At 44.5% G+C, this 261,515-nt stretch overlaps 2 protein-coding genes across 5 annotated transcripts; one reads left to right on the top strand and one right to left on the bottom strand.

The window, feature by feature from the left end:
* Positions 1–22,672: 22,672 nt before the first annotated feature.
* TTK (TTK protein kinase) lies at positions 22,673–96,191 on the bottom strand. Of its 3 annotated transcripts, none has more exons than XM_090035370.1 (22): positions 96,087–96,191; positions 81,761–81,902; positions 81,199–81,424; positions 64,401–64,507; positions 59,759–59,902; positions 58,193–58,301; positions 58,039–58,114; positions 57,834–57,928; positions 53,033–53,132; positions 50,051–50,177; positions 47,882–48,060; positions 47,494–47,630; positions 45,106–45,232; positions 43,604–43,696; positions 37,775–37,932; positions 37,527–37,678; positions 35,422–35,546; positions 32,471–32,551; positions 30,466–30,642; positions 27,261–27,351; positions 26,915–27,012; positions 22,673–23,802 (listed from the first exon to the last, which is right to left on the bottom strand). In XM_090035370.1, exons 2-22 carry the CDS (start codon positions 81,900–81,902, stop codon positions 23,716–23,718), a joined length of 2,631 nt encoding a protein of 876 aa, XP_089891496.1. In that variant the 5' UTR covers positions 96,087–96,191; the 3' UTR covers positions 22,673–23,715. The 3 variants fall into 3 exon arrangements, with proteins under 3 accessions (XP_089891496.1, XP_089891480.1, XP_089891486.1); XM_090035354.1 differs by having other exon boundaries at positions 96,108–96,178; XM_090035360.1 differs by lacking the exons at positions 81,761–81,902; positions 96,087–96,191 and adding an exon at positions 66,999–67,127 and having other exon boundaries at positions 81,199–81,214.
* Positions 96,192–96,290: 99 nt separating this feature from the next.
* Positions 96,291–222,818, top strand: ELOVL4 (ELOVL fatty acid elongase 4). Of its 2 annotated transcripts, XM_090035394.1 has the most exons (8): positions 96,291–96,496; positions 97,924–98,386; positions 165,710–165,793; positions 197,619–197,806; positions 200,769–200,849; positions 210,688–210,859; positions 213,273–213,400; positions 214,808–222,818. In XM_090035394.1, the coding sequence occupies exons 3-8, from the start codon at positions 165,760–165,762 to the stop codon at positions 215,081–215,083; spliced, it is 879 nt and encodes a 292-aa protein (XP_089891520.1). In that variant the 5' UTR covers positions 96,291–96,496; positions 97,924–98,386; positions 165,710–165,759; the 3' UTR covers positions 215,084–222,818. The 2 variants fall into 2 exon arrangements, with proteins under 2 accessions (XP_089891520.1, XP_089891510.1); XM_090035384.1 differs by lacking the exons at positions 96,291–96,496; positions 97,924–98,386; positions 165,710–165,793 and adding an exon at positions 169,858–170,211.
* The last annotated feature ends 38,697 nt before the right edge of the window (positions 222,819–261,515 follow it).

Below are 261,515 nucleotides of genomic sequence, written 5' to 3'. Positions count from 1 at the left end.
CAGTCAGTGAAAGTGGAAATGGAGGCATCGGGGGTTGAGGGAACAGGCTGGGGTGGGAGATGTAGCACTGCAGGTAAAAGTGGAGAGGTATCTGGGGGGGTCAGATATCTGGTAGGTTGCAGTGTGTCAGAATTGCAATGTCTATATCAAGTCATGAATTTCTGTACCTACGAGGCTGATGAAGTGAAGTTCATAGGCCTGGCTGTGAAAAATGGTTTGTAAATTCCCTTTCAGGATCAGGTCTGAAAGACTGGAGACAGAGTAGTTTTTCTGTGAGAAGTGTGCCCCCACAGGTAGTTGGGTATTCTTGTCTTTGATAGATTCTGTTGTGCAGTTTGTGGGGGTACTGGAGATTATTGGCAGGTTTTGTGTTTTGAGCTATAGGAAGTTGGCTTCTGGTGATGAGGTTAGGGTAGCAAGGTTCGATACTTGTTTGCATTTACAAACCATTTTTGGACCCTGTTGCCCACAGAAGCTGCCCATGGCCCCATCCTGCTCCCCGCTGCGGCCCTGCAGCTGTGCATTCCAGCCCCAGGCCCCAAGTCCCATGCACCTCCCACCAGCTGTGCAACAGCCCCAGCCCCACCCAACTGCCTCCCTCCCTCCCTATAGAGGCCTTAATCACCCCTCCCCCCACCAGACTTAGCTGTGAGAGCTGCTCTCCAGGCTTGCTGGCAGCCACGTGCATGCATGTACATTCATGTGGCAGTCCCTCCCCCGCTTCCCTGCAAGGCCCTTGCAACCTGGAACTCTCAACCTGCAGAGAGCTCTTTGCAACACTGCAAAAATGTATGCGTTTCTCTGTTAAAATGAAAAAAAAAATCCATGTTTTTCTCAGGTCAAAGGGGAAATCCATGGGCTTTTTTCATTTTTCTGAGGGGAAACAGGAAATCCAGATCCCTGCTCATTATCCAGGTCAACTCTGAATCCAGCTGTGGTCAACACTTTGGTCTTCGAAAAATTAATCATGATGCTATATGTCTTTCCTGTCATGACTAATAGTTGCACTAAGACTTCTAGGTCTGCTAGAATAATGGTAACCACAACAATACCTCAGATCCCCTTTGCATCCTGGTAGTGTTTCAGGCATGAGACAGAAACGCAACCTTGCCAAACTCCTTTCCATACCTGGAACCAATCTGCAACCTTAACTGGCTTTCTTTTTTGGTAGAGTTTATGCAGGTCAGTCAAACATGGTGGGAAACCCATGCCAAGCATGCAGTTTCACATGTCCCACTGAATCAAGTTTTAGGGAAGTGAACACAACAGAGGTTACAAAACTTGTCCAAACTCTGTGTTCTGTCATGATTTGCAAATTAGTCACCTGATTTCTTATCCTTCTGTCCTGCCAAAATCCTGCTTGCTTTGTGCCTTCTTTCTAATTTACTCTATAATAATTGCCCTTGAATTATTTTAAGAGTATTTTGCCTTTGTGAGAGACCAGTGAAATCATGCAGTAGCTTGAGCATCTCTTTGGATTGCTGTTTTCCTGTATTGGTATATAAACTAAGTTCATTCTTGGCCATTTTCCAGTTGCCTATACTTTGTAGCAAATACCATGCATGGCATCTATGACCAGGGTGCCCGTATTCTCAGGAAAACCCACCAATATCTCTTAAACAAGTCAGGAAGGGTTCCTGGGTCCAGTTTTTTTATTACCAGGGCTACTTTAGACATAAGTGGTGGTGGTTTTGATGCAATTCCACCAGCTTTCTGTTATCTGATTAGAGTCAGATTGCCCAATTCTGATTTGATGACACCTGCCAGTAGTTCTTTGTTAGTGTTCTTGATGTTGCAAAAACCTCACTGACTCTGAAGTATCACAAATACTAGCCAAATATCTTTTCTCATCTCTTCTTCATGTTCTTTATCTTCTTGTTCGTGTTCATAGATTCCACCCCCACCCATTTCTTCCTTTTCCTTAAGAGGTCCAGTGCCTCATCTGATAGCCAAGGCTTTTTTCTTTTGTCTGTGTAGTACTGCTTTGATGGCTGCTGGTACAGGTTTCCCTCCTTTTATGCGAGTTCTGTATGTGCAAATTCACATTCATGAGCTGACCCTTTTTGTACCAAAATGTTGTTATATGTGAGGTAAATTCACTCTTAATGTGATGAGTGTGGTGGAAGCCCAGTCAGTGGGTCCCCTTTATGTAAATTTGGGTTATGCGCCCTTTACCAGGAACACATGTATAGTGAAGGTGAAGGAAACCTGTATCGTTTGTTATTCCAATTTCTCCCTGGTACATATTTAATCTTTTAAGCCTCTCAGAGTACCTGTTCTTGATTGCCTCATTCTTCAACTCAGCTGACAGGAATTGGCAGTTATTGCACCTAGATAAGTTTTACAACTTCCACCTTTGGCTTGCCAAGATGTAACAAGTTTGATTCCTGGCCTTAGCACTTATAAAAATCCAAGTGTATTATCATCTCTTTTGTTGTTGCTACAAAGGATGAAAATACCCATGTGCAATTCTCCCATACATTAGGGGCATCTGTGTACTGACCCCTCATACAGCCTGCATTTATAGCCCTACCTCCTGAGACAACGTGCTATGGGAGCAGACGAAGGGGTATAAGATTCTGGACATGTTCGGCCTCCTCCTCAGACTCTACTCTATGCCACTGTGCGAGACACTGGGCTGAATGGACAGCTGGTCTCCACAAATAAACAGTGTTTCTAATTTTCTTATCTAGATCCGGTATCTAAACCTGACTAAAAAGTAGGATGCCCAACCTGTGTTTTTGTAGTCTCACTAGAACCCTGCTTCAAATTCAATGAAAACTCAAACACATTAAGTCGAAAACATTCTGCTCAAGACCCCCTGAACTAGTATTTTCCAACAAAGAAACCTGTCTTAGGAAAAACCCTCTTCCCTCCCACTCCAAAAAGAGGGAAAAAAAAAAAACAAAACAGCTGCAAGGATTTCCCATAATGCCTTATAATAGAGAGAACATGCACATAGAGCAGAAAGTGAGTTGATGCCCTTAATGAACTCCTGTTGCACAGGGAGCTGGGAGGAGGAAAAACTAGTCAAACCAGTTACAGGGGCAAGGTTAGGAGGCTTGTAAATGCAACCCAGTGTGCTGAGCTGGGTACTTGATGCAGCCTACTCTGCTTGCCAGGGATGATTCAGTATTGGCTGTCAGAGTTAGCAATGTTACATGTTCATTAAAGCCATGCCTAGGGCCAATTGTGTAAATAAGTGATTACAAACCGAGTTGAGAAAGTTATTACTGTAGAAAGGGCCCGAATGTGGATGTTTACAATACTACAGCAAAACAGTCTACTTGCCCCCAAAAGTATTGCGGTTGGACAGTTGTTTTAGCTATTGCCCTAGTGTAGGGTCTTCCTTCTGCTCCAATACCTCCACTTGTGTTATCCCAACTTAAAGAAACAATCTAGTATTTACAATAAAGGATCGTGTCAAATAAGTCACTGTAAAATTTAAGAACTTATATAACTCTTGCTGAATGTTAGATGTGGGAAGTGCAGGAGTCATGGTATAGACATGTCTAAGGCTTTGCTGAGATACAAAAAACCTTAAGACATGATTGCCTTTCAGAAAAGGCTGGTCTGAAACTGTTTAATTGAACATATTTTAGAGTTGGTATCAATCTATAATGAAAATGCAGCTGCTGCTTGTGAAACCTGTTTGAAAGCTAAAATTTAGTCTAGTCTCTATTTAGTCCCCTGATAGCTATAGAACAGCCAAGGCATTCATTCTGGCACTGTTTATTATGAGTTTCAACCCTATTTTAGAGATCAATTACAAAAAAGATAAGATGGTCTCTATACCTGAACAGTATAGAGCCGTGCTGAGAAAGCCTTGCAGGGCTTGTAATCGCAACATAATTTTCCAGGGCGTTCCAACTGCACTCAAGCTTCCAAAAAACCTTTCCCCTCATCTCTGCCACAGAAGTATGAGATACAGATAGGGATATCTGTAACTTTTACAACCCAGAAGGCAGAAGCTGGGAAGTGCAGACAAATCAAAAGCTGCATTTAATTTAATTTTCAAAGCAACGTGCTTTGAACACTTAAGTAAATTAAAAACATAAGTAAACGTTATTTCAGCTCCCCTTCTTTGCCAAAGAAATACAACAGGCCAGGGCATGAACACATGAAAATTAAAATCTTCTGAATTTTTTTCAGCTCTAGTCTGCATCTTTTTGTTTGTTTTAGTATGTTTATGAAGGAGGCTAATGCCCACAAGCTCCTGGGTAGAACCAAAACTGCTCAACTGTACACCTTTAAAGGTAGCATCTAAAAGAACTTTTTTTGGAGACCTGAAATGAAACAGCAGGTATTTGTGTTTTGGAGGGTCTGTTCCTCCATGGGGAAGTTGCAGTCATCTGTGACGTGATAATGTGACAAACAAGACGATAGAAGTCAGTTCTTTTGCTGCTCCTAGGGCACCATGGGTTCGTCCTACTGTGTCCCTGTAACACTTCTGAACATTTAGACAGTAATCTACCTGGCACATTCATTTGCTGGTGTGGCAGAACTTGACTGCCACATACAGCAATAATGCTGCAGAGAAAGAGGCACTAAGTTTTGTGCATTTATTTGTATTAGTGTCCTCCTTTCTCCACTTCCCCCTTTTGTTCATCTGCCTTTCTTCTGCTCCTTTCCTCCTCCAACTTCCCTGGTTGGAACCCGTGCCGTTTTGTCTTTATTTGTCCCACTCAAATCATTCCTTCTCCTCATTTCACTGTATTCTGCTTATTTCTCACTCTTAGGGGCCCTCCTTTACAGTCTCTCGCCTACTTTTTTTGTTCAGAACTATGGGGTGACTCCTTCCTGCTTCCCTGTCTTCCTCCAAGACAGAGATCAAGACAACAAGCTATAATGGCAATAATGATTGCACTACATTGGGCCTATTTTACTGTGGATTAAAGCAGCATGTAAAAATGCTATTATGCTAATGCAGAGTAAAATAAGCTACTGCACATTAAGCATCACCTAAAAAGAGTGCATTTGTGCTACTGCACATTAGGGAAGTCTAATGCACATTAATTTAGTACCTCACATTGCTGGGCACTTTTACATATGCTCTGGAGGTGGGGGTGGGGGGCGGGAAGCAGTGCTTTAATTAGAGTGGCTCTAGTTCAAGTGCCCCCTACCACTATTTTTACACGTGGAGATGCTGATGCACGAGATGCAGGAGGCTGCTGGAGCAGTCATTACCATGCTCCAGCAGATTCAAGTAACTGAGTCTGCTGCAATGTGCTAGAATTCTGTGCTCATGGATAGGGGCCTGGAGGTACTAAATTTAATATTTATTAGGAAAAGCACATTAATGTACCCTCGGTGGGCCAAATTTTTTGGCAGGCATATTGCAAATGACTGCCACTCAGATCCCCTTCCCCTGTCCAACCTGCTGCTCTGCTTCTGCTCCAGGCCCTCTCCCCCATGTACTACATGCCACACACACACACACACTCTGCCTATGCCACTTGTGGCACATGTGCCTCAGGTTGGGTACTCCTAGCATAGATTTTTTTTTTTTTAAATAAGGAATAGAAGGGAAAGGAGGAAACAAGGAAAAACAAGGTTGGAATGGTTGGGATAACCAGAGTTTTTTGTTGGTGGTGTTTTGTTTTTTTTAAATATGTAACTTGCAGTCCTGTAACCCACAAAAGAACTTCCCATCCCCCCAACTACGGTGGGCACTGTACAAATTCCTGGCAAAAGACAGCTCCTGCAAAACACTTAAAAAATGAGTAGACAAAGGAAAGGATACAAGTAGTAAGGAGGGACAAATTAACATATCTAAGCTAGTATAGCAAATGAGCAGTGGTGCAAGGAATACAACCCAAGTTTTCCTACTCCTGTGCAGCAATTGTTTAGTTGTAATATTTTACTACACGTCTTTACAAATACAAAAATATAAAACCAGAAGACTACTACTGGATACAAGCCAGCATTAAAAAAATCAACCTATTTGCTTTTACTTAGCAACAACCTGAATGTATGTCTGTAACCAAGCAGAGAGGGGAGCAAGAGCTCTTTATGCTTATACACGAGATGTTTGTCAAATGGACCAATTCATATTTAACCACTGACTTTTTACATACTTAATTATTAAGCATCCAAACCATTATGATTGCTCTCCCTCCTTGAATTAGTCATCTCTACCGTTGCAAAAGCTGCCTGGATTTTAGCAATTCATCTAATCAGTACCAGCGTCCCAAGATTGCACCATTCTCCTGCTGCCAACCAGCATGAGGAATCAGGGTGAAAAGTCAGATTTTATCTGGGCTTTTGTTTCAATGATTCCCATGGAGGCCTACAGGGGAGACTGCATGAGGTGGTGTCTTCCTTCAACACAGACGTTTCCCACACAGCCATGGACACCAGGACATGTTTTCACTGTGGAAAGAATTTCCCACTACATCAGTGCACCCTTCTCAGCACTTGCTTAGTGACAAGTTTCCCATTTTCTTATTTTTTCATAGTTGGCAGGGTTGGGAGGGACCTGAGCAGATCATCAAGTCCGACCCCTTGCCATGGCAGGAAAGAGTACCCCAGCAAGGTGTTCATCCAGCCTCCTCTTAAAAACCCTCAGGGTAGGAGCCAGCACCACTTCTCTTGGACGTTGGTCCAGATCCTAGCCGCGCTGACAGTGAAGTAGCGCCTCCTGATGTCAAGTCTGAATCTACCCTCTGCCAGCTTGTGACCGTTATTCCTGGTCACTCTTGGCAGTGCTCGGGGGAACAGGGACTCCCCCAAAGCCTGCTGGTCCCCTCTGACTAGTTTGTAATAAGCCACTAGATACCCCCTCAGCCTTCTCTTGTGAAGGCTGAACAGGTTCAGGTCCCATAGCCTCTCCTCATAGGGCCCTGCTGCCCCCTGATCATGCAGGTGGCCCTCCTCTGGACCCTCTCCATGTTGTCCACATCCCTCCTGAAGTGCAGTGCCCAGAAATGAATGCAGTACTCCAGCTGCGGCCTGACCAGTGCCGCATAGAGGGGGAGGATCACCTCCCTGGACCCACTTGAGATGCATCTGTGGATGCATGACAAGGTACAGTTGGCTTTCCTGACCGCGGCCTCACACTGTCAGCTTATGTTCATTATGTCATCAATAATTATTCCAAGATCCTTTTCTGCCTGTGCACTGATGAGAAGGGAGTTCCCCAGCCTGTAGGCATGCTGCTGGTTCTTCCTCCCCAGGTGCAGCACCTCTTCAATTAAAAAAAAATAATTATGGCATAAATGAAGATGTAAGAGCCATCTGAAAGGCTATCAAAATGGCTGGGAATTACACAAACCTTTTGCAATGCTCTATTCAAGGATATGGCCATTTCAGAAACAGACCCACTTTTGGTAAGAGTACCTTGGGATTATTTCTGGAAGTACACTGGATGGGATGCATTTGGAAGGACTTGCTATTAGTCATCAGTATCTACCAAAACAGGAAAAAAAACCCCCTTCATTGGCCAACCCCTCCCCCCCCCCCAAATTAAAAAAACCCCTCAGATGCAAGCATTAGCAAAAAGAGGTCTTCAATAGCCCTATTTTTGTTTAACCACGAGCGAGGTTCCAATTCTGCTAACTAGTGCAGGTATGAATTCCCTAGACTGCTTGTGCATTGAATTACACAAGGGATTGGTCATCTCTGACAGAATAATTTATTCTCTAATCTTATCTTGAATTACCAGTTGCAGTACTAGTATAACTAGTTATTCCCCATCCTGATCCCCAAAGAGTATGTCTATGGGGCATTAATGAGCAAGAATTACACATTCAAAATATCACTTCAAGGAACCATTAGCTGTTCAATTTATATTTAGACATTTGCCAATACTTACTAGTATAAATACTGCAGTCTTTGGGGCTACTTGTGTATGTTCAGTTTCATAAGGTAGGTCTAGAGAATAGGGACTGATCATGTCTGACAGAGAACAATTTAGCTCTTCAAGAACCATTAGTTGTTTTAATTAAGTTTAAAGACAACCTAACAATTTTTCAGCCTGGTAATATCTCTTTCATCACTGGAGTTAATTTATACTCTTGCACACATGCTGCCTCCAGAGAGAATGAGCAGAGTGCATTACATAGCGCACTAATTTAATTAACTCCATTCAGTGACAAAATTATGAGATATTACCAGGCTGAAATTTCTTAGGCTTTTCTTAAACTTAGTCTGCATTACATTTTTAGTAAGTCCCAATGCAGAGTAGGTAAATACACCAACCAGTTTCACCAATAACTGGCTATTTGTATGCAATCTTCTCTGCTGCATACAATTCAAAATCTAGTGATTAAACTATAGAGCAGCTCTATTAGAGCAGTAGTCAGAATCCAACGTCACACAAACTGGAAGTGTCTTCCTTTTATTAGTCAATATTGGCAAAACACTTAGTTCAGAGGCATGCGTGTACGAGATTTTAATAGGTCCAAATTTAGGTTTAAGAGGCTATGTGAACTATATGACATTGGATTCCCAGTTCTAACAGTATTTTTAAAATTCTCAGAAGTTATATATGATTTTTACTTCTCTCAAATTCCTGTGGTCCTGGTACTTTCAAATTCAGTTTTATTCTGTGGCAATAGTCTGTCCAAATTGCGGGGCAAATATTTCTCAGTAGAGATCATGGAGACATAGAAGAGGACAAAAGCAACCTTGCCCGTTTTCAATAGCAGCACCAGTTTTCTGCTGGCTATAGGCTGCTTTAAAGTAACTTCTATTAAATAGAATGTGTGTATATCTTTTTGTTGTTGTTGCTTTTATCTAATACTAGTTATTAACCTAGGCTTGCTTCTTTCCTTGTAAAAGAAGGAATATACCTATTTTGGCTTATCCGAAGTAGCATTCAGTCAAACTTTTACTCTATGTGAAAAATGAACATATTTAAAATCCTAATTCTCCACTAAGGGCAAGGTGTGCAGAAACACGCTCCTTAATATTTTACTATACTTTTAGTAGTTCTTCCAATGACTTTGTTCAGGGTGTGTTATTCTGGGTTTTTGGAAGAAGCAAGGAGACTGTTCTCATTAAGTCTTTATTGTAACAACCCCGACCCAAAATGATTGACTGACCACTTCCTGTGGATGACATCACTCTTTAGTAAGGGAGCTTACCCTTACTACCACATCCCTCCCTTCTCAGGGGATACCTTGATACACAGTTACAAAATGAACCTAAACAAAGCAAAAATATTGGTAAGTCCATATGTTTAAACCCAAATAATTCACAGGTCTGATCTCTTTGGTGGAACTGAGGTGTGTCCAGACCTAGCCTGGTAAACTGCTGGGATTTAGCACAGATGTTCTCAGTTCCTAAGGAGACCACAAGGTGTCTCTACCTACCATGAACAAGATGCATGTGCCCTAGCCTGGACAGTGCCTTGGATCCCCGATTCTGGGATCCAAACTTCCTGGTAGGGGGAAAAGAGTAGGTACACGTCTTGAAGCATGCCAGGTGTCATAGTTCCATCTCTGCCAGTCCTTTACGTGTTTGTTGCTCTTGCAAAATGCCTGTGGATCAACAAGTTTTGGCACCAAGTCATTGCTCATGGTTAGGTGGGTTTTATGGAATTGGTGACTCATAAGCAACTCAGCTGGACTCCTCCCATGCTGCAATGGGGTTGAACAGTAAACCAAGAGTGCTTTATAAAGATCTTCATTCTTCTGGAACAAATCCTTCACATGCACTGCATGTTCTGCTTCTCCATTACTATGGGGAAAATGTGAACTGCTGGTGACATGCTGAAAGTCATACTGGGCTGCAAACTGCTTAAACATGGCTTCAGAAAATTGTGGGCCATTATCAGTTCTTAAAACTGAAGGTATGTCATGGCATACAAATACACTCTTCAATGTCATTATAACTCTCTGTTATGGTACTCTGTAATTGCACCATCTTCAAGTAACAGGAATCATAATAGCAATGAGATAAACAGAACCCTTTCAGGAGAATAAATCAGCCCCCAACATCTGCCATGGATAATCTGGTAAATCAGATGCGAGGCATGGCTTCACATGGCTCACCTACCCTGGAGGTTTTCAAGAGGAGACTAGAGACAGTTACCTTGCTAGGGTCACTTGACCCTAGTTGTCTTCCTGCCTAGAGCAAGCAGGGAGGTGGGTGTGGGAGCCAGTGATCTGCAAGATTCCTTCCAGCTCCTAACAACCTATGAATCTATGGACTGGTCAGTGTTGAGCACAAACCTTACAGCTGGCCATCCAGTTGCCTGGCAAGCTGTGAGAAGGGAGGCAAAAGGCCCCCTGACTCACCCCAGACCCCCTCCCAATGCCCCCCGGTACTCACTACAGGGACCAAGAATGACAGCTAGAGAGATACACCAGTGTAGGCTTGGCAGTTCTAGAGCTGCCTGAGCCTGCGAATTGGCAGGCACCAGGGACATGGCCTCAGTGAAGTGCAGGCTGCTCAAAAGGCAGCTGGGAACACAGCTTGGCCGGGGCCAGAGAGGAATGCTGGCGGGGAGACACCAGCTGCAGAGCTGGGGAGCACAAGCCCCCAACACAGGGGAAGGAGGCTGAGCATCTGCCAGAGAACACCAGCAGGCAAGACAGGGAGCTCAAGACCTGGAAGCAGGGGGACACCGGGGAGCTCTACTGGAGGGAAGCAATCCCCCAGGATGCCCAGAAGAAGAGCCAGGACCCTGACAGGGCACCCAGGTACCGCACTGGGGAGTGGCAGAGGGGGGCCACTGACACCCTCAGGCAACCTAGCCAGGAGGGAGGTGTGGGAAACTACGGAGCCCAGCGCAGGAGACCTAGGCAATGCCAGTTGGTGGGACCCAAGCAGCCTAGCCGCAGATCAGGTGGACTTGAAGGGGGAAGGGACGTAGATCCAAGGGGCGCTTACCTGAGAAGGCCAGCAGGGTCCCAACACGTGGCTGCCGACCCTTCCAAATGCCTACTAGGCAGAGAGGGATGGCGGAGTCCTCGGCAAGACTGAAGACCCCTGGGAGACAAGATCCTAGGAGCCCATCAGCAGATGTTGACCTCGTGTTCAGTTGTCTAAAGTTATAGTTAACCCCAAACCGGGGCATGTTTAGTTACCTAGGCCACAGTCCAAAGACAAAGGATGGCCTTGGAAGGAGTGATGGCCAAGACTACTCAACCCATGGAGGCAGGTGCTGTGGATGAGATGGGATTATCCCGGGTAACACCAGCAGACAGCAGAGTCCACCGCTGGCTGTGGATGTGGGGGGGGAGGGGGGGTAAAGGGGAGGCTGGAGCCCCATGAAGAAACCCAAGTCTGAGATCTCCTTCAGGCCACGTACAGGAAACTGCTTCCCAAGAAAAAGAACAACGAACATCAAAAGATGTGGGCAGGCGAGTATGAACAGCACCTGAACCATCTCTGTGGTGCCGAATCTGGATCTCACCGATATCACTGGGGAGCAAGGCACCAATCAGCGAGAGGCCAAAGCCCTACAACACCTACTAGCAACACAAGCCCTGGCTAGACACTTTATAATGTCCTAGTGAGCATCATGAATCTTGTCTAGGATTTCCTGGCGTAGTGCAGAAGGCAACAGTACTCCATTGTGGAACATAACTAAGACTCTGACAACATGGAGACTGAGTCTCTCGCTGGTACTTTGCTAGCTCACAGTCCTTGAATCTTACTTGAGGCCATCCTTCCAAGTAGTATTTCTTTATAAATTGGCAAGAGGAATAAGCTTCTTGAGCTTCCTGAATTCTTGTTTGTAGTAAAGCAGATATGGGTATCCTACCCACAATAACATCCACGGAAGCAGCACTCTCTTGCTCCTGGCAGAGTTCCTCTGGACACAGTGGAGCCTGTAATGGTAACCTAGAAAGAGCATCAGCTGTTTGCATCTTTTCCTCAGGATATGTACTACATTGTAAGTGAATTTCAGCATTCTGAGGCTAAATCACTGGATTCTCGGTGGAAGTTCATTGAGAGTTTTGTCTCCCAAAAGAGGCAAGTGGTTTGTGATCAGTTTGTAAAGTAAAAAAAGTCAGGCCCATAAGGAAAGTTCTGAAATAGCTCATATGTCCATGTAATTGCTAGTGCTTCTTTTTCTATTTGTGCATATTGAGTTTCAGGTGGAGAAAGCATTCTCGACACAAAAGCAATAGGGGCCCAGTGGCTCGCTTCTTGACCTTCTTGTAATACTCCTCCAATCCTGTATGCTGAAGTATCTGCTGCAATAAGAGTTTCTCGTGCTGGATCATATTGGGCCAGTATCAGGGATGAACTGAGCATAGATTTGATCTTGTTGAAAGTCGACTGTTTTAGGCATCCCCAGAGCTATATGTTCTTGTCACTTAAGAGGTCTCTTAAAGGCTTTGTAATTGTTGCCAAATTTGGCATAAATGGCCCAAGCATGCGGCCATGCCTAAAAATCTGGGTAATTCAGGGATACCTTTGGGTTCTGGGAACCTCTTCATGGCTGCAGCTTTCAATGGATCTGGCTGGATCCCACCCAATGCCCCACAAACATGAGTTGTGAAGCAGCAAAGGTATATTTTTCATTAAGTGTAACTCTAGCTTCTTGGAGTTCTCTGGGCATTGTATCCACTCTTGCATCGTGGTGTGCATTGATGGTCCCTAAAATCCAAATATCATTGGCATGACAAAGAACTCTTAGGCCGTCCAATATATGCAACAGCCAAAACTGAAAGAATTCAGGAGTTGATGATATTCCAAAAGGTAGCCATTTAAACCGTTAGCATCCAAATGGAGTAATAAAACTTGTTAGCTTAGGTGAGTCAGTGCCTAGAGGAATCTGTCGGAACCCTGCCCAAGCACTCTATTTTGTAAAAACTTTGGCTCCTGCAAGTTGAGCCAAGGTATGTTCCATGAAAGGAAGAATGCCCATCTCTGCGCACACACTTGTTCAGCTGTGTGAGGTCAACACGTATCCTAACCTTACCATTGGGTTTTGGCACAACCACCATCCCAAAAACACAAAGGAGTAGGTTCTTTAATCTTTGTAATGACCCATTTCCTTCATGCATGTTAGGTCTTCTTTAACTTTGTCCATTAGAGGCAGTGGTACCCGTCTTGGAGTCGTTAATGCAGTTAATGGACTGGCATCAGCTTTTAGGCGCATCTGATAATCCTGTTCTGTGACTTCACAGATTCTGGTGGTGAAGTGACAAAGAGAAGCATAGCAACCTTTTTGCATCGCCAACATAGCTCTTCCATAGCAGAACACCAAACATGACCAAGTCTTGGAGTTTGTCCACACATGTGGTACTGGCTTCCTTTACCACTTGTTTGTCACTGTGGGCGCAGGGAAGACCACTCTGTGTTCGTTGTGCCTGTCAGTTCTATTTGTAATTTTTTTACAGCATGCATTGCATCCATATTAACTAATACCTGATAGGACTGAGAATCATTCTGGATTTCTTGTTGTTGCTATACAAGTAGTTCTGATTGGTGAACCTGTGAGATAGCCTTCTAGAGCATTAAATCAGGGTCCAACTGTAATCTTTGCGAGAGCTCTGTATCATGAAGTCTCACAATTAAGCAGTCTCTAATTAGCTCCTCCTTAAGCTCCCCATATTGGCAGGATTTGGCCATTGTATCCAAAGGTGTGATGAACCTGTCCACAGGTTCTGAAGGCTCCTCTTAAGGGATGCTGAATCTAGCTCATTCACAAATCGTATTTCTTTGCCCAGAAACTGACCAGTTAATGCTTCTATCACTGAAGCATATTGCTTTTTGTCAGCATCTATAAGAGGCAGTGAGAGCAGAACTTCATCCACCTGATCTCCCACAGTAGATAAAAGTACTCACTTGGTAAGCTTCTGGCTGTTTGTCCAGACCTGACATTTCCCTGAAGCAATTAAAACACCTGTTGCATTGAGGGGATTGGAAATCAAACTGTTCTGGTGGTACAACTTTGAGTGCCTGCATGGTTTCTATAGCCAGCCTCAGTGCTGTGCTGGGCTCTGCTGCAGGTAGAGGCACCCAGCCCTGCTCTGGACTCAGCTGCTGTTACAGTTGTATCCATCTGTTGGGAATCACTTCTTCAATTTCCTGTTGGTGGCAGGATTCACCACTCCTAACACCATGTGTTATTCTGGGTTTTTTGAAGAAGCAGGGAGACTGTTCTCATTAAGTCTATATTGCAGCTAACCCGACCCAATGGTTGACTGACCACTTCCTGTGGATGACATCCCTCTTTAGTAAGGGAGTTAACCCTTACTACTACACAGGACACTATTCTTGCTCATGCAAAGTAGTTGTTGCTACAAGGACTTGATGGCAAAGGATGACAATCAGTTCAAACACCAGTTATACTGGTTTATCTTGCAACAAGGACTTTTAGGTATCTGCAGTACTACTTTCATGCATAAATGGTTCAGCTGAACAACAGAAAAAGGCTGTTTTAAGTAGACAGTTAGTAGCAACATAGTATCAAAGATGTGTTTAAATACCATAGCTTTTCTAGTATTTAAAAAATCTAGCCTTATCAAGTCATAGTCTCATGGCACAAATTGGGGTAGTTACGGCACCTGCCACTAAACAACTAGAGAATGAAGAGCACTTACAAGATCAAGAACAATGTATTCTTGTAGACTTTATAACTTATTTTCTGTTCCTGTCTTACACCAATACATTGTCCTAAAGGAAGCTTATGAAAGCTGAGAGAGCTGGAATGGATACAGAATTGCATTGTTTTATTTTGCAATATTGAGAAAAAAGTGTTACCTGAAAGCTTGTTGCCCAACATTTACAAGCAGATTAAGTTATTCTGTCTATAATCATGCAAGTCTGGTTATTAGGTAATACGTGCCTTTCACAGTAGCATCCCTTACAATGCTCCACATAGCCCAACATAGTCTGAAACTAGGCATTTGTGGATTTTCTCACTAAAAAGTTAAATGTTCAATCTATTGTAAATAGTAAGAGATAATTTTTAATCATGACTACTTCTAAAGTGGCCAAATGGAAATCAGATTTAGCAGACAGGTAGGCCTCTGGCATGTTGAACTATTTAAATACTACAGATTAAAACAATTAAAACCACTTTCACAGATGGTTCACAATGGACACCTGTGGCTAGCTAAATGTGGTTCAATGAAGCTCTTTTCTATGGCATTGCAAAGATACAGGAATACTTGCATACCTTCCTAAGTCAGTGCCTGCCAACTGCTAGTTAGCTTGCATATGAAAGATTTTTAATTAGATATTTACACATGAAGTATTAACAAACAAAACCCTTAGGACTTAACCCACATTGAGGCTCTCCAGCTTCTGCTTTTTTAGATTGATTTAGAAATTTTAAATATCCAGATAACACTCCAGCACCAAAAAAATAAAAAAGGTGTATTCTATTGCGCCTGGGTTCAGCCTGCCATGCAGAAGCAGGTTGTCACAAGATATAAAATAAAAGCAGCATAAAAGAATGTATGTCTCTCATAACTAATTCATGCTCATTCCACCCATTATGGGGGAGAACAGTTACTCGTCTCTCTCCCTAACTGAAATGAATGATGCAAATCATCAAGGAAGCCAAAATCTCATTTCAAGCTGACAAAGTACAAAACCTTCTAGATAAGATGGGGGAAAATCTTCAAAATCAATTTAAAATGTCCCATCTTTCTAAGGTATCAATGTTTTTATTCTTTTCCTTGATGAGCAGCCTTGTCAAATCAGCTGTGGTATATTCCAAACATTCTACAAGGCAATTCATTATAAGAGGACTGAGATATTACAGAAGAAATACAGAAGAGTTTCTTGAAGTTCTTCTTTTAACTTGTGCTTTAGTCAAAGATTAGACAGGAGTAGTGTTCTACAGTACACAACTGTTCACATGCCACTAGGGAATGGGAATCAACCAATACTTAGGCAGGAAACGCCATTGTAGAAAAGTAAAAACTGCTGGTAGGGCATCACTTCTTAGCCAGGGTGCCATGAGATCTTTTTAAGAGTGCTCCAGAGCACCATGAAGTATTGCCTATTAGGTATGTGAACACCCACACATGAATCACAACATAAACACAGAGGGTTTGAATAGAAAGCTAGTGTGAAAAAAAAACAAACACACAGAAAAATCCCCAAACCAACCTGTTGTGGTCTTCAAGTTCTTTGCAACAGAATTATAACCATCTTCTAAGGGATGCCTGGAGTTGATGGTTGAGAACCAGTGTCAGGGTATGCAGTTTGGGAGCTCTGATCAAACAAGCCACCTACCCAATAGTAAAATCATCAACTGAATGGTTCTGTATTAAAAACTGTCAACAAAACTTGGTTGGAACAGAATGTCCATCTTGAATGGAGTGCGTCCAATACACTAGTCAGATCGCAACAAAGTCTGAAGGCAGCACAGAGGAAAAGCAACAATTAAATGCGACTTCTTTACCATTTCCTCCAAGCAATGTGGAACCAACAAAACAATGGCTCTACAGTCCTTTGTTAAGATATAGTTGCTTAAGGCAATAGATCTTTCAGAAAGGAGATTAATATACTAGCAGCTCCTACATTGTAAGGGACAGTGTTGGTGTTATTCTCTCCTGTTTAATGTGACCAGGCTCTTTGAGATTGTCATTTCCCATGACGCAGACCATTCCTTATTAGGAAAGTAGTTTCCAACTTCTAGAAGTCAGAAGAGTTATTTTAAAATTCAGCCAAGAGTCAGAGAAAGGCCTCATTTCACAACACTTGTTTCAGAAAAGCTGATGATTTCTCTCAGATTGAGGAAAGAATTAAACTTGTACCACCCATGTCTTGGACAACTGTTCAACCACTAGATCTGTGTAAGCAAAAAGGATAGCCAGTCAGGCACCTCCCCTCAGAAGCAGGACAAGGCATTCCAAATCACATGACGAGAGCTGCCCATGGTACAGGCCAAGTGAGATGTATAAGGTGGGTGAGAATTGAGCCACTTTTCTGCTTAGCATGTTCCCCAATGACTACTTCTAGGCACCTCTGGGTTCAGTCTTCAGAAGTACCAGAGTCTCCTATTGTTTGACAGGGACCTCAGGAACCTAAACCGAGTCTACCTGAATTGCCGTCTTGGAGGAAGGCATTTAGGCTGCCTATACACATGCTTGGGGGTAGGGACTTTTTAATTGAGTGGCTCTGGAGAGCCACTCCAATTAAAACATTGCAGCATCATAAGAATTGGGTCCCCACGTTTAAAAGTGGCCACAGGACCCTTTATGTAGAGCTCATTTGACGAGCTTTTGTTAAATGCCCCAGCAGCCATTTTGAAATATGGCAGGAATTAATATATGTGACACTGTGGCCATGCTAGTGTTTCATAGATTTCATAGATATTAGGGCTGGAAGGGACCTCGGGAGATCATCGAGTCCAGCCCCCTGCCCAAAGGGCAGGAAGTCAGCTGGGGTCATAGGATCCCAGCAAGATAAGCATCCAATTTACTCTTGAAGGTGTTCAGTGTAGGTGCTTGAACCACCTCCGCTGGCAGACTGTTCCAGACCTTGGGGGCTCGGACAGTAAAGTAATTCTTCCTTATGTCCAGCCTGAAACGGTCTTGCAGGAGTTTGTGACCGTTCGACCTTGTCATCCCTTCGGGCACTCTGGTGAACAGATGTTCCCCCAGATCCTGGTGGTCACCCCTGATAAACTTATAGGTGGCCATCAGATCACCCCTGAGCCTGCGCTTTTCCAGGCTAAAGAGTCCTGTGGCTCTCAGCCTGTCATCGTTAGATCTGTTTTCCTGACCTCTGATCATGCGCGTGGCTCTCCTCTGCACTCTCTCAAGCTTCTCCACATCCTTTTTGAATTGTGAAGCCCAAAACTGGACGCAGTACTCCAGCTGCGGCCTCACCAAGGCCGAGTACAAGGGGAGAATGACCTCCCGGGATTTGCTCGAGAAGCATCTATGGATGCACGCCAGCATTTTGGTCGCTCTACTAGCCGCAGCATCGCATTGGAGGCTCATGTTCATCTTGTGGTCAATGATGACCCCCAAGTCTTTTTCTTCTGTAGTGCTAACCAACGTAGCACTGCCGAGCCTACAAGGGTGCTGCAGGTTTTTCCTCCCAAGGTAGAGAACCTTGGATTTTTCGGTGTTAAACACCATGAGGTTCTCGTCTGCCCATTTGCTGAGCTTGTCCAGGTCAGCCTGGATCACCCGCCTATCTTCTGGCGTGGATGCTTTGCCCCAAAGTTTGGTGTCATCAGTGAACTTGGCCAGTCCACTCCTGACTCCAATGTCCACATCGTTAATGAAGATGTTGAACAGGATGGGTCCCAGAACAGAGCCTTGAGGGACCCCCACTGGTCACAGGACACCACGATGAGTGACTGCCATCAATCACAACCCTCTGGGTCTGACCACGAAGCCAATTTCCCAGCCAGCGGATCGTGGTGGAGCCAAGGCCACAACTGGCCAGTTTGGCCAAGAGGTGATCATGGGATACCAGATCAAAAGCTTTTTTGAAGTCAAGATATATGACATCAATCTCTTCTCCCTTGTCCAGGTGATAGGTCACCTGGTCATAGAAGGAAATGAGATTGGTCAAACAAGACCTACCTGCAACAAACAAGTGCTGGCTGTCCCTTACAATGTTAGCCTGGGCCAGTCCCTCAAGGATGGCCTCCTTAATAAACTTTTCTAAGATCTTCCCCAGGATAGAAGTCAGGCTAATGGGCCTGTAGTTAGCCAGATCCGCTCTCCTCCCTTTCTTGAAGATCGGCACCACATTGGCCTTCTTCCAGGCTTCGGGCACTACACCAGAGCGCCAGAAGTTTTCAAAGATCCGTGCCAGGGGCTGGGCTATGACGCTCGCCAGCTCCTTGAGTACCCTGGGGTGCAGATTGTCAGGGCCAGCTGACTTGAAGGTATCCAGCTTCTCAAGGTGTTCCTTCACAAGGTCAGCATTGATGGAGGGTAGGGAATCCCCCTCACCCAGATTTCCCTGTCCCATAGCAGGCATGGGCATCCCGTGTGACTGATGAAAGACTGACGCAAAGTACCTATTTAATAGGTTGGCTTTTTCCTGGGCGTCAGTTGTCAGTTGCCCCATCTGGTTTAGCAGGGGTCCAACATTGCCCTTGCTTTTCCTCCGGCTCCCCACCTATCTGAAAAAGGACTTTTTGTTGTCCTTGATGCCTGAAGCTAGTTAGAGTTCAGTTGCAGCCTTGGCTTTCCTGGTTTGCTCCCTGAAGGACCGGACCAGTGCGGAGTAATCCTCCTTGGAGGCGAATCCCGTCGTCCATCCTTTGTAGGCTTTCCTTTTTAGCCACAGCAGTTCCGCTAGGTCTCTGGAGAGCCAGGGGGGCTGCTGTACCTTCTTGCTGCCTTTCCTCCGTGTTGGAATAGATTTTGCTTGTGCACTGAGGATTGCTTCCTTGAGAAGCAACCACTCTTCTTGAACTCCCATCTCCCTGGGGTCATGGTCCCTGAGGGCCTGACCGACTAGCCTCTTGAGCTTATCAAAGTCGGCTTTTCTGAAGTCAAGGACTTTTGTGTTGCTGACTGACTTGCCAGCTTTACGGCGGATGGTGAAGGTGATCAGCTCATGGTTGCTGTCACCCAACTTCCCATCAATCGATTAGGTCGTCCCCTGTAGCCAGTACCAGGTCAAGTAGCGCTTTGCCTCTCGTTGGCCCATAGACTTCTCGAGTCAGGTAGAGGTCATCCACACATGAGAGAAAGCTTTGCGCCCGCTCAGATTTAGCTGAGTGATCTTCCCACGAGATGTCCGGGTAATTGAAGTCACCCATGACAACCAAGGTCCTGGAGCAAGGGGCCTCAGTCAGTTCCCGGGCGAACTCCTGGTCAAGCTCGGGACTTTGAGTGGGAGGTCTGTAGTAGACTCCCACCGTTGTGTCCCCTGTGCCGAATTCCCCACGAATTTTTACCCAGAGGGTCTCTAGCTGTCCATGCCGGTTGCCAGTATCAGCTTGCAGGGACATGTAGCTTTCCTTCACATAGAGAGCTACACCCCCGGCCCTTTTGTCAACACGATCCCTCCTGTATAGGGTATAGCCCTCTATACCCGTGGTCCAGTCATGGGTGGAGTCCCACCAGGTCTCCGTTATCCCAATGACATCATATTTCTTTGCACTGAGCAGGAGGACGAGCTCGTCCTGCTTGTTGCCCAGGCTCCTGGCATTAGTGTACAGGCAGGCAAGTGTGCCCTTGGGGGCTCTTGCCTTGCCCACAGATTGTGCCAGGGCTGGGGCAGGGGTGGGCTCCCTTAAGTGCCCCCTTAAGTGCCTTGGTCCGCTGGCTTTGCAAGGGCTGTTCAGCGGTCCAGCAGGGGCAGTAGTCCCCCCATCCCCGAGCGGGCTTAGTTTAAAGCCCGGTGGAGCAGGTCAGCCAGCCTGGCTGAGAAGAGCCTCCTCCCCAGGGGAAAGAGGTGGGGGCCATCTCTTCCCAGCAGCTCGCTGCCTCTCTCTCAATTAGAACGTGTTGGAGCGTATGTATAGGCAGCCTTACATTTTAATTACCTTAACATGAGTATGTAGGCATCTATGTGAGTAAACTGATATGGCTTCAAAAGGTCCAGCATTCTAGATGGAGGGAGATGAACAAGCACTCAAGGCATGTATATTCTATGTGCTTAAGATGGGTTCTCAGTACTAGAGATTCCCAGTGATACCACAACCTTCCAACTGAGCAAAACATAGTCTGATGTATGCCACAAAAGGCATGGTTTCCCAGAAAGCAAAGGAAGAATTTAATCTTGAATGCAATTTTGTTTGAGACTTGTGAAAATACCTTCCCAGTAACAGCACCATGACCGTCATATAGACCAGATACCAAAAACATGTGACTGGGTAATCTCAACTAGAAGAGAATCAGCCACAAGGTAGCTTAAACGCACCTTAAGTCCCATTAATCAGGATATGGAATTGCTTACCTTCATAGAATATACTGTTCCTGGATGTACTCCCCCATGGAGGTAGGGTTAGTATTATTTGAACAGTCAAGTAAGGTCAGATGCCCCCAGTCAAATATCAAGAATTCCCTTGCGTGGGTGGCAGATTATCCTTTTTATTGTATCATGGTGTAATACATGAACAATGATAGAAGTTAGGGCTTTTTGCTCCAACCCCCCTGACCTCTCTAACACCACCACTCTTGGAGAAATTCTTAGCAAATCTAGTGTTCTTATATACATGATTAAGCAGCAACCAGGAACTAAGGATGCTTTAGTCCAGATCAGTTTGCGATGATATGAAACTTGTCAATGCCTGCATCCAGTGGGCTGTTCAAACAGATACCTGGAAGTTTAGAGTGCATTGTCTTTTTGACACACCCTGTGGCAGATGCCAACTATCATGTTACCCAGAAGTCAGATCGTACTGAACCTTTGATTTTTGTGACTCCCAGACCTTTTAAGGAGGCAGGAACACAAACTTCTGTCCCATCTTAAAAAGAGGGAAATATGGTGATAAACTGCTTGTTAGGAAAGATTTACTAGACTAATTCCAGAGAGAATCCAGCTAAATTTTGTGCGGCAAAGCACTTAACATCTTAAAAGAAGAGATCAAATTATCTAGTTTTTCCTCATTAAAAAAAAGAATCTAATGTGTTGCATATTTAACATGAGATGAACAAGAAGGAGCAGATTTTTAAACTAAGATTCTGGAAGCCATCAGTTCCGCTTCCCAAAACATAGTAAACAACTGGTGGAAGCAAAAGGATGCAGAAGCAAGTGAAACGATGCCATGTTTTAAAATTTCCTGGGGCTTTTCTCAGGAAAAACAAATAAATAAAACTAACAATAAGGCTGCTTATAGATGCAGTCCCCCACCCCAAATAGTGCTTACAGCTGCATGCCCTTGTGCCAAGCCCAGCACATGCTCAAAAGAGGCATCACGTTAGTTGGACCCGGCTTGCCCAACATCTCTATAGATCAGCTATTAGATAAAAGCACCAAAAGCCCTGCTGAAGCACATAATCTATACAGACATTGCAGAACTGGGTTGAACTAATGTGCTGCTTCTTTCAGTAAAGTTTTTTTTTTCCCCCCCATGTCTGCCGGCACTCCAATTGATTTTAACCACTGATGTGCCTAGCTGTCAGGGAAAGGTCCTCTGACTTCTAGTTAACACTCAAAAATGATTAGGAGTTCCAGCTGGCTGAATACTGAGGCTTAGTCTTCAATACCATGTTCTGCCAATATACCTAGGTCAAGTAGGGTGTGGCAAGAACACATTCCTAAGCTCATATAGTTCTGTTGGCAACCCACCATTCCCAGTCTGGAGAAAGCTGTGCCAACAAAAGCAAGCTTCTGGGGCTTGGTTGCTGCTGCTCAGGAAGGTGGCTCAGGAGTCAGCAGAGAATGGAATGGCAATGGCAGTCCTCTTTTTTTCTCACTAGGAAGGGTATTAAAAGCACTGGAACAGGTTAACCCAGAGACGGTGGAATCTCCATCCTTGGAGGTTTTTACGTCCCAGCTAGACAAAAGCCTTGGCTGAGATGCTATAGTTGGGGATGGTCCTGTTTTCAGCAGGAGGTGGGCTAGATGACCTCCTCAGGGCCCTTCCAACTATAATTTTCTATGATTCTATATGTTGTATTGAAAAAACTGCCAAAGGTAGCACTCTAAGATATACAAGCACGGACAGAGCTGACTCAGGAGGGAAGAGCGGTGCCTCTGGAGAAGCTGATGGTGAGAAAGTGACAAGTTATAGTGTTTTTTGGTCAGTAAATGGGCAGGTCAAAAGCTGAAGAGCTTGCTAGTTAGCTTTTAAGGATGGCAAAACACTCTTAGAGCAAAACAGGTAAACTAGAGTTAGCTAAATATATTTAGAATTCAATAAGTTACTTAAGAAATGAAACATTTCTAAATCAAAAGCCAAAATGTTTGGGGAAACAGCACTTAAAGTAACAGAACAGAAATATAAAAAAAAAAATCCACAAACTTTCTTGGAAAGAAAAACTTTTTACATACAATTTTCAGTTTCATGTAGCAGCCACAGCATCTTACATTGAATTAAGTACAGCAACTTTAATTGAAGGGGCTTCTTAAAAGCAAGTATTAAACTTTAACTAAATTTCTGAAAGCAACAAAAACCTGGGTAAACATTATCCTAAGAATAATTTTGCTATTTAAAAGGGAAAAAAAAAACCACACAAAAAACCAAGCCATTCATGGATTCTAAAGGGACTTACAAAGAATGTTTTTACACAATTAAGAACCATTTTATTTACACTATTTCTTTAGAGTTTTTAATCAAAATGCCTCCAACATGCAGTTTTCCACCTAACTGCAATCTGCAAGAGACTTTCATTTTTCAACAAATGCTGTAGTTTAGCACTGTTCTGCTAGAAAAACCAAAAACTCCAGAAGTGGTTATTTTCTGAAACTTAAGGCGATTCCCAGTCGAGTCACTGGATGATGGTCAAGAATAAAAAAAGACAACATGCATTAATGCATGATGCATACAGGATATGCTTTCAAGTAGTATTTGCAGGGATCCAGTCAGATGCTTTGGATGTGTAGGCTATTAACACATTTACTTTTTTTTCCTTTTTCCTCATTTCAGCCTGAAGTTATTTACACAATCATACAAAGATCTGCAAACCAAACTACTGAAGGGCTGTGTGAGTACATTTTCACTTTTCAACCTGAGTGACATGCAAAGAGTAAACAGGCAGCACACTGTGAAGAGTACGAGATTTTTAAAATTCTGTTTTAGTAATCAACGTTATTAGCTTCAGGGATAAAGAAACAGAATCTTTGTTTTGTTAGTGTCCTCTTAAAATATATGAATTGTGCTGCTTTTATTAAATGGACTGACATATCTAGTAAATCACGCTCAACAGTGCCTCATTTTGCTGTCCATGTTTGGTTGCCAGGTTTTGCAAATGCAGATACATCAAGTCTCTTGCCACTGCTGCACTGTTCATATAAAGTCTGAAATTAAAGAAGGAAAGAGTAGAAATAACTGTTCCAAAAATAATTTCTAACTAAAATCTTTGCAACAAAAACAGTGTGCAGAACTCTACCCTTTAATACTTATTCATAGTGCCATTATATACCAAAATCTGGCCTTCAGAGAATTGGGAATATGGAGTAATTAACAGGATACCCAAGTAAAATAGTTTTAAATGTATTTAGAATCAACCTGATAACCCTGGAAGGAAATATTTAAAATTAAAGGACATTCTAAATTGAATTAAAAACTTCTATATAAATCAGGAACATTTGAGGAAGGCAAGCAAATGCATAGAGCTGGTAGACAATGTAGCAGAGTAACAATCTAGAAGACAATGCTAATCATCTTCTGTGATGTGGACCACCATATAGAAAAGCAAGCATTTGAACCATCTGCTCATGAAAACAGGATTCCCAGGAGGCACTGTGCTTGTGACCAAACTAATTCTCCAGTCATGTCACAAGACGACAATGAAGTAAAAGCTACTACATAGCTACCACTTAAAATGAACAGATCTGATAACAGTGACCAGACCCAAGGATGGAAGGTGCATCTATGGAGAAGTAAACATAGAACAAATTAAAGTGATGGGATATAGGTAACCTTTTGTACCAGAAGGAGAGCAGCCAGACACTCAGATACACCCTCTTCGAATTCAACAAGCCTCTATGTGGTAAAATGTAACAGTAATCCAAGTACTGCCCTGTTTGAACTACTGCGCAACACCAACATTTTACATCTTCCTGGAGTGAGATTTATCTGTTTGTGAAATCCTAAGTATTTACATTTGAGAGACCCTGCCAAATCTGTCTTTGGATTGGAAAGTAGGCCATAGTCATGACCCAGCTTATGGGTTTTGAGGTGGTTTTTAAGAAGGGTAAGTGATAATGTGCAGATTCACTCAATCCCAGCATCTTCCTGGGAAGAGAATGAATAAAGTAAACCAACCAAGGGATTGTCATCATGGAAGAACAGAAGGAGCCCTGTTTTGATTGAGTATTTCTGTTCAATGGGTATTTTTAAAGGTTTTCAGCATGTGGGAGACAAACTAAACCCTCCCCCAATTCAGAAGAAATCTGTGAAGATGAGGGAACAGATGAACATAGTAAGCTACTTTGTATCTACCAACTTCATTCTCCTAGGCTATCTTCAATTTTGGGTGGGGAATGGAGAAATCATTACACTTCAAATGCCTAATAAAAGAAGTTGCAGGACAATATAAAAAGGGAGACTGTCACAGGCCAAAACATTTTCACAAGAGGAAAAGTGAAAGGATTCTTGGGGGGAGGGAGGGGTTGTTCAAAATCATGGGTTATGTGGTAATAACAATGTTTTGGAAAGAAGGTTGCCCCATACCCCAAAATCGGTAGACTTCTCTACCTCCATTCATAGGCCTTTTTGGAGATGCTTGTGAAGAGTTGGAAGGGGATATCAAAGGGATTTTATTTTTTTATTGGGAGGAGGGGGAGGAAGGAAGGAAGGCTGAATGCTGACAAGTCATACTACAATTGTTCGGTAAAAAAGGGACGCCCCACCCCTGCAAGTTAGACACACTGGATACCGAAGCCTAAAACTGCAGGAAGAGCTAGGCATTAGAAGCATCTTTTGGCTGCCTCCCCCAGCTTTTTCTAAAATGTTGTGCTGTAGCTCTTCAGAGGCTTAGGAGACATTAAATCAGCAGAAGCTTGCTATCTGCTTCTAACCATTGACAGGGTTAACAGAGGAAGCCTGCCAGCATACCAGAAAGAGAAAATGCAGCAGATCCCCAAATCCTCCACCTGAATTGGCTGCTGACTGACCAATGAAAACTTGTTATTTCATCCATATTGCTAGTATCCCTATCAAGGACAGAACAAGAGGTAGGGAAACAAACACACACTTCCTAGGACTTTCACAGCTGATCCACTTCGTGAACATTTAAGATGTTGCTTGGGCTGTCATTCCCAAAGTTCAGTCCTCTCCCCCCACTCCAGGGCTTCAGAGACCAGATCTTGAGAGTAAAGTACCCAAGGTCACAACTTGACTTGAGACCTGTGTCTGCAAGCAGGAAAATCTCTGCTTATAGACATGCCTCCATGTCAGGGTGCAAGGGAATTCTCCCCCGCCTCCCCCAGCTCAGGATTCAAGTGCAGAGTAGGGAGCTCACCTAGGGGTTCCTCCCCCCACTCTCCACTTGCATGTGGTGCCACAACCCCAAGGCAGCAGTGAGAAAAGGGCACCAAGTGACAATATGCCTATCATAGTGCTATCCCCAAGTCAAGGACCACATGCAAATAGAGGGGGGAACCCCTGGGGGAGTTCCCCAATCCACACATAGAAGGCCCACACTGGGGGGAATTAAGTCACCCTACATCCGTCTGCAAAATTGCAGAGGGCTGTGTCTGCCCTCTTCCACTTGCATACTAGTGGGGGAACCGTTTCCCCTGTGCAAGGCTACAAGCTGAAGAAGGGTGCTCCCCTAGCAGTTTCCCTCTGCACTTTCACATGGTCCCTGACCTGGGAGCAGCAGCACAATAGGCACGCTAACTCTACTTGCAGGAGCACATCCCAAGTCCAGGCAGGGCACCCAGGGCACTTCCCCACCCCGCCAAGATCAGGCCCCTATGGCTAGATGAGTGTTTGGCCTGTGGTGGTGAGTCTCCTACTATAAGTGAACAGACAATAGACTGCAAAAAAGTGGAACAAACTGTTACTACCTTTGGTGGGGTCACAACATTTAAGCATTTGTAGTACACGAAAGGGATGACATCCATTTACTCGGCTTTTGTGCCACCATAAGTATTTTTATGGCAGCACAAAGTCAAGGTCTATTTGCAGCCTAGCAGAGGAGAAGGAAACCAAGCAGCAAGACCAGTACCAAACCTTTAATCCCTATTCTACTCTACAGAATCAAGAGATAATAGCTTTAAGCTAGCAAGTTTTATGACAATTATGCACCTCCTTTGATAAAGACATGAAGCTTAGAATGAAACATGTTTTTAATACTTTAGATTTCAATTGTACAAACTGCTTATGTTTTACTAAATCTGAAAAATATTAAATGGTACAGTATTATAATACTACTACATTAACACAAAGCCAAGTACTCACTTTAGCAGCTCTTGAAATAGAGTTGGGAGAATTTAGGTTAACAAGCTGGCCAAGAATGAGCTTCATTTCTTCTGTTGTTCCTTTCGCATTTGAACCACCTACAGTTCATTCAGACACATAGTGATGTTGAAATATTTAAGTAATTTACAAAATACAAAATCTTTGTTTTAAAAGATAGGAATTTCAAAATTAAAAGTTACTTTAGCTCTTGCTGAAACAAAACAGATATACATACATTTAAAGCATGAGTCCAATACATAGAAAATGTGCAAAACTTACAAAAATGTAAAATAAAACCTTTTGCTAAAGCAAGCAATGTAGTTTAAATAAAATTTAAAGAAATCACCTGTCTGTGAATGGGCTTGAATGTTGACATATGGATGCATCAATAATTCGGAAACAGATGCTCTTTTTTTAGGGTCCCTTATCAAACAGCACTATGAAGAGAAGAGAAGAGAAGGGTTATTTTGGGGTGAGGAAGAGTAGAGTTTTAGCTTTGCCTTCCACTGCCAAATTTTCATGCTTAGCATTCTAAGTAATTAAAATAAATAACATGTTATGTATAAATCTGTAAGTTATGAAAGCTGTTGACATAGTTTAGCTTTCCTTGCTGGGAAAGTCCCTAAAAGATTTTAAAATCTGAAAGATGTCATGGGGGGCTTGTTTCAAATTTTTGCACCCAGTTAAACTATCTTGTACTTCTGCCCTGATGGCTGCAAAAGTGTGAAGAGCAGACCCAAACTTCAATTTGTAAATCCCAAGGCATTTTGTTTAAAATATACTAAGCAGTCGTGCTACAAGATTAACACAATACCGTGGACAACTCGCTGCCAATAATAAAAGGACAACTTTAATAATCCTACTGGATCAGTGAACTGGAAACATCAAGAAATACAGTCTTGAGCGATCTGCGTGTACTTTATGAATTGTGCTCGTTAGCATACTAAGACAGAACACCACCAAATAACTATCACTTTACCCTTACCAAGGCTGGGGAGAGAACACACGACCATTGTAGGAGGTAATTTTACACTTTTTTCAAAAATGCAAATTTAAGGTATGTTAGCAAACTGCTTAGCCCATGCTCAATATTGAGCCAGCTTCAACAAAAAACCCTCTCTCTTGCTCTGAGAATTCCACCCAAGACATTGCCTTCACTAACCTGGGAAACTAGTCATATATTCCAGATTGCTGACACACTACTGTGAAATGAACCTCTGAGCACTTTTAAAAAAGTCTACAGAACTAAATATTTAAATAAAAGGCACTCACAGGAAACCTGCCCTGTCCTCATGAAACGAATACAACGTGAAACTATTTCACTCCATGCATCTCAGTAGGTGTTATCACCCCTCCGAGGCATGCACTTGTAATTCTATGTGATGTATAATGCCCATTACCTATTCCTATGCACTGTGTCTGCATGCCAAACAACTAGGCATCTACTTAATTCACTGTTTTGTGGATTTCATGAAATCTGGGGCTGCCCACAAAAAAAAAAAAAAAAAAAAAAAGAAAAATTAAGAAGTGCTGGCTCCCCAGTAGGAGTTAGTGGTCCTCACAGCTAGGGGAGGAAGGCATCAGCTGGCAAGACAGGACAAAGGGCAGAGAAGATGGTAGTTGCCCCTCGTTCCTCTTCCTCCCTAGGGCCTTTTCACCAATCAGCTCCAGGAGACAGGGCACATGAAAGGCAGCCAGTTATCAAGATGGCAGCTGCCCCCTTGTTCTTCCTCCTCTTCCCTGGGTGTCTCTGCCAATCAGTACTGAGGAGTGGGACTGCTACAAAGTGCCCCTCAAAATCAGTTCTGTGCACTGCAAAAAAGCCTTTCTTGCCACAATTTAAGTAGGTCCATGAACATTACTGTTTTTAACTCTTCACTGAAAAAGACAAGAATTCCCAAAGGACATCTTGCATCAGACAGATTCCAGGGAGAGAAGCTCAAACCCACTTCAGAAGGGCAGAGAACCAAAGATCTTTGCTTGTACCTGGCAGAGGAGAGATTAGAAGCAGTGGGCCCTCTTTTACTCCCCTCATTATCACTGCCATACTTGTTCCCTTTCCTACAAAGCATCACCTACTCCCAGATTTTGAACTATTCTGCCACACTCTTTCCTGTCCCATGTTTCTCCCACCCTTAGCACTACTGACACACCGCCACATTCCCTTTCATGGTCCTGACCACCCCCCCATTATTCCCTAGCTTTGTGCCATAAACTCAAAAGATTCTACAAAAGTTATGAGCATCTTGTACTAAGGGACCATATACCAGGAACCGTAGTACCATTAAGGGCTCAACATTATCCTGACTAACCAAGTCATCCTTGTTAACTGTTTTACCTTTTCTTTGGTGATTTATTTCAACAATTCTAAGTGATCATCAACACTGTTGTTACAAAACTGGTAGACAGAACAACAGCAACATGTCAAGCAATAACTTACATATTGGGTGGAAAGATTCAACTGTGCAAGCTTCAAAGGCAAAAAAATATTTGCGCATTTTAGAGGTTCTTGCAAATGGGTAGAATCTGATGTCTTAAGGTGTGCATGGTACAAACCTAAGCTTATTTCAAGCCACTTGCCATCATAGCTAGGTAACTTCAGTGATTACAGCAAGACACCAGATAACACTGAAATCTTATTTAGTTAGCCTATAAAAAGTGTGCATCTACCCTGCTTTCTGACTGTCTGACTGACTTCAGACTCTAACACAGCTCTGTTGCACCTCTGTAGCATATAGACATTTCAGTCTTTTAGGCTCATGAGTTTTAGCCCACTGCATTAAGAACGTGTGTGTGGGTGGCGGGGTCACTTCTTAAGAGGCAGTGAGCATCATGCACTATCAGACCCAAGTGTTGAGAAACAAAGACCAGTTGGGAAAACCCTCAGAACCAAGATGGGTAGGGGGAAAAAAAAGTTAAGAACCAGCCAATTTTGTAAAGTGCTATTTTTCCCCAGGAAGCTAAAAAACTCTTGCTAAATTTGGACCATTACTCAATCTACAAGCTGGTTTATATGTATGAACCTGTTGTGTTGCAAGTGAACAAAAATCAACACAACTTTAATATTTGGTTCACTGGGGATCCAAGTTGGAGCATGTTTGCTGCACATTGTGTTGAAAGATTATGCTGGTGCAACAGTTGGATAGTATCAGCTTATACTTGTACCAACCAAATTGAATCATTACACCAGTACATTCTGTGTTCTGCACAGAAAAATAATCTAGACAAATATATTCTTTGACATCAACTGAAGGAACATGGACATCCTGCCCAGGATATTCATTTACTACACATGTTAACTAAATGAAAAAAAAGACGTATTTAAAAAAAGTGCAAGTAAAAGCTGTGCAGCTAGCCTGACCTTCAGCAGTTCATTTTTAGAATACTGCGCAATATACTACATTCAGTATCAGAACAATGCCCAGCTATGAAAAAACAAAAAAAAGTTTTTCCAAAGTGCAAGTCAGATACACAAACTATCTAGAATAAAGCCTACCATAACTTGAATCTAAATTCTACTTTTTCCTAATACAAATATAAAAGTGAGTTACCTTTAAGACATCCTGAAGATCCTTTTCTGCAATCTCTGGGAACTCTATTTCATGATTAGGATCAATTATAGCATGAAGTTTTGTGATCTGATTTGTTATGTGCTGAAATGGGGTCCTCCGGTAAGTCATGCAATATAAGATGCATCCCAGTGACCAAACATCACTTTTGGGACTTATCTAAAACCAAATAAAATTATTCAGATAATTATACCACTTAAAAGGGAGCACTTCTCATACTTGCCAAATATCATAATTTACACATACAATTAAAATTTTACTTACATTGCTGTGTCTTTAGTACGTAAATCATTATGCAATGCATAGATGGTAATATACCTACTGATGATGCTTAAAAGGCCAGAAGTGAGACTGTCATTAACCAACATAGATAATACAAGGTTTATAGAATGCCTGGTTACATTAATTTCTAAATAAATACTTTATTCAGTAGAACTATTTATGACTGTAGTATCCTAACAGCTTACATTTGAGAAAAGCATTCAATGACTTCAAAGGCTTCAGAAGCTCAAATATTAAACTCTCCCCTCCCAAGAAAAAAAAAGGTCCACTTTTGGCTTATGACAAGCAATGTGGCTAAAAGTATAACAAAAATGTTTTAAATGCCTTTAAAAATGAGGTCCTCTGTGAACATGCAATGCTAAAAATGCCAGTATATCCACTGTAACATTTTTTGTGCTTAAGGTGACATCTGGAAAGTGACCATACAATTAGTTAAAAGCACAACCACCCAGTTCCTGTTGCAGGAACTAGGTCTACCACTCACACAAGAGAAGCGCTCTCTTTAAGTTCATCAAATAAGCAGATCTGAAAGTGCATTTTTATGGTCAAAATTACTTTTTCTTCATCTGCACAATTAGTTTGTCTCTTGCTGAAAAGAACCTCTAAATGAGTGCTCTGTGAGAAAAAATGAACATCAAGATTGGTCTCAATGGCTCTCAACCTTTTTTGGACTCTTCACTGGGTTCAAAACACCCTTCACCAGATTTGAGGCCCCACCCCATAAAACTTATAAGCAAGATCCAAGTTCAAAAACTAATTTACACACTGCAATGCTTATTGCTTTGCCAAGGAGCTGGGCAGTGGGAGTGGGGAATCATTCAGGCAGGCCTGTGTTCATCTACCTAGTTTACCTACTTAACTCCTTAGACATTGTGGCACCCCTCCGAGGAGCTGATGGCACACCACATGCCTCTGCACCCTGGTTGAGAATCACTGGTCTATGCACACACTGGATTTAAATATTTTTATATGTGTAAGCAGAAAAAGAAGGATGCTTTAGTGCTGGAAACAATATCAACTAATGGAAGAGCATTCATTGCAAGCCCTGCTGGAAATAAAGCAACATCTGAAAAATGGTAGCCTGGTCTTTATTAAATCAGTTCCTTATATTTGTCTTTCAGCCTGTTAGAAGTCTGCCTATTTCTATGCCAAATAAACAGCAAGTCTAATTTAAGACACAAAAGGGCATCGCATAAATAAAAGGAAGATAACAGGACAAGGGGTAAAACTCAAGAGATACAGCCATGTTAGCCAAACCCACACAAGTTGATGGTTTGGAATAAATTTAAATAACATAATCAGCAATTTATACTGCACACTAGGGCTGAAAATAGTTTATGGATTTCCCCCAAATCAATTTGGACTAGCTTGTACCTGATCAGAAGATAGAAAGACTACCTTCATTTAAAAAGAAACAACATTAAAAAAAGATGTAATTCACCATTTTTTTTAAAGTGATATTTGTACATGTCATATTTTAGTACCCAATGCCAGGATATTGAGTAACAAACTACTTTACACCCCTAAAGTTGCAAGGGCCATCCAGCACACCCTTAGTCTGAAACCTCTGCCCAGTTATCCAAGAGCAAGTTTTTAATAGTTCTGATTGAAGTGGAAAAAAAATATATATATCTGAATCACTTAAGTCTGGAACATATTCTCCTTGGATGGAGAGAAAGGATTAAGGAGAGAAAAAATGTTCTACCTTTGATCTGGATTTCCCATTTTCTCCATAATTGGACATATCTTTAATTGCTTCTGGTGGCATGTAATTAACTGTGCCAACCTAAGAATGAAGAAATAGAAAGTTATGTAAACGAAGCAGGCATGCAACACAAGTAAAACTTACTTTTAAGGTTGAAGCAAGTATTTCTTTACTCATTTAATGGCTTTTTTTGTTTTTTAATTAAGACTTGTAATAAAGCACAGAACAATTCATCTTTTACAATCATACAAGACTGGGGTTGGAAGGGACCTCAGAAGGTCATCTAGTCCACCCCCCTGCTCAAAAGCAGGACCATCCTTAAAGTAGATCATTTAAATAAGGGCTTTGTTGAGCTGGGGCTTAAAAAGCCTCCAAAGATGAAGATTTCACCACCTCTCCAGATAACCCCTTCTAGTGCTTCACCACCCTCCCAGTGAGAAAGGTTTTACTAATATCCAACCAAAGCTTCCCTTGCACTGCAAGCTGACAATTGTTCCTTGTTCTGTCATCAATCACCACAGAACAGTCCAGCTCCATCCTCTTTGGAACCACCCTTCAGGTAGTTAAAGGCTGCTACTAAATCCCTTTGGATTTAGCCATTTGGAAGTCTACCAGTGTGCCCCAATAATTATAATAAAATAAATTCTAAATACCTGTACATGTTGCTGTTTGATTTTGCTTTTATCATAGAAAAAAAAAATCAGAGCTCCTCATGCCCCCTTTGGCCACCAGGATGCACGTCCAGCTGCAGCTGTCCCCCACACTGGTTTGTGGTGCTGAGCAGTCCTGATATGCCAGTGTCCTGCCTCTGGCTCCTGCCCATGCCCATGCCATTGCCCTTCACTCCTGGGCCACATGCCCCCTGGCCCTGCCAGTGCCCCTCACTTCCAAGCCACCCCACAGTGTGAGGAAAGAGATGGGTATGTGGGCACAGGCCAACACATGGGGGGGCACAGGAAAAACTGCAGGAAGGTGAGGGGTACATGTCCCCCCAAGGTTTCTGCGCCCAGTGGGGCACAGGGCTGCAACCGGGCCGGACCAGCTGCGGGCATAAGCCACCTCTACAGCCTAGCTGGCAGGACCTGGCATGGGATGGAGTGCTGCACCACCGTGACCGAGGTGTGGCAGCACAGAGTTATGCCCCCACTGTTGCCAGGCAGGCAAAGGGGGGCCTCACCTTGGCAGTCATGGCAGTGCAGTGCTCCCTTCCACTCTGGTCTAGGCTGAGGAGGCAGCTCTTGGCCTGCAGCCAAGCTGGGCCAGCTCCAGGCCACAACCCACTGTGGGCACAGAAGTCTGGGGAGCACTTGTGCCTCCCTCCCACACCCCTTCACAGACTTACTTATAGGGAGCTGCTCTCCATCACCCTGTCCGGCTGCCATTTATGTGTGCATGCACACATGCACATGGTGCCCCCTGCCCACACTGCCCCAAGTATCCCCTTGCATGTTGGAACTCTGCCAGCCTGCAAGAGGAAACCCGTGGTTTTCGGTGTTTTTCTCCTTTAAAGGAGAAAATCCACTTTTTTCCGCAGGATCCAGGTTTTCCGTTTGCTGTCTCATGTCATGTGTCCCGCCCCTAAACATTTTTTATAGAATCAATGAGTCGGAAGGGACCTAAACAGGTCATCTAGTCCAACCCCCTGCCATGGGCAGGAAGGAGCACTGGGGGTGGCAGGGGTCATAAGACCCCAGCCCGGTGCCTGTCCAGTCTCCACTTGAAGATTTCCAGGGAAGGTGAGAGCACCACCTCTCTGGGAAGCCTATTCCAGACTCTGACCACCCTTACAGCAAAGCAGTTCTTCCTAATATCTAACCTAAACCTATCCTCCCTCAGCTTATGGCCATTGTTCGTGGTGATTCCAAGGGGGGCCCTGGGGAACAGACTTTCCCCGAGTCCCTGCTGGTGGCCCCTGATAAAGTTGTAGGCAGCCACAAGATCCCCCCTCAGTCTCCTCTTGTGGAGATTGAAAAGATTCAGGTCCCTCAGCCTCTCCTCATAGGGCTGGCCACAGAGGCCCTCAACCATGAGTGGCCTCCTCTGGACCCTCTTTTGTTGTTCTCTGCTGGACTCTCTCCCAAGTTGTCCACATCTTTTCTGTAGTGGGGGGCCTAAAACTGTACACTACTCCAGAGGTGGCCTCACCAGTGCAGAATAGAGTGGCATAATTACTTCCCTCGATCTGTTGGCATCACTCCTACTAAAGCAGCCCGGTATGCTGTTAGCCTTCTTGGCAACAAAGGCACACTGTTGACTCATATCCAGCTTGTTGTCCACTGGAACCCCTAAGTCCTTTTCTGCGGAGCTGCTGCCTAGCCAGTCGGCCTCCAGCCTGTATTGTTGCATGGGACTGTTCCACCCAAAGTGCAGGGCTTTGCACTTGTCCTTGTTGAACCTCATGAGATTTCTTTTGGCCTTGTCTTCCAAGTTGTCTAGGTCACTCCTAATTCTAGCCCTATCCTCCAGCACATCTACTACACTCTCCTGCTTGGTGTCATCCGTGAGCTTGCTGATAATGAAGTTTCATTATCTTAGTCCACCTTAAGTATTCTAACCAATGGGAAAATGAAATAAAAAAAAGTGTGATATCCCCAAAAATCCAGCTCCATTGCTGCTAAAGATCATGCATTTCAACAATAATACAGAAGCATAGGTTGTCATGGTTCCTTTTACTTAGGTATCTGACAGTTGATATATTTTACAGCCCACAAAATATATTTGAAAAGATAGTAGGACAACCTCGTCAAGTAACCAAATACTATCATTTTATCAAAATCAAATGTAAAAATAAATAGGCTGAATTCCCCCGCCAGGTAACTTTTCTACAAAGTATGGCATAGTACTAATTTCCAGCATTTGTTTTTAGACAAATTTGTTAATCATTAGACTGGTAATCGTTTAAGCACTTTAGAGAGTGTTTTTCTAAAAATATTTTCCCAAAAATATTTCACCTGGGAATCTTTAACAATGCTTGTTACATCTGGCTGCATTTGGTTTGCAATACCAAAATCAATTAGCTTTAGCATTCCATCAACGATCAGAAAGTTTGCTGGTTTCAGATCACTGTGAACGATGCCTGCAAGGTAAAAACAGCTCTTCAATTCAATACAAAATTACATTAAGATGGGAAGTTCAAACTAATTAATTAGATACACTTTTTCTACCACAGAAGTGAAGCAGCACAATACGCATTGATTAGTAGTGGCCACTGTATTTTGAGACCATACACTCCTGTTGAGTCTAAAGCTTCATTTAAAGAGGCTTCCAGTTCTTACAAAATTGTGACTAGAACAAAAACTTGTGGTTTTTGTCAAAGGAGTGTTATTCCTTTGAGTTTGCAAACCGTCAGGAAGATCTTTGTGGGCAATATTTTCTATTGAACCAACTTCATGATTGGAATAGACTTAGACAAGTTTCCATATGCCAAGGAAAACAGGCGCTGCAAGGACTAAAAACAGTTGACAGGGTTATGAAAAATTGGAGAATAGAAGAATTCCCAGGAGTAAACAGCAGAAGAATCAAGACCTTTCATGAAGGGAAAAGGGTCATTATCTCCTGTAATGTAATGAAAAAGAAAGATTAGGAGGAGTTCTTGACTCCTAGTGTCCAGCCAGCTTATGAATTTTTATTCTCAGGCTCACCTTCTGCAGGTGCTTTGTAAGTATGCCTTGAGCCCAAGGATAGCGAAGTCAAAAAGTGAGTGGTTATTCTGTGAAAAGTGCTGTCCTATATACAGTTGTGGTGGTGTTGTCCTTAATGTTTTTCTGTGATCATTCATTCTGGTGCATTTGAAAAAACTTACCTAAGGCCAATTCCAACCATGAGGTTGGTTCAATAAAATATCACCTGCCAGAATCCCTGCCTCTTGCATGGTTTCCTGAACCACCACAACTACTTCATCACTCCAACCATTAAAAAAACCACCTACTTGTAACAGGAGCCAAGAGCTCCTGGTGGACCAGGAGCAGCTATGGGGGCAGGTTGGAGGCCACAGGGGTACCTGAGAGACACCCACTATAGAGCCACCTAACAAGGGTCAGAGACCCCAGGAGCAGAGCATCATGCAAGCTGCCCAGGCTGCCACACAATATCAGGGCTAGGGGCCCAGAACCTCAGAGGGTGAGGTGAGGCTGGGCAAAGTAGCTGGGCATGACTATGGGGGTAGCTGGATGCCACAATTGTTGCTCTGAAAGCCACAACTGCAACCATCTTGAAGGAGAAATCCACCCCAGAATTTGGTGCTGAGCAGTTCTGAGGAGTGAACAGAGAGGAAGGGCGCCCAGGAAAAGGCCTCCCCAGTTAAAAGAGTTTAAGATCCAGTTGTGACACGTGAGAGAGAGGAGGCAAAAGGGAAGCCTCAGAACATGCGCAGGCAGGTCTGACAACTGGGGGGCATCAGATGCCAGGTGGATCTCCTGAGCCTGAGACACTACTCATAAGTCCTGTATCTTAGTCTTGTACAAAACTTAACACTTTAGTCAAGATCACTGACTGTGCATCAGATTCTGAGCAAGTTGCACAGAAAAGGACTATTTGGTTACTTTAACTTCCTTCAAAAGGATCTGGAAGTAAAGTATACTTCTGGTGTCTGATAAAAGAAATATAAAGGTCACATATTCGGTCATGAAACTACGGTTTTTAAAAAGCCAATCAAACTTCCAACAGAACAGATAGCAGTAGCCCTTCAAACCAACAACGTCTATTTTATCTGCATTGCAGGCAGTATACTAAACCCTAGAAATATGATAAAAATCCCCATTTTCTGGCATTCTAATAACCAGCATAACTCTATTAACCAGCACTGCACCACTGCCGTCTTGCAGCTGCCATCCACCACTCTGCACTGCCACAAGCAAACACCTAGTGCTGCCACTGCACCACCACCATCCCCCACCCCGCGCCACCTCCACATGCAACCCCCATCCCACCCCCAACGTCACCATGTGCAAGCCCTTCCTCCCCCTTCTCTGGCTCCGGTATATTTACCTAACTGGCATTTTTACATTATCAGCACATGGCATTCTCCACTCATGCCAGATAACAGATTTTACTGTACCGTGCTCATGGATTGTGTGAACAGCTTCCAACATGTTTTTCCAGTAGCTCTTTCTTTCCCATGGATCAATACTCTTTTTCTTTTTAAGCCAGCTATTTAGATCAATATTTCCACATTCCATTACCATGTAGATATGCTGTTCAGCAATTTCACTAAATAAAATATAGTTATACTGAGGTTAAACTTTTAAAGTAACCGCTTTAAGCAACATTTTGAAAGCTATTAATATGAGTGTAACATATACTCACTAGTCATAAAGTCTGATGATCTTGTCACTATGTTGCTGCAGTTTATTCAAATGAGCAATTTCATTCTTATAGCTCTCAACAGTTTGCTGATCAGCTTCTTTTAGATTCACATATTTGACGGCATACAGATGCTTCTTTTCATTTAGTACCTGAAACACCTGTAACAAAACACAAACAGAAAGGACTTCATTGCATATTTCCAATACTGGTTCACTTATTGGTGCTCTATCACCAAACCTTGCACAAGCAGACAGCCTTGTTTGGTAGATGAAGCAGCATATCTTCATTCTACAGAGAAAATACAAAAACATTTCCCCATAAAGGCCCCACACTACTTTTGACCTTCATTTGAAATAAGTATTTCCAAGGGAATCGGAGGATAGCACAGTCCTACAGTCAGAATCACCTTGATTTAAGTGTCCACTTTTATACAAAGTGGTGACTTACAATAGGGCAACACATGATATCAAAAACTAGGGCTTGGTCTATTGGATAAGCAGACAGCAAAATGATTAATTCAATTGTCACTGAATAGGTAATGACGACTTAGCTTCTGACCTCCTGAGTTTACGTTTAATGTCCACTGGAGTAGGTTAATGGGTTTCCATTTATTCCATATCATAGAATTATAGGAAAATTTGGGTTGGTAGGGGACCTCTGGAATTCATCTAGACCACTCCCCTGCTCAAAGCATGACCATCCCCAACTAGATCATTCTAGCTGGGGCTTTGTCAAGCTGGGCCTTAAAAACCTCCAAGGACAAAGATTCCACCACCTTGCTAGGTAACCTGTTCCAGTGCTTCACCACCCTCCTAGTGAGAGTTTTTCCTAATATCCAACCTAAACCTTCCCTGTTGCAACTTGAGACCATTGCTCCTTGTTCTGTCATCTGCCACCACTGAGAACGTTTAGTTACATTCACTTTGGAACCATCCTTCAGGTAGTTAAAGGCTACCATTAAACCCCCTCCAGTCTTCTTTTCTGCAGACTAAAGAAGCCCAGTTCCCACAGCCTCTCCTCAGAAGTCATGTGCCAGAGCTCCCTAACCATCTGTGTTGCCCTCCACTGGACTCTGAAACTTGTCCATAACCTTTCTATAATGGGGGGCCCAAAACTGGACATTTCTCTAGATGTGGCCTCACCAGTGCTGAATAGAGGGGAATAAACACTTCCTTCCATCTACTGACAAAAGTCTACTAATGCAGCCCAGTATGCCGTTAGCCTTCTTAACAACAAGAGGACACTGGGTGCATCAAAATAAGCTAATGTACATTAAAGCATCACAAAAAACCCAGGTGCTTTTGCTAAAACACATTAGTTTATTTTAATGTGCCTTTTTCTAGTACCTCACAATGGAGGTTTTAAATTTAATACGCATGAGCAAAAGTGCATTAATGAATCTGTAGACGCGCCCACTGTTGACTCATATCCAGCTTGTTGCCCACTGGATCCCCCAGGTCCTTTTCTGCAGAGCTGCTGCTTAGCCAGTTGGTGCCAAGCCTGTAACGGTACATGGAATTCTTCCATCCTAAGCTCAGAACTTCACACTTGTCCTTGTTGAACCTCATGTGATTTCTTTTGGCCCAGTCCTCCAATTTGTCTAGGTCACTGAAACTTATCCCTAACCTCCAGTCCAGTGTTTCTCAAACCATGGTATGTGTACCCCTGGGGGTATGCCCAACATGGATAGGGGGTATGCAGGTGCTGTCTTTTTGTCTTTGCCTGCTCAGGCCAGAAGTTCCGGCCGCCGCCCCTCCTACCATGTCTGGTACGCCAGAGCTTTTACTCCCCAGTGTCAGTGTGCCGGGGATAGGGAAGGAGGCCCTATGCAGGCTGCTTTGCCCCAGGCTGTGGTAGAAAAAGTGGGACTTGGCTCACGGCGGTGAAACCAGAAGTACCACAGTGGGACTTCTGGTTTTGCTTTTGCCACGTCAATTGGCAGGGGGTATGTAAGGTATCAAAGGTTGAGAACCACTGCTCCAGTCCATCTACTACACCTCCCCATCCCTTGGCGTCGTCTGCAAAACTTGCTGAGGGTGCAATCTATCCTCTTTTCCAGAGCGTTAATGAAGATCTTGAATAAAAATCAGCCCTAGCACCAACCCCCGGGGCACTCCACTAGATACTGACTGCCAACTAGACAGAGCCATTGATCCTGACAGCCATTGAGCCTGACAACCCAGCCAGCTTTCTACCCACTTTACAGTCCATTCATCCAACCCATGCTGCCTCAGCTTGCTTGCAAGAAAGCTATGGAAGACTATCAAAAGCCTTGCTAAAGTCAAGGTACATCACATCCACTGCTTTCCCCACATCCACAAAGCCAGTCATCTCATCATAGAAGGCAATCAGGTTGGTCAGGCATAACTTGCCCTTGGTGAATCCATGCTGACTGTTCTTAAATCACCTTCTTCTCTAAGCACTTAGAAATCAATTCTTTGAGGACCTGCTCCATGATTTTTCCAGGGACTGAAGTGAGGCTGACTGCTCTATAGTTTTTTTTGTTTTTTTTTGGTCTGTTTTTTTTGTTTTTTTGGGGGGGGGGGGGGGGGGGGTTTAAAAGATGGACACTATATTTGCTCATTTCCAGTCATCTGGAACCTCCTCCAATTGCCACAAGTTTTCAAAGATAATGCCCAGTGACTCTGCCATCACATCAGCCAACTCCTTCAGCACCCTTGGATGCACTGCATCTGGCCACATGGACCTGTTCACGTCCAGCTTTTCTGACTAGTCCCTGAATAGTTCACTACTGAGGGCTGCTCAACTTTTGAGCAAAATTGTGCTGCCTGGCACAGCAGTATGGGAGCTGACCTTGCCTGTGAAGACCAAGGTAAAAAAGGCATGGAGTACTTCAGCCTTTTCCTCACCATTTATCACTAGGTTGCTTCCCCCATTCAGTAAAGGGGCCCACAAATTCCCCGACCTTCCTCTTGTCCTCTTAGAAGCCCTTCTTGTGACCCTTCACGTCCCTGGCTTGCTGCAACTCCAATTGCACTTTGGCCTTCCTGATTTGACCCCTTCATGCCCAAGCAAAGTTTTTGTACTCCTCCCTAGTCATCTGTTCATATCACTTATTATTTCATATTACTTATTCCATTTCCTACTTTCCATTTATTCCCTCTGACCTACCCAAGTTCACTGATCCCCTTAAGCTTTCAATTTACATAACATAAAAATCAAAATTCACATCTTGCCAATTTGTCAGTAGCCAAAACCTACACTGTTCCCTGCATAATAGCTTGGATCCTCTTGTGAACATAAATCTCTGAATGGTGGTACACAATGCCCACAGTCATAAGTGTAAGCCAAACCTAAAATAGCTTTAAAATCTTTGTTAAGAGCACATGAAATGTGGATACGTTATATAGACACTTTCCTGTGCAGAGGCAAGGCCAGTCCAAAAAAATCCTAAAATAAAAATGAAGGGTTGCCAATAGAATTTAAGTTTGTTTTTAAGACTGTATCCCTGTACTTCCCCTTTAGCAGTTTTAAAGAAAAGGAATCTCTTAAAACACCTGGGCATGGTAATTGCAGCATGAGATCACGAGAAATTTTGCCAACTTCTTAAGTACATAACACACCCAGTTAAATTTGCGAGGAGGTTTCAGCTGAAAAACAACAATTTACATATCCCATTGAGAAATATCTTTCTGTAAGTGATGAAATACGTAACTGCAATAAGAAACTATCATAAAAGGGCTGAGTAAGGTTAAGTTTAAGAGCATGGGGTGGTAGTCAGGGAAAGCCAGCTTTAAAAATATTCTCACTCCTATTCAGCACAAGAATCTGCATGATCTAGTAGACTGAGCTCTTTGCTAGGATTAAAAGAAATTCTAGTATCAGATCAAACTGATTTTCCTCTATAGTATCTTCAGCAAATCAATTTAAAAGGAGAATTCTTTACTGATTTGGATACTGTAAATTATTTTTAGTCAATACATATCCCTGTAAGCACCTCAGAGTAAATATAAAAAACATGGCAGCCAATTTCACTTTTTGGTCTTCATATATGCTCAACCCCATATGCCTTTGGGGGGTGGGGAAAGAGGGGTAAGAAGCTGGGGGAGGACTTGTTACCAATGATCTTTGGGCAAGGCCCCAGCAGACACTGAGGGAAAAATTATACATATTTTTGTACATGAAGGGAGGGACTAGTTAATGTGCTGCCACCAGAACTAAGTGGAATGACTCATAGCTTAACCAAAACTGTGATCAAAATTTCAGAATTTCTATAGCCAGGCTGTCTGAACCTAACCCTACCCCCTGCCCTCAAATGGGTGGAAGGCAGAAGAGGCAGCTGCCAGGGCCCATAAGCCGCACATTAAACATGGCTACCAGTTGATCATCCCTGTTATAAACTAGTCCTTCTTTCAGCTAAGTGACTCCCTCCCTCTACACAAGCTCTTTATTACTAAAAATCTTCACATTCCATCTATCACTGCCTAGAGGCAGACAGATTTCTCACAATATCAGATATCAGAAACAAAAGTAAATCATGGTCACAGGCTATGTCATCACTACAATAAGTGAAGGATGAAAGCAAGGCTACAATGACCAGGTCATAGGCAGTCTAGTTTAGTAGGCCACCAAGGGAGGGCAAGAGCAAACTGGGGGATCAAGAGCCAGACAGGGGGGCAGGAGCTACAGTCCAAGGTCCCAAATCCACAGGGACACTCCAGAGGCAGAGTCTAAGTCACAGGCTGATTCCAGGTTCTAGAGCTCTTCCAGAAGAGTCACCTCCCTCCTACCCCTCCAGATTTGTCACTGGGCAACCCAGGAAAAACAATAAAATAAAATTTTGCCCTGCAGCAGTTTCACAGAACTTGCTTTCAAACTGCCGTGCTGTAATCCAAAACACGTGTCTGCAAGTGGAGGGACCCCAAATGATTGCCGACTTGCAGACATGCACCCTGGGTCAGGGCATCATAATACGACATGCAAGCCCCAGGTGTTTTCATACAGCACAGTGTTTTCAAGCTTCCATGCCTCAGATCAGGGCACAGCACTAGGGTCCACTGCCCCACAGGACTGGGCCCCTGAAGTTCCTGGAACAGCAGAGGTCTGACCCTGAAGAACAATGGTGACTGGCCTGCAGCCACAGGTAGACTAATATGAGGAAGCTGACTAGTCGTATCCATTGTGATGGGACACACTCCAGCACAGCCGATACAGCAAAAATGACATCTCTTTTTAGCCGTGGAAGAACCACAACAGGTAAAGAGTACTCTACCAGGAGGTAGCAGGAGTCTGCAGGAGAAGGGACCTGCAATCAGAGAAGTAGGTCTGGAAGGGACCAGAGATTACCTAGTCTAATCCCCTGCCTAAGGCAGTTATTCCTATCCAAACCGTCCCATACAAATTCAATGTCTAAACTTCCTAGCAAGACTTTAGTTAGCCCTGCCATAACACCCTAATCTGCCACAGGTAAAGCAGGGGGGCCACATTAGCCAACACACTGCTGCTACAGAAGGTTAAAAATACACTTGAGAGATCCCATTAATAAAATGTGCATCACCAAATTAGCAACTTTGCTAACTTTGTCTTTGGCAAAACACCACTGCTCCAAGTACATATTGATACATTCTTCATATTTGTCTCATTCTTATTTTCCATAGAGACTTGCATAAAGCATAAAAGGGTCATCCCCACGAAGGCTAGAAGCTGATTTTTTACTTACACTGAAGTTCCTTAAAATATCTATTATTTAGATTATTTAAATACTTTGTGCAGGCTACCTCTAGCACATGAGCTATATCTGACACCATGCCTCTGTGTGAGTTGGTATATTTGACTTTTGTTAGTCTTAAAGTTTAAAAATGATCTTACCTTACTTGAACCTCCACTACCTATTTGCTTTAATATGGTGTATACTCTTCCTTTAATGGCAATGCATTCATTTGAAGGTACAGAGGTTGAAACCTGAATACATAAAAAAACAGAATGAAAATAATTTTCACATTTGCAATGGAATCCGATAGATACTTGAAAATTCACCCAGCACGTAATAAATGAGGACAGTCTGCTAGTCAGAACGAAATATACCTCTGACTCCTTCCAACATGGCAATACCCAACTCTTGGCATTTAAGGAATAAAAATAATTGCTTTAAAATAATGTTTTACCAATTCACTTGAATTCAGCAAGTTTAAGAGATTGTAGTTTTCCATGTTTTCCTTCCTCTCTCACATTTATTGTGATCTTAGTGGACAGTACTATGTCTAGCACCATCTTTACTCTCTTTTTTTGTTCTTCCTCTGTCTACTTCATTATAAAATTTCCCCTCCATTCTTCCACTCCCTTATCTTTTCTAACTTAGCCTATCATTGTTTCCTCTTCCGCCCTATACAGAACAGCTGTCTTGACAGGATGTGGAAAATGCCTAACAGACAAAAAACCAGAACCTACGGTAACAGGACCAAATGTCCAGGGAACTGGCCCCTTGAGCTCTTGGCCCCAAACAAGAAGTGGGATTGCCTACCAATGAATAGTAATGGATCTCTACAGCCATGTCAACAGAACATACAGAAGCACAATTAGAAATAAATCTTGGCTATTTCTTCTCACTCTGTTCGGGCCAAAGCCTAGACGTTAGGGAACACAGGTGGCTTGAACAGGCCTGAGTACATCCCTTATCCCACAGCCACTACAAGCCATCTGCACCAATATGTAGTGTTAGGTGCACACAAATAGGTAGGGTTCATTTCTCAGAAGCCATCTGAGGTTTGCTCTAATGTACTCACAGTCTAGTAGTATAGTCTCCATTAGTCAATCATAAAAAAATTACTCTAATAAACAAAACAGTGGCAGAATAAGGAGTCCCATCAAGAAAGAGCAAATTTGGTACTTCCCTGTATATTATTCATTGATTCTAATAGCTAGGAGCAGTAGCAGAAATACTGGAATTAGATGTCCAAATACTACCAAAGTCTCTAGAAACTACAGAACTGTTTTACACTCGACTCACGTTCGGAAAACTGATTCCCAGAGGCATATAAATAAAAGTCCCCATCACCTTTAAAACATTTAGGCTTAAAAGTTGGTTGACTTACTCCAGAAAAAATAAAAAGCTGATTTCTTGCCATTCCTAAGTGAACTCAAGCCATAAACAAAGCAGCAATGTATATTTTGGTAAAACAGTAACAGCATAAAAAGTGTTGCCGCCACATTAATCCAGAAGATGATCTACAGACCAATTTTAAAACACAAATCCTTAAGCCCGTGCCCACCAACCTCCACAAAAGTCTTATTTATTTTGAATTACTATGGAAGGCTGGAAAAACTCTTGGAAAAATTTTTAAAACTGCAAGATATCATTCATTTTACATTACCTGTAAGCCAAACTGGTTTTGAAATGGAGTTGCTGGTGTACATGGCTGAAAATAAGGAAGTTGGTTGTATGGAGTGGAAAACTGACTCACTGGTGGGAAGTTACTCTTTACAATTGGTGTTCTGAAACTGAGGGTGGGGGGGGGGGAAGAAAAAAAAAAAAAGTCATCCTCAAAAGAGTCTGGAATCAATTTAATTTTTGATGTATGAACTTATTCCAGACACATGTTGCAATCTAAAGAACCTAAGATTTATCACAGTTTACCCAATCATTTACCAAATGGCTGTGTCACTACTGTATTTATGCTACCTTTCATTATGAGCATTATAGATGTATGCTCTCAAACCTCTTGGTACTTATCTACCTCTTAAGCATTTAAAGCAATTCAAAAATAAAAAGGTCTTTAGAAGTATTTCATAAATATTTAACTACACCAAAGCACCTGGAGGTACCAAATCTCAATCTCTGCAAAAGCTGGAAAAGAAACGTACCATAACTCTGCCCAGGCTCAGAGAAAAATTCTGATAGAATCTGCTTTCCTGCTCCCAACCTTTTACAAATATTAGTTCCCTCTTGGTACAAAGAAACTGAACAAGATTAAGCTAGTGCTTAAATTTGGAGACCCAGGTTCAAATTTTGGATACCAAAATAGAAAGTAAGGACCTCTCAAGGCCTTGCCTATTCTTCATATAGCCAAGTATGACAACATTTAAAAGAACATTAAAGTAAGCAAGGATTCACAAGTTGGGAAATGCCAAAATTAAGACAGTCTCATTTAGTGCACAGGACAGAATGTACATGGAAATTAGTTACACAATGTGACATACAAAGATAGCTCCATTAGTCAAACTGCAAGCTATTCAAACCCTGCACTACTACAGTATTAGTTTCCCCATTAGCTTTATCAGTCTTCCTCCACAATATCATGTTGTGTTCACTGATATTTCCAAATTATGGTCTTCAGAGTATGCTAGTGAGGCACGATATCTTCATTTTAATACAAATAGGGGACAATTGAGAATAAGACAGAACTGGATAAGTGTCCACTAATTGTGCATGCCTAACTTGAAACATGTTGGACCTGTGTTTTTGGGGGTTTGTGCATGACAAGTACTATACAACTCTCACATATTTAAGATGGTCAAAGAGCTGGTTTCACCAGCTGCAATTGCAGGAACTCAGCACATTTGTATTTAGCCCCCACAAGTACTGGCCATCTGCACAGAACCCAATTAAGCAATCTGGACAGCATAACACAGGGAGCAAGGATGATATCCATTTCTCTAGGATGTAAAATTAGTTGATTGTCAACAAAACCACCTGCACTTTCTGCAGTCCTGTGTTTCAGTAACACACACCTTCTAATTTTCACACGTAAAATTAGGAACCCTGCAGAAAACAGCCTCAATTCAGCACCATTCCTAATGTACTGCTTATCCTTTGCACTGAATTAGACAATGGTCCTGTGAAAAGTAATGCAATTGTGTAATTAAAAAGCATAGTATAATATTCACAAGCAGGCCACATTAAAGGTTCATGGGCAACCTTAAACTGGTATTTCCTACCTTGTGTGGCTGTGTAAGCATGAATTTCATGTTAAATATAGGGGATTTTTCGTATAATTTTATCTCCAAGTGTATTATGGAAGTTTTAGTTGACCAGCACAAATAGAGAAGCAGGGTTTCACAGCACAGATCTTTATTACCCGAATTAATAATTACTAGCATTGGGAGGCTGTTTTCTTTCATATGGAAGTAAGAAACTAGATGTGTACTTTGCTAATGGGTTTTTACAGCAAGAGGACATTTGAGACTTCAGAATCCTGGGTATAATTCCACACTTTGGAATAGGAGCATCCTCTAGAGATTAAAAATATCAGACTAAACTCTTTCCATCCTCTGATTAGTCGCATCTTTCACTTTCTGCATTTCTTCTTTCATCCCTGCCTCTAAAGAGCAGTCAAGATGTCATGATTCCAAAAAGGGAACTTAACATTTCTACAACACTGCTTTTGTAGGGAAAGATTCAGATTCAGGTTAATTGTTCAAGCAGACTAGGGCCTTTTACCCAAATAATCACAAAATGAAAAAAGTTCAAGACAAATGCTCTCTATTAGTGATTAGAGACCAACGCTTAAATAGGTGTAACAATTCCCCATTTAAAGAGTACTAAAGCCTCAAATTTGACATTGAATGCTAATAAATGTATTAGTCTAATTAATTATGAATCTTATAACATGGTACTTGGTATCAAGTACTAACTGCACAGGTGTCTTTCTAGCTCTTAAGAATCTGGAACTTAAGTGCTAAACTAGGCAACTAATAAAATATTTAATGAACAGTAAGTTACACAAAACACAGAAATTGATCAAACACAGAAAAGTAGTTACCAAGACATATAATCATTCAGTGTGTTGCCTGGGGTTCCACAAATAAATGCTGGATCATTTCTTTTAGGAACAGCTTCTGGCGGTGATAATCCTTTTGAAATAGGAAGGACAGGCTGTTCAAAACTTGATGGTTTTCCCTAAAAAGAGTAAAACAGGTTGTTAATTCAAGCTTCTCAGGCAGAGAAAGACTGACCAAGAGTCCCACTTTTCAGCAGGAAATGAGTAGCTTCTCACAGGTGAGATCAGTAGTATAGTTACAGTTTAACAGCTATATTAGACTACTAGGGGGAAAAAAAAAAAACACAACACACCTAGATAACTAACCTAAATGGAGCCAACACATTTTATACCCACACACACACACACAAACAAACAAAAGGTAAGTTACCTCTGCATAGCTCCTATGATTCCCCACTTGAGTTGTTAGTTTTCTTCCAGGCATAACACAATTTAGTTTCAACTGTTCCATTTGTTCTCTTTCACTTCCAGTGGAACCAGACTGTTGCTGGTGACTTTCCATGCATTTCAGCTCTGGCATCTTTGACCCCTGATAATGCACTCTGATTTCTGAAATAAGCATTTTTTTTTTAATTTAAACAAAAGAAAAATGTTTTTAAACTAATCATACATTTTAAAAGAGATTCAGATAGGAACTGTAGGAAAAGGCTATAATAATGTCTTGTTTCATCATCTACCCCAAATAAAAGTTAGTGCAGAGGATTTAGGGAGAGTCTTAGGAGCTTTTTACATAGCTATGCTACTTGCTACTTAAAAACAAGAGTAAAAAAATTCTACATTTGTTACAGTCTACTTGCAGGTACATCTGTTTCCACCAAGCCAAAAAACAAACCATAAGACACAAGCTTGGGTTATTACTATAATTATTTTCCTGGACCAGGGCTACTCCAGTGCTTTCCTTCATTAGAATACTCAGTAAGTGTGGCTTTGCTAAGTCAGGGTGAAAAAAAGGGTTGACAAGGCACTCTTGAAAGAAGTAACAATATTATCCAAAAAATAAGATGGTACTAAATAGGCAGGATTTTACCTTCCCCAATATCTGCTGGAAGATTACAGCCAAACAAAATGTCAAGCAAGTTCCTAACTTGTGTGGAGAATAAGTTTCTGTTCTAGGAAGCTGAGGATGATTAGGGGATTTATCCATGTTATTTTGTTCACAGCAATAAGGAAGAATTGCTTGAGAGCATAAATGCAATTGTAAACTTCAGAGGAAGAGACTACGGGGCACAATAGACTTTATGATTCTAAGAAAGGGGAAAAGTCTGGTATTAGCAAAATAAAAATACTGGACTTCAAAAGGGCAGATTTTAATGGACTTGGAAAAATAGCATGTAGCCCCCAGGAGAAGACAGACCAGAGGATAAAGAAGGACTGGCAGTTTTTAAGTGGCATAGTATGGGGAACAGAGCAGAAAGCTATTCCAACATGGTAGAAACATAAGAAGAATGGTAGGAGACTTGTGTGGTTATTCAAGGAGCTTCTTTAAATGCCCCCCAAATCAAAGAAACATGTTTATCTAGTGACTTGGCCTTCTTATTATCAAGAAATAGCAAGAACTTGCAAAGAAAAAAAGTCAGGAAAGCAAAGAGAGAAATGGAGCTAAACCTCATAAAGGAAGTTACCAGACAATGAGGAGGGGTTCTCTAAATACATTGGACAGAAATAATAACCCAAGAATCCACTTCTTAATAGCCAGCATGAGCTATTAGAACAGAAGACAAAAAGAAGGCAGAGATGTTCAATGGCTGTTTTGCTTCAGTCTTCAAGAAAAAAAGGAATAAACTGCAACAATACAGCTAACAATAATAATACAGCAGAGAAGATGGGGAAGACAGCAGGTCTTGATAACTAAAGAGCTTTTGATCTTGTCAAGGCCTTGCTTTGGACTGGCAAAGAATGAGATTTGGGAGAAAACTGCTACATGACTAAATTGATTAAACATGGAAATGGGAGAGGCAACTGTGGACAAAAATAACTTAGGTAATATCTAGTGGCTAACTGCATCCTGAAGAAAGAATAATATAGGCCTGTCATGAGGGGTTGAAATCCCTTTATTCCTCTAATAGATAAACAGGAGTGAGATATTAACAGAATAGCCATCTAGGGAAAGCTATTAACAGAAAACAAAGGCAGCCGTCTTCAGCCAAAGGTGACAGAAGGGAAGTCCAACAGGCCAGTGTGCGTTATATTGAAGTCCCATGGGGAAGGGAATAGGGATTTATAGAAAGGCTTGTCCAGGTGCTCAGAAAACATCTTTGGAGTAAGATTACAATGTACTGAGTGGCTGTGCTAGACACAAGTAGCCAAGATGGCAGGACATCAAACTTCAAGTTCTCAACATTACTACAGCATCCAAAATGCAACTTAAGCTTTTACAAAAATGTGTTCCTTTTCTCCATCATCCCATTTAAAAAGTAAAAAAAAAAAAAAAAAGTTCTCTCAATCCAAAAAGCAGTAATCATGGACTATTGAAGAGATTATTGAAGGAAGAACAGCTGACCTGCATTTGTAACAATGTAGGAATTCTCAATATTGTTACCTTCTTTTCTTTTTGTTGCAAGATTTGAACTGGTTTTATTTTTTAGGGTTACAGTGGAAGCAGTTGCAGTTTCTATACTCTCTTCATCCGACAACTGTGATTGGAGAAAGTTTTTGTCCTGTAAAAACTGAAGAAAATTTTTTTTAAAAGCATAAGGAAAAAGAGCCCAAACAATATTTTAAGGTAATTTCCTCGTTACAACAAAGTAGCCTTCTGACATGGGGCAAAACACTCACATTAGCTCCAGTATTTCTTCAAACATTTTGAAGTCTCCATAGGTATAATCTTTCTGCTACAGTGTTAAAATATTTTGTTTCTGATATGCTTGAGGTTTGGTAACCATACCAAAAATTACTTAAGCTACTCCAATTCTTAGCTATATTACACTAGTAACTTAATTTGGTATTTTTCTTGAGTACCTCTGCAAATTACTTTATTTACACCAAAAACAGCATTTTCTTTATCTCTCATCTCATGGGAAAACAGCTCCTCTATACATGTAGAGAAGGGCATAAACACTGGAAATAAAAAAAAAGTTAAGAACTGACCAAATAAGACAGCAAGCTGAATTTAGTTTGCTTAAAGATCCTACTTATCAAACTTAGCCATCACTTTGCCTGCACTTTAGCCGCCTCCATCTTATTATTATGACTTTTCACAAGAAACAATAGCCCAATTTTCATGTACAACTCCCATGAAGTTGAAAACTGCAGTGTACTTGGCACCTTTGAAGAATACAGTGCAATGTGTTCACAATACAGCTTGTACACTGTGGGCACTCCAACAAATTCAAATACAGTACAAGCTCTGTTATTTGGCATCCCATGGGAATGGGGGATGCCGGATAACAAAACATGCCAGTTAATTGAGTGGCCTGGGCCTCTGCTTCTCCCACATCTGGGGCATCCTGCTGCTTTGCCGCCCCTCCCACAGGCCCTGTGGAACAGGGAGGCGGGCCCGGCACAGCCTGTTATGTCCCTGGGATGGGGGTTGCCCGACAGCGCAGGCTGCTTTGCCTGGGGCCATGGGGGCTCGGAGAAACGGGAAGTGCCACAGTGGGCACTTCCAGTTTCACTTTATTTTACAAGCTGCCATGCCAGTTAGTGGAGCATGCTTACTTGTAAGATGCTGGTTAACAGAACTTCTACTGTAAAAGAATGGTGCCCCTGCCATATTCAGTATGAACACAAAAAATAAATTTCAGAAGGAAGGTCAAGAGGCAGGATACTATAGTTCTTCTGCTTGAAGAAGCAGACACAAATTAAGCCCTTGTCTTCCTCTGCCTTTATTTTAGTATCATAGTACTTAGGGTCGGAAGGGACCTAAACAGATCATCAGGTCCGACCCCCTGCCCTGCACAGGAACAGGTGCCAGGTCATATCATCCCAGCCAAATATCTGTCCAGCCTCCTCTTGAAGACCCCCAAGGTGAGCAGGGAAGCAAAAGCTTACCCTACAACAGCCTGCTGCTAGCAAGATGCCACTAATCTGAAGTGGAAAAGAGCTGGTAGCCACTTAAGTACTCCTTGTTCACCAAGGGTTTAGGGAAGCCACTTGGTAAAGCAGTACCCCTACTATTCCCAAAACAGGCCCAATTTGATCTACTTCCATTCTGAAGATGCAAGGCATGGTTCAGAAACCATAAATTTCAGTTCAGAATCAGAACAGTTTCTTCAGAAAGGCAGTTTACAGATTCAAGGACCACAAGGCCAGATTCCTATGATAAAAGAATCTTATGACTCCAGTAATTAAGTAAATTGTTAATTTAAAATGTGCATTCCAACTTGCAGTAAAAGCTGTGTTAACTGGCATTTTACTAACCAGAATACACTATTAACCAGAATTTCGCCAAGGGCTACGCTTTCAGACTGGAGGGGGCGGAGCCCCCACACCTGCCCCACCAGGCCCTACACAGCCGAGGCAGGGCATGGGACAGAGGGCTTGTCCCATGCTCGTCCAGGGGGTGCAGGGAGGCATGCCAGCTCCTGCTGCTGCACATATCCCAGTTATTCCAATAAACAGAATTAGTAGATAACCAGCACTCCCTCTTCCCCCACTCATGCCAGATAATAAAGCTTTTATTGTACTTCACTTTGGAAAAATTCAGAAAATAGGGATATGAAATCTGTGCGTGTGTGGGGGGGAAGCAGGGCGGCGCGCAGGGGGGCAGGCAGGAGCACTGGTGCTCCCCCTGCGAGCACCAGCCGGGGAGTGGGGGCGCCAAGCGAAGCGTTGCTGGCACTTCCGAGAGCACTGCTCATGCTTCCCGGTCAGCGTGATCAGCTGCAGGGGGCCGTGGATTCTCATGCATTTTCTCCTTTAAAAAAAGGAAAAAACATTTTTCCATAGCAAATGTAAAACTTGGATCCCTGCTCATGAGTCAGAGAGGCCATTTCTCTCAGATGTTTTGCTGAAGAGGAGTCTGTTCCCCCCATTACAGGTAGTCAATGCCTTGGGTATATACACTAAATATATCATGAAATTACCGAAGTACATTGATATCAAACGCCATAATACATACTTATTGAAACGACAAAAATTGAACCCAGCTCCACACTAGCTTCAAGTAGAGCCTAAACAATACAGGAGTAAACTGAATTTTAGAACTATCCATGGATACCACAAGATCAACCCCAAAAGGCAACTCAGTTTTGGGGTGAATCTGTGACAAGGGACAAGTGTATAAGCCTTAAGCTAGTGATAAATGGGTATTTTATTTTAGATAAAATGAAATCTGTATCATTTGAATGCATTATGATCCTTAAATATTACTCAAAAAGAGCAAAATTATAACACAAGGATTCAATAGTCATTTTGTAAGCAGTAGTCAAAATAAAAAAAGTACTGAACCTTTGCCCTGCAATATAAGCTTAGGGGTTTTTTGCCCACCCCCATAAGAATTCTTTTCTAGCTTTTCTGCATCTCATCCAAAACATGCTTATCTATTGTCCAGAGTTACTTGTCACAAATTTACTTAAGTTACCTTTAGGTCTCCCAGTTCGTGCGAATCATCACCACAGGATTTTGGTTCATGTATTGTAGAAGGGACAATCAAATTTGTGCATTTGGAGCTGGATACTTGCCTGCATAGAAACAAAACTAAAAGTCAGAGACACAGACTCAAAACATCTAGGTTTAAAATAGTCACCTTTTTTCAAACCAACTTGCCTTTCAGACAGAAGGGAAACATTTCACATTTATGAAGCCAGAAATGGAATTCTCCAAGTATCACAGAAATAGAAACACTAGGGCTGGAAGGGACCTCAGGAGGCCATCCAGCCCAACCGCCTGCTCAGAGCAGGACCATCCCTAACTAGGTCATTCCAGCTGGGGCTTTGTTGAGCTGGGCCTTAAAATGTACAAGGATGGAGATTCCACCACCTCTAGGTAATGTATTCCAGTGCTCCACCGCTGTCCTAGTGCAAAAGATTTTCCTAATATCTAACCTAAACTTCCCTTGCTGCAACTTGAGACCACTGGTCCTCGATGTCATCTGCTCCATCCTCTTTGAAACCACCCTTCAGGTAGTTAAAGGCTGCTATTAAATCCCTCCTCAGTCTTCTCTCCTGCAGATAAAGAAGCCCAGTTCCCTCAACCTCTCCCCATAAGCCATGTGCCCCAGCCCCTGAACCATTTTCCTTGTTCTCTACTGCACTCTCTCCAGCTTGTCCACATCCTTTCTGCAATGGGGGGCCCAAGCCTGGACACAATACTCCTTTGTGCACACCCAGTTAAGCAGCAGTACTAAATACTGAACTGCCTTTGTGCCTAAGGGCAAGTTAGTTTGTTAAATATAAAAGTTAGTTAAATTCTCAAACCCCCATGCACTGTGTCTCTACCATTGTTGCTCAGTGTAAAGTTACATAAAACTCAAAAGGGGATGTAAATATGTATGTAGACAACACTTACTAGTAATTTTTTATTTTAAAGATGTCATTTCCATAATATTTGGGAAATTCTCCACAAATGTATGTTAGTGTAGGCGACCGCAAGAAAAGCCCTCATAAGTAGAGTTGGGTCTCAGAATCTCTTAGGTGAACAGCAACTGAAGGGCCGAATGTGGTATTGGAGCTCAAAGCTTCTACAGGAGTGAAATGCTTAGCAAACACGTATTGCACCAGAGACAGATCAAGGGAATGCAGTGGTGTAGTTTCACCTCCCCTTTGATTCCTCTTCTAGCACAAGTTTAAACGCAACTGCTTGGTAGCAGCAGCAGCAGCAGCAGCAGCAGCAGCAGCAGCAGCAGCAGCAGCATTTTTATTCAGGCAAAAGTGAAGGAGTCAATTGAGGTCCTGGCTCATTACAATCTACCTGAACCCTTCTAAACTCTATGTCCCATAGGTATTAACAACTGTCTCTCCTTTTAATGGTTGCTAATAGTTCCACTAATCAAGCTATCCTTTGTTCTACAAGTCTGCTCCATTTGCTCTTCTTTCACAGCCTGGCAGACTGGTTTTAACTCTAGCTAGAAACATTAACTCAGGTGTGAAAATAGCTTTCAGTAAAGCAGTGGATGCAGTCAAGAGTCTCAAGAAGACTAGATTTTCAGATTCATAAAACAGAGATGCAAGTTTAATTATAAATGACTATGGGACTAATAGAATGCCTTTAGATTATTTTTGCCTAATTTATGGGCTTTCATACATAATATATGAAGTGACAAATTAATGTACTTTCCAATGAAAGTTGCATTTGTTTTTGCTTGGATCTTAAAGTGAATAAATTTAAGGTCCCAAGCCTATTAGTAAAGCTCATTTCTTTTTAATTGGAGAAAAAAAAGTGTTGTGTTATACCACACTATCTGCACTCCCCTAGTTCCAAACATGATTGCACTCCATGGACGCATCCACACATGCAGGCACATGCACTTGCAGCAGCTCAAACCAAAGCAGCAAATTTGAGCCGAGGATTTTTGCCTCGGCGCATGTGACAGACATGCACTTTGGTGTGGGGCAAATTGTGCCACTTGGGGCAAAATAACCCTGCCCAGCTCCTCCTAGATCTGTAGCCAGGGGAAGCTAGAAGTCTCATCCTGTCTGGCAGCTGGCCACAGTAAGTGTGTTATGGGAGGAAGTGGGGTTTGCAGAAGGAAAGTGATGGGATCTGGCAGGTGTGGGGGGGAATTGCTCAGGAGGGGTGGCAAGAGGCACATGCGGGTTCATCTGAACGCATCCCATGTGACCACACTGTGGATGCACTTCCCCGATCGGCAAAGAGCAGGAAGCCAAAATAAAAAGAAGTTATGGGCATGGGTAGATGTACTTCCAACCAAGGAGGTTAGGGAAGGGAAACACAGAAAAAGATGTTGATATGCAGGAGTGAGCAACCCTATGACAAGCCTCCTGCCTGCAGAGTACACCACTACATGGCACTGCAGTAATTTAAGTTCTCCAGTGCAGGAGCTCTTTCTGCCTGTGGCTGATATACTTGATTTTTTGAAGTGCTTCAAAATGCACCAGTCTTCGAAATATTTAAAATATAACATCTGTCCATACCCTAAACCATAGCAGTGGACAGAGGGAATACACTTGGGGGGCAGGGGGAAGGAACCTCAAGAATGAAGTGTTGCCCCTAGCAGGTAGCTCAGGGGCAGGTAATTATTTTGAGCAGAGGGCCGCTTACGAAGTTTTGGGAAGCCATTGAGGGCCGCATGGGTAGCCCCGCCCCTTAACAGGTCCCCCAGCCCCTGGTCACCATCTTGGGACAGGAACTCCCACCCCTAACACCTGATTGTTGCCACTAGAAATCCATCCCCTTGCCCCCTGGAATTACTCCTTTCAGCAAGGGGTTTTGCCGTCTCTGAACCAGAAAGATGCCAAATTATATTCTTAAAACACAAAAAACCCAAACATATACTACACATTCACAAATTCATTTAAAAAAATATTTTTGTCCCAATTTACATGTATTTGTGTAGTTTACATAGAAGTGATAGTATAATAGCTTAAAATAAAGTCTTATTCATGGCGTGTGTGTGTGTGGGTTTTGTGGGGGGTGGGTGGCTGGGGAGGGTTCTGGTGTGGAGTGGGAGGGTTTGCCTAAAGTTTGTCTGCCCCTGCCCAATCCCCGCCCCGCAGCAGGCAGAGCCCCCACCAGCACTCCCGCAAGCTCCGGCTCCGTGCTCCTGCCACTCTGTGCTCTCCTGGCCCCAGGGCACTGGCAGGCCCCGTGCTCCCGCTCCCACTCCCCCCCCCCCCCAACTGCCAGTGCTGCCATTTTCCTGCTGCTTCCCTGTCCCTCTCCCCTTCACCCCCAGGCTGCTCCAGCACCACATCCCAGATGCTTCTTTGGTCCCAGTGCTACACCTGGGAACCATATGGTGCCAAAGCACGGTGGGCAGGGGGAGAACAGGCAAATGGCTGTGGCAGGTAGGGGAAAAGGGGCAGTGAGTGGGCACGTGGAGTGTAGTGACAGCCAGGCAAGAGCATGGGGCCCAGAGTAGGATGGCAGGAGCATGGGGTCTGGGCTACCAGAGGCTCTGTGGAGCCAAACTGTTCTGCTCAAGCAGGAAGAAGAGGAAGCCAGCCCAGCTCCACAGAATCCCTGGCAGCCCAGCCCCACACTCCTGCTGCCCCGCTCTGGGCCTGAGGCACCGGCATTGGTCCCACATTCCTGCCTGGCTGTCACTGTGCTCCGCTTGCCCACTTGCTGCCCCTTCCTTCTACTGCACCCATTTCCCCACTCGCCCCCCGCCTGCCTGCTGGTCAGCCTCCAGTACCATGTGGTTCCCAAATGCAGCACCAGGACCAGAGGATTGGACCTGGCTGGTCCTGAGGATGCGGCAGTCAACCACAATCCTCCCCTGCCTCCCTCCCCTCTCCTTATCTGCATTTCCCTTGGTGCACGGAGGCAGAAACAGTCCCAGGCTGAGGCTCTGAGTGGGGGGAGGCTGTCAGGGGGTGAGGCCAGGCCAGGCCTGCTGTGGCTATTTAGTTCTGCTGTTGGCTCTCCCTGGGTCCTACTGCCTCTGGCTCCTGTCATCTTTGACAGGCAGCCGGGGCAGATTAATATATATATATATTTTTTTTTTTAGGGGCCCCACGGTCTAGATAGAATGGCCTGGCAGGCCAGATCTGGCCCGTGGGCCGTATTTTGCCTGCCCCCAACATAGTGTTACAAAGGGGGTACAGCTAGCTGTTAGTGACAAATCCAGTGTCAACAGGGATAACTGTGCAGGTATGACTACCAAATTTACCACCATTCCCAAGGTGATTTTATAGTTCTTATGTTACCCATATCATCATTTTATTTAACATTTAAACAAATTAAAAATGAAGACCGATTACCGCCAGCTTTGACAGCTGTAGTATAAGCTGTCACATATAGTACGAGAGATTATTTGCTCAAAATAAAATAGAAAGAAAAAAAACAAACAACTTGTTTGCATCCTATCTTCGAGGCCCACAATTAGGCAAATCTAGAAGTTTCATAGATTGTAAGGGCTGGAGGCCCCCCTACACTAGGCAGGAAAGACAACTGAGGTCATGTGACCCCAGCAAGATGAACATCCAGTCTTCTCTTGAAGATCTCCAGAGTTATCTGTGGCTACCAAATGGCAGGCAGATTATAGCAAACAAAAAATCCAATGTCTAGTTTGATGAATCAAACTTTTTGTAAAGAGTTAAAGCAGCAATCTCAGAGATTTTCAGTAATACAAAAGGCACTAAATACCCCCAAGTTTAGAACAAGTTTTACACCCTAGATACTGGTTTACCATTGTATTACCCTATAATAGCATTATCTTTAAAGAATTAGTCCTGCCATAGGAAAGTACTTAACTATACCTCTTTGTAACACTAGCTGTAACTGGAACTTCCATCATCTTCACATCATCAACATCTGTTACTAAATTAATAGGAACTCTCCCAAATGGGCCAACCTAAATATTTAAACAAATAGGAAATTATCAAGATGTGAAATATTAAACTTTCACAACATGTGAGGACCAAAGAAAGCAATATTAAATTTAAGCATTCAAAAAGTTTCCACCTGATTAGGCTTGTTTAACTGCTTTAAAGGATTGTGGCTACCAAAGACTGCATCAAGCTCTTGAGAGTTGTTCTCCCTAAAAACAAAAAACACACAAACTATAATTCTTGGCCACTGTTGAAGAAAGCCTTGAATAAAAAGAATAAGTGGTTACCCAAGAGAATGTCTGCTGAAATTCCCAGAAATGTCACCAGAATCACTTTTTTTCCTACTCCTGTAACTTCCGAGCATGGTTTGTAGTCCTGATTCTTGCGAGCCCGACACTGTAAGTAAGTAAATGAATGTGAATTATTCTGTGAATATCACATGATGCATTAAATTTCAAAATAATGCAACTCGGGTAATAGCCAAAGATGTGGACATATGATCTTCACTATAAACTAGGTTTAATCACCTTGTATGGCAATGGAAGTTATTGCAGCATGCAGAATAGGCATCTAACCAGTTCTCTGAATACAAGTATAGTAAAATCTCTGTTACCCTGGGGATGCTGGATAAGGGGATTGCCGGTTATACAAAAATTCCAGTTATGTGAAAACACCCAGCAGGGGTTTTCAGATAACATGAAGGAGGGAGGGAAGGGTGGTGGCTGCACATGGAGTGTGGGTGGGCTAGCAGAGTAGTGGCAGTGCAGGATGGTGGCAGCCACCACCACATGCAAGCTTTCCCCCACCCAGCCCTCCACGTGCAGCTGGTCAGAAATTCCAAATCAATGGAATTTCCAGTTACTTAAATGCCAGATAGTGCAGATTTTACTGTACCTCCATTAGCCACTAGATTATGGAAGCACAAGCAAAAATATCTGCAGTAAGCAGACTACCACCCCAAGTGGAAAACTGAGTAGAGCTACAGACATGATGCTCGTATACCAGTGTGCCCATTTCCCCATTCACTCTGATGTGCACAGTAAAACTTTATAGGGTTACAGACACAGGAAACAAATTAAATTCAGTTTTTATATTAGTTTGTGACCATCCCAATCTAGGTCTTATGGGGCTTAACTCCACAGTGCAGAGTACTGGTTATTTGATCCAGCTGTTTGGTTTGTACCATATGAAAATTACTGAAGTGAAAGACAAGTCTATAGGGAAGACTTTAATCCTGAACACTTAAGTTAGTAATAATTCCTATCTCTTCCAGTAAGAAGTTCTATAGTAGGGTCCAGACACCATAAACGTTTTGACATCCCAAATCTTCTCATAACTAACTGATACTTCCATTGGTCCAGCATAAAACAATCAGCAGTCATGATGCCTGAAAACGAACGAGCTCCCTTGTTACAGTTGTATGGCAGCAAGTATATAGGTGTAAAATAATTCCTCCGGATACACTTTTGATCCAGTTTTAGAGTGGTTTTTCAGGTACACAGGTCTGTATGTTCACCTTTTATAAAGATGTTCATACTTCTGGAGAAGCACTTCAAAAATGTGCTATATCTGCAGCCTCAGTATCATTGATGAATTCTATCCTCAAATCACCTGAGCTAGAAAAAATACTATTCCCATGTCATGGATGGGAACAAGGAATGGAGAATTAGTGTGGATTAAGCAAGTTGTCCAAAGTTACGTAAGCCTAGCTGACTAAATTTGAGAACAGAACACAAATCTTAAATCTTAGTCCATCAGCTTATACAGATTTCCTTGCAACTCTATACCACTGTTGCATCACCAGAAAATAAAATGCATACTCAGTAAGTTTAAAATACTCAAACTGCGCTGACCTGCAAAGTTCTCTTTCTCTTCATCTGAAAGCAGCTGCCGTTTTTGACAATACAAATTTTGCAAAGCAACTTCCAGCATCTCTGGTGGAACCGCACAGCATTCAACAGCTTTCTGAAGAAGCTGTTTGCACTTCTTTAAATTTCCTAGTAAAAACATCAGAAAATTACAAATTTAGTTAATAGGGATGAAAAGTTGTATTAAAAAGATAATGTTCTTAACTTGAAAAAATACTATTAAAGGCCCCGACCCTCGTTACATCCATTTTAAAATTAAATTGTTTAATTGCACAATAAAATTTAGACCCAATACACAGGGAAAATAGTTATCCCAAAAAATTAGGCAATGAACCGTAAATTGTTGCTTGAAAAAAAAATGTAGAAACCAGCTAATAAAAATGTCCCATCAAGCTTTAAATCTGAACATGTGGCATGCCACATACAAAGTGATAGAGTTTGGCTTCTAGTTCCAAGAACAGTTGAAGGGATGGGATAACAGACAGTCCCTCCCAGCTGCACTCCAGCTCCCCTTGTGGGTAAGTGCTGGCAGAGCAAGTTCCCATGGTGCTTGTTTCTCCCTTTCTGAATAACTTAGCCTCTGAATATGAAGCAGGTCACACAGCACAAGTTTCCTTTGAGTGATACTGCCTTTTGCTTGATGGAAGTAATGTTTGCCAGGGCTCTTAGTCTTACAAATGCAAGCTTACATTATTCTTGAAAATAAGACCTAAACCATTACTGAACATGTGTTCTCCGACTAGCAGTAGTAGGCACAGACTGTCCACCTACTTTATGGATATATATCCACCTGATATGCATAAGGCAGTGAATTACGACAGGAGGAGGGGAAGACAGAGATAGTGTGGTAAGCCAGTAGGGGGCGCTCCTGCATTGAGCCACCCACCTCCCTGCGCCCGACCACCTTCCAGGCTCCGAATGCCTCCCTAGGAGCGCCTTATGCTCGGCCGACCCCTCTCCCGGAGCACACTCATTAGTCTGGGGGTAACGTAGCCGCCACTACCCCGAGAAGGGACTGTCTCGGCCCTGTGTCCTCAGGGAAACACAGGCCTAATAGTCCGACAGGTACTCAACCCGGTACAGGCACTTGGGGCACTTCCCCAAGTCAGGGGGCAAAAAGTAAAGTCTCCCTCAGTCCGCAGACCTAAGGGGTCTCTTAAGCATAATTTAGACCCACCCCTCAATAAGTCTCCCACACCAGTCAAAAAGGAGAACTTTATTGATTACAAGGGTAATCAAGGGTACAGGATTGAGCAATATCTTAGGAATCCTAAAGAGCCAACAGTGTGGCTGAGGTAGACTTTTGATCACACATCTGTGTTACTGCCAGCTAAATATCTAAACAGATTGAGTAGCTTACTCACAAGCATCTTCCAGAGGCTGGTTGAGTTTCCCCTCTGGAGTCTTGGGGTGAGAGAGAGAGCTAGGTTCAGATGGTAAGGCTTCTCTGTCTCCCCTGCTTTTCTGCTGCTTCACCTCATGGCCAAAGAGAGAGAGCCTCCTTCCCCCCGTAACCCATATAGCCCCTGTGACCTCATCCACCTGGTCCAGTGAAGGTCAGCCCCAGTTGGCTGTCAGCTAACCAATTTGAAATGCATCACCTGTTACCAGGCAGATTCCAGCTCCCCAGGTAGATGCCCCTCACCCAGGTGGCTGATGCCAGTCACGTAGACAGAGGGAACAGGTTTCCCCCCTCCCTCAGGAAAGCAGCCAGCTCAGGTTACCTAAAGAGACAGGCTGAGGTGTGACTCCTCTGTGCTGGCCCATCTTAATCTCATTGTCACAGGGCAGAGATTTTGGGGAGAAACCAAGGTGGCTTTCTGCCACAGATAGTTCACTATGTTAGTTTTAAGTCAGCCAGACGGCTGGGCAGATATGCACCTTTATATAGGCTAAGCAAATGAGTGTAAAAAAATGGCAACCACATTTGCACAAAAAACAGTTCACTGTACAAAATGGGTTTATGCATCATCATCCTAAAAATGTTAGTTCTTCTGACAGAACTACAAAGGAACACATTATTCACTAGATGCAAATTTTAACAAATTACAATTAAAAAAAAGTTATCCATAAAAATGTGGAGCCAAAAAAGTTAACACTAAACAATTGTGGCTTAAAAGCAAACTGGGTAATGAATAATAATAATAAAAACAAAAAACAACAAATAGTGCAGGTCAGCAATCTTGACAGAAAACACCCAAGAAACAGATGGAATTAGAAAAAAAAGAATATTCCTTCATTAAAGAGGGGAAAAGTATGTTCTGCATACTAATTGTCACCTGTAATGAGAGATTGACATATTATGGTACTCCCTTAAAACCACTAGTTTTTAAAACTCAATTGAGAGACAAAGGCCCTGCCAGTCTTCACCTTTTTTATACAACCAAATGTGTTCAAAGTAAAGCTCTCGTCAACTTTATCTCCAATCACAAGTTTGCATTCTGAGAGCAAAACTATTCCAGAATAGACCAATCCTAAATAGGCTGAGGTCTTACAGGCAGGCTTTCTTGCTTCATAGCTCTGGTGCATGCCCATGCTTTGAATTAGAAAAAGATCCTACGGGGAAAACATCATAATGCAATTTATGATTGTATCACACTGTAGGTGCACAACAGGGCCAAATTTAGGCTGAACCCAACTGTCCAGTATTGTTAACTTCTGAATTCTCAACTTTGCAGCCTTTTTAAACCCAGTTACTGTTTATGCTGGTTAAGTGACTAGGGCAATACTTCCAGATGTCTAGTACTGGTAGAAAGATTCAAAAAAAGAACTGAGAAGCTGTTGGAGTAATGAACTTGTTCAAAAACAAGGCATTAGCTCTCCACCTCCCTACCTGCAACTTCTGGGAAGAATGATCTAGTTGCATGTATGCAGGAGAGGAAGTGAAGAGCTAGCCTCTAGGGGCCACTACTACTATGCAAGAGTCATAGTCAAAGACAAGAGGCTTTTTCTCCAGAAGCAGGGACATCTAGAAGACAGTTGGGCAGTACCTCTCAAGAACCAGAGAACTGAAGTTGCAAGGAAACTTTAAATGAAGACTGGAAAAGGGGACCAGACAAGGGATAAGGAAGCAAAAATCAGGACAGATTAACAGAAATTGTTGATTAACAGTACTAAATATTGCTAAACACACAATTAAAAGTGAAGGTACTAAGAAGGTATTTATCTTCTGGTACTGCCCAAAGAACTATATTTGATCATTAAAAGGACAGGCAATCAAGACTACGGGGTACTTCACAATGAAAATGTTGAAAACTCCTGTTCTAGCTAACCTACTAAATTTATAGCAAATATTAAAAAGCAACTTTCAAAGCCATCTCAACTTCTGGTTGTCTAGTGAAAGAGGGGTTGTGATGGCCTGGAACAGTGGTTCTAAACCTCATTTGACTTGAGGCATCCCTTGAAAAAATGCTAGCCTAGTTTACAAGCATGTTTTTTCCCCTACAGAAAAACAGAGCAAGTCTGTTGTAGAGAACTCAGCAAGACTACAACTGATCAGAAAGTTTGACACTATGGATTTTTATTTGAAATCTCTGGTTGATCTTGTGAATAATGTTTGCACAGTACTAACATTGCATGGGACCCTTGAAAAGATCTCAAGGAACCCCAAGGTACCTAGCTGAGAATCACTGCCCTAGAAAGTAGGGGTTTGCAGGTTGCTTCATCTAAAGATGAAACTACTTCTCTATACTGATAGAAAAACTACATACAAAAAACCCCAATCATTTAAAATACAGCAATCAGTTTCTACATTAAAAAAACCCAGAAACAAATGAAAAAACCCCCAAAGCTTGAGACTGGAAGTTCTCAGACTTCTAGATGGCAAAGCAGGAATATTCTACCACCTCATCTCATGTAGGAAGCTGTTCTAAAGAATGTTGCTAGATCTGCCTTTCTAGTATCTTGAAGGAAAAAAGCTTTAGTAGTAGTTCTTAACTGTATTGTATTCAATAGAAAGCATTTTTGAGATCATATGTAATTTTGTTTGTAGTAGGTAGACAGCATTACCCACTTCCTTTTAGATCAATAAGAAGAGTACATTTTTAAACTATTTTTTAAATCATTAGCCATTACTAGGGACCACTGGAATTCACACTGGAAGTGGGCTGCGTGGCTCCTTTAATCCTGCAGCTTCCCCTACACACCTCCCCCACCCTGCCCTGCGGCTGATTGGTAGAGAAGCCCCACTGACCCCACCACTTACTGCTCGCCCATGGTCAGCAGGGAGATGAAAAGCACTGTTTTAAATGCACTGCAGTTTTTGTCTCCTGCTCAGCCAGCAGCAAACGGTGGGACCACTGGGGCTTCCACCAAAATCAGCAGCAGGAGACAAAGCCACAGCATATTTAAAACTGCAGTTTTCATTTCTCTGCTATTCGGGGTGAGCAGCAAGGCCCTGCTGCCAATCAACTGGGGGGGAGGAGGAGAGGTGGAGGCAGCAGCATGCAGAGGAAACTGCAAGATTAGAGGAGTCACCACACAGCACACTTCTGGCACAAATCCCAGCTGTCCTTAGCTATTACTGCCTTAACTACCCCTTTACTTGAACAGTATATAGTAATTTTATCCTCATTTAAAAGAAGGCAAAATAAAGTTTGACAACATCGGGGGGGGGGCTTTGACATACCTTGTGACAGTTCAAACTGTGCAAAAGCCACATGGACAAAAGCAAATTTCTTACAGTTCAATCTGGCAAGATGAAACTGGTCCCGTGCCTCATCTGGGTCTTGAAGACTGTAAAATAATTAGATAATTGAGGAGATAAAAACAGCAAATTTAAAGTGAGAGGGTAAAAGGAGAACAAAATAGAGGCCTGGTGACCCACCCATTACCAAAAAAATACCCTCTCCTCCTTATTACTGAATATAAGTGGTTCTCTCTCTGTCCCTGGCTGAGTGTACCAGCCACAGTGCCAAATCACAGGCAAAAAAATAATAGAAAAGGCTTACAAGGTAGTCGAGTCAAACAGCTGAAACATACGAATACCTGTCAGTATTTTGACAAAATAAAAGACTTCATAAAAGTAATTGCATGGCTCCAACATATTTCATGAATTTGCCTCAAGAAATTAGCACTATGGAGCACCAGGACAGCATACAGTAAAATCGATTAAGAACTCAATGCCATACCTACAAAGGAGCATTTGACAATGTCAAATCATTATTAAAGGGTATAGTTCTACAGGTATTAAATTTAGGCCTGATTTAATATTTTCAGTTTTCTAGAAACAAACATAAGATCACTGTTAATGACAAATAAAGTGGCAGTGGTGAGGACAAGGCAGTCAGAAAAAGGGACTGAATCTGGGAAGCAGTGACCCTGAAAAGGCTTTAATAGTCATATTGCACAAGCGACTAAACTTACTTTAAGAACAAGGAACACTGTGGCTAAGAGAAGGAGGGAAGTTATTTTACTGTTCTAATGCCACAGGCAGAAGTAAAATACAGCTGTATCCCCCTTATAAAAAGGATGTTTGAAAAAAAAAAAAAACAAAAAAAAACAAAAAACTGAGACACATACCTACAAGAGCTAGAACCTTGAGGGCTAAGCAAGCACTAAAGCTTTTTTTGTTTATTTACACTATCTCAATAGGTCATACCATTGACTAAGTAACTAGCTTTCACTGTGATTATTCTAGTATTGATAGAACCAATAACAGTATCACTTAAAAAGCAGCATACAGGTAGTCCTCAGACTTACGATCCAATTGGTTCCTGCGTCTTAAGTCAAAACATTGTTCCTATGAGAAAATTGGTTCCAAGTTACAGTGTTATAAATGGGGGATTGGTTCCTTTACCACACTGGACACAGCTTATTCAAGCTGGCAAACCTGTTGTGGTGGGGGGAGGGAGGGGAAGATCAATACCCCCACAGCAAGGGAGGGATTCGGGCTGGGGCTAGGAGGATGGCTGGGGAAAGGGCTGCCCAGCTGGGGTAGGGGGGCACAGGGAGGGAGTGAGCAGCTCCCACCACTGCAGGCTGCCAGTCCGGGAGTTGCTCATCTGGCAACTTATCCAGTGGCTCTCACCACTGCTCCCACCACTGGTCTGGGAGGGCGTGGGGGGGGGAGGGGTGGCGCTACGTGCCCCAGATATATGCGGGGCTGGGGCCGCACTCTGTTCAAGTAGCAGAAGGCGCTGGGAGTAGCTGTGCTGCTCGCCCAACCAGGGTGGGGCAGAGCTGCTGCACTGCCTATGGACAAGCGGTGCGCAGCAGCCGGAGCCACCCTCGCCTCCCCACACCTCCTGGATGAGCCACGGCTTCACCCCACCCTGGCTGGGTAAATGGCAGCAGCAGCACAGCACCGGGGGGGAGGGAAGGAGTGTGCCCCCAGATCACGGTGGGGGCTATGGAAGGGCTGCAAAAACCACCTTAAAATTCCCCACAGCCCCCGCCGCTTGCCTGGAGCACAACGCAATGCAGCCCCAGCCCTACACATCTGGGGGCACACCCTCCCCTATGCCCTGCTGTGATTTGCCCAGCCAGGGCAGGGCAGCTCTGGCTGCTGCGTACCACTTGTCTGGAGGCAGAGCAGCAGCTCTGCCCCACCCCAGCCAGGCAAGTGGCAAGAGGGCATAGCCTCCACTCCCAGCACCTGCTTTCTGCTGCTGGCCTGGATTGGAGCCCAGCAAAGCTCTAGCCCCATGCCCTCCCGGACTGGCAGCACGCAGTGGTGAGAGCCCTGACCTATCATCCCACCCCCTCTGTCCAGCAGGCAGCCGCTGTCCCAGCCCCAACCTCAGTCCTCACTGCAGGGGTGTTGATCTGCCCCTCCACAAAAGACTTACCAGCTGGAAGCAGTTGTGTCCAGCGTTGTAAAGTCAAAACCCCATCAGAACCTCAAAACAGTATCATCATTTACAAAAGTCGTAAGTGCCGTTTGTCATAACCTGAACAGTCATAAGTCAAGGACTGCCTGTATAAGTTTGCATGCTTTTTTAACAGCGTAAATGAAACAAAGACTCATTAACTTTCGCCCTGCTTTGTTAAGGGTTAAATGCAACAGGGATGCAGGCAGGAGCCCTGTTACTAAGGCAAAGTCAGGCAAGATTGACCTAATAATGCACCCTGCCACGTGGAGGAAATTACACATCAGAGACAGGTTTTGCCCACCAAAACCTGCATAAAAGCCAGCAGTGGGGCATTTATTTGTTGTCTTTAGGCACAAGAGGATGGACAAAGGGGTTACTGAGACAGAGAGAGAGAGAAAACAAAGGAGACTGACCTGCAACCTAGGACGCCGTGAGCGCGGGACTTCAGAAGACATGACAGGTCAGACATAAGGCAGATCACTTCTGAGAATCACAGCTGCACCAGTGAGTGCGGGGAAGTACTGAGGCATCATGAAGCCGCTCTGCTGGGAGCCATGGGAAAGAGATGGCATCTCTCAAACAATACGCAAGTGGTAGGAGCTAATCCAAGTCCCTGATTCCATTAGGACAACGACGCCACCGGAAACAATGAGACAGACTGTGAGGGAGCAGCACGGGGTCGCTCCCAGCCCAAGGCGCACGCAAAGAGAGGTGCGGAGAATGTGCCCTGCTAATGAGGCAATTGGTGGCAGAAACTGTACCAATTACAAAGCATCTTTTAAGGTATCCAGTGCAGAGTTTCTTCATCTGCAGCTTGGGCTTCCCTCGCCAATGAAGTAATTGGTGAGACTACTGTTACTGTACCTTTTTATTTTGGAAAATAAATTAACACCATAAGCACATAACACCTGAGTGGCATTTATCAATCCCAGACATCAAAAGATCACTGATTTCCTTTCTCTTCTTTCTAATCCAAGTTGGGGCAGGCAAGTACAGAAGAGAGATGAAGCTAAGATTGCCCAACCCACTCACAGTTCAAGTACAGCAACTTAGCTCACTCCCTGCATCCCTCTTCATAGGAACAGGTAGACAGAATTGTTCTCACAGAACTGCTTACCTACACTCCTAAGCAGGAACTCCACCTCTCCTTTCAGAGTACTTGAAAGTTAGGCTAGTCCACAGCTTAAATACCTTGATAAGAAAAAACACACCCAATGCTAGATTACTCTAATCTAGCAAAGAAAAGGAAAGCAAAACAACTGACAGCTGAAAACATTTTCACCAAAAATACCCCAGAATTTTGCACTCGATCAATTATAGATGAGTAATATAGCTAAATTAAATGTACTTATATTGTAAGTAGCAATCATATTGCTTTGGAAGGGCTTCTTTGAGGCAACTTTGCTGGACTTTTTGAAGGGTTCTTGGCTGAAGTCTTCTCAGGAGTCTTGTCTGCTTTCTTAAAAAAAAAGTGTACAAGGAAGTTTGGACAGATGTTCTCCAGAGAGATGGGAGACACAGCAAACTTGTTTGCTGGTGTGGCATCAAGCATTTTAGAGTTGAAACCGACATCAGAAAGTTGAAACAGGGTGTCAATTTAAAAACATTGTAAGTTGAGGAATGCCTGTAATTAACCTATGAAATAAACCACTAAAAGGATAAAATGGAATTGCCATCTTTCAAAGTCTTCAAAATCAAGAATAAGTGCTTCTAGAAAATATACTACAGTTCAGCACAAGGTACTATGAATTTCATGCCAGATCATGGTATGTCATTGTTGCTGTTCATCCTTCGAATTCAAAGATAACCATGACATCACTGGCTGGTTTGGTTTCTGTGAGCATGTGAGTAGCTTACCAGGTCAACTTGGGCTTTGAACCATCTGTAGCACACTGGGCAAGAGATGCCATTTTGGGTTACCTGATCAACAGCAGACATGCTGCTGATGTGAGATTTACTCTGTTTGCATTTCTGCTGCCTCAGCATCTCTGTTCTGCTCAGACTATAGCTCCAGTATGGATGACTTTGTTCATGATTGTTCTACCTGGCAAAGCATTTTCCCAAGACCTCAGGTCAATGTTGAAATGTTTCAAGGATGACTCAAGGGAATCCTTGAAATGTTTCCTCTGGCCTTCCTGGGAGCACTATCCCTCCTTTAGCTCACCACAGAAGAACTTCTTTGGCAGTTGCTCATTAACATGGTAGTAACATGGTCTGCCCATCTCATCTGTGATTTCATCAACAGAGTGAGGATTCTTGAAATGCCTGCCTGCATGAGAACTTTTGTGTTTCAGGCCTTGTCTTACCATTTTATCTTCGTTAGTCTTCTCAGACAGCCCATGGGAAAGTGGTTCCATTTCATAGCATGGTGTCTGTACACCGTCCAGGTTTCACATGCATACATCAGGATTAGCAACACAATGGCAGTTTTGTTTGCTGACTGATGCCTCTGCACTCCCACACATTTGTACATAGTTTGCCAAAGGCTACACTTCCTCTGGCAATTCTGACACTGGTTTCAATGGGAACTGCACAACAATAATGCCAAGATAGGTGAACTTGTCCACTGCCTGGAGGGTTTGGCCATTAACTGTGATAGTAGGTTCCATGCAAGGCTTTCCTGGTGCATCACTTCAGTCTTCTTAGTGTTGATTGAGACCAAAGTTGTCACAAGCTGAAGAGAAACGGATCGTACTCTGCTGAGCATCAGACTCGCATTTGGCATTCAGGAAACAGTCACCTGCAAGCAAAAGATGACAAACAGGCACTTCTTGTAATTGTGTCTTTGCCTGTAGTCTCCTCAAATTCAAGAGCTTGCCATCAGTCTGGTATCTGAGGTTAATCCCAGTGTCACAGTCACGAGAAGCATCTATAAGCATGGCAGAGAACATCATACTGAAGAGGGCTGGGGCCAACACCCCACTCTGCGACTCCACTGGTGACTGGGAATGGTTCAGATGACTTGCCATCATCTACAACATGAGTGAGCATGCAATCATAGAATTGCTAAACCATTGCAATGAATTTCTCCAGGCAACCAAGTTTTGCCAAGATCTTCCAAAGTCCCTCCCAATTGACCATATCGGATGTTTTTGTCAAGCCAGTGAAAGTCATATACAGGTTGGAGTTCTGTTCCTCGGCATTTCTCCTGAACTTGAGAAGCTGAAAATATCATGCCTGTGGTCCCACATCCTTTCCTGAAGCCACAAAGACTCTCAGGCAGGAATCTTTGTTCCATGTGATACCCAAGATGATTCAGAAGAATTCTGGCAAGGATTTACCAGCAACTGACAGCAAGAAGATGCCCCAATGGTTGTTGCAGAATTGTCTATTGCTTTTCTGCTTGTACAAGTGGAAAGGGGATGCTTCTTTGTATCCCAGGGTATAGTTCCTCCTGTCCACATTGACTGGAAGAGCAGAATCAGTTTCAGAGCCATGTGGGAGCTTCTGGCCTCATGGATCTCTGCTGGTACAGTGTCTGCTCCATGTGCCTTACCATTTGACAGCAGGTTAATTGCTTTCATACTCTCAGTCAGTGTTGAAAAATCATTAAGAGATGTTAATGTCTACTTGGGACAGTTAATCAATTGCCTCCTCACTAATAAGTGATTGTTGATTGAAGATGTTGTTGAAGTGTTCTGCCCATCTTTGCAGCATTTTTCCTTTGTCAATGAAGCTGTGTTTTTGGTTGTAGCTGCGTTAGGCTACAACCAAACAGGTTGTTGGCTACAGGTTCCTTCCCTGGAACCTACACAGAAAATCCTCAAACAATTGCAACCCATATTAGAAGACCAGATTCTTAAAAAGAGATCATTCCAGAACCACCCATCCTAGCTTCAAACAAGCACCAAGCCTCACTAATTCCATCACCAGAAGCAAACTCCCTATGACCCAAACCACACCAAAATGGATCCAGACCATGCCAGGACAAGAAATGCAAGACCTGCCAACACATTTCCACCACCCTCACTATCATTTTTCCCACAACAGAACCATCACCATGCCTGGATCTTACAGCTGCTCCTCCAGAAAATGTTATGTAATCTCATTCAATACACCAAATGCCCTGATGAAAAATGTGTTGAAGAAACTAAACAACAACTATGCACCAAAATGAATGCACACCAAAAATCTATTAAAGACAAGAATACCCAACTACTTGTGGAGGCACACTTCTCACAGGACAAATCACTCCCTATCCAATTTCTCAGTTCTAATCTTCAAAGGAAACTTACCAAATACCTTCTGTAGGTGAGCCTATGAACTTCACTTCATAAATCTACTGGATACAAAAAAAAATCATGGACTTAAGATAGACATTGTTTTTATGACACATTACAACCTGCCTGACATCTGTTTCAACCTGATGTTTTATATTCTTCTTCCCCCAGCTTTTCTCCCCTCCCCTCTTCTACTTTGCCCTTTCTCTGATTTCCTACCATTTCCTTCTTCACTTAGAGCCTCCTTCTCACCTCTGTAACATTTCCCTTTGGCCTCCCCCCCTTTACCTTTTGTTCCTCCTTTCTACCAGTTTATATTTTCACTACCTCCTCTCACACTGAGCTTATCTCCAACCATTTTGTCACTGACAGCCTCTTTATCACCTTGTATTCTGTCACTGTAATGTCTCCCCTGAGCCTTTTATTCCCCTGCTCTCTTCCCCCTCACCTCTCTGCTTTACCTTTTGTCATTCTAATTTCTATCTATTTACATTCTAACTGACATCCTGCCACACTTTTAGCTTCTCTTATTTCTTGGAGTCTCAGAACAGTGGAGACTCCCCATGCCTGAAGAAGGGTGACTGCACCCAAAAGCTGGCTAAGAACTTTTTTTCTAACTACTCAGTTGGTCTAATAAAAGATATCACATCTACTCAAAGAACGTTGCCTGCCTTTGTCAGCGAACAGTGTGGTGCCATCAGCACTCAATACTGCAGCGCAGGGCCAGACTGTTGACTAGAGTAGATGGCTATACCTGGCTCTCTCTAGAAAGACCTCTCCAATGGATCAGGTGGCCAAGCAGATATGCTCATTTACCCAGCTGTGAAGGCAGATGGCAAGACCTATATGGACAGCGCAGGGCATCAGTTCAGGTGCAGCAGGACCTGATGGCCATCACTGCACCCAGACCATTCTCCAGAGGTCTCAACACTCTCATGCCACTGGATTCAGAGAGGTGGAGAGAGCAAGGGCAGCTCTGCTCTACTTTTCCACACCTGAATTCAACTCACCTGCATGTCATGATATCATCTATGTCCCCCATAGATACACTCAAGTTCTGTGGCAATCTGGATACACTGAAAGCTGTAGCTGCAGCCTTGTACACAAGCAGCTCAGGGCAGGAGGTTGCTTTTCACTGGACTGAAGCAGCAGTGGTATTCAGCAGTCCCCTGGGTGACTGAGAAGTCCTATTTAGGATCACACCATTCACCTCCGTAGCATAAGGAAGGGGCTAGAAAAGGTTCCCTAAACATTGTTTGCTTCACCTTAACCCTGGTCAGCATAGGATGGCTGATGGGGATCCCACTACAGCACTGGGGGGGAAAGGGGGAATGGAAATGAGACTAAGACAAAAAAGACAAAGGTGATACCACTCACTATTGGTGCTTGGAATGTGAACAGACTAATGGACTGTACAAATAGCAGATAGACCAGAGAGAAGAAGAACAGCTCTAGTTAGTAGAGAACTGACCAGATTCAACATTCAGACAGCGGCCCAGAGTGAAACTAACCTAGCCGAAGAAAGACAACTCATTAAAAAAGAAGCTGGCTACACCTTTAGCAGCCTTAGTAAAGAGCAATGTGAAGCTGGTGTTGGGTTTGCCGTCAAAACACAGCTAGTCAGCAAGCCTACAAATCACCCAAGGGGAGTAGATTACAGACTTATGCTAATGAGATGCACAACTATCAGCAGTGTCTATGTTCCCACCATGAACAACCAAGATGTGATTAAAGGACAAATTTTATGAAGACATGGAGCCCTTCAATTGCAGAAGCGCCAAAGGAAGACAAGCTCATCATCTTTGGTGACTTTAATGCTAGAGTTGGTACAGATTACCAGACATGGCCAGGCATCATCGGAAAAATGGCCTTGGGAAATGCAACAGCAATGGGCTTCTCCTGCTGAGGAAGTGTCTTGAACTTGATCTCATCATCAATACAGTCTTCTGCCTGCCCCAAACCACAACAAGATGTCTTGAATGCATCCACATTCCAAGCATTGGCATCTCACTGATTACATCATTGTCAGAAGAGACAGACAGGATATCATAGTGACAAAGGCCATGAGAAGTGCAGAATGCTGTACTGACCACAGGCTCAGTCTCCAAGCTGAATATCCAGATACATCTTAGTAGACATCCACAAGGCAAAAAAAAGCACCCAAACAGTTTAATATCTCCAAACTGAAACAGGAGAATGTGAAACAGGCATTTGCTGAAGAACTGTGCAGCCAACTAGTAACAATTGATGTAAACTCCAATAACATCAAGGAGATTGGGCATCCTTCAGAGACTCTGTGTACTCAGGTGGTTTTCTGTTCTATCCTACCAGTGAGCAGATGTGGAAGATGGCATGCAACGTGCATCACAGAGACCAACTGGAGGCTTTGGGAATGGTGTCTTGAGGCAGGCTTTGGCTTCCGACAATGAGAGGCACATCAAAACAAAAGACATGCTCAGATGGGATGGGCTCCACCTTTCCTCTAAAAGGTAAGCATGTGTTCTCTTCTAGGTTGGCAGATCTCCTCCAGCAGGCTTTAAAACTAGGCTCATTGGGGGAAGGGGAAGACAAGGGCAGAGGAAACGGACTGCCAGACCAAGTAACCCCCACAAGTACAGCCCAGCCTACGTCGATGAGTGGAACATATACACAGGTAAGAAACAGGGGCCAGGGCAATGCTGCAATTAGGGGGCCAGTGCACACATCCAGAAGCGGCCTTAAACGCCTCTACACAAACGCTCGTAGTATGGGAAACAAGAAGGAGGATCTTACCCTCCTGATAGTGGACACCAACCCGAACATAGTGGGGATCGCTGAAAAGTGGTGGGACCCAACGCATGATTGTGCCGTGAATGTCACGAGCTATAGGCTGTACAGGAGGGACAGGAAAGGAAGGAAAGGTGGGGGCGTGGCACTCAATATTAAGGAGGAATACACATCCTCATCAATTAGCAAAGAACCAGACGAGGGGCATTCTGAACTGCTCTGGGTTAGAATACAAGGTAGTTGAGGGGAAAGAGACCTAACGGTAGGGGTCTACTAAAGACCTCCCAACCAAAGGGAAGAGCTAGACCAGGAATTCTTGGTCAGTCAGCTCGCAGAAGTAGTGAAGTCAAAGGATGTGGTGGTCATGGGGAACCTGAACTTTCCAGACGTGCTGGGAAAGAGCAGTCAGCCAGGTCTGACTGCTCACTTAGGTTCCTAGCCAGAATGCAGGACCTCCATCTAACCCAGGAGGTGCACAGCCCCACCAGGGGAGACAACTTGTTGCACCTGCTGCTGGCCACGGATGACGACCTGGTGGGGGGGCTGCGGGTGCTTGACCACCTGGGTGACAGTGATCATCACCTGCTGGAATTCACCATCCAGCGCAAAGTGGCAAAGGCCTACAGCAAGGCGGCAGCCCTAGATTTCAAGAGGGCGGACTTCAATGAACTAAGGGAAGCACTGAGGTCCCGGAGGGGAGGGGAGTCAGGTGTCCAAGAAGAGTGGTCGCTCCTTAGGGAGATGATCCTCCAAGCCCAAAGGGAGGTAATCCCAACACGGATCAAAAGGGAGCAGGAGGGCACATAAGCCCCCATGGCTCACCAAAAGCATCCAGGAATGTCTCCTAGCTAAAAGGGAGGTGTACACCCAATAGAAGGGAGGAGCCATCACCAGGGAGGACTATACTGCAGTTGCTCGAGGATGCAGGGGGGCAGTCAGGAAGGCCAAGGTAGAGATGGAACTGGGACTAGCTTCCCAGGTCAAGGACAACAAGAAGTCCTTTTTTAAATACATAGGGGGCAAAAAGAAGGTTCCGGGTAATGTGGGGCCCTTGCAGGACACGCTAGGAAATTTGGTTGTCACACCAGACGACAAAGCCAACATATTTAACAATTTCTTTGCCTCTATTTTCCTGACTAGGGACCGGAACAGTCACCCCCCACTCTGGGCCCCATTTAGACCCCAGGGGAGGTGCACCTAGGCCAAGGGTTAGCGAGGAACTAGTTAGGGAACTTCTGGAGGGACTGGATTTATTCAAATCAGCTGGTCTGGACGATCTCCACCCTAGAGTACTGAGGGAATTGGAGGTCATTGTGGGACCCCGGCACAACTTTACGAGCACTGGTGGTGCTCTGGTGTGGTGCCGAAGGACTGGAAGAGGGCCAGTGTGGTTCCCATCTTCAAAAAGAGGAGGAAGGAGGACCCAGGAAACTATAGGCCAGTTAGTCTTACCTCAATCCTGGGCAAGCTTTTTGAGAAAATAATTCTGGTGCATATCCATGAGGGGCCAGCAGGGGAGATTATGCTTAGGGGCAACCAACACGGGTTCATTAGAGGCAGGTCCTGTCAGACCAACCTGGTGGTCTTCTATGACCAGACCACCAAATCTTTAGATGTAGGGGTAGCAGTGGACATAGTCTTCCTGAACTTTCAGAAGGCCTTCGACACTGTCTCTCACCCCGTTCTCATTAAGAAACTGGGGGACTGTGGTGTTGACACCCACACAGTCAACTGGGTCGCCAACTGGCTGGTGGGCTGCACCCAGAGAGTGGTGGTGGATGGGTCATTTTCGACCTGGAGGGATGTGGGCAGTGGGGTTCCACAAGGCTCGGTCCTCGGGTCTGCACTGTTCAACATCTTCATCAGTGACTTGGACGAGGGGGTAAAAAGCACCCTGTTCAAATTTGCTGATGACACTAATGTGTGGGGGGATGTGGGCACGCTAGAAGGGAGCAATAGGCTGCAATTGGACCTAGACAGGCTACAGCGGTAGGCAGATGAGAATAGGATGGGATTCAACACAGACGAGTGCAAGGTGATGCACCTGGGGAGGAACAACCGGCACCATACCTACAGGTGGGGGAATTCCCTTCTTGTCTGTACTGAGGCAGAAAAGGATCTTGGAGTCATAATTAATTCCAAGATGAACATGGGCCAGCAGTGAGGGGCAGTCAGGAAGGCCAAATGTACCTTGTCATGCATCCACAGATGCATCTCGAGCAGGTCCAAGGAAGTGATCCTCCCCCTCTATGCGGCACTGGTCAGGCCGCAGCTGGAGTACTGTGTCCAGTTCTGGGTGCCGCACTTCAAGAAGCATGTGGACAACATGGAGGGGGTCCAGAGGAGGGCCACTCGCATGATCAGGGGGCAGCAGGGCAGGCCCTGTGAGGAGAGGCTACGGGACCTGAACCTGTTCAGCCTCCAGAAGAGAAGGCTGAGCGGGGATCTTGTGGCTTGTTATAAACCAGTCGGGGGGGATTAGCAGGCACTGGGGGAGTCGCTGTTCCCCCGAGCACCGCCAGGAGTGACCAGGAATAACGGTCACAAGCTGGCAGAGGGTGGTTTAGGTTAGATATCAGGAGGCGCTACTCCACGGTCAGGTCGGCTAGGGTCTGGAATCAACTTCCAAGAGAAGTAGTGCAGGCTTCTACCCTGGGGGTGTTTAAGAGGAGGTTAGATGAACACCTTGCTGGGGTCATTTGACCCCAGTACTCTTTCCTGCCATGGCAGGGGGTGGGACTCAATCATCTGCTCAGGTCCATTCCAACTCTAGAAACTATGAAACTAACTTGGCTGCATCCAATACCCTTGGGCCCACCACATAAACATTAAGATTGGTTTGATGAAAATGATACTGATATAGAGAAACTACTGAATGAGAAACATTGGCTCCATAAGGCCTACTTAAGAGGCAGCACTTCAACATTTAAGGCAGCTTGCAACAACATCAAAATGATTGTCCAATGCAAACTCAGAGATGCAAGACTCATGGCTGAACAAGACAGATGAGATTCAGTCTTATGCAGACAAGAATGATATGAAGAACTTCTATGATGCATGAGCCAGAGTCATCAGGAACATCTCCGCAAGGATAAGGTGTCAACTGACCACTATCTACAAAGTGACTTTTAATGGCATCTTCCTGTAATTTGTACATTTTCAGTAATCTACAGAATCTCTACCCTGTAGCTATTTAGGGGGAGGTGGAAGCCAAACATTTTATCTGTTGCCATCAGAAAAAAAACTCCACAAACTGAGCATACTAAGACTACCAGAACATCCTAGCTGCAGGTAACAACCCAAGGAAGGACACAGGATAGAAGCACAAGAAGGGAGAAAGCTAACTATGCTGCTTAGGAAAAGCAGGAAATAAAGATACAAAAAAACCAAGAAAGAAATAAAGACTACAATCCTTAGGTTCTAAAATTGACAGGCATTCCAACTACCTGCCCCATACAGTCACATATTTTGAAGGAATATAAAGCGTTACCAAAAAGACAGTTATAGAAAAAGCAGGACTGCAAGGGACCTCAGGAGATTATCTAGTTCAATCCCTCGCCCAAGACAGGATCATCTCTACCCATGCCATTCTATACAAACAAGCATGTCTAACTTGTTCTTAATACTACGCAAACAACCCTCTCATAACTGTCAGACACAATGACTCAAAACACTAAGGATACCCTAAACTTGCTACGGGGGGGGGCAAGATCAGAAGAATGGAGGACACCATCTACATCCTACCACTGCCATGAAAACAATGAGTAATTGTTAAAATTACACTTAAGAAATGCAAAGAAGGGAACCATCTCCACCTCCCTCCCCTGCTACAGTCCATGAGGAATCTGACTAGGGTAAAGTTACTTTTTGATCTCAAATGCAGGAATCAGTGAGGCCTTAAGCAGAGAAGCAAGATGTTCTAACCAGGAACCTCCGTGGAGCAAGAGGGGTTGTTTTGTTTTGCTTTTTATACAGCCAGCGGAAGCATCAGCACACACCAGTCAAAAATCCCCAGTCTTAGCTGCAGCCACTGCTAGAGGTGTACCGATACAGCAGTCCGATATCAGATCGGCACCGATATAAAGAAAAATGTCCGTATCGGAAAAATCAGGCATATCAGGCTGATAAATGGCCCATGCGTGCACACAGCCACAGTGCAGGCAGCGAGGAGCACAGCCCAGCAGTTTGGAGAGCTGCATGCAGCTGCTAAGTCTGGTGTGGTGAAAGGGGAGGTGGGGGAAGGGGATTAGGGCCCCTGCAGTGAGAGAGGAGTGGGGATGGGGCAAGGGCTGCCCAGCCAGGGCAAGGCCAAGCGGCAAGAGCAGTAGTGGGAGCCACTGGATGAGCAGGTGAGTACCAGACAAGCCGCTGGCCAAGTGGCGGGAGCCACCCTGCCCTCCCCCCCATACAAACCGTGGCTTCATCCCATGCCTGTCCCACCCCAGCTGGGCAGAGCTTGCCCCAGGCCCACTCCTTCCTCACCACAGGGATCTTGATCTGTCCCTGCCCCACACCCCTTCCCTCACAACAGACTTGCCAGCTACACACAATTCTCCAAGCTGCTGGGCTGACATCTGTCAATATGCCTCCTTAAAAACTGACTATCAGTATGTGCCCCAAAAATCTCTATCGGTGCACCCCTAGCTACCACCCAATGCTTCTGTACCAACTCAAACAGTATACCCTCAGAATTGATGTTCCAGTTTTAAGAGCTGTCTCACCAAGTCATTTTAATGCCAAATCACACCATTATTTTCTTCACAGGCTATGACCTCCACTTTATAGCATGTGCTGCCCATACTCCTTGCTTTTATATACATGCAGCTGAAGTACTTTTCTCCCTCTTGGACTCCTTTCTGTTCTCCTAAGGTTCTGTTCAATTTGTATCTTAACAGCAGTATTGGCACTGTAGTTTGAAGACAAATTGTCATAGTTGTCCACCTCACTACTGGAAGTTGAACATGGTTAATGCTTTCCCCAGCTATATTTCAAATGGAGTACATCAATGTTCCCAGAATGGCTTCCATCTCTATATACACACACTTTAAACTACAGTGGAAACTTGCTTTAACAAGAAAAATAAAGTGCCATTAAAAGGTCACATTTAAATAGTAGAGCTATTAGTGTTAGAAGTTTCTAAACCTGATGATTACAAAACTATTTCTCTTGTAAATTCAGTAAAAGCAAGGTTAGCACTATTAAATAAGGAACCCACTGGCTAATGAAGATTCCAATTGTGTCCTGGTGAGGTCCTATTATGTCAGTTTGCTTCCTTGAAGTAGGTAGCTTATAAATGGCTGAAGTGTGGAAGTAATTTAAAGAGCTTCCCCCCACACCCCATAAGGAGATGGGGTTGATATGGGGCAGCAAAGAGAAATAGTACTTTGAACATTAAGAAAGCAACCAGAAAAAAGAAACTGAACACAAAGCATTCTTACTCTTAATTGATGTCCAACTCTTGTTTCACTGAGAAGATAATAGCCATCTGTTTTGATCAACTGGGCAACTAGCTTTTGGGAGGCGGGGTGCATAGTTTCCCTTTCTTAGGGTAAAGAACATGTTTCCACATTGGAATGGCAAAAACAAAACAAAACAAAAAGTAAGAGGTACAAGCATGGCACAAAGATAAACTAAGAATTTGGTTGTTCCAGGTGCCCCTTAAGTTATTTCCAGTCTATGGTCTCAAACAATTCCCAGTCAACCTTTTTGAAGATGTTTTAAGAAATGGAAAAGAACAACGTGGGGAAATATTCCCCTATATTAAAAGCAAACTCCAGTCATAATTAGAATGTTTCTTCTTTCCACTAGTGTGCATTAAGTCAATGAAGTCAGCCAGGCTTACTTCAATCATTAGTTACTCGAGCAGCATTTTTCTAATATTTTTCATAGTTTCATAGTTACTAGGGTTGGAAGGGACCCGAGCAGATCATCTAGTCTGACCCCGTCATGGCAGGAAAGAATACTGGGGTCAAATGACCCCAGCAAGGTGTTCATCTAACCTCCTCTTAAACACCCCCAGGGTAGAAGCCTGCACTACTTCTCTTGGAAGTTGATTCCAGACCCTAGCCGACCTGACCGTGGAGTAGCGCCTCCTGATATCTAACCTAAACCTACCCTCTGCCAGCTTGTGACCATTATTCCTGGTCACTCCTGGAGGTGCTCGGGGGAACAGCGACTCCCCCAATGCCTGCTAATCCCCCCCGACTGGTTTATAACAAGCCACAAGATCCCCCCTCAGCCTTCTCTTCTGGAGGCTGAACAGGTTCAGGTCCCGTAGCCTCTCCTCACAGGGCCTGCCCTGTTGTCCCCTGATCATACGAGTGGCCCTCCTCTGGACCCTCCCCATGCTGTCCACATCCCTCTTGAAGTGTGGCGCCCAGAACTGGACACAGTACTCCAACTGCGGCCTGACCAGTGCCGCATAGAGGGGGAGGATCATCTCTTTGGACCTGCTCAAGATGCATCTGTGGATGCATGACAAGGTGCGGTTGGCCTTCCTAACTGCCTCTCCACACTGCCGGCCCATGTTCATCTTGGAGTCAATGATGACCCCCAGATCCTTTTCCGCCTCCGTGCTGACAAGAGGGGAGTTCCCCAACCTGTAGGTATGGTGCCGGTTGTTCCTCCCCAGGTGCATCACCTTGCACTTGTCTGTGTTGAAACCCATCCTAGTCTTGTCCGCCCACCCTTGTAACCTATCTAGGTCTGATTGTAGCCTGTTGCATTCTTCTAGTGTGCCCACGTCCCCCCACATCTTAGTGCCAATTTGAACAGGGTGCTTTTTACCCCCTCGTCCAAATCACTGATGAAGATGTTGAACAGTGCGGGCCCGAGGACAGAGCCCTGCGGAACCCCACTGCCCACGTCCTTCCAGGTTGAGAAGGACCCATCCACTACCACCCTCTGGGTGCGGCCCTCCAGCCAGTTGGCAATCCATTTGACTGTGTGGGTGTCTACACCACAGCCCCCCAGTTTCTTAATGAGAGCGGGGTGAGAGACAGTGTCAAAAGCCTTCCGGAAGTCCAGGAAAACTATATCCACTGCTACCCCTACATCTAATGATCTGGTGATCTGATCGTAAAAGGCCACCAGGTTGGTCTGACAGGACCTGCCACTGATGAACCCATGTTGGTTGCCCCTAAGCATGCAGTCCCCTGCTGGCCCCTCCTGGATGTGTGCCAGCATAATTTTCTCGAACAGCTTGCCTAGGATCGAGGTGCAAACCTGCCTATAGTTTCCCGGGTCCTCCTTCCTGCCTTTTTTGAAGATGGGGACCACATTGGCCCTCCTCCAGTCCTCCGGTACCTCACCAGAGCACCACGAGTGCTCATAAAGCCGTGCCAGGGGACTTGCAATGACCTCGGCCAGTTCCTTTAGAACTCTAGGGTGGAGATCATCCGGACCGGCTGACTTGAATACGTCCAACCCCTCCAGAAGCTCCCTAACTAAATCCTCGCTAACCCATGGCCCAGGGTTTGTGCCTTCTACTTGCAAAATTTTCACACAGACATTTATGACATTACATATCTTGAGGTAAGATGTCCCTTTAAAGGTTTTATCCTTGCTTATAAAATTCAGAACAATGTTGCTAGGATTCTAACATTGGAAACTGTTGATTAATACTTACGCTTTCAGCTCAGCAAATCTTACTAGGATACAAGCATAGCTCTTATTCTGACTATACTTTTCTGCAGGTAGTGCAGCAACCGCTTGACTGTAACGACCAATTAATCTATTCAATAAGCCAACATCAGTCTGTGGGATGCCCTTCTTTTCCAACTTAAGCAAGAAACTCAGCCAGTCTTCGGGATTATTTGCAGTCATCATTATGTGATTAAGAGTGCCAGAGTTGTCTGGGGGGGGGGGGGTAGAGAAAAAAAGGAACAATGGAAGATGCTTTAGAGTCAGATATCTGACAATATGACATTTGCAACAGATAAAAACTATTTGCACATATTGAAAAATGTGGAAGATTAGTTTAAAATATAAACTTGTTTAGGATACAGCTTCTAAAAGAAGCAACTCTGGGTAGCATTATCAAAGCTGAAATTTGACATTTGTCTTCAGCATGCTTTTCAGTCTTTACTCTAAAGAACTGTAAGAGCTTGAACTTTTTAAGTAAAAGCTCTCTCCAATTAACTGCTGCAGCATGAACAGCAAAATGACAACAGAATGACAAAGTTACATACCTGTTGAATCAACTGACACTTTGGTGAAATTGAATTCATCAGTGACATTGTCTTCGTTTTTGTATTTACTTTTCAGGTCTCTGACTCTGCTCATGATTGAGGCGATTGTCGGTCCCCCTTCACTTAAATCCTCTTCCTCCATCTGTAGAAACAAAAATAAAAGGCAATATTACTACTGCAGAGCTCTACTGCCCTCAGAAGTTTAATTGAAGGCTCCTTGGGAAAGCTTTACATCTTTCCTCCTAATATTAGTTTTGCAAGTGAGTTACAATTTATCCATATCTACTTCAGTTCAGCCTATCAGGAGAGACTGCCAATACTGCTATACTGTGAGCAACTTAGTGGAATGCAACTCCTATGAGCAGAGTTCTTTCACCAGTGTTAGCCAAGCCACCTGTAGAAAAAGTCAACCCCCATTCCTTTGTTCTGTAGATGCCACCCTAAATACTTATTCTTTAAATACGTGTTTTGATTTTTATTATGCTTTTAAAATTAATAGCTATTTTTATTGTATCAACGGCATCTATAGTCATTTGGTACTATTTCCTGTACAGATTCCTAAACAGTTGACATATTTTAATGCTCTCCGACTGTTCGGGTTACTGAATCAGTATCACGCAACATGCCTAATAAATAATTGGCTATTGGATTCAGGCAAGAAAATCTCCACCAGTGCACCCCTAAATTATGCAGCGTGTAGCAGGGCCTCAAGTTGCATAAACTCCGTTAATTCCTTGTTGGTTTATGGCAGTGGCCTCCAACCATTTTATGGTGAAGATCAGTTTTTGAAAGTTAAGGGCACCCCATGATCTACTGTGGTCCCTGCCCGCCCCCCAGCTGAGACATGTGTCCCACTGCTGGGCAGGCAAGGGGGAGAGGCTCAGCCAAAAAAAAAAAAAGTGTAGAAATAATAGTATAACACTAGGTGGCAGGGGAAATGGGTAAGGCCGCAGAGAACCTGGGCTGGGGGCTCTGGGGGGCTGCAGCAAAGGAGAAAGGGCATGCATGCAGTGCCATGATCGCAAACCAGATCCCACATGCACCTAAGGGGCCACTCAACCTTTCTGCACCCCTGGTTGTCCCAAAGGTGGGGGGAGGGGCTCCCAACACTGGACTCAGCCCAGTGGAGGCCCCAGGGGCCCCTACCGTCCCCCCACTAACCTGTGCTCGCGGTACAGCAGGCAGCATGCAGCAGTAATTAGTAATTACCTCCATCCTGAGCATGGGGGAGGGGGGTGTGGCAGCACAGGCCTTCCCCCCCTCCCTCTCTCCTCCCCAAGACCTCCACCAGGCTGTGCCCAGTGGCAGGAGCGCCCCCCACAACCCACCATGCCCCTGAATGAGCAGATCTTCCCATGCCAAGTTTGCTGCTGTGCTGAGCTGCACCCACCCAGCAGTTGGATGCGCGCATACCCAGCTATCCCTCCCCCAGCCTAGGACCTACCTAAAGATGCTCTGGGATCAACTGGTTGATCATGAGACCCAGATTGGTGACCACTAGTTTATAAGGCTGCAGTCACCATGAAAGGATGCAACCTAACACTGAAAGCAAGACTTGATCACAGCACAGTAAGTTAGAAATGAAAGGCTACTGAAGAGATATGGGGACATGCATCAAGACTGGAGGAGGCAGGAGTGGGGCAGGGAAAAAGAATAAAATCATCATCTTCCACAAATATCTCTTCATTAGTCTAGTGGAGACACAGTGGGATGAAACATTTGACTGGGCATTAGACAGAGGGCCATAGGTTGTTTACAAGAGATAGGAAGGGGGAAAAAAAAAAAAAAAGGTGGAGGGGTTGTGCTCTATGTTAAGGAACAGTATACCACTTCTACCTTCTAAAAGGGGCCAGAGGAGGGGGTGGGGAAAGGGATCTGGTGGTAGGGGTTTAACTACAGGCCACCATATCAGGAGGAAGAGCTGGATCTGGAATTTTCCAGGCAGCTTGGGGAGGCCATGCATGCAAAGGATGTTGTGGTCATGGGGGATATGAATTACCCTGACATCACCTGGGAGGAGCAGTCAGCCAGATCTAGCCACTCATGAAGGTTCCTGACATGCGTACAGGACCTACACCTCGTGCAGGAGGTACTCATCCCCACTAAGGAAAACACCATACTGGATTTGGTGTTAGCTTCTGGAGATGACCTGGTGGGGGAGGTGCTAGTACAAGGGAGGCTAGGGGACAGTGATCATGAAATGATCCAGTTTGCTATTCAGAGAAAGGTGGGGAGCATAACTAGCACAGCGCAAATGTTTGACTTTAGGAAAGCCAACTTCGATGTGCTCAGGGTAGTAGTCAGGGAGGCAACTAGTATGGCAGCCCAGGAAAGGTGGTCCTTCCTCAAGGATGCTATCCTTGGGGCACAGCAGGACGCAATTCCACTGCGCAGGAAGGTGGGAAAAGGATCCAAGAAACCTTTATGGCTGAGCACAGATATCCAGGCTGCCCTGAGGGCAAAGAAAAAAAGCGTACTGGTAGTGGGGGGGGCAGGGACAAAGAAGGAGTACACCTCTCTGACCCAAGCTTCTAGGGATTTGTTAAGGGAGGCTAAAGCAGCACTGGAGCTTAGATTAGCTTCTGGGGTTAAGGATAACAAAAAGTCCTTCTTCAAGTACATGGGTAGCAAGAAGAAGTCTCGGGGTAACGTTGGACTCCTACAAGGCAGGGCAGGGCAGCTGGTGACAGATGTGTGAGAGAAGGCAGAACTCTTTAACAAGTTCTTTGCCTCTGTGTTCCTGTCTCCTGACAATGGGGTGCTCTCAAGTGATAGCATAGAGAGGCCCAGGAAGGATGCGAGTCCCCCGACTGTTAGTTCGGACCTAGTTAAGGATTACCTGGAGGGCTTAAATGTATCCAAGTCGGCAGGCCCGGATGACCTTCATCCACAGGTGCTGAGGGAATTGGCTGGTGTCATAGCGGAGCAATTGGCACAGCTGTTTGAGGACTCCTGGTACTGGGGCCAAGCCTCTGAGGACTGGAAAAGGGCCAGTGTGGTTCCTATTTTCAAGAAGGGGAGGAAGGAAGAGACTGGCAACTACAGGCCAGTCAGCCTCACTTCTATCCTGGGGAAGGTCTTTGAAAAAATTATCAAGGGCCACATTTGTGAGAGCCCTGCAGGAGAAGCGATGTTGAGGGATAACCAACACTGGTTTGTGCCAGGCCGATCCTGCCTAACTAACCTGGTCTCTTTCTATGACCAGGTAACAAAGAGCTTAGATGGGAAGGAGGAGGTCAATGTCATCTTCTTGGACTTCCAGAAGGCCTTCGATAGTGTCCCACCCAATTCTGGTGGGCGAGCTGAGGGACTGTGGCATTGACGAATGCAGAGAGTCACATGGGCAACGAACTGCTCCAGGGGCACACGCAGAGGGTGGTGGTGGACAGGTCAATGTCAACCTGGGAGGGAGTGGGCAGCGGAGTCCCCCAGGGCTTGGTCCTTGGGCCGGTGCTGTTCAATATCTTCCTTAGCGACCGGGATGAGGGTGTGGAGTGTACCCTGTTCAAGTTCGCTGATGACACCAAGCTGTGGGGTAAAGTGAATACACCTGCAGGCAGGGACTGCATCCAGGCAGACCTGGATAGGTTAGAGAAGTGGGTGGATCTGAACAGGATGCGGTTCAACAAGGACAAGTGCAGAGTGCTGCACCTGGGGAGAGGGAACCAGCATTATGGTTATAGGTTAGGGGCTGACCCTCTCAGCAGCACAGAGGTAGAGGGATCTTGGAGTCAGGATTGACTCCAGGATGAATATGAGTCGCCAATGCAATAGGCAGAGCCAACCACACCCTGTCATGCATCAACAGAGGCATCACTAACGGATCCAGACAGGTCTTGCTTCCCCTCTATGTGGCGCTGGTCAGGCCGCAGCTGGAGTACTGTGTCCAGTTCTGGGCGCCGCACTTCAAGAAGGATGTGGAGAACCTGGAGAGGGTCCAGGAGGGCCACTCGTATGGTTGAGGGCCTCCGTGGCCAGCCCTATGAGGAGAGGCTGAGGGACCTGAATCTCTTCAGTCTCCGCAAGAAGAGACTGAGCGTGGATCTTGTGGCTGCCTACAACCTTATCAGGGGCCACCAGCAGGGACTCAGCGAAAGTCTGTTCATCAGGGGCCCCCTTGGAGTCACCAGGAACAACGGCCACAAGCTGAGGGAGGATAGGTTTAGGTTAGATATTAGGACAAACTACTTCACTGTAAGGGTGGCCAGAGCCTGGAATAGGCTTCCCAGAGAGGTGGTGCTCTCACCTTCCCTGGAAATCTTCAAGAGGAGACTGGACAGGCACCTGGCTGGGGTCTTATGACCCCTGTCACCCCCAGTGCTCCTTCCTGCCCATGGCGGGGGGTGTCGGACTAGATATTCTGTCTCAGTCCCTTCCGACTCATTGATTCTATGATATGAGATATATGATATGAGATATATGATAGCCAAGAGAGAGGTCAGAGTTCAACATCTAATGTTTTGCTTTTAAAAAAAATAAAATGTGTTACTCTAGCCGTAGGATGAGGATGTTTTACAAGGTTATTAAGAGGCTTTCGCTGTTTTAGCATTTACTACCTTATGTAAGAGAGAAGTATTCTTGATCTTCATGGACAGGCTCAACCTTTCCCTGGCATCTCTGTTTTAAACAAAATAGAGCTATATATTCTCAGAGCCACCTACTCCACGTCCAAAGATGCAACAGAATCTTTCACGTGACAGTTTATTAGCAAAGCAGCTATTTTAAATGGATATATTGGACATAACAAACATGTGGCCACATGCCTTAAAAAGAGGCCCATCTGATGAAGTTAAGCTGTTTTCAGAGTTTTACCACAGAAGCTTGACAAATTTATAATGGACCAGTCTCATCTATCGTACACCCAGAAGAGGTATATAACCTAGGGCCCCCCATCTACACATTACAAGAAAAATGCAATTAACTGGTTAATCACACCTTAAATTGTGACCCAGCCACAGGTTCAATCAATTAATAGTGTGACAAAACAAGGAATAAGCCACAAAGTTATTCCACCAAAAAAGTGTAATAATTTTGTGACTCATTCTTATCACCCCATGAATTGAACATGTGGCCAGGTACTCCCTTGTTGCTGGGAGCCCCACCAGTTGATGGAGCTCCCAGTTGTAGGGAAGTACCACACACTACAGCTGTAAGCCCCACAGCTGACAGCTCACAGATGCAATTTATGGGATGCTGCCACAGCTACAAGCCTTGTTAGTAATGGGAGCTTGCTACTTGCTTGTGCAGGGGGAGCCCAGGATTGTGATAACCAGGTTTCTGGCAATAAAGTGCGATTGTATCTGATGCTAGATCCCAGTCATGCATCCTGCCATGCAGAAAGGGAAGGTGAAAGAACCTATCCAGCTCTAGTGGGACAACAGAGGTACAATGACAGAAGAGCACCTACTCCTAGGGAGGCTGATGGATGCTGGAAGACCCAGGAATCCATTAGTCTTATTCTATACATCATACAGGTATGAGAAGCAGTGAAGCACTTCTATATAGTACCTCACTCAAATGAGTACTATTCTGGAGCACTTAAAAGCTCTCCAGAGATAGCCAAAAGCACACACATTTGTATATCCCTTAGAAGCACTTCAAAGGTCTGCACCCAACATTTGAAACTTTCTCCATATAACACCACCTATATTGAGGAAACAGGCCATACAAGTTGTTTCTAACCAGTGCATACCAGATTTTGAAACTGTTCCCTGCTTTTATCATACATGCAGCACATATGAGGTAACAAAAAGACCCTACCCCCCATCTTTGCTTAAGCAGTTCCCACCAGTTTAGAAACTACACTTCAGAACAGGGATTCCAAACAAAGGCAATCTATCTGCAGAAGTTTAGAGTCCTCCCTCATCCCTCTAGTTGTAGAAGTGTTCAAAAGACACTATGGTAATATTATACTATTCAGTATCAAGGGACCCCAGCATCTGTTGCATCTTGTGTCTAGTCTTGTTGCAGAAAATGTACTTAGAAAAGGTTTTCTGAAATTGATGCTATTTATTGCTGAACTTGGTTTAGATCAATGTCCAACTGGCAGCCCATGGACTGTATCCAGCCTCCAACTCTCCCCTATTACTTCTGCCACTACAGCAGCCAGGGTCTCCAAGCTCTGCTTCCCCACTCCAGCTTCTGCTTCCTGCTGCTACCTCTGGAAGAAAAGCAGCAGGTAAGGTTCAGGGAGCCAACCCCATGGCATGTTGCCCCTAGCCACTCAGAACTTGGACAGCCATGGTCTAGGCCATGAAACTAAAACAATTAGTGGTGCAAAATGCCTTTAAACAAAACACATGCATTATACCAAAATACAATTTTTCCATCTTTTACATCAGTGGTTCTCAACCTTTATACTGCAGACTGGCACAGGAGCAGGATGGGGCACACAGAGCCAGCTGCCTCCTTCCCAGGGCTACCCAGATTTAACCCCACTCGTGACTGCTAGCAGTGGAAGCTGCTCGCCCAGGCAGACAGATGAGGGTCCAAGCGGGGGGCTTGTACCACAACCCAGCAGCCAACCATTCGTAGCCCGGTACTGGGCCACAGCCCAGTGATTGGGAACCTGTTCTACATGACAGCTTCCGGGATTTTGTACTTTCCTTGTCTTTCTCGCTGCAGATTGAACTGTATGAACCTTCTACTTATGTGAAGTATTCAAAAGGTCACAGATTTTCACCTGAAATCCATAGAAACTTTTATGCTGTACAGAATCATCACTTCCATAAAATATCCCCTCTGCATACTTCCATTTCTCTGCTTAGCTTTTGTATTTCCTGCTTGTTTTCACTTGCTGTACCCACTCTATGGCTTTTTTTCAACTCGGTGGCACCTTGCTCAGCTACACATCACATTGGTTGAGCTACATTGCTGTACATACTTGCTTACAACTGCAAAACAATACCTAAGAGAGATTGATTCGATTATGTCAGTACTTGATATGGCAAACATTTTATGAAATAAGTGACACAGAAACTTCTATGCACTTTCACTAGTTTGCAAGATTTCAGTGTTTACTCAGATCCTGAGTTTCCATCAATTCCAAGACAAAACTTGCAGCCTTTTCTATGACATGGCTGAACCTAGCTCCCTGCCGTCACAAGCAATAAAGCATGAGTTTCCTTTCAGTCCCATTTAAGTACTGATTTTGCTGTTTTTGGTTTACTTTTCTAAACATGTTTCATGTTATTAAAAAAAACAATACCAAAACTATGCTACCTTATGCAATACGTTACAAAGTTCAAAGTAAAATTTAGAATTACAGAAACACTGCACATGTGAGGCTACCGCTTATAGCCTAATGTATTATTCTAGCCAGTCCTTTCAGAGATTGTTCAGTCTTGGACTACTTGCGGTATATTCAGACTCTTTCCTGCCACATCTTGATTACTGTATGTTATTAGTTGGGACGTGTTATTTGTTTTCTACTGCAGCAGGACTGCAGCAACTTATGTGGGGGACTGTCTTGGATTACCCCTTTTACTGAAACTCTTCTACACAACACCTAAGGCTTGTATCATCAGTTAAAATCACAGTCGTGCTTTGTTTACGTTAACAATTTTCTTTATTTGTCAAGATTTATTTTTACATCTATAATCAACTCACTGTTTGAAAGGCTGTCATTACTTCTCTCCACATCAAGCAAGTGTTAATATTAACTTAGACAGAATCTTAATTTAACAGCAAAAATGCCAACGTAGCACTCTTATTCAGTCCGGTTTATAACACCCTGTGCTTTAGGGGGTTTTTTTGTTGTTGTTTTTTTTTCTTAGATTCCCTGGTCTCTAGGCATGTTCTCCCTTTCCAAGAACTCGCAATGCGTCACTGTCTCTTTAAGGAATAGTAGTTTCCCAGTCTCTTTTACCCCTCATCTGCTATACAGCACAACTGGCTCAAAACAAAGTCCAAATGAAAAAAAAAACAAAACCTGCTCCCTTCCTCTTGCTGCTCAAGTATTACCTTTTAAGGTTTTTCTTCGCTGGTGATTCCCAGCTTAACCAGACCCACTCAAGCCTAGTTCTCGGGGTTTCTTCTGGTCCTTACTACCTTCCCAAGCTTTCTGCCCGGTGGCGTCTTCTGACACCTGTTCCTTCAGTGCCCTGCCCCTCCCCTCACAGGGTTGTTGCATCTTTACAGAACAGCTGCTCCAGAAGCATTGCTCTCCTTCTGTTCTCATATCTTTCCCCCACACTCAGACTCATTCCCTGTGGTAAGTGTTTTATTTAGTGCCCATTGCTCTTCACAGCATATGGGGGGGGAAAAAAGCAAACACTGTACAAAAGCAGTGGATCGGTCTTCCTAAGTATTCACTGGACCAGCTATCCTATTTTGCACATCTACACTAGAAAAATAATCACTATGAATTCCAGCATTGGAAAACCATGACACAACTTTGACAAAATTAAGGCCATCTTCTGGCATCTAGTCCCATTGTACAATATTGAGTTTAAAAGCTAGGAAGGAAGCATGCAGCCTTCAAATGATATAGTCACAGCAGCATGAAAAACTTTGTACCTCAGGATAAGGAATATAGTTTGAGAGTATCAGAACACTTCTTTTTCAAGTGTTCATGGTGTTTCAGTAGTGAAACAAAGGTGGGGGTGGGAAAGAGAAGAGAAGAAAGATTGAGAGGATATAAAATTTAGCAACCCCCATTCCACAGGAAGTGTCACTTGGGTATTTTAACTTGGGACAAAATGTCTGTAGCTTCCGCTTGGAACCACTCAAGTAGGTGTTAATATATTAAAAAGTACCAGATATGGAACATTAAGGTTGTGTTGACATGCACAGTAATTTTTAATTTTCTGTGGGGGTTTTTTGTTTGTGGGGTTTTTTTGTTTTTTACAAATTTAAAATTTTACTAATATTGATCACGTGCCCTTCCAAAATAAATTGAGTGGGTGAGTTCATAGATTCATAGATTCATAGATGCTAGGGTCGGAAGGGACCTCAATAGATCATCGAGTCCGACCCCCTGCATAAGCAGGAAAGAGTGCTGGGCCTACATTACCCCAGCTAGATACACATCCAACCTTCTCTTGAATACCCCCAGGGTAGGGGAGAGCACCACCTCCCTTGGGAGCCCGTTCCAGAGCTTGGCCACTCGAACTGTGAAGAAGTTCCTCCTAATATCTAATCTAAATCTGCTCTCCTCCAGCTTGTGGCCATTATTTCTTGTAACCCCCGGGGGCGCCTTGGTGAATAAATACTCACCAATTCCCTTCTGTGCCCCCCTGACGAACTTATAGGCAGCCACCAGGTCGCCTCTCAACCTTCTCTTGCGGAGGCTGAAAAGGTCCAGTTTCTCTAATCTCTCCTCATAGGGCTTGGCCTGCAGGCCCTTAACCACACGAGTGGCCCTTCTCTGGACCCTCTCCAGGTTATCCGCATCTTTCTTGAAGTGCGGCGCCCAGAATTGCACGCAGTACTCCAGCTGCGGTCTGACCAGCACCCGATAGAGGGGAAGTATCACCTCCTTGGACTTATTTGTCATGCATCTGCTGATGCACGATAAAGTGCCATTGGCTTTTCTGATGGTTTCGTCACACTGCCGACTCATGTTCATCTTGGAGTCTACTAGGACTCCAAGATCCCTTTCCACTTCCGTGCCACCCAGCAGGTCATTTCCTAGGCTGTAGGTGTGCTGGACATTTTTCCTCCCTAGATGCAGCACTTTGCATTTCTCCTTGTTGAACTGCATTCTGTTGTTTTCCGCCCACTTGTCTAACCTGTCCAGGTCTGCTTGCAGCTGTTCCCTGCCCTCCGGCATGTCCACTTCGCCCCATAGCTTAGTGTCATCTGCAAACTTGGACAGAGTACATTTCACCCCCTCGTCCAAGTCGCTGATGAAGACATTAAAGAGTATCGGTCCAAGCACCGAGCCCTGCGGGACCCCACTGCCCACACTCTTCCAGGTCGAAACCGACCCATCCACCACAACTCTCTGGGTGCGACCCTCCAGCCAATTCTCCACCCACCGGACTGTGCAGTCATCCAAGTCACAGCCCCTTAACTTGTTCACCAGTATGGGGTGGGATACCGTGTCAAAGGCCTTCCTGAAGTCCAAGTATACGACATCCACCCCTCCTCCTGCATCGAGGCGTTTTGTGACCTGGTCATAAGAAGAGACTAGATTGGTCAGGCACGATCTACCTGCCACGAACCCGTGCTGGTTTCCCCTCAGCATAATTTGTCCTGCCGGGCTCTCACAAATGTGAGCCTTGATGATTTTCTCAAAGATTTTGCCAAGGATGGAGGTGAGACTGACTGGCCTATAGTTACCCGGGTCCTCCTTCCTCCCCTTCTTGAAAATGGGAACCACATTGGCCCTTTTCCAGTCCTCCGGGACTTGACCCGTGCGCCACGAGCGTTCAAATATTCCCGCCAGTGGCTCTGCAATGATGTCGGCCAGTGCCTTCAGTACCCTCGGATGGAGCTCATCCGGGCCTGCCGACTTAAAGGCATCCAGTTCCTCCAAGTGACCCTGCACCACCTCAGGGTCCACGCATGGAAGTCTGGTGCCTTGCTGCTGCCTCCCTACACTCCCAGTGAGAGACTTGTCATGCCTCTCACTTAGGAACACTGAGGCGAAGAACTCGTTGAGGAGTTCAGCCTTGTCCCCTCTGTCTGTCACCAGTTGTTTAAACAATGATAGAGTGTAGCCCACCCTGCCAGCATAAGGCTCCCAAATTGCATCCACATAAGCCACTGTATGGTTCACACACACAAAATAAAACTGGTTAACCAGAATGTGAGAAAAATACCAATTTATCGTCAATAGAAAAAAAAAAAAGGTGTGGATGCATTTAAGACAAACCCTAAGGGAGCACGTCCCCATGAGTGCACATGTGTGATTTACGGTGCCACAAAGCCGTCTAAGGTATCGCAAACTGCATACAATCAAGTGCACCTGTGCACCATGCTACTAATTTGCAGCACAACAGGTTGACACCAGAAGACCATAGATGCTGGCCCCAGTCTCCTCTACTTCACCTGGGTCCCTTTGCAGTACACCAGAGCATGCATTCAGGAGCATGCCCAGAGACAAATAGCAGTAGCACACATGTGCACCACTGATATTTATCCTGCCAGAAATGCACGTACATGCACATGCACAATCATGGGGACATACTCATGGTAGATAGAAGAGGGACAAATAATATAAAATTGAGTACTTAAAGAAGATCAAAAAGAAGGTACATGAGAATCTATATTACTTTTTACTAATCCCAAAACAGCCATACAAAATAAACAAATATACTAACACTTTCCAGTTAGTAAACCACTCCATTTACTGGAGATTCTCTCCTCAAATTTAAATCAGAACAAGAATGTCATAATAACCTTATCATACACAATATAAGAAGCAGTAGATCCAGGACATGCAGCAGACCACAGCAACATGAAAAACTTTGCATTTCAGGATAAAGAAACAGCTTGATAGCCATCTCTAGATAGATGAATCAAATCTAGAAGCCAGTCAAGCCTTTGAACAAGCCTTAATAATGAGAATGATTTTGGTTTTGTCCAAAGCTAGCTTATCCACAGAAATTTGAATGAGACAATAGAAAGAAAAACAAAGAGATCTTGACCCCAATCTCTCAAAAATTTATCCAAGATGGAGTCTGTCTCTTCATATCAGAAACATTAATTCATGTAATGCTTGAACATGTGATGCTCCATCTTTTGCACCCAAGCCAAAAAATTATTGTTCAGCACCACAATCAGGTACATTACAAGATTATATTTCTAAGTAATGTAAATGTGCCATCATCACTAGAACATGAGACAGCAGTACAGTATCAACGGAACCATCTGTGATTTTTCCTCCTTGAGTTTGAACTGGGCTCGGTAGACTTAACTCCGAGATGCCTTAAATGAGGACCTGAAGAAACCTAAACCACTTCCAGTTTTCTAGCTTTCGCATAGTATTTTCTAATCACTGGCTCCTCAGGTGGAGAAAGACCAAAATTAATTTGGTCCTGAATTAGCTCTAGATAGAGACCAATACCAAGATCAAGGAGTCATCATCCACAGACTGGGACCACATTAAGGCATTAATATAGCAGTTTTTTTTAAATCTTCAGATTAGTTATTCTAGAGTGAAGAAAAATTCTTGTGTAAAACCTATAAAATGTAACAGCTATAAAAACTGTGCTTAACTACCAATTACAGTTACTCACTATACCAATTAGAAGCAAGTCCAACAAATTCCTAAGCCATTAGCTATGAGTGGATAACCTTTGTGTGCACACAGACACTCACACTTTTAAAAATTAAACTAATGTATACTTCAGTACATAACACCATTATCAACTCTTCCTAACTTTCAAGGGTAGACTACTTTATAGCAGTCCACTACTGAGTCTCTATTTTCTACCTCTAAAACGTAAGGGAAGGCCCCAGCCAGACTACCTACTGCTAGCGTGCTCTGATGTCGTAACTTCCGAGAAGAAAGGTCCCCCCTTCACCCAAACCTAGTCAAGAAAAAAAGCAGACGCTGACAAAGTAACATAAAAAATACCACACTTTGATAGATCCAAATCTAACAAGAATATTTCAATTAAAAGCAAAAATGAAATTGAAGACCCTTGCCCTCACCTTAGAGTGGTAGGGAGAAAAATAAAACAAAAAAAAATGCAAAAGTCTATTTTCATTAGTGGACTCCTAAAATTTTTTCAAATGGAGGGGTGGACCCCAATGAATTGCAAGTGTGCCAATAGCATATTTTTGATTATCATAGTCATCTTTTGTACACCCCTTAGGTCACAGTCTGCAGAGCCCCAGGGATCCATGAACTACAGGATGAAAACCATTGCCCTAGAAAATTCAGAAAAGTTTAGATTGTTCAGTTGACCTCAACAGAACATCATCCTAGGCTTCCCACAAATATATTTCTACTTATTTTGGTAATATCTTATTCTTTAAATAATTTACAAAAGTGCTGAATGAGTTTTCTGAAATCTGGCGACAGACACTACAAATTCTAATTGAAGAAGCTGCTGTCATTGTGGTTCTGTGCAGAATGGTTTCAACACATACACATTAAAACATTCTGCCTTTGTCCCAATTCTTATCTGGATCATTTACCACCTTCCTTTGCTCTTATCTGTATAAATCCTGTAATTAAGAATTCTAAACAGCTGCTCTCGTATTTTTGTTTTCAATTGTCACCAACCACCTTAGCCCACTTGTTTGCCTCATCCTTTTCTTTTGACTGTCACTTGTACAGCACTAAGCATACTGGAGCTAATACTTTTGATGGCCTCCAAGTGCTGACATAATATTATAGGTTCACATTCCAGACATTTGAACCCTTTAGAAATAAACAACTACTCTCACTAAGCACTTTTGACTCTCGACATTAAGTATTTTTCAGTAAGCCATATGGAGATGTGTGAACAATCATGAGCAAGATCTTTCCAAGACTTTGAGTGAATGTTGAAATGTTTTGGGGTGATTTTGTCCCTGAAGAGCCATTTCAAAGTAGGCAGTCCTTGGTGTAACGAGCCTGACTGAAAACTCAGATATGCTCCCTGCACACGTCATAATACCGTATAAGTGAAACAAGGTAGATTTTTTATCGCGAGTTTAACTTCCAAAGAGTACTGCTGGGCCACAGGCTTGATGAAAGGGGCTTGCAGGCTGCATTTGGCCCACGGGCCAAACTTCGAGAAGCACGGCTCTATAGCAACTGAAGATATTAAACAGCAGTACTTATAAGCCATCAGTGCAATGGAGTTGGAAGAGGAACCGTACACGGGCACAAGAATGAAGATGCATGAAAATTAAGAGCTCCCATTTTCTGAGGGGTATCTTTAGTATCACGATTGCCTCAAGCCTGAGGCCCACAGGAACTACAGAAGAAACTGACTTCTGTCTAAGCCTGCACAGCACTTGCATTACGTTGTCCCCAGAAATAGTCTCACTGATTTCAACAATACTAACCACATAAGCAAGAATGAGTACGAATTTTTAAGCACTCTGCAGAGCAGTCACTCAAACCGCATCCTGCACAACCTGGAGGCAGGGAGGAGTGGGAGTGGGAGTGCGGCCCCCGCGCAGCTCCGGCGCCCAGAGACTCAAGGCCAGGTTCGGGGAGGAGGACGCCCAGCTGCCATCAGCAGTGGCGACACCCGAGCCGAGCCGGCTCATCCCAAACGTCCTAACAGCTAGATCAGGGCCGCGCCCTGAGAGAGGTCTAGGACCGCTCCCGTCCTCCGAGACGGGCGGCCCCGCGGGGCAGACACGGCCGCGCCCAGCTCGGACCCCATCCGCGCGAGATAGGAGCCCACCCTGGCCGCGACCCATCCCCGGCGCCCACCTCAGGCCGGGCCGCGCTCACCGTGGGCCGCTCCAGAGCCGCTGAGAAGAGTGAGCGCGCGAGCCACCGCGTTTGAATTTGGCCACCGCCGAACAAGCCGGCCGCTGGTTGGCTGGGGAGGCTTCCGGTCGGACGCAACACCACGGATTGGCCGTCGCTCTTTCCTGAGCCCCGCCCCTTCCTCACAGTGGCAGCGACTCTTCTCTCCTCTCGGTAGGTTCAACTGCTGCTGCAAGGGTCCGCATGCCCTCGTTGTTCCGCGCGTGGTCTCGTTCTCCAGCCCGCACAAGCGTAGCGTTGACTTGGAGCGGGACCCCTCCACTGGCACGGCTCTCCTTCGCGCGCGCAGGGGGTGTGGCCTCGCTCCCCGCCAAGGAGAACAACAAACTCGTTTCTTGTTTTCCTTAAAGGTACTCTTGCCCGCTACAGCCACAGAGGGAAGTGCGTTTCCCCCTCTGTAATAGCCCTTTAGGTAGCATATCCCCATTCCCTCTCCTCTTCTCCAGACTGACCTGGTTAAACAGCTAGATCTCAAGCGGGGTGTGGGTGCCTCATGGCGCCTCACAACCTAGCGCTTCAAAACTGGGCCCTTGACGGAGGAGGAAGGGGAGGGGGTGCAGATGGGGAGATGTCTTATCACCAGTGATCTTGGTCGTCTTGGATTAAAAACAAATCCCCAATTTGCAGTTAAAAAACGTAACCCCAAATCCACATTTTTCTGTGATGTGTGGAGGGCGCTGGCGGGGACAGAGGCTGAATGCAGGCTTTGGTCCCTGCCCTACCTCTGGGGCCAGGCCAGTTCCCCCTTTCCCCCACTCCATGGTGGGCCCATGCCTGCCCCCCCCACTCTCACCGCTGTTGTGGAGCTGGACCTGCCCATCCCCCTGCCACCATTTCCGGGCTGGGCTAGGCCAAGCGTGCCCCCCCCCATACCCATCACCATTTGGGGGCCAGCGCTGGGCCTGCCCCCCACCTTGTCTGCCACCAGTTCAGAGCCGAGCCGCTCCCCTGAACCCTCCATTTCCGTGCCGGGCCAGGTGCACCCTCCCTGCTACCATTTCAGGGCCAAGCCTACTCCTCCCATCACCCCACGTCGGCACAGATCTGGTACTCCCCAGCCCCCACCATTGCGGCATGCCAGCTTCTCTCCCCAATTTGGGCCTGCTTCTCCTCTCCCCCCTGCTGCGGTCACGTCAGCCCGGGCCAACTGCTCCTCCTCCCCTGTATCAGGAAGCAGCAGCATGGGACAAAGATGGGGTGAGGCCAGCAGTGCTGGCCTCGGGCCCCCTCCTTCCATATTTGCCATCTGCAGGGAGCAGGGGGGCACAAGACCACTGTTGCTGCCATGGCCTCACCCCCCACGGTGTCTTGACCCTGCTCCCCCTTGTGTCGCTGCCACCACCTCCAAGGAGCAAGGGGGAAAGAGGGGGCTGGCTGCACCCCCCTGTTCTACCTGCCCCATTGCTGCTGCCTCTAGGGAGCAGGGCAGGGGGAGTGAGGCCAGCCACATGAGCCTCGCCCCTCACCCGCTCCATCCCATGTCCCCTCCATTACAGCGGCACTCCAGCACACCACCGGCTCCTGTCCAAACACTGTATTCACACTCTGATTGGTTGTTTCCATCAGCTAATCGAAGTACGAATAAAGCATTATGAAAAGAAAGACAGACAGACGAAGGCTTTTATAATATTAGAGTAATAGTCGTGTTTCATTTAAATCACAGAAAATGTGGATTTGGGGTTACTTCTTTAACTGAAAATTGGGGATTTTTTATAAATCAGAGAAAACCAGGATCTCTGCTCATCACATACAAAACAACACATTATTTTTGTTGTAGGCAAGAGGCCTAGGCCTGAACTCTTCAGTTTAAGATAGAAGCAAAAAGAAGTACAACTTGATTGGAGTGTGTTAAAAACAGTCTGCAGGCTATGAAATAGGAGCTTTGTTACCAGGAGCAGCTAACAGACAAAGGAATTACAGAAGGCTAACTTGATTGGTGGAACATCAAGACGATTAAAAAGAGGACATAGGCTTAACACCTGTGGAATTAAGAGTTTAGAAGGGATCAATTGGATTATAATTATAATGAAGTCAAGTGACTCCACACTGCCTGACTAGAAGTAATGCTGCCACTTCCAGGCATGCTGAGCAGGTAGATGTCTAGATCTTGCCAGTAGGAAACACTGCACAGGAATGTATCTGAAAATCCATCCCTCTTTGGAGCTTCAGCATCTACTTGAGAGCTGCAAACAAGTGATTATGTACACTCATAATCCAGAGCTCAACTTCCGTTAGTAAGGGTAAGTGGTTCATGCTCATGCTTTTCTTTCAAAGCGACAGTTGTGGCAGTTGTGATGGCTCCTACCTTTTCTGTATTAACTGCAAGGATCGAATATTCATCCAACAAATGCGGTTCTACATGAGATATATGTTGTCTCTCCAAATGCTCCAAACCCAGGCTACAGGGAGGTGAGAAGTGAATTATACCTAGGGAAATGAATGCTGTGTGCCCCTGGAGGCTGGGGGGGGACATGGCAAGGTCCCACAGGCAGCTGTGGTGCTGTCACTCAAGGGGGGGAGGGTGGTGAGTGCCAACCAGTGGTCGGTGACCACCTGGAGGTGCCGCCGGCAGCAGCAGCAGTGGCCAGTAGCAGTTGGGGACAGCCCACAGACGCTGCCAGCAGTATCAGCGGCAAAGGTGGGGGGCGAGCAGCGACTGCTCCCAGGCACTGCCAGCAGTGTCAATGGTGCCTTTTTGCAAGGCACCCATGTGCACTCCCTATGTGTCATCACTGCCTAGGGACCTACCTAAATCACAGCAATACAACTTTTTTTGTGGCTTGCTTGAAGTACACAGAGCTAATTTTGTGGTAGACTAGCATCTTGCTGATTTTCAGTGGGGCCCTGACAACCCCACCCATCACTGCTGATTGGGAGAGGGCTTCTTCACTCAGTCTATTTCACTACTACTTTTTTGCCATGCCCCTCACCACTAAATGGCAGAGGGCACCTTCACTCAGTCTGTGTTACTACTGCTTTCTGGGGGGTTAATTTTGCAGAAAATCACTACCAAAGCCAGATTTCCCAGCAATTGCAACCATCACAGACAACGCTGTTTTTCACAGTTTCTGCAAAATTGTGATTTAGGTAGATGATCCCAGAGCAGCCTCAGTCATCGGTGCATTTCTAGGTTTGGAGGGTATAAATGGAAGCGGTGGTCAGGGCACGTTAAACGGTGTTTCTGCTGGACACACTGCTGCTACACATAGACCAAGGTGTCAACAATCTTCTGCTGCCCTGAACTGAAACTTGCAATTTGGCCCTCTGCTGCTGGTTGCAAATTTCCACTTTCCGGCGCACTCATGCCACCTATGCTTACCGTTACCACTGATCCTCAGTTTCTGCAATGGAGTTATGTGCAGGCAAGAGAGAGCAGCAGGAAGCACTGTGAAGGGGGGTGATATAGGCTGGGGCTAAGTACAGAGTCAAAAAGCCCTAGGTTGACTCAATTTAATCCTTGCAGGTTAGTCTAAATTGCAGGGATTAAATTGAGAAACAAATGAACAGACATTCATTTTTGATTCAGGAAATGCAGTCACATGCCTGCAGTGGCTCAAGGCAGAAGCCAGGAATGGGGGGCAGAGAGTCATAGAGCGTGCCTCCCAGCCTAACCACTGCCAAAGGGAAGGGAAGAGAGAAGCCCTCCAAGGTTTTCTCCTACTCTCTGCTTGAGTGGAGGGGGCATAGCCAGGTCCCAGCCCTAGGCTAGCTAAGGTCTAACTGGGCAGTGTGAAGGGGAAATGCCTGCTAGGATGAGGAGGGGGTGGGTAGGGAAAAAGGTAGTGGCATTGAATTCATAAAAGGTTGAACAAGAATAGTCCTTTCTCTTAAATTAGCATGTATTGAGTACAGGGTTGTTTGCAACCTCAAGTGTACTCTGTGTTTGTTTCCTCTTCCTGTTGCCCCCCTCCTCCCCCCCACCCCCGGTCTCTGGGATTTACAGTCCAGAATCACAGTAGCAGGACACTGCTAGGTTTCTCATCACTTTTTCTTCCTGCTTACAGGTGCCTCTGGGATTTGTAGTGCATGGTTGCAGCCAGCAGGATGCTGGAGCATGGAGTACAGGACGTGGCCAGCATACTGAGCTTGGGGAAAGGTCCCTGGCCCCAGATCGCAGCCAGGGTTTGCCTGGGGGAGGAGGGGCAGTCCCTCACCCCTTGCAGACCCAGCTGCATTCCCCTACCAGGTTTCCCACTCCCCACCCTCTTGTCAGCCAGCTGGCACTGCTTCAGGTAGGGAGCAGAGGGGTGAGGCCAACCCTGCTCTCTAGAACAGACACCACAGCCCAGCCCAGGGCTGCAAAGCATCCTGGGATACTGGGAGACTGTGATTTATATTGAACCAGGAAGGGGTTTGGGACAGAAGTTTCATAAACTGGCTTGACCTAAATCAGTTGGGTTTGATATTACATTTGTCCCGTCCCGCTCAGTGGGGTGAAGGGAGAGGTACTTTTGCAATCCTCTGTGCGGCGTGGTTAGGCAACACTCTCAAAGTGAACAATTCACTGTTTTATTTTGGTTAACTCAATAACAACATTAAAACCCTTGGTCAAAACTCATTACTAGAAACATTCGCATGAGGCAAGGAGAAGGAAGGAAAACTTGAGAGAGAGAAAAAAAAGAGAGAGAGAGAGAGAGAGATCACCACCCCTGGATCCTGCGTTGTCGGCGCGTGTCTCCGTCGCTGGCGCTTCTTTCTTGATCCATGGGTGATGGGTCAACAAGCGCGTGTTTTTCTGTCCGCCTTTTATCTTCTTCCCTCATGGTGGTTCCGCCCCTGGCTGTCGTCACTCGGACTTGCGCAGTTTAGAGTTCTAGAAACTTCTCCATTTGAGTCGGTGGGCTCATTGGGGGTTTCTAATAGAAGCTGAGTTGACCGAAATATGACCTTTGTTTGGCGCATGCTCAGATTAGCAAACAACCAACTTTACACAAGCTGCAGCTTAAGGAAGCTGGTACAGTGCACTGACCTGCCTACGCAGGACCTGCATTGCTTCCCACTTCCCCCAGCACTTGTTACCACAGAGTCAGCATTTGCGGTAATGTGCTTGCTTGCAATGTTTGAGACAAACCGTTTAACTTCAGGCTGTCCCCAGGTTATTTCAGATGTTTAGGCAACTTTCAAAACAATTCAACTCCGGGTTATCACAACATTCAACCAGGTTTATTTTAAACCAGTTTCAGCCATTTTGGAATTGGTTTATGTGCACTGAGCTTCTGTTCTGTTAGAAGTTTAAACCAGTTTCTGAAGACCAGTTTATAAGCAACTTCTGTCCCTAGCCAGGTTGGTGGCACAGCACAGATGTATGCCATCTGTCCCGGGACCCGAAAAAGCCAGGAAGACTTACCAGGAGAGTGGGACACCGCGAAGGAGGCCGGCAGGGAGATTTAAAAATGGTGGCCGCCGCTCCAGGGGCGGCGGATGGAGAGGGAAACAAACGGCAGGCTAAGCCATCCCCACCGTTAGCCCAGCGGGACCGAAGCCGCAGGACAGAAGACCTGGAGAGTCCGGTGGCCGGGAGCAGAGGCGGAACGGCCAGATCGCCGGCAGACAGAGCCTGCAGCGCCAGATCGGGTGAGCAGCGGAGGGGCAAGACCACACAGGAAGATCTCGAGCCGCATGAAGTAAGTGCGGTGGCAGAGGGTGCGGGAAGAACCGAAGAGGGTCGTGAGGCTGAAGGCGCAACTGGTAGGAGAGAAAGATCGGGGCGGGATCGCCTCCTAGAATAGAAAGCGTCAACCGTAGAAGGCGGGGACAGCGCTAGATATATATTCATCCAGGAGGTCTCACTTTTGGGGCAAATATCCTAGGGGTGCTGGTAGTAGGTCAGGGAGGCAGGCCTGATAGAAGAATCACGTTGGGAAGTATGCAGCTGTCGGGGTAGGGTGACGGATCGGTGGAGGGAATTATCCTTTGCAATACGGTTGGGACATCTATACAGGCGGGAAGGAGTCACGTGGCGCATCTCTGAGCAGGCACCGGGAAGTGAAGGCCACAGGTGGCGTGAGGCCGGGGTGTAGGGGTGGTAGGAGCCCCATATGTGACTGACGAGGCGGACCCGGGACACCGAGGGACCTGAGAGCTAGCCCCGCCCCACTGGGATAACAGCAGAGTTGTGGCAGGCGAGAAGCGGGGTTGGTGAAGCAGGTATACACCCAAACTTAGTAACACCAACACTCGGTGAAGAGAGTGGTCACCAGAACGGAGAGCCAGACTTCTAGTAGAGTTCTACGAAGGCCCGTTGGGGACACCATCAAATCCCAATTCTCCATCAGTTCCAATCCTGCATCCTACCGGAGGCTGGGTCAGACTTTTGCAGGCCAGTACCTATCTCTTTGCAGGTTGGATCCTGCTTGCAGGCTACAGGTTGCTGACCCCCATTATAGACACACTAGCAAATTGCCCATGAAGAATGACAGGGGAGATGGGGACAGAGACCCATGTCCACCCCTCCCCTGCCATTTCAGGGCTGGGCCTGCTCACCCCTCCCTCCCCCCCACCACTTCAGGGCCAGAGCTGGGCCCATTCCCCCCATCCTGCCTTCCCTTCACCGCTGCAAGGCTGGGTCCGCTCCCCACACCTGCTTTCGGGTCTGGGGCCTCACCCCCACACTCGTCCGCTCCCTCGCCACCCCATCTCCACTGAACGGGGCTGGGAGGGGACAGGGGCAAAGCCAGCAGTGCTCATCCTTGCCCCGCTGCTCTGTCCTCAGCATCATGGTGGCACTTGGCCATGCCGCCACCACTGCCACCGGTCCAGAATGCTGTTGGAGCACTCTGATTGGTTGATTCAGACAACCAATCAGAGTGTGAATAAAGCATTATGGACACAGACAGGCAAACTAAGGCTTTTATAATATTAGATTGCTTAGTCAAAACAGGGAGGTGTCTTGTGACTTTAATCACCTTTAGTGTTAGGCAACAGCCGATTGAGGAATTTTAGAAAGCAATTTTGGATTTAGACACTAAATCCTCAAGTCTTGCTTTAAGCACCTAAGTCCTTTACTGGATATAATGCAAAGTAACTCCATGGAACTTTATCAAGGTACAAGTGCAAAAAGTACTTTCCTGCATTAAAACAGGATGTTAGCAGTGCCCATGTCTCCCTAGCTTTTGCCTAAGTCATAGTATAGGGTGTTCTGGGGGGTTTTTTTAATAGTTCCCTGTGGTTATTGACTACCATTCATGGTAAATGATAGCATTAAAATACAAGTTACTGGACTTGGTGCCCCAGCAAGCCCTTTCCAGTCCTACGTTCCTATGGGCACAAATTAGCCAAGGGATAGAAAACAATGTATACAATGGTCAGGAATACTGCTCTGGAAGCTATTGATCTGGAAAGGGGAGGAACAGTGAGGTGGCAACATTTGCAAATCTTTCTGTAATACTATTTAATTTAGTTAAGATTAGAAAAGACTATAAGGAACAACATAGGGACCTAACAAAAGGTGAAGGGGGCTGTTACAGAGGTACAGAAATTCTGCACTGACAAATACAAAACAACCCGCTTATGAAGATTAAATTAAATTATGTGTTTTGATGGACTTAAAGGAAACATCAAAGTTAAAAAAAAAGACCCTGGGTATTATTTTATACCAATAGTGTAGTAAAAAACTCTACTCAATTCAAATTGCCCATCAAACAGGCAAACAAAACATTAAGATACACCTGGCAATTTGGCTAAAAGGTAGGTGGTCCCTTCTCTGTCAAGCCACCCCTGGTTGTGGTTTTTCTGCAACTAAGGATGGAAATGCAGAATTAAGGCTTATGCAGAATTTAGATGCTTTCCAGGACAGATCAGGATTGAAATAACATGCAAGTGAAATAGGTGCCTTTGTTGAACCTTTCTGAGCCTGCTTAGAAGGCCAAAATGGAGATAGGTAAGAAATCTAGATGCCCAGGTGGCGTAGTTTCTTCTGTGTAGGGTGAATTAGGTTCATATGTATTGATTTAGATGCCTAAAAGCTGAATACATGCCTTGAAGAGAGGTAATTTTAATGTAATACCAGTTCTATGTCTTTGGCCTCCTTCTACTGCCTTTGACCTGTAAATCCAACCCCCTACAAGTTTCTAAAAATTGACCCACTGCTCATTTACCACAGTCCCCTTTGGTACCTGAAAATGCCAAGAATTCAAGTCTCTCCTGCTTCTCTTCCAGCTCAGGTGGGGACTCTTCCAGCCCTTAGTCCTGCCAGTGCTAGCTTAGAGTAATTACTAGCTCCAAGTCACATGTTGAATGTTTGTAGCAGATCTGGATAACTGATCTCTTTTCTGAAGGAAAAGCTAGGGCACTATCGAAGCTTCCCCCCCACCCCCCCGAAAGATGGGTGTGTAGGAAGCAGGCCCCAGGCCCCAGCCTGGAGCTGTCACCACCCAGCAACCCAACCCCGTGATCCCAGCCTCACCTACCCCTCCCAATCCTGAACACTGCTCCCGGCCCACCCACATGTTCATAGGGAGTTTTGGCAATTTGTTGCAAGGGGGAGGAGGTCACTGGCTGGGTCAGCACAGCTCATCAAAATTCCCCATGTGGCCCTCCGGCCCAAGTATTTACCCATCCCGATCTAGGTTCAACTGGAATACCAGCTCAGTTTCCCTCCTTGGAAACTGGAATCCTAATATAATACCAGCATTACTTTTTGACATGAAAGGCAAGCCACATTTTAGGATCCCATGATTTGTCTGCATTAGGTGGAAAAATTGATACTGGAATGGAATATCCTTGGTACAGTCCTATTTGTTTACAAATAATTTACAAAGTCCTGTTTTCCTTATGCAGGTAGAATCAAATGAAAAGAATTAGCTTCTTTGCTTATCGCTCAAAGCCCAAATGAGCCAGAACTCAACTCAAAACACCTCTCCCAGTTTTTCTTGTGGCTGTTCTCTCCAGCTGTCTAGCTTTTTGCTATTTTTATGTGTGGCAAACTTAGCAATACAGCCTGGCACATCCAGGCTTGGAGGAGCTTCATTGTGAATGGTGGAGCACATCCGCCAATCAGGTGATTGCTGGGAGTGGCAGCCCTGCCCCTGCCCAGGGGCAGGGGGGTGCGAAAAGCCCTGGACCTGATTGAAGCCTGCATCTTGCAGGTCCGACAGCACTCTGGGAGAGAATAAAAGGAGCAGCCTGCCCAGCACGCGGCAGATGCAATGGGGGATGACAAAGAGAATGGAGCTTAGGCGGGCTGGGACAGCTGCCCAGCAGAGCGAATGCAGTTGCCCCTGAAGAGATCTTGAAGACTTCCTGTGGCGGCGTGGAGCAGTAGTCAGCTCCAGCACTCGGTGCGCAGCACAGTACACAGGATGAAACCCTGGGAGCAGTGCCAGGCAGCTTGCGTCTCCGGCCACTCTGGCTACAAGCGGTGCATGGAGCTCGGACCCTGGGAGCTACTCTGGGCAGTTCGGATCTGCAACCCCAACATGAGGCCGGAACCCTGGTTCACGTGACAGTGCACGGGGCCGGAAAGGCCCTGGAACGCAGTTCAGGCAACACTGCATGGAGGATCCAGAAGGTGGCTGAGCCCTGGCGCTTGCACGAGGCGGGCCAGGCCTCCAACCACCAACAGAAGGAGAAGCCCTCGGTGTACATAATGGTGCACAGAGCCACCAGTACCCAAAAGGGGAAGCATCTCAACCTGAGGAGGACCATTCATCTGGGCCCACCCTAGAGTCATGAGTGCCAGGGGAAAAGGGTCCCATAGGGGAGAGGCAGTCCTGCATACCTAGCCAGGGAAACCCTGTGAGTTACATGTTCTTCTATGGGAGTAGTAAGCCATTCCAAGGGGTATTCAGGGCTTCCCCATTAGTTCCTTTGACACTGACAGAGCTCCAGGGGCTAGCCTGGACCTTGGGATCCTTTAATAAGTTCACATTATTGCTAGTATTGTGCACCTCAAATTTTGTGACAGCACCTTATATTTTGTTGTTCCTGTGAAATTGATAATTGTTGATTCATGTACATATGGCTCCCCGAAATCCACACTGAAACCTCTTCCCTACCATCCTCTTGTTTCTTACCTGTTCCCCTTTGATTCATGCTTACTGATTGATTATTTACCTGTGTGTTATTTGTGCCTGTCTATGTTAATTTGTAATTTACCTGTTCCTGAGTGGAACCCCAAGTGGTAGTATATATATTAAATACACATATATATATATATAGAGAGAGAGAGAGAGAGAGATACACAAACACACACACACACGTATATATATTCCTTTGATTCAGCTCTCAGTATAGATAAGTTGTATATTTGTAAATATGTTCATTAGTTTACCTCTTATGACTTATATTTATAAATACAGTATATATAGATAAGATATTCTGTGTCCTGGCCTGACTCTATGGGGGACAGAGGGAATTGACTGACAGCTGCAGATCCCTCATAGCACTCCTGCCTAGCCACCTATACCTTCTGTTTGGAAGAGGAGAGCACATACTTGGGTGCACCTGGGTTACATCTCTATCTCCTGTGTCTGCGTGCAACTGGGTTCATCTCCAGGGGTCACTATGATGACCCTGGAGCCCCCTCATCCCTTATCAACCTTGCTCTTTTTGAGCAATCACCCCTTCACTCAACTTGCCACACCCTGATGCATTTATCTTTTAGATAAAAGGAGGTTGATCCAGGGTTTCCCAAGCTTGATCTCATGCTCCTGAGCTTAAGTATCTCCACTCTGCACCTTAATGGCTAACTGCATGCCTATGACTGCTCCTAACACTATGCCCATGCCTCACAGATGTCACTGTTCACAATAAAGCTGTCTTTCTTCATGCACCAGGGCACTTCAGCCACTTGGCTACTCCTGGGTGCAGTCCTCCCTGCCCACACACAGGCACTTCACTCATTTTGGCTAATCCTGGGTGTAGTCTTGGGTCACTGACCTGGATCCTGCCTTTTCTGAGGCATTGGGCCCCTAGCCCTGACCACCCTTCTCTGGACATCAGGTCCCTGACCTTGTCAGTCTCTGGCAGTGCCCCTCCCTTGACCTTTGGCCCTTCCTGGGCCCTTGCCAAGCTTCTAAACCAGTTGATATCTCCAGACTCCCTGACTCTGCTCATCCCTTCTGGGCTATAAGTTGCTGACTCTGCCTCTCGCCCCTTGTGGGCAACAGGTCCCTGACCCTCCAGGCATGGGTGCAGCTCCCACTTGCCTGGTTCCAGCTAGGACACGGAAAGCCTCCCCACATCCTCCCACAGATTCTGGATGCACCTCAAAAGTCACCCACTCAGTGCTGGACCAGAGTCAGCTTCCTCAAGCTTGCAGCTTGAAAAAGGTTGCCCATCCCTGCTCTATGCTGTATAGAAGCAGAACTGTTTGATGTGTTATAAGCCTTACATTATTTACAGTTATTGGGGATTCTCCTTCAGTGGTACTGCCTTTTACTTAAGGATAGAAGAATTTCGTATCTTTCCCTTTCATAGTTAGGACGTTCCATAGTTGAAGGCAGAGTTGATTTGAACCTAGACTAACCAAAACAGATATACATATAGCACCAGCTTTCATGAGTTGAAGCTCACTTCATCAGATTCTGAGAAAGGTTGTGTATAGGAAGGAAACAGAATTCCAAATACAAAAGCAGAAGGGAGGTGCAGAGAGAAGGAATGGATACAGTGCTGGCAGAGGCAAACAAACCCATAGGAACAAAGGAGTCACAGAAGCTAATCCAGGTAATGGGATAAAAATCCATAGTCCCTATTTAAACCATACTTAACACAATCCAGTCTGTGGATGATTTCTTGTTCTGCAGTTTCAGGTTTGCTGCCTGAAAACAGCCACCCTCAGGTCAGTAACGGAGTGTCCAGAGAAGTTAAAGAGTTCTGCCACAGGTGTGAATGACTTGCTGCAGCTGAAGTCAGATCAGTATTCATTAATTCTGAAATGTACAGCTAGCCCTGTCTATCCAATGCAGACAGCAGAGGAACACTGTGAGCAGGTGCTTACATATATGATGTTGGTAGAATCACAATAATTATAGTATAAAATGTATATAATGTATAATTATTAATATATTAGTATTAATATACAATTATATATTAACCATGGCAAGCGTATGCATGTGTGTGTATGTGGGGGGGAAGAGATATACACATGTGTAATATATATGTATATTTATATATATGTAGTTGTATATGTTTATATGTTTGTATTTATATAACATATATGTTTATATATGTTCCATAGTTTATATTTCTATATATACATATATGGTACAAATCTACCCTGTTTCTGAACTGAGTCTAAGGGCGTGTGTAGATGAAACAGGGGCCCTAAATTGAAGCGGTGGGTTTTTAAAAACACCGCTTCAAGTTAGGGCTGGTTAAACCCGTATGTCATACACACACCCTGCTGGCCTACCTGCCTTTCCAACAGCAGGGAGGGGAGGGCGAGCTACCGGCAGGCAGAGCAGTCCGTAGGCTGTTGGGGGGCTGGTGCTTCCCTCCATGGCAGCAGTGCCCTGGCCCTGCCCCCCCCAACTGGCAGCACCCGCCTGCAGTCCTGGGGAACACTGCAGCCAAGGAGGGAAGCACTGGGCCCCCACACAGCTCAGGTAGGCTTCAGGGGGTGCGGGGAAATCAGGCTTTTCTTGGGTGGAGCCTGCCTTCCCGGGCTTCTGCCAGGCTGCATGCAGGGCTTCCTGCACAGAGCCCAGTGCTTCACTCTGTGGCTGTAGGTGTAGCAAACTAAAACGCCTTAGAGGAGTTTTAGTTTTCTGCACCCCACATCATTTAAGATGCTACACTGCGGAATTACCTACAGCAGTTGGAATTAATGCACAATACGCCACTGAGGCATGCAAACACTGACACCATTAAAGTGGCGAAAAAGCATATTGCCCACTTTAAAATGTCATGTGCACACGCCCCTCATTTTGTCTACACGTAACCTAAGTTCTTAAGGCAGTTTGGTAGGTTTTTATGGTTGTTCTAACCAGACCAATAGCTTAACATGCAGTTCTGCCTATTGTGTCAGACCTGAAATTATGATGATAGCATAAATTCACAGGTACTTGAATTGCTCCATACATATTTAAAGTACCTCTGTACCAACACCAAGTACCAGTAATCTTTGTAACATCTCTGTGGAATATAAATAGAAACAGCTCTACAAAATTATGAAATGTGTTACAAAAAATGTTCTTTTCACTGATATCAGGATATGACTAATTAGTTTATTTGAGTCTAGGCTCTTCCTGGTTTAGGGAATCACAGGACAGATTTTATCTAATTCCTTTTCGCCGTTCCTTATGAGGCTGAGCCTTTTTCTCTTGTATTTAACAGGCATTGAAAAAAATTAATGGAGAACAGTACAGAAAAGACATTTCTGCCTTACAGGAGTAAGGGTCAAGGCAAGAGCCCAGATTCCCTATTCTTTCAGGCCAGCAGCCACTTGAATTGTAAACCCTCTGGTTTTTCACTACAGAAGAAGTTCTGTAGAAGGGTTTAGATAGTACTTGACCTGTGGCATAGTGGTTTGAGTGTAATGCTAGCACAGGGGAGGGCAAAATATAGCCTGTGGGCCAAATCCAGCCTACTAGGCACTCTTATCCAGGAAGCAGCACACACCAATGAATTGTACTCTGCCCAGCTCTTCTGCCCATGAGGGTAGGAGCAAGGTGCCCATGTGTACACCCACCACCCAACATACCCTATTGAGCCTTGCTCCTACCCTCATGGGCAGAAAGCCCAGCCTAGCCAGCAGGTGGCTTCCAGGAGGGGTGCTGTCACCACTGCTAAAGTCCCCCAGGACCTGCTCCATTTTTTTGGTGTTCCACTGACTCCAGGAAGCAGGTAGGGAAGCAGTGGGGGTGGAGCTGCAGCTGGGCGGGAGTGTGGTGCATGGGGATGGGGCTGGCAGCAGTATGGAGGCCACGTCCAGGAGGCAGTGGCAACACAGAGCTTGGGTGGGCAGCATGCGGCCACCCCATACACTCCCCATGATGTGCAGCCCAGAAGCTCAGGGTGCTGGTGCCTAGTGCAGGCACTGGTGCCTAGTAGGGTGCAGCTCCAGCCAGCACTTCATATTGCGGTAAGCAGCGCAGCCTCCACCAGGCTGTCTTTATTGCTGTCACTCCCCACCATGCACATGCAGCCCCGACACTTGCGCAGTATGGGAGGGAAGCCCCATGCACTGGAACTGGCTGTCTTCCCTGCCAGGGCTGTGCAGTACAGGAAGGAAGCCCCAGGTGCCTTCTGGAGGGTGAGAAAGGCAGCTAGCTTCAGCATGTGGGGCGCCCCTCCTGTGCCATGTGAGAGTGGGGGCTTTGTGTGTGTGGCAGGAAGTGCCAGCAATAGAGACTGCCCGGCAGAGGCTGTTCCCGTCACTGCAATACGCAGTGCTGGCCAGAGCTGCGCCCCACTGGGTATCAGTGCCTGTACTAGGCACCAGCATCCTAAGCACCCCTGTCTGCTACTGCTGTGCCATGAGGGGATTGTGGGGGTCCCCACATTCCCCCTCAGCTCACACCCCACAAATGCTGCACACCCACACCCTGCCCCCACAATCCCCCACCATACCATATGTCCCCACAACACACAGCCACATCCCCTCACAACCCCCCCACCTTATTATACACACATCCCCCACCATACACACATACATGCTCACACACACCACCAACCATACCCCCTACAATATAAAAGACAGAATTTATTTTTGAGTTATTATGGAATCACCTTTATATACACTAGGCAAACACAAATCATGACAAAAATATTTTTCATAATAAAATTAAAATACTTTATATTAGGTGTTTGACTTTTAGTATACAATTTGGTTTTTTCTCTGGTTCTACAATGGCAACCCCCGCCTCCCAAAAAGAGTATTTCCAGGGGGTGAGGGGAGGAACTTCTGGCAGCAAAAGTCAGGAGTTAGGGGTTGGATGTCCAATCCCAAAATGGTAACCAGGGGACGAGGCAACTGTCAAAGGGCAAGGCTACCCATGCAGCCCTCGACAGCTCACAAAAACTTCTTAAGTGGCCCTCCACCTGAAATAACTGCCTGCCTCTGTGCTAGCATATTAAAGAGATGCAGCTTCAAGCCCTGTCTAGATGAGGGAGACCTTACACTTAGTTGTCCTCCTTCCCAGGCAAGTGGCCCAGTCACTCAGTTATTGGCATAAAAGACAGGAAGGCCTAACACCCACTAGGCATACATTTTGGCCAGTAATATTCTCAGGCCTTAGACATTAATACACATCCAGAAGGGGCTTACACATGCAGCCAGGGACATACATGCTGAATTCATAGTCTACTGTACATGCTGAGTCTACACATATATAGTCACATACACACACAAGCTTACAAAGCCAGGGATAGAATTACTATCTCCACATAAATGTCAAAAGTGTCAGAGTGTATCTTCTAACTGTATAGTTAGAATAGCCAAATGAGACATTGCCAACCTCATGGCTAGTTCCATGTTTTCTGGAAGAAAGAAGTAGCTTTGAACAGTCATAGCAATTTTTTAGAGCTGTATTATAGAAGAGGGTCTTAAAAAGAAAAATGAGCTGCAATCAAGGTTAAACAAGAAAGTCCTTTCTGTTACACTTCAGAATTGTCTACACATTTCATTTCAGGGTATATCTTTGATCTCAACCTTTCCTATGCTGCATTCTGGTACCTTAAGCATCTCCCCAACACTTACTAGAACAGTGAATTAAGAACTGACTAAGGGACATATCTCAGAAAGTACTTGTTAATGAGAAATTTTTATCAAATGTTGATGTTTCTAAAGACTTCCTGCAGGATTGGCTTTAAGCCAGACACTATTAGATATTTTTATCAGTAATCTGGACATAAATATAAAAATGACCTCTGATAAGATTTGTAGAGGGTACAAAGATTGGTGAAGTGGTAAATGCTGAGGACAGCACAGTCATACAGAATGATTTAGAACTCTTAGTAAGCTGGCCCTATTCAAAAATGTGTTTTAACACAGCTAAGTACAAAGGAATGCAGGTAGTGAAAAACAAGCCATACCCTAGAGAATGGGGGACTGTGCGGTGTCTACATGTGCGTTTTAATGCACAGTAGACTATTTTACGACATATTAAAGTGTCACAGAATAAACATGACATTAAGCAAATGCGCAGTAAAATAGTCTACTGCTCATTAAATGTCCCTTAAAACTGTGCAAACGTGCTACTGTGCATCAGGGCAGCCTAACATGCATTAATTTAGTACCTCATGTTGGAGGTACTAAAATTAATGCACACTAGAAAAGGTGCATTAATGGCCATGTAGATGCACCCTGTATGCTGTAAAATAGTGACTCAAAAAGGATTAGATATTATAATAGACAGGCACTGAATATGCTCTCCAAATAGAATGCTATGGCTAAAAACACTAATGTGAATCTTGAATATATAAGCAGGGAGTGCATCTACACAAGCAGTGGATTGCACAGTTGTTACTGTGCAATCATTTAATAGATATATATCCAAGTTACCACAGTAGCAGTCCCACAACATTTTTTTCTGATGCTACTATGCAGTAGCAATGAGCTACTGTGCAATAGCTCATTACTACTGTGCAGTAGCATCATGTCACAGTTAGTGTCCCCCACCACTACAGTGAAGTAGTGTCTTGTGTAGACATGGCCAGATAAACTGTAACACTAGGGAAGTGATTTCTGCATGTATCATTGGTGGAAGATACTAGAATGCTGCATCCAGTTTTGGTGAATATAATGTAAACTGGATGTTGAATAGATAGAAAGATATGCAGAAGAGCTATTTTCTTATTCCAGATGTTCCCATTCATTATGATACTATGATACGGAGGAAAGGCAGCAAGAAGGCACAGCAGCCCCCCTGGCTCTCCAGAGACCTAGCGGACCTGCTGTGGCTAAAAAGGAAAGCCTACAAAGGATGGACGACAGGATTCGCCTCCAAGGAGGATTACTCCACGCTGGTCTAGTCCTGCAGGGAGCAAACCAGGAAAGCCAAGGCTGCAACTGAACTCCAACTAGCTTCAGGCATCAAGGACAACAAAAAGTCCTTTTTCAGATATGTGGGGAGCCGGAGGAAAAGCAAGGGCAGTGTTGGACCCCTGCTAAACCAGATGGGGCAACTGATGCCCAGGAAAAAGCCAACCTATTAAATAGGTACTTTGCGTCAGTCTTTCATCAGTCCCACAGGATGCCCATGCCTGCTATGGGACAGGGAAATCTGGGTGAGGGGGATCCCCTACCCTCCATCAATGCTGACCTCGTGAAGGAACACCTTGAGAAGCTGGATACCTTCAAGTCAGCCGGCCCTGACAATCTGCACCCCAGGGTACTCAAGGAGCTGGCGAGCATCATAGCCCAGCCCCTGGCACGGATCTTTCAAAACTCCTGGTGCTCTGGTGTAGTGCCCGAAGACTGGAAGAAGGCCAGCGTGGTGCCTATCTTCAAGAAAGGGAGGAAAATGGATCCAGCTAACTATAGGCCCATCAGCCTGACTTCTATCCTGGGGAAGATCTTAGAAAAGTTTATTAAAGAGGCCATCCTTAATAGACTGACCAACACCAACATCCTAAGAGATAGCCAGCATGGGTTTGTTGCAGGTAGGTCTTGCTTGACCAATCTCATTTCCTTCTACGACCAGGTGACCTATCACCTGAACAAGGGAGAAGAGATTGATGTCATATATCTTGACTTCAAAAAAGCCTTCGATGTTGTATTCCATGATCACGTCTTGGCGAAACTGGCCAATTGTGGCCTTGGGTCCACCATGATCTGCTGGCTGGGAAATTGGCTCTGTGGTCAGACCCAGAGGGTTGTAATTGATGGCAGTCACTCATCATGGTGTCCTGTGACCAGTGGGGTCCCCCAAGGCTCTGTTCTTGGACCCATATTGTTTAACATCTTCATTAATGATGCGGACCTGGGAGTCAGGAGCAGACTGGCCAGGTTCACCGATGACACCAAACTTTGGGGCAAAGCATCCACGCCAGAAGACATGCGGGTGATCCAGGCTGACTTGGACAGGCTCAGCAAATGGGTAGACAAGAACCTGATGGTGTTTAACACTGAAAAATGCAAGGTTCTCCACCTTGGGAAGAAAAACCTGCAGCATCCTTATAGGCTCGGCAGTGCTACGCTGGCTAGCACTACAGAAGAAAGAGACTTGGGGGTCATCATTGACCACAAGATGATAATGAGCCTGCAATGTGATGCTGCGGCTAATAAAGCGACCAAAATGCTGACTTGCATCCATAGATGCTTCTCAAGCAAATCCTGGGACATCATTCTCCCCTTGTACTTGGCCTTGGTGAGGCCGCAGTACTGCATCCAGTTTTGGGCTCCAGAATTCAAAAAGGATGTGGAGAAGCTTGAGAGAGTCCAGAAAAGAGCCACGCTCATGATCAGAGGTCCAGGAAAACAGATCTTACGATGACAGGCTGAGAGCCATGAGGCTCTTTAGCCTGGAAAAGCGCAGGCTTAGGGGTGAGCTGATGACCACCTATAAGTTTATCAGGGCTGACCACCAGGATCTGCGGGAACATTTGTTCACCAGAGCGCCCCAAGGGATGATGAGGTCGTACAGTCATAAACTACTGCGAGGCCATTTCAGGCTGGACATAAGGAAGAATTTCTTTATTGTCCGAGCCCCCAAGGTCTGGAACAGCCTGCCATCGGAGGTGGTTCAAGCACCTACATTGAACACCTTCAAGAGCAAATTGGATGCTTATCTTGCTGAGATCCTATGACCCCAGCTGACTTCCTGCCCTTTGGGTTGGGGGCTGGACTTGATGATCTTCTGAGGTCTCTTCCAGCCCTAATGTCTATGAAATCTATGAAGTCTTTCCACACTTTTGCTCGCAGTCTTGGAACGGCCTTCCCCGGCTTTTCCCAACAATTTGGGTGGGTCAGGGGGGTTGTCTTTTGCTGAGGCCGCCATCATGGCCTTGGCAGTTTTCATCAGCTTGGCAAGCCCTGGCTTCTGCAAAATGGGTAAAAGCTGCACTAATTGCCGGATCGCATCTTTTACCGGGTGATTCACTGCCTCTGGCTCCAAGGCCAACAGGGCTGAGGTGCACTCTGTTGGTGCTTGCTGGCATAACCTCTTCCACAACAGTGCTGTCACGACTTCTGCATTTGACGTGCAAGTCCAAACTGCTGCATGAATTATTTCAATTAGTACTAACTGATACAAGCAGTGGACAGCCTCCTCTAAATTGGCCCATGCCCGAGGGGAGGGTTAAACTCTTCTTCCATATTACCCTAACCGGTGGCAGTTGCTTGCATTGTAGCAGAAAACAAAGTAACATTTTTATCACCTCCTGCAAACTGATGCAACTGGAGCTTGGGGCACAGGACTAATTGAGTGGCTTCTGCATGACTTACTGAAATCGCAAAAGTTCCTGCACTATACACTCGAAGTAGCCAGTCTATCACTGGCTTTCCCATCTTGGACCTGTGCTGCTCCTGTATATCTCGAACCTCTGCACAGGTAAAGGAACACAGCTCTGTTTGGGGATTCCCCCCTTGCGGCCCTGAACGCGTTACCACCACAGGGAAAGCCTGGCTAGGTTCCTCCCTCCAGACAGGGACATATGGGGGAGGTTCGCCACTAGGCTTGTCATCAATCTTCTCCTCTCCATTTGTCCCCTCCCCTTGATCTTCCCAGAGCTCAGCTTCTGGTTTCTCTCCATACAGACACTGTCGCAACTTGTCCACAGCCTATGCTAACTGCACCCTCTTCTGGAGGGAAGCAGCCACGTGCGCGATCATAATTTTTCCTTCTCTCTGTTCTAATGTTTCCAAGTGACTCTGGGTAGCTTGCGCCACCTCACATGCTACACTGTTGGAGTCCCTCATGTCCTCCAACACCTTACTCAGCTGAGTGACCTTTTTCCGGAGCTGGGCATTCTCTTTGGCCCCTAACCACAGGCACATGGCCAGCAGCCACAACAGGCACCTTTCGTTGGTTTACCCCGGGCAGCAGCAGCAAACCTAGCCCGATGATCAGGTACGGTTCCCGGGTCACTCCAGGCAGGCCTTAACCTATCCTTATCCCACCCAGGATTCTCCATCCCTGTCACTTCCTTATGCAAAGCCGCCAACGGGGCCCACCCAACTCCCTATATTCTGACCCGTCCCTCCAGACCAGAGCCTCTCAATCCTGTTCATGATGCCAGTTTATGTCCCAGCCTCCTGCAGAGGGTTCAGGATTGAGAGTGTGGTTGGGGGTAAAAGGGAAGAAAGGTTTATTGACTTAACAATAACACGACTACACATAGTATAATAAGACAGATAATGACAATAATAATTCATGTTGGCAACTTATGGGCAGTCCCCTCTGATGCCTGATGTACAACAAGTTCTTTTCCAGAAAGCTCAGCAAAGTCAGGTGTCCCCAACCAGCACTGTCTGAGGGGTACTGGGAAGGACCCTGGTATTCAGTCCTCGGGTTCCTTGAGATCCATGGGCCCACCAAATCCAGCTAATCTGAAATCAGTAGCTTCTTTTATAGAGCTGCATCTTCCTTCTAAATGATTTCCTGATGTGCTAGCCATTTCATAACTTCTGAGCTGTGCTGATAACGTACAGCCATCCAGATTCTCCCACTGCAAACTTTCCTTAAGACTGACCAATAGCAGTACAAGCCTTCCATTCTTCTGATAAGGTTAATTTTTACTATGCCACAGGGCCTACTACTTCTACAAGGCTTTCTTAAATTTACTAGGCCTTACTACATACAAGGCCTTACTAATCTTTGACTTTACTTAGGCTCTTAACAACAACATATAGCTTAATATTTGAACAAATGACAGAAAAACACTTGGTCTGATTTTCAGAGCATTCAGCAAGCACCCTAGACATAATTTTCAGCTGTCACAGTCACCAAAGTCTGCCAGAGAGGGATAAAAGGCAGCGAAGAATGACCCCGAATGGCACCCTCTCTGACCTGACCAGCACCCTGCCTACCTAGCCAGAAGGACCAGCTGGCAACCCCCTTCTGAAGCAATATCGCACTGAAAGAAGCCTCGAGTGGCCATTGACGGCGGACTCCAGCACTTGGGGATGGTATATCTTGACATCAGTGCTTAGTGTTCATAGCTAGCTACTATGAGTGTGTGTGTTTGAGGGGATCAGTCCCAAGGTGTATGATCTGACTTTTGCGTCCGTCTACTAAACTAGAATTTTATGGTGATCCTGTCAGTTGGTCCTTTGTAGCCAACACACGGATATTCCCTATACCAAACCATTTTGCGATATTGAATGCCTGCTTTACATGGGAAATCTAAAGCATAGAGAGGTAAGCAACAAACCCAAGAAAGATTGCGGCAGTTGTGGGTCAGGGGTACAACCAGATTGTGAGCACTGGGGCTTGATTCTAGAGAGTCATGAACCAGTGAACAACTATGCAGGAGAACTTTGGAGAAACCATCTTCTTCACCTAATCTACTCCAAAAGAGGTGAACTGAAACAAGAGATAGTTGCTTATGATACTAAAGTAAGAGACATTAACCTGGAGATAAACCTGACTGCTATGCAGCAGATCTAAACATACAACAAAAATACTTGATAACTGCCATCCAACATTAGAAAAAGTGGAATCACCTATCACAATAAGAGCCACCTGACAGTGTATGAACAGCACAGGAGGGAATCAAAACAGGAGCGCTGAAAACAAACATCAACCTATCACAACACCGCTATCCCAATCTGAAATATCAGTACTCTCCAAAGGCTTAAGCTTCTGCCAGGAGGAAAAAACCTACCAAGATACTAATATGTGAAGAATTAAAAGAATTCTAATCTATGAAGGAATGCTTCCACAACCAGGACACCGCCACCTCTAATAACTCTTCTGCCACAACTGAGAAAAGAAAGAATAATAAAACATCAAACAGGACACCTTGCAGCAAACTATTACCATGACTGTTTCAAAAGGAAAGTCAACAGTGACACTCTCAGCAAAAGCCATGACCACAATAACCTCTGCCCCTTAGAGAGAAGTCATACAGACCATATGATTCAACAACAAAATAATATTCAAACCATCAGACGAAGGTGAAACTAGTCATCCTCAACAGTCAAGAATACATCAATGAAGCTGACAGGCAACTGTCTGACACAAGACACTATAAAGAACTTGGAGAGGACCCCACACTAGAATTTGCTCCGGAATTGGAAAATATCATCAAATCTTTCTTGCACCAGCTTCAGGAAAAAGCTGCTTCCACTCACCTCCAATTCTCCTATCCCAGGGACTTTCTATATACTTTCAAATTTTCACAAACAAGGCAACCCTCGCAGACCCATCATATCTAACTGTGTTACCCTCATTGAAGATTCATCAGGATGCATAGAAAATATCCTGAAACTACTTGTCACACAAAGAACAGGTGCCTACAAAACACCCCAGACTTCCTCAACAGAATCCAGAACATCAGCCATATCCCTGAGAAGGCCATACTTGCAACCATGGATGTCATAAGCCTGCACATTAAACACACCACAAAGACACAGCTACCTGCCTGAAATACCTTTAAGAACATGGATTAGATTCAGATTTGCAACATATTGCACAAATCATCTCCTTTATCCTCACCCATAGCAACTTTCACTTTCAACAGTCATCCCTTCTTGTAAACTATGGGCAGGGATGCCCCCGACCCCCAGCTCAGTATGCCAACCTCTTTGTGAGCCACCTAAAAAGAAATAAGTTCTAGAAAATTGCATTATTAACCTGCACTCTACCTGTATTATATAGATGATATTTTCAGTAACTGGACCAAACACCTGAACTCATGTGTTGACTTCTATCACAGGTTTGACAACCATCATCCTTCAACTTTAATTTTTTTCTAGAATACTCCTGCACTAACATCAACTTTTCAAACACCATAGTTCACATCTAGGATGGCCCCCTACAAACCACTATATACAGAAAACCCATAGACCACTATACTTATGTCCACAAAACTATCACACCAAAAAATTGGTTATCTGAAACCAGGCCCTCAGATACCACCATACCACCTGTGATGTCCACCTGACCAGCCTGAAGTCTGCCTTTATAGTATAATATTCCATTATAGAAATAGACTACATGCTTGAAAGAGCTATCCAAATACCCAACAGTAACCTGTTACAATACAAATATGAAACCCCTGTGACCACACCCCCTGGTGGTGACCTACCACAATACATGGAAACCAATCAGAAGGATCATCAAATCAACTACAACCTATATTGGACAAAGACCAGACCTTGAGAGAAATATTCCCAGCTCCTCCACTCCTGGCTTTCAAAACAGCCCCACCAACTTTAGCCAGCTCATCATCAGAAGCAAACTCTCCACTGCCTCACAGACATCAAGTGGAATGGTGGCAATCAATGCTTAACCTGTCAGCACACCTCCTCTGCCACGACTATCAACACCCCGTAAAGAAACTCTCAGAATCCATGGCCCCTACACATGCCTTTCCCCAACTGTGATGCACCTGATCCAATGCACCAAATTCCCTGATGGCAACTTTGTGGGTAAAGCTAAACAGCAACTATGCAAGAAAAAATATTAAAAGACAGAGACATACACTCATCATTAGGAGCACATTCCTCACAGAACAACCACTCCAGAACAACCACTCTGTCTCTGACCTCACTATCCTAATGCTCAAAGAAAATCTACCTAACCCCCTTTAAAAAGTTGAACCTGGGAACAAAAATTCATAAGCTGTCTGGACACTAAAACCAAGGACTAATCACTGACACTGATTTATGGCCCATTTTATTTATCCAATTTCTGAATACTTTCCACATAAGGAAAATGAGACTGCCTCACCCCCTTTTGATAGGCCTTGATCTCCCAGTACTCATCTTCTTTTCCTTTACTAGTGGCCTGTCTGCCACACCTGATTTTCTTTTGTTAATTATGTGTCTGCTACACCTGAGAATTTCTCTCAGCCCCTCCCCTATGCTGTGCCTAGCTTCCTATAATCAGAGACCTGAGTAAGAATATCTTATATTCCAAAGCTTGTCTATCTTAATCCCAGCTATGTAGTTGGTCTAATAAAAGATATCACCTTAAGAAATCCATGACCCAGGGAAGCAGAAGTAGGCAAAGTCAGGAAGCAAGGGCCTGAACTGGAGTCAGAGGATTAGGAGGCCAAAGTCTGTAAGGGACTGTTATGTCCCTTACAGACCAAAAGCATCCGAGAATGTCTCCTTGCTAAAAAGGAGGCTTACACCCAATGGAAAGAAGGGGTCATCACCAGGGAGGACTATTCTGCAGTTTCTCGGAGATGTAGGGGGCGTAGTTAGGAAGGCCAAGGCAGAGATGGAACTGGGACTAGCTTCCCAGATTAAGGACAATAAGAAGTCCTTTTTTAAATATATAGGGGGTAAAAAGAAGGTCCCGGGTAATGTGGGGCCCTTGCAGGACGCATTGGGAAATTTGGTCATCACACCAGACGGCAAAGCTAACATGTTTAACTATTTCTTTGCCTCCATCTTCCTAAGTAGGGACCAGAACAGCCACCTCCCTGCTGGGCCACCCTCGTGCCCTGGAGGAGGCAAACCTGAGCCAAGGGTTAGCGAGGATTTAGTTAGGGAGCTTCTGGAGGGGCTGGACATATTCAAGTCAGCCCGTCTGGATGATCTGCACCCTAGAGTTCTAAAGGAATTGGCCGAGGTCATTGCAAGACCCCTGGCACGGCTTTATGAGCACTCGTGGTGCTCACGAGTCGTGCCGGAGGACTGGAAGAGGGCCAGTGTGGTCCCCATCTTCAAAAAAGGTAGGAAGGAGGACCCGGGAAACTATAGGCCAGTTAGTCTTACCTCGATCCTAGGCAAGCTGTTCGAGAAAATTATGCTGGCACACATCCAGGAGGGGCCAGCAGGGGACTGCATTCTTAGGGGCAACCAACACGGGTTCATCAGTGGCGGGTCCTGTCAGACCAACCTGGTGGCCTTTCACGATCAGATCATTAGATGCAGGGGTAGCAGTGGATATAGTCTTCCTGGACTTCCGGAAGGCTTTCAACACTGTCTCTCACCCCGTTCCCATTAAGAAACTGGGGGGCTGTGGTGTAGTGTAGCAGGGCTATTGAGTTGCCTGCTACTAAAGATAGGGAATGGCTTAGCTGCCAGTTGTTAAGGCAGCAGGTGCTAGTTGTTGGGAGCTGATTAGATCAGCTGACGGCCAGGGGGTGAGGCTTGGCCTTCATAAGCAGGGAAGGCTGAGGCCAGACACAGTTCTCCTCTGGCAGCTGCAGGAGCAGGAGGTCTGCGGGCGAGCTGAGCAGCCCGAGTCAGTGGTTGCAGCCTGACCACTCTGACCGGCTGCAGTGATGCAGGGGTAGAGAGAAGATGGAGGTACGAGAGAGAGCCAGCATTGAGTGGAGTTGGCATTATGAGCTTGGGGGCTTATGATGCGTTATAGCCGGCTGGCTTCTAGTTTTGTGGAGTTGTGAGTATTAGACCGGAGGACCAGGCGAGGATGTAGGGGTGGAGGAGGCCTCAGCAGGAGCTCCCCAGTAAGGTGGGAGAGTTCCTGGCACCACGGAGGGTGCCGCGTTGTGGGGTTGTCCTGACCCCAGCCCATTGGGGCGACTTCGGGAAGTGTCTAGTAGAGGCGGAAGCCCAGTAGGGTGTGGGCCCAGGAAGGTGGGTCTAAGCAGTGGGGGGTCCCGACCCCAGTCCAGCGTGGGCATTACCGGGACAGGCCCCAGTTGGGAAGAGCCCCAGCGGCGCATAGGTCTGAGTCGGGCATAGACAGGCCCGAGTGTGGGTGGGGAGTGCAAGGGGCGTGACCGCAGGCCCGAGTGCGGGTGGGGAGTGCAAGAGGCACGACCAAGGGCCCCAGTGGGGTCGTAGAAGGCCCGAGCGCGGACGGGGAGCGCAAGAGGCACGACCAAGGGCCCCAGTGGGGGCATAGAAGGCCCGAAGGCTGAGGGGGGATCTTGTGGCCTGTTATAAACTAGTCAGAGGGGACCAGCAGGCATTGGGGGAGTCACTGTTCCCCCGGGCACCGCCAGGAGTGACCAGGAATAATGGTCACAAGCTGGCAGAGGGTAAGTTTAGGTTAGATATCAGGAGGCGCTACTTCACAGTCAGGGCGGCTAGGGTCTGGAACCAACTTCCAAGAGAAGTGGTGCTGGCCCCTACCCTGGGGGTTTTTAAGAGGAGGTTAGATGAACACCTTGCTGGGGTTGTTTGACCCCAGTACTCTTTCCTGCCATGGCAGGGGGTCGGACTAGATGATCTGCTCAGGTCCCTTCCGACCCAACCAACTATGAAACTATGTGAATGGTCATCAAGATAGAATGAAGAGCCAGGGAGGGTCAGGGGCAAAAAGCAGGGATCCGGACTGAAGTCACTAGCCAGGGAGTCCAAACTAGGTAGCTGCAGCTGTGAGGGACCTGAATGTGAGTAACTGCATAACTAGAGCCCAGAGTTGGGCGTCAGGGGGCAAAGATCTGAATTGGAACCAGGAGTCTGTGGTTATAGACCAGACATGGATTCAGGCTGAATCCAGGACAAATGGAGAAGCCCCTGCCCTAATATGTAGACTCCAGAGCACTGACAGGGCTGCTTCTTAAGTATGGGGGGAGCCATACCCATTCCGGTAATTGGGACCAGCTAGGGTTAGTTAGGGCACTGGCAGCCAAGCCCACTCCAGGAATCAGGGCCAGCTAAGGCTAAAGCCTGCCCACAGCCCTAATTACTGCAATCTCAGTGTTCCCATTCTGGTGATTAAGACCTCTCACCCTTGATGATCTCTGGAAGTTCACTAAATTTTGCATCAAAATTTAGAGGACAAACTGTCAAAACAGATAACTTGATTCATCAAGGTAGATGCTCCTTTGCCTTGAGCAGAAAGAGATAGATAATGGTGACAGCTATTGCAGAGGTTCAGTATCAACCCCCACAATACAGCTTCCACTGCCAACAGGATGATTGTTCATCTAAATAATAGGTAATTACTGACTTGCCCTTGGGGCTTTTCACACAAGGAGCTACACTGTTTCATTCCATCATTTCCCCTGTACAATTGTTGGGCTGGAAAACAACAGAGAATTAAGGAAAATAGGAAATTTATGCAAATTCTCCCTGCCAGCCAATTAAGTAATATGATGGGCAGGTATTAATGAGCATGACCCAGGCTTCCAGCATCTATCATCTAGATGCCTGGTCACTCTGTGAGGAGCTCAGATCTAATTAGTCAATAAAACCTCCTCAGACTGTAATCAAAATGAAACAAATTACAGTAGTTTATTAACAAGGTCACAAACACCAACTAGAACTTACCATTCAAACAAAAATCTATACTATAAAAGTATGTCTAATTTTGCTGTCCTAATATCCTGTTATGTACAATTTTATTTACATAAATACAGACAAGACACCCATAACAATAGGGGGGAAGAGGGGTAATAATCACCTTAGGGACTGTGCGTTGGTACTACCAGGGAAAAGGAAAGTAAATCTAGGACCATACTCTAGCAGTCTCCTAGAACAGGGTGGACTCAAATCCCAGTAGTCACAGCTTTGCCTTCTGCTCTGAGATGAGAACAGAGCTCCTTGCAGTGCTGGATGAATGGAAATGGCCATAGAATTTGGAGGTCACTCACACTTGCTGTAGCCAAGTTTCATACTTAACCTCCCAACTCCTTCAGCTCTCTCTCTCTTGGTCAAACCTGAATATACTTTCAATCACTCCAGACCATGCAACCACAGAACTCTCCACGCAACAATGGAAACCAGCCAACCCTCACACTACCTCAACCTCTCCATTTTAGGCACACCCCCCCCCACCTTCAGTTCTCCTTAAGGAGACCTTATATACTCCCTTTTCACACAGCACACATATTCCAGCAGCATCTACTGCGCATGGCACTCTACTCCTCATGCCACACACCCTCACAGGGGACCAGTCCTGATAATTTCCATACCAGCCTCAGCCGCAGAGTCACCAAAAGGTCAAACTACATGGAGCCTTATACAAAGTGTATACAAAACCACTTGGAAAGTTAGTGATGAGATGTAGACTTTGGTACCTCCACTAGGAGGATGACTTGCAGCTACATAGGTCTTTTTCATCAGATCTGGCTGGTACTCTTCAGCAACTTATTTAATATCTGACCACATCAGGGGATATAGGAGAATGTACTTGTGGGTTGAAAAGAACTAGGAAAAATAAACAGAGGCAATATTGATTCCAAAGGTTAAGAAATTGTGTTAATGTGTTATTCAGGTTTGCAACTTGGAGTCATGCCGGATCCTTAACTGCTGTTGTATGCCCAGGTAACCACATTAGCCAAGAACATGTTTTTTGCCCACATGTATTTGCCAAGCAAATTGCATCCTTTTCTTTTGCATGTGCATGTCATAAATTATTTATGTGGTTGCTGCTATCTAGTCTACATCTGAGTATTATTGCAGATTGCAGAATGTCAGCTGGTATGGAATGCAATTGCCTGCTTCTTTAGGAATGCATGAGAAAAGGACTCAAAGATACCTTTTGTGCCAAGTCCAGCCCCCTATATTTGCAGGCAACCATTTATCCAGAGTCCTACAGAACATCCACTCCAACCCCTCACACAACACAGTCTCAGAACACATCATAAGAACAAAATCAAGAACACCTTACAGTTTGCTGTAAGTAAAAAGTAGGGAAAGCAAGAGCAACACACCTGTCACTGCAATTCAAGAGAAGTATTTTGCTTTATATGTACTCAGAGGGTTTTAAAAGAGGACCAGACTTCCTGCCACAGAGGAAAGCCAAATCCATTCCAATCGTTGCAAATCTGACTTGCGGTAAAGATTCTTGACTTCAAATCTGGCAATTCCTGCATTCTTTGATCACTGAAAGTTCTGTCTCCTACTGATCAATCCCTTTTCCCATTCTTTTAGATCCTCAGCTTTCTCTTAGGGTCCTATTTAATGTGCTTATTCATCCAACTAGCTCTTCTATGCCATTTTTCCTCTTCCTTGGAATGCAGGCTCCTGATAGTATTTGCATATTTACCTTAAAGTATTTCCAGGCCACTTCTGTATCTGGATAAAATATACAGTAAATTTTGAGCTCTGAATGTTGACCTACAAAGTTTTATGTAGTGTGGCTCCTGGCTACCTAGATACTACTTCCCTCCAGGTAGAAAACCTTAACAACTGTTGTCATTCACAACCTCTTACTCTAAGCAGAAGCACTCAGAGAACAGGAACTTCTTTAAGAAGGGCTTCATTTTAGAAATCTGGTCCACTATGCTTGCTGAACTTCTATCCTTTCTATCCTTCCAAGCTTTTCTTGGAATTGAGGGAACTGAAGATTTTAAAAGGGTAGGCTTGAGAAAATGTTGAGTTTTTGTGGATTTTTTTTGAAGGGAAGAGAATCTTTAGATAATTTTTTATTTCAGCAGCAAGTTTGTGGTAAAGTTCAATAAAGACAAGAACATGAATAAGTGCTTGCAGGATCAGGACCTACATATTCAACATGTTACAATTACATCATGCCATCACTGCATTGTATTGTAAGACTATTACTATGTGAAGATGGCCATGATAGTGGTGTGCAATGAATCACTCCAACATGTACCTTTAGATGGGAGTTCTTAAAAGCACCTAAGCAGCAATCATGATTATAGATATAAGACACGTGGCCAGGGTGTCAGATACATCTTGCTTTAAAATAGAAATACAACATCACATGCATCCTTTCAGAGATTACTTGTTAATTCCTATTATAAATTACTTATGACGTGGTATCAGCTGCTAGGAGCCTGCACAAAGACACAGAGTTATTTCTGCTGATACACCAGTACCAGTGAATCCTATTAACTCCATCTTTCAATTAGAAAAAGAGATTGAGTTGTTCCTCTGAGACAGAGGAGATTAGGATTAAGCACAGAGAAAAATCTGTGGTTGAAAGTTCAAGGAATAATCCAAATTCAGAAGAAAGCTTACAATAGAAGAGGCTGACATGAGTCCTTGCAAAGTAAACCAGCTTTTGAATTCCAAGGACAATGTTATTTATATTACACGCATACTCCTACACATATTACTACTACCTTGACAAAGAAATCTTGAAAATAGAAAAGAAGAAACTCAATTACCAAACTGGAAAGGAATAAACTTAGTGGTTTTGTATCTGCACATGTACAGAGCCCTGCCAATGCATACTTTTCTTCTTATTGAAATCAGTCAAATTTCAGTGTACCCCAGCCTTATCTTGTTCACTTTTTCTAGAATTAAGCAATCTGCATGGATCTGGGAGGGAGGAGCACAGGTTGCAAGAAAAAAGACTCTAAAGAAAGTTTAGGGAACCGACCTTACTTGCTACTGTTAAATTCATGGTTATGTGTCCTCTCTTCTATGGCAAGAGAGAATCAAGCTTCTCAATTTTGTATGACATCCTTCTAAATATTTGCAAAAGGCCAACTCCCTTTAAAAATAGTGTAACTAAGACAGGGCAACAAGGGCAGCCATCCCAGGTGCTGACTTGGGGTGGAGAGGATGGGTCAGAAATATAGCTGGTGCTGCCTCTGTACATCACAGCTGCCCTGTGCACCTGGCTGACTTGTTGTATAGGCTTGCCATACATCTGGGTTTTCCTGGACATGTCCTCTTTTTGAGTCCTCCCTTCTCTGTCTGGGTGTTTTTTTTAAATATCAACAAATGTCCAGGATTTAGGATTCCGCTCTGCTCAGCATCCAAGTTTTCCCCAGCACTGGGCTGCAGTAGTGTGGAGGAGGCACCTGCTCCTCCAGTGGGGGAAGGGAGTAAGGGAGGGGCAGCAGGGAGCTGTGTGGCTGGGCCGCACTGCTGCCTGTGCTCACAGTGGCTGGGCAGCCAGAAGATACTTGTAGAGCTGGGGGGAACAGGGAGCTGTAGGTCACGAGTGAGGGGCACCAGCACGGTCTGGGGGGCTGTGACTTGGGAATGAGGGTTAGAGGCAGGGCACGGGTATATCACTGCTCCCACCCCATCATATAACCTCCCCCCACCCCCGCCCCAACAGATGTCCTCTTTTGTAAAACTAGAAATATGGTAATCCCATATGTTATGCCTCTGCCCTTTAATTATCTTTTCTCCAAAGTAAACCTCCAACCTTTCCTCATAAAGGTCACTTTCTAACCTATTTATTTGTGGCTTACCTCTGGATCCTGCATGGTTTTGCTACATTCTTCCTATAATTTGGTGACCAGACTGGACACATGCTTCCAGCTGAGGCCTAACCATTCCTGACTGAAGTGGTACTATCACTTGCCTTGTCTGGCATACAGTGTTTCTGTTATTGGAATCTAAAATTGCATTTGCCTTTTTTGAGACAGAATTGCATTGCTGACTCATGCTGACTGTGGAAAAAAGTACATTTTAGTTGCTTTAAAAGGGGTACAGAAGCTGCTACTCAGGGCCTTGGAGCAGCTATTATGAAGTTTGTCGCCTCAACTTTGCTTCAAATGAAGGTGGGCTGAAGTTGAAACAGTTTTGCTACACTTGTATCTCTAAAGTCATGCAGATATAAAAACTGCATTGTAACCCTGGTAAATATAACCTTTGATATCAATATGATTGTTATTCCTGTCTATACACTTATTATCCATCATAACCCCTTGATCCTTCCTGGCAAAGCAATTGCCAATACCTTTATTCCCTATGTCTAATACTTTGTTGAATTCCATGCTATTGTCTCGAGACCAGTTCCCCAGTTTATCAACATTTCTTTTGGATTTTAATCTGGTCTTCCCAAGTGTACCAGATGAAGTTTAACACTTCCAAGTATAAGGTGCTCCATCTGGGGGCAAACAACCCTTAACATACATACACACTTGGTGGTGACAGCTTGACTTTCACCATGGCCAAAAGGGATGTAGGAGTAATGACTGACCATCACAAGCATATGAGCCATCAGTGCGAAGTGGTGGTCAGCAGAGCAAACAACATGCTGGCATGCATCAACCAATGCATCTCATGTAAAACTAAGTGATACTCCCGCTGTGCTCTGCACTGGTGAGACCACAGCTGGAGTACTGTGTCCCATTCTGGGTGCCACAATTCAATAGGATGTGGAAAAACTTGAGCAGATCCAGAAAAGAGCTACCCATATGATCAGGGACTTGCAAGGCAAGCCATACGAGGAAAGACTGAGGGACCTGGGCCTCTTTAGCTGAAAGAAGAGAAGGTTGAGAGGGGACTTAATAGCAGCTTACCACTATATAAGAGGAGTGCATCAGGAGCTCAGTAAACAGCTGTTCACCACAGTACCCCCAGGGAATACCAGGACCAATGGATATAAACTGCTGGAAGACCGCTTCTGGCTTAATACCAGGAAAAACTCCTTCACAGTCAGGGTGTCCAGACTGTGGAATAAACTCCCTCCAGAGGTGGTGCAGTCACCTACCCTAGAGGTTTTCAAAAGGAGATTAGACAGTCACCTCACTGGGGTCACCTAACCCCAGTTGTCTTCCTGCCTAGAGCAGGGGGTGGGGACTGGACCCCATGATCTGCAAGGTCTCTTCCAGCCCCTAACAATCTATGAATCTATATGTGTTTCCACTTCAGTCTTATCTGCACATTTAATCACTATTATCTGTATCCCTACATCCATGGTATAAAAAATGTTAAATAGCACCAGCTACAGACCAAACCCCCCCACAAAACCCCACTTGAGATCTTCCAGTCTTATATTGATTCATCAATAGTTATTCTTTGCTGGAGATGATTCAACCAGTTTTGCATCCATCTAATTCTATTTAGCCTATGTATCTTACTTATAAGAATGCCATATGGAATATCAAAAACCTTAATAAATACCAGGTATTTTTTGTCTATCACATTCTCCTTATCCACCCAGCTGTTTTTTGTGTCATAAAAAGAAATCACATTGATGTGACATGATTTGTTCTTAACATAGCTACATTGGCTCCTAGTGATCCCCTCATCCTTCAACTGTATACAAATTGGCTGTTTAAAATGTGCAGTAGTTGCTCCCAGGTAATAAGATGAGGCTGATCATAGGGAGTCTATAGTTTCCTGGATCCTCCTTTTGCTCCTTTTTAACAATGGGCACTTTTTCAATCCTCTGGGGCCTCACCTATTATTTAAGTGTTCAAATATTTTTGCCAATGGCTTCAGAATTCCTTTAACAAGTTTCTTTAGCAGCCTAAGGTCAGCCCTGCTGACTTAAATTAATTCAAATTTGGCAAATAATAATGAATAAGAATTAGTTATAGTGGGAAATGCAACAATAGTAACAAAAACTATTTTACAGGCCTCTCTCATATGTTGAGGCCCCCTGCTACAAATGCACTCAGTACTCTTGTGGCCATGTCACCTGCTACAAAATGAACTCCTTCACTGTATTCTTTATCAGTATTGATAAGAGAGGCAGCTAAGTTCTAGCTTCAGCTGAAATGGTACAAAAAGTAAGAGAGTGAGGTGAGGTTGCAAGGGGGCTGTACCCGATGATCTTGTAAGGTCCCTTCCAGCCCCTAACATCTATGAATCTATGAAACCTGACCCCCCCCTCGACCTCCCCCCCACTTGGGAGTTTATGTTGAGGCAGCAACAGTCTGTACCACCATCGCAACAGTGACAAGCCCTCTGCTAGGAGGAAAGTGCTTCTTTCCCTCCCTCCTGTGCTGCCCAGAGTATTTCAAGTTACACCACTGCCTAGCAGAGTGCTGTCTTTGTTCATAACTAGGGTTTTGGCCTTGTTGGACAGACTTGGAAGGATTAAATCAGGAAAAACTCCTGAAGAGATGGTTTGTGAGATGATTGACTGAGGATGGGCTGCATCTGTACGACAATGGCAACTGCTATAACTAACCAAGGAGGCATGATATATGGCTGGGAAGAACGATGGAGGCTTGGAGCAGAGGGAGTCCCTACCTACCTAGTTCAAGCAATAATAACAGAATTATAACAAACAAGTTAAATGATGTCACACCAAGATTTAGAAAGAAAACATAATTTAGGTACAAGTATCCTAAGTATGAGAACAGGCTTGGCATGTAAGTAGCATTCTGAGTAGGACCTGTATGATCAGGGAATGTAACTATAAAATTAACTGTGTGTTAGCTTATGATTTGACTAATGATGCACCTATATATGTATAAAAAATATAAATTTAGAAAGACTTTGGATCTGTTTACTGGCTGACAGTGAATAAGGCTAATCAGGTTATACTCACCATATCTATCTACTGCGGTGGTTCTCAACCTTCTTAGATTTAAGGCATCTCTCCATTACTTTTGTGAATTGAGTGGCACCCCATTTCAGAACTAATTTATTCATTGCAGTCCTTACCAGCCTGGGATTCTCTGTTACTTTAAGAGAGAAGCAGCCCAGAAAGAGAGCACTGTAGTCCAGGCAGAGTGCAGCTGCTGCAGGCTGCCTTAGTAAATGGGCAATGAATGAGATCAATTAGCAGTCACCTGGAAACAGTCCAGGGTAGCTTCCTGGCTGAAAGGGGGCAGGGCCCAGGAAAGCATATAAGCCCAGGGCCTGAACTAGCAAGGAAAAGCTACCAGAAAATACTAGATGGACTACTGTGCTGCCTTGAATCACTAGTGAGGCTTTGGGAGCTCACAGGTGTATAAACCAGAGTTGGGAGATTATCTTCGTATCAATGGTGAGGGAAAGTTTGCCTTTCCCTCACCATATTATAGCCTGGATGCTTATTGTTTCATAGATTCATAGATGTTAGGGTCGGAAGGGACTTCAATAGATCAAGTCCGACCCCCTGCGTAGGCAAGAAAGAGTGCTGGGTTCAGATGACCCCAGCCAGATGCCCATTCAACGTCCTCTTGAAGACCCCCAGGGTAGGGGAGAGCACCACTTCCCTTGGGAGCCCATTCTAGATTTTGGCCACTCTAGCTGTGAAAAAGTTCCTCCTAACGTCCAGTCTAAATCTGCTCTCTGCTAGCTTATGGCCATTATTTCTTGTAACCCCCAGGGGTGCCTTGGTGAGTAGAGCCACACCGATTCCCTTCTGCACCCCCATAATGAATTTCTAGGCAGCCACAAGGTCACCTCTCAACCTTCTCTTGCAGATGCTGAAGAGGTCCAGGAGCCCTAGTCTCTCCTTGTAGGGCTTGGCCTGCAAGCCCTTAACCATACGAGTGGCGCTTCTCTGGACCCTATCCAGATTATCCACATCCCTCTTAAAGTGTGGTGTCCAAAACTGGACACAGTATTCCAACTGCGGTCTGACCAGTGCCTGATAGAGGGGAAGTATCACCTCCTTGGTTCTGTTTGTCATGCATCTGCTGGTGCACGATAAAGTGCAGTTAGCTTTTCTGGTGGCCACAAATAAGTTACCTATCAAGCGTTGCAAACTGGTGCAGCTTGGGTCAACTTCTGTGAGTCAGAGGGAGTTTTGGGGCTCTTCAAAAAGGGAACCAGCCTGAGACATTGAGCAGCTCACTTGTCCCATGGAAAGGGGAACGCAAGGGGACTTACCTTGGATTCCACATCGAGGTGTGGATAAGCTACTGAGAAGGGAAGAAAAGAGCTGCAGTCACTGGAGAAGGTGGGAGACGGATCCTGTGGCCATTGCTGCATCTGGTAGGGAGATCAGCTCCTCAGTTAAGGGAAAGAGGGGAATTCTGTTCTTCTCCCCAGGTGAGTGAATGCTGAGCCTGGAGGGAATGTGAAAGAAAATGAAGAGTGATGAACTGTAGGAGGGCTGTTGCCAAGCCTGAATTATATGAAATTGGCCACTGAAACTAACTGAGGTTGGATAAGGGAGGAGATTGATTGATCAGAGCACGGTGGTTCTGAAATAAATTATGAGTTAGAGAGGCAAGGAGATTGGTCAATTAGAGCACAGACTGTATTATGAGTGGCTCTGAAATTAATTAAGGCCTGACCAAGGAATAAGGATTGATTAATCACAGCACAGAAGGTGTTATAAGAGGCTCTGGAATCTGTTGAAGACTGCAAGACAGGAAAGTTAATTATGCAGAACGTGGATCATACTTACATGAGAATCTGTAGGTGACTGAATGTGAATTGAGAAGGAGTATGGTCAATTAGAGTATGGATCTCCTGGTCTGTGAATTAGATTTAATTGAAGCCAGTTTATGAAGGGAGGCCAAATAATCTAAATGGGCTGTGTTAGTTGAGATGCAATCACCATAGATTCATAGATTCATAGATGTTAGGGTTGGAAGGGACCTCCATAGACCAGTTTCAGACTGACCAGGAAAAACTTGATTAAGAAGAAAGATCTATTTGGGTGGGGAAGGGCCTGAATTACTCCAGAAAAAGGTATCAGAGTTACAGCCCTGTGATGGACTGAGATTAACAAGAAGTCTGGTTGGTGACTAATTTAAGTTAACTGAACGTAAGACTTTTCAATCGACATAAAACCAGGATCGAAACCTGGGAAGGTCTGGGAGGCCAAACCCCAAGAAGAAGGCACAAGGGAAGCTCCGTGAAGTTGACCCTCAATCTAGAGGAACACCATCTAAGAGAGTGATGAACCAGGGTATAGGGGAGGAGGAGCCCTAAGAGACACACCTCGAGGACTTGCACCATTACAACCCACTAACTGGATACCTGCTCTCCCTGTTCATATCAATTCCATCTTAGGGAGGTGGGCAAGAAAACAATGAGCAATAAGGGGGAGAAAGTAAAGAAAGATGGGCTAGTGGCTAACAAGTGACCATAGAGACCAAGTGTATAAACAGGAGTGAAGTCAAAGGGATCTCTGGTGCTCTTGTCTGGATGTCATGCCCTTTGACAAATGGGTCATTAAAGAAGCCTGCTTGGAGCGAGGAAAGACAATTCAGAGATGTGGTTCCAGGGTGTCAAGCTAAGGGTCTAGACAAGCTTGTAGTCAGGGCAAGCAGTTGATCAAGGCTGGATACTCCAAGACAGGAACAAGAGTAATCAAGAGAATGCAACACAGCAATACCCAAATATGCTGTTGCTAAGACAAGGCCCTGCAGGGAGTGGGACAGTTTTATAGCCCTCCACTCAGGGTCTTGTGGCTTCAATTGGTCTGCCCAGATCACATGGCCGTAACTAATCAGAGACCCCAGGCTGAACTGAGACTGGTGTTTGGTCAACTGCCTGACAATGCTGCAGCTTAGGCTTCTGACGGTGGGTGTAGAAATCTGGGTTTGAATCTCAGGGGTCCAAACTGTTAATTTTTACTTTCCATGCATTTTGGAAGGAACTTAGGCACCGAGCTTCTCAATACCACTGGTTGACATGGGTCATGCAAGTTAGGTGTCAAAATCATAGAATCATCGAATCAATGAGTTGGAAGGGACCTAGACAGATCATCTAGTCCAACCCCCTGCCATGGGCTGGAAGGAGCACTGGGGGTGGGAGGGTCATAAGACCCCAGCCAGGTGCCTATCCAGTCTCCTCTTGAAGATTTCCAGGGAAGGTGAGAGCACCACCTCTCTGGGAAGCCTATTCCAGGCTCTGGCCACCCTTACCGTGAAGTTGTTCTTCCTAATATCTAACCTAAACCTATCCTCCCACAGCTTGTGGCCATTGTTCCTGGTGACTCCAAGGAGGGCCCTGGTGAACAGACTTTCCCCGAATCCCTGCTGGTGTCCCTCATAAGGTTGTAGGCAGCCACAAGATCCCCCCTCAGTCTCCTCTTGTGGAGACTGAAGAGATTCAGGTCCCTCAGCCTCTCCTCATAGGGCTGGCCACGGAGACCCTCAACCATAGGAGTGGCCCTTCTCTGGACCCTCTCCAGGTTCTCCATGTCCCTCTTGAAGTGTGGCACCCAGAACTGGGCACAGCACTCCAGCTGTGGCTTGACCAGTGCCGCATAGAGGGGGAGCAAGACCTCTCTGGACCTGTTACTGATGCCCCTGTTGATGCATGACAGGGTGCAGTTGGCTCTGCCTACTGCTTTGTCGCATTGGCGACTCATATTCATCCTGGAGTCAATCCTGACTCCAAGATCCCTCTCTGCCTCTGTGCTGCTGAGAGGGTCAGCCCCTAACCTATAACCATAATGCTGGTTCCCTCTCCCCAGGTGCAGCACTCTGCACTTGTCCTTGTTGAACCGCATCCTGTTCAGATCCACCCAGGTCTGCTAATCTATCCAGGTCTGCCTGGATGCAGTCCCTGCCTGCTGGTGTATTCACTTTACCCCACAGCTTGGTGTCATCAGCGAACTTGAACAGGGTACACTCCACACCCTCGTCCAGGTCGCTAAGGAAGATATTGAACAGCACCGGCCCAAGGACCAAGCCCTGGGGGACTCCGCTGCCCACTCCCTCCCAGGCTGACATCAACCCGTCCACCACTACCCTCTGGGTGCACCCCTGGAGCCAGTTTGCCACCCATGTGACTATGCATTCGTCAATGCCACAGTCCCTCAGCTTGCCCACCAGAATTGGGTGGGACACTGTGTCGAAGGCCTTCTGGAAGTCCAAGAAGCTGACACTGACCTCCTCCTTCCCATCTAAGCTCTTTGTTACCTGGTCATAGAAAGAGACCAGGTTAGTCAGGCAGGATCGGCCTGTCATGAACCCATGTTGGTTATCCCTCAACATCGCTTCTCCTGCAGGGCTCTCACAAATGTGGCCCTTGATAATTTTTTCAAAGACCTTCCCCAGGATGGAAGTGAGGCTGACCGGCCTGTAGTTGCCAGTCTCTTCCTTCCTCCCCTTCTTGAAAACAGGGACCACATTGGCCCTTTTCCAGTCCTCAGGGACTTGGCCCAAGCACCAGGAGTCCTCGAACAGCCATGCCAATGGCTCCGCGATGACACCAGCCAATTCCCTCAGCACCCGCGGATGAAGGTCATCCAGCCCCGCCAACTTGGACACATCTAAGCCCTCCAGGTAATCTAATCTTAACTAGGTCTGAACTAACAGTCGAGGGACTCACATCCTTCCTGGGCCTCTCTATCCTATCACCCGAGAACACCCCAGCTGACAGGAACACAGAGGCAAAGAACTTGTTGAAGAGTTCTGCCTTCTCTTGCGCATCTGTCACCAACTGCCCTGTCCTGCCTCGTAGGGGTCCAATGTTACCCTGAGACTTCTTCTTGTTACCTGTATACTTGAAGAAGGCCTTTTTGTTATCCTTAATCCCAGAAGCTCCAGTGCTGCTTTAGCCTTCCTTACCAAATCCCTACAAGCTCGGGTTAGGGAGTTGAACTCCTCCTTTGTCCCTTCCCCCTGCTTCCACCGCCAGTACACTTTTTTCTTTGCCCTCAGGCCAGCCTGGATATCCGCGCTCAGCCATGAAGATTTGTTGGACCCTTTTCCCGCCTTCCTGTGCAGAGGAATTGCATCCTGCTGCACCCCAAGGATAGCCTCCTTGAGGAAGGACCACCTTTCCTGGACCGCCATACTAGCTACCCCCTGGGCTCCAAGTACCTCCCTGACTACTGCCTTGAGCACATCTTAGTTGGCTTTCCTAAAGTCAAACATTTGTGCTGTGCTAGTTAGCCTCCCCACCTTTCTCTGAATAGCAAACTGGATCATTTCATGATCACTGTCCCCTAGCCTCCCTTGTACTAGCACCTCCCCCACCAGGTCATCCCCCGAGGCTAACACCAGATTCAGTATGGCATTTTCCCTAGTGGGGACGAGTACCTCCTGCACAAGGTGTAGGTCCTGTACACACATCAAGAACTTTCTTGAGTGGCTAGACCTAGCCGACTGCTCCTCCCAGGTGATGTCAGGGTAATTCATATCCCCCATGACCACAACTTCCTTTGCACTCACGGCCTCCCCCAGCTGCCTGGAGAATTCCAGATCCAGCTCTTCCTCCTGATGTGGTGGCCTGTAGTAAATACTGAGCTTCAAAACCCTTTGTGAGTCAAGGAGAATAAATTAAACATGATGGCCACAAGCTAGAAGAGAGCAGATTTAGATTGGATATTAGGAGGAACTTCTTCACAGTTCGAGTGGCCAAGGTCTGGAACGGGCTCCCAAGGGAGGTGGTGCTCTCCCCTACCCTGGGGGTCTTCAAGCGAAGATTAGATGTGTATCTAGCTGGGGTAATGTAGGCCCAGCACTCTTTCCTGCTTATGCAGGGGGTCGGACTCGATGATCTATTGAGGTCCCTTCCGACCCTAGCATCTATGAATCTATGAATCTATGAATTAACTATGTGATTCAGCAATGAAAAAGTCCAATGCAATTTTGGGCCCCATGTAACAGCATGGGAATAAGAGGAGACCTCATTGAGAACTTGCAACCTTCTGTAACCGATGAGGGAAAAAAGCAATAGAAATCAGGAAATAGTCTAAGCCAAGACAGTAAACTGTACTTCTGTGAAAATACTGAAGCAATACCTCCTCCCAAAGAGGTTGATCAAGCCTAATGAAAGAATGGAACTAAAGTCAGAACTAATTTAATTAAATGCATGAAAGCTGAAAGTGACTTATTAAAGCAGGTGTTCAGACACATTGTAACAGCACTGATACTGTCATGAGAAAACATACTAGAGTACAGTCACCTTGCACATTCACAAGAATGTGATTGCAGCATAAGTAGGTACTCCTTAACTGAGCTAGCAAGGGTAATATTAGCAGTAAGACAGTTCATTAGTGATGGTAACCTGAGGGCAGGGATTCTTTAATGTGCCACTTTGTCCTACCTTCTAGCAGTAACAGTTGATAGCACAAGTCTAAAACTACATATACGGTTTCCTAAAAGCCTTGTATAGCCTGTACTGAGGTCCACACCATTATGTCTTCCTGTTGGTGTTATCTGGCTGACTAAGTTAAAGCTTGAGAGGCAAGGGCTTTTTTGTGATATTTCTTGGACCAACTATATAACTAACATGGATATGCATATCCATACCTGGTCCCAGATCCTGATTGCACTGTATGCAGAAATAACACCTGAAAAGAATGTGTGTGCTAACTGGAGGTGATCAGGAATGGGATTTGTCTTCACCGCCTTAAAATGTTTGCTTTTTTTTACCCCATGATAACTAGTGGAGATACAGTTCTGCTTGTGATGGTGATGGCATCCTAACTGTTCCTGTGCTGGCCAGTCCATACAAACTAAGAGAGCTTGATTATTGGCTAGAGTATTATTAAGAAGATAGCGTCTGTGATTCATTTAATGAGATACCAGTAGCTGGCAGCAAGTGAAAGATGCTTACAAGTCTATGCCTTATGGTAATTTCCCCAAATTGAAGACAGTTATGAGTGAAATTGAGAGAGAGAAAAAATGCAGACAGGAAAAATGAATGGAAACTAGGACTTTTTAAACAAGTCTTTATTCAACAACCAAAAAACCTATGATTCCACAATCAACAAAGAAGATATCTTTCGCTAAAAGACTATCCTATTTATTTGCAAACGTGAAGGTGGTCTCTAGAAATAAAAAGGCAAGATATATATAACTGTATCAGAGTTTGTGTTCCAGGAGTAGCTATAATTCCCCCTGATGACCATGTAAACCTTGCTCTGCTTGAGCTCTAGGGTGATCACCCCTTCTCCCTTTCCTGCTATGCCTTGATGTATTTATTTAATTGAAAGGGAGGCTGCTTAAGAGTCCTAGAATTCTTCTAACTAGTTCTAATCACCTGCAGGTCTCTCTTGGACCTCGCTGTTCTCAGTTTTGCCTCTCTCAGGCTAAGTGGGTCCTTTTGACTCACCTGTGCCTCCCCAGGGCACCTGTAGCCTGAAGGGCTATTACATGGCTCCATCTGTCCCCTTACACTACACCCATGCCTCATGGAATTACTGTCCAATCACACCCTTGTTGGGACCTCGGCCTTCTAAGCCTCTATCTCTTTCCTCTGGCTGCAAGCCTCCAGCCCTGGCCCACGCGGTCTGGCTATCTTGGCTTCAGCCCTGTCAATTGTTAGTATCTCTGGGCCTCTGGCTCCTGTGTCCTCTGTGCTGGGCCCCTGGGCCTGATTCTGTCCTTCTCAGGCTGGGCTGCCTGATCTGATTTCTGCCCCTCCTGGCCTTCAGCTGCTTCCACCAGTTTTCAAGCTTCTGGCTAAGCCTGCCCTATGCCTTGTACCCCTAGTTCTTGGCTGGGCTCAAGACACTCCCATGCTCTCAGGCACTATTGGGACCTCCACCAACCCCTAACAGTCCCACCCCAAACCGCCAGTTGTAAACTGTAACCAAAAACATAAGCACTGTGGATATAATTAAACTGCTGGACTCTAGGCTATATATCAAAACTCTTACCCAGCCATGGGCCTTAGTCTGCTGCTAGCCCTCAGCCCTTTACTTGCTGTCTCCAAGCATAACATGAACACAGTCTGCCTCTCAGCAACAAGCATCTTACCACAGAGCTCTTCTCTCTTCAGCCTCTAGAGCCAGACTGGTTGCCTTGGCTCTGGCTCTAGCTTATATCTATCCCAGGCCTTGTCCCTTTCCAGTCAGGTGAGTCCACAGGGCTGGCTGCAGGTGCCCCTTAATTAGGCTCACTAACTGATCCCCAAGTCCTCTACCTGGGGAAATAGTTCCATTTTTGATATTTCAGACTGGAAGAAAGTACAATTTTTAGACTACATATGACAAAAATGATAAAGAAGTTGGAAGGAAAGCCATATGAGGAACTGTATGAAGTTAGGTTAAGAGAACTCAGCATGTTAAGTTTGCAGAAAAGGTGATTGAGGGAGAATATAATAGCAGCCATCAAATATCTGAAGGACTGCCATATAGAAGAGAGAGAACAATTTATTTCCCTTGCTGCAGAGGACAGGGCATATAGTGATGACTTTAAAGTGCAGCAAAGAAGATTTAGATTGGATATCAGGAAAAAAACGTATTTGGTATTAGAACAGTGAGGCAGTGGCATGGATTGCCTAGAAAAGTTGTGGAATCTCCATCATTCAAAGTTTTCAAGAAAAAAATGGATAAGCATTGGTCAGGGATCATCCAGGAGGAGCTATGCCTATAGCATGTTATGAAAAGCAGTAGTTAGAAGCACAGGAGATTCACACACACACCACCACAGAGACCTTTGAAAGCATCACTCAGAGACATGAGAAGATCTTTGCACCCTATAACAGGTGGAAATTGAAGAGGATCGTGTTCAGCAGCAGGGCTCTGCAGCTGGCATGGTTATGATAAAATAGGTGTGACAGGCATAGAATGATATGGAGGGGAGAGTCAGGGTGTATGATGCATGAAGTTGTCTTTGTGCTTTGCAGGTTGCACTGCAGAGTGGAGGGTGTTCATTTTTCCCCATGCTTCTTGGCTTTGCTGGTCACCTTGAGAAGCCAAGAAGGAAGTATTTATCCTGTTTTCTGGGTTATTTTTTGCCTTCCTTAGAAGTCAAGGCTTGGGATTTTGACTAGGATGTGCTCATGCTTCTGCTGGAACTTAAAATACACAGAGGCTTCTGGCTGGCGGGTGTTGTGCATCCACTCAGGGTCAGACCTATTCCCATATTTAGGATAAGGAAGGAATGTTACGCCACAGTCAGATTGAAATGGAAAGGGGAGGGAGAATTGACTACTACTGCAGTGGAGGTCATGGTCTTCATTCTTCTATCTATTTTGTATTTTAACAAACTACTTCCTGTTCTTGAAGCAGCAAGACATTGACAGTGTTCTTGTCCCCCAACATTACCTGTGGCAAGTTAAAAGGTACTTTTGATGTTACAAGTGTTATGGTAGGTGTCTGTGAGGGATGTTCAAAAAGTTTTTAAGAACAGGTTAGACGAACATGTTTCTAAGATGGCATAGATAGGGATGATTCTGCTTGAGCAAGGGGTGGACTAGCTGAGTTCATGAAGTCTCTTCCAGCCCTACTTTTCTGTGATATTACCATTTATCTAAGCAAGGGAGATTTCATACAGCCATGAGCCCAGGTATCCATCCTTTAGCTACCTCTACATAGAAAACCAAAGGGGGTAGGGCCACAGCTCAACTTGTGTTTTATTCTCTACCTCTGGACAAGCACAAATGCAATGTATCTGGACATGCATTTAAGGAATTTCAATATAGGTAGGAGGACTGATACTTGGAGGGCTTGATCTAAAGCCCAAATTGAAACGGTACTGTCACTGGGATTTGGACCAGATTTAGAAATAGTGGTTAATTTTGCCTGCAGACTCAGGAAGACAAGACTACATTGTTTTTACATTCTGTGCATGTTTGGAAGCAATCTTGAGTATTAGAAATGTCAGTGTTTTTATATGAAAAGCTCTGATTCTTCAGAATCTGAATTGCCACCAGATGTTGTGGAAGCTGACAATTTAGCCAAATTCAAAAAGCAACTAGACAAATTCTTGGAGGAATCAGTAGTTATTGAGCATGGGAGTTTCAGAGTACAGTCTCTGAATCAGAACTTCCTAGATCTTAAATGCTGGAGGCAGTAAGTGGGAGAGGAACAGTGGAAAAAACCCTGGTTAAACCCAGTTCATTTTTCTTTTTAGCATCCACTGCGCCACTGTGTGACACAGAATATTGGGCAACAAGGACATATGGTCTGACCCAGTAAATAGCAGTTCTATGTTCGTATGTCATGTGGGCCATAAAAATGCATTGAGCAAAACCAATCCTGTCTGTGATCCAACTTTGCCCAGGACCTGTGTTAGATCTATACCATGTTTTTTTACCATGGTATAAGTACTGCACCAACCACACCTGAACCTGTTTACTCTGAACTGAGCTGAAGAACGCTTCATAGTGCATTATTTATATTGAACTAGGACCCACACCTTATTATTACCTTATCTTTTGGGTATGACTGAAGGAAGTTCTTTAGTATTTGTTTTAGCTATAAAGGGAGGCTCTGCTGCAGACCCTTCATTTGTGACGTGAAACAAGTTGCTTAACCACTGTCTGCCTTCTTTTATTCAACTTTTAATTGGAAGAAATTCTTTCCTCACAAGGTTGTTATGAAGTTATGTTAAATTACTGTTTATAAAGTACACAGAGATATTGGATGGGGGAGTTTTTTAATCAGAATTATCATTACTGTTAATAATAGGACAAGACATACTGAAATTTTATATTTTTGATAAATTAAGCTGCAAGGTATTTTAACTGTACCATGCGTCTTTTGTTGGACCACCAAGATGTGTTATCATGTGCAATATAACAGGGATTATATTATCAGTTATATAAAAATGTAGTGATTTTAAGTTTGTTTGTATGAATTATGTTTGTTATTGTACCTTTATATTAATAGTAAAAAAAATACTAATTTTGTATTTGGATGTATGGATGAATAAGTATAGAGTGATTGGTAAAAGCAGAGTAAGCTATGTGTCAATAAACAAGTTACCAAATGGTGAATCATGCTGAAAAGGCTGAAGAGGTAAGTCTGTACCAGGTGATAAATAAAGATAAGCAGAAAAGACAAGATTGAAGACAAGGTCTTTAACATCCCAACTTTTGTGCTGGACACAGCCTACACCAGTGATAACAGAAGAATGTTGGAACAAAGTGATTGAAGATCATGAGCCTGACAGCTTGTCAGGATGGAAAAGTACTGAGATTCAGACAAAGGAGGCACAGAATCAGAAAAGGCAGTCCAGTCACCCAACACCAACTTGATAACCCCAATAAAGGAGAGAGACTTAGTAGCAAGAGGTTGGGTAACACTCTGCAAACTTAATTGGAGCACAGACATGCGCCTGTATGCCCCACTCTCATACTCTCATGCCCTAGGCTGGCCACCTAGTGCAGTAGTGAGCAACGAACTTTCACATCTGCAGAGTGATTGAGAGTGAGTGTGTATATAGAAGTGCTCTTTTGAATATTCTAATTCAATAAATGCAGCATTTTGCCTTATTCCCCCTCATAAGGTCTTGCTTGTCATTTGAGAAAACTGGTAAATTGTGCAACAAAAACACTGCATCTTCAGCAGAACCTCACAATTAAGGATGATTGTCTTCCATGTGTGTCTTATCTGTGGGTCCAAATGTGGCTAACAAGGCCTATCCAGGATCAACAGACTCTGCTGCAGCTCAGGTACATGTTTCCATGTGAGGTGGGTAGTTCTGGGTTCTTAATCTAATCTGTTTCTGCTGCTTCCACTCTTTTTCTGTCTCCTGTTTCAAAATACAGAGATCCTTGCAGCAGATTTTTCCTCCATTTGGGGCAGTCCTGGACAATAGGCCATCACAGGTTGATGTCAATGTTGCATTTTTTTCAGGATGGTCCTTAGGATGTTTTTGAAGCAGTTTCTATGCCCTCTTCTTGAGCGTACACTTCGACTGAGCTTGTAAAATAAAACTAGCTTCAGGAGTCTGGAGTTAGATATCCAGATGACACGGCTGGTTCAGTGAAGTTGATACTGGATAATCGTTGCCTTAATGCTTGTGGTGTTTGTTTGTGAGAGGATGCTAATATTAGTGTGTGTGTCTTCCCACTGGATTTGAAAGATATTCTGCAGGCAGCATTGGTAATACTTCTCCATCAGCTTGAGATATTTCCTGTATGTTGTCCATACAGGAAGATGGGAATCACAACAGCTTGACAAACCATGAGCTTGGTTTCAGATCTGATGTTATGATCTTCAAATATTTCCTCAGGTGTCCAAAGGCTTCACTTGCACATTTAAGGCAATGTTGGATTTCTTTGTCAATGTCAGCCATCTGCGAGAAGTAGCTTCTGAGGTACAGGAAATAATGTTCTCCAGACTGTCACAATGAATCTGAATAACCAGAGATGGGGATTGCTCAGTAACAGCTTATTAATGGAGGACCTTAGTCTTCTGAATGTTAAATGTCAGTCCCATTTTCTTGTATGCCGCAGTAAAGATGCTGATGATTGCCTGAACATCTGCTTCTGAGTATGTACATGCTACAGCATCACCAGCATACTGGATCTTGATGATTGAGGTCAGGGTGGTCTTGGTTTTCATGTGGAGTCAACTGAGATTAAACATTTACCACCCATTCAATATCTTAGCTTCACTCCAACTGGAAGCTTGTTGGTGGTCAGATGTAGCATCATGGTAAGAAATACTGAGAAGAGAACCATTGCTCACATACCATTATGGAGCAGGCAAAGAATGGTTATGAGTTTCAGTGGACATCCATACTTCAGAAGGATCCTCCACAGCACTTCTTGGCTGATAGAGCCAAAGGCTTTTGTGAGGCCAAAGAAGGCCATGTAAAGAGGTTTATGTTGTTCTCACCAATTTTCCTGCAGCTGGCAAGCAGTGAAGGTCATGTGAATTTGCTTCAAGTCTCCTCCATCCTTAGGTCTCAAAGGGGTTGGTCCGTGAGTGGTCAGACCACAGATAGCTTCAGCTGTGAACATCAGCAAGATGTTGAATCTCCTCTGTCTTGTCTGCCCAATAGCTGTTCTTCATATCAGCAGGGCTGCCATGGTATGGCTAGAATGTGTAACTAAGAGCCAAGGCCAGGGAGCAAAGGACTCCGGATTAAATGAGCAGAGGACGCCAGCCCTACAGGTGGGCTGACTGATTTAGGAGTGGGCTGTTTGGAGTGAAGGGTGCTTGTGGGAGTCTGAATATCTGGGAGGAACAGATGATCATGCTGGGGAGAAGTGCATCAAGTTAAAGTGAGGAAGCCAAAGTGGCCATATGTTTAAGTTTACTAACGGGTGACTATGTTAAGAGAGTTCAGCATAAACTAACAGTGCACTGGAATTATGATGTAGCATGTTGAGGACTGTTTCCTTTGCTCTGTGATTTGCACTGACATTATGTTTATGGGTTGGACAAATTGAACCTGAATAAAAACAGTTCCAGCTCAGGACTTGAAGAATGTATGTGGAGAGATGAGAGGATCTAACCCCTGGCTATTGAACTGTGATTACTGAAAGTGTCATCTGAGTGAGTGACAGATCAGGGTGCAGGGAAAGAGAAGCCCTGGATAAGATACACATCAAGGCAGGTGAGAAGTCAGCAGACAGTAGAGCATAAACCCTGGAAAGAGAACAGCTGAGAGGAATTGTCCCCAGGACACACTTTCTCTGAGTCTCCAATAATCCCATCAAAGTGTGGCAGGCAAGAAATCCAACGACAAAAGAGAGTTGACCCTAAGTGGGAAATTTCCTACAGGCCAGATAGCACTCTGTTACACTCTGGCATTAAAATTGCCATAAAGAATGAGTCTGTTTCCTTCCAGAATGCCAGAAAGGACTCAGTCAAGGTTGGTATAGAATTCCTTTTTGGTTTCACTGGTGGCATCAAGGGTTGGGGTATATGCGCTTATGACAGTGGCGTACTGGCTCCCTGCCAGTTTAATATGCAAAGTCATGAGGCGCTCATTAATTTTGATAAGGGAATTCATTGAGTTGGTTCAGAAGTTCATTCTTGATGACAAAACCATCTTTAAGCTCTGCATGAAAGATGCTTCAGAAATTGGGAAAGAAAAGACAGCACATTGTTTCACATGTGATGTGTAGAGACTGCCAATAAAGTTCTCCTAAACATACAATTACATATACAAATGGTTTAATAATATACCTTGACATAAATAGATAATTAAGACTCAATTAGATAGTTTGATACTAATAGAACAAAAAGAGAGTGAACAACATGCAGAACTGAGATTAGTGATGTGTATATACACATGTAGTGGGTTATCACTTTTCACAGCAGTTTTTATTTTTCCTGGGGCAAACTTGTCCCCACAGGATACAACATAAAACATAAAACAAGCAAGTACATAAACAATAAATGATTAAACCAAACCCTTCAGTCCTTTCCCAGACCCTGGGAGAGTAACCCCGGTTCTGTATTGCTTCCTCAGCACCTCAGCCTTCTCTCTCTCCCTTATTTTCCTTCCCTGGGAGCTTTTAACTTTCTCTGGGATGCAACCATCTCCTTAAGCTGGCATAGTGCTCCTAGGCAGGCAGACAGGAGCCTTCCAAGTGCCTGCAGCTGGACTGCAGCTCCTGAGTCCTGCACCCTGCTACAATACATTTTAGCATGACCTAATTGCAAATAGGAGTTATGATGAGCAAGTAGGAGACTGGCAGCTCAGAGAACAAGGAGGTGGTTATACCCTCTTCTGGAAGGGTAAACAGGCAGGAGAACATTGGCTTTATGGAGTTGGTTTTGCCATAAAGAACATGTTGGATGTAAAGTAGTATTAGTTTATTATTTTACTTATAATACTATAGCCTCTAATATTCTAGACTACCATTATTATTATCATAACTATACATTTCCCAAATATGATATGTCCTATACACTGTCTGTGAATTCCCAGATATGATATGTCTTGTATGTCCTATACACTATCCATGAATGTGAGCAAAGCTGAAGTAATTAAGATTGATATATATGAAATATAAATATAATTTAAATATAATTAATATTATGTGATGCATACTGGAAGTATGTCTAGTATGGTCTTTGATTGTATGTTGTACACTAGACAGTGTTTGCCCATACTAGGAAAAAAGACAATATAAAGACTGAATTGCAATATTATACATAACGGGTATAGAAAGAGGCATTGTAAAAAAGTGAAGGCATGGACAATGCATGGCACTAGAGTGCTACAAGCAGCCCAAATCTTTTAAAAATGACCTTGGATGAAACATAAATCACTCCAAAGCACTTCAGGTTACACCTATTCTTTCCACCAGAGCACAATAGGATGTTCATTCATCAGTCCTCCAGCATCCCACAGTGATTTTCTTCTAAACCCCTCTACCCAGGGAGTGTGGGGAGTACACCTCTAGGGAAAAACAGCTCAGGGATAAAAAAAATGAATGTTTTAATTTGCAAAATAGTGTTTCTGTTTTCAAGTGAAGATAAGGCAAAGCAGCCAGACTGTGAGTGGGAAAAAACATTTTAAAAAGTCAGTGCTCACTTGTGAAGCCATAATTAACCTCAGTGATTGCCCTCTACACAGACCAGTCATGGCTTGACTCTTTCCAGAAAGGTAAACTCTAACAAAAATTACAGTCAGACAGAAAGACCCATTTCCTTTCTCTTGGCAGCCTGAAGCTTATATAAAAAAGTCTCAGAGTGATAGTAGACCAGACAAATCACATTTTTATAGCACACAGTTGAAAACAGCAGCCTGTCCATGTAGTCCCTTGCACTTACACTGTTAAGTGTCCTGAGGAAAGTTTGCAGACTGTAGCACTAGGACAGAAGCAGGAAAAGGAGAGTTCTTGGAGCTTCACTGACAGCAGCAAGGATGCAGAAGGGTAATGTTTTGCTTCAGCAGTGGGTCCAAGTAAGAATAAGTGAAGATTTTTTTTAGTGCAGCAGACACTTCAACTAGAAAGACTTTGCAGTGAATACACCTAGTTCCTTCGGGATGGCTGCAAAGACTGAACTGTTCTGGGAGCAACAAGAGTTGAAGGCATGCAGCCAATGCTCTGGCAGCGATGAGCTCATAATTCCAGGAAGTAATCAAGGATTATTTCAGCCTCAACAGGAGGTACCCTTGTAGCTTTGCTCTTAATTAAAAATTAACCCCTTTCTCTTGAGGTGGCCTCATAACTCTTCTGGCCCTTTCAAGGCAAAAGACTGTAAAGTAGGACCATCTTCCTGTGGATTAAAAAATGTTATGCAGAAGGGCTTCCTCCAGACGTTGCATAGAGCTGATTGTGCCTGGCAGTTGTCACAAGTAGGAGAACCAAGGAACAAAAATCATGGTGGCCTGCGAAATAGAGGTATAAGGGTTAGCTAAGGTTTTCATCCTCTCTGACCTACCCAGCAAAATCCAGGGACAGTCTCACTGTAGACTAAGTAGTACTTTCCCAAGGTTGACCATACAATGTGGAATCACCAAAAAAACCTCATTTGCCTGAGGGTGACAAACTGTCAGGGCACATCCAAACAAGTGTGGATGTATGGTATGACCCATCTGCGACGCCACTCACCGTATATGCAGGTGTTCCCTACGCCACTGTTTTGCAGCATTTGGGTGGGGGTTGACTCTGGGAAATCCTGGGGTCAAAAAAAACCCATGCTAAAAAAAGCAGGGTGGTGCATGTGGTAGCAGCATGCACCACCCAAAACTGAAGCCTGGCTGGCTGAAGCCGTGCTCTGGCTGCCGGCCAGGCTTTTTGTCATAGCTGCAGCTCCCCAAGGCCCCCAGGACTCAAGGTAAGGCTGCTGGGCCTAGCACAGTTGCTGGCCCCAGCCTCCCCTACCTTGCCTGGGATAACCTGCTGCATGCCAGAGCACACATTGCATGGGTGTTTCCTGGGACCAAGTAGCAGTGGCACAAGGTGTGCTGCTGTTACTTGTCCCCAGAGAAACAAATGTCCACATTCATCTGGACGCACCCCAGGGCCCTTATTCTGAAGCCCAAAAGCAATTGTACTTCTGACCTCAGGAACCTGCAGCATACAGAAAAAGGCTTAAGAGATGAAATATTAAACCTTTTGGGGGAATTCATCACCAGGTCAAGCAAGTTTAACAACAATTCCTTGTCTACTTTTCATCAATCATCCCAGGGTCAATGGTTGCAACTATGGCTGCTCACACAATGGTGCCATTGAGTTCCAAAGGTTCTAGCCTGATACCACAGCTCCAAGAGTAGCAGGACTGAGAAGGAATAAGAGGAGGAAGAATAGCAAGGAGGACATTTCTGGAGAGCTGGCGGCATCCCCAGAGAGGAGAATTGTGACTTCCAGCACTGCCATGCATGGATGGAGTACCATCAGGACTGCTGTGCTCATCTAGTCACGAGAGGGATTTCCCCCTGGCCATGTATGCTGCATTCTTTCAGGAACAGTGGAATACTGAGGCCAGCAGCAAAGCCATTGTTGTGGCAAGACAGACTATGGCAATGCTAATGGAGAATATTTGTGTTGAAAGGGACACTGAGATGGCTCGAGTCTACAGCTGCTGACACAGGGCAGCAGCTCAGTGCAGACTATGCTGCTCAGAGGGTCCAGGAACAGACCAAGCCCCATTGCTACACAAGGCTGTCCAGGCCTCCAACCCCTAGTACAAGGTGAAGCATCCACAACACACAGCGGTGCCTGTGGCCCTAAGCCAAGACAGCGGCAGCAGAGTCAGGTGGCAGGAAAACCCAGTGGGGACAGAGCTTGACCTGGAGAACAAGAGACAACCTTCTGGGACTGTGGAATAGTAGTAAGTTACCCTGGAGAGAGAGTCCCCACAGGGGAGGGCCCCCCCCACCCCAAGGGTTGCGAAGGGGCACCACATGGGCTGCTCCTGGGTGATAACAGGGGAGCTTAGGAGTATTTGGGGTCTTCCTCTCCTTTTTTTTCCCCCTGCACCTCCTTTCCTGTAGTGGTACCTTGGGAGTGGGGCCCCTGCCCTGGAGGGCACCCAAGTATGTGCTGCTGATTATATTTGTGGACTGTGCCTTACAGTTTATGTGAATAATTTGAAGTAATAGTTTGTGTAGCCTTTGGTCTGGTTTTGTTCTATTGTTCATCTGTATTATAAATGATAATGGGGTGTGGTATATCTGTTTATATATATAATATATAAAAAATATAAATACATAAAATAAATATATATTATAGGGTTTATTGTTTTGTAAACTTGTACATATACATATAATCTATGTTCTTACTCTTTAATGGTTTTGTTGTGATAATAAATCTGTATATAGTTAAGTAATTGATTGACTGGACCTAACTCTATAGGGGATGAAGGTGGCCACTGGGCTCTTGTGTCCCTCTACAGCACACTGCCCTACCAATAATTCCCTTAATTGGAGAGGGAAGTACAAACCTGTATACACTCGGGCTACATTTTGGGAGCTTGCACAGGATTTTATTGGCAGGAGCTTAATTTTGTGAAGTGCTCTATACCCCTATAGGGTCAAGCAAGGAGAAAACATGTCCCAGGCACCAGGAAGAGACGATGCCAGGGAACTCCCTGGAACCAGTGGGACAACAGCCTCGCCCAGCGTCACCCAAGAATGGGTTGTGGCTACGCAGCAGGTCCTTAGGGAGGTGGCCAGCTCCTCCAATGACTGGGCTGCATATAAAAGACTAAGAAACTTTTCTGGGAACCTCCCAGTCCTCATGGGAGAGGAGGGATATGAATCCTGGGCTGCCCATGTACAAGAGACTCTCATGACATGGCAAATACCAGACAAAGAAAAATGTCATTGTCTTCTGGATGTGCTGCGAGAACCGTCATTTAGGGTAATCAGGACAGCCAAGCTCCAGAACCCCAGCATTACCACTCAACAGTGGATCCAGACATTGCAAGATGTGTTCAAACGATCCACCCAAGGTGGAAGGGCCTATTATGAACTGCTCAGCACCTTCCAGTGCAAGGGCGAGGCTGTTTCCTCATACCTTCTTTGACTGGAACAGGTGCTACAGCAGGTGGCCGAAGGTCCCCTGTGTGACTGAAGTCGATTGTACAAGGCTCTGGCAAGTACAAATAGGGCCCTGCTATAGTCTACCCCTCATTAGGGATCTCAATTTGGCTGGATGTAAAAATAACCCTCCCACTTTTGGCCAGCTTATGAAAGAGGTACGGGAAGAGGAAGAAATCCTCCACTTGAGAGAAGTTATGTGGGCTCCAGAGGCTGTTTCACCTCGAAGGGGACCAATTAGCTGGGTCTTGGTGGTAACTCCTCAAGAGGAGGCCCCTCTGAGGACTGAGGAAGAGTCCCTGTCCCCAGTACTAGCGGCTGCTGTCAGCAGGGCCCCTCCTGGGGTGCAAACCCAACTGAGCCTCTGTGCTCTGGCCAGGCCCAGGGTAAAGAACCGCTCTTGAAACCCAGGGTTCTGTTATAGGTGTGGGGACTACGAGCACTTGGCCCAAGAATGTACACAGCTAGAGAACCCAGACCTGGTGTTCCAACGGTTGAAGACCCGGTGGGAGGTGGGAAACGGGGAAGTGGCAGAGCAAGGGAGTTGGCTCCGTTCCAGGCCCCATCAAGCTCCCAAACCCAAACCTTGAACTCCCTGCCAGAATGATTAGTGGGGCCTAGGGCTGAGGTCCCAGTTAAGATGAATGGGTGTGAATGTCACACTGTTCTGGATAGCAGATCCCAAGTCACCATTTTGTTCGAGTCTTTTTATAGGGAATATTTCAGGCATTTGCCATTGCACCCTCTCACGGGTCTGGGGCTCTGTGGACTGACCCAGGACCCCTACCCCTATAGTGGTTATGTTTCCCTATGAATAAAGTTTCCCAAGTCTGTGGCCAGGATAGAGAAAGAGGTATCCACTGTTGCACTGGTATGCCCCGATCTAAGGTGGATGAAGGGAGCCTCTCTTATCATTGGGACTAACTGCAGCATATTCTGGTTCTTGGCCCAGTACTGTAGGCAGCAGGTGGGCCCAAGCTATCAGAAACAGCTTAAAATGCATACACTGTGCTCTGATGCCTATGCCAGGTGGGAACAGAGAGGTATGGGAACTAGCTCTCCGGTCCTGGGGACCTTAGAATTCTCTGGGGTTACCCCTCAGAGGATCCCTGGGAAACATCAGTGGGCCCTGCCCACAGTTTGTAAGTGGGAGCAGCAACCTCAGCAAGTAGGGTTTGTAGTGGTAGAGACCTACCCTGGGAAAGGGGGATCAGGAACTTTGAAAGTTCCAGAAGAGGTGTTTGAAACCCAAGGTCTGAACATGAGTCTGGTTAATGTTATTGTTTCATAGTTTCGTAGTTTGTAGGGTCGGAAGGTACCTGAGCAGATCATCAAGTCTGACCCCCTGCCATGGCAGGAAAGAATACTGGGGTCATATGACCCCAGCAAGATGTTCATCTAGCCTTGTCTTAAAGATCCCCAGGGTAGGAGCCAGCACCACTTCTCTTGGAAGTTGGTTCTAGGTCCTCGCCGCCCTGACAGTGAAGTAGCGCCTCCTCATATCTAGCCTGAATCTACCCTCTGCTAGCTTGTGACCATTATTTCTGGTCACTCTTGGTAGTGCTTGGGGGAACAGGGACTCCCCCAATGCCTGCTGGTCCCCTCTGACTAGTTTGTAACAGGCCACTAGATCCCCCCCTCAGCCTTCTCTTGTGAAGGCTGAATAGGTTCAAGTCCCGTAGCCTCTCCTCGTAGGGCCTGCCCTGCTGTCCCCAAATCATGCGAGTGGCCCTCCTCTGGACCCTCTCCAGGTTGTCCACATCCCTCTTGAAGTGCGGTGCCCAGAACTGGACACAGTACTCCAGCTACAGCCTGACCAGTACCACATAGAGGGGGAGAATCACCTCCTTGGATCTGCTTGAGATGCATCTGTGGATGCATGACAAGGTACAGTCAGCCTTCCTTACTGCATCCCCACATTGCCAGCCCATGTTCATCTTGGCATCAATGATGACTCCAAGATCCTTCTCTCCCTCTGCACTGACAAGAAAGGAGTTCCCCAGGCTGTAGGTATGGTGCAGGCTCTTCCTACCCAGGTGCAGCACCTTGCACTTGTCAGTGTTGAATCCCATCCTATTCTCATCTGCTCACTCCTGTAACCTGTCTAGGTCTCATTGCAGCCTATTCCTCCCTTTTAGCGTGCCCACATTCCCCCACATCTTAGTGTCATCAGCAAATTTGAACAGGGTGCTATTTACCCCCTTGTCCAAGTCATGGATGAAGATGTTGAACAGCACAGGCCTGAGAACCGAGCCCTGCGGAACCCCACTGCCCACATCCCTCCAGGTCGAAAATGACCTATCCAGTACCACTCTCTGGGTGCAGCCATCCAGCCAGTTGGCGACCCATTTGACTGTGTAGGTGCTGACACCACAGTCCCCCAGTTTCTTAATGAGAACACGGTGAGAGACTGTGTCGAAGGCCTTCTGAAAGTCCAGGAAGGCTATGTCCACTGCTACCCCTGCATCTAAGGATTTGGTGACCTGGTCATAGAAGGCCACCAGGTTGGTTTGACAGGACCTGCCTCTAATGAACCCATGTTGGTTACCCCTAAGCATAACCTCCCCTGCTGGCCCCTCGTGGACATGTGCCAGAATAATTCTCTCAAAAAGCTTGCCCAGGATTGAGGTAAGACTAACTGGCCTCTAGTTTCCTGGGTCCTCCTTCCTCCCCTTTTTGAAGATGAGAACCACATTGGCCCTCTTCCAGTCCTCTGGCACCATGAGTGCTTATAAAGCTGTGCCAGGGGTCCCGCAATGACCACGGCTAATTCCCTCAGTACTCTAGGGTGGAGATCATCCGGACCAGCTGATTTGAATACATCCAGTCCTTCCAGAAGTTCCCTAACTAGTTCCTCACTAACCCTTGGCCTAGGTGCACCTCCCCTAGGGTCTAAGTGGGGCCCAGAGAGGGTGTGGCTGTTCCAGTCCCTGCTTAGGAAAAATGGAGGCAAAGAAATAGTTAAATATGTTAGCTTCATCGTCTGGTGTGACAACCAAATTTCCTAGCATGTCCTACAGGGGCCCCACGTTACCCAGAACCTTCTTTTTGCCCCCTATGTATTTAAAAAAGGACTCCTTGTTGCCCTTGATCTGGGAAGCTAGTCCCAGTTCCATCTCTGCCTTGGCCTTCCTGACTGCCCCACTGCATCCCGAAGCAACCACAGTATAGTCCTCCCTGGTGATGGCCCCTCCCTTCCATTGGGTGTGCGCCTCCCTTTTAGCTAGGAGACATTCCTGGATGCTTCTGGTAAGCCATGGAGGCTTTTGCACCCTCCTCCTCCCTTTGATCTGTGTTGGGATTACCTCCCTTTGGGCTTGGAGGATTGTCTCCTTAAGGAGTGACCACTGTTCTTGAACACCTGACTCCCCTTTCCTCCAGAACCTCAGTCCTTCCCCGACTATTCTCCTTAGCTCATTGAAGTCTGTCCTCCTGAAATCCAGGGCTGCTGCCTTGTGCTAGGCCTTTGCCACCTTGTGCTGGATGGTGAATTCCAGCAGGTGGTGATCGCTGTCACCCAGGTGGTCAAGCACCTGCAGCCCCCTCACCAGGTCATCTCCCGTGGCCAGCACCAGGTGCAACAAGGTGTCTCCCCTGGTGGGGCTGTGCACCTCCTGCATTAGATGGAGGTCCTGCATTCTGGCTAGGAACCTAAGTGAGCGGTCAGACCTGGCTGACTGCTCTTCCCAGCAGATGTCTGGAAGGTTCAGGTCACCCATGATGACCATGTCCTTTGACCTAAGTACCTCCGTGAGCTGACTTAAGAATTCCTGGTGTAGCTCTTCCCCTTGGTTGGGTGGTCTGTTAACGGCCACCACCATTAAATCTCTTTCCCCTTGACTGCCTTGTATTCTAACCCAGAGTACTTCAGAGTGCCCCTCCTCTGATTCTTTGCTAATTGACAAGAGGAAGTGTATTCCTCCTTAATGTAGAGCGCCACGCGTCCACCTTTCCTCCCTGTCCTATCCCTCTTGTGGTCAACCCCACCATGGGAGATGTTGTGGTGCACCCGGGGCAAAAGGTAGCTACTGTAAAGGTAGCTGAAATGGTATGCCGGATGCCACAAAGTGACTCCCCGCTTGTCAACTTCAAAAGATTTTTCTTTGGGGACTCCCCTGTGTCTGAGGCATGGAAGGCCCAGCTCCCAAGAGAAACTCCAGAGCAGATTCAATGTTTTTTCCCTGCATGAGTGGGACATGGGGGAAGCTAAGGGTGTCAAGCATCAGCTCCGCCTTAGCAACCCATGTCTTTTCCATGAGAGGTCTCACCACATCCCATTAGCCGAGATGGGGGAGGTCAGGTGCCACTTACAAGAGTTGCTGGATCACAAGATTAGCACGGAATCAAAGAGTCCTTATGCCTCCCCCATAGTCCTTGTACGGAAAAAGAATGGGAGTCTGAGAATGTACATTGACTACTGCACCTTAAATGCACGCACTGTGATGGACCAGTACACGGTCTCACGAGTACAGGAAGCCCTGGATTGTCTGGTGGGCAGCAAGTGGTTTTCTGTATTTGACCTGTGTAGTGGGTATTATCAGATTCCTCTGCAGGAAGCTGCTAAGGAGAAAACAGCTTTCATTTGTCCTCTGGGATTTTACCAATCTGTATTTGAGATAATTGGGTGTGGTATGTCCGTGTGTGTGTATATATTATAGAGTGTATTGTTTTATAAACTTGTTCATATATATATAATTTATGTCCTTACCCTTTAATGGTTTTGTTGTGATAATACATTAAGTAATTGATTGACTGGACCTGACTCAATAGGGGATGGAGGCACCAGCTGGGCTGTTGTGTCCCTCCACAGCACACTGCCTTGCCAATAATTCCCTCAGTTGGAGAGGGAAGTACAAATCCGTGTATACCTGGGCTACAAGTTTAAATTGACTACCTACTAGTTTCACTTTGTGACTCCTAGTTCTTGTGTTATGAAAGTTAATAAACAGTAAATCCCTGTCATCAACTGAATTTTCTTGAGCAGGTCCAGCTGAATTTGGCCCATGATGTCCACTTACTTCTAGGAGCTGTAAGCAGCTGATAAATGGAGTGACAAAAGGTAGCTTGCTCAAAATACAATATTTAATTATCTATGGGAATATAACAAGCAGAGAACAGCCAGCGTGCTTATTATCTTACCTGTGCCTGTTATTTCCTTCACATTGATTGATAATTCTGTCTTAATTCTGATACCCCCCTGTTCCCTTTGGAACTAAATTATAGCCTGTTTTTATACACCTCCCTTTGTTCTTGCTTTCTCAGACTCTACTCTTAAATGTTCCTAAACTCTTTACAAGGCATAAATATCCAGCTGGGTTCTTTTCTCCCCAAGTGAGGCAAACCAGATTCCTGCTTCTGCATTTGCAGATGCAAATGACCAATGAATTAATATGTGCATTGTTTATGCACCAAACGTTGAATTCATCTACAGCCACTAATTCCTTACAAATCACAGCTAACTAACCCTTTTGTACCCTTTTGCCATCAACACAATTACCCCCAATCCAAAAGAGGCATAAGATTAATCAAATTAATACAGATAACTATTGCATTCTTCACCCTTTATTAAAAGTAAAATAATAGAAATAAAAAGAATATGAAAGTGTGTTATAAGATTAACCAATTGGGTCAGACAAGTGGTGAGATAATGAGATAAAAAACTGGAGAAAGGTAAAGAAAAACAAATATTTTAGAAAAGCGAACAATATAGGACATTGATATACTCTGTTTTATTCTTCATCTGGCTGACAGCTGTCATCTGTTTCAGTAAGTGGGAAAAGAAATGTCATAATTACTTTGACTGCTCTTATAAAATAAAGCTGCCTTACATAAGCTGTTTTTTAGAGTTAAATAAGAGGAGAAAGAAAACAATGTGGCTGTCTAATGTCCCACAGATGCCTCACTTAGGGTTCTATTCAAAATTTTTACAAACATTGGCAGTACTGTACAATATTGTAAAAGGGGGAGAGAGGCAGAAGCCCCGGGCACTGCCTTTGAGGTGGGGGAAAGTGTGCAAAAACAGCCAGAGCTGGTGGCTAACTATGCCACCATCAGCAGCTTAGCCCCCACACTGCTCCATGTGCTGAAGCTGCCCAAGACGCAGAGCTGCTTTAGTATGACTCTATGTATGCTCTAGCATTGGGCTGTCCATTAGGGCTGTGCGAAATTTTGCCGGGTGTTTTGTTTTGAAGCTGTTTTGATGCATTTCAAGCTTGAAATCAAAATGAAACAAAAGGCTTCAAAACAACTTTGAAACAAAACAAGGGCACTCAAAATGTTATAAAAGTTTTGAAACATTTTGAGTTTCAAAGCCAGGCTTACTTGGCTTCAGCACCGGTCCCAGCCAGCAGCTTCCTGTCATCTGGAGCACAGATCAAAGATCGCACCCCCAGGAAGAGTACACCACAGCCCCACAGCCCTCCCAAGGGTTCAGGCCCCTGGATCTGTGTGCTGGATGACAGGTAGCTTCCACTGCCAGCTGGGACTGGTGGCAGCAGAACTCTTCCCGGTGCTGGCTGTACCCAGTGCCAGCGCCAGTCCCAGGCGGCAGCAGCAGCCTCTTCTCATCTGGTGCGCAGATCTGGCAGCCCATTCACCTGAGAGGAGTCTGGCACAGCCCTGCAGCCCTCCCTGGGGTGTGGACCCCTGGATCTACATACCAGATAACAGGCAGCTGCTGCTGCCAGCAAGTGTCATGGGTTTTGCTCTGAACAGTTTGAGGTGTAGTTTTCCAGAAACCTCTGCACCTATCTCCTAGAAAGCTGGCAAGCTTCATGCCCTCAGAAAGCTACCCTCCCTGCAATATTCATCCAAATCAGGCAAGAAATGACAAAGTTTTAGGTATTTTAATGATTTCCCATTATAGCCTATAGGCAAAACGTCAGAATGTGTCAAAACAACTAAAGAGTTTCAACAAAATGAAACAGAACAGTTCTTTGAAACGAAACGATGAAACAAAACACTGTCCCTTCAAAATGGCAAAATGGACATTGAAATGAAATGGTGTTGTTTCATACAGCCCTAGTGTCCATCCCTGGAACAGCCAGGGGCTGCACATAATCCTGGTCTGCAATCCTCAAGCTGCATACTGTGCAGGCAATATACTGCAAAGGCAGGCTTCCAGGTGTGTGTGTGCGTGAGCGAGCATGTGTCTACTACGCAGGCTGCGTGTGGCACACAGCTCCCACCCCACCCTCTGCATGGCTGGCACCCAATCCCCCCACCATGCAAGCCCAGCCCCCCAGTCCTGGACCCTCCCCCACTGCACAGCAGAGGGAGAAATGGCTGCAGGGGCTTGCAGGCTACCAGTTAGACACCATTTCCCTAGCACAAGTTCCACATCTGCAGCAAAGCAGAGCAGGAATAGGCCAAGGACCCTCACTCCTTCAATTGCTTCCCCCTCCTCCTTTGCAGAAAATAAATCAGCTAAGTTTGGGAGGGAGCCTAGAGGTTCATGCCAGTGATTTGTCCTCCAAATCTGGAGGCAAGTCCAATGCATCAAGACTTGATAACAGTGAATGAGAAGTGTTTAGATTTGTGGAGGCCCTAAATATTTTCCAGTGGTGCTGAAAATGTTTAGCAAGTCATTTTACTTCTTTGAGACTTGATTTCCATTCTGCTTTCTCTAGGATGTTTTAAATTCTTGTTTGTAAAGTACATAATTCCAGTAGCAAGTGATGCTGAAGGACATTTTCAAGACAAAACAAAGCAAGTAATGGCCTAAGAAGTGGCACTTTGGTAATTGTTCAGAAAAAACATAGGTACCCAGGATATCATGATGATAGTGAAATGCTGAATGTATTCAAGGACACTTAGGTCCAGCAGCCTTAAGGCTGATATACCTTTTACGTAATTCCTCTCTCACAATTTTGCTCTCTTCACATCACACAAGTAAGTCTATTCTTAGTGTAGACGTTGCCATCCGTCCTTAAAGAAGCAACCAGGGACAGCACAATAGCCTACAACTTGCATAATCAACACTCCTCCACCTAACTATATTGCTGCAAGTGGCTTCCACAGGGAATATGCCCTACATTTCAGGCTACTACTAGTTCAGAAGTTAATATGTGAAATTATCCCCACAAACAGGTATATGCCTTCAGGTATCTGACGCACCTACTGAGGTGGGTGAATAACAATGGCACACACCTATAGTGCAAGAGCCAGGAAAATGTTGCATCTATTAGTTAGCAAAGTTCTTTAGATCTGACTGTACGTATTACTGTAATTTCAACATAGTGCCCTAAAAACATCAGCTGATAATTTGGCATATCCTTTCTCTGACATGTACACATATGCATCTTCCATTGCAAAAGGGTGTATGCCACACCTCAGAAATGGTAGATTCTGTGATAGATATCATAGCAGATATAAATCTTAGCTGTGTGCAAGTATGAGAAACATAGCCTAAGTCTAGAAGAGGTACAATACAAGACAATAAGTTTATACTCTCCACTGAAGTTATAACCACCTTCATGCCTATGATACACTAATTTGTGTAGTGTTTAATAGTACCTTTATCAATACAAATCAGACTATAAATACATATTTGTAAAGATCAGTAGTGGGTTCACTATGCTATGGATAATAAGACAGCTATATGCCTCCTAAGTTAGGATGCAATCCCCTGCAGAAGAATTAGATATGGATGTTTTAGGATGCAGCTAGGAGCTACTGGACCAATGGGGAGTTAGCCTCTGATCAATATTGAGCAAAGGTCCTTATCACTTATGCAGGTAAGTTTCTTTGGGTAGATGTGATATCTTTTATTAGACCAACGAATAGTTGGAAAAAAGTTCTTTGCAAGCCTTCAGGTGTAATCATCCCTTTTCAGGCATAGGGAGTCTCTGCTGTTCGAGACTCCAAGGAATGAAAGAAGCTAAATGTGTGGCAGGTTGTCAGTGAGAAAGTAAATAGATGGCAATTAGGAAAATAAAAGCTAGAGAAGGGAAGGAAGGTGGGGCACAAGGGGGAAAAAAGCTAAAGGTAAGTAAGGAAAACTCTATTGTAGTAGTTTTCCAAAGTAGAAAGAGGCTGTCTGTGAAACGATCACTGAAGAGACACAGGTCACATTCAATACAAAACTAAGTTGGGTTAAATAAATCCTCCAAAGATCTATAATTTACACAATAGTTATACTTCAATAGATATATTTTAACAAATAAACATTTAAATATTTTCCCTAGTGTTTTGGACCCAAGTATTGTACCTTCACAATGATGATGAGAAAACAACTAACAAGAAACAAATATGAAACTAACTCTACAGTTTCATTGCCACTATGCAGGAAAATGCAGATGAACAATGAATAAAAATTACTGGGTTTAATTTTTGATAATATTTAATTTTTATGACCTATGTATGTAATGAAACTTGTTTATTAAACATCTTTTTGACCAGAGTGTATAGCCATAATATCTCCTGGCATTTTTCCTCAAAAACAGAGATGTCCCCTTTGTCCTTGCTGAATTCCAACGTGGATCACTGCAATCTTACTATTGTCATGAAAGTTTCAGTTGGATCCAGCTGGGACTGTGATTCCGTTGTGGTAGACACTGTACAACAGTAGACAGACTGTTTTTGTTCTGAGAATATATAGTCTGCATCCAAACCGTAGGTGCATTGGTAGGGTTACCACATTTCCATGCCAAAAAAGAGGATAGCTTCCAAGCCCTGGCCCTGCAAGTGCTCCTCACTTCCAACTCACAATTCCCTGTTCCCCCCAGCCGCCCTGCCCAGGCCAGGCCAGAGTGCAGTGACTCCCATTTGTGTGGGAGGCAGGGGAGCAAGTCCAGCCTAGCACAGGTGAGAGGGAAGAGTGCCTGTGGCACCTCCTACCCTGAGCCAGGGCTCTAGCACCACACCAGGTGTCCTAGCCACGCCTCTCTGCGCAGTGTCTCCTGGCCAGCCCAGTCCCGCAAGCAAAGGCACCAGTACCTGTGCCATCAGCCTAACCGCGGAGTGCTCTGCTGCCCTCAAAGAGCCCCACAACCCCATTGCCCTGCTGCAGCCCCGGCACCCAGACAACTTCCCCCAGCGCCAGCAGGCACCAACCCCCTAACACACCCATTCCCTCCGCACACCCCTGCCACACACACAACCCAGACAGTCCCCAAGTCCTGGCCCTCCATCCCCTGCTCCCCAAAGACTTACCTGCATGCAGCTGCTGAGGCTGCTTCCACTACCCTGCCTGGCTACATGCTGACCATATACATGTATACTTGTGCACACATACATGATGCTCCCTGCCTCCAATTGCCCTCCCTCTATTCCCACCAGCGGAGCACAGCAAAATCCCAGACATTGGTTCAGATTTAAAAAAAACACCTGGATAGAGACTGGAAGATCCAAAAAGAAGACACGTCTAGGAAAACCTGGACTTATGGTAACTCTATGCATTGGCTAAGTAGGAGCGGTGGGCTAGCTACTTATTCTTGCAATTATATTAAAAAGTAATATTTTTTTCCTATTCAGTACAAAACTATTGGTTAGTTCTGCTATGCATGGAGAGGTAGAATAGAGATTATAATTAGGGACATAACAAAATTGTGATTTTACAAAAAATACATAACAAAACACAGCTTGCAATTTGCAGATTCAGAAAACGCAAAATACAGCATTGCCCAAGAAAGTGGACAATGTCCATGAAATTTGCAGGGGGGGGAAGAAAACTGACTGAAAATAAAATGTTGGATCCCCAGAGGGAGCCAGCAGTCCTCACAGCACTGAGGCCTGGCCATGCAGCCTGCCAGGGAGCATGAATGCCACGCGCCCCTGGAAGCTGGGAGGGCACGGTGAGCTCTGGCAGGCGGCAGCAGCTTTGTTGGCTGTAAGTGGAGAGCTTCCGCAGGCAGCCATGGCACTGTCGGCAGCGGGGCAGTGGCAAGTGCCAACTAGTGGTTGGAGACCATGTGCAGTAGCATCGGTGGTGACCAGCGGTGGCAAGTGGCGACTGCTGTTTCACAGGGGGTGCACCACCACACTCAGGGGGTGCATATGCACCCGTGTGCACCCCCTACATGCCACAATGCTGGGGAGGAAGACAGGGAGGGGGGATGCCAGCACACACGGAAGCCCAAGATGCCTGCCACTGATTGGCTGAAAGTGGCTTGTTGTGCAGCCCCATCCCCCTCCATCAATCGGTGGTAAGGGGGAGAGCTACATGACAGACAGCCCTCACAGCCAATCAGCGGCAAAAGGTGGGGCCAACAGGGCCCCTTGGCCAATTAGAGGCATGCAGGGTCCTGGCCATGATAAGCCCTTGAAAATGGCAGCTGGCCCTGTGATCTGCCTGCAAAATCAGCTGGCTATCTCTTCGAGTTGGGTACACCCCTAATTATAATCTGCATTTAAAGCTCTGTTGGTATTGGTTGTTACTCAAACTGAATTGGAGATGAGGTCAACAAAATCTGGTGTCCCTCAAGCATTTCAACAAAGCTATTACTGAATATAACTACATTCTAATTTTATATGGGGACACAGTAAAATTTCATAGATTTCATAGACATTAGGGCTGGAAGGGACCTCAGAAGATCAAGTCCAGCCCCCCACCCAAAGGGCAGGAAGTCAGCTGGGGTCATAGGATCCCAGCAAGATAAGCATCCAATTTGCTCTTGAAGGTGTTCAGTGTAGGTGCTTGAACCACCTCTGACGGCAGGCTATTCCACACCTTGGGGGCTCGGACAGTAAAGAAATGCTTCCTTATGTCCAGCCTGAAACGGTATTGCAGTAGTTTATGACCATTTGACCTCATCATCCCTTGGGGTGCTCTGGTGAACAAACGCTCCCCCAGATCCTGGTGGTCACCCCTGATAAACTTATAGGTGGCCATCAGATCACCCCTGAGCCTGCGCTTTTCCAGGCTAAAGACCCCCATGGCTCTCAGCCTGTCATCATAAGGTCTGTTTTCCTGACCTCTGATCATGTGCGTGGATCTTCTATGGACTCTCTCAAGCTTCTCCACATCCTTTTTGAATTGTGGAGCCCAAAACTGGACGCAGTACTCCAGCTGCGGCCTCACCAAGGCCGAGTACAAGTGGAGATTGATATCCTGGGATTTGCTTGAGAAGCATCTATGGATGCAAGCCAGCGTTTTGGTCGCTTTAGTAGCTGCAGCATCGCATTGCAGGCTCACGATCATCTTTAGTCAATGATGACCCCCAAGTCTCTTTCTTCTGTAGTGCTAGCCAGTGTAGTACTGCCAAGCCTATAAGGATGCTGCAGGTTTTTCTTCCCAAGGTGGAGAACCTTGCATTTTTCAGTGTTAAACACCATCAGGTTCTCATCCACCCATTTGCTGAGCCTGTCCAGGTCAGCCTGGATCACCCGCCTATCTTCTGGTGTGGATGCTTTGCTCCAAAGTTTGATGTCACCGGTGAACTTGGTCAGTCCGCTCCTGACTCGGATGTCCACATCATTAATGAAGATGTTGAACAATATGGATCCAAGGACAGAGCCTTGGGGGACCCCACTGGTCACAGGACACCATGATGAGTGACTTCCATCTATTACTACCCTCTGGGTCTGACCACGGTGGCAATTTCCCAGCCAGCGGATCATGGTGGACCCAAGGCCACAACTGGCCAGTTTCGCCAAGAGGTGATCATGGGATACCAGATCGAAGGCTTTTTTCAAGTCAAGATATATGACATCAATCTCTTCTCCCTTGTCCAGGTGATAGGTCACCTGGTCATAGAAGGAAATAAGATTGGTCAAGCAAGACCTACCTGCAACAAACCCGTGCTGGCTATCCCTTAGGATGTTGGCATCTGCCAGTCCATTAAGGATGGCCTCTTTAATAAACTTTTCTAAGATCTTCCCTGGGATAGAAGTCAGGCTGATAGGCCTGTAGTTAGCTGGATCCACTTTCCTCCCTTTTTTGAAGATTGGCACCACATTGGCCTTCTTCCAGTCTTCAGGCACTACACCAGACCGCCAGGAGTTTTGAAAGATCTGTGCCAGAGATTGGGCTATGACGCTAGCCAGTTCCTTGAGTACCCTTGGGTGTAGATTGTCAGGGCCGGCTGACTTGAAGGTATCCAGCTTCTCAAGGTGTTCCTTCACAAGGTCAGCATTAATGGAGGGCAGGGGATCTCCCTCACCCAGACCTCCCTGTCCTGTAGCGGGCATGGGCCTCCCATGGGATTGATGAAAGATTGATGCAAAGTACCCATTTAATAGGTTGGCTTTTTCCTGGGCGTTAGTTGTCAGTTGCCCCATCTGGTTCAGCAGGGGTCCGATGTTGCCCTTGCTTCTCTTCCGGCTCCCCACATATCTGAAAAAGGACTTTTTGTTGTCCTTGATGCTCAAAGCTTGTTGGAGTTCAGTTGCAGCCTTGGCTTTCCTGGCTTGCTCCCTGCAGGACCGGACCAGTGCAGAATAATCCTCCTTGGAGGTGAATCTAGTCCTCCATCCTTTGTAGGCCTTTCTTTTTAGCCTCAGGAGGTCTGCCAGGTCCCTGGAGAGCCAGGGGGGATGCTGTGTCCTCTTGCTGCCTTTCCTCTGAGATAGAATAGACTTAGCTTGTGCATTGAGGATTGCTCCCTTGAGGAGCAACCACTCTTCTTGAACTCCCCTCTCCCTGGGGTCATGGTCCCTTAGGGCCTCACTTACCAGCCTCCTGAGCTTGTTAAAATCGGCTTTTCTGACTGACTTGCCAGCTTTACAGTGGATGGTGAAGGTGATCAGCTCGTGGCCGCTGTCACCCACCTTCCCATCAGTCACTAGGTTTCTGATTAGGTCATCCCCAGTAGCTAGTACCAGGTCGAGCAGTGCTTTGCCTCTCTTTGGCCCATAGACTTCTTGAGTCAGGTAGAGGTCATCCACGCACGAGAGGAAGCTTTGCAACTGCTCAGTTTTTGCTGAGTGATCCTCCCACAAGATGTCTGGGTAACTGAAGTCACCCATGACAACCATGGTCCTGGAGCATGCAGTTCCTCATCCAGTTCCTGGGCGAAGTCCTGGTCAAGCTCAGGACTTTGGGTGGGAGGTCTGTATCAGACTGCCACCGTTGTGTCCCCTGTGCCATGTTCCCCACAGATTTTAACCCAGGGGGTCTCCAGTCGTCCACCCTGGTCACCAAGATCAGCTTGCTGGGATGTGTAGCTTTTCTTAACATAGAGCTATCAGCAGTTATGCTACCAATGGTCCTGATTTGAGAATCAACCCCGCCCCTTTTAGCTACACGATCTCTCCTGTACAGGGTATAGCCATCAATACCCGTGGTCCAGTCATGAGTGGAGTCCCACCAGGTCTCCGGTATCCCTATGACATCATAATTATTTGCACTGAGCAGGAGGGCAAGCTCCTGCTGCCTGTTCCACAAGCTTTTGGCATTTGTGTACAGGCAGACAAGTGCCCCCTTGGGGGCTCTTGCCTTGCCCACAGATTGTACCAGGGCTGAGGCAGAGGTGGGCTCCCTTAAGTGCCTTGGCCTGCTGGCTTTGCTAGGGTTGCTCAGCAGGGCAGCAGTGCCAGCTGTGGCGGTAGTCCCCTTGTCCCCCAGTGGGCTTAGTTTAAATCCCAGTAGAGCAGGGCTTTAATTGGCTGGAACTTTGGCATACCTATAGACTCAAATCACTGGTGCCAGATACAGGTGCAACTTCTGCCAACACTACCTTCAACAGTAGAGTTTAACAGCAGTTATGCTACCAATGGTCCTGATTTGAGAATTAGCATTTTGTATACGTTCTGAAATAATAGACAAATTTGCCTGGGGAAAAAACTTTTGATTTAAAGAAGCATATGAAATGACTGATTATAGTTAGAAGAAAAAAAGATCTAGGATCTGTTCCAGTTCTACCAGTGATCTGTTAGTTCTGTGAAAGCTATTTAGCATCTGTATACTTAAGTTACCCCATTTGTGCAATTGAACTAATGATGCTGGATTTGGTAAAGGTTTTTGAGCTCTGGAGATGAAAGACATTATAATCAGTATTAAATATTATTATTTTAATGTAATTAAGACTATCTGAAGATAGCTAACTGAGCTCGCATGTAGAAAATTACCTCAAGTTATTTGTTGTAGCATAAAGTATAAGCATTAATATACATGCCTGTGCAGCTATGTTTGTTTTTTGCAGTTAAGCTCTTTTGGCACAGCTAGTAGTCGGTAAGGCATACAGACTAAATAGCTATAAATCATGGAGTTGCAAGATTTTATCATCTTTCCCCCATAAGAAATTTAAGTGTGAAAATCCAATGCTACTGTAATTTAAGAAGCATTTCAAAGTCAGCAAATTACAAGGGTTAAAGTCACTCTGGCAATATTAATCGAGTTATTTCACACATTTATTGGTATGCATTTCTTTCTTTTTCTGAAGTATAAGTCTTATTACTTATCATAATAAAATTTACGAGATCCACTCTCATCCTTCTGTTAAATCCACTGAATGATCTTTGTTCACTTTTTCCTCTCTTTCAAAGGTATTAGATTGTAGATATTGTCTCTGTTACTGAGGAGTGCTCTTCTCTGTCACTCCCTGAGTTGTCTAGAGAGTAGACAGAAACAAGTAACATCTTAGGCCCATAATGTTTCCCTCCACAGCCATCAACACACTTTTTAAAACTCATTCAACTTATTTTCATATCACTACACTCAAATGACCCTTATCACTAGTATCAATAGAAACCCAATGAAAATATTTCCACTCCCTATAGAGAAAAATATTAAAATCTCAGAAAAAATCTATTCTTGGTTTACTTTTATTTGAATTGTGTTCATTACTAAAATTACTGATAATCTGCAAACTGTCACTTTTCTGTTCTCTTAGTTATGCATCATAATGAAATAAAAAGCAGCTAGAATGTTTCTGGAATGAGATCTCTGAAAGTTATCCTAACCTTTTATGAAAAAAGGGAGTGCATGGGGAGAAGCTGAAAGAGAAATCATTTGCTAAGGAACTGAGCAAACAAAGTCTAAGAGAAGTTGGACGAAAACTTTCCTTGAGGGTAGGTTAACCCATAACTTCCTACCGTATTTTTCATTCTCCTCTGAAGTACTCTGTGGAAGATTAGCCATGTCCTCCCAAAGCAAAACTATTTCCTGCAGGACCAGATAGTCTCCTTTAATTTCACCCACCATGACTTAGATGGAAAAGGAGGGAATGAATGATGAAATAGTGTCCTCAGCTAGGATTAGCACTAGTTCTATAGCTTAGAAGGTCATCTCCTCTACACAGGGCTCCACCATCCCCATACCCTGTCCTTTCCACACCAGATGTTATAACTTTACTTGCGTTAGTTCTCCACTGAAGGAGCCTGTCTCCAGACTGCCTTGGATCAGTTACTAAGTGGCTGGTTCCTTGCTCTTGGTCGCTTGTCCTGTTCTTCCCTGTGCAGGTCCCAAGCCACTTGTTTTGCAGCTCATCCCTGCCCTTAGCTTTCAGGGCAGACTTGTATTGGACCAATGTCCCAAAGTCACTTAAGCACTCGGCTCCATCTCTTCCTCCTTGCAGGTCACTGGAACAGATTCCTGCACCCACTGGATTCACGCTCACTGGCTTGGATGCTACAGCTGCATTGTCTCTCTGGCCCCGCAGGTAAGTCAGTCTTTGGGACTTTGTCCCAAGTCCTGTCAGTTGGCTGCATTCTGTCATTTCCCTGAGTTCCACCGGGTCTCCTCCAGAATGGTTTCCCCTTTTTGGCTGACCCTGACTGCCTGGTCCCTTTTAATTCCCCGCGCTGACCATCTGTGAGACTGGCCGCAGCATTCCATTTGCTGCCTGGACAGCTCTCCCAGTTGATCGTGCTAATTAACATCTGAGACTCTTGGCACGGCTTTTCTCTGGTTCCGGCTCACCAGCATGGTAAGTCTCCCTTTGTTCTCTGCTCTTTCAGCATCGCATGACAGGGTGGACTTCTTACCATCACTCACTCATTATAGTTCTCTCTTTGTGAAAAGACACTGGAACTGATGGCCCATTGATCTGACCCACTTTGGTGCTTTCTGTGTTCTGCAAGAGCTACTGGTGACATGCCAACAAAGAGTTCACTCTCAATGGACATAACAGAAGGGCTAACATACGGCAAACACAGAATTCCCAAAAGATTATGCTTAGATCCAAGTTCACAACATATAGCTCATGGCCAGGACAATCTGTGCAGTTTGGTTTCCTACTTGCAGATGACCTGAGGATTTGCATCCAGTTGAATTGGATTCAGGAAGTGGTGGTGCTCCATTGAAAAGTGAACCTTACAAGCAGTCCTTCATAAATATTGAGTTGGGTGCCTTTGTCTAGATCATACAAGGTAAGAACAATAATTCTTTTGTTCAGAATTTCTGTCAGTTACTTAATTCTGTGCCTGTAGATTTCTACAATCCTGTCTCCAGTTATCCTTACCCCATGCTGAAAATAAAAGGGCTGTGTCACACCTTTCTTAGAGTTATTTTCTGTTTTCTTGTGAGGACGTGCTATATCCAAAATGGCACCAAATAGGATGTGTTGAAAGACCTCAGAATTATACACTGATTTTGAAACTACCTGCTTATTAGCAGACTAAAGATTAAACTAGCAAGAGTTAATGCTTACTAAATTAAACCAGATCAGTATTAGCTATACAAAACTTTCCAACTGTTTCTGCACAACAATCTTCCACTGGTTTAACTCAGCTGAGTTAAAGAATGACTCATTTAACCCAGTAGAATTCCTCTGTATAGCCTGAGCCTCAGTATACATGAATGTACACTTGCCAATTATGGTCATGCTCATAATTAAGGAAGAGCAGGAAAAGGACTGCACAGAAAAATCTGCATAATAATTACCCAAATAAAAAAGTAATTAAAAATTGTGCTAACCATGAGCTATATGAAACAAAACAGTTGACATAGTCTCCCATAAAATTCTCTCAATTAAACTGGACGATACAAGCCTGGACCAGCTTACAGTGAGGTGGGTGGATAACTGGCTTACAGGCTGGTCCCAGAGAGTTGTAATTGATGGGATGACCTCATCCTGGAAGACTGTTTCCAGTGGTGTCCCACAAGGATCAGTGTTTGGACCCATGCTTTAACATATTAATTAATTATTTGGATGAGGAGGTGGAATGCTCTATGATTAAGTCTGCAGATGATACCAAGCTGTGGGGAAATGCAGGCACACCAGAAGATAGGGCAGGGGTGGGAAAAATACGGTCCACGGGGCACCTAACATTTAGAAAATTAATCTTAATTTGCCCCGGCTGCCTGTCATGCGGCCCTCAATGACTTGCCAAAATTTAGTAAGCGGGCCTCCACTCAAAATAACTGCCCCACCCCGAGATAGGGTAAAGATCCAGGATGACCTTGACAGGTTGGATCTATGGGCTAATTGGACTCAGTGAAGTTCAACAGGGAAAAGTGCCGGGTCCTTCATCCGGGTAGGAAGAACCTTCACCAAAACTACAGGATAGGCGATAGCCCACTGGCTGACACAGCATCTGAATGGGACCTGAGGGTCACAATCGACCAGAAGATGAATATGAGCCAACAGTGCGAGGAAGTTGCTAGTGGGGCAATATAGAACTCTGGCACGTGGCAGCCAATGTGTTGTCAACTGATCCAAGGAGGTGCTTCTCCCTTTCTACTCAGCGTTGGTAAGGCCACAACTGGAGTACCGTTACTGTGCCCAGTTTTGGGCACCACACTTCAAGGATGCGGATAAGCTCAAGCGGGCGCAGAGAAGGGCCACTCGCATGACCAGAGGCCTGGAGGATAAGCTCTATGAGGAGAGACTCCGGGAGCTGGGCTTATTCAGTCTGGGTAAGAGGAGGCTGCAAGGTGACTTGATAGCCACCTACAAGTATGTCAGCGGGAAACCTCAAGATCTGGGGGAGCAACTCTTCAGGAAGGCACCCCTTGGGAGGATGAGGACCAATGGTTCCAAACTAATAGAGGGAAGATTTAGGCTGAACATAAGGAAGAACTTCTCTGTAAGGGTAACTAGAATGTGGAACACACTCCTGGCAGAGGTGCTGCAGTCACTATCCCTGGAGGTATTCAAAAGGAAACTGGATAAGCACCTCGTTGAACTAATTTGAGCTCATTAACCTCCTGCCTATGGCAGGGGACCAGACTTGATGATCTTACAGGTCCCTTCCGGTCCACTGACTCTGTGACATTTCTTTTCCTCACCTTTTCTTCCATATTTTTTTCTCATTTTTCCACTTATTCTTTCCCCTCTTCCACCCAGTATTTCTTCTTCTTGTTATAGCCTACTCTACTTTGAAGGTATGTTCAAATTAGGCCTTGCCTACATATATATTCAGGCCTATGTCTGAAAGGTAACCAGTAAGTAATAAACAATTCAAACTAATAAAACACTCTGAAGCAATTTGGCACTATACGACCAATAATTAATAGTGACTGTGTAAATAAGGTTTGCTGTCTTTTAATAACATGAATATAATCACTTACAAATCTCTGGTGCAACACTAGTTATTATTTATAATATTAATGAGTCTTAGTCTTTTATTTTTTTTTGTTTGCTTGGTGGAATATAGGTGTGTACTATCACTGAATACAAATAAGAGGTCCACCCAGCAGAGTCTGAGTCAGGATTGCTGGCTGGCACTCATCAGGAAGGATGAGAAATACTTGTGATTGCCTCCCTACAGATGTGAAGTCCTAGGGAGAAGGAATTTGACCCCAGCAGTCTTTCCTGCCCAGAGCAGGGTGGCTGGACCCAACAATCTCCCAAGGTTCCTTCCAGCCGCAAACTTCTGCGAATCTGTGAGGTCACGTAGTCCAACCCTCTGCTCAAAGCAGGACCGTCCCCAACTAGATCATCCCAGCCAAGGCTTTATCTACCTGGGTCTTAAAAGCCTCTAAGGATGGAGAACCCACAAGCTCTCTAGATGACCTGTGCCAATGCTTTACTACATTCCTGGTGAGAATTTTTCCTAAGATCAGCCCTAACCTTCCCTTGCTGCAACTTGAGACTACTGCTCTTTGTTCCATCATCTGCCACCACTGAGAACAGTCTAGCTCCAATGAGGCTGAAGTTGGTTGCTTGTGGGATATTATTTTACATATTAATTAGTACATGCGCATAGCTAATGAAATTCTCTCTCATTAGGATGTGTAATTCATTAACAACAAGCTTATATTGGGTCTAGAGCCGCTTTGAAAAAAGAAACCGGGAAGAAGGAACCAACTTCAGCCTCATCTAGTGCTCCATCCTCCTGGGAACCTCCTTCAGGTAGTTGGAGGCTGCTATTCAATCCCCCTTCCTTCTTTTCTTCTTCGAAATGAGCCCTGTTCCCCCAAACTAGGACCAGGGTGCCCCCCCAGCACTGACGGCGCGGGGAGCTGGGCCTCGGGCTGCCCCTCGCTCAAGGGCAGAGGGGGAGGCTCCTTCCACCCCCTCAGCGGGCCGGCCGCTCCTGGGTGCCCGCCCAGGGAGGTGCCGGGGCAGCAGGAATCGCCTCAGCCAGAGGCCGGGGCTGCGCCCACCCGGCACGGAGCCCCCGAAGCGCCCAGGAGGCGCGAGGCCCCACCACCGGTTCCCGCCCCCCGAGCAGCAGCGCTGACTGCACCTGCCGGCAGCAGCTGGGCGGGGACTACGCATGCGCGGCTGCGGCGCAGATGGAGGGGAAAGGGGGCGGGTCACGTGACGCGGGCGCCGCTGCGGACCCCGCGGTTGCCGGTGCCCTAGCTTGAGCCGTGCCGGTCCGCCCGTCGCGCCGCGCCCGCCCCGCCCCGCCCCGCCCATCCCTGCCCGCGGGCGCGGGAGCCGGCTGCCGGCGCGAGGCGGAGTCTGCGGCAGATCCCCGGAGACAGCGATTTAAAACACATCCCCGGCGCCGCTCGCGGAGCCGCAGCCGCAGCAGCAGCGTACAGGCAGGACGCCCCGAGCCGCACTCGCTACCGCCGCCACTATGGGTTCCCCCGTCGCAGCCGGGCCGGGCCGCGTGCTGGGCCTCGTGTCCAGCGTCGTCAACGACACGCTGGAGTTCTACCAGTGGTCCTGGAGCATCCGAGGTAACCGCGGCAGCCGGAGCCCCTGCTGCACCACCGGTCGCTCGGCCTGTCCCGCCCGCGCCTGGCAGCCTGCTCTCGGGTGCGGTGCGGGCCCTCGGCACCTCGCTAATATGAGGAGGCGCGCGCGCTGGCGGGGGTCAGCTCGCTGGGGATGGAGCCTCGCCGTCTCTCACGGGCCCGCAGGCGGGGACCGCGGGATGAAACCGCTCTGGATCCGCCTGTGTATAGAGGGAGGGTGAGAGATTCATGTGGGCAGAGACAGGGAGACATGTGGAGGGCAGCGGTAGGTAGGTGTATGTGTGGGAAGAGGTGGGTAAGCAGCAGAGAGAGAAAGGTAGGTAGGTATGGGGGAAAGAGAGAGGTAAACACTGAGGGTGGTGCAGCACTGGAACAGGTTCCCCAGGCAGGTGGCAGAAGCTCCATCCTTGGAGGTTTTTAAGATCTGGCTCGACAAATCTGTGGCCAGGATGGTCCTGCTTTGAGCAGGGTGTTGGACTAGATGACCTTCTGAGGTCCCTTCCAACTGGAGAGAGGGTGTGTGTGTGTGTGTGTGTGTGTACCTAGCTATAGCTAGATAAGTATATTTATCTATCTGTATATTCATATGTGTCTATATTCAGATACCTTGGTAGATATCTCTATGGGGGGGAGGGTGCATGGGCGTGCTTATATCAATTGGCAGCTCCTAGCTGCAATACAGAAGTTGTTGAGCGAGAACAGGAAGCTTGGGAATAGGGGATTGAGAAACCATGGGAAACAGCCTTTGGTTTGGGGATGGCACTTTAGATGGATGTCTCTGGCAAAATGGTCTAAGCATGAAAGCATTAGTGGTAAGGATGTTCAACTTGCCACCTTTGGGTTTCTGAGCTAGACTGGGGAAGTGAGTGGGGAAAGTTCCCACTTGCTTTTGAATGCTGTCTGCAGACCCAGAAGGTGACAGTGCAGCTTACTTTTGGTTCATGATTTCATGGCTGTCTGCAGTTGTGCAACCAAGAACTCATTTGATTTTAAGCTTTTAAAAAAGCTTTTGGCATGTAGTACTGTAAGAAGGGGTGTATTTTGTGGTTGTGGATTAATGGAATATGTGGGACCTTAGCTACAGATCCTGGGAACATATTACTGCATCAACTGCCTTTCCTTTCCCATCCCCCTCATCTTGCTGCCATCTGTCAGATAATAAACAAATCTTATGTTATAGGTACAGAGCTCCTTATTGCATGGTCTGCCTCCCTCCTGTCTCGTGATTTCACCTTTTAGCCATATTTTAAATATTAAATGAATCCTACATGCACATTTCTGCTGTGTTTAAAATCTGCCAGAAGATGAGATCACATGAAAAAGCTGCAGTAGCAGTGCACTGTAATCGGCCAATGGTCACTCTCTTTCTCTGCTTCCTGCTACATGCTATTTCTGTGCTCCCCAGGTAATGCACAGAAGGGACACTTTCAGATAGTCAGTGGTGTTTTCAGGCTCAAACAAAATAGATACATGTGGAGGTCCTCCTTGAACCTCTCAGAGAAAAGAGGTTCAGTTCTGATTTTCCAGAACACTGAACATGCATGGGATTTCTTAGTATTCCAATATCTACACAAGATAACTTTAGTTGAGCAGCAAGGGACAAAGTATATTTTTGGAAGAAAGAGGAATCCTAAGCAAGGTCTCTGGGTTATTGCTTTAATTATTGATATAAGTTCATCAGTTTTCCTGGTAGAAGGTATCTTGCATCCTAGGAGTCTGTAGAAACCAAATTATGACTGTCATCATCAGGTAGTGAATAACCACAACAGAATTGTTGCTTGAGATGCCTGACTAAAATCCTACACACCTATGCTGTGCAACAGTATTTCCCAACACAATATTATAACTGTACCACAGCAGTGTTGCTCAACAAATAATACTGTGCATTAATGTTGCACAATAAACAGTGTTGGAACATCACTACACAGCAGCGTTACACAATAAACACATGAAGAAATGTTGTTCCTGCTACAACTACACAATCAAGTTTTCTCAGTTATTTCTGGCTACTCACGCACCCAGATCCAGACATCTCGAGCATCTCCTATTTCCCACTCCTTCTAATCTGGAGTACCAGTTAGATTTCTTTACCGTACATAATCGGAGCTTCTTGCTGCTGTGACATTTCAATATTCATTTTTCATAGCCTCCCGAAACTCTTGGAATAGTACTTGGGGAAATCTTGGTTTAGCTTTGCCACAAATTTCTTCTGCTTCACAGAAGGAGAAGAAAAATACCATGTCATTGAAAATTGGTCAAGTCCGTTCTGAGGTTACAAAAACTAATCATACAGTGTTTGCGTAGTGGTTAGGTACAAGGCAAAGCTTAAGAGTATTAGGGTGAGCTAACTGTTCATTTTCATACCTACATATGAATGGGGGGTTTTAAAGTTTAATGTTAACTCTGAATTTCCTGGGTTGAAACAGCTAGGTTTATGAAAAATAGCAACAGTCTTGGAATTTTTATTTTTTTAAGGTTAAGAATACATGAGTCATTTCATACCTACAAAACACTGGGTTTTTTGGTCTCGGAATACTACTCTATTCCAGTCCTCCTTTGTCTTCTCAAGTTAGCCTCCCCTCCTAACTCAAGAAGACAAAAGTGTATTGAATGGGATGCTGACCCTTTAAGGCCAAATATAGTAGGGCATGAACATAGTAAGAATCTACCCTGAAGTAACTGGGGTTAGGGGGTTTACCACCCTGTCCTGTTTTGTGTAACTACCCACATGCATGCTGTTGTCTCTCAGTAGATGAGAGCTGAATTGGTCTACCTCAGCCCCATTGCACTGAAGACAAAGGTAGGCTAAAGGTGGGAAGTTCTTGGAAAGCAGGCAGGGGAAGTCAGAGAAGGTTTCTAAACTAAGGGTGTTCTAACTATAAGGTAGCGTTAACACCGTTCAACATTTCTGTGGCTCACAGCATAAGGTGTAACAAGGTCCTAAGTTTAGACTGGATATCGAGGAAAAACATCACGGTTGGAACAGTGAGGCAGTGGAATAGACTGCCTAGGGAAGTTGTGGACTCTCCACCATTGGAGATGGTCAAGAAGAGACTGCCATTGGTCAGGGATGATCTAGGTGTAGCTAGGCCTGTGTTCAGCTGTGGGTATTTACCATGGTTCTGGGCTTTGCTGCTTGCCCCAACCCACTTTTCTCTTACATGTGTCAGGGTGTTTTTAAGCCTGCCTTAGAGGCTTTAAGGCTTGGGTGTTGGCTACAGCCAAGGCTGGAGACTTTGACTAGGGTGGTGCCAGTGCTTCTGCTGGGACCAACGCTGGAAGTTCGTGGCTAGGGCATCTTGCCCTCTGCTTAGGATCAAACTGATTACTATATTTGGGGTCAGGAAGGAACTTCAAATTGGTATGGGTTGTGTGGGGGCTTTGTGGTCGTGTACCCAAAACCTCTTGAGCATACATTGACATTTGATAGAAACAAGACATTAGTTGTCATGGTTTCCCTGCTTTACCTGTAGCAGGTTAGGGTGTTACGTCTGTGTTGTCAGGTATGATGGTAGTCTCATATAGAGTGTAGATTATGGATTGTACGGGATGGCTTGTATGGGATGTTCCTACCTCTGCAGGTCCCTTCCAGCCTGACTTCTCTCTGATTCTACGTTAGCTTTCACTTACCACAGGTATAATTATGCATGTAAGCAGTTAACTCAGAGTTACTGATATGTAGAAAATCTCTGTCCCCCTTTCAACCCTGTGATGAGTCGTTTCTATGACCATACTTGCAATCTGCACAACTAGTTATCTTATCTTCATGTGTCAAAGGACAGTAAATAAGAATTAAAGAAATGCTAATATCAGTTACTTGGAGAGAGGAAAATAGTGTTAGGGAGGAAGAAAGTATAGGAAATCCAGGTCATTGTTCCTTTAAGGTCTTGAGACCAATAGACTGGTGGAGTGGGTAGGGAAAAGCTTCCCTTTCTCTCATCCAGGCCAGGCAGGTGTCTGGAATGATTAGACTTGCCTGGGAAGGATTAAGAGAGTGATTAAATAATTGAGTCCAGGTGATTTAAAAGATAGCCTCAAGCCTATGCTAAGATTGCTGCTGGGGAAGGAGAAGCATAAGAAGGTATTGACTCTAAAAGGAGAGCTCTTCTTGAGGAGCTGATGGCTCTGAATAAACTAGATCCCAAAAGAGTGGAATTTTACAGGGGCATGAGATGACTTTTTCCTGGACCTCACAGAGAAACTGACAGTGCCTAAAGAGCCATCTCCAGCCATGTGGGGGGTACCCTTAGAATAGCACCATCTACAACTGCTATGGTTGGCAGGTTCATGAGACCATCCTGTTTAGGAGGTAGAAGAGAGGGGAAAGACATAAGCATCATTCTTGGTTGGTATAGGGGACTGAAGTAATGCCTGGGGTGTACCAGCTCTATTTTCTAGGAGTAGGGGAAGTGTGTAGAATGGATTCTATGGCAGGAAGACTTTGACCATCCCAGAGGCATAAAGGAAAAGCCTTAATGTAGAGCTGGGAGTTAGGAGTTTCAAATTCTTTTCACTGAGGAAGATACTGACTATACTTTCAAGCCAAGGGGGAGAGAATTTGGGAATGGTGGTGGTTTTTTATTCTCTTCCCAGGATCTAATTGGGCACAGGTTCCTGAAATAATTCTTCTAGAGGAGAGCCAAGTAGACTGATCTGAGGGACGGTGAGATTTCCTGAGTGAGGATGTTAGACAACAGATAGACCTGTCTCTGCATCTACAGAGAAGGAAGTGCTAGTAACCATAACTCTTCCAGGAACACCAAAACATCTCTATAAGCTGTAGACCCAGACAAAAGCTCATGAGCAAAAACTGGAGGAGAGGATGAATGATCATGAGATCCAGGTCTGGGGTGAGAAGAGGGATTGGGGTGATAAAGGAGACACAAATGTTCCAAGGACATAGAGGAGCTGGCTAAGTGGAAAATGTGTACAAAGCAAGGAGAGTCAGTCCTTGGAAAACTGAGACTTTGTACAAGCCAAACAACAGACAATTTTGAGTTTAAAAACACAACCATTGGAAAAGTAGGGGGAAACATATTAGGAACAGAATTAAAATGCTGTCAATAGACGTAGCTCAGGACATAAAGGCAAAGGCAAGTGCATGACAGAAACCACGGTTAGAAAAAGTGACCATAGCAGCCAATAAGATAACTTAAAAGCATGGAATATTTTATTACACCCTTTAAAAAAAAAAACCCAGGAAGGGGAGAACTAAACTGAAGCTAAATTCAAGAATGAATCATGGTTTCTGACCTGAAAGATCAGAATGGTGACTGGCAGGCTCGTATAGCACTCACAAGGTGGCTAGAGAGAAAAAGAAGAGCTACAAACAGCTTTAGTAGAGAAGAATCAGCCCAGGAGAACATTGCAGGAAGACCTGGCATCCAAGTCAGCTGTCAAAGACAAATTGATCTCAGATGTAGGATCTAGAGGCGCAGTAGAAGAGCTCTTGGAAGTCACCACCTCAGGACAGATGGAATATATCTATTGCAAGCATATCAGAAGCTAAGTCTCAGCATTATGCTGAAGTATAGATAGAAAATAACAGCACAAGGAAGTGTGGAGGAAGGCTCTGATGTCCATACATTGACTTACAATCAGTGACTTCCAGCTTTGGAAATGAGAAGGAGAGCCTAGAAGGAGGAAGAGATGGTGGGGGGGAAAAAACAGAAATAGATTCAGTTAAGCGAAAGCCTCAGGTATGTCTGCAAAATTTTTTTTTTTAGTCACTGAAAAACCCATGCTCAGAGATCCTGTTTCCCAAAGGAGATGGACAATAGCATTACATACATTTTTGCATGGTAACTGCCTAATTTTGTTGACTTCTGCAAAAATAGTCCAAGAGCCAGGAATATCCATAACGTGGCATATTATAACTTAAGACATTTCAGTAACTCTAGGGAAATACTTTAGAAATCGTTTATAGCACAGTGCTGAAAGTCCTTGGAAAACCAGGCTATTGTTTCTGGGCTTGTCTACACTATTGTGGCAGAGGATCTTAGCATGTTCCACCCACTGATGAGCTCCAAACACAGATGTTTGTGCATGAGTTTGCTCTAGGTTCACTCTCAGTAACTACACTTAAGCATACTGTAATCAATAACAGGCATACAGAAATGAACTTGGAGCAGGCTTACTGACATTTTCATGTTTGGAACAAGCCTACACATGTGTTTGGGTAGTGCTTGCTTGGCCCTGTCCTCCATCAGAATGTGCTTCCACCCTGGTGTAGAAGACAACCTCTGAAGGGCCAGAAGCCAAGAGCTTTGGAGAATGAAGCAATGTTCTGTTTTCTTCCAGCCAGCCCAGACAGGTGTTTGGGTCTATTAGATTCACTTGGGAGGGATTATAGGTGTGGTTAAGTGACTGGGTGGATGACTTAAAATGATGCTACAAGCTATAGTGATGACAGCTAGGAAAAAGAACCAACTCTGGACATAGTCCCAAGAAAGAAGCATGTGAAAAACCTGACCTTGAGGGAAAAATTCATGGGCGGGAGGCACCCAGGACTCAAGGCACAAGCCCAAGAAGGACTGTGGAATCCTAAATCTGAAAAGAAAGAGGACAGAAGAGTATATTTGTTTTAAAAACTGGGTATGATTGGATTTTTCCTGGAGCTCCAGGGAAACAGGCAGGGCCCACTGCAGGCCATGAGTGGATGCATTCAGACAGAAGCCTTTCACACACAAACTTTATAAAATTAGAAAATTAGGGTTGGAAGGGACCTCAAGAGGTCATCTAGTCCAGCCCCGTGCTCAAAGCAGGGCCATCTCCATATATATCCTCCAAGTCAAGACTTTGTCTAGCTAGGTATTAAAAGCCTCCAAGGATGGAGATTCTGCCGCCTCTCTGCATAACCTGTTCCAGTCCTTTACTACCCTCCTTGTGGGAGTTTTCCCTAGTATCTAACCTAAACTTGTCTTGCTGCAATTTGAAATGATTGCTCCTTGTTCTGTCATGTGCCACCACTAAGAACAGTTTAGCTCCAGCCTCATTATAACCACCCTTCAGATAGTTGAAGGCTTCTATTAAATTTCTTCCCAGCCTTCTTATCTCCAGACTAAATAAGCCCAGTTCCCACATCTCCTCCCCAGAAGTCATGTGCCCCAGCCCCTTAACCATTTTTATTGCCCTCCATTGAACTCTCTCCAATTTGTCCACATCCTTTTTGTAATGGGGGGCCCAAAACTAGACACAGTACTCCAGTTGTGGCCTCACCAGTGCTGAATAGAGGGGAATAATCACTTCCCTCAGTCTGCTGGTAACGCTTCTACTAATGCAGCTGAGTATGCTATTAGCCTTCTTTGCAACAAGGGTGCACTGTTGGCTCATATCCATCTTATTTTCCACTGTAACCCCCATGTCCTTTTCTGCAGAGCTGCTACTTAGCCAGTTGGTTCCCAGCCTGGTGCATGGGATTGTTCCGTCCTAAGTGCAGGACTTTGCACTTGTCCTTATTGAACCTGATGAGATTTCTTTTGGTCCAGTCCTCCAATTTGTCAAGGTCTCTGAATCTGAGCCCTACCCTCCAGCATGTCTACTCCTCCCCCAGGCATGGTGTTCCACAAACTTGCTAAAGATGCATTCTGTAGTGCTATTGCTTGTCAAGACTTGCTAGAATAAGAAGCCTATGTATAATTTTAGGTGCTTCAGAATGATGTTCCAAAACAGCCAGCATGCTGAGCAGGGAACTTCCTAGAGCTAGGCAGCAAGGAAAAGCTGAGTACAAGGGTCTCTTCAGTCTTATCCCCTTACATGTCTCAGACTTAATCCACAATCTGAAATCAACTTCTGAAAACACCTGTCTACATCAAGGGTGCTCAACTACTAGCCCTTGGAGCCATGACATCACAGGAATCCCCATAGGTCAGAAAAAACTGGCAACTGGGGAGCAGGGAAACTCCATGATGTGTTGTCCAGTTTTTGCCTCGGCCATTGCTGGCAGTGGCATCCAAGCCAGGCTCACCCCCGTGCATTGGGATTGGGCCAGGCTGCTCTCTGCCTCTTCCATACATCTGGATAGTGGCCACTGCATTACACCTTGGCATGTGCATCAGGCCTGGGCTGCTCCCTGTTGCCCTGGCACATCCAGATCAGGGCTGCTTCACCTTGCTACCCTGACACCCCCACCCCAAGGGTCCAGATTGGGGCTACACCACTCCGCACTCCCCCAGCCCTCCAGACATGTCTAGATTGGGTCCAAGCTGCTTCCCGCCACCTCACACCAGGATTGGGGGTTACTCTGCCCTGTCCCCATCTCTAGATCAGAACTGGGCTTTTCCCCACTTTCCCATGACAGACAGATTAGGGTTGGGCTGTGCATTCCCCTGCAGCAGGATGTGTCTATTCTCCTGGCCCTGCATGCTGCCTGGATCAAGCCCACCACCTGGATCAGGTACGGCCTGACCTGGCACTGTCCATCCAGGCTGCAGGGCAAAAAGGTTGGGCTTCACTGGTCTACATTTTTTTTTCTTTCAAGGGCACGTTCTCCTTGTCCCCCAGGGTAGAGGAAAAGAAGGTGGCCCTCTTTCATATAATATATTATTGGTCAGAGTGCTTACCCAGGAAATGGGGTCCTTGGAAAGGGAGGAAATTGTCCACACTTTCCATTTCTCAAGCACTTGCTCTAAGTAGCAAGCTGTTCCCAGTGAAACTGCTCCACTGCAGATAAAAATGGATAATTCATTACGCCAGTGAGTGTAGCAAGGATTTACGATTTTAGCCTCACGGTTGGAACATTTTTATGAGGGAGAGAGAATCTGAATGCCTTTGGTAGAATGGGACTAAACCCCAGATCTCTCGCATTCTGGACAAGGGCTCTAGCCAGTATCCTAGGATTGTGCCATGTCTCTTTCCCTCTGCCAACACTGTAAAAGAAGGCAAAAGCCTGAGCCTGATTCTGTTCATGCATGTTCAGCACGCTCTGGAAATGCCTACTGGATCAAGCCCCACAGAAGAACATGTAATTTCTGGATCCCAGTTGCCTTGGCTGTCATCTGAGTAGCAGACTGCTTGTTGTCAAGACTGAGGTGCTTCTGTGCATGTGTAGAATAGACCTTTCAGGGGCTTCTGCAATTTTATGGTTACAGATGCAATAATCTCTGAATTTGATTTTTCTCCTTGGATGATGACTAGTTTAGTGAATGAAGGGAATGCACTGGGCATGATATACTTGGATTTCAGTAAGGCCTTTGACACCACTCCACATGACATTCTTACAAGTAAGCTGGTAAAATGTGGCTATGTTGCATTGCAGTTGTGTGGAGACAACTGCTTGAATAACTGCAAGCAGCGAGTAACTAAGTGGCCTGATGTCCTAGTAGCTGGGTGTCTCAAGTAGGTTTTTAAAAGTTATGGTCTCGATTTGGGCTAACATTTTTTATTATGATTTGGATGGAGGACTAGAGAGTTTAGTGAACAAGTTTTATGGGCGGCATGCAACTGGGAGGTCTTGCAAATGCTTTTGAGAATAGGATTAAAATACATGAGGATCTTGGTAAGTTATTGGACTGCGTTTAGGCAACAAATAGAATTCCAGCAAGAACAAATAGAAGTTGCTACACCTAGGAAAGAAAGCCAAACACAATGTACCGATGTCTTGATTGATAGCAGCATTGCTGAGAGAGAGCTGGGAAATATGGGGGAGGAGGGGAGGGTCACGCTCATGAGTCACCAGATGTGACCTATTACAAAAAAAGCAAATGTGGTATTGGGCTTTATTAACAGAACTATTGTGCACAAGACAGAAGAGGTAATAGTACCAATTTACTCAGTACTGGTTAAGCCACAGCTAGAGTATTGGTTCTGGCTCTGGCTGCCATATTTTAAGGCGTTTAAGGAAGGTTAGGGAAACTGAAGAAGATCCAGCAGTGAGCAACAAAGGGGTTGAAATGCAAGCTACACAAAAACTTAGGGGAGTTACTTAAATTTGGTCTGGAAAAGAAGAAATTGAGAGGGGACATAATAGCGATTTTGCAAATATCTAAATGGCAGGCATAAAAAAGAGGCATCTGTCACCTGTGCCACAGAGGGTGGGACTTGTGACACTGAAGCAAGGCAGATTTTCATTAAATCTGGAGAACACCTTCGTAACTAAGAAGAGTCAGATGGTGGAACAAATTACCTGGGAATGATATGAAATCTCCTTCACTGAAGGTTTTCAAGAAGAGTTTGGATGAGCATTTATGTGGGATAGTTTAGAAGTAGCGCATCCTGCATCTGTGTTGAGCGTTAGAACCATTAGGTTGGAAGGAACAGCATTAATCTGCATCATTAATAAACATTAAATATCACTGGACCCAGGACAGACCCCGGTGAAACCTTGCTTGAAGCATCCTGCTATTTTAACATTGATCCATTTATAATTACTGTGCTTGTAGTTGAGGCAATTGGTATATCTACCTGTAGCAGGTTCAAGCCCTCCAGGAGCAGCCATCATGCCCCATGGTAGCTATGTGGCTCCTGCCCCACTTGGGCTCCCTGGGTATTTGCCGCCTTATTTCATGTGCCACACCTTGATGCACTTAGTTGATTTATAAATAGGGAAGCTGTCATAGGGTCCCAGAGTGAGCCCTCATTTATTGCTCAGCCAGCAGGTCCCTCAGACCCTGTTGAATCCAGTCCTGGCCCATCCACGCCCCAGGCAGGGCACCTGTTCTCTTAAGCGCTATTTGTGGCTCCCTTCCACCCCCACTTGTCCCTAAGGCACCAGTGTGTATGTGGTACACCTCTCTGTGGGTTAAGCCAGAGTGCACCCCTCAGGTGTCCCTCTGTGGCTCCTCATCACCCCTTATAGCCATACCCAGTCTCCTGTTTTAAAGCTTAAACAAAAACATACGCCCACTGGCTATAACTAAAATGCCTCCACACTGAGTCCTACTTCGCTACAAGCTATAAGCTTCTTGCTATTCTTAGGGCAGCTCTGGTGCCAGGCAGTCCCCATCCTGCTCAGGAACTCTTGTTCCTGCTACCTGCAGGGCCAGACTGACCCTTTGGGGTCAGGCCCTGAGCTTGTCTTCTAAGCCCCGCCCCTTCTGTTCAGGTGACTCCCTAGCTATTCACAGGAGTTTCCACCCTAAGCCTGGAAGCTAGCCTCCAGGGCAGCCTGTGGCTAATACTCTTGCTGCCTTAGCAGTGCCGCTAGCCTAGCAATAGTTACTTGTAAGTTGTGCGTCCCTGGTGGCCTACTCCCTTGCAGCCAAGCCATAATGTTTCCCCTTACCTGGGGACCTCCCTGCTGCTGCTCCTCTTTTAAAGTAACGGGAGCCTCTGGCTCCCTGTTACACCACCTTATAATAATTTTATCTAGCTTAGATTTCTCTGGTTTGCTTGTAAGAAGGTCATGTGGGACTTTATCAAAAGCCTTACTAAAATCCAAACACACTGCTTCCTCACCCCCTTCTTCCACCCAGTTAGTTACTTTGTCAAAGAAGGAAGTCAAGTTGGTGTAGCATCATTTGCTCTTAGTCATGCTATCTGCTCATGGTCAGCTTTTACTCCTCTAGGTGCCTACAAGTTGACTTCTTTAAAATTTGCTCCAGTAACTTCATGGTATTGAAGTCAGGCTGACTGGTTTATAATTTCCCTGGTCATCCTTTTCACCTTTCTTAGAAAAGTACTATCTTGCCCCTTTCCAGTCAACTGGAACCTCAGCCATCTCCCACAGTTTTGCAAATATTATTGCCGAGGGATCCGTGATCCCAATCTGCCAGTTCCTTCAAACTCTGTGCTTCTGAGACTCTGAGTGTTTACATGGGCATTTACCATGAGAAGCTGCTACTGATGCACTGTAAATCTCCATTGCCTTTTTGCCTTGCTCATGTTTACATATCCCTAGGAATCATACAAGGAAATACTTTATTATAGTATGTCCAATTCTTTGTGTAATACACCCCCAAATAGATGTACTTTTTGTTAAAGTGGCAACGGGTCAGTAACTTGGCTTGAGTGGAATAATTGCCAAACCTTGTGCTGAGAGCAGCTAAATTACATGCTTTTGGGAAGTAATATGTGCTGTAGGCATACCATGCTTTGCTAGAGTACTCTCTAGCACAGTCCTTTGGCACTGTAAACATTCCCATATAGTCAGCTGTTCATAACATAGTCCATGTCTTTCCATAGACACACTGTTGACCGTTTCCCCAACCCATTCTGCTTATGTATCATCCCTGTACAACATAATGTGTACATGGAATGTGTATAGCATAATGTGTTACATGGAAAAGTAGCAACAGAAGAAAGTTGTGGTTTTTAGCTGTTAGTAGCAGTAGGCATCTGTATGTCTCACAAGACAGTAGAATTGTAACACAAGATACCAGCTCACTGAAAGTAATTCTTGCTTGAAAGATAAAGCAAAGTTGGAGTGACTTCTACAGGGTGCAAAAGCTTGGGTAATGTATATGAAGACAGTGAGCTGCCCATACACCAGTATCCTCCTCTCAGCCTTCTGATTTAATCCAAATGAAAGGCAAGCATCCAGTGTGTTTACAACCAGCTTGCCCATAGGAGTGGCTGGAGCAAAGGAAAATATCCATTTGTCCATCTATTGGGGCTTCTTCCTAGACTGGCTGCCGATCATGGTTAAAGAGCCCAGTCTACCCTATCATCCAGTCATAGGTGCCAACTTTGTGTTTTGTCAGTGGACACTTGCAGACATAGAACAAAACAAAGCAAACCCCCCCCCAGCACTTTACTTTTAACTCGGCACATTCCCATGCCAAGCCCTGCGCATGTCTAGAAGAGTCGATGCAGAGCTGGGTTGAAATAATGCACTATCTGTAAAGATCAGGAGCTGTAGTGGGGCTGTTTTGGCACTTTTAAGTAATAGCTACTTGAATCAGCTTTAGCTAGAAGTACCAAAACAACCTTTCTGAAGCGCCCTATCTTTACAGATGATGCAGGGCTGGGTTGAAGTAACACATTGCTGCTTCTGGTAAAGTGCTTTTATTTTATTTTATTTTATGTCTGCAGGTTTGGTTCTGTGGGTGCTGAGTACCTGCTATTTTTTCTTTTAGTGGGTGCTTGAGTGCTGGAGCACCCACAGAGTTGATGCCTGTGCATGGACTGGACTTCACTTCCACAACTTTTTGGTGGCATTTCCTCCACAAGGGGTAAGGCTAGTACCATCCCCTCTAAGGTGCTCTTCTGCACAAAGCCATTGGCTTGTTAATGCAGCCAAATCAAAGCACCACCCAAAGGCTACAAACACTCTGTAAACACAGTTGAGCAGCTACTACCATAAAATGCAAAGAGAGAGCAGTGTGCTTTATTAACTGAAACTTTAGCCCTTCTGTTTGTTTATTGTGTTTTTGACAATAATGCAGCACTGTGATTACACTGTTACTTTCTGTATTAATATTCTTGTTTTTTTGCAAAGAAGAAAAGAAAATTCTTCCATTTAAATGATCCCAAGTAAACCATTGTTGCAGTTGTATGACAAGAGTATGCTTGCATCAGTTTACACTGTTTACAATGTTTGCAAATGAAAGGGCAGAAATTATCTGTACACAGTTTTGTTAGATATACTAATATAGGACCACAGGATCCCAAGATTTTGAATATTTCTTCTGTGCGTTTTACTCTGCTGCTCCTGTTGCATGCAAGTTCTCTCTTAAACTTTCTTCACTAGTGTGCTACATCTTTTGTGTCCGAGATGTCCCTTTTGCTGTAACCCGTCCCAGCAGCAGGCCCACTATGCAAGATCTTTAGAATGAATATACGGTGATAGTGTCTTGCAGAAAATCTTTCATTATTTTAGATGTCAGGCTTTGGTTGATATTTTCAGATCTTGTCCAGAGATGACTTTTCCAGCAGCTAATAACAGGTGTAGGCAATTATTTGGGCTGGAGGGTCACTTAAGGAGTTTTGGTGAGTTGTTACAGGCCAGAGGATAAGGGGTGCTCACCTGGTCTAGTGGGGGAGGGTGGGGAACACCTGATCCTATCCGGGCCCATCTGCCCCTCCTGGGCAGGGTCTCCATGGGACCCCCATGGGCAGGGCATGCTCAGCCAAGTGGATGAGATGGGGCCATGGACAGGTAGGAAACCATGCCTGAGAGTGGGATGGGTGGGCAGGGCCATGATCACAGGGTGGTGACAGCACAAACCCAGGGCCTGGAGCAGAGCCACTATCTGCTCCCCACATCCCTGCAACGGCTGCTAGTTCTGAGGACAGGGACATGTGGAGAGTAGGTCATGGCTATGCCTCAAGCCCTAGTTCCATGCTGTTACCACTCCATGATCCTGACCTCAGCCCCTGCCTGCCCATCCCACTCATCTTGTGGCCCCATCCCATCTGCCAGGGTGAGCATGCCTTGCCCACAGGGTCCTGGGCTGGTCTCCATGGTGACCCTAAGTGTCTGCTTCATCTGGCACCACCAGGAATGCTCCCCCAAGCCCAGTGGTAATACAATGTCTTTTAACTAAGCTGCAGCCCCTTTTCGTGGTGGTAACCAAAGAAAGAGTTGGCAGGTGAGTAGAGAAAGTCGACAAACTGTGTTTTCTTACAAACAGCACATCCCAGCATATAATAAACACCTTTTGTTTGAAGGGAAAAATGAAGGGAAAAAACATCTTTCCTTATAGTAACTAACTAAGCAGCAGCAGCTAGGGAGCAGAGCTTTTTCCCTGTGAGTCCTGTGTAGAGTTTACTTTCTTTTTTCCAGTAACCAGCAAAAAGAACATTTTCTTAGGCAGAAACTATTGTTATTACCATATTTCTTGTATATAATGCATACATAGTTTCCAACAGTTAGTTTTTAGGGAAAAAGCATGTGAGAAAATACAGTTTTTTATAAGTGTTAACCACTACTGGTTCTTGTGGCTGTTTTTGGTCCCAAAATCCTTCAATGTCTATTGAAGCCTAAGACTTCTAAATTGGTGAAACTGTAGCATGATGGAACCACAGGGTTGCTTCATGCTGCTAGTTCATGTCAATAACGTTTCAGTATTATGCTTACGGTCTTATTGTGTGTATCCACGTAAAATACTCATTTAAAATGCATAAGAACATCCAGGGTAACATGCATAAGGCTTAAAAAGGTTTACATCACTTCCAGATTACATTCTGTAGGTTACAAATCAGTTTGAGATTTTTGAGATTAGAAAACCTGCCCACAGCAATCTTAGCCCATTTTAAGATTTCACAATCTAAGCGGGACTAAGGTAGACCAATGGTGTGGTCTTGTATTGCAACTCTTGTCATCCCAGAAGCATACTGGTGCTCACTAGTGCTCCTACAGCTTGACATTGTTTGGGTATGTAGATTTCTATTAAAATTTTGTATTCTAGTCTCAAAGTAGGAAAGAACCACAGTGTTGTTGTAGTTATATGTAGGGACCTACCAAAAATCACACTGAGACAAAGGGGTTTTCATGGGCAGCTTGCAGAGCTGATTGAGGTCTTTTCTCAGCAAGCCCCCCTTCATCACCAAGGGGCCTTGGTAGCTCTGCCCTGTGGTGCTGATTGTCTGAGAGGTAAAACCTGCAGCATAATTAAGTAGCAAAGCCTGCGGAAATATCAAATAAATTACCACATTACTATACACTCAAGTATTATATTTCAATTTGGATTTAAATGTATTATGAATATAAATTGATGCACAATAGGAACTGTCATTAATATCATCCTAATTTATTACTATTCTACAAAAAGTTTTGTAATAATAGTGCTAACCTTGATAGAAACAATCCATGTTAGTTGTTAAATGCCAGCATTTAGCATCTGCCAGCAGTTGCAACTCACATCCTCTGTCTGAGGTGCGAACATGTGTCCATACACTAAGATTGCACGTTCTGCATCCACTGAATTGGCTGGAATCATAAGGCAGCATTTTACCAAATTGTAAAAATGTGGAAACCGATTTGGGAAACAGACTCCCAAAACACAGTTGCATTCAAAGGTATCTGGCATGCTTTAACCAAGTTTATGTAAGCAGTGTGTTCCTTGTCATGTTCTTTCTGCCATGCAGGGATCGCTTTCAGTAGCTGAGGGTCAAAACTCAGGAAGGGTACCTGATTGGGGTAAAAAATGCAAACCACTAAAAAGGCAGTCAGTTGTTTAAACCATGGTGGTAGCAGACTGCTGGTACTTGTAGTAATGATTCAACTTTGCAGTTATTGCCTGGAACAGTTCTTGTTTCTGCTGGTTTTCGTGTTGACAGCTTGAAAGTTGTTGTGATGCCATGTCTTCAACCTAACTTATCAAATCCATCAGCTTGTGTGCTTGGTGCATCAAAGCCTGCCAATCTTCAAATCACATTAGAAGTTCCATGGACCAAATCACATTTTCAGCCACAAACTTAATTTGATCTTCAGTGTCACCCTATCTTAAGAGATCACATAGTTTAAGCCTGCACTGTGTGATGGGTGTGATGTCAAGCTCCTCGCACACAAATTGCTGGCAGTACTTCATATCCTTTGCATGGTAACGGACTGCATTAAACAATGAATTCCACCTTGGAAAGACTGGCTCTGATGGAAGTAACAGTCACATGTAGATCCCCACTTCAGTTCATGATGGACTCCCTGTATTGAAGCTTGCATCCTGGATAATGTTTGAATGCTTTTTTAAATGGGAAACCAGGATATCCACATCAGTAAAAATCAAAGCTTTGTCCCAGGTGTCATTTACTAAAGAAGGGATATGTGAATTGCAGGTTGTCACAGAGTGGGGCGCAGGAGCGGCTGTGATCCCACTAGCGCCCCCTGCTGTGCCCAATTAGGGCAATCCAGCACCCTCTTTTCTTGCCCGCCACGTCTTGTTGGTATATGGTTCTATAAGGGAGGCTGCCACTTATCGCCCTGGACACTGTCCTATGCTTGTACTATTCCCTGTTCCGTATGGGGTGACCTGGTGCACCCCCAGCCCTATAGGCTATGCGCGCCTCCTACCTCCCCTTTAGCATGCCCCAAGCCTCACTGCTCTTCCAGATGTTATCAGGTCCTTTTCCTTTTCCATGCCCTGCCCGGCACCCCCCTGGGCTTGTCGCGCAACCCACGCCCCTATATCTATTAGCCCTCTCAGGCTTACTGATCTTACTCTTGCCAGTTGGGCTCAGGCGGCTTGAGCCTTACCTGGCCCCTTTGACCCTTTGGGGTCCCCACCACTGTGGAGCCCCTCCGGGACCCTTTTCCACTCCTACCCCTGGCCGGGGCTCAGGTGGCCGTGGCCATGCCTGGCCCCCTGGAACACCGTCAGGGTCTTTCACCTTACTGGGGCTTCTCCGTGTATTGCCCCACAGGGCCGGGGGTCAACACCCCTCAACACTGCGCCCCACCAGCACGAACAGCTGTGCCCACCTGGCACCGCTCACTGGGCACCAGGAACCCCCAGATTACTGGGGAGCTCCTGTGAGGCCTCCTCACACCCCTACAGCCTCACCTGGTCCTCCGGTATAACAGTAACTAAACAGAACCACAAGCCAAACGGCTGAAACACAACAGTAAGCCTTCTGGCTATAACATAAGATCTAAGCCCACCTGGCTTTCTCACAATGACCTCCCAGTCAGGGTCCTCTCCACCCTCACCATGCTGTAGCCGCTTGGGTGGTCAGGCTGCAACAATCAGTTCTGCTCAGCTCTCCTGCATCTCAAGCTGCAAGAAGGGAACTGCTGGCTAGGCTTTGGCCTGGGCTGTTTATAAAGGCCCAGCCCTGCCCCCTTCTGGTCACATGACCAACCCGGTTGTCCCAGCAACCGGCACCTGAGCTGCCTCTGGAGATTGGCAACTGGCCTTCTCCCTTCTTAGGAACAGGGCACCTGAGTGCCCCTGTGACACAGGTGACATGAGTTTCATTGAGCATTATTTCATGGATCACATCAGAGAGAGCTTTGCCTATATACATTGCATTATCCAACAGAAATGCTGAGATCTTGTTAAATTCTAAGCCTTCACTACAGCTTGTGCCACAGTAGAAAAATTGACAGACGTGAGGTGAACTGGCTCTGCTTGAAATCAGGCAGATTGAGGTCTGTCCATCTCCCAGTTACAAATGTGCAGAACATAATTATTATGGGCATCTTTTTTCTTCATCTGCTACAACTGAGATTGACTCATATTCCACCAATGCCGATTTTGTAGACTGAACATGCAAAACAATTTCTCCTGTTAGATAATTCTGGTGAAACTTGTTCGCACATGGGAAACCGCCATTATTTGGCATGTGTTTGTTCAAGTAGTGCCTTAATTCAAGGTTATCCTGACCTGCTGTACAATTAACATTTTCTCATATCTCTGTAAATTAAAATATCTGCTAGAATACATCACTGATAAATGGAACCTTTTGAGATTCATAATCTCATTTTAGGTTGACAGAAGGAAGTTATTAAAATGTTTACAAACTTTAGATTATTGTTTTAACATATGTGAACTCATCCTTTTGGTTTAGTTTTTTACGACAGCATCTTTCTGCTTACTAAAATCCTCTGATAATATTAACAGGAAATTTTAACTGAAGGTGCCTAGAACGTTTAATAAACTAAAACAGATTATCTCAAGGAATGATTCACCAACTAGTGATATCTGGGGTGCAATTTTGTGATGGAATCAAAATCTGGCTCTTTCAAAGGAACCTTTTAAGAATTAATTATTTGGGGGAGAAAAAGCTTCTTTTTAAAATACAATAAATGGTCTAAAGAAACCTGCTTTCTGGTAATAGCTTCTTTAAACAGTTAGCAATCACTTCTGTAAAGTCTTAGAAACATTGTCCAGGTCAGATGGATGTGCAGGATTGGCACTCTAAGTGTCTTTATGCTAAGAATAGTAGCTGTAGCTATTAATACTTCAACAGGCTCCCCAGATAAATTAGTGAGTAGTGATCTTGTAACTTTAAAATTCTAGATTTACTATATGTTGATATATGAAGTATGAATGCAGGAGTGGTCAGAACATACATTTATGTATTTTAGGTACAACAATCTTTCTAGAGCTGATATAGAAACTAGAGATGGAAAAGATGCATTAGCTCATATAGTTTTCTTCCTGCCAAGTAAGTATTGCTCCCTATAGTACATACTGATAAGTACTCTATTTTTTTTCTTTTTTCACAGTTCATACTTACTGGCTAAAGTAGTTTGGAAAGGATATCTAATAACTGTAAGTTATAATTATACATCAGTTAAAACACATGCTTATGCAAAAAAAAAAAAGAGTACATCTGGTTTGGCAGAAATGAATCATACACCCAAATATTGCATAATGTAATTTACTAGAGCTTCTTACAATTTCTAACTCAGGCCCACCATCAAATCAGCCTTTAAGTTATGTTAATATGTTAATTTTGTGCTTTCTTTTGCCTGGAATAGTTATGTGTTTTTTATTTAGTCCTGAAGTGGCATGAATATCCTAAGGAGAATTACGTACCACAAGAATATGTGCCTCAGTAATAGTTTAAAATACGTTCTTTTATTCCTTATTTTTGTTTTGCAGTATGGAACTTTAAAGAATTTTGATATATATAGATAGCTGTAAAGCTTAGTCGATATAAAAAATTATTTTCTGTTTTGTTAAACTGCTTTCCTCAGTTTATTTGGTGTTCTTTTCTATGATTAAGTGCAACTGAAAATGTCTCTTGTAAAACACTTTTTACTAAAAGCTGCATTGCTCTGCTGTTATAACACAGTCGTTTTATCTGTGATCAAATTAGAATCTGGGTCTTGGGATTTGAAAGACAAATGCATTAATCCACTGCAGCATTTAGCCACTTGTCACTTCTAATCAGATAAAGACACTGGGAACTTTGAGGCAAAGCATTTAGACAGTTTTTAAATTCATGGCTCAGCTATACTGCTTTGCTTATTTTTCATCTTTAGATGGACTCATCTCAGTGTGTTGCACGTGAAATACTGAAGGCTTTAATGTATGTGTCTTTTAAAAAATAATCTGTTTTCTGTATTCAGAAGATATTGGCTATGATCATGAATACCATGTAGGCATTACAACACAATAGTATTAATTTAAGGATTTATTTTCCTGTTTAAAATATTTTAAAAATACGTTAATTATTATGTCCTAATATATGAATGAGTTTCTCCAAGACATTTGGGACAGTATAGCAGACTGAAGTTTTTTGGTAGATCAGATCAAGTAAACTTGCATCAATAAATTGAAAGTGGTTTTACTGAAATTAGTTCATACTTGATTTGACCATGGCTATGTGAACTAATACAAAGTGTCATAATTCGATCTGGAATAGCCATGTTAAGTAATTCATAAAAAGTTGAGACATTGTATCTCCCTACAAAGAACTCTGCATGCTGTAATACTGAGTAAATTCCAGCAGTTGTATAGTAAGAATATCAGCATATTTAGTGTACATTCTCAAATATACACAATAAACTGTGATTCTGTAGGTATAGTAAAAATTGCTAATACTTGAACTTAATAATTGTCCATAGTTGAATGCTTTAACTCAGAACTGAGGAAGTCTGCAGCTGGGTGGCTTTGTGCGATTTGGGGACCCTATATGGTGTGGCTGGGCAAGGGGGCACATGGCATGGTGCAGTGTTCAGGCCATGGGGATGCTAGCTTGGTGTTGTGGAGTTGTGGACAGCCTATCATTAACCAAAAGCTGGATGTTCTTATATCAGCCAAAATTCAAAATGGTTTCTACCATTAGTAGACTATGTAAGGTCTTGTCACTCTTTATGTAGATACACTGTACCTAAAGCACTCCCCACATTCCTCCTTTTCTCTGTGCATCCCAAATCCTGGAAGCAAGGTAATATAGGTGCCTTAGTGTCCTTGAGCACATGCCAGAAAGCACACTGGTGCTTTCCTGGTTCAAGTTAAATCACAGTCCCCCAGCATCCCAATCCTGGGCTGGGCTGGGCTGTCTGCTGCAGCAAGAATGGTTGGAGTGGTGAGGAGGCAGGGACTGGGGCCAGGGAGAAGAGTTAAACCCATATTCCCCCAAGTACAGAGCTGCCCTGCTGCTAAACTTACTGAAACTTACTGTTGGCTGCAGCTGTGGACTATAAATCCCAGAGGTACCTGAAAGTAGGAAAAGGAAGTGATGAGCAACCCTGCAGAGTCCTGCTTCTGTGATTTTTTTTTGGACTGCAAATCCCAGAACCTCAGGAGCAGCAGGAAGAGAAATCGAACACAGCCCATGCTGGCTACGTGTGGGGAAGCCTTGCTCTAGCATCTTGGCTTCTGGCCTGAGCCATTGCAGGCATATATGGCTGCATTTCCTGAATCAAAAGTAAATGCATCTCCAGTTACTTCTCGGTTTATTGCCTGCAGCGTAAACTAACCTGCAAAGACTAAATCAATTCAGCCTCAGGTTTTTGGCAGTCTTTACTTAGTTGGTGAAGCACATGTTCAGGGTGCTGGACAGTAGTTGTATTGCCTCATTTTTGGAAGTTGGTGAACACAGAATGCAAGTGAATAGGTGGGTGAGCTTTCTGGCAATGCTTTCAGGCACATTAGGGAGGAAGCATGTGCATAGTCAGAAAGACTGCCCAGCCAGACTAAACTCAGTGCACACTATAGAGCAATAGTAAGTAGCCCTGTTCTATCTGAAAAAGTTCTATTTGAAAATATTTTTCATAGACCATGGGGATTTGGCCCATTTTCCAAAAATTCTGTGTAGGGGAAATGTGGCAGGTTTCAAGTATGGCTATATCTCAGGAGCGGTAATAGGGACTACATAGGTAGTGTATGGGTGCTTGGTACATGGCTAGGAGGATTGCCACCCCTCTCCTGCATTTCTTCACGTTTTGTGCACAAGATGATTTCGCCTTGTGTGGACTAGAGTCATATCGTGATATTTTTAGAGGCTAGTAAGGCATCCTATAGTGTTTATTACTTTGTTGGCCTAATCATTCATAAATTGGCATTTGGGCTCATAGACTATAGTAATGTTCAGAAACTATTTTTCCCATTATTTGTAGACTTCAGTATTATGTTAATTTATTTTGTGTTTTTCTTATTGTCAGGTATTTTTTAATGGAGTGTCTCGTCATGGGACATCTTTGGCTAGATTGGGTCTTCATGGGCAAGAAGCTGCATCTTCATGCAGCCCCCATGAGCCTCTTTGAGGCTTAGCACTGAGTGGAAGAGTATGCTTGTAAAGGTCAGAGTCTCTTGTTGTCTCCACCTCAAAGGGAAGGAAGGCCTAGAAACTGTATTTCTCTTGGACTTCAGGTGGAGTTCACTGTTTGTGGTAGGGAGGTTGTGGTAAAAGGGGTCTCATGGTTTTTGTATGGAAAGCACTGAGAATGCTTGAGTACTTTGTTTACAGTTTCTTTATTAAAATAGTGGTCAAATGCATTGGATTTTTTAATCTGTCTGTATCTCCTTTGTGTTCCTTTCTCAAAGTTTATCTAGGACTCTGATTTCCAACCAAAGGGGCACATTCTGCTCTGAGTTCAGTCTAATAGGATTCTGCATATAGTTAATCAAATTAATTTCATTCCCTTGCTGATCTTTCTGTATCCAGGTGAAGTAGTGCTAATGCTGTCAACCCAATTTGCCAATAATGTTGAAGGTGGGGAAAAGGACATGGGATCCATGGGATACTCCATACCAGAATTCATACCAGGAAGGGTTACTAAACATGTTTCTTAAAATTCTTATTTTAAAAACACAAGGGTGAGCTAAAACAAACCTGTAAAATGTGAATCAACACAGTTCTGATCCTCAAACCTTTACAGATTTGTTTTTTGGTTTTTTTTTTGTAATGTTGCAAACTCATTGTTTGTAAACTGAGTGAAATGCCCACATTAAGGTAACAGAGCTTAGAAGAATGCACTTTCCCTTATGTTAATTTAATTTAACAAGTTTTATTTTTAAAATTAGAATCTAGTTAGTATGAGGTAATTCAAAGGCAGAACAGAGTGGCACCTTCTGAATTAGTTCATTTAAAAATAGTTAATCGGTAAGCATATCTGTGTTCACCAGTTGTTTAGCCCAGGATGATGGTCTTTTTTCTTTCTTTCTTTCTTTCTTTTTAATAAACTGAAGTTTAATTTAGGGAGAAATGGTTCTACAGTTTTAAAGTAACAAAGCAAGTGATATGTCAGGTAGAGATATCTGGAAAAAGAGAAGATGCACTTTTTAAAAAAGGAGCATCTTTTAGCTTATTGATTTGCTTCTAGCATTCCATAAAATCTACTGTTATGTTAAGCATTTTAAATTTGTTATATTTTTTTCCATACTTGACAAAGGGATGTAATCCCTGAAATATTTTAAGAATGATCAAAAGTATTTAAAATAAGTCTTATGGTACATTTTTGAATTGGAAGAAAAACTACCTTCAAGAAAATTAATCCATTCTCTGGAAACAAAGGTTTGGTATAAATGCTGGGTTGGCAGCAAGAGGCAAATTAAATGAACATTTTTGAATGAACTATGGAAACTGCATAGTGGATTATTAACTTTCCAAGAGATGCAATAAGCCAGCAGCTTGAGGAAAGTCAATCAGGTAAAGTTATGGTACAGGTGTTGGGATGAGGGATAAAATGCTAATGTTTCTGAATTTACCCTTCAAATAACAAGAATACCCTTACACCTGAATTTATTTCAACATCAAAATATGTTCATGTCTGTCGTACTGAAAAGATAAACCTAGATTTTTTCATATCTGTATCCTATGCTGTCAGGTAACCTGTCTTGCTTTTTTTACTAATGGATGACTCTGCACTTTAGGATAAAAATGAGGCGTTTTATACCTGAGTAACAGTGGAAATTCTTACAGAAGTCTGGTTGTATAAGAGATTTAACCACTAATATATTATGTATAATAAATACCATAGCAGCATGATATAATTGATTTAAATTTCACCACCAGAAGTTGAGGGCTGGGGTGTATCTAGTTCTACCTTTCCCACTGATTCTTTAGTATGTTCGCTGGATCACTTAGCCTCATAGCCCCCCGCCCATTTTATGAAACTACCAAAGAAAAAATGCTATGTGCGATTTACTTTTTTCATTCGGAAAATGTAGGACAGTAATAACAGTCATAACAGAGTGTGCTAGTTATAAACCTGTTTAATCCATGTAGATTTAACATTTTATTGGGGAGGAATAACGGTAAGGCCACAGTTTACGACTGAATGGACTGACTAGATTCTCTGATAAAATACAGGTACTTTTTATCTGAAAGCATTTAATAAATTAAGTCATGCTGATATACAAGCTGAGCCTAAGAGCTGCATCATTTCTGCCCCCTCCCCCAACAACCTCCCAACACAGTGAGAAATTCTTATCACTGGGTAAATAAGTCCATTGTCCAAAAAATCACAGTAAGCTTTCACAATAGTCTGACAGGACAGGATGAATGCTGGGTCTTTTCTATAAAGTTTCATGCCTCTAAAAAATCCCAGTAGATATGTATGGGCAATCTATGTATGTATGCCACAGGCCCAGTGATGGAGCTTCCAAAGCCTGTGCTCATACTGTGTCTGGATGTTCATGTAGGAGAAGAATTTAGAAGAGACTTAAAAGAAGCAGAATGACTTTGTGCATATAGTTTCTGTACCTCTTTTGGAGTAAGGAAAAATTTCCATTGACGTTATACCAGATCCATTTAGATATCAATAAGGCTGTTATAAGTATTGATGCTAAGTCCACTTCAGGCAGTGGGAGTCAGTGTTGTGACCATGCTCAAAAAAAAAATCCTGAACCAAATCTGAAATCCTGAGATTTTTGGGATCAGCTTTATTTTTATTTCTGTGTAGTGTCTTTACTCTTTAAGCAATCTTAACTGTTGGTGCTACGTTGTCAGTGCAAGGAGATTTACTCCTGTGTTGCTATGTTCTAGTAGCCCCTGATGCTTAAAGTGGGAAGGAAATGTGCCCAAAACCGGCCACAACCGGCTTCTTTGGAAAATCCTTGTTCTAATTTGGCAGAAAGGGAGCATTGAGAATCTGAGATTGTGACGATCTAATCCAGTATTTACACCAAACAGTCTAAATTAACAAAGAGAACAGTTGCTAAAATCAGAATGGGAGCATAGTTGGGAGGGTGGGCACAGCAGCCTGAATGGGAAGGTAAATTGGTAGTTATGCCAATGTGATATCAGGTTCAATGTTTTTACCAGGGCTGGAAACAAATAGTGAAATACTGGGTATCCCAGAACTTGAATACTGCAGTGCAGTGGTTTTCATGTTCTAACTGAGATACTGTCCCAGTATATCAGACATACGTTATGTCTTCTCTCATCCCCATGTGGTATATTGCTACTCTATCTCTGCTGTCTCTGTTACTTAGCTATTCTTCCTCCTGTATGTGCTTCCCTGATCTCCTCTACCCATGTTTCTGACCTGCCCAAGTCTCTTGTCTTACTGTGGTTTCAATCCCATTGGCTCCCTGTATTCTGACAGCACCAATCCTGGCAGTGGCTCCAGTAGGTAAGGGTAGCTCCAAATCCCTCTTCTTTTTTTAAATAGAGCGGCCACTAGCAAAAGCAGCTACTATGCTTTCTCTTTAGCATTTTTATAGGCCTCTAGGCTTTCCTCTTAACATCCCAGAACCTTATAAAAAGCAAGAAGGAAGAGCCAGCACATTTTGCTCTGTCTTTTCTGAAGACCCCATTCCAGGAAATTCCGCTATGCATGGTCTCAAGATATTAGACCCTGAAATTAGGTTCTCATTTGTAAAAACAGCAATGCTGATTTTACACTTGTCTTATGGATTTTGTTGCTGATTCAACAAATAAGATGTGTAATCTGTCATCTTAACCTGGGATCAGGAATGCACTGTATTCTAAGAGCTCTTAGCTGTGCAAATACTACTTTTTATTATTCCTGAACAATGGTGTTACGTTCAGTGATGTTGTCCATGCATCATTATAAGCAAATTGTTATGAGTGGTATTCAGGAAGGAGTCCTGTAATTGGAATTTATTTAACAATTCTGCTGGAAAGTTTACTTTTTGATTATGAAGAAACCTTATAACTTTTGCTGAAGATAGAAAGCAGATCTGATGAGTAATAAGATGGTTCCTGCTGCAAAGACTTTTTTCCAAACTGGAGCCATGTTTTAATACTGTGTCTTAAAGATGTTACTCGCACATGAGACTAGCAATACTTTTTTGACACTGATCCAGGACTTAATACAGTAAAGTCTAGGCTCTTAAAGAAGTGTAACTTTAGATCCCTTGAGTGACTTGAGACTGTAAATAAAACCCTAGTCTCACATATGGTAGCATACAGAACTCTTTCTAAGCCTTGCTTTTAAACTGTTTTATTTAGTAGTTCTTCTGTACCTTTATCACTAGCTTTGCATCTTGGACATATGAAGTAACACATGATAGCAAGCAGCAAAGGCCCAACAGCATGCCCTGCATAAAATCAAGCTTTATCTTTTTTTTTTTTCTCCTAACTGCCTAATTTAAACTATTGTGTTTACTTGAATCTAAGATGATGCTGAATTTAAGATGACCCCCCTCCCTTCCCAATACTTAGATTCTATATCTGGAAAATGTATACGTTTGTTATAATTTTCCAGATATAGAATCTAATTATCACAGGGTTGTCTTAAATTTGGCTACCCCTACCACTACAGCATAGAAGTAGTAGCTGAGGAGGTGGGGTGGTCAGGTACCCTCCTTGCCCTGTGCTTCTTGACTTCTTCCCCTTGCAGCCTTCCTGCCCCCACTCCCAGCTCCCCGTTGCCTCTGCCCCTTCCCCCCCACTGGCTCCCCACAGTCTCAGTCTCTGCCTCTTCCCTTCCCGCCCCACCCCACTCTTACTCTCAGACCCTGCCCAGGGTCTGTTCCCTCCCAAAGCATAGCACATGAAAGTGAAAACCCTGCCAGCCATGCAGTGGTGTTGGGCAGGGGATAGAGTTTCCATGTACATTGTGCCCAGGAGGAAATGCAGCCTGAGCCAGAGTCAAGCTGCACCTGTCAGTAAGGGGGCTGAAGGAGGCAGAGGCAAGAAGGCAGAAGTGCAGAGAGGATGTGGTGCAGGGGGCCAGAGGCTGCTGTGGGTCTGACTGGCTCTGACCCAGGCTCGGGGCCAGAGTTAGAGCTGCAGCAGCTCTCCCCCCTGACTTTGGCTTTGTACACAAATCTAAGATGAGAGCCTTTCCCCCACATTCTGATTGGGGGTGGAAAAACCTCATAGACTCGAGTAAATACAGTAAATCATTAAATGTTGAGTTGTCTCATTTTGCTACATTCAGTTACCTCTACTTGACCATAACCATACAGCAGTGCTAATTCATTTTGTTATAATAATGTAACTGCACTTTCTGATGAACAGTGATGCAGTTGTTTTTTGTAGGCCTGAACACTGCTGGCTATCAGTACCAGATAGAGCAGAAGTTAAAGGACATTAAGAAATGTGATACCTAAAATTACAGTGAAATATCTTTTGTTTAAACTTCAAGCCGGGGGAGAGACGCATCTAATCTTGGCTAATTTACTGTTTGTTTTTCTTTTCACTAGATAAACGTGTTGATAATTGGCCCTTGATGCAGTCCCCAATTCCGACACTGATTATAAGCACTCTATACCTCCTCGTTGTCTGGCTGGGCCCCAAATGGATGAAGACAAGAGAACCCTTCCAGTTGCGCAACATGCTAGTTTTCTACAATTTTGGAATGGTTCTACTTAACTTCTATATTTTCAAAGAGGTTGGTCTGTCTTTCTACTTTACTAGTACTAGGAGGGCACTGCTGTTCAGTTTTTAGTTTTGGATACGTTTTGTCACATGAATATTCTCTTTGTAGATTTGTTAGGTATGTTAGAGCTCTGCCACTGAAATGGCTATCCTTATACTCAGATCTTATGAGCTTGTGAACAGACATATTATATAAGCATAAATGCAGAAGCCATATGTATTAACTTAGCAATTAACTAACAGGACTTTAGTGCTTATGTTAAAAATCCTAATTTGGGTAGAAAGTATGTCTGTCCCTGGCTCATATTCTTCTGATAAGTTATGCTCTTATGAAGCATACAGCAGCTCAAGTGAATTAAGTGTAGTTGTTCTAGATCGGGGCAGGCAAAATGTGGCCTGCAGGTCAGATGCGACCTGCCAGCCCGCAGGGCCCCTAAAAATATTAGAAAATTAATCTTTATCTTCCCATGGCTGCTTGTCATGCGGCCCTCGATGGCTTTCCAAAACTCAGTAAGCGGCCCTCCTCCCAAAATAATTGCCCGCCCCTGTTCTGGATTTGCACCGGAGTAACATTTAAATTTATCCTTATAAGATACTGGGAGAATATAAAAGCCTAAAATACTGAAGAATAACTATTTTTTATTAATAAATTATGTAAAAGTACTAATGAAGAAATGAGAATTCAAACTTGGCAAAAATAACAAAAGTTTTTATTTTGTAAAGTTAATATTTAGGTTGAAATCATAAACAAATGAACCTTATTATTTATGTAAAGGGGCCAGGAAATATATTCAAATAGTATTCACAGAGTTCTAGTGAAAATCATGAGGTGTCATAAACATGTTTCTCTGGGAGCAGAGTTACTTAGTTGCTTCATTTTTTCCCTTCCTTCTGATTTGTCCAGACAGGGAAACTGGCCAACTTCTTTAATGTAGAAAAGGCTATTCAGTAGTAGCTATACCAGCATAGCTCCTTATGTGGATCTTTTGTTTTGGAAAGAAATATTGTCTATATGAGGAGGTATTCCAGTACAGCTATTGCAGAACACCATTTATAGCTGTAATCCTATGGAGAAAATCTCAGTAAGATCAAGTTCAATAACATAAACCAAGAATTAATTTGCATACAAGTGTGAGGATTCAGGTGAATATTCCAACCTATCAGATAAGTTATTGCAGAATTTGCTGAGTCTGTCATAAAATTGCTGTCCCTTAATTGCAACAAATAAACAGTGTAGTACTAGCATTATTAAACTTTGCTTATTCAGCAAGAGATGGCAAGTGTTGCAAGTGTTCAGGTCCTCTGTGAAGATTTATGGCACAACACAAATTGGGGAGGTGTTATGGGCTGAAATAAAAATATTAATTATAAAAATACACATTTGCCTGCAAAATATTCTTTGCAGGCAAGTGGCTATGTCCAGTAGAAATACAAATGGATTATTTCAGCTTTCAAATCTATTATAAGCATAATTCTAGTTTGCTCATGCATATAACTGCTTCCTACCTTGTGAATGTTGCATTACTGAAGAACACTGGTGCTCAAATTGTAGACCATAATTTCAATACCTTCTTTCATCCTCTCCTGTTTTTTAATATACTGTTTCAAAGTACTTCTTATGTTGCTGCTGTGCTGTACTAGAATCCCTAAAGCTATTTGACTGTCACTGAGGCCTAGAGGCTAACTTAGTGCACAAACTCCAGGTACTGCTACCATGAGACTTGTCTGGTGTGTTTACCTTCTGAAACAATTTGCTTTACCCATAATTGTGAATGCTGAAGTCCAGTAACTTTGGAAGTTTAACACCAAAATCTCTGTAAAATGAATTGTTTTAATTTTTGCAACATATTTGTAGAAATCTGCCTCCAAGCTGTATTTTCTTACTGATTTACATATACAACTAGAGAGGTAACATGCTCAGGTATTTCTGGAGGTCTGATACTATTTGATATCCACCTGTGTCCAAAATTCAGTTTTTCTAGCATGGTAGATGCATTGGCCCTATAGTTGGAAATAATCAGGTGAGTGAGGAAAATGATTCTACTTCTAGGAATTCCAAATAGCCCTAGAAAAGTTGGGTTACACCCTTCCTTACGTGGTAAGAAACTTCTGATCTTCTCTGGAGGTCCTGTATACCCACACTTTGCCATTATGGTTCACGCCCTAGAGACCATACCTGTCCCATTACTTTCCTTTGATTCCCATATAGGGTTAGAAGAAAAATACATGATACATCTTTTACAGTTAACCAGGAGTCTGTGAATTGTCCCTTATGATGAGACTTTTTTGTAGGATTCAAGCCTGTCTCCTCCAGACCAAATGATTGGAATGTGTTTTATTTGGCATGACCCTGCAAGAAGCAGTTGAACTTTCCCCCTGCAAAAAAAAGTGGTGATATGTCTCCAGTCATGATGATCTCTATGGATGCATTATATTGGTGCTATTTTTGGTTATCTTGGGTTTTGGGGTGGGTTTTGTTGGTTTTTTTTGGAGGGGGGGGGAGGTGCAGTTCTGAGTATTAGTTACAGTCCTGTAGTTCTACTTGGTCTAGGTCCCAGCTATCTTTTTCTATACACACGAACTTCTTTTTCTATACCCAGTCATGAGGTTGCTCTTTGCAGTTTCACTAAAACTGATGTGAAGCATTTTCTGTGTCTGGGACTTCTTCCCTCGTGTCAGGACCTCTGTTTGAAAGTCTTTAGGAATTCTGTTGTGACCTATTCCATTCGGGTCTCTAAATCTCGGTGCATTTCCCCCCACAACAAAGCATTTTATTTGGTTTATAGTCTAGGTAGTAGGCACTAAGTATTGTATTGTTCTACAATATAGTCAATATATAGTCTTTGTATCACAAATGCATTAAAAATTCTTTTAGGACTAAACTTAAAATAACGAAATTGATAATTACTCTTACTAGTAAATAATTCTTTCCTTGTCGAAATATTTCCCCTTACATCTTAATTTAATATTTTCAGCTATTCTTGGCATCAAGAGCTCGAGGATACAGCTATGTCTGCCAGTCTGTGGATTATTCAGATAATGTTTACGAAGTCAGGGTGAGTACATAAAAAATCTGTTCCCCTTGACCTGAGAGTCTAAAAACAGTGGTTCAGAAATTAATAGTATTGTACTAGTCATGTTTCTACTCTTTTATGCTGTTTTGCAACACTTTTGAGTGTCTACACCACCATCAGTGGTGGAGGTAATTGCAGAATGTGTAAACATACAGTCGGAGAAAATAAGGCTGGAAGGGACCTCAAGATGACCATCCAGTCCAGGGATGGTCAAAATGGTGGATTCAGCTGGTGGCCAGGCTCCATTTCCCAGCAGCCCCTGTCTGTGCATGGGCAGGGCATACAGCTGGGCAGGGAGCTGCTGCATGGGCAGGATCTTGAGGTGGTGACAGCATCGGGCTGCAGCAGAGCTATGATCCACTCCCTGCACACCCCTTCCCACAGAACCCACAGGCATGTGGGCAGTGGATTGCGCATGGCCATGGACCCCCACCCAAGATCCTGGGGTGGAACAGACTGTGCCAAGAGCATCAAGTCCCCAAGGACTCACGTTTCACAGGACAAAAACATGTTCTGCTCTGGATTCCCCCTCACTAATCCCCAGAGGCCTATGTCCATGTGAAGGGAAAAAGAGAAAAGGATGTTAAAGCAGTCCCACCCCAGCTCTGCACCCTGCCCATGTGGTTCCCCCCCCCCCCCCCAGTGGTAGGTGTGGGGCAGACAAGCTGGGGTGCCCAGGTAGTGGAACTAGGTTTGGGAGCGGCAACCAGAAGAAGGTGCCACCACAGGCACTGCTGGCAGATGGTCTGTTGCGGGCCTGACCCAGCCTGCAGGCCAGACTTTGCCCACCCCGATCTAGTCCAGCCCCCTCTTCAGGATAGGATCATGTTTGTCTAATCTGCCCTTAAAAACTTCCAAGGATGGAGATTCCACAACCTCTCTAGATCATCTGTTCCCGTGCTTAACCATCCTTACAGTTATAAATTTCTTCCTATTATTCAAATTAAATTTTCCTTGATGCAGTTTATTGGTTACTTCTTTGTCAGTTCCATGCAGTCACAATTCTTCTCACTCTTCTCTTTTTCAAATGAAATTATCTCAGTTTTTCCGGTATTCCTGAACTAGCTCTGATCTAGATAACGTGTTTAACCAGAACACTGAGCACATGTTCATATTGGCTTCTGTGCTTGTTTTGCAAGCTATACACAGTCCCTTGACATGGGCTCAGGTTGCTAGTCTGTACTGAATTCCATGCCAGTGCCTCTTCCCTGTACTAGTGCCAGCTAAAAGTAAAAATAGGGCAGTTATGCCTACATATGATGCAGTCATGTCTTCAGTTACAGGGTAGACATAACCTATTTCGTTCTGCAATGTTTGGCTGCTTGTCTTCTTTCAGTCAATTTGTATAAGACATATTAACACAGTATCATATTGCAACATATCACTTTACAGTTTATTGTTTTGGCATGCACTGAAAATGGGGAATGGAGACAGTAAAGTTTTCCTAACCAGAGGCATACCAAAGCATCTTCATGTCCAAGGCAGCTGTGCAGCACCCAGGGCAGTGCCAGCTTCTGCCATACCAGTTGTGGTAGTGTGATCAGCTGCTGCTATGGCAACAGATGCTTTTGCAGCACCCAGGGCTGCTGCTTCAATTGCTCCTCCTCAATTCCTACCAAGTTGATTTACTGACATAATAGATGATGGACATTTTAAGATGCAGTGCATGACAGTATTTGGGAATTGCCTGCACAAAGTGAGATCAAGTAGCAGGTCATTCTTCACAGCAACACTCATAGATGTGATATTTAGACATAGCAATGTATGGCACTTACTGCAGCCACTCTAAGAATAAGCCTCTTGTCATAATCCAGAAAGAATTTTACAGTATAGTGAAATAAAACAGAATGACACGTGTTGCATGTTACTTATGCTCAATTAGGCAAGATACCATTGCTCTAGAAATATTAACCTGTCAAATTTCATGGTAATAAGTTCTTGATAAACATTCATAACTAGTGTTTAAATGAATCCACATATTCTAGCTCGTATTGCCTTGGACTTGTAATTAATACATTTGTAATATCAAATTGAATGCTATATATTGCATTCAAATAGTAATAATTGGCTTGGTATTACTAACCAAACTCTTGCAGATATGGTTCAATATGAAAAGTTAGTTGAATTTTCATTTAAAATTTCTGGTCGTTCTGCCATGTTAATTCCATATTCATGAAAAGATTTTGATAAATGTATTACATTTTACATTTTTTCTAGGACAGGAGAAGTTTTAAGGAAAAAACCTTATAAATCTGCATAATTTATTAGATGTCTGCCCTTCTCCTGTAATGCAAGTGCGATTACCTAAATTGAGAGCAGAAATTTAACTTATGGCTTGAGTTTCAGTAAGTTCTGTATTTATAAAAAGGTTTCAATTTCATTAATCTCTTTTTATCAAGTAGGGAATCGTGTAATTTTGAAAATCCTAATTCCTGTCATTGCAAGTTTTCTTAACTTATCTGAAAGACCAACTCTAGGAGCATTCAAATCGTTTTAGATATTTTAATATTTACAATAATGCAGTTTATAAGCTTCTTCTCAAAACTTAGTACTTGTTACTTTTTAAATAGATTGAGGTGTCAAAATAATTATTTAGCTTGAATCAAAACCTCATTAGTTTAACAACTTGGGTTTAGATCCCTTGAGTGACGTGCACAATTTTCAGATAGCTAACCACTCGAATGGCCTGAATTTGCTCTGTTCATATCACTAGAATTCTTTCCTTGACTTGATTGGGGGCGGGGTATGACTTAAATTCTGGTGTACAACTTGTTCTAGAAGCCAGTGACTTCATTCTTGTAGGTGGGGCAGAAATTCAGAGAGCACAATTCCAGGCAATATGAGGTAATGTACTACTGGAGAAAACCAGGCATGGTGGCTTAAGAGTAGGTATAAAGCCAGGGCCCAATTGACCTGGGGGTGGAGGGGGAGGGAAGAAATAAGAATTCAAGTGCTGTAAGAGGTTTAAAATGAAAGAACTAAAGTGGGAGCCCAAGAAATTCAAGGAATTAATAAATGCAGCCCAGAGGAGGTCAGCTTGGAAACATGACGAAGGAACGGAAATTCAGCTAGAGGGCTGCTTAATGAGTTTTGGTGAGCTGTTAAGGGATGCAGGGATAGTCCTGCCCCTTTACAAGTGCCCCACCTCCTGGTTGCCATCTTGGGACCGGAAGATCTGATCTTTGCTACCAGAAGTCCCTCCCCTTGTTCCAGAAGTACTTCTTGGAGGGGAGGGGGATGTTGCCAGCTTGGAACCAGAAAAAAAAAACATACTAAAAATCAAACATCTTCTGTAACATATAATGTTATATCAAAAATATTTTTGTCCTGACTTGTGTGCATTTGCATAGTGTATATAGAGGTGATTGTATACTAGTTCAAAATAAAGTTTTATTCTTGTATATTGTGCATGGTGGGGTAGGGAAGTGTGGTTGGGAGGTGGGTGTAGGGGCAGTGTGTGGGGGGGGGGGTGATGTGGACATGGTGGGGGCAGATGTGTGGGAGGGGTGTGGATATGGTGGTGGGGTGTGTGGTTGGTGTGTTGGGGATGTGGAGGTTTGTGCGGGTATGGTCAGTGAGTGGGTGTGCACATATGGCGGCTCCCCCACCACCACCACCACCCTTTTTGACTTGGCTGAGTCCAGCCCCTCCACAGTGGGGAGGAAACAGCACTGCCTATCCAGCTCTCAGTGTACTGCAAAGGAGCAGGAAAGCAGCTGCTGCCAGCAAGCAGCAAGGGGGAAGCCTGACTAGTCCCTAGGAGAGGGGAAGGGAGGCGCTGAGCCACCCACTCACTTGGTCTATGTCCTACATCTGCCTGGTGGGGCTGCAGCCATGCCCACTCTGGTACCTGCTACTGCTGCTCCTGCCCCACTTGCCTGTTTTATGCCACCATGTGCCAGCCCAACCCGACCTGAGCCATTCCCTGGTGGGTGCAGCAGCTGCCCCACTCAGAAGCTGTACACACTGGCCAGGGTCTGGAATGAAGCCAGGGCCCTCCAACATAGGAGGGTGGGAGTGCAGCACACGCTGCCCCAGGTAGGAGTGGCCAGGACTTAGCCCCATGCGGAGCACAGCAGGAGCAGCTGCGCATCAGGCCAGGTACAATCAACCGGTGAGCACCTGCCTGCAGACCTGATCCAATTAGCTGGCAGACTAGATCCAGCCCACAGGCCACATTTTGCCCACCCCTGCTGTAGAGTCAGTAGGCTTGCTGCATACTGATATTGACATTCCTTTTTCTGGTTTGGGAAAAAGCCATGATAGCCAGCACCAGGAGATTGATGAGATCTGGCAACTTTTGACACACAAATGAACAGATTATAGAAGAAGAATGTAAGTTGTGGAGGAGGTGGAATAGGGGTTGTAGCTTGGTAAATACTCCAAACTGGTGAAAGTGAGTTTCTACCTCTTGCTGCAAAGGGGAGGTGGGGGACAGGGCTGCTGTTGAGATTCTGTGAATTCCAACACACTTGTGCTCATGACTCCATGGAGGAGCCACAACCATGAAAGAGAACCAGTAGGATAAGATGATAATATGGCCCTATACAAGGGGTTAAGTAAAGTAGGAATTTTGAGATGGAGTATGAACATCATGAATGTGTGGAGCAAACACTGTGTTCATTCACTGTCTCCAACACGGGGGAGTTTTTTTCCAAACACATTGTCTTTTACTGAGTAGCTTTAATGGAGACTTATGAGCTATGCAAATCTTTCATAAGGAAACAAAAACTGATGAAAGAATAAACAACATTTCTCCTTACTCAGCAGTAACTCCAGGTATGGCATTGATTTTTAAAGGTAAAGACTGAGCATCCTAGAGCAATCCCATTGAAATTCTTAGGCTCCTGTGAAAATCTCAGCCAAAATACTTTAAAATGATGTGACCTGCTTAGCTTTCACATCAAAAGAAATCATCAGTTTAAAAGTAAGCATTTCCAAAAGTTTTGCTAGAGAGGCAAGAATTCTTGTGAGTGGTATATTTTATTGGATGCCACTCTGAATAGTTCATATAGACATAGGCAGGCTTTTTGGTATTGCAGTAGGTCGTTGTCTTTTTCTTAAAGCTTGTAGGATGCAGAGGTCATAGAACTGAACCTCTAACTGACCCTTTAATCTTAGACTATAATGTAATATTTTTGCTGTCTGGTGTCTTAATAGACTTGGATTTGATGCATATGAAAGCTCCCAGAACAGAAATGGTCATATCAAATTAGTATAGATTATGGGACTATTCAGTATTATGTGTACTTTTTTAAATTATGTCATTGTTGTTCTTTGTATTGATAAAATGACTGCCTAACTTCACCTTTAAGAGACAATTATAAATTACTTCCTACAATTCCACTGCTTTACAAAGCAAGTAAAATGGTTCCTTCCTTTGTTTCTTTTCATAACAAAACATGAAATTATTCATGACTGTTTCCGCCTTTATCACTGACTGGCTATGTAGCACCAAACAAGCGATGTAACATCTCTGGGTTTTTGCTCCTCATCTGGTATAGCCAAAAGACTTGCTTATATCCTTATGTGTGTCACAAGTATAAATATGGTATTTGGATCCCATCCAGTAGCACAACTGAGAAGAGGCACGGGGTGGGGAGCAGAGCATCAGCCATGGGCACCAAATATTGTGGGAGGACCAGAATTGCTCCCCTGGGAGTCTAGCACAACCACAGGAGTGGGACAGGTGCAGCTGCACACTCAACAGTGTTTATGGGGGCCAAGGAGCAAGTACCTAAGCAAAATGGTGCTCCATCCTCCCCCCAGCTTTGCCTCCTCAGTGCCACAGTAGATACAACCCTGCACCCAATAGCATGGGGAGGTGGAGGGAGGAATAAATGGGTACCAGGGGCAGCAAAGGACTGTTGCTGCCCACCTAGTACTGCTACCACAGTGCCAGCAATATCAGTTGTCTTCACTGTATGGAAAGCAGTGGGAGGCAAGACTTTACTTCCCCACCCCTCTCTTTCCTTCCCTTTATCCCCTTTTTGGCCCTGTCCTACCCTGCCTCACCCTACCCCAGGCACTCAAGGAGCTTGCTAGCTCTGATCCTGTTAGATGCTTTTTCAAGTGATAAATATTGGTAAAACTGCTTGAAGGAGTAGCACCTGTAAGTGACATTTTCAACTTATAAACTTATAGACATTTTTCTTTAAAATATAAAGTAGGTAGAGTTCAAATGACAGATGAAAGGACTGAGGCATGTACAGCCCTGAGTATAAAATTCTTCCTAACCTATAGGATGTGAATTGTCTTTTCCATGGCTTCACTATTCCCAGTGGGACTATCGACACCAAGTTTTCCAAGATCAAACAGCAAGTTGTATAGTGTAATGGATGGATAAATCAAAGGGCACTTTTACACGTGCTCTGGGGCTGGAGCAGGGGGCAGCTCTGAGAGCTGCTCTAGCTAAAGTGCTGCAGCATCCCAATTAGCTTTAGTTCAAGTACCCTCACTGCCATTTTTAAATGTGGGGATACATGAGATGCAGGAGGATGTGGGAACATAGTCATTGTCGCACTCCAGTGTGTTGGAGCAGCCTTCCTATTCATGTACAGGCACCCAAGTTATCTGGCTAGTTAGGTGCCTCAGAATGGGATTCACGACAGCCAGCAGACTGAGCAGGGAGATGACTAAACCAGCCACCAGGAAATACTGATGAGTGAGTTGTCACAAATGTTGCTTCCTCTTTGGGGGCTTAGGCACTTAACTGCAGGCAGGGAGGTGCCTATCTCAGATTGGGATTCACACCAGGAATCCTGCTCCTAGCCTTAGAAATCTGAATTTTTCCTTTCAAAATGAAATACAGATTAGTCTTCTCTTTTATAGCATGGGAGATGGTTGTAACTGATAGTCTAGTGGCAAGGGTACCTACCCAGGAATTGGAAAACTTGTTAGATTTCCTTCTCAGCCAGAACAGTTTTGAAGCCTCATTTCTCACCTTCCAAGCAAATATTCTAACCAATAGGCTGCAGACTGTTCTGAGATGGAGAAACTTTCTGTCCCTCCTGTGGGAGCTGTGCTATCATACAGATGTGCTTGGGCCAGAGAAAGAGAAAGAGAGTAAGGAAGTAATTTAACCCTGTGATTAGGACATATAGGGCGTGTCTACATGAGACACATGCCTAATTAACTATGTATTAAATGTCTCGGTATCGACACATGTGCCCCTATTAGGGTGCACAAAACTAATAATCTCTGCAGCAGGGTAAGACTTGTATTAATAAGTCCGACCCTGCTCTAGTTTTTCATGTGCAGCAGCACATGTGTAGACACTGACCTAGCTGGCTGGGGCATGAGGGTGCTTCAGTGTGGGGGCTCCCTGCCAACTGACCCTACACTGAAGGACCATCATACTCCAGCCAGCCCCTCCACAGCACATTGAGCCTGGTGGGAGCAGCCCCGAGCTGGCAGGCTAACCCCCCAACCCCCTGGCAGCTGGAGCTGCTGTGATCCAGCTCAATGTGTTCTCAATGTGTTGTGGTCCGATGCAGATGTTCACCCAGCAGTAATAAGCTTCATGTTAATATGCATGTGTAGATGTCCCCTCATTGATTCTGTTCCCTGCTCCCACGATTCCTGTTGCATTTTGACTGTTTAATGTAGCTATCAGGGATTGGAAGTTTGGGTTTCACTCTTCTAGGTAACCACTGTGTTTTGATCAGGACTTATTGCTGTTGGTATGTGTTAGGTGTGTTTTGAGCGTGCTTACTCAAATTTGGCCCCTCCTTGGAGGTGGTATTCTTCTGCCTATGCTCGTTGGGAATCATGAGATACAAGACAAAATAGTAGTAGTACTGACTACTTATAGAAACAGCTTTGGCAGTCAGGTAAAATGAAAGAACTTCCAGACTCCAGGCACTTAAGTAGTTAGTCACTGATGTGGGGCATCTTGGACTTAAATACCTAATTTTCACCCAAGTTCTTTTGTGGATATGGACCAAAGTTTTTTATTCTTAACTACTCAAATGAGAAATCACTTATTTCATATATTATTTCAAAGGTGGAACATCTTTCAGAATATTTGCTGTATCATTAATGGGTGTAGCCCAAGCCTTGATGTAGGAGTTTAATATACGACTCCCTGACCCAGAGGCATAAATGCTACTTATTGAGCAATATGTATCTTAATAGTTCCTATGACTTGCTTTATCTGGGAACTCTGAGTGATGTGGGAGTTGTCTCGGTTTTTTTTTTCTCTTCTCCCTGTTAGGACAGAACGCAGTTTTGCCTCTGTATAAGCTGGTGCATCTGTGTCACCTCCATAGCATCTGAATATCCTAAAATGTGCAGCGAACATGAGGCAGGTGTTCACTATTTAATAAAGAAAAAGCATGCAGTTTGGTAGGAATAATAAGTGATGTTATCCTTGTAGGAAATTACATCTGCAGTGAAGAATTACAGCACTTTTTAGCTCTTGTCATGCTTTCTTGCTTCAGATCCTCTCCCTTAAACTAGAATGCTAACTTCACTATTCAGGGTATGACTTTGATGCTTCATCCAGCCTTAGTTGGCTGGGTATAGATTATCAAGCAATGTCAAGAGCAGTATTATGCACACTTTCTGTGTCTTTTTCTTCCTGCATGGTATATGTGAGAGAGACATGCTGCTCCTTTCTTGCTCTTTCTGTCCTTCCTCCCTGTGTGGATACAAGACTATTCCATATGGCATAATTTAGGGAAGTTCAGCATGCCTGTTCCCACTGTCACTGGACAGAGAAGTCATAAATACCAGTGTGATAGTTTGGATACCTGCTGGGGCAGACGTAGTATTTGCTTACTCTTTTACTCTCTATCGGCAAGTCATAATTTGGGTTCTGTTCCCGCCCCACCCTTACCTGGCAAGCTAAATCACTTACAATGCCAAGAGTTTAACTAGTAACTAAACCATTTCTGTAGCCTGGAAAACATTTTGTTACACATAGTGCAGTTGGCAGATTGCTGTGCGGGTTTTTTTACCTTCTATCTAGTGTATCAGAGTTTGGACTTGGGAGCTAAAGAACTTAAGCATCTGTTGTTCCAGTTAGTGGGCTAAAAATGATCTGATGTGGTTTCTCTGTAATGCAATGGACTGTTTGGGCACAGGCATAGAGCATGACAACACCTGGTGGTGTGCTGTGTCTCTATGTTTTATGCAGTGTCGGTCTCCTCGTTGAGGCCCTCTGTGGAGTGGGGGAGTCTCCTGAGCAGCTTGCTTCATTTCATACTTTCAGGACAGGTTGGGGAGGGTGTCAGAGGGAGTGCCTTTACAACTACCTTTGAGTTTGTATAATACAGGGCCACTGGCCCAATTGAAATCTCCATTCCAGCAGCTTTGCGAAGTAGTTTGGAGTGGGGTGGGATAATTTGTTTCCATAGTTTAAAGGTTTTATTGAAGTTGTGGCCTCTGCATATTACCAGTGTGGTATGCCTGTCATTGTTTCAATATTCCCATCAAAGTATAGTCTGATTGGTACTGAATGCTCTATTGGCAATTTCTATTGAAGAAAAGGCTACATACAGTGAAAAGAGAACTCCTCAGAGTGGTAATCCACTCTAGAAATAACCCGTATAAGATTGTGTATTGAGCCATGTTCTGAAGTCCCTAACCAAACTAAAATCAGAAGGATCCATATACCTTGATGTTGTCAGTTTTTAATAAGTTCTCCTAACAAATTGTCCCGTTTCTGCTATAAATAATCAGAATAACTAGTCCTCTGAAATGGATTAAAACATCTGGGAAAAGTGATTTGATCATTTATTTCTCATTTTACATTGATATAGTTCATTTTCATTTCATTCCATTAAAATCATTAGAATATTTATTCCCTTTATTACAGATAGCTTCTGCTTTATGGTGGTACTATGTCTCCAAAGGAATTGAATACTTGGACACAGTATTTTTCATCCTGCGGAAGAAATTTAACCAAATCAGTTTCCTTCACGTTTATCATCATTACACCATGTTCACCCTGTGGTGGATTGGAATCAAGTGGGTTGCAGGAGGACAATGTGAGTAAATCATTTTTTTTTCTCTCAAGAGAACACGGACCTGAGAATGCAGATCATCCCATTAGAAATTAATAAACAGACATTTATGAATGTAACCAAATTTCATAAGCAAACTGATGCAAACAGCTTTGGGAGGGTGCATACTTTAACGTGGGAAATGAGGGGGAGGAGAGAACAGAGCTGTAGTCTTTTGAATTGCAAAACACTTTTCACATGAGCATCCAAATGCAAGGTGAACTTCCACCTATAAATTCTGTCTTGAAAAAACAGTTGGGTGATAAATTTGCCTTACCTGACTTAAAATTCTACAGCTGTGGAGAAATTGTAGTTATGGGCTAGATTCTATGTGTAAACTTACTGAAGTTAATTGAGGTACTCTAGATTTTTACTAGAGCAGAATTTGGCACTGTATCCAAGTTTAGGGTTTGGTCTGTTTCATAACATAAGTACCAAAAGCTAAATTACTCATTTGAAGGTGAGCAATAAACCTGTGTCAGGTAACTTCATAGAAACTGTTCAGAATGGCACAAACCTATAATTCATTCAGAGGCTCTTCCTTTTCCTGCATTGTTTCTTTGAGGTTTTCTTCCTCCCCTGATATCTCTTGTTTCTCTAAAATGATAAATTCTACAGAAGTGCAGGTTAAGTGAAAATGTCCCAGTCTCTTTTGTGAAGAGCAATGTAAACTTCACCCACTAAAAACAGCTTCTGGTAATAATCCTTTAACTAAACACCAGACTAAACTTAATCTATTATCAATATAGCCATATATTAAAATATATATATTTGTATACATCATATTACTATTTCACACAAAGCTATAAAATTTATTCAGATCTTTGGGTACAAGGTTGTAGGAGGCAACTAACCCAGTACATTTTCAGGGGGAATGGATTTTTTCCACAAAAATTACAGCTCACTGCACCCATTCACTGAGGTTTCTAGGAACTGAATAGGTGCAGTTTGTAGTCTCACCTGCTATTTCACTGGGCACCTCTGAATCACTTGTGTCTAGTTATGTTAGGGTTTGATTGTACGAGGTGCTGAGTGCCCTTGGCTGCCATAAGTCTGTAGATGGGCCTGTACAAAGCTTATCTTGGCTTTGCAAGGTCCAGCTTTGTTTATAGAATTCTTGGCCTCTGCAAAAGAAATGCATCTATCACCCTTCTGCAGCAACAGAGACTGGCAGGGATCAGGATTTTACCCCATATAGACAGGAATAAATCAGAGAGTCATATTAAAATGGGCTTGAGATGGACCTCAGGAAGATCCAGGCAGGATCACCCTGTCTAAGCCACCTGAGGCAAGTGTTTGTCTAGCTTGGTCTTAAACTACCGAAGATGGAGATTTTATGACCTTTCTAAGTAATCTATTTCAGTGCTTAACCACCTTCGCATTTTGAAAGTTCTTCATAATATCCGGGTTGCAGTTTTAAGTCCTTTACTACTTGTCCTTTCTCCTACAGAAAACAGTCTATCACGCAGCCTTCTCTTCTCCAAATTAAATAGCTTTACTTCTTCCCACGTTTTCTTGTAAAGTGATGGATCATAGATCTCTGATCATGTTTGTTGCTCTGTACTAGATTCTTTCCAATTCGTCTGTATCTTTCTTGGTGACTGTATCACCAGTTCTGAATACAGTCAAAATAACACTGTCCTTAATTTGTAGCAACACTCCTGTTAATACAACTCACTAAGCTATTGACCCTTGTTCAGTTTGCAATCCACTGTAAGCCCCAGGTCCTTTCTGTAGTACTGCACTATAACAGTTGTTCCAAAGCCTGATTTGTGTGTTTGATTGTTCCATCTGAAGTACACTTTTCTGTATTGAGTTTCATTTGATAACTTCAGATAATTTTTCTAGTTTATCAAATAGCCCTGTCCTCTAGGGTTACTGCAACTATACTCAGCTTGGCATTATTTTACATATTTGGGTCATAATTTTGGTCACTGTTATTAAAAACGTCCTAAATGCAGAAAATTTTTAAATGTCAAAGTAGATTCCTGATATAGCACTGCTGCATTTCTAAAGCTAACTTTTCAAGCACTTGTTATTTAAGTGATTATTAAAATACAAAACTGAATGTTGATGGAAAATGTAGGGCCTAATTCTTCAGGGTCAGGTTCTACAAAGTCATGTGAATAACTGTTTCTCTAAATAGTTCAGCTGAAGAAGACATGAACAAAGTTATTCATGTTGGTACACAGTAGCAAGATTGGCCTCTTGCCCAAAGACTAAAAGGATATTACAAGTTATGCTGCAGTTTTGTTCTTATTTTATGTCCAGTATGGACAATATATATACAACATTATAAGAACAAGTGTGACCTATTTTATATTTAATGTGCAACTGAAGTAAATACGAACTTTTCTGTCTTTCATGTTTTTAAAAATGTACTTTTTTTTCTGGACAGCTTTTTTTGGAGCTCACATAAATGCATTTATTCATGTTGTTATGTACATGTACTATGGATTAGCTGCCTGTGGCCCTAAAGTTCAGAAGTACCTCTGGTGGAAACGATACTTGACCATACTACAATTGGTAAGTAAAATCTTTCTCTAAACCTACCTCTGGTGAATATGTTTTTGTCTTTCAATTTTCTCTACTTGAAAAGGATGAAGTCTCCAGTTTGTCAGCAAGTGTCCTTTGGCTCTCATTCTAAGTGGTATGGCGCATGAAAAGTCTCCAGTGTGTACTCATCCATTTAATCTTCCCACACAAACTACTAAGGAAACCTTTTGTGATGATGACTGTGGGCTGGTTTGAGGTCTACCAGGCCTGTATCCTAATCAGTCACTCTGATTTTCACTTTTTTAATGTTTCACGATAAGCCTTGTTTTTTCGCAAACCTTTTAAAGTATGTAGCATCTTCTGGTTTAAACTTTTGAATACATGGGCAGAGCATTGGGCTATGCTTATTGATCATTTATTACTATTACATTGTGTGGTCATGCACAAATCCATTTCTTTTTTTCAATCATGGAACATCAGAAGCATATTTGTTTCATATTGGTTTCAAACCCTAAGCATAGATTAACATACCTTTCAAGAGACTTTCCTGTGGATCTTATAGGCTTTGCATACCTGCATGCAGCTGAATAACTAAATTAAGTTTAATTACAGTAACACCCTTTCTTATTTCCATGCAAATCTGTGTATGGGGAGTCTTGGTTCAAAAGTAAGGTGCATTCTTTTTACCTGAAGGGTACTTTTCCAAATTTAAATAATTCATAGTAGAACACACTTATTCTGAAAGAAATGCCCACACACAAGCTTATGCTAAAAGGACAAAAGAGGTAAATTAAAACTAATTTCAATACAGACTTGTGTGTAGTACCATCTTTTGTCAGGTCTTCTATGCAATTGTCTATGCATAATAAATAGAAATAGGAGAAAGCTGCTGGAGGTGAGGGGAGCTTTTGAAATAACTTCTTTGATTTATGAAAAGAATTACCTGTTGTTGCTGAACACTGTACCTTTAGTCAACAGCAGGGAGTGAAGGGAGATGGCAGCATCATAGGCAACAGGTTGCAGAAGGTGCGAGAAGTCAAGTGTTCCATGTTCATAGCAAGCATATGTATGAATAACTCTTAGCAAAGTAAAGGGATTTGCATAGCTGTGAAATAGCCAATCATCTGTGGGTCATTAAGTGTGCAGTTTCTGTAATCTCTACCAGAGATGGCTGTTTCTTGTTAGTACAATTGCTTGGGACTTTCATGTGAAACTTAACATGCTGGGAACGTAAATGTTTGTACTTTTTACTTTCTAAAACAAAATATATGCAAGAGTAAGGTTCCTGTGTAAAGAATTATTGTCTGTTGAGTTTCACAACCCACTCAGTTTTCTTTGGAAAATTTGAATATTCTACTATACTGTATTTTCAGTATAAACTGATATAGTCAAACCTAGTAAAACATAAAACTTCTTGATGTTATTTTTATCTTTCAGGTTCAGTTCCATGTGACTCTTGGCCATACAGCCTGGTCTATTTATATTGATTGTCCCTTTCCCAAATGGATGCACTGGGGTGTAATTTTCTATGCTGTCACCTTTATTCTCCTGTTTGGCAACTTCTACTATCGGACATATAAACAACCCAAAGAACCTGTAAAGAATGGCAAAATAGCAAATGGTGCTGTTGCAAATGGTGTAAGCAAATCAGAAAGCAGTCTAGTGGCGGAAAATGGAAAGAAGCAGAAAAAGGGAAAAGCAAAAGGAGAGTAACCGGATCCAGGCCTTAACCCTTGCTGGCAGTGATGAACCTCCAGTTTGATTTAAGGAAAATGTTTAAAAATAAACACTATCTATCTGTACCCGTTAACCCTTAGGTTACTGGAAAGCTAGAACACACAGATATTTTCATTATTTATGAAGATTGTTTTAACAACAACACTACAAATTAAATTTCTATTGTAATTATGTAATTATCGAGCATATGATTTCTGTGTAAACTTTATAGATGGCTGGTGTTGGTGAGTGTAAGAAAGAATTGCAATAAATAACATGTTTTAGCAGTCGAGAAGTTGATCCTACCACTGATGTGACTGATTTGTAGCAGTCCACATTTCTAGGGGGGAAAAGGTTGCTTTGGAATACTTATATTTCTGCCAGAAATTTATTAAATTTCAAATTATGATTGTATATTACCTGATTAGGATATGCAGTTTTCTTGTCTTCACTAGAAATATCTCAAGACACAGTTATGTCTATGTGTTATTAGAACAGACTGTTGAATTTTCACATTTCCCTTGTTTTGATTTAATGTCTGTTACAGTTTTTCCTGTGTGGAAATATACCTACCTCTTCATGTGCTGAAAGCAACATTTAACATTAAATAACTTCAATTTCTGAAGTATGGAGTCCTCCAAGACAAATATGAGATGCAATTTGGAGAGAGCTGGGGTGGGGAGAGGACCACTTCTTTTAAAATCATCTCCTTTTTCAGTACAAATGTGACTTTGGGATGTGAATTTGGATGTGATTTAGTGGAGATGACCTTTTTAAATGTATTTATAAATACAATATTTATGACAGTTGATCTGATGAAAACTAAAGTACTTTTTGCCCGCCTGCTTAAAATCTGTGGTGCTAATTTATATGCTACTACAAATGATTAGGTGGTGTTATAATGAGGTTGAAATAATACTATAACTGAAATCACGTTTGCAAACACCGTTTCTTATGTCAGATAGTACAGAACAGAAGTGTTTTCAGTGTAAGTTGTAGGTTCTAAAACTGTTTGCTCACCCACAAATTGGACATGCTACTTCATACCATAGTGACTGTAAGCAATTTACCAATTTAAGCATACACTGGATGTAGACAAGTATTGTGTTTGTCAGGCCAGTACAGGTAGGTTAGTTGTTGAAATTTCGTTCCTTCAATATTCCTGACTCTTGTCACTTTAACATATAGGTTATTATTCCAATTATCGTTTAGTCAAAACTACCGTAATAAGACAAAATGGCTTTTTACAATTCCTTTCTGCTCAAAACACTTCATAACTGTTAACTGATTAAATTATGTTACCCTTCTATGAGGAAAATATTTTATTTGCATTTGTATTTTGTGGGAGCTACATTATAGACAATTTGTTACTTTTCATAACTCAAAATGAATATAAGGCAGTTCAGACTTGACCAGGTCTCATAACTTCCAGTTCCCTACTCTTAACTACAAGAGCTGTTTTCTAACTAAATTTGTTACAGTTGTGGTCAAAAACAAGTTCATCACACAGTGTATCTTACATCAGGAAAAATGTGATGTATAAAACGTGTGTATAGAATGTAAAATATTCAGCATAATTACAATTTTTTCATCTTAGTTATCCTTCCTGCCTATTATAAATAAGAGGCAAAAAGAACCTACAACTCTAATTTCTTGTGGCGTTTTTTATCTTTTATCCTTTTACTCAAAACTGAATACAAATCCTAAGTAGTTCAGGAGAAAAAGCAATTCTAACTAAATCCATAATACTTGAAACGATTACTGGTTGAACTGGAAAATGGGTCTTCAGTAGGAAGCCTGTGTTATAGGTTACATGGCAGGAAACTAGTTTACCAGGGCAGAGTAACTCTATTGGACTGTAACTGGTCTGTTTCCATTAATTATCTTATCTGCTTAGTCTCGTGGGTTACCAGTCTAAGTCTCGATGCTTTCAGGTAAAAATAAAACTTATTACATTTGTAATAAGAGCTCACCGGACGACGCCGGAACTGCGACGCTTTCCAAGGCTCGGGCCCCTCTCTTGGGGCGAACCCATTCCAGGGCGCCCTGTCCTTCACAAAGAAAAGAGAACTCTCCCCGGGACTCCTACCAGCTTCTCCGGGATCAGTTGCATTACCGCACTGGACGCCTCGCGGCGCCTGTCAATTATGCATTGATGTATGTGCAAGAAAAAAGAGTCAAGACCCTTTCTAAAAAAACTTGCATGTATTTTCTCTGTTTGTAGGGAACTAGCACTTTTTCTTGTATGACTTTTTTTTCTTCCTTTATTTTTAAAAAAGATTAGATAAAATGAGCATAAATTTGACAGCTGCTGCTATAGGGCTTTTTTCCTTGATCCATTTCTTGTTTGACCATGTGATTTAGTCCTGCTTTGAGCTTAAATATAATGTCACTTTCATGGCACGCAGTTTGAGGGGTAGCATAGCATGGCTGCAAGTGGAATACTTCTTTTGTTATGACTGAGCAACCAGTGTCACGGAAGTTGACAGAGCTGACAATATACAGCTACTTCTCTTTCCCTAGATTTCAGTCGGGCACAAGGTAGGCACTCCAGATTCTCCCTGTGTTTCCTATTTTGCAGCTTGTGTGGTTACCAAGTCTGCACAGTTTGGGCCCAGAGGTAATAAAATAAGAATATGTAAAAGTCTATGTATATAGATATGCAATCAAAACTTGAGTACCAAAAAACTTTTGCATGATAAAATATTCTTACTATATGTTTTTTTACACTTGTCTGTAAGATTGTGAGTCCCTGGCTCTTTGAAATCTTAGATTTTTTTTCCATTAAAGGTCTTGCGTCCCAAGAAATTTTGAAACCTTTGGGCTAATATTATATCAACTGTCACACTGGTTACTTCCCCACAACATCCTTGATGTCCCCTGAGACTTACCTATTTTTAACAGTCTCTTTGCTCAGTCAGGTTTTTTTTAGGCAGTTTAAGTAGGATTTTTATAGATTCCCATAATGTTTTCCCAGTTGATGAAGTAACTGGTAATTTTTAAATATGAAGTTTGAATGTCTCTAGCTCATAGAGATGAATCATAAAAACCAAAACTGCTTTCATTTGAATATGACTTCAGAATTAGGCTTTTCAAATATAGATGGTATTTGCTGGTCATTTTAGGCCTAGTAGACTGAGATCTTCAAAATGACAGTTGGTCAAATGTAACAAATATTAAGACCTCAAACAGGTTAACTGGTGAATCTTTGTCACCTGAACCAACAAATCACTGTCATACATACTCTGTAAGCTAACCAATGACTATCCAACAGTAGAGGATTTTAAGAAAACTACATAGTGAGTCAACTCTGCAGAAGTCTCTGAAGCCCCTGAAATGAAAGTGACTTTTAAGAACACAGTAGTCAATGTTGAAATATTGGTCCTATATCAAATGACCCTCTCTCTATAATGGCCATATTGATAACTATCGATTTGCAGCAAAGTTGAATCTTTTCCATTAACTATTTCCACTTCAGAAAAGTATTGTTAATAATGTATATAGGGATGCAGAAATGCTGCAAAATCACTTGGGCTAACCCACACTTTGCTTCTTCCAAATACGTGTGTCTGTGTTCACCATGTGCTGGGGTTGCCAAGTGTGGTTACTTATACTGAAAAGCCTCAATCCTGCGAAGATATAGGGTCATACTTAATTTATGCAGTTTTAAAACCTTACTTCGATGGGATTTCTCAGCTTGTGTGAAATTTAATCCTACATTATGTTACATAGGATCAAGGCCATAATCTGTAAACGAGTGCTTTTAATATTACATGTTATAATTTGTTGTAAGGGAGGTTTACAGCTGGGTTTATGGATAATGCATTCATCTTCATCAGTTGCAAACACAGACACTTAATCTTGAAGGGCTGAGAAGTGGCACGTCATCTTTGGGTAATTAGTAATCACCTTGCGCTGTACTGCCAGAGGAAGTAGTACTGAGATGCATTCTCTGCCAGTATACTCTATACATCAGCAGAAAACTTCAGTCCAAAAGGAATGGAGAAATATTTTATTTCTATGCTTCATTTGTAGACAGAAGAAAGGAGTGGTTTGGGAGCCTGCTTTTGCATAGGATGTTTTGCTTTTGTAAACTTTTAAAATAAATTTTATTTTTCATGCTGTCCGCGAGTTCATTGGTTATGATTTTCGTACAGGCAGGTTTTACTGTATCCTGTCTTGCTTTGTCAAACTTGTCAACTCTGTTTCACTCACTTTGAGGTGATGCTGTTTGTCACACAGCACAGACATTCATAAGGCACATTTTGGAGGCACATTCTTCCAATTAGGGTTTGGGATATTTTTAAACTAAGTTCAGGTTTGAGTAGGTTCCTTTCAAGGACTGGGGCCCTTTTAAGGGGATGGAAAACTTAGTGCAGAATTCGGCTCTAATTTAAAATCTATATAGTCCACAGAAATGTTTGAATGGTGCCTGAGCCAGTGACAAATGTGATCCTAAATGTCAGCTTAGGTCACTAGAATCTAGCACTGTTTGTTTCTCAGGCAGATTTGACCTGTGATGGCCTTCTAGCATATCATATAGTATTATGCCTTGGCTACATGGGCAAGAGAAAATGAAATGGGTAGGTATAATGAAATGTCCTCTGTATCTGAACTCTGTAACTACATATTACTGTTTATCTATTTCATGTCTTACTGTAAGCTGGAGAATATAACAATGAGAGAAACTTTGCACCCTCTTGAGGTCTTAGACATGTCTATCTTGGCAGTGTTAGAAAAATCAAAAAGAGAAGCCAGGTGATTCAGTAACCAAGTGATAATGTTTTGCATTTATACAGGACTTTCATCTGAGAATCTCAAAGTTCTTTATGAATTTTGGGCCAGTTCCCCCACTGCCTTCTTTACTAGTCATGTATATGAATGGTAAGTGGAAACCCAATATTTAATGTATTTGCCCTCCAAGTTTGCTTAGGTGTACATGATTGCTCATTGTGCAAGCTAGGGGAGATAAGACCTGTTAATGATCAAAATGGCAAAGTCCTTCTTTTTTTTTTTAATTTTTACTGTTATTGAGGGTTATGGACAGATTCTGCTCTAATTTGCATTCTTTGCAATTCCTCTCAAATTTAAGGACTTGTATGGAAGCTCAGGGTAGCACTGCACCCTTAGTTGGTTAGAGAGAATAATGCTTACTAGTAGTGAGCACTTAATCCAGATAGCTCATGTTTTATTCACCATGCTATTTCCTTAACTGCCAGTAACTAAGAGGAGGTATATGGGACCAAGTGTTGTGGAATAAAATAATTTGATAGAATCTCTGGGTTCTTTGTTTTGCATGTATCATTTAATATGTCAACAATCTCTTCTGGCTGTCGCTTTTTTGTCATTATCTATTTATTAGTTCTAAGATCAGGGGAGTTAGCCCAAAGGATGAACCAGACCACAGAGCTTCCAAAACTAACTTTTAACTAATTGCTATAACTTCTTTATGAACTTGTGCCTTTGAGTATCGTTATTCTGATTTACATTTCTTTAAGTGGCCTACCGGCTACAAATATAATTATGTATTGATAGCTAATGTGACAGATTAGGTAAATTACAGAATTTACATGATAGATTGTGGTTGTTCAACATTCAGTCTTTTAATATCAATTGCCCATGAACTCTTAGCATACATTGTCCTAATGGACAGGTTCAAGGCTGTGATCTCAGTGACTGATGGACTGAGCATTGCTGGAGACGTAACAAAAAACAACCAATTTCTATGTGGTTTTGATGTGATGGAAACATGTAAATTGGCCTCATACAGAGGTGCTATTGTCTCTCAGATCAATGTGGTAGATCATACCCTGTTCCGTAAAGCAAGAAAATTGATTTTTAATGGACTGGAAGGCAAGTGCAGTCTGTTCTTGATCCTTAGGTGGAGGGCAAGTGGCCAGCTGATTCCATGATAGACTCGTACATCATACAAGAATTAGATTTATTTATTTTTTAAGAGAGAGAAAAAAGATGACTTGGGGCAAAAGCTGGCAAATTCAGAGTTAGGGTTTGATCCTTTTTTTAATTCTCACTATGCAGAAGTTTGGTAACAATCATGTAATTCTTATTGATATTTATTTATAATATATACTGTAACAGTGTATTATAAATGTACTTGATGCTTTGCAGAGCACATAGAAAGCTTTTTTTGCCTGAGATTTCAATCTGTGAGTTGTAATACCTCACCGCAAGTGCTTTAGTTAAGGACAGAATATTAGATGCACACACCTATAAATGCTTATAAAAATAACAGTAAACATTTGCTCTGAATTCTCTGACTTTTGGTCTTCAGATTTTTTCAAAATATTTTAAAGGTGGAAATTACAATGTAAGTGCCAAGTACTATTCCACAGACTTTCTTTATATCTGCTTTGTAATTGGTATTTTTTCTGGTCAGATGCCTGTTACAGTTTAATCTCTAAGAGGACTATGTTATGTTACAATGGAATCTCAGAAAGCAGTGATTTTTAATTTTTTTTATTTGTCAACACCTAAAAAAATTCTAATGCAGGTGCAGACCCCTTTGAATTGTAAGTGTAGGTATTCACATATTTTTGGTTGATCGTGGTCATCTTTCATGGATCCTTAAACATAGTCTACGAACCCCGCAGGGGTCCATGGATCACAGGTTGGAAACCAGTATCATAGGAGCATGAGAAGAGTGATGCAGTAAAACAGACTCTTCAAGAACATTCCTATGGAATCAGGTTGAGGCCTTGACATTTCAGCTCTTTGTCTAAAGTTAAAACAACAGGGGCCAACCTCAACACAAAGCAGACATGATCTGGCCGCAGCTGACCATTGGGAATTTGCCTAGTAAATGCAAATTTATAGACCTGTCAGAGCTAGTTCTCCCCAACTTCCCTAGACATAAGAAATAGCAAAAGTTGTGGGGATGGGGAAGGAATATAACAGAGCTCAGTTACAGCTAGCATATGTTAGAGCAGCCCTTACCCTACCTTGGCCCCTAGGAGTATATTTCTCAGTCTATATTTGGAAGTTTGGGGTGTTCAGCTTGGGCTGCAAAGTTTTGTCTCCATCCATGTTTTCCTTAGTAATCATGGAGATTTGGAAGTTATTTTCCATTTCAATTTATCTTCTAGTTTTCAATAGTTGACTATAAACAAAGTATGCCTGGGGTTTCCCAAACAAAAAAAAGTTACACTTACCTATTTTTTTTTTTTAAAAGAGAGGCTTAATTTTTAATGGCCACTTGTCTTTTCTCCCTTTCTCCTTGGCCTTTTCCTCCTCCTTTCTTTATGTATGTCTGTCTTTTCCCTTCTACGCCAACTAAAGTTATTTTTAAAAAATCTACAAGAAGGTTGCTGTGTGTATTCAGGAAATAAGTTCACTACAATTTTCAAGACAATCAAATTGACTTGTTTGGCATTTTGAAATGCCTACTAGAAAGCTATACAGTTTTAGTGGATTAAGCAGAAAAAAATACTTTGCACTTAGTGCTCTCAATTCAAAGACGTCAAAAACGCTTTACTAAAATGGGTATTCTTGAGGTAACAAGCTTTTCAGTCTACTAAAATAGTTTAAATTTTGTTGAGTGTTGCCTACTTGCAATAGAAATTATTTACTGGGCAACAGCAGCAAACTATGGTTTTGTACTCCATTATCAACATGTGTGTGATACATGACAAGAATTTAGGGCTATGAAGATTCGGTGTTTACTACACAAAAAATATGGAGATTTTGTAATGAGATATTCTGCTCTGTGATCTATCAAAAGTTTAATAAAGAAAAAAATTTAAGAGTGCTGATTTTTTTGGTCATTTCAATTGCAGAAGGTATAGTGTAAATATGTACCTTTTATAAACTGAGTAAGATCTATAAAGAAAGCACAAGTTTTTATGAACTTGAGTTCTTGTCATCAGATTCTGTGAAAGAACAAGATAGAGCTGAATATGAAGTGAGTGATGAGAACACAATAGGTGGGAAAGCAGGAGGGAGGAGAAGCAGGGAGGGAAAGTGCTGTGAGAGGCATAAAAGCAAAAAGCCCATAGGAACAAAGGAGTCACAAAAAATAATCTAGGTAATGAGATAAGAATCCATAGTCCCTGTTTAAACTATACTTACAGTTTGTGGATGATTTCTTGTTAAGTAGTTTCCCATTCAAATTTCTTTTTTATTTTTTCATCCATCTCATGGGGCTATCCAGGGTACTGAAATTTGATGGCTGAGGCATAGTGATAATGTTAACTGATGTTTCCCTGCTGCCAAACTTCTGGGCCAGTGGGGGCCCGTGAGCCAGATAACATAGCTGTGCATGCCAGATTATGGTACTGTACAGCTGGAACTGGTAAGCAGACAGTGCAGAGCTAATTCCGGGTTGTGTAGGATCCAGCCCACAGACCAACTCTGTGCTATTCATCCAGCTAAATATGCCACTGATCTATATAATAACTAGCAAATTGCCTGTCATGACTGATGGGCAGACGGGGAGGGGGTGGGGAGCAGGGACATAGCGTCATGCTGCTGCTCCACCTCTGTCCCCATGCACCCCACCCATGTTTGGCCCCATGCATCCCCCTCTACCCCCTGTTGCTCCACCCCATGCCACTGCTGGTTCCCAGGAATGGCAGGGAGGGGACCTTGCACGTGGTGGCAGCCACTGACACCCAGTGGCAAGCAACTTCCCCCCCCTTCCCTCTCCCTTCCTTCCCTCACCCTCTCCTCCCTTCCTGCCACCTCCCCCTCTCTGCCAGCTGTTGTTGGGGTTGGGTGGTGGCAGTGCCAGTGGGGGGGGGGGGCAGCAGGAGCAGGGGGGTGCTGCCACCAGTAACCTCCCTTTCCACTCCCTTCCTCCCCTTTTTCCCCACCACCTCCCCCTCCCTGCCAGCTGTTGGGTGGTGCACTGGCTCCCCCACTCTGTCCATAACACTCCAGGTCCTCGCAGCTGGGCCCTCGTAGCTGACGCACACCCTCTCAGTGGCACATGTGCAGTTGGCCCAGAGCATTATGGACAGACAGACAGACTAAGGCTTTTATTAGAATGCTCAATTTTATACATCTAAAAACATTGTTTTGCTCACACACAGTGATCCAAAGCCCACTGAAATCTGGAAGAAGCATTTCTTTAATAAAAACTGTACTCACATTTTAAGACCCCACTAATATTAAGTGAACAGGAATGGGAGGATTTTTGGTTTTAAAATTATGAAAGTCTTTCCATATTTGTATTGCCTCATGAAAGAGACAGTTCTGTTTATTTTTAACAGGAATATAAGTAGAGTATATTTCTGACCCACCAACAATATGCACCTTTGCTTAAAATTTTAGGACCAAGTTTTGCAAACAGACTTCTGAAAAACAGGATTGAGCCTACAATAGCGTGGTCTAAATAATTTGTTGTAAATCTTAAGAAGCTTGTTGCCTGACAGCCCAGAAGATTATAATAATGAAACATTACATGAAGCATTAAATGTATGAAATCTGGCATTTAAGTTTAACATTTTTATAATCGACTGAACTCTGAGGCATGCATGGCTTTGTCATATTACAAGAGCTAGACTTCCTTAGCACCAGAATCCTAGATCCTTAATCATATTCAGTAGGATCCTACTTTAAGGTGTCCTCCCAAAATCAGTCAAGCTGCTTGTGGACAAAGATGATGTTCAGCCTAAGTAAATGTATTAATCTGTTTGTTAATATCTGCAGATTATAATAGAATGCTTCCATTATTTAATAAAAGAAGAGGATTACTAGATAAAGGATATACTAAAGTTGCTTGCTTTACTAGGTTTTAAAATTTGATATTGAAAATACTCCATATGCTTTAACCTGGATTAAATTATATGGCTATTAATTTATTCCTGTGGCATTAATACTATTTAAGTCCCTGTTGACTTTAAAGGGCATAAATTGAATCAAAATAGTGTGCACACCATTTTCTGTCCTAATCTGTGCTTCCAGCTAAATTTGATAGATTATGGGTGCATCTACACATCAGACTACGATGACATAGCAACATACTATATCACCGTACAGTGCGCTATGGAAATATAGCAATCATGCAGATCTACACATGATGACCAGCTTTGTTGCTGTAGTGGTGCACTCTCCCAGTATAGTGCGCCAGTACAGCCATTTGTAGATGCACCCTAAGTGAACTGCTGGGGACTTGCGAGAGCTACCTTAATATAAACTTGATCTGCTATATACACCAGGGTTGCCAAGTACAAAAATACACTAGGCCTGTATGAATCGGAAAATATTCGATTCGGAGGACAGTGATTCAGAAATTTGGATCACTGTCCCAAACCAATGTGGCCGAATCAGCTTCAGAAGATTTGGCACCGATTCAGAAAGATTCGATGATTCGGATCAGATGGGGAGAGGCAGGCACAGCTGGCTGGCTACAGGTTCTCCCATGACTCCTCTGGCTGTGCCTGCCTCTCCTTGTGGCAGAGTTCCCTGCCTCTGCATAATGCAGAGCAGTGGGGGGAAGTGGGGATTGCCCTCCCCACCTGGCATCCATGCAGCAGCTTCCCCATGGCACGGGTGCAGCATGACACGGCAGGGTGCCGTGCACTGCTTGGGGGAGCTGGGCCTGAGCAGTGCTGGACTCTGGCTAACACATGAAGCTGCCCCAGCTCTGAGACTGTGCACTGCACCTGCATCATGGGCCAGCTGTCAAGCCGGTGCCAGGCCAGGCGGGGAGGATGATCCTTGCTGCCCTGCATTGCATGGGGGGGGCTCTGCCACTAGCACCCAAAGGCCCCAATCACCGTTCCTGCAGCCAGTGAGTGTGGGGCTTTTTTAAAGCTATGCACTCACAGGCTGCAGCAGTGGTAATTGGCACCTCTGGTCGCTCATAGTAGAGACCCTCCTTGTGCAGTGCAGGGTAGTGAGGATCACCTCCCATTCTCCCCCACTTGGCACCCACATGGCAGCTGTCACATTGTGTGGTTGCAGTGTGACTTGGTAAGGCACCTGGTGCTGGGCTCCAAACTCCCAGGCAGAACGTAGCACCCTGCTAAGCGGTGCTGTACCTCTTGTGAGGCATTTGCCATGCAGGTGCCAGGCGGGGGAGGAGGGGGCAATTCCCAGTACCCTGTGCTGCATGGGGGGGGGCTCTGCCATGAGCCCTTGGAGACCTCAATGGCCAACTGCCGGATCTTGTGAGTGCAGGGTTTTTTCATTTTTGCTTTTTTGTGCCAGGAGCCTGGGCTGGGCAGAGGATGGGGCCAGGCAGGGCAGCCATAGGGGCTTCTCTCATGGCTGTTCCAGCTGTGGCTGCCTCTGTCATGGTGCGGGGAGCTGTAGGAGCTCTGTCCTGCTGCTGCTTGCCCACCTGGCATCGGGCGGGGGGGGCACAATGCAGGAGTGGCTCGCTCCGGGCAGCAGCAGGATATAGCCCCCGCTCCAAGCACTACCATGCACACATTAGCACTCAGAGTGGGACCTTTGCCCTGCCACTGCTTGCCAGCTGGCACGGATGCAGCCATGGCAATGCTGGAAGTGGGAGCTATGTCCTGCTGCCACTTGCCCCCCTCCTCCTGGAGTGAGCTACACCCACATCCCACCCCATCTGGGCAAGCAACTGCAGGGTATAGCCCCTGCTCCCAGCATTGCCGTGCCTGCACCCCATGCCCCACCATCCCCTTCCTTGAGTAACATTCCCCCCACCCTGGCTCGGCAGCTTGTCCCAGTCCCAACCCCAACCCCAATCCCTCCTTCCCTGCCCCCTCCCCCAACCACAACAGACCTGCAACCTGGAGGCAGATGTGTTGGCTGCCTGCTTAATCTATAGTTGAGTCTCAGAAGCGGCCGAAGTTTTTCCAAATCAGTTTGGATGCTTCAAATTGATTCAGAGCTTTTAATTAGTCTCCTGATTCAATTCAGTTTCAGAGATTCAGACCCTGAATCAGACTGAATCTCCTCCAAATCAAATCAGCTACCAAAGCTTTGCACAAAAATACTCACCCGCTCACACACACGTTTAAATTAAAACTGCAAGAACTGATAAATGCAATGGAGTCCTGCAAATATTCATCCCAGCTCTGGTGCGAGATGTGTGGGTGTAAGCCCACTGCACCCTTGTAAGCCTAGGGACCCCGGCAGTGGCCCCAGGACCCCCAATGAGCCCCAGCCTGCCTGCAGGTAAGCAGCAACCCATGGAGGGAGGGACCTAGTCAACTGGGAGTGGACTAAGTGGGCCGAGGAGGGTCACGCCCCCCCGGCTCCTACTTTGCCCAGCCCCCCCGGCAGCCACACAAACAGGCCATGCAAACAGGCATACTCCTAGGCCCAGCATACGAGTTAATACAGTTCATGCAGGATGGAAAGTGGGAGGGCCTGAGGCCCTGCCTGTGAGCCCCCCAGGGTAGATAGTCCCAGGTACAGTCAGCCTACCAGCATCAAGATGCGAATGGGCACATGCTGCACCCTGAGGGTCCCCTTGGGGCCTGTGGCCCCCAACTTTGGCACCTCAGAGATCGCCACACAGACAGAGCCCATGGTCCCAAGCTCCATGCAGATGGAGCCTCTGGCTCTTGGCTGCAGAGGCTGCCTGTTGCTTTTTCAGGCTCTGGGGCCCAAGAGCATGGCCACCTCCCCTTGTGGGGTCTGCTCCTTACTGGGGTCTCTGGCGTGCCAGCTGGAGGAGCTCCAGGCTGCAGTCTGGAGATTGCGTGCCATCAGGGGCTGCGAGCAGGAGATGGACTACAGTCTCCCTCCAGGACAAGGGACAACTCGGGAACTTCTCTTACTGTCCAGCCCAGGGCTTGGGTCAAGGTGGCAAAGGGTCCCAAGGCCCACTGCACCAAGGCCCCTGCCCTGCTGGAGCTCAGCAATAGATATGAACCTTTTGCAGCCCCACCAGAGCCTGCTGACTTGCCAGCTCAGGCAGGCAACACAGACAATACTGTAGCTACCACCCCCGCTCTCCCCAAGACCAAACACAAAGTGTTTGTTGTGGGAGATTCCATCCTGAGGGGGAATGAGGGGGTAATCTGCTGCCGTGACCCCTTAGCCCTGGAAGTGTGCTGCTTCCTGGGAGCCAGAATGCAAGACATTGCGGAGAAGATCCCTAAACTCCTCCAGCCCACTGACCACTACCCTATGCTCCGCCTTCATGTGGGCACCAGTGACACAGCTCGGAGTGCTCTCAGCCAGGTCATGAGGTGCTAAAGGGATTTGGGTGCAGGGCTTAAGGGTCTGTGGGGTGCAGGTAGTGTTTTCTTTGATCTTCCCAGTCTTGGGTTATGGGCTGAGGAGAGAGAGGAGGATCCAGGTAGTCAACCAAAGACTGCAGTGGTGGTATCATTGGGAAGGCTTTGGCTTCCATGACCATAGTCCATTCTTTGGAGAGAGAGGCAGCGAGCTGCTGGGAAGGGATGGCCTCCACCTCTTTCCACTGGGGAGGAGGCTCTTGTCAGTCAGACTGGCTGACCTGCTCCACCGGGCTTTAAACTATGCCTGCCGGGGGATGGGGGGACTACTGCTGTTGCTGGCCCACTGAGCAACCCTTGCAAAGCCATCAGGCCAAGGCACTTAAGGAATCCCACCCCAGCCCCAGCCCTGGAACAAAGTGTAGGCAAGGCAAGGGCCCTCCAAGGGGACACTTGCAAGCCTATACACAAATGCCAGGAGCTTTGGGAATAAACAGGAGGAATTTGTTCTCCTGCTAAATGCAAATCACTATGATGTCACTGGGATAATGGACCTAGTGGGACTCCACCCATGACTGGCCCACAGGTATAGATGGCCATACTCTGTAGAGGAGGCATCGAGTGGACAAAAGGGGCGGGGGCATAACTCTGTATGTCAAGAAAAGCTATGCATCCCTGCAAGTCGACACTGGCACCCATGGTGGATGACTTGAGACCCTCTGGGTTAAAATCTGTGGGGAACACAGCACAGGGAATACTATGGTGGGAGTCTACTACAGACCCCCTACCCAGAGTCAAGACCTTGACCAGGAGTTCACCAGGGAATTGGCTGAAGCTGCACGCTCCCGGTGTATGGTTGTCATGGGAGACTTTAACTACCCAGACATCTTGTGGGAAGAGTGCTCAGCCAAATTTGAGCAGTCGCAAAGCTTGCTCTTGAGCATGGATGACCTCTATCTGAAGCAGGAAGTCTATGGGCCGACAAGGTAAAGCGCTGCTTGACCTCATACTGGCAACCAGGGATGACCTAATCAGTGACCAAATGATTGAAAGGAAGCTGGGTAACAGTGACCATCAGCTGATCACCTTCACAATCTGCCATAAAGCTGGCAAGTCAATCAGTAATACAGAAGTCGTCAACTTCAGGAAAGCTGACTTTGACAAGCTAAGGAGGCTTGTCAGACAGGCCCTAAAGGGCCACAACCCAAAGGAGAGGGGCGTTCGGGACAAGTGGTTGCTCCTCCAGGGAGCACTTCTGTACACACAAGCAAAGTCCATCCCATCTCAGAGGAGAAGCAGCAAAAGGGCACAGCAGCCCTCTTGGCTCTCCTGGGAACTGGTGGATCTCCTGCATATTAAAAGGAAGACCTACAAAAGAATAGAGGACTGGAACCACCACTAAGGAGGAATACTCTGCTCTGGTCTAGACCTGCAGAGAGCAAACCAGGAAAGCCAAGGCCACGATGGAACTCCAGCTAGCTACAAATATCAAGGACAATAAAAAGTCCTTTTTTAGATATGTGCGGAGCCAGAGGAAAAGCAAGGACAACATTGGACCCCTGCTAAACCAGATGGGACAACTGGTGACTGCTGATGCCCAGGAAAAAGTGAACTTGCTAAATGGGTACTTTGCATCAGTTTTTCACCAGTCCCATGGGACACCCCTGCCCACTGGGTCAGGGAGGCCCGGACAAGGGAGATTCCATGCCCTCCATTGAAGCTGACCTCGTGAAGGAACACCTCGACAGGCTGAATACCTTCAAGTCAGCTGGCCCTGATGGATTACACCCAAGGGTACTCAAGGAGCTGGTGAGCATCATAGCTCAGTCCCTGGCACAGAGCTTTGAGACCTCTTGGTGCTTTGATGAAGTGCCCGATGATTGGAAGAGGGCAATGTTGTGCCTATCTTCAAGGAAGGGAGGAAAGTAGATCCGGCAAACTACAGGCCCATCAGCCTGACCTCAATCCTGGGGAAGGTCTTGGAAAAGATTATCAAAGAAGCTATCCTTAACAGACTAGCTGGAGGCAATATACTGAGGGATACCCAGCATGGGTTTGTTGCAGTTAGGTCTTGCTTGACCAATCTCATTTCCTTTTATGACCAGGTGACCTATCACCTGGACGAGGGGGAAGAGATTGACATTGTATATCTTGACTTTAAAAAAGCCTTTGATCTGGTATCCAATGACCACCTCTTGGCTAAACTGGTTAACTGCGGCCTTGACCTCACCACGATCCGCTGGCTGGGGAATTGGCTCTGTGGTAGGACCCAGAGGGTGGTGGTTGGCGGGAGCCAATCATCTTGGTGCTTGGTCACCAGTGGGGTCCCTCAAGGCTCTGTCCTAGGGCCTATATTATTTAACATCTTCATCAATAATGTGGACATTGGTGTCAGAAGCGGACTGGCCAAATTTGCCGATCACCGCAAACTCTGGGGTAAAGCATCCACACCTGAGGACAGGAGGGTGATCCAGGCAGATCTTGACCAGTTCATGAAATGGGTGGATGAGAACCTGATGGTATTCAACACCGAAAAATGCAAGGTTCTCCACCTTCAGAGGAAAAACCAGCATCATGCTTATTGGTTTGGCAGTGCTACGCTGGCTAGCACTACAAATGAAAGGGACTTGGGGGTCATCATTGACCACAAGATGAACATGAACCTTCAGTGTGATGCTGCGGCTAGCAAAGCAAGCAAAACGCTGGCTTGCATCTGTAGATGCTGTGGCGGGCCAGTAGGGGGAGCTCCTGTGTTGAGCCTCCCACCTCACTATGGCTGTCCACCTTCCGGACTCCGTGTGTCTCTCCAGGGGCGCCTAAGCCCTGGCAGACCCCCTTCCTAGCCCCACTGCAGAGTCCGGGGGTAACATAAGCTGCCACCACCCCGAGAGGGGACCGTCTTAAGCTCCATGTCCTCGGGGAAACACAGGCTTAATAGTCCAATGGGTATTCAACCCAGTACTAGCACTTGCGTCACTTCCCCAAGTCGGGGACCAAAAATAGTCTCCCTTAGTCCGCAGACCCAAGGGGCCTCCTAGGCATAATTAAACCCACCCCTCAATAAGTCTCCTACCCCAATCACAAAGGAAAACTTTATTGATTACAGAGGTAGGGTGAGACTAGGGTACAAGACAGAGCAATATCATAGCAATCCCAAAGAGTGAAACAGTCTGGCTGAGGTAGCCTTTTGATCAAGCATCTGAGTTACTGCCAGCTATATATCTAGTCAGATCTCAAGTAGCTTACTCACAGGTATCATCCAGAGACTGTTGAAGATTCCCTCTGGAGGCAGGCCATTCCTAGCTCATGAGTTATGGGAGAGAGAGCCAGTTTCAGATGGTAAAGCTCCTCTCTGAGTCTGCTGCATGGCTGCTGCCCCCTCTTCCTGGGCAGTCTTAACTTATAAAGCCCCTGTGACCTCATTCACCTGGTCCAATGAAAGCCAGCACCTGTTGGCTGTTGGCCAACCAATTTGAAATACATTACTAGTTGCCGGGCAGACTCTAGCCCACCAGGTAGATGCCTCTCACCCAGGTAGGTGATACCCGTCACATAGGCAGAGGGAGCAGGTTTCCCCCCTCCCTCAGGAATGTATCCATCTCAGGTTACCTAAAGAGATAGGGTAAAGGTGTGTCTCCTCTGCTGGGCCCATCATAATCAAATTGTCACAGAACAGAGATTTTGGGGAGAAACAAAGGTGGCTTCCTGCCACAGGTGCTTCTCAAGCAAATCCCAGGATGTCATTCTCCCATTGTACTCGGCCTTGGTGAGGCCACAGCTGGAGTACTGCTTCCAGATTTGGACTCCACAATTCAAAAAGGATGTGGAGAAGCTTGAGAGAGTCCAGAGGAGAGCCATGCTCATGATCAGAGGTCAGGAAAACTGACCTTATGATGAGAGGCTGAGAGCCATGGGACTCTTCAGCCTGGAAAAGCACTGGCTCAGGGGTGATCTGATGGCCACCTATAAGTTTCTCAGGGGTGCTCATCAGGATCTGGGGGAACATCTATTCACCAAGGGATGACAAGAACAAATGGTCACAAACTCTGCCGCGACCGATTCAGGCTGGACATAAGGAAGAACTTCTTCACTGTCCAAGCCCCCAAGGTTTGGAATAGACTGCTGCCAGAAGTGGTTCAAGCACCCACTTTGAACACCTTCAAGACACATTTGGATGCTTATCTTGCTGGGATCCTATGATCCTTGCTGACTTCCTGCCCCTGGCAGGGGGCTGGACTCAATGATCCTCTGGGGTCCCTTCCAGCCCAAATGTCTATGAAATCTATGAGTAATATATCACTTGTTATAGCTTGGATCACTGCATTTGCGGTTCTGCCCTGTATATTACAACAGGCTTGATGTGAAGTGTTTGAACTATGATTAATACTGCCATTAGCTCACATGCATTTGATGCTGGGATTAAATCACAGAACCAGTGGCTCATGAATTAAAAATGACTTGCTACTGTACTTCTGGTGCTGGAATTTAGAGTAATACTACAATAGGGAAACATGGCAGTATATGCATAGGTATTTTAGGAAAAGACAAACTTACAGAAAATGAATTGTTGAACGTGCCTGTAGCAGTTGTCTACTAAATATTTAATATAGAAAAAAAGGTAATGGTGTACTATATTTACTCAAATAGAAGACAACTCTGATTACAAGGCAACCCCCCAATAATTAGATTATATAGGGAGAAGTTATATATATGTTATAATTTTCCAATTCAAATGCCTTAAATTTGTCCCTTTCACAATGCTACAGCAGAGAAAATAAATCTGAGAAGTAAATTAGCCCTTTGCTCTCTGCTTGCAGCCCCTTCCCCCTCTCCTTATTGTAAGACCCTGAGCACATGGAAGTGAGGAGGAAATTTGAAAACAATAAACTTCAAATTAAACATGGCTGTAGCGATTTCCATTTAGTATCCATGTACTTAATTCATTCAGAATTGATGCATGTTTTTTAACTGAGGCAAGGTTTGGCATAGGTATTCCATAAACACTTTTAAGGAGTACTGTGGCACATATTTATATGTAGTGCAAACCACATGTATTAGTCCCAAACCGCATACGACATTGGGCTGGGCCCCACCGGAGTCAACAGTGTTTCAAGCCCTGGTGACCCTACATCTCCACACTGCTCAGTGTGGCTGCATCTAAACAAGCACGGCCATGTGGCATGTGGCACCACAAACACATCTGCAGTGCCACAAACAGCACACTGAGATGTTCTCCATGCTGCAAGGGAGCACTACACATGCATGCGCTACTCCACCTTTTTATTAGCATGGTTTTTTTACCCCTGGATATCCAGGGGTCCAAAAACCCAAAGAAAAAGAAAAGCAGAGTAGCACATGCACAGGCAGCATGTGCTGCTCAAAAGTGGCGCCAGGCCCTCCGGAGCCATGATCCAGCTGCCAGCTACATGGAGATGTAGCAGAATTGCCACTGCTGCAGCCTCAGGAAGCCCCCAGGATAGGTAAGTTTGCTGGGGTCAGCCCAGCACTGGCTGCAGCGTCCCTTACCCCACCCAGGGTAACTTGACACATGCCAAAGCATGCATGGCAAGGGCATTCCCTGGGAACAAGTAGCGGCAGTGCAAGGTGCGCCACCGCTCCTTGTCCCTGGGGAACCAAATGCCTATGGTCATCTAGATGCAGCCTGTGTGTATATAGTCCAGATCCCCTTCCTCTTCCCTCCCTCCCCCACCTCTTCCACAAAAGATCCATGTGCTAATTTAGGACCTACTCATGACTGTAACTGAATGCTGTAGTCATGAGTCCTGGGATACTCCAAAATTTATATGCAGGTGAGGAACAAGGCAACCTGATCTAGTTTCACCTCATGGAGGGCAGGGCCATGCTAATTTATATGCTCCAGTCTGAGAGAGGATATCAGAGGGATTCTGGGTGAAGTGTATGCAATGTCATGACTTGCCAGGAATTGGCAGTGAAGGGGACTGCTCTTAATGGGTACTACCATATGTCTTATTCAGATGGGCTACACAAACCTATTCTTGTGGTAAGATCCCATCGGCATGTCTGTCCAGTGTAGACCATGCATTTTACAGCCATGCTCAGTGTTGGCTGTATTTAATCAACTTCATAATTGGTTTTGCATTGCTGAGCACATGCTGCTTTTGGCAGCAGTTGAACAATAGACTATTTAATAGGATTTCTTTGTATACAATAATAAGACAAGAGGCTTTTTTCCCCATGCCAAGTTGTATTCAGGTAAATATGGTATGTCTTATAAGTAGAGACGGACCCAATTAAAATAATACCTGAAGTTTTGGGGTAGCCCATAAGTAAAGTTCAGTCATAGAAACCTCTTTCTGCAGTGGCCAAACTATAACCTTGAGTCAAAATAGCATGGAATTTTGGGAAAGGTTTAAACCGATCTGTATTGTCAGCTTTCAGGAAAGAATGTGCTTTGATTGATCGTTGGTAGTTGTGTAATAAAGAAGTACTGACAAATAACCCATAATATGCTAATGTGGTGAGACTCAGAACATAAAGCTAGATATGAATGAATTTACATTGCATTTTTTATCTCCTCGCTTTTGGGGGTTTTCCAGTTTGTAAATCATCCTGACAGTGAAAATATTGCTTTGTTCTAGCTTGACAAATCTGAACTCTGTTCCCAGCTTAAATGGGTAGTAAAGTAATTTTGGCTGAGTGTCATGAATTTTTGTTCTTAATATATACAGTAGATGCTCCATGCCATATGAGAGCAGCTTTCACTGACTACATATTCATTAAAAGAATGTAATGTAAGGTATGCAAAGACATTGTCTACAAAAATGTTATTTGGTAAGCAGGGAGGCAAGGATTTTTGTAAGTGATGATATTTCATAGGATCAACAGTATAGATGGGGAGGATACAGACAGGCTTTTGGGTATGAAGTACCCTTCTTCAGGTGTCTGAGAAAATACAGATGCAGAATGTGCTATATAGAAGATAGAACAAAGGCCTGTACTAGCTCATGTAAATAGAAGCAGGATATGAGAGACATTTCCAGGGACTGAAATTCATTAGAAAGAATAACTTGGTAAGTGGAAGAGCCAGGCCATTAAAGAGTCATTATCACCTGTGGGGAACAGAGAGATTAGCATGGATTATGTTATGGATGTGTAGTCAATGTCTGTGTTAAACTCTGGTTTTTAGCATCCAGGAAACTAATAGATTACTGCTCCTAGGCCCATCTTTTGAAGGTGTTCTGTAAAAGTGCCTTAAGCCTGAAGATTGTGAGGTCGGAAAGGGGAGTGTTTTTTCTGAAAGAAACATTCACCTGTTTGTGTTCTAGTGTCTCTAATCTTCAGCTTTTTTACATCTGGTAAACACTGTATGCATATTTACTTTTTTCAATAATTCATTACTTAAATTGTAATAGTCAGAAGCCAATGGCTGCTAAATCCAGACAGGGATATAAAGAAATCCTTTATAATGATATTAAAATAGCAAAGGCTGTGTTTAGGAGCTAGCAAGCCAGAAAGAACTAGAGGCATCTGTCTGTTTGGTAAAAAAAAAACAAAAAAACCCCAAACAAAACCCAAAAAACTCCTATCATTTTATTTGCTGCAATAGTTTTATTTCTTTCTGCAGCACAGAACATGAAAAAAAAAAAAAGAACAGAGTGTGTTATAAAAACCACTGCTTAATACACTTTTAAGGTATTTACAAACATTCAGAGAGGTTATATCAAGTTAAAAATGGCCACCCAATCTAAGGTAAATTTGGATAGGGGGGCTAGCACAGGGACTTGGGGAATTAAGTGGCTAACAGAGTCTGTGGGGGGGGGGTTGGCGGGCCTGGGAGGGCTTGGGGAGGCTACAGAGATTCATGGGGGGTGGTGTTATTGGAGTCCAGGGGGTTTGGTGAAATTGGGGGAAGTCTAGTGGGGTCCACAGGGGGATCTTGGGGGGGAAGGGGGACTAGCATTGTCTGCTGGAAGGTTTGTGGGGTCCAGGAGAGTTTTGCAGGATCAGGGGGCAAGTGGGATCTGCAGGGGAGTTGCTGGGTCCAGGAGGGTTTGGTGAGATCAGGAGACCTACTGGGATTGGTAGTGGTTGGTGGGATTGAAGAGGCTCTCCGATCCTGCTAAGCCCTCATCCCCCTGAGACCTCCAGCACCCTCTGATGCTGCCGAACTGCCCCTCATCCTGCAAACCACTCCTGGGGCCGGCTTTATGGGTGTTCACCAGTCCTCAGAACCTAACTGAACCAATTTGGGGGTGGAGGGATGGACAGGCTGGTGGCTCAGTGGGAGGGGTTGGTGGGATGGGGGGCTGTCTGCCCCACCCCTCAGAACCAGGAGCTATTTTTAGCTCCACCCACCACACTCCCCTCCACCCCAAATAATTCCTGGTAAACCAACCCCCATCCTGGGGGTGTTGGGGCTGGACATGATGATGTTCTGAGGTCCCTTTCAGCCCTGGTGTCTATGATCCTACCTACCTCTCCCCAACCCCAACTTACTTCCTCAGCTCCTGGTACCAGGAGCTGCTTGCAGAATGAGAGATTTGGCAGGCTTGTGGGGGCTGGCTGTTCCGTTGGAGAAGGGCTGTCAGTCTGGGACTGAGGGGAAGGACCAGGCAGTTAAAATAGCCTGGCCAGCAGTCGGGGAGGAAAAGCACAAGCTCCGGGGCTGGGGTTAATGGCTCGGCTTTCCCAGCCCTGGGGATACACTGGGAACTGTACAGAAGTTCAATTTGATCAGTCTCACCAGATCCAATCTTAGTGAGGCTACCTCCACAGTAGGGTTAGCTTAGATCAGGTCAGCCAGTTTTAGATCTCTAACCTTAGTGTATCTCTGCTGTTGGGGTAGTGGAATTAAATAAAGTTAAGGAATCCATTCAGTGGCCACATTTAATCATGAATCTTCAAGTATTTAATAGGGGTGCACTGATAAAGATTTTTTAGACTGATACTGATGGCAAATTATTAACAAGCCGTATTGGCCAATACCAATCCAATTGTTTGTATGCAGCCTGGCAGCTTGGAAAGCAGTATCAGGCTGGTAAGTCTGTTGGGGGAAGGGGCATTGGGGGGCACAGCTCAAGGCCCCGTGGTGAGGCGGGAGTAGGGCTGGGGTAGGCACAGGGGCAGAAGCAGGTGCTGCACAGTCAGGGTGGGGTGCAGGACAAAGCTGCCCCTGGATCTGGGTGCAGGGCAAGGGCAGGCTGCCTGTTTGGGGCCAGAGATGGCACCAGGCTCTTTCTGGTGGGGATGGGGAGCTTGGTCCAGGTTGTACTTCAGGCAGGTGGCGCAGGGAGTGGGGCTACAGGGAGCTATGGCAAATTTTGCAGCGGCTGTAGCCCCTCTGTAGACACCTCCCTCCCAGCACTGCTGCCACCCACCCCACCCTGCTTGGACCAAGCACAGCCCCAGCCCCAGCCCAGTGCCCCCCCACGAGGAAGAGGCTGGCACCACTTCCAGCCCCAAGTGGGCAGCCTTCCCTTGCCCTGTGCACAGATCCAGGGTGCACATGCCTCCCCTGGGGGTACACACAGTGGCAGGAAACTGCCCACCTGCACCCCACTATGAGCTGCAGCTCCATCCGATGCCCTGCCCTACCCTTCCCCACCCAATCTAGGCAGTGCCTGCCCCTGTCCCAGCCCCACTCCTTCCCTAACCATGGGGGCCTCGGTTTGCTCCCCCTCCCTCCCCAACATACCAACTAGATGCTGTTCTCCAAGCTGCAGGGCTGCACTCCTGTGGCTGCGCACATGCACACAGCATTTATCAGCAACGTTATCAGCCACATCAGATAAAAAGAAGCCAATTGCTGATAACATCAATTTTCCTTTTATTAATCCAATACGATATGGGCCAATATACTAGTGTACCTCTAGTATTTTGTGTTTCTTCTTAATGTCCTTAATTCACTGGACTCATTTAATTACATAAGAATCTCAGCTCCCATTAAAACCAGCAAACAAAAAACTTTATTTAAGCCTTTTAGCCCTTGAGGTTGTAGAAAAAAGTTTCAAAAAGTACTACCCAGAGGTTCCAAAGTTAGGAGGCAAAAAAAGGCCTCAACATCTTTGGGTTTTTAAAAACCTTTGTAATTTTTTTCAAGCCAACCTTTTGATTTCTGATAACCTGACTCAAAGGGGGGTTTTCTAGTACCTGACATTGCAAAGTGAGACTTGTTGTAAGCAAGAGCAACTCCACAGAGTCCCTTCAATTCCAGTAGAGTTATCCATGCTTCCACTGGGGCTGGATTTGGTGCTATGTGTCCTAGAGTTTTGCTAAATGTATGGGCAGAGTAGAGAAAATATAGGTCTAATTCAAACTGCGTTCAACTGATAAGGGAAACCCATGTTCTATGAAAGAGAGAAGGGAAGGAAGCCATTAAACAACAAGTGTTATACCTTTAGAAGTATTAAAAATCACAAAAATGTATTCAACAGTTTAAAACAAATCAGACAAATCATTAGCCACTTCCATTTACCTGTGTCTAGTTTGCTTGTGACTGCTTCTATTTACAGACTTTAAGCTTCTAAATATCTTTTAAAAACTGGGCCAATTTTTAATACACAGAATTCTAGGGGATCTGAGGAGAAATAAGGATCAGGTAGCTTAATCAGTGTTCAAAACATCTATTTTTGAATCAAAACTAAAAAATAAAAAGGTTTTAAAATGCTTCTTTCCTGTAATATGCAAAGGAGTAAAAAGTATTGTGAAAGGATTTATTTTATTAGGGATGATGCACTTCTTGTATGACACATCTCACTGATGTCTCACCAAGACTGCTTCAAGTTCTACCTTACTCCCAAAAAGCTTATAAGAAGAACTGTATAATGCTTTGGCATGAATAGGTAAGGGCCTTCTTCATTCCCACTTCTTTGGGTTCAGAGAGTTTAACTGATGGGTTATCCTGTGTAAAGGTCACTTCCCCCTATTTTCCATAAGGCAGGGCTGATAGAGTTAAATTATCACTGAAAATGAATATCTTCACTAGCATTCATAGGAGCCTATGGCAACTGTTAATGTTGCACTTAATTTTGATTAAGGGTTGGTGTGAATAAAATGAAATGATCAGTGAGACTAGTCCAGTTTCAAATCCTAATTTATTGAACACTTAAGCAATACCACTACTCAAGCAAAGCCCCCAAAAGTCTGTAAAGGTATTCTTATGCAGGACTTCTACTCAGCTGGCCAGGCATCATCGTGGCACAAGAGGTTCCAGTTTTGAACAGCGTGGTCTCCTCTTGCTCCTTTGGTGACAGCTCCCCAAGCTTAAGTTTTTTCCTTTGGTTTTTACACCCTTTTATAGCTCTGTTCTGTATATTCCATATATGGTCATGCTATAGATCCTCATCAATTACCTTTTACGGTGGTTAGTTCATCAATCTGTCACCCTCGGCCTGTTCCTTTTGAATTTACTTCTCACCTATTGAGCCATCTTTGGGCTTGTTTTGCTTCTCTATTCTATCTCGTTTTTGTACATTCTCCAGCTATCTACATTTTGTTTATGTTGCCTCTGTGCTCATTTCACTTGCTGCTTGTGGTATTCATTTGGAAAAACAAATTGAATCAGTTATATCAAGGCAGTTTTCAGGCCCATGGTTAGAAGATCACTGGAATAAAAGAAAGTTTCTGATGTGGTGACACCTTGAAAATCCTGGTACTTTCAATTGTTTACAAGGATCTGGCTGTGTTCTTCATTTTGCTCTAGTTCTTTCTAAGAAGGTATACCAAGTCTCATATTATGGCATGCCAGCCACATGGACAAGGGCATGCTCTACAACTGCTGACAACCCTATTCCAGCTGCTTATAACCATACCGAAAAGGCAGAGGAAGATTCCTCAAATCTACTTCTTCCCTCCACTGTAGATGAAGATGGAGCAGGATAAGAAATGTGCAGAGCACAAGTTGCTCTATCTCTCCGCACACCCACCCAGCAGAGGTTGTTGGATACAGTGGGCATTATATTTTGCTAAGATTAGACCTGTTACAACCTACTCTTTCTCTGAAATGGTAATCTTTGTTTCCCCCCTGAGTTTCCCTGGGCCAGAACAAGCCACATGTGTTCTTTATTCAGGGTAGACCATTGTGCTGCTTGCAATAGGTTCTGCCTCCAGAGACAGCCACAACACCCTCTACAGGCCACTCTATACCCATTCTACTCCAGCTTTCCCTATCTGACCTCCCCCTCTCTCACCTGCCATGTCTTTATGTCAAAAGTTAATACATGTGGGAGGCTGCCTCCAGATACCCAGAGTTTGGCTTTCAGTGCCTTGCTCCACTCTGTTCATTATTAAGCTGCCAGTCAGCTTATCCTCACACCTTAACTGGAGCAAGGCTTTCACTTTTGTCTGGCCATTGGCCCCAGTCTTGCCTACACCACCCTTCCAGGTACCTATCCCTCTGACAGTTCCTCCAGGACTAGACCTTGTCTCAGAGCCACTGCCTGAGTGGCATATGCCAGGCTCCAACCTTACAGCTCAAGGGGATGGCATGCTTCTCTGGCACCCATCACACTCTCTTTCTTCCTATCCTGGGTCCCTGTCCCTGCCACACTGCACCTGTGCCCAAGTCTTGGCCCTTTCAGCCTTAGCCTACCTTACCCCCCCTCCCTCCACCTTTGCATATTGTAGCATGGTTTCCATTTTAGCTGTATAGTCACAACCTGATCCTCCAGTGTAACACAAACCACAACAAAAACAAAACATGTAACTTATCTCCGCTTGTACCACACCTGCAAATCTCTTCCTGTTGTATCTGGTTCAATCTGACCCTTGCACCTCAGGCTCAGGCTTATATGGCTTTTTCTCCTCTCCCTTCTAGTCACCAATCTGTTTTGCTGTTACGAAGGCCCAGCTACTGCTAAGTGTGGCAGAATGCTATCTCTGCCTTTCCCCAAACTCTGCTATCAGGCTGATGGCCAATCTGACAATTTGGTTACTATGGTCACTGCAGAGAGCAGACACCCCTGGCCCCATTGGCTTCAGGTAATCCTGAGTTATAACCTGAGCTGGATACATTCCTAAGGGAAGGGAGAACCTGCTCCTTCTGCCTATCTGACTAGCCTCACAGACCTGGGTGCATGGGCTTAAACTCCCTATTGTTCTAAGCAATGTTGTCATGACTGAGAGGGGCTAGAGACCTTGCCAGTGTACCCAGCAACCAGTGATGCATTTCAAATTGGTTGGCTGGCAGCCAACAACTGCTGGCCTTCATTGGATCAGGTAAATAAGGTCATAAGGTCTATATAAATTAAAGACTGCCCATGAGGAGGAGCAGCAGCCATGATGAGAACTCTCAGAGAAGCTGGACAGTCTGAAGCTTGCTCTCTCTCTTGAAACTCATGTTCAATGAAGTGCCTGCCTTCAAAGAGAATCTCCACCTACCCCGGATGATACTCATGAGTAAGCTACTTGATATCTAGCTTGCAGTAACTCAGGTGCATGATCAAAGGCTACCATGCCACTGTTTGCTGTAAGGGACTTCCCTGATACTGCTCTAACCTGTGCCCTATTCCAAACCTACTCCTTGTGACCAATAAAGTTCTCCTCTGTACCTAGGATGGGAGACTAATTAGGAGAGGCTCTAGATTATGCCTTGGGTTCCCCTTGGTTCAGCTGACTAAGAGAGACCACTATTTGTGCTTCAGACTGAGTGAAGCCCCTAAATTCTTGCAGTGGGTGAAGAACCCTCAAGGACTACTAGGCCTGTGTTTCTCAGGGGGCACAGGGCCAAGATCAGTCCAGACCCTGGGTGGTGGCGGCATTACCCCCAGACTTGCGGATGTGCTCCAGGAAGGGGGTGGGCCAGACGTGAGGTTCGCCTATGGAGGCACTCAGACCCTGGAAGGTGGTTGGGAGCCGTGAGACAGGTGGCCCAATGCAGGAACGCCCCCTACTCGCATGCCACCCTAACCGCCTTTTTAACATCCAGTGTTCCACTTCCTGCAATCAATAAACTAAGTCCTGAAGCCCACATAACCATGCCACCTGCACTTGCTACCTTTATATCTGGTTTCCTTGCAGGCCACATTTGCTTTGCAGCCCTGTTCTTATTTCCTCCAAGTAACGAGTGGAAAGGGTCCCTCGGTTACAATGCTGTTTAGGTCTTTCTATTATTATTCTAATTATTTTATTATAGTACTTGTAATCATCAGTGCTCTGTGATAAGAAAGCGAACTCTCAACTGGAGTACTGATTGAAATATTGCTTTACCAGATATTTTTCTGAAGATGGAAACAAATTCCCAAATCCACACTCTTACTATTGATAAAAATAAAATAAAATGTCCCTGGCCTAACAGATGTATACAGGTTGTGATGAGTAGACCAGGAAATTTCATTAAATGAAATAGAAGGAAATTTTAATTTAGGCTAATTTAGGAAAGTAGTAATCTGCAAGACTTGAATTTATTTTGCTTTAGAAAGCAGATGAGGCCACTGTAATTCAAATTTTTAACTATAAAATTAAAGTTCTGTGCTGTAGAAGCAAAAATGAATGCTTATTTTTAAAACATTTGCAATATACATAATTTTAAATGGCTTAATGAATTTTCTTTTTATGCATTCCTTTTTGTTCTGGTTAACTTTGGAAAATGGGTATATCATGACATCTTAAAGAATGTACCTATATATAAGCTGTTGATATACCACGTGATATTAAAATGGAATTAATTTGGCATCAGTGTTAGGGTTAGTTTTGCTTCTGGTATCATGCCAACATCAGAAACAAAGAAGAATGGTTTCAGACTATCTAAATGAAAATATCATAGCTAGCAAAGTAAAAGCATCACAAATAATGGGACAAGTTTTGATCGTGCCAATAATCTTAATGGACAAATGGCAGCACTTTATTAAATTAATAGGTTAATTTCTGCCTGTCCCACGGTATAGCCTCTATGCTCCCAACTGATTACAAAGATCAAATATAACTTTCTAAATAACTTTCTTCTATGTTGGCACTCTCCTGGGTGTATCTTGCAACTGTTATTTACCTGGGTCAATCCCACCCTTCTTTTTTTTCACACTTCTGTACCTGCTGCAGGTTCTATATTTCCCACTTGATCCTAAATCCATGCCTATCACTAAGGAAAAGGGCTGACAGACTCAACACCTGGCACAGACATGCTAGGTAAGGATACATGTCATACCCTTCCTGTATCTTTGAAACTTACCCTTTCCCAGTTTCAGGCTCCATGCCAGACAATATGCATTCTGTACTCACTGAATATTTTTTAATTTTGTTTTATCATCTAGACCTACTTACCAGCTTCTTACAGAAGTTTATCTCCCCAGTGATGCTCCCTTGTCCTGGTAATGACTTGCTCATAATCTATTCCATGGGTGCAATATTTAATTATCTACCTTACACAAATGCTATGATGATTAGTTACATGTTATTACTTGGAGATGAGCAGGAGCACTGAGGAGAGATGATGCAATGCAGCTGTAAACAGAAAAGAAAAAACAAGGGAGATTGAAACAGCAACTGTAAGAAATAAATTATTTTTCCAATTAATAGACTGTGTTGCACAGGCAAAAAGAGCAAAAGGGTCTAATGAAATGAAAGATGACCAAATTTTTAGGGAGTTAGTTATACCTAGTGGCGATTTCTGAAGTTTGGTTGCATGGGACCACCCCAGTAAGCTAGACAGAGCCCTGGCACAAACTCCACTGCTCTGGTGAAGCTCAGCACACTTGCTCCATGCATGCAAAACCTGTTAACATGGTGCTGCACATGCCCCAAACATCTGTTGGATGCATTTCAAGGAGGAGCCCAGAGCTGCATTACATCAGTGGCAGGGTGCTATGCCTCACTGCAACACACCCTAGAATTTCTGGAGGCAGTGTTAACATACTCAGTAGGACTTTAATTGAAGCGTGAATGGGGATAAACCAGGGATATCCAACTGCAAGCCTGCAGGCCCCATGTGGCTAATGAGGGTTAACACATGTTCCATGGGCTCCCTCCTGGCCACCACTCCTCCCATTGCTCCTGCTGCAGTGATGGCTGCTTGGGGGCTTTGGGCTCCCCTTCTCTCTTCCAGCTTCTACTTCACACCCTGCTCCTGATAGCACTATGGCAGGGAGATGTCTGTGCTGCCCTATGTGCAGCTGGGCACGACCTGGAAGGATGTGGGCAGTGGGGTTCCGCAGGGCTCGGTCCTCGGGCCTGCACTGTTCAACATCTTCATCAGTGACTTGGATGAGGGGGTAGAAAGCACCCTGTTCAAGTTTGCTGATGACACTAAGATGTGGGGGGATGTGGGTGCACTAGAAGGGTGCAATAGGCTACAAGCTGACCTTGACAGGTTGCAACGGTGGGCGGATGAGAATAGGATGGGGTTTAACACTGATAAGTGCAAGGTGTTGCACATGGGGAGGAAGAACCGGCACCACACTTACAGGTTGGGGAACTCCCCTCTTGCCAGCACGGAGACGGAAAAGGATCTTGGAGTCGTCATTGACTCCACGATGAACATGGGCCGGCAGTGTGGGGAGGCAGTCAAGAAGGCCAATCGTACCCTGTCATGCATCCACAGATGCATCTCGAGCAGGTCCAGGGAGGTGATCCTCCCCCTCTATGCGGCACTGGTCAGGCCGCAGCTGGAGTACTGCGTCCAGTTCTGGGCGCCACACTTCAAGAGGGACGTGGACGATATGGAAAGAGTTCAGAGGAGGGCCACTCGTATGATCAGGGGTCAGCAGGGCAGGCCTTATGAGGAGAGGCTACGGGACCTGAACCTGTTTAGCCTCCACAAGAGAAGGTTAAGGGGGGACCTTGTGGCCTGCTACAAACTGGTCAGGGGGGATCAGCAGGTATTGGGGGAGTCCCTGTTCCCCCGTGCGCTGCCAGGAGTGACCAGGAATAACGGTCACAAACTGGCGGAGGGTAAGTTTAGATTAGATATTAGGAGGCGCTACTTCACAGTCAGGGTGGCTAGGGCCTGGAACCAGCTTCCAGGGGAAGTGGTGCAGGCTCCTAGCCTGGGGATTTTTAAAAGGAAGTTAGATGAGCACCTTGCCGGGGTCATCTGACCCCGGTGCTCTTTCCTGCTAAGGCAGGGGGTCGGACTAGATGATCTACCTAGGTCCCTTCCGACTCTAGCTACTATGAAACTATGAAACTATAAGGTGGAGCTGGGCTGCCCTGGAGTGGAGTGTGGGACCTCAGGAGGGCTACCCTCATGGCATGTGACCCCTGATAGGATGCTGCTCAGAAGTTGGAAAGCCCTGGAGTAAACTAAAAGATTCCTTTTCTCATGCCAGGAATACCAACTGCCATGTATGTTGCTTTTTTAATTTTCAGTGTCTTTTATAAAAGCTGCTAACTATTTTCAGAATATTAGCTGTTGCAGGTGTTGTCAGATGTCCATGTAGGATGTTGACTCCAGTGTGAAAGAGGACACATTGTTGAAAAAAAAATAAAACTGAAAAACTTGCACAGCATAGAGTTAGAGGCCCCAGGAGCAGAACAGAAAATAACCATGAGAATCAGGATCTTTGCCTGTGGGGTAGGAGTAAATTACTACATCATGGTTCCTGGAACAGCTTATTCCTTATGATGTAATAAAGCAGACCATTTAGTATATGGGCTTTGGTGTTTTTTTTCAACTCTTAGTTTTACCTTTCAAAACAAATGATGAAACTAGCTTTCTTATAAAAGAAACTTCTTGATGTCCACATTATGTCTTGTAAAGTTTCAATCCAAATATAAGGGCAAACTGTACAGTTTGGAGTGTATTAAATTAGCTGAAACATTAGGAGAAAAATTATAAATGAATCATTTGGCCAGTTTCTTAATCAGAATCCTATATACAAGGAGGCATGTATCAAATTTAAAATTGATTTTTCCTGTAGCTTTCTCTGTTTGCTGAATAGATCTTACTTTGAATGGTTGATAATTATGCTTGAGGAAAATTGAGTTTTATGTCAGCTGGAGAGACTATATGTTTGGTGCTTCATTTGATATATCCCTCATTCCCACACCAGACCATAAGACCACTGAATAGCAATGGTACAGTAATTCCACTTACCCTCTAAAGCCAAAGCAGTGGCCCCTTTAACAGACCACTGAAAAGACTTGTTGGATAAATCTTTTGGATGTTAAATCAAACATTAGGTATGTGTGGTTGCTGAGCTCAGCAGACAAGTGGAAACCTAAATCTAGATTTGGGGCCTTGATTGTAATGAACTGCATTTGAAAAGTTGGCCCTTTAAATAAAAATTGTTAAGCTAAGGCATCATTACCTATTCCCATACTCTGTGGCAGGTTGACCTAAAATTTTGCAGCCATGCATGATACAGGCTTCAAATTTATCATTATCTTACGTATTATTAGTAAACTGAAGTGTCTCATTTGTTTTTAAAGTAGCTCTATTATCACTGGTTAGCTCCTTAGTGAACATAAGTTCCTTTTTAATGATGGAGCTGACAGGAAACATGTAAAACATCTGGGTATCCATTAGAATCTCTGGGAAGTAGCAACACAGGCCAGTGTTACTGGTAATGCTTTGTTGCAATTAAGTCTATGAATTATGGAATATATTATTGAAATAAAAGAATTTACACCATTTGTGGCAAATTTTTACTTTATGCGTCAAAAATTGCTCTTTCTACACTTACGAATGTTGCTATTTCTTTTCCATTTCCATAAATCAATAATGTTCCTTAAAGACTTTCTGCTTCAGAAGACAAAATCTGCACAAGTACACTATTTAGGGTCAGCCCTAATAACTCTTAACATAATTCCCAGCAATGGAAAAACATATCCATTGTCACTGTTTTGAAGTCCAAGTGGCACCACTATGTAACATCTGAAATATTAAACATTTGGACAACAAGATTCAGAATAATTGCTAGAGACTCTCAGGAAAGAAAAGTGGCAAGAAGGGTAACCAAAAAAGTGAGCATCTGCTGCTAAATCCCCTTCTGTGCCTAAGCAACACACACTTAGTTGTGTAACTGAGTGCCAAAAATTGCAAGGTTTTATTTCTACCCATGGCAGAACAGGATTGTCTAGGGGGAGGAACTTGTAGCCCAATGACATAGCAGTTAGGGCTTTTGCCCAGGAAAAAGGTCATCTGGGTTTTAGTCTCCCCTCACTCAAAGGAGATTTAAATTTGCCTCTTTTGCTTCCTAGCAAAGGGCTTTCATTGCCCAACCATGGGCTAGGAAGACTTCAATCCTGGGGAAACTCTTTGAGAAGATTATCAAGGAGCACATCTGTGATGGGCCAGCAGCAGGGATGATGCTCAAGAGCAACCAGCACGATTTCATTAGGGGCAGGTCCTGTCAGACCAACCTGATTGCCTTCTACAATCAGAACACAGAAGCATTGGACAGAGGTGTCGTGGTGGATGTAGTCTTTCTGGACTTCAGCAAGGCCTTTGACACTGTCTCCCACCCCATCCTCATTAAAAAAACTAGGTGACTGTGGCATTGATGCCTACACAGTCAGATGGATTGCAGATTGGCTGAAGGGTTGTACTCAGAGGGTAGTGGTGGATGGGTCTTTTTCGACCTAGAGGGAAGTAGGCAGTGGAGTCCCCCAGGGCTCGGTCCTTGGACCCGCACTGGGAGGGGCCTCTGTGTTTGTAGAGGAATATAAAGTGCTTTTCAGACAATAGTCCACATTGGGTGTGGTGCTGGTGGTGCACAGTGGGGTGGGGCTCCGTGAGTGGCTGTCCAAATGGGCTACAGCAGGGAGTACAGGAGGAGGATGTCAGCAAGTGCCTCTCACACCTGGGTCCACGCAACGGGACTGCCTCATTGTGGTGACCTATCACTCCAGGTGTGGGTGGAGCTGCTCAGGGAGCTCCTGGAAGGTGGCATGGGTCATGCAAAAGGACTCCAGCCACTGCTCATCATCCCAGGTGGTCTGGATGACGTGCAGCCACCAGTCCTGGCTGGCCAGGTGGGCCCACATGTGATAGCCCTGGAGACCCAGGAGTGCATGGACAGCCTTGGTGGTGGCATCCAGAAGCATGGCGGTGCCTGGGTCCAGGTAGCAACACAGGGTCTGGGTGGCAGCAGTGCAGGAGCAGGAGGCCTGGGATGGTGCAGTGAGCCAGGCCAGGTGCCCACCACATACAGGGGGCTGCCAAGGCTGAGACTGACTCTGATCTGGTTCAGGCAGCAATCCCTGTGGTGGGTCAGCAGGGTGAGCATGGTGGTGAGCAGGAGCCCAGGGTGGTGGATGTCATTCCCTGGGCCTGGCAGTAGAGCAGCCATGGTGCAGCAGGCAGAGGCTATGGTGTCAGAGCCACCATGTGCTGCCAGTATGCTCTGCATGCTGCTCTGGGCCAGCAAAGCAGGTGGCCCAGGGGCATCATGTAGGGCTGCCTTTTAAAGATGGTCACTGGCCACAGGCAATTGAGGCCAGTGTCTCTAGCTCCCCCTGGAGCAGCGGGGTGGTGCAGAGCCAGCCAGGACAGAAGCAGACTGCATCTCTGCATGTGTAGATGCCTGCCCAAGGTGGATATACTCTAAAGTAATTTACTCTGGAGTAAACCCACCCCACAGCATTTGCATGTGTAGACGCTCCTAATGTGTCCCTTGTTGGACTCTACTGCTCCAGCAGAGTGCAAATCATGCTCCCTTCACAATCCCCACATTGTGCTGTAGGGAAATACAGGCTGACCACGGGCAGTCTCGGTCAGACATTCAGAGCTGCCCTATGCACTGCTGCCATCTGTCACCAAGCAGACAAAGGAAACTTGCAAGGCATGTTGAGATGGACCCTGCCAGCTGCACCACATCAGCACTGCAAGCCTCATCACTCTTCATTCTTCAAAGCCTCATCATTTTAATGTCTATACATGCAGCTCTTGGTAAGTTTTTCTACCAGGACAACAAACCTGGGAGAATTCTCCCAGATTCTTTGAAAGTGTACACAGCCATTACAAAAAGCTACTGTTACTTTTACTAATTACTACTGAAGCTGTCCTTAAAGCTGGCCCTTTGGAATGCCTGAGGGGAAGATGTACAAAGCCAAGAGGACAGAAGGATGAGATGGATGCTACTCTGGAAAGGGATGTAGAGTTCTAACTTCTGCTCCAGAAATGATACCAGTCCCATTTAATTACAGCAGTGTTCATCCATATTATGCCACTGCTGTTTATCCATGATATTTGATTAATATTAAACAAAAGGTGTAGAAATACCACTATAAAAGATGAAGTTTCAACCCGTGCACTACCAGGTGAGATGGCCTAGAACCCAGGTCTCTTGCAAATTACCTAAATTACCTATTGTTCTAAAAAGTATGACAGTCCTCTGCCTCCCCCTTATACTTACACTTGGACAATCCTATTCAGCCACAGTCAGAAACAGAATCTAAATTGTGTGCAAATGCCAAAAGTTGCAGTTAGGTAGCCACTTAAATGCATGACGGTGAAATAAGATTTACCCCTTTATGACCAAGAGCAGAAAGGGAACCACACTAGATCTACTGAATTCTGAGAAAACTACTAACTTAAGGACCTGTTTCTCAAGGAACCAAACTTATAAACACATTTCATGGATATTCTTGTTCAATAGTATGAAGCAAGCTGCTACCAAGAGAGGTACTTTAGCCATCCTAAGATGGAAAACAGTCATCACAAAAGAAGGCAACCTTCATCAACAAGCCTTTCTGGTGCAGTGGACAAGTATACAAAAATATACAACAAATGGGAAAAAGTTGAAGTAGGCAGCAGTCAATATAAAAAGGAAAATCTGATGGCTTCATGGGATACCTCAAAAAAACAAGGTTCCAAGCAAGCACTCCCTTGAAGAATCTGTGACACAAACCCAGAGTACTTCTAAGATACCTCTATTGTTCAAATGGGTTGATATTAGCCTTTGGATTGACTGGGGCTTGCAATTTCCTCTTAGATGAACACGCTTTTTCAAGTGAACCTAACAACTTTGGGTGTCCAGGTATACTAATCCATTTTAAGTGTCCAAGTTCTCCATTGAGTGAAATCAGGTGACCTATCTTAGGCATCCATATAGGAAAACATGATGTGTTTTTCCCTAGCTTCCTTTTTTTTGCCTTCCATGAAATGCCCATAGAAAACTCAGAGAATTTCATTTCCCAGGCTCCAGCCAACCTTGCTCTTGTATTTACCCTCCTTATGTGTAACATCCTCCTAATTATGAAGCAGATGGGATTCTTTCTGGAATCTACTGCTAAAACTCAGGGTGCTGCTGAAGGGGCATGGATCTACCCACCCTGGAGGAGTGCCTTATTACGAGTTCAAAATGTTCACATGGGAAGTGAGCAACAGAAATCATAAATACGGCCAGGATGTATTCCACTTCACATGAAAGAACACTGTTGTTAGAAAAAAAAAATCAGTTCATTAATTCAAAATTATTTATTTTAATTTTTTTACTTAATATTTGTTTTACTGGATGAAAGGATCTACCCTGCAGCATGCAACTATATGTGCTCTATATTTACTGTAATCCATCCCTTGAACATCTTGAATTTAAATAGAATATACATTTCCAGGGCTCTGCCACAGTCCCTTGAGGCCAATAACTGACAGAGGTGTTTATATCCTTAAAACCCACTAGGGGGAGCTCAATGACTGCGCTGACCCTTTTATTTACTTCCTGATGAAGACTGATTTACAATGCAAGGATTTGAGGCTAAAAAGAAACAAGTAAAAGTCACAAATTATGCTTAACAGTAATAGGGTTGATTACATAGCAGAGGAAAGACAAGTAAGTGGGTTTTTGTTTGAAAGAGATGTTACATTTTCTTAAAGCTAATTTAAATGTATCTTTCTGCAGTTCAGTCATACTAAAGTCCATGGGTCTCAAATGTGCACACATAGATTTGATTTTAGTGAGAACATGCACACATGTAATAATTATATTACATGTATTATAGAATGTGTGCAGAATCAGAGCTTATCCTGGTAGAAGCCAATACAGGGGCTCCAGAGCTACTCCTGCTTCTCTCCAACTGGGTTGCACCAGGAGCTGGGCTCAGCCAGGACAACAGCAGCCGTGGTGGGTGCATTTCCCCACTCTTGGTGTTTCCCCTAAGCCTGGGAGGAGGCACATGGATGAGAAACTTGCCCACCACAGCCACTGTCCCCAGAGACGCCCAGTTCTCACAGCCCTGGCTAGAATGGGTTAGGAGCCACCAGCACAATGGCCAGAGACATAAGTAGAAGGGAGAGATGGGGAATGGAAGGGGAAGGGAAGTGTCACTGAGCATGGAGGGAAAAGGAAGAAGCCACTAAGAGTGAAGGGAGGGATCTTACCTGATTTGGTGACTTAAATCATGGATTTTGTAGGGAATAACAGTTCATTACTTTGGTCCATACACATGACATTAAAACAATGAAAACATTGAATGGTAGGCCAGGGTTTTGGACTCTGGCATCTAAATTCATATTTAACCTAACATAACATAACCTAAATAAAAGTGGTCCTATTGTTACAGATGCTGAGTCATCCACAGCTCCAGCTGACACTTCAAAGCAATGGTTACCAACTTCAAACACCTGTTTTTGAATATTTTGATATTAGAATCATAGAAAGGACCTTGAGGCTCATCTAGCCCACCCCCCTGTATGAATACAGGAATGCTCTTGGTAAATCATCCCTGTCCAGTGCTTATCCAGCCTCCTCTTGAAAACCTCAACTTTCCTAAACCAGGGATGCTCAACCTCCAGCCCATAGTGCCCTGTCAGACAGTCCAGGGGACTCTTTATGGATCCAGAAATTTGGTGGTGGGGGAGCAGTGACACCTCTCCCCTGCTGCCAAACCTCCAGACCCATGGGCAGCCCTGTACCCTGCACCCTGAATCTGGTATCCAATCCCAATGTGCAGGGCTAGGTAGGGGTGGTGCCCAGTCCCAGTGTGGGGGGCCAGGAGGACACAGCACTGGGTCCCCAGGACCCTATCCTGATGCACAGGGGGAAGGAGGGGGAAATGGCAACATTCAAGGCAGATGGGACCTCTCCCATTCATCTGGCCCACAGAGCCAAAAGGTTGAGCACCCCCGCCAAAAGCAGTCAATTCTACTGTCTTACTGTTCAAATTAGACCACAGCAAAGTTAGGGTGGGATAAACCTATGATTCATTACATTTGTTCATGCATATTACAGCTTTCAAGTTTCAGTGTCCCAAGATATGCACATATATACAAAATGTTTGCAACAACTTTCCAATTTCTTGTACAAACTCCATTCTGCTACAGTTTATAAAAATACACATTTTTGCTTCAAAAAGTCTGTCCAAATCCCAATAAACACCAATCTATCACTGCCCATTCAAGCATACTCCATGCCACTATTGCATGCAGACATATAAGGCAAAGTGTGTGTCATCACTGCAGCTGGAAGGTACAATTGCAGTACAGGTAGGCAAACCTGCATTAGTTTTAATCTAACATACAACAGAGGCTTTCGTAAAGTACTCTCTAACAAGTGTGTGCAATTAATTCCTGCTGGGTATGTGGTTTAGCAAAGTCATTTTGTACATTAATAAATGTTATTAATGGCAGTGAGGGCACAGTGGCACAAGTTTCAGCACGAGATGTAAAAGCCTATCAGAAACCTTAAGTACTTAACTGAATTGTTAGCCTGCATTTAAGTTTGCGCCACCATATCTCCACTGTTATTATTACCAGCATGTTCTAGATTAAGTCTAGTTTAGCTATGTTTACCCATGTTCTCAACCACATCTTCTAGTATATCCTGAGGACATGTCTACACTGCTATTTAGGAATGACTTTGAAGTTTGCCCCAGACTAATCCAAGCCACACGAGTCACCTCTCACTGTCTATATCTTATCTTGTAGCAGCTGCATGCCTACCACAGGAAGAGAGATGTAATAGTTAGACTGATTCCTGAAAAGATTCTTCTCCAGGAACAGGTACCAGAGCCCTTCTGGAAATCAGTCCACCCACTAATTCTCTCCTTCTATGTCTGGCTTTAATGGCTTTAATTACAAGCAGTAGAGGCAGGAAGTGGGATACAGATGGGTATAAGGTAGGGACACAACATTGTGGGATTGCTGCTGATGGATTTCCTGTGCTTGCATCCTGTAGTACCTTGATGAGTTCTGAATACCTGAGACAAGATGGGTAAGGGGGAGAGTTGGCCTTGAGCTCTAAAGATCTGGAAAATTGCTGAAGATGGGCTGGACTGCTGCTGATGGTTGAGTTTTCTATGCAGTCAGCATAAGTAATCTTGTCAGGAGCTCTGAGGGCAGCTTTCAAGAGAAATACAGACCAGTAGCATAACTAGGGCAGGACAACCAAAAATTACAGGTGCCACCGAAGCTATACAGTCATGCTAGTGCTAGCCACCTCTGCCCCCGATGTCCGGAAGATTTGTCAGGTCTCTGGTACAGACACATTCCTGGGCTAAGTACAAACAGTCAAAAAGCCTGAGTCTGAATTGATTCAATCTTTGCAGGTTAGTTTAAGATGCATAGATTGAACTGCTAAGCAAGTGAATAGACATTCACTTTTGATTCTGAAAATGCTACTACATGCCTGCAGTGACCCATGCCAGAAGCCAGCGGGTGCTAGACCATGCCTCCCTGCTCAGCTGCAGCTGGAGCAAACAGCTTGGACCAAAAACTCCCCCCCTGGACAAGATGCAAAGCATCCGGGATGCTGGAGGACTGTGAGTTAACTTGAATCTGGAGGTGATCTGGGCCAGAAGTTCAAAAAACCAACTTAACCTAAATCAGCTAAGTCTGATACTATATCCATCCAGATGTACCCGAAACCAGTTTGTGCCATTTTGAAAGTAGTTCATGTGCACTGAACTTCTTTTGTGTTACAGATTTGAAACCGTTTCCAATCACTTATACTGGTTTATGAGTAATTTCTGTCCCTAGCGCAAGTCATTTGCTCTCCCAATCCTGAGCTGGGTCCAGTCTAGGAACCCATTTAAATTAACTCCTTAATCCCATGTGGTCATACATTTTAGCAAAAGCATTTTTGGATATTATTAAAATGTAACTAATTCAAATTATTACCAGAAAAATCAAGAGGCAAAGATATGTTGCAGTGACTTGGCAGTTGATCTTTAAGTGCCATGGCATATTGTCTCATCATTTCCTTACACATCATTTCTCTGAACCCATCTGTCCTGTATTTAGACTGTAAACAATTGGGGGCAAGGCCTTCTTTTTCTTTTGAATTTGCATAGCACCTGCCAAAGCCAGAGTCCTAATTCCTAACCAGGGCTCTGAAGGGTTATCGTAGTATATAAATTATAATAAGTAAACTGATGCCCAGAGTATTTGGCAGGAGGCTTTCAATATGAAATTCTGCTGGAATAAAATGAGGAAAACCTAGCCTTGGCCTGCTGTCCTTCAATCCCTTCTACAGCAGTTTTAAGGTGCAGAAGGTGTATAAAGAGAGACTCAATGACTCCACAGCATCCTAGTGTGGCTATAAACAAAGTAAGGGTTGTAGTCTGTCTCCACCGTCTCTGGGAACTAAGAAAGGTCCAAAGAGGCAGTTTTTCCAAAAATCAAAGCATCTTAAACATAAATGTAAATAAAAGTTAACAGCAACTTTAATAACGAAATGCAAAGAAAATGTAAATGACTTAGTACAGGTAAGATATGTTGAACAAATGCTTAAGAGTTTATAAAATATGCATTAATCCAAAGAAATATCAAGCTTTCTAATACTTAAACAAATTAAAATTTTCTAAGTCCTAAAGTAATCAAAAAAGTCTCTAATAGGTGGCCAGCCTATTCAGAAAAAGGACTTCTTAGGTTTCAAAACTAAGTTTTAAAAACCACTGACTGGGTATACTTGCAGGTCAGCAATTCAGCAAAAGCCATAGTTCAAGACAGGGGAACAAAAATCCCAAGGGAGACCCAGAGTTTTATATTTAATTGCCTGGCTAGATATCAAAAGCTTATTTTAAATAAGGCTAAAAAATATTAAAATGTTTTTAGTAGGTTCTACGCTGATTAATATTCATATACCTATTTTTATTCCCTGTTTACCCTATGTCTTACTTAAAAACCTGATCTAACTGGTATAAAAACCACTAAACATGCTCTGACCAATCTCTACCCTACTTGTGATTCTGCAGCCTCTTAAAAATTATTCTCACTTCCAACAGTATTCTGCCTGCTCGTTTTCCCTTCTATTTTTTCTCGCTTAAACTTTTGTCCAGTGAAAGCACCAAAATGTTCTACCATATTTCTATTAAGTTAAGGTCTACCATAGTCTACACCACATGTTCCTCTACACTTTGGTACAGAGAGTTTTGGTAGATCAAAGGCTTATGGTAGATTTTCTTGTCCTCTGTATACCATGAAGTCTGTTGGCCTACTACAAGTGGCCACTTTGCCAAGTGGCATAATTACTAAATTGTTCAACTTTAAATACATCCTTCAAATTACCAGAGGCCAGAAATGTAAGGCAAAATGTGGCAAATACCTGAAGTACTGCATATACCAAAGTGATTCACTTTGAAACACTGTGGTCATGTCTACATGAGACGCTGACTGTGCAATAGCTTGTTACTGCCATGCACAGGGCTGTCCCCAGAGGGGGCAAATTGGAGTGACTGCCCTGGGCCTCACACTTTGGAGGGCCCCACCACAGCCCTGCAACCACTGCCACCACCAGCTTCTGCGGGCAGTCGCCACCTACCTCTCGTCTGCTGCAGCCAGCTTCTGCGGGCAGTGACCCCCCACCCCCCCGTCTGCCACCGATGCTGCTGCAAGCTTCTGTGAGCAGTTGCCACGCCCACCCTCTGGTCCCGCACAGGCTGATATGCCCTGGGCCCCTCACACTCCTAGGGATGGCTTTGACTGTGCAATAGTGTCGTATGGCACAAAGCATGATGGGGTGATACTGCACAGTAATAATGAGCTACTTTCCAGTCAGCATCAGCAGAAAGCCATTTAGGGATGCCACAGTCATTTAGTCCTTCTATAATCAAGGACTAAATGACTGCACAGTAACAACTGTGCAGTCAGCATCTCGTGTAGATGTGGCCAGTAGGACTTAGTCATATAGTTTAAATAACTCTTTCTATCCCTTTAGCTTCATGTTCCTTTACTTTTGTGTAAAAAAATTCTGATAAAGAATGAAAAGTGATGCTAAATACATGTGAAACCCAGGGAACTATTTACACAGAGACATTTTTGGCATCACTTGATGCAATCTTTTTCTGGCAAGAAGGCCCCCTTCAGTCTGCAGCATCCTTGCTTTAGAGGGATAACAACATATGGTATCACAAAATATGGCTCTTATTTGGTACAGTGCAGGAAACACAGGTGTAAGGTGGGATATGAGAGTACAAGAACATATCACACTCAAAAGTTTTATTACTAATCTGCAGTTACTTGATTGAAAATGACATGGGATTCAATGATGGTGCAAGCAAGTGGGGAGATCCTTGCTTAAACATTTGGTGCAGCAGCTAAGGGTGGTAAAAGTGATGCAGTGATGAAGATGTGACTGTCTTATGCTGGATCCAATAAGGAGTTCACATTAAACCTCACAACTGGGAAGACTCCATCAATCAGGCTGCTGGGCAAAGTATCTCTCACTTGTCTTCTTTTGTGGTACTTCTGGGATGGCCAGAAACACACTGGCAGGTGTGCTTTATAAGCAGCTGGTAATTCAGGTCCTATCTTGTACTTTTTGACAAAATCTCAGCAGAGGTGAAGAGACTGGTGGGAATCTCAGCTCAAGAGTGTGTCAGAGGTTTCACTTGCCTTGGTTGGCAGGTTAGATTATTCTTCTTTCCAGTAATGTAATAAAGATATGGAGGATGACTGGTACTCAGGCTGGCTATAGCAAGCAAACAAGAGCCCAGAGAGGGCGCCAGACAAGCAGGGTACCTCCAGCACATATAAAAGGGTGACCAACCCTGTGTAGGGGAACGACAGAACACTTGGAGGGGGGACGACGCAGGAGGGAGAGAAGTGTGGTGGCCAAGACTCATGAAAGGAGCCGGAAAGGTGAAGTGGACAACCCACATGGGAGTAGACTAGGATTGTGCCAGCTAGGGGCAGGTTTCCCCTAGCTATGTTACAGGGGAGCTAGACTCCCGTGACCCCTGCCGTTAGGAAGCAAGGAAGGGAACTTTCCTAATTCCCAGCAAAGTGACATCTTGTGTTTTCTGTTATGTGCTTTTCTCCTGTTTCCCCGAGTGAAGGGGTTGAGGGAGAGAGGGCTATAGGGCGCAGAGCCCATAGGGCGTCAGGTGACGATTTGAGCCCAAGGGCTGGAGTGCTTGGGGTAAAGGGTAGGTTCTATGATCAGGACCTCCAATCACAGAAGACCCGCAAAGGGGGGAAGCAGAGCAGGTTCCAAGAACAGTATGCTGATAAGAAGAAACCCAAGAGACACCATAACTGTAGAGCGAGGGGACATGGCTGGGAACATGTCGGGATCCATCAAGGTGGTGTGAGGCCAGGGTGTAGGGGTGGTGGAGCCCCGTGAGTGACCGTCGGGCAAACTGTGGGCCACAGAGGGACCCAGGATAGTCAACCCCCGGCACTGGGAACATTCAAAGTCATGGCAGGCGAGATAGGGGAAGACGAATCCTGGAGGCAACAGCTACTCTGCCAATCACAGGAGCCAGTAAGACATACATCACCCATCACTCAGACTAAGGCCACACGTGATAGGGTGCTGGAAACTCGGTGATCACAGTGTCATCATTAGTAGCTGACACACTCAAGGTCTTTTTAAATGTATATCTTTTAAATGTTGACCGTTGAGTCAGATTATGTTGCTTCTGGGATGTTAGCATGTAAACTGCCAGATGATGAACAACAACGATTACTATTCAGTGATCTAATTTTATTATATTTGCAATCAATTTGAAGGTGAAGTGGATTAGTGACTTTCTTAGGCTGGTTGAAAAATCAGCTGATCTTATCGTCCAAATAAGTCTGGAGTATTCACAGATTCTGTATAAAGCTGAATGTTTCCCTAGCAACACATTTAAGTTCATATTATTATTCCAGTCTTTTATTCCCCCTTAAATGCTACAAAGGGCATGTAAAATGCTGGAATGTTCTCTGCAAGGATATACTGTTCATCTTCTGCTTTCTGCCTCCAAAAATCAATAGTAAGCATCTTATTTCAGAGTTGAAAGGGAAGAATTTATTCTCCAGCAGGACATCTGAGCTATTGACCTTGAACACTAATCAGTGTGACAGAACGCTCTCACATGGGAGCTGAAGCTAAAAATCTAATTAAATCAGCAGAGGGCACAATTTCTTCAAAATACCACAGGCTGTGCTTAAACATGAGTAGGGCATTTTTACACATGCAAGCACTGCAGCGCCGGGGACTTTGGAAAGCTCCCAGCGCTGCAACACTTGCAGTTGTATCAGAGACTAAATGCACAAGAGTGCTGAGAAAATGGCAGCGGCACACTTTTGAACTAAAACATCTCAGAGGTGCTTTCATTTCAAAAGCGCACTGCCACCATTTTCTACGCACTGATGCACATTTTGCTGTTTATACAACTGCATGTGGTGCAACACAGTTCTCCTCAGCTTGTGTGTGGAGCAGACTCGATTAATTGAGTCTGCTCCAAAGCAGCAGATCTCTGGCACGTCATGGGAAAAAATGTATGTTTATAAATGCCCGTAGGGCTTTTTCCCCACCTTATTGCATGACACAGGGCTGCTTACCATTAAATATATAGCATATTTTTTCTCTCTCAACCTGTTCTGTTAATTGCAGTAAATTCTTCCCTCCTCTTAGGACACATGATATCTCGCACAATATCTCTTCAGCGTACAGACACTGAGACCACCCCACTGTAAGCCAGCCCTGAAGAAAAGACAGGTATCTGTGTTTTTGCCACAGTGGTTCCTTAGGGAATAACAAGGGTTAAAACAATGGGCTTTCTGGCCTTATATTGCACCAGTCATCAAAGTAATAACCTGACCACCTTGGCTGGCATGGAGTTGGTGAGAAAAACTGGCCGGGGACAGACAAAAATAGATGTCATCACATCAGCATAGATGAATTTCTGTGACTGGGTTTGTGGCAGGTCATTGGTGTAGAGGTTGTACAAGGTCAAAGCAAGCACAGATCCCTGAGGCAGTCCTTTGGTCTGTCTTCTCCGAGTGCTTGTCTTCTTATCCATGTGCACCCTGAACTATTTGTTGCAGACTAGCAGTTCGACAACATCAGTCACCCATGCAGGCAGGACTCTTGTTATCTTTATGGGCAGACCAGTATGCCAAATGATATTGTACACTGCTGTGAGGTCAAAGAAAACAGTACTTGTCTTGAGGCTCCTTTGAAACTGTGTTCAATGAATTTTGTTAGTGCAAGTTCTTGGTCACACATACTTTAACTTTGTTGGAAACCTGCTTAATCACTATCTCTAGGAGTATGTGCTATAGAATCAGGTGCTCCAGGACTTTAAACAGACAGACAGTAGCAATATTGAGCAGTAGCTTGACACTTAGTTTGGATCTTCTGTCTTTTACTGGTTTGGGGAGACCTCTGACTTTTGACATGCACCAGGTCTTCAGCAGCTTTCCCTTGCATGTGACACATGCAAAGAATTGAATCAACCAAAAATGAACTTGTGGGCTGAGGTGCTTCAGGCACTTGGGGGAGATGTTGTCATAGCCTGGGGCAGTGCCAGATTTGATATTATCCAAAACCTTGTTAAATTCCAGTGAGTTGTACTATCTGCAAGACTTGGGAGTGGTTAAAGTGGGGGGGTAGGAGTCCATGAAAAGGTGTCTGAGAGGGTGCCATTGATGATTTCAGTTTTCAGAGGCTAGCAGCCCTGTAATGCCATGCTAGGTGATGGTGAGATGCTGAGTGTTTTAGTTAATGCTCCTGTGGCCAGACTACTAGTAGAGGCTAGTGAGGGAGAACCTGAGAGGGACTGGTGACATTCCCATGAAGGATACCAACACCACACTTTGGTTCTGTGGACTTAAGGGACTGGTGGTACAAAGCGGTGCTGGGGGAGCTACAGCAGAGAATGAGACATACAGTGTGTGAACTGAGGCCAGTCTGAAGGGACAGCCACCCTGCTCAGGGCAAAAAGTTGGAAGATCAGGCCACACTGAGGCCACTCCATAAGCAGGGTAGAATGAGGCTTGTAAGGCTTCCTCCTGGTCTCCTGGTCCCTAATCTGCATTAATACTCCAGCAAGGCATGGCAGGAAGGATATAGAGGGTACCCCGGCGATAGTAAGTGAGTCAGGATTAGTTTGGCTGCCAGGAGACACCATAGTTATCTTCTGAGGTATCTAGTCACCCAGATAAAATAGCTGGATTTTGAGTGATAGCAAAATGATTCAGTTTCATGATTTGCAAAGGTTGGGTTCTGCCATATTCACATAAATGCTGAATAGCATCTGTCTCAGTGTTTGTTACTAGCAGCCATCAGTATAGAATTTGTGTGGCTTGAAAAATAATAGCAACAGCAGAGTCCCTTTCAAACTTTAGGGTGTGTCTAATACTTCTCTATTTGATAGGCCAAAATAATCTTTTTTTTGCAATAGGCATGTTAGTTTGGGGATATGTTTATTTGTTTCTTGCTGGTAGGGAACTAGGGAAAGAAAGCAGTGCGTGTGAGTATCTTTCTTACGATAGAAAAAGGAAGTTTTTTTACAGTGTTGATTAAAGGGTGGTCTGAATTTGCCTGATGTGCTCTAGGTGGTTCTGTAGCTAGAAACCATTAACTAAGAATGCTTGCTCCCCAGATCTCACATCCTTCTTCCTGGACTTGGTGATCTGTGGGCAAGTCTACACATGCACCTGACTGTGTAGTTGTTACTGTGCAGTCATTTAGTACTTGCTAATGACTGCACAGTAACTGCTGGTATTGCACAGTCCTGGTTCCACATGGAGCTTGCTGCTACTGTGCAATGGCGATGAGGTAGCATCTTGTGTAGATTCACCCAGTGTTGTACCATACGGGACACAGGTGCTGTGTTGGTTCATAGATTAAAGCCAGTCCCTGATATAAATTGGGTTTGATCTGTTAATTCCTTTAGAAAGCAGGGCCAAGGCCTAGATTAGCATCAGCAGTTGACTGGGAAAGCATGGAAGGATTTAAGAAGGGACCCTTAATGCTTAATGGGCCTAGGCCATAGACAAAGTCTCAGACTTCCAGAAGTTGGCTGTTTGTCTCAGTAGGACTAATCCTGGACCTGGATGCTATTAGATATGTAGCAAACTGTTAGAATTTGGCCCACGATGATTATGACTCTGCGACAAACCCAAATGGAGGTGTTAGTGTCATCTGACGTTATCTGTAGGTGAAAGGTAAAACAGCAGTAAATTCAACCCACAGAGTAAAATGAACCCTCATCTACCTCAGAAAAAAATTACCATAGCATTATCT

Source organism: Crocodylus siamensis, chromosome 1 (genome assembly GCF_052110815.1).
Source record: "Crocodylus siamensis isolate JL-2025a chromosome 1, ASM5211081v1, whole genome shotgun sequence".
In the NCBI taxonomy this organism is placed as follows: domain Eukaryota; kingdom Metazoa; phylum Chordata; order Crocodylia; family Crocodylidae; genus Crocodylus; species Crocodylus siamensis.
Note: the sequence above shows the minus strand (reverse complement) of the source record. Positions and strands in the feature narration are given on the sequence as shown.

Coding starts and splice junctions, on each gene's coding strand:
- TTK (XM_090035370.1), bottom strand. CDS start 81,902: ATGGAGGAAGAGGATTTAAGTGAAGGGGGACCGACAATCGCCTCAATC. Junction 58,115..58,192: donor TTCAGCAGACATTCTCTTGG/GTAACCACTTAT, acceptor TTTTGTTTTTAG/GGAGAACAACTCTCAAGAGC. Junction 23,803..26,914: donor CTATTTCAAGAGCTGCTAAA/GTGAGTACTTGG, acceptor CTTTAATTTCAG/ACTTTATATGAACAGTGCAG.
- ELOVL4 (XM_090035384.1), top strand. CDS start 170,109: ATGGGTTCCCCCGTCGCAGCCGGGCCGGGCCGCGTGCTGGGCCTCGTG. Junction 197,807..200,768: donor ACTTCTATATTTTCAAAGAG/GTTGGTCTGTCT, acceptor TAATATTTTCAG/CTATTCTTGGCATCAAGAGC. Junction 213,401..214,807: donor ACTTGACCATACTACAATTG/GTAAGTAAAATC, acceptor TTTATCTTTCAG/GTTCAGTTCCATGTGACTCT.